The following is a 243793-nucleotide window of genomic DNA, read 5'->3' on the forward strand; positions in this document are numbered from 1 at the left end:
TCATGCCTGCATCCTGTACAGGGTTATGTGGCTACTGTGTGTCAAGCAGTATTCTAGAAACACGGTGGTAAACAATCAGAGAAGGGCCCTGATCACCACAAGTGACACAATACTACACACCTACACAACAACAAGAAGAAACCTACAGAATGCAGACAGTGATGAGGGGGCTATGCAAGGGTGACATAAGATGCCGTGGAAGAGAGTGATGGCGTGCGGGGATGGGGGCTATTCTAGAATGGAAGGTCCAGAGAAGGCCTTGCCAACACTGAACAAAGATCTGAATGGCAAGAAGAATCCACCAGGGGAAGAGGAGTAGGTCAGCATTCTGGGAAGTCCTAAAAGCCACAACACTGGGACAACCTGGCCTTGTCGGAGGATCCAGCACAGTGGCTGGGGGTGGGGCTGTGGTGGGGAGGACGATGGGTGTGATGAGCAGGCCAGAGCCTAGAGAGCCACGGTAATATTGCTCCAAATGCGATGGGGACCCGTAGGTGAGTGTGGGGCCATCGGGGTGTGCAGCTGCATTCTCCCTTCAGGATAGAGCCTTCTGGGAGGAAAGTGATCAGCTGACAGCTTCCAGCTGCAATGCCATCAGGATCCACTCAGCATTCGACCTGAGGTCACACTCTGCTCCATGAGTGACCATACAGGAGTACTGGCGCTGGGACTCCACCATGGCACTCCCTGCGGGGTTGGTACAGACTCTCTAGAGCAGCGCTGAGGTCTAAGGCTGTTGCTACCCCCATCTTTCTTCCTCTGTCTCTCCTTTCCCAAGTGTCAGACCTGTATCCTGGTCTAAAGACTCTCTGACTCCCACTGCTGTCTCCCCCTTGCTCCCTCACATGTTCCCCTTGCCCCCACCCAGTGAGCCTTCTAACTCCATCTTGCCTTTGCTTCCCAGAGACCCTGGCCTGACATAGTGGGGTTTGAGCAGAGGAACAACGTGTTCTGCATCGGGGGCTGTGCGATAGAGGATGGCCTCCGGCAGCGAAAACGGAGCTGGAGATCAGTCAGGAGCTGCTGGGGACAGTTAAGTCTTGGCCATGCTGTTTGAGCAGCCCATTGGACCTCTGCATGTGTTCCAAACTATCTTCTGGACCCAGGGGCAATGCTGCCGTTCCATGAAACCAACTTAGCCGTTGCCATCAGGACTGAAGAGATGGCCGCCATTTAGCGAGCAGGCAGCACGTGTGGGCATGGGGCCAAGCACCCGGTAACAGTCATTATTATATCCAGCCTTCCTAACAACTCCACTTAGGGAACAAGGAGCTGGACTCAGGTTCACTGCCATTTCACAGACAAGCTACGTACGATACAGCAGGCACACAAGTGGTCCTACAACAGGCATCCGTCTTTCTGGCTGTCTCCTATACTGTGGACTCTCCTACTCGGAGTTCTTTCCTCTCAGAAACCATGTCTGAGCCATCTCTGAAGTCTCCAGTATCAACCCCAGGGTCCTACATATACGGGCCCAGGCGGTACAGGAACTTCCGGAGTTTCTTGGGGCGTTCTGACCACACCGGCAAGGGTCCCCTTTTCTGTCACAGGCCTGGCACCCCGAGCCACAAAAAAAGAGCTGGGGGAGGAACTTGGCATCCCCTGGCCACCAGGACCTGGATGGCAGTGCCCTGCAGGGCCCCCTCCCCTCCAACTTGGGGAGGAAAGAGATCCGCCCCATCCTTTGCTTCCCAGGCACTGGGAAGCCAGGGCCTCCTCCTAAAAAATAACTTTTTCTTCTCTTCTAGGCACCACTCTGAGCACCCAGCCACAGCCCACTAGCCCCGGAAGCCCCTACGCTCGTAGGCAGCAGCCAGAGGGCTTCAGCACCATCCTGCACCCCCTCCCTCCCCAGAAGAAAGCTTGCTTGTTCCAGGCGCACAAAGGATGGGCGCTGGGCAGGGATGGGTCATGAATGCTAATGGCCTGGCGCTGGGAGACTTTGCTCAGCACCGCCCAGGCCTGGCCGCTCCAGCCCTGGGCCGTCCCTGGCTAGGACCCCGACGCGTGCGGGCCGCAGTGCTCCCCCTTCTCCAGCCCCCCCCCCCCATGCCTGTGCCGGTCACGTGGGGGCCCAGGCGAGCATCTGTTGCAGGCAGCACTCCGTCTAAACATCCGTGCAAACTTGGACCAACAGGTCCTGCCGAAATGTGCTAACCATCTGCTTTTCCTTCACCGTTTTTGAGCAAATTATGTTTATTATGTTAATTTATTTTACTGTCAACAACACCGAATAACACAGTTGCCGCTAAACAACATCATTATATATCTCACGCTGGCATATTACCAGAAGGTTGAGTTTTTGTTTTTGTTTGTGTAAATCCAACAGGAATAAATACAAATTGAATTGTCAATCTATTTAAAATCGAGCCCAGGATGGCAAAGCCATAGGTGCAGGCGGGTGGGGCTGCTCACCCTTTCAGGGAACGCTCTCTCTGGGAGAGACAACAGCGGCCTAGGTAAGGCTGGGCCAGGCTGGGCCCTTGTGGGGCTGGGGGAGGGAGAAGCTCTGGGCATCCGATTTTTCTTCTCAAAACGTGCCCCTCCCTCAGAAAATCCTCCCATTTTCCAGATGGCCAAGCCAAGGGGACCAGGAAGAGCCCTAGGCGCAGAGAGGGTGTGCCCTAGTGATTCACTGAGAACCACCCTAAAATCAAAACAGCCAGACAGGGGGTGGAGCTTATAGTAATTAAATTTGGGATTTTTTCCCCCCACAGAGGCCAGTAAACCCCCTACTTCCAGAGAGAGAGGAGAAACAAAGAGGAGAGCTGTGAGAGAGAGAGAAAGAGCACTAGAAAGCGAGAAGACGCATCTCAAAATGTGCCAAAGCCGTGCACTCGGCACACAAGGGACTGCTCTCCCGGAGCCCCTCAAGGCAGAGCTAATGCAGAGCTGGAGACGCTCAGGGTTGCACCACGCTGACTCAAATAGTTCATCAGTTAGGTAATGAGCTAAATGAGGTGAATGCAGTTCCTGGGAGGAGAAGAGTTTAGGGCCTCAGACAGAGACCAGAGCTGCCTGCCGTGGAAAGGAACAGGGCTCCTTCCAGTCAGCTCACAGGGCCAACCGAGATGGAGTCTGGACACCCCGGTCTGGAGCCCGCCTGCGACAGCCCGGAGGCCAGGCTTCCCTGCGCAATGGGAGGGAGCTCTGCCTGCTGACCTCTCAGAAGCTGAGAAAAATCCCCAGGTGGGATTTTCACGGCACAAACGACCCCCCTGATCAAGAGACGTGGGAGCCAGGTGGCTTCTGGGTGTCCTTGCAAATATTTGGTTTCAGAGCACGGGTCACATTACACAGTTTAATATTGGAGACGGAAAGGGCTGTAGCAAGAAGCTTTTGTCCCCCACTTGTCCTGCAGCCGCCAGCAGACAGCCCATAAAACGTGGGGCTCATGTTCACACAGATGGCTGTTGGTTTTACGGGCTGGGGGAGAGGAGCGGAAGAGGATGGTCACAGTGAGGCTGTCTGAGAGTCTCCATTAAATGGGGCTCAGCTGCCAGGGACACAGCGACCATCGAGGGACACCTGGGTCCTGGGGGCCCAATAGGGACTCATCCTTCTCTGACGGTTCCCCGCCCACCCCTGAAATGTGCACGGGACTCTTGTCAGACCCTGCCTCCCACAGCCACTACCTCACCACCTCCTAGTCTCACCATCTGGTTGACCTCTGCCCTTGAAGGATGGCCACAGGGCTGGCTGCTGCCCTTCCTGGAACTCGCCTGTGTGTGGAGGGTGGGGGGCTCCTGCTCTTTGCTTTTGCCTCTCTCTAGGAGCCCTCTTACCCTTAGGAAAAAGGTAATAAATTAGTCCACTCTAAAATATGCCTAAATCATATCTCTCCTAGAGCCTTTTCCATTCAATTGGGGATTCAGCCTTAAATCATAGGAATGGGTTTGTTACTGTGGAATGTCTCAGTAGCCGACATGAAAGGAGAACCCCTTGTGCTCTGTTTTCAGCTCATTCTAGGGATAGAGACCATTTCAACTCCTTCTAGGGGCTCCTCTGTAGCCCTGGATCCATTTTGGGCACCCTGGATCTTTTAAGGTTGTCTTCCATCAGACCTCAGGGATTGTTCAGCATCCTGGCGCAGGATAGGAGACGGTTGGAAAGGATGCTGCCCACAAGGTGGCGCTATTGCCCAGGGCCGTCTAGTTGCCCTCGGAACGGGGGTGGAGAGGGAGAAGTAGCTGGAGCCACACTGGGGAAGGAAGGGGGTCACGAGAGAGTGCTGTCTTTGTGGGGTGCTGCTAGTCAGGAGTCCACGCTCAGTGGTAACCGGAGGGCGTGGCTTAAAGAGCTAATCGCAAACTCTCCCACGTTATTCCCCATCTCTGTTTGCAAACCCCTGCGATTCTCTGGTTCCAGGGGTGATGGGTCGCGGCGGGGTCAAGAACAGACTGCCACGTCGAGGTCCTTCGGGGGGAGCGGGTGGGCGCAGGACACCTCTCTTTGCAGGCCGAAGGGGAGCGGTGCCCGCGGGCGGACCGGGCGGCCAGCGCCGTCCTGCAGGGAGGGTGTGCCCGGCGCTCCGGGGGCGTCCCCGCCCGCGGGCCCCTCCCGGCGGGCGGCGCGGGTCCCGCGCGGCGGCCGGAGGCGGGGCCAGCGGCGCAGCTGCGCGCCCCCGCGCCCGCCCGGCCCCGGCTCCCGCCTCTGCGCCGGGAAAAGCAAAGAGCGTCTCTTCCTCTTGCTGGCCTTTCTTCGTATAAAGTGATTACCACGTGTCAGAAATAAACTGCTGCTTTCTGAATAATCACAGACCACTCCGGAGAACAGGGACTCCGGATCAAAAAGGAAAACTATTTGAAATCAAAATGCTGCAAGCTACCTCTCTCTCTCTCTCTCTCTCTCTCTCTCTCTCTCCTCTCCATTCGGGGGCTGGGGGGGGGGGTGGATTTAAAAAAACAAACACCAAAAGTAAGTCGGTATCTTCTCACAACTGCAGCTGATTTCCTGTGTAAACGAAAACCATGTGATATTCCATAAATGCTTCCAGCTCTAAATGACAGGAAATGAAAACCATCATGGAAAAGGAACGCTTCAGAATGAATTCCCAGCGCAGATATCATTAGGGCGACATTTCAGGGGGACGGTGGCGGGGCGGCCTGCACATACCTGCAGGTCATTAGAGTGACTACTAATGGGGGCCGGGCGCCGGGGAGAGCGGCCCCGAGAAATGTTTCTTCTGCGGGAGAAGCGGGGCGGCGGCGATCACACCCACGGCGCAGCGCCTGACAACTCGGCTTTCAATTAGGGACCGAGCCGAGAAAAGTAGTCTTTTCTTTATGCACGCCTCGCCGGGGTCAGGTTATGACCTCTCAACCGTATTCAATCGGCGGTGGCATCCATATTCATGAAGGCTAATTAACTCTGAAAGGCCCGGCTGGCTGGGCCCTCCCCGCAGCGCAGGGGTGAGAAGGGGTGGGGTGGGGGCGCTGAGCACCCCCGCCACCCTCCCGGGCGGCCCGGCCTCTGCAGCTGCTCCCGCGCCCGCCCGAGTGCGCACATGTGCGCCGGGAGCGCGGCGTCAGGGCGGCGCGGGGACCAGAGGGGCGCGGGGAATTAGCCGCGTCATTTGTCGCCAGCCTAGCAACACGTGCTTACTTATCCTGCTAGCTCCCGCCCGGGGCCCAGTGTGGGAAAGAGATGCTCTTTCTACAGGGGGTTTCAGGTTTGGGGGTTCACCCTCTTGGCCTTGCCGCTTGGAGGCCTGGGGCCCAGCTCCGGCTGCCTGTGGGAGCATGGGTAAGTCACCCCACTTCTCTGGGCTCTCTGCATTTGTTCTGCTCCGATGTGAGGCTGTTGGACTGGAGAACCAGTCAGTCATATCCTTTTCACTTAGGAATAAATCCCAAGAGATCTGTCTAGCCACCACATTTTCCCTGGCTCTGAGTATTTTTAGGTTTCCCGGTTCATGACAAGCCAGGAGGTGCCTTGGTGTCCCTGAGATGCTATCTGTGGGGTGACGTTTTCTGCTTCTTCCTGTATCAGTTGGGACCTTCAATTAAAGAGATCACAAACTAACCAACTCGCTTAAGCAAACTGGAGAAATTTTGTTTCATGGGTGGAGGAGTTTGCTCATGGACCCACAACATGGGATCTGCCATGTTCAGAAAGTTCCTTTCTCCTTCTCTCACTTTTTCTTCTCTGTGTCTGCTGGTTCGTTTTTGTTAGCCAACTGGCATCTTCTAGGCCTGTTTCTCTGTCCAGCTAGCATAGAAGACAGTCCCACGCACCGTTCATCAATTAAATCAACTCCATTCAACGGATAGATGAGCCAAGGGCTCATTGATGTCATTAATGTCCTTAGAGAGAGCTTGTTTTTGGGCTCCCAAAAGCTCCATCCAGAGCTGGCTTCACCTTATAATAAAGAGGAAGGGTGGGATTCCCTAAACTGAGTTTGGGGGCACCAGGAAGAATACGCCTGACTTCTCCCAGCATCTACTAGGGTGTCAGGAGTGAAGACCCTGCCATGACCAGATAAGAGGAGAAGCCGACTCTCCTTAGAGAGATTTCTGTGGCCTGGGCCTGAGGAATGATGGGATTTCTGGGCTGCCTAGAGCCCTTTGTCCTACTCTAGAGAGAGAGAGAGAGAGAGGTCGAAGGGAGCCCACTGCCTCCAATTCTGAGGGAACCAGAGCCTATCTGTAGATATGACCATCAAATCAACAAATCAGACCCCTTGAGGACAGATCATGTAGGAAAATGAAGCAATCAGAACTCTTAGTCATAAAAAACGAAATCTACTTTGGCTCGTTCAGCAAAAAATGGATTTATTAAGCGTATTAGTCAGGATGCGCTAACCCTACAACAACCCCCAAATCGAAGTGGCTTAAGCAATAACAGGCTTGTTTTTCATTCACAGCACAGTCTAGTTGGGGAATTCAAGGGCCCAGACTTTTTTTTTTTCTTTTTTTTTTTTTTAATGTTTAGTTTTGAGAGAGAGAGAGAGAGAGAGAGAGAGAGTGCGAGTGGGGCAGGGCCAGTGCGAGAGGGGGACACAGCATCCAAAGCAGGCTCTGGGCTGTGAGCTGTCTGCACAGAGCCGGATGCAGGGTTCGAACCCATGAACCACGAGAGAGACCTAAGCTAAAGTCCCATGCTCAACTGACTGGGTCACCCAAGGCGCCCCCAAGGGCCCAGACTTCTTTCTTCTAGCGGCTCCATCATCTTCTAGGGATCTCGTCTTCCAGTGCAGCCTCTGCTCCCGCTGGGAGATACGAGCACGGAAGATTGTACCAGAGGTTTTAAGGACCAGACACTTCTGCCCACTTTTCTTTTAGTCAGAATTCAGCCCTATGGCCACATGCAAGAGCGAGGAAGACCGGGAAAGGTGGTCCAGCCCTGTGTGTACTCAAGGACCAAGAAAAACATGGGTGTCATGTTTTGGGTATCATCAGCCATTCTCTTAAGGCGACCTTAGGAAGCCTGCAGAGTCCTGGGCAGGTGGGAGTCAGAGCTGAGGCCGACCTTCCAGGAGCACTCCCGAAACCCAGCCACAGACCCTAGTAAGCGTCAGCAGCCTCCGCATTCACAAGCATAGATGCCAAAAACTGCTTGGTTGCAAAAGCCACCTCTGTCACAACTAAAGAAACTTCTAGCCTCAGGGCCGGGCCTTGCAATGTGTGGGAAACAGCTGCACCACTGAAAGCCGGACTTCTCTGCCATCACCCAAAACACTTGGAAGAAAGTGTGGCGGCACCAGGTGGAAATTCCCTTCTCCCTGTTCCCCCCGCCCCCCTTTTAGGTCATTTACTTTCAAATTCAAGTCTTGAATAGGAACATTTGAAGGGCCAAGACTTCATCCTTCCTCCAAGGGATGCTGGGAATTTGAGTTCTGGCTTTTATTCGGAAGGCAGGACTCACATTGTGAGTTTTTCCTGTAATAAGGAGACAGCCAGCCACGAACAAGACAAATTTCCACCGTCAGAGGGGTGAGGGGAGGGAGGCCTCCTGGCAGTTGCAGCTCTGGCTGGACTTCGATGAAGTGGTGTTAAGGATGAATTGAAAATCATGTTCAAACAGCTCCAAAAGCAGAAAGGCCAAGTGGCAGAAACATAGGTTCTTGGAGTCAGGAGTGATATGAGAGCTTATCTGTCTGGCCTTCAACTTAACTCAGAAATCCCCTCTACCCAAACTGCCCTATGAGCTGTCACTCAGCAGCCCTGAAATATTCACAGTGACGGGTGACTCAGTATTGCCTTACAAGGCAGTCTTTTGGGGCGCCTTTTTTTTTCTTAGAAGGTTCTTTTTTAAGTGAAGCAGAAACCTGGCTTTCTAGAACTTTAGCCGCTGGCTCTGGTTCTCCCCCTGGAAGCCACATGGGACAAATTTGTCCTTCATGCATGTAACGGTTTTTTTTAAGTTCCACCATTCTGGACTTTTTCTACTCTTCCCCAGGCTGAACATCCCTACTTCTTTCCACGCTGTTCCTCATATGCTGATCTGCTCCACAGAGCCCTGTGGGCAGAAGGTCAGGAAGATGCATCCCAATGGCAGTGCTGTAAATTCCACAACTCCTTAAAACTGTCTCAGAGAAGTGCATCAACATTCCAACGTAACCTATGGGAAAACTAAGGTGCTGAGAAATCAGGCAATAGAAGAAATCCAGGGTCCAGACCAAGACTTGAAACCACTGTCCCCAATTCTACAGACACCACTGCCACGGAGTCACATCCTCCCTGGGTCCATCCAAGGGCTATCTATCTGTGTGCTGGTGCCCTGGGTTTGCTTGGATTCCCAGACCTAAGGAGGTCTGGCCTCGGGGCACTCTGATGTCCCCATGTGGTGGCTATCACGTTGGCACCTTTCCATAGTTCCTACAATCAGTAAAAGCCACACCCATGGGGACACAGAAGCAAGTTCTCTATGACATGACTGAATGTGTGAGTATGGTGACTCAGAAAAAAAAAAAAAAAAAAAAAAAGACTCCTTTACCCGGACTTTTTCTGTTAGGAAGAAGAAGAAAAAAATTATATCATCTTACTGAAACCACTACCTGTCATCTCTGCCGTACGTGGCCTCATGTGTCCCCGAGAGAAAGGAAGGAGCCCGTTATTAGAGGAATCACTTGTGACTGTGCGGAACTGATCTGGAAATGACATATGATAGACATTCACTGTGGGCAAGTTCAAATATGGGTATTTCCCAGGATGTCTCCGCCATTCCGATCCTGGACGCAAATAATGTTTTATTCCAAAAGTTCTGGCTCCTTTGCTGTATCCGTCTATCTTATCCGATGTTTTCACCACTATAAAGGAAAAAGATGTTTATTGTAAAGTATATGGAAAATAAATGCAAATATAAAGAAAACAATTAAAGTGACTGAGAATAACCACAGCTAACAATTTAGTGCTTGGATTTTTATACATCTGTTTATGTGTAATAATGTTAATGTCATGTGATATATAGAGTTCTATAGACTTTTTTCTCATTTACGGATTCATTGAGAATATGGCTTTAAAAAGTTCTTTAATGTTTATTCATATGTGAAAGACAGAGAGACACAGAGCCTGAGCAGGGGAGGGGCAGAAAGAGTGGGAGACACAGAATCCAAAGCGGGCTCCAGGCTCCGAGCTGTCAGCACAGAGCCTGATGTGGGGCTCGAACCCACACACTGTGAGATCATGACCTGCTGAAGCTTAACCAACTGAGCCAGCCAGGCGCCCTAAGAATATGGCTTTAAGATTGAATCACATTCCTTCTTCCCTCATTCCTCAGCCAGGAAACATCGTGTGTACCAGGCCCTGTTGTAGGCTCTGGGGGCACAGTAGCAAAGGAGACAGTCACATCTGGCCCTCGGGGGATTCACAATCTGGTGGGAGAGGCAGAGGTAGGGAGCTGGTCATTACAGAGCTGATGAGCGCAGCGGGAAAGGGTAGAGCTTCACGTTAGCATGTGAGAGAGGGCACCTGAGAGGTATGGGGGGTGATGGGCAGGGGTGGGCAGGGCGGAGGTGGTGGTGGTGAGGCTTCTTGGAGGAAGTCATGCTGAAGCAGAGCCCTGAGGGGTGAAAGCTGGAAGTGGTCAGATTCCTCAGGGAGGAGGCGGAAGACAACCCTGGATGTGAGGGAGGAGCACAGGGTGGTTTCAACATGGCCCCATGACCAACCTCCTGGTGCAGAAACTTCAGGTTGTTTCCATTTTTCCTTGTTTGGCTGTTAATAATGCTGCAGTGAACACCCTTACCCATAAGTCTGTGAGAGCCTCTCTCCTTATGTCCTCGGGATAAAGGAAGTACTGGCTCATGGTACTGGTGGGATGGTTTTTGAGGATTTTGGCCAGATCACCTTCCACAAAGGCGTTCTCACCAATAGCAACGAAAGGGCTCCTTCCGTAGCACCCTTGGCCACAGCAGCAGTAACAGTAATAACAACAGCTGAACGTGTGTGCTTCCCCTGCTGTGGCAGGCAGGGTTCTAAGCCCCGCACATATTTTTACTTAATAAATTCTCACAACACCACTCTGAGGGAGGTGTCACTATCCCCATATCATGGAGGAGCTGGAGGCGACACAGAGGTTAACTAACTACCCGCATGCCACTCCGCCCCCTCCCCACCCCCTCCACCCCCCACCCCACTCCCCACCCCACCCCCACCCCACCCCCCACCCCACCACTGTCACCTAGCAGGCCAGCACCCAGGCAGTCCGACTCCGCCGTCAGAGTAGTGTTTTGTTGGATGGGGCCCGTTTCATATCTTTTTTTTTTTTTAATTTTTTTTATTGTTTATTTATTTTTGAAAGACAGAGAGATGGAGCGTGAGTGGGGGAGAGGCAGAGAGAGAGGGAGACACAGAATCCGAAGCATAAGCTCCAGGCTCCGGGCTGTCAGCACAGAGCCCGACACGGGGCTCGAACTCACAATCCGTGAGATCGTGACCTGAGCTGGAGTGGGATGCTCAACCGACTGAGCCACCCAGGCGCCCCTCGTGTCTTTTTTAAATCTGTACTTCTTTGAGCACTTGTAAGTCTGAATACTTTCATCTTTTTCTCTTTTCTGTCGTGTTTTTGGACCTGCGTATCGGGGTGTGTGTGTGTGTGTGTGTGTGTGTGTGCGCGCGTGCATGTGGGGAGTATATATATGTGTGTGTGTGTGTGTGTGTGTTAATGTGTGGAGGGGAGTGTGTGTGTATAGTTTGGGGTACGTATGTGTGTGTGGGTGTTTGTGTCTCTGTGTCTGTTGTCCATTTACATCCCCAAAGTCCTATGGATCTGGATTCATGAGCATCCTTGGAAACTTGAGCAAAGTATGTTTCTGAGGTCGTTTCTCCTTCCATAAAGTGGGGATAATAGAATATGGCTTTTCATTTTGGGAGAGTACCAGGGCAAATGAGAACGCCCTCACCCAGAGCGCCGCTCACAGTGAGGCTTGCTGCGTCCCGGCGAGTATTTGGTCGTGGGGTTGTGCTCCGTAGTTGTGCCTCCGGGCTCTTCTTGGACACACAGCTGGTGTCCGTTGGGCGTGAGATTCCCGGTCGCACAGTGAGACTTGAAGAACAGCCCCTGAGGCCTGGCCCGGGGGATGGCTTAGCTTTGCCCTGCCTCCCTCATGGGGTCAGGAGGAAAAAGGTGTGCTCACTCACAGCTCGAGGGCCTGATCTCAGGCCCCTCATTAGGCGACAAGGACCTTCGTTCTACTGGTCTCTTCCTCTCCCTGCCCCATGGAGCAGCTTTCACTGTGAGCCTCAAAGTGGCCCTTGTTCTTCTTTCATCTGTCATCTTCCTTTCCTACACACGGACTTTGTGGAGCATTTGCAGAGAAGAGGCTACCCGCATCCCGAAGACTTGGCATCTTGCTTGAGCACAAGCAAACACGGTAGAGGACAGGAAATGGTAAGTAAAACCCACCCAGGACCAAGGACCCACACTCTTAGGAGATATCATTGTCCTATGGAACAGCTCTCAGCACTGAGTCCCATCTGGGGGCCTGGTAAAGCTGGGGAGTACACCGGGGTGGGCTCAGGAAAGTCCCTTCCCAGATGGTGACTTCCAGAGGGCACTCTGGTGGGCCCCGGGCAGGGGGGTGGGGGGGCGCTGCCTCTGATAGCCCTGGGGATGCCTGTGACACTGTCCTGCCCGGAGGGGCTTGTCTCCAGGAGGAGCACCCCATCACGTCCACCTGAAACCCAGGCCTGAACAGGAAGTACAGTTATAAACCGAGTGAATCTTTTTATTTTACCAGAACCAGATGTATAAAAGTACCAGGAAAGGGGAAGCCAAAGGTTAGAAAAATAGACTTACTGCCATCAGGGACAGTGAAGTTTTATTGCCATGCTTGTCAATGGCGTGGTTTACGAGTTCAAACTCCGTGCTACACACACCATGCAGAGCAGTGGAAGACAGAGGCGCCTACTGCCCAGGAAGACAGGGGTCCCCGTGTGTGAGCCCTGCACCACGTGCTGCTGGAGAGCCCCCGGCGTGCACTTCGGGGTGCCTGGATCCCTCGACGAGGACCATCTCTGCAGTTTGGAAGTTTCTCTCTTCCCTCAGCCCTGTCTCATCTATGACCGAAGTCCTGCCGTCGTCTAAGTGCCCAGACAGTGACCTTCAACGTTGCGTTCTCTGCAGCTCTGCTTAGACTGTCACGTCTGCCGGATGGCATTCCTGAGACTTATCCCAGTGAGCCACGTTGAGGCCAGGATGCGTTCCCATGGATGTGTGAGCTGGTACGCAATTCCGATACAGTCAGAGCATCGCCTTCTCTGCTCCAATCACCTCCCCCCAGTGCCTTCCCTCCTTGCTCTGCAGGTAGAAGCAGGAGTATCCCTCCAGCCCTCTGGCCCCCTCCCCTGATCCCCACCAGCCCACTGGCCACCCTGCTCAGCAGGCAGACACATCCCCACTGCTCCAACCATGCCTCTGCCTCGGCTGTTTCTCCTCCTTGTTATGCTGTGTCCGGATGTCCACTTGTCCCCCTCCTCTGGGTCTCAACTCACACTTCACCTGGTTGGGAGGTCCTCTCTGAGCACCCTGCTTAAAACAGCAGCCCCTCCCACCTGCACTCCCTACCCTCTTCCTGCCTTATTCACTGACCCCCCCCCCCCCATATCGTGTGCTCCCTGAGAGACTTTTGTTTTGTTTTGTTCACTGCTGTAATCCTAGTGCCTAGAACAGTGCCTTTTTTTTTTTTTTTTTAAACAAACAAGTCACCTGTGGATTTTCTGTGCAGGGTGGGTTTCCCTCCCCGCTCCTACCCCTGGCTATCTAAGTGTGCTTGAGGAATGCGATGTCAACATTAACCTGAGCTAAATGGAATTTAAGAGGTAGATATTGGGGCACCTGGGTGGCTCAGTCAGTTGAGCGACCGACCTCGGCTCAGGTCACGATCTCGCAGCTCATGAGTCCGAGCCCCGCATTGGGCTCTGTGCTGACAGCTCAGAGCCTGGAGCCTGCTTCGCATTCTGTGTCTCCGGCTCTCGCTGCCCCTCCCCTGCTGACATTCCTTCTCTCTCTCTCTCTCTCTTTCAAAAATAAATATTAAAAAAAATTTTTTTTAAAGGTAGATGTTATAGAAATGAGATGCTAAAGATATTCTTAAATCAAACGCGTTATGTTGTCTGTGACAACCTATTTCCCCATTAGCACAGGAAGCCATCTGAGACACCTTCAAGCATCACTTCAAATCATCTTGCCCCCCCCCCCCCCACCTTGTGATCCAGCCCCTGCTGCAAAGACCGGTTCCATGGAGGCTGGTTGGCTTTGATGGGTGCAACGTGACCATACCTTGCCTCAGGCTCCTACAGTGTCACCTACCTCTCGAGTAGGCCCCTCTCTGGGCGTCTCCTATGCCTGCAGGAAAGGCGTACCAGCCACCAGTAGTGGCGGCCATGCGGCAAGTGGGTGGTGATAACATCTGATGTGCGGCAGCTCTTAACTTAGATTGTCGCCTGTGATTGGATGAAGCGCGGGGAGAAGGGAAGGACTGGGGTGCACGGGCGGCTGTGGCATCTGATCACTGTGGAGGCAGCGGTGATGGTGAGGGCCGCAGAGCTGGCCGGTGTCGTTACCTGATAGGCTCAGGACAGCCGGTTAGCGACTCAAGGTACACTGCGAGCGGCCCAGGGCCTCTGGGGCAGCATTTAAGAAGATTCTCAGCTGTAGTGGGTGGAATTAGTAGCTTGAAAAGGTGAGAATTTATTGAATTGGGGGTTTCACTCACAACTAAGGATACGCTTCCCAGCAAGGACACTTGGCACCAGTCCTCATGGTGTGAAGAAGGCTTCCTAAAGTTTCGATATAAATGGTAGACTTTTAGGGGCACCTGGGTGGCTCAGCCAGCTGAGCGTCCAACTTTTGGTTTCTGCTCAGGTCATGATCTCACGGTTCATGGGTTCGAGCCCCGACTTGGACTCTGTGCTGACAGGGCAGAGCTTGCCTGGGATTCTCTCTCCCCACCCCTCTCTCTCCCCGCCCCTCTCTCCTCCCCCTCTCTCTCCCTGCCCCTCTCCCACTCTCACACAAGCATGTTCTCCCCCCCTCTCAAAATAAGTAAATGAGCTTAGATGACAAATAAAATAAAATAAATGGTAAATTTCTGTAAGTGAGGTAAAGATTCTGGATTATGCCCTTGCATATTATTGACGAAGAGGTTGGAAGGCTCTGGGGTGTTGACCCAATAGCTGTGATAACGGAGGACACGGTACAAGGGGGAAAAGATCGCATGGCATGGCATCCAAAGACCCAAAAATACCCTTGCTTACAGGGTGGCCTCGTGTCCTTGGATCCTGAGGACAGGAATATAGCAAAACCCACGTGGGCCCAGGAGGTACAAGGTGAGCTCCCTGACTCGTTTATTAAATGGATGCTTCAGATCTGGAGGCGTTGCTTTTCCCAGTAGGACGTGTGACACTGTGTATGTACTGTTGTGTCATTTTAGCAAAAGCAAAGGAAAGTGCATGACTGGCCCGCGGAACCAGCAATTTGTCACAGAATACAGTCATGCTAGAAGGTGGAGGGAACTAAGTGAATCAACACGGTGTGATCAGAGCCCAAGGGCACCCCACTCAGAGACACAGGAGAGCAGACACCCATGTCCTTGCTGCCCCTCCCCCTGCCTTGGCATGTGAGCTCTTTATCTTAGACATCCCATAATTAGCTGTAGAGGGACTTACTTTAGAGTTAAGCAGAACTATTACATCCGGTTTTCTTGTTTAAACATTTGCAAACTGTACTTGGCTCCCTCCCCCAACGCTTTAGGTGCCCAGCCCGACTCTAGTCTGTGGACGTTTCTGGAAGCTTGGCCGGGTCCTGTAAGGGTTCTCACACTGTCACTTGGTTCCTCTGGGGCCAGACGTGCTGGGAAGAGGGGGTCGGACAAGCGCACCTACTGTGTGCAAGGCACTGTGGGGACCCCGTGGGAATAGCATCCACATGAGATGCAGGCTGGAGGGAGGCACCGTGGCCCCTGGATGCCCACCTTCCAGTGGCTTCCAGAGCTCCCGGTGGCTATGTCCTCAAGGGAGCAGTAAGCCAGTGAGCATCTCTGCGACCACACACATCCAGAACCTGCTCTCCTTGTCCCCTGCTGCCCGCAGCCCGACCTGCCAAGACAAACGCAAGGCGCCACCCACACCCTGAGATTGGGGTGGAGGTGAGTGCCGTTAATTTAATGTATCGCTGGAGACAGAGGCCGAATGTGCTGACTGAACATATTCTAATAACTCGGAGGGAAAAATCCATATTGCAAATCACCTTACTTAGTTTGGCTTTACAAGAACTATTTATTCCGCAGGAACCGCAGCGCGTTTATCATTTTCATTCTCTTCGAAGCGGCACGAAACGGCACACAGATGAATTAGGGAATTTTCCCCCTCCTGGCTATAAAAGGAGGGTGGGAAAGAATGTGTACACACTAGGTCTTGTGAAAATAATTGATTCAGGCGGTGGCTTTGGTCATTCCGTACCAATACTCTTCACGTTTGGTGACATTCAGCCGTGGTTCCCCTCCCCGGGACAGAGGAAAAGAGAGTCATCTGTCATCCAGTCTGCAAAAGGTCCCTCTCTATATCTTCAGGGTGCTCAGGCAGGGGGCTGGGGGAGACAGGTAGTCAGAACAGGAGGGGTTTCTGCCCGCAGGGACAATCGTCGAGAACGCAAGAGGGTATAAACTAAATGTTCCCTAGAAACGCAGATGACAGGGTAATTACCTGTCTCTTAGAAATACAGAAAGAGGGAATGCACAGCGTGCCTGCCTCTCTTGTGCTCAGCCCCTGCACCCACTGCCAGGTTTAACCCATGATCGGACAAGGTGCATTGTTATCCCAGTTTGCAGCCAAAGCCCAGAGAGGTTCAGCTGGCTCAGAATCACATGGCTGGAAAATGACAGATCCACAGGTAAACGCTATGACCCCAGATCTACTTCCCTGTCCCTGCCCGTGACACTCAGGGAGGGGCGGGGGCAGAAGGAGATTCAGATGAAGACACAACATAAAGGAAGGAGGGGGATAAGGTGGTTCCTGGCAAAGAAAGGACACCTGAGACTACATGGGACGGGGCTTTCTAGTGACAAGGGATCCTAAACCTATAAAAAAGGCCAGCTCCCTAGGGTGGTTACACATGGGACTGGAGTGTCAATTATATCTTATTGTGACTATATTTCTCAACCCCTTTGAAGGGGGGCAGAGGAGAGAGAGACATGAAGAGCCACTTTGGGCAAGTGTCACTGGGGGGTTGGAGTAAGGGTAATTACAGAAAAATCTGAAATCCATCAAAACACATTTTTTCTGGACCTATGCATATTCTGGAGCCAGGACAGAAGTGCCCTTGTTTAAAATTCATAATTCACACCTTAGTCATTTCAATTACATCATACCCCCCCAAAAAACGGTTTTCTTTGGAGTCTAAACATTGAAAGTTCTCATTAAAAGTTTGATTAAGCCTAAAAACAGTGTTTTTCTGAGTATTATGAACTGTGTCACTAATAATGGAACAACTACTTTTAACTCCATGGCGTTTTGACCCAATTCATCAGGCAGGCAAGTAAAATCATGTTTGCCTATTCTTTTAATATTGTTATTTTACAGCAGATGGCATTGGTTTTCATTTGGATGATTCTCCTTTTTCTGGAATGCAGAAAGAACTTGAAAAAAAAATCAATAGGGTTACTTGCAACAGGGCCCACTTGGGTTTTTTCCACATAGACATTTCAACTTGCCTGTCTCAAAGACAAAGGTGGAGAGACAAGGCTGCCCTCCTACAGCCCCCGACAAAGGATCGTCCGCTATCCCACAGCCACCAAGCTAAGTGGACGAGAGGCGGAAAATAAGCTAAGAGACAAGAGGAGTGAACTCTCTCCTGGGACTGAGCCGCCAGCAGGGGTTTACGAGGAGCCCGTGAATAACTGTGGTGTGCGTTTGGAGGTGCTAAGCATCATGGGAGAGGGGCCGAGCTGTGGGGGTCACATAAAATGGAGAGCCGCGTTTGGTTGAAGGGTAAAACAAAACCTCACAGGAGATGAGGTTTTGCATGTTCACAGCAGCATTATTCATAATGGCCCCAAAGTGCAAACAACCCCCTAGGTCCGTCCACTGATGGATGGATCAGCAAAATGTGGTGGAGCTGCACGACAGAATATTAGGCAGCCAGCAATAGGAATGAGGTACTGACACACGTTACACCAGGGATGAGCCTTGGAAACATTATGCTAAGTGAAAGAAACCAGTCACGAAAGACCACGCCCTGTGCGATCCATTTGTGTGAGAGGTCTAAAACAGGCAAATCCTTAGAGACAGAGAGTAGAGCGGTGGTTGCCTAGGACCAGGAGAGATGGGGAGGTTGGAGAGGGCCGATGGCTAGGGGCCCGATTCCTTCCAGGCTGTAATGCAAGTGTTCATGAACGGATCATGAACGGGGGGGCCTGGGTCGCTCAGTCGGTTGAGCGTTCGACTTCGACTAGGGTCATGATCTCATGGATCACATGATCTTGTGGTTCATGAGTTTGAGCCCCACGTCAGGCTCACTGCTATCGGCTCGGGGAGGCTGTTTAGGATCCTTTGTTCCGTGCCCCCCCTCCCCCGCCCCCACCGCCATGTTCTCTCTGTCTCAAAAATAAATAAACATTAAAAAAAAATCGATTGTGGTGATGGTTGCCCAACTCTGAACATGCTAGAAGAGACTGAATTATATATTTCAGCCAGAAGAATTGTACTGTGATTTCAGTGTCAGTGAAACCACTTTTTAAAAAGGCAAAAAAGGAGATGATGTTTGAGATGGGCTTTGGAGATTGGATTGCAAATCCACAGAGGTCTTATTAGCTCCTTCCACAGGAAATCCTTCTTTAGGTTTGAGCTGGGGAACAACAGTGCTAGAACCGCCGTAAGCTCCCCCCACCGAGAAGCGCAGGGCTTGTGAACTATGGCAGCAGGGATGTGGTACCGGAGGCAAGCTTCGGATGTCACAAAGGCTTCTTGATATTTTTTTTTTCAGCTTTATTGAGGTGTAATTGACAGATAAACGTATTTATCTAAAGCACACGACATGATGATTTGATATCCATACATATACATTGCGAGGGGATTCCCCCTACCCGGTTAATTAACACATCTATCACCTCACGTATTTTTTTGTTTTTGGTAAGAACACTTAACGTTCTACTTTCTTAGCAAATTTCAACTACACAGTCCAGCATTATCAACCGTAGTCACCACGTTCTACGTTAGATTCTCTGACTGTATTGATCTTGTCGCTGAAAACGTATACCCTTTAACAAGTCTTCCCCTATTCCCCGCCTTAGCAACCACCATTCTAGTCTTTGTTTCTATGAGTTTAATGGTTTTTGTTTTTGTTTTTGTTTTTTCCCGATTATACATCTAGGTGATACTATGTAGTGTTTGTCTTTCCCTGTCTGCTTTATTTCACTTAGCACAATGCCCTCCGTGTTCATCTGTGATGTCACAAATAGCAGGACTTCTTTCTTTCTCATGGCTCAATGTCATTAACTATCATATGTACATATTATTTTCTTTCATGTGCCTGTTGGCCATCTGTATGTCTTCTCTGGAAAAGTGTCTCTTCAGATCCTCTGCCCATTTTTCAGTTGGGGTTTTTGATTTTTGCTATTGAGTAACTTGAGCTCATTGTATATTTTTGGATATTTAACCTTTATTAAATATATGGTTTGTAAATATTTTCCCCCGTTCTGTAGATTACTGTTTCCAGTTATTGATGATTTCCTTAACTATGCGGAAGCATTTTAGCTTGATGTAGTCAGGCTTGTTTATTTTTGCTCTTGTTACCTTTGCTTTTGGTGTCAAATTCAAAATATCATTGCCAAGACCAATGTCAAGGAACTCAAACCCTATGTTTTCTTCTGGGAGTTTTATAGTTTCAAGTCTTATATTCAAATCATTAATCTGGGGTGCTTGGGTGTCTCAGTCAGTTGAACGTCCAACTCCTGATTGTGGCTCAGGTTGTGATCCCAGGGTGGTGGGATCGAGCCCTACATTGGGCTCTGTGCTGAACGTGGAGCCTGCTTAAGATTCTCTCTTTCCCTCTGCTCCTCTCCCCAACTTGCACTCTCTCTCTCTAAAATAAAAAACCGACAAATCATTAATCTATTTTGAATTGATTTTTGTATATGGTGTAAGACGTATACAGTTTCATACTTATGCTTGTGGATACCCAGTTTCCTAACACCAGACAATCCTTTCCCCATTGTATATTTTTGGCTCCATTGTTGAAAATTGACCACTCATATATACATGAGTTTATTTTGGGGCTTTCTATTCTGTTCTACTGATTTACATGTCTGTTTTTATGCTGATATCATACTGTTTTGATTGCTGTAGATTTATAATATAGTTTGAAATCAAGAAGCGTGATGCCTCTCACTCCATTCTTCCTTTCAAGATTTCTTTGGCTATTTGGGGTCTTTGGTGGTTTCAAAGGAATTTTAGGGTTGTTTCATATATTTCTATGAAAAATGATATGAAACTTTTGATAGGGATAGTACAGAGTCTGTAGATCATATTGTGTACTGTCAATATTTTAACAATATTAATTCTTCCAATCAATGAACACAGATTATCTTTTTACCTATTTGTGTCTTCTTCAATTTCTTTGATCAACATTTTTTGGTTTTCATTGTACAGATCTTTCAGCTCTTTGGTTAAATTTATTCCTAGGTATTTTATTCTTTTGATTCCAATTGTAAATGGAATTCTTTTATTCTTTTATTCTTTTGATTCCAATTGTAAATGGAATTCTTTTATTAATTTCTGTCTGATGGTATGTTATTAATATATAGAAATGCAACTTATTTTTCTATATTGCTATTTTTATACTGTAATTTTACTGATTTAATTCTAACAGGTTTTTTGGTAGAGTTTTTAGGGTTTTCTATATATAATATCATGTCCTCTGCAAACAATTTTATTTCTTCCTTTCCAATTTGGATTACTTTTATTTCTTTTTCTTGCCTAATTGCTCTGGCCAGGACTTTCATACTATGTTGAAGAAGCGTGGCAAGAATTCAGCATCCTTGTCTTGTTCCTGATCTTAGAGGAAAAGCTTTCAGCTTTTCACCCTTGAGTATGATGTTAGTGTGGGCCTGTTACGTTGAGGTATGTTCCTTCTATTCTTAATTTGTTAGGAACTTTTATCATGAAAGAATATTGAGTTCTGTCAAAAGCTTTTTCTGCACCTATTGATTTGATCATATGATTTTAATCCTTCTTTTTGTTAATGTGGTTTGTCAAATTCATTGATTTATGAATGTTGAATCATCTTTGCATCCCAAGAATAAATCCCATTTGACCATGATGCTTAATCCTTTTAAAGCACTGTTGAATTTGGTTTGCTAATATTTTGTTGAAGATTTTTGCGTCTATGTTCATCAACGGTATTGGCCTATAATTTTCTTTTCTTGTAGTGTCCTTGTCTGGTTTGGGTATCAGGGTAATGCTGGCCTTGTTAAGTGAGTTTGGACGTGTTTCCTCCTCTTCAGTTTTTTGGAAGCATTAGAAAAGGATTGGTAATAATTCTTCTTCACAAGTTTGGTAGAATTTACTAGCGAATATCTGGTCCGGGACATTGTTGGCAGGTTTTGATTACTGATTCAGTCTCCTTAGCAATAATTGGTCTATTCACATATTCAGTCTTCATGATTCAGTCTTGGTAGGTTGTTTCTAGGAATTTAACCATTTCTTCTAAGTTCTCTAATTTGTTGGCAAACAATTGTTCATAGTAGTTTCTTTTGTACTTAGCATTTCTGTTTATCGTTTGCAATGTATTCTCTTTCATTTCTGATTTGATTTGTCTTCTCTCTTTTTTTCTGAGTCTAGTTAAAGTCTTGTGAATGTTGTTTATCTTTTCAAAACATCAGCTCTTAATTTCATTGACCTCTTCTGTTGTCTTTCTAATCTCTATTTCATTTATTTCCACTCTGTTATTTCCTTCCTCCTACTAAATTGGGCTTGGTTTATTCTTGTTTTTCTGGTTCCTTGAGGTATAAAGTTAATTTCATTAAGATTTCTTTTTTTTTCTTAATGTGTTTACTTATTATAAACTTCCCTCTTTGACCTGCTTTTGCTACCTACCCTAAGTTTTGTTTGTTTGTTTAAGTTGATTTATTTATTTTTGACAGAGAGACAGAGCATGAGTGGGGGAGGGGCAGAGAGAGAGGGAGACATAGAATTCGAAGCAGGCTCCAGGCTCCGAGCTATGAGCTGTGAGCACAGAGCCCGACGCGGGGCTCAAACTCACGGACCACGAGATCATGACCTGAGCTGAAGTCAGATGCTCAACCGACTGAGCCAGCCAGGCGTCCCAGTTGTCTCTTTTAATTGATCTCTAGTATCAGTATCAGACCATCGTGGTCAGAAGGATATAGATGAGATTTAAATCTCCTTAAATTTATCAAAACATGTTTTGTGGCCTAACATCTTATCTATCTCAGAGAATGTTCCATGTGCTCTTGAAAAGAATGTGTATCCTGCTGCCATTGTATGGAAAAGTCTGATACATGTAGTATGTCTGATATGAAGTCCATCTGCCCTAACATGTAGTTTAAGTCCAATGTTTATTGATTTTTTGTCTGTATCATCTATCCATTGTTGAAAGCGGGGTGTTAGAAGTCTACTTTACTACTGCTGTTTCTCCCTTCAGCTCTGTTAATATTTGCTTTCTATATGCAGGTGCTCTGATGTTGGGTGCATAGATTGTACAGTAGTTACATACACCTAATGAATTGACCCCTTTATCATTATTTAATGATTTGCGTTGTCTCTTTTCACAGTTACTGGTTTAGAGTCTATTTTGTCTGATATAAATACAGCTACCCCTGCTTTCTTTTGTTTTTATTTGCGTGGGATAGCTTTTTCCATCTATCATTTTGAGCCTATAATGTCCTTAAAGCTGAAGTGAATCTTTTGTAGGCAGTATGTAATTAGGTCTTGTTTTTCTTTTATCTATGCAGGTGCTATCTGGCTTTTGTTTGGAGAATTTAGTTCATTTATGTTTCAAGTAATTATTGATAGGTATGGACTTGCTATTGCCATTTTGTTCATTAGTTTTTTGGTTGTTTGTAATTCCCTTGTTCCTTTCTTCCTCTCTTTCTCTTTTCCTTTGTAATATGTTGATTTTCTGTAGTGTATGCTTTGATTCTTTCTTTATCTTCTGTGTATCTACTGTAGGCTTTTGCTTTGTTCTTACCAGGAGGCTTACATGTAACATATCTATAACAAAGTATTTTAAGTTGATAGCAAGTTAACTTTTTATGCATATAAAGCTCTACATTTTTACATACCCCCATGCACACTTTGTGTTTTGAGATTACAATTTACATCTTTATATTAACAAATTTGGGGCGCCTGGGTGGCGCAGTCGGTTAAGCGTCCGACTTCAGCCAGGTCACGATCTCGCAGTCCGTGAGTTCGAGCCCCGCGTCAGGCTCTGGGCTGATGGCTCAGAGCCTGGAGCCTGTTTCCGATTCTGTGTGTCCCTCTCTCTCTGCCCCTCCCCCGTTCATGCTCTGTCTCTCTCTGTCCCAAAAATAAATAAACGTTGAAAAAAAAAAATTATATTAACAAATTATTGTAGTTAGAGTTACTTTTAATTCTTTTGTCTTTTAACCTTTATACTAGAGGTGTATATAATTATTTACCCATCCCCATTACAATATCAGAGTATTCTGAATTTAATTATATATTTACCTTTACCAGTTTTATACTTTCATGAATTTTTATGTTACCAGTTAGTGTCCTGTTATTTCAGATGGAAGAACACCCTTTAGCATTTCTTTTTAGGCCAAGCTAGTGGTGATGAACTCCTTCAGTTTTTGTTTGGGAAGTTCTTTATCTCGCCTTTAATTCTAAAGAACAACTTTGCTGTGTAAAGTAGTCTTGGTTGGCAGTTTTTTTTTCTTTTTCTTTTTCTTTCAGAACTTTGACTACATCACCCCATTCCCTTCTGGACTGCAAGATTTCTGCTGAAAAATCTACTGATATTCTTTATGGAGTTTCCCTTGTATGTAACAAGTTGCTTTTGCTGCTTTTAATACTTTTTGCTTTTAACTTTTGACAATTTAATCATAACGTGTCTTGGTATGGCTCTCTTCTTTTTAAAAAAATTTTTTTAATGCTTATTTATTTTTGAGAGAGAGAGAGAGAGTGGGGGAGGGGCAGAAAGAGAGGGAGACATAGAATCCGAAGCGGGCTCTAGGGTCTGAGCTGTCAGCACAGAGCCTGATGCAGGGCTTGAACTCACCGAGTGTGAGATCATGACCTGAGCCAAAGTTGGACGCTCAACTAACTGAGCCACCCAGGTACCCCAGTATGGCTCTCTGAATTCTTCTTATTCAGAACTCTCTAGACTTCCTGAATCTGGATGTCTGTTTCTTCCCCCAGAGTAGGGAAGTTTTCAGCCATTATTTCTTTAAATAAGCTGTCTGTCCCTTTCTATATCTTTTTTCTTTCCTCTGTAATACATATATTTATCTTTTTCATGATGCCGCATGATAACTTAAGGAATCTTTATTCTTTCCATTTTTTTTTTTCTCTTTTCCCTCTAGATGAGTTCCACTGCCTTATCTTGGAGGCTGATCACTTAACTTCATTTCATTAAGATCAGTTGCTGGACATTTATCATGTTCTTTTTTTGGAACACATTCCTCTGTTGTTTTTGTTTTTTTTTTTTTTTTCATTTTCCTTGACTCTCTGTGTTTGTTTCTGTGCAGTAGATAAAACAGCCACCTCTCCTGGTCTTGACAGACTGGTCTCACATGAGAGAACCTCATCAATCAGCTTGGCTTGAGTTCCTGGTTGCCTATCAAATTTTGTGATTGTTCAAGCTGCTGACATTGTTTCTAGTTACTTCTAGTAGTTGAGAGTGTGCCAAGACTTGTCAGTGTCCCCAAAGGGGAGGATCATAGTCATCACCTGGAGATAAGATGATTAGAAGCTGGACTCTCAATAGCAGCTTATAAAGTATACAGTCAAACCCCTTCCAAGGAAAGACTGGGAAATGGGCATATTTGTCTACTCCCTCTGCACTGAGCCCTGGGGTGATAGCTACAGTGAGTGTTCAGGTGCCCATTAACAACTATTTGTTTACTATATTCTTATGGGACTCAAGAATGAAAGCCCCATTGGCTTTAAGAGCTAGGTGACTTAGGGGCCCATCCCTCAGGTGGAAGCCTTAAAAGTTGGATCACTAGATGTATCGGTCAAACCCTTTGATCCTCAGGGAGAATCTGGAAGTTAGGAATACCCTCTCAATTGAATGGTACTGTGCCAGAGGTGGGTCTCAGCCCTTTCTACTCCTTTTAATGTGGGTATTTTCTCAATTGTCCAATAGGTAGCAGTCACTCAACTAGTTTGTGGATCTCTCTCAGAGGGAATTGCTCTGTGTGTAGCTATAAATTTGGTGCGTCCATGGGAGGAGGGAAATTCGGGAGTCTTCTGTGTCACCATCTTAGCTGGAGTACCACGAAGCTTCTTTTAAAGCAAGTTAACACGGGGCGCCTGGGTGGCGCAGTCGGTTAAGCGTCCGACTTCAGTCAGGTCACGATCTCGCGGCCCGTGAGTTCGAGCCCCGCGTCAGGCTCTGGGCTGATGGCTCAGAGCCTGGAGCCTGTTTCTGATTCTGTGTCTCCCTCTCTCTCTGCCCCTCCCCCATTCATGCTCTGTCTCTCTCTGTCCCAAAAATAAATAAACGTTAAAAAAAAAAAAAAATTAAAGCAAGTTAACAGTCTCTCTCTTCTGTCTTTCATTCACACAGCTACTGGCACCATTTTCCCTAAGCATAAGTCAAAGTCACAGGTTTTCCACTTGGCCCTATTGTCCATGTAAAGCTCTATAGCCTTCAGGGCCCTCTTAGCATTGGGAGTCAGTAAATACCTCTCTTTCTCAAACATACGAGCCATTTTCATGCCATGTGCTGTATTTATGCTGATCCTTCAGCCTAGAGTGTCTTCTCTGGTTAAGAAATCACACTCAAGACCTAAATGAAATTGGACCTCCCAGTTCTTCTGATTGGAATTGATCACATGCTCCTGTTTGATCCTACAGTGGTTATATGCTGCCTCCTTTGTAGCATTTGTTTCATTTTGGATTTTGTATTTATTTATATTCCTTTGCCTATAGTAGATGCTTCATAATGGCAGATATCATTCCTGTATGTTCTTTGGATATTGATTGCATGTTACTGTGCACAGGTCACGAAACTCATTATTATGAGAGATTCACATGTAATAAGGCACAGACCTTGACTTTAAGAAGTTTCGAGTCCAGGGGCGCCTGGGTGGCGCAGTCGGTTAAGCGTCCGACTTCAGCCAGGTCACGATCTCGCGGTCCGTGAGTTCGAGCCCCGCGTCGAGCTCTGGGCTGATGGCTCAGAGCCTGGAGCCTGTTTCCGATTCTGTGTCTCCCTCTCTCTCTGCCCCTCCCCCGTTCATGCTCTGTCTCTCTCTGTCCCAAAAATAAATAAACGTTAAAAAAAAAAAAAAAAAGTAATCTTTAAAAAAGAAGTTTCGAGTCCATATTCTCAATATGTTTGATAGAAGGAGATCTAATATCTTAAGTATAACAAGAGCTCTTGGAGATCAGTCAGAAAAGAATGAACATCCCTATAGGAAACGAAGGTCATCAGATGCCGCTGGTGACAGGATCCAGTCACCACTGTTCTGGAGGGCAGTTTTACAAAGCACATTTAAAATATGTATCAGCTTTGCTTCAGTAATTCCACACTAAAGAGCTTCACCTAAGGAAGCAATTAGGACATGCACAAAGATTAAATATTATCGTAACTTAACGTTATGTCAGAGACAGGGTGATTTATAACACTTAAAAATGGAAGTAGCACCTCCATAGAATAGAATATTTTGCAAAAATAAAAGTCATGTTTTCAACAAATATTTAGTGTACAGGAAAATATCTAGGATGAAATATGAAAAACGGAGAATGCACACAAAAACCCGCTTCAATACTAAAGTGTGTCACTAAGGAGAGGTATTTTAGGTTTGAAGCATTGTATTCCTTACAATTTTCAATAATGATTACATGTTTATCTTAATATCAGAAAAAAATTGGAAGAAGAATATTACATCAAAAAGGAGAGTTAAGGCCCACGTTGAAAGGGCCAGGGCTAGGATTCGGCCAGTCCACACCAGTACACTCTAGCAAGTCCCAACGTAGCTATAACGACTAGTGGCCATTTGCTAGGTTGGGGCCCTAACATATGGATCATTAAAAATATTTAATACCACCATGCAAATAACTATGGTCAAAGGCAAAAAGTGACACGTTTCTTAAAGCCGAGATAAAGTGTTATAAAAAAAAATGGCATTCTGGGACGCCTGGGTGGCGCAGTCGGTTAAGCGTCCGACTTCAGCCAGGTCACGATCTCGCGGTCCGTGAGTTCGAGCCCCGCGTCGGGCTCTGGGCTGATGGCTCAGAGCCTGGAGCCTGTTTCCGATTCTGTGTCTCCCTCTCTCCCTGCCCCTCCCCTGTTCATGCTCTGTCTCTCTCTGTCCCAAAAATAAATAAACGTTGAAAAAAAAAAAATGGCATTCAATGAAAAGAATTGCTCGAAAACTGTTAAGAAAGGAAATGAACTAGACCATCATACTTGAGAGGCGTTTAGAATCGCTGAGCTTAAATGTGAAAAGACTCTTAAAGATTAGCAACGTCACAGATGGAGAAAATAAGGTTCAGAAGTATTCACCCACTCACCCAAGGTCCAAAATGTAGGGTGGTGTTATGGGTTGACTTGTGTCTCCTCACCCCCCAAATTCATATATTGAATTCCTAACCACCCCTCCTCCCATTTCCACAGAACATGACCTTATTTGGAAACAGGGTCATCGTAGATACAATTGGTTAAGTGAAGATGAGGTTATTAAGTTGGGCCCTAATCCAACATGGCTGGTGTTCTTATCAAAAGAGAAATTTGAACACAAACGTGCACACAGAGAGAACACCATGTAAGCGTGAAGGCAGAGATTGGGGTGATGCTTCACTAAGCCAAGGATTCTAGCCAAGGATTGGCCAAAGATTGCAGCAAACTACCCAAATCTTGGGGAAAATCTCTCACAGTCCGTGGAAGTAACCAATCCTGCCAACATCGTCATATTGGACTGTAGCATCCAGAATTGCGAGACAACCCATTGAGGTTATGCTAGCCTCTTGATTTGTGCTAGTTGTTTGGAGCAGCCTTAGCGAACCTCTACAGGTGGGAGGCAGACCTAGAACTCAGGTGTGCTGACTCCCAGCCCAGTGCTGAGCCTTTGAACATTCCACAGTTGTTCTGGTAGAAGTTTCTGGACTCAGTGAACTCTTGGACTCTATCTACACGGACAGTTTTCCAATCTTCATGCTAAGGCCGGAACTTGTTTTGAATTCCAAGCCAAGTTGAGGTCGGAGGCTGGACTGAAATTCAAGCGTCAGGAGGAAGCTGATCCCTCTGGGGCCCACGTGTGGCTGGAAAATGGGTGCTGAAGATCCTCTGAGCCGAGTGTGAGGCCTGAACTTGGCAGAACTTGGGCTACGTGACGCAGGCTTGAAGGGATTCGTGCTGCCCTTGCGTGTATGAATTTTCTCATTAAGGCTAAAATGGCAAGTTTGCAATGAGCACCTTTATCCCAGGCACTTGGCTGCTTTTCTTACATTTCTCCCCCCAGGCACAGATGTCTGAGGCCGGAACACTGGGTCCAGGACTTTTGATTCAATCCAGATTATGTCTTGCGTATGCTTACCATGAGGGCAAAGAGAGAAACTATAGAGGCTGGCACCTGGCTTGGAAGGGCTTAGCCTCTGTGCTTAAACCAGACGTATTCCCAGGAGGATGGGTGACAGTTGTCTCACCACCCACTAAACACAGAGGATGAGAAGTTCGAAAAGCACAAGGTCTTGTCACCAACAACAGAAATCGGAGACCTCCTGCCGTCGCTAAGCCTCACAATACTGTTCCACGCTCAGCACCGCCTGGAACTCAGAAGTCCCTGGAGACTCAAAAGGTCCAGGCAGTGGATGACGTCTGTGTCTAAAAGGTCACGCTGAAGTGCCAACTCTTTAGGATGAAACAGGACAAAGGTGGATAAACCCCTAGGGCTCTGTTTCTTCAACTGGAAGTTAGGGAGGCAGGCGAGACGTATGTGAGGATCTGGGGCTCTCCGGCTTTTCGGCGTCTGGGCTGACACTGGCGGCCCTGTCCCCACCCAGGTCGGAGTCCAGCAGCTCCAATCCTGCCTCCGGCCCAGCCTGCATCACCCAGAGCACCAGCCTCCTCCCGGGGCCCAAGCAGGACCCGCACTAATTGTTTTGTGACCCCCAGGACCTTTGAAAATGGACTATTTCTACAAAGCAGCCTTAAACACAAACAACAGACTCTTCTGGAAACCACTGCCTCAAGCTGTATGAGGCAAAAAAAAAAAAAAAAAAAAAAAAAAAAAAAAACCCACAAATTTAAGTCCATAATACATTTTGAACATAGTTTGTGGTTTTAGAGTCACTTTAATCTTTTTCTTCCCAACTCCTCCAAAGATTTGAACATTAGCTGAGCCAATGCACGGTTGCACCTCTAAGCAATGAACTTGTAAAACTGGGCTCTGGACCCTTGTCCACAACAGCTTTGTAACATCTCCGAGAGCAAAGGGTGACACGATCTATTGAAACAGAGCCAAGTAACCACGACGGTGCTTTGTGGCAAAGAGCTGCTTCGTTAAAGTCAGGGTAAATCGGGCTGTTCAACGTCACGGTTTCCTTCCCATCTCCATATGCCAGGTGGACACACAACCAGGTCCAACAGTCCTGGGGGCTGCGCTGTGTCCTCTCAGAGGCCCTGCCTGCCTCACCCGGGCTAAGCCGAGGTGACGCTGTCACGGGCTAAGGCGGGCGCGCGGAGGGGAAATGTGGCCATGAAGGTACGTGCTACAGTGTCCTGTGGACAACAGCGTCCTCCGGACCCATCTGACCCCACACACCGGTCTCCTGGCCCGTGGTTCACTCATCCCCGAGGGGAAAAGGCATCTTTTTTTCTTGGCTGTTTTTTTTTTTTTTTTTTCCAAAGTCTCAATTTCAAAGGGAAGAGTTGTGTCTCCAGACCTGGCCTTTATTCCTCTCTTTTCTGAGGGAAGCCTGAGACCCACGGGCCGAGGAGAGCCTCGCAAAAGAAACCCTCGGACAAGGAACAGTGGAGTTAATCTACTCCCGAGCAGCACAAGCTCATCTGAGAGGGGTCGCATTTCAATAGCTGTGAAAACGTGGACGTTGTGCCCAGTCCATCCATGCACACCGCAGTGAGAGAGCCAGGCCTTTGGAGTCACGGAGGCCTGGGTTTGAACCCTGATCTGTTGGCCCACTGTCCTCACACCAGGCAGGATGAGGGTCCCTCGTGGGCAGCCGAGAGGGCATGTAGGGACGGTCGGGGCGCTGCCCTGTGGGAGCATTTGTCTGTGGCTTTGCAACCGCGCCAATGTCCCCTCATGGGAGACCTTCGGGAGCTTTATTTCTGCCCATCTGCCCCCCTGAAAAGCACAGGACGTGAGCTGGGGCTTTCCCAACTGTCTGAGCAGCGATGCCACACGGTCACACCGGGAAGCAGATCCCAGCAAAGCGACACCAATTCCACCGTCTCTGGCCCAGCTGGTCCGCCCGGAGCACAGTACTACAGGTGACGTCCAAGGACAGAGGTCAGTGAGTCTCTTGGTCCTCGTGACCGTAGCGCTGTCTAATTGGCTCGGAATCCTTTGGCGCACCAGCACGCACACAAAGGGGAGAGGGAAGAATGCCCAGAGTGTGTGTTTTGGGGGTGGGGGGTGGTGAAAGGGAGGAGAGATCTGGAAGGCAGGGCTACGGTGCCAGAACCCCGGAAAGGGGTTTCTATGAGAAGAGAGAGGGGAGTCGAATGCCGTGAGAAGGTGCAGTATGATGACGACCATGGTGAGGCCACAAAACCGATGACAAGGAGGTCCCGATGGTGGGAAGGACTGAGGCCGCGCTGCCGTGTCTGAGGGGGAAAGGAAGGGCCAGGATGATGACCTATGGACAGTATCCCAGCACTAGGAGTTGAGAGAGACCAGCCCCCTGCCAGTAACCCCGAGTCTCTGGTGAGAAAAGCTCCCTTCCCCAATCCCTTCCATTCCACCCGGCGATGTCTAGGGGGTGCCTCTGTCCCGTGCCAGTGGGTCCTCAGCACCCCTCCACGCTGGCTAATCTCCCCTTTGGAGTAGAGAGTGGACCCCAGGCCTAGGGACACTCACAGGCACCAGCTCAATTTTGATGACCCTGTTTTGTTTTTCTGGTACTCTTTAAGGTTATCTTCTCTAGCTCACAAACGGCACTATGTTTCCCATTTAGCATCATAAAAAGACATTTCCTTATAAACTAGTTAATTGAGGTAAAACTGAGTCCATTTAAGGAAACAAGACGGAGCGAAGAGCAGACTACAGGCGGCGTGGGGATGTGACACAAATTATTAAGATAGTACAGCACGGTGCAAGGACGTGGCACAAATCGTGTCCACGCAGGAGTGGAGCGGGTCAAGGCGGTGCAGGGGGGAGAGCCCCGGAGTCCAGGTCCAGGGGCTGGCGCGGCTCCTTCCAGAGGGGCCAGGCCAGAGGGCCCGATCGGTCTGGCCGCACAGCTTGCCGTGAGGACTGACCAGGAGGCTTGCTCCTGCGAAACTGCCTGACAGGATGACCAAGCAGAACATGCTGTGGGGCCATGCCCTTTAGAATCCAAACTTATCCCACCCACTTGGGGTGGTCAGTGGCTGCTCACTGTTGACTCGAGAATGCTACTAATCCGAAGTGAAGCAGCACAAAAGCCAAATTTGTGGCCACTGGTCCTGGTCCCCGGGTCCCAGGGATACCTGACAGGATGGCTTCAGCTCCTAAGGCTGTGCACGGACGTCCCGGTTCACTGAACTGCCTTTCAGGCCTCAAGCGGCTAGAGAACCAACAGGAGAGAGACGCAGTCATCGTCCCGTCGGGTGCAGACGAGCGGCAGGAACCAGATCCGCGTCCCTCCCTGGTGAGGAGCAAAGGGAGGGGAGACTGTGATTTAATCAAAGGACATCACCTCGGCAGTCACACTGTGCAGACACAAACAGAATGAGGGATAGGTCCGTCTTCCTTTTTCCTTCTTGACCCCATAAAGAAAATAAAACGCACATGTGGGGAATGTAAACTAGCGTGTGCCGTTACCGGGTGGGCTGCATTCAAATTAAGGATGAAAATCTAATGCTTTTGGGGTCTCGTATTGAAAAATTTATGATTGTCTGAAGACAAGATGTTTATCATTCATTTTCTCCCTCATTTCCCCCAGGAGAGTCCGATCGCGGGTGACTGCTCTGTGCTCCCTCGGCAGAGTCCCAGGGTCTCCACCAGAGAAGAAAAACGGTTAAAACAACAGGCGGCCTGTGGGATTTGCCTTTAATTAAATAGTCTAGGAGGCAGGAATTAACTTACAATTTGACCAAAACTAAAGCTCGAATTTAATTGAATCCACCTTATGTCCGCTTTCTTTCTTTCTTGTTAGCCTTCTCTTTGTTGCTGCTTTCTTCTCTTCCGACCCCTGACCTTTGGCTTCCAATTTGAGAGTGGTTTGTTTTAGAAACCACTTAGAAAAATGAATATATGGCAAATATATGGTTGCTTCTGGAACATTCCCCAAGTCTGGTCCCAAAGAGTCCTGGCCGGGCCTGGCCCTTCATGATACCTTCCTGGACTGCAGGCTCCATGAGGGCAGGCTCCAAGAGGGCAGGTTCCATGGGGACAGGCTCCATGAGGTCAGATTCTGTGAGGGCAGGTCACACAGGCTAGAGGGGCTGGGAGGGAACAGGAGCTTGGGCTTTGGAGTTCCACTGGATCTGAGTCCCGCTCATGTACTTATTTGTGGGCAAATCTTTCTGTCTCTCTCTCTCTCTGTCTCTCTCTCTCTGTCTCTCTCTCTCTCTGTCTCTGTCTCTCTCTCTCTCTCTCTCTGTCCGCCTCCCGCCCAGCATCTTCCCCTCACACAGAAGACACTCAATCACCCTGGAATCACACCTCCCACCCGGCCATGGAGCGTGGCGACAGCTGGTGGCTTTGCTCTCCCATGCTCACTGGCTCTGGAAAAGGGGAGGGCTGATACATTTCCTGTTCAGGTTTCAGAATGTCCAGACTTTCCAGGAACTGGGGCCTGTAAACGCAGATGAAGAATCAGCAACGAAGGCAGACAATTACAGCAAAACCCGTCTTCATTGCTGGTGACATAATAATGAACAATATAATAATGAACCTGACAATGACAGACTCTCCTAGTTATTAAGCTTTCTTAGAGCCGGGCACCGAGCCGGGCACCTTGCCTGCGGTAACCCCAGTCCTCCCACCTTCCTGCCATGTGTGAATATCCACATTTTCCAGATGAGGTGGTTGAGGCTTAGAGAGGTTGGTTAATGTCGCTCAGTCAGGCAGGTGGTGAGGAGGCGGATTAGATTGGGGACAGACAGGGCAAGGAGAGGAGCTCCAGGTGCCAGAAGCTGAAACCAGCCTTTGTGTAAATCCGTTGATTCTGCTCCTTGAGAGCTTGGCCCCGTTAGCCCCAAAGACAAGGGGACAGGGATGTTTTGCCTAGAGAAAAAGACGGAGGTCACTTCCCAGTGTCCTTGCATAGAGGGTGGGGATGAGAGTCTCTTCATGCTAAGTTCCTTCGGAAGAAGTCGATTTCAGTGGGTGCTTCAGGAATGGCTGACGTCACTGGGACAAAGGGGTGTTCTGTGCTTACAAGGGATGTGAGGGAGGTTGGCATTCTTGTCTTTGGAAGCGGAGACCACAAAGGAACAAGCGGCGTGCCAGGGGCTGGATGAGGTGTCCTATCAGCTGTCAGAATCACTCTGAGCTCTCTGGTCCCACCTGAAGTCTAACCAAGCCGGGAGCATACTTCTGGAAGGAAGAAAGACGTTCACAAGTCAAGCTTACTGCAGCCCTAGCTCGGGCCAGCACAACGAGTGACAGCAGAGCCCCTCGCCACTGCCAGGTGATGGCACCGGAGGGAGGGCGGGGGCAGACGTAAGGGGGGCAGCCTTGCAGAGGAGAGGGCTGTGTTGTGGACATGGGCTATGTTTCTATGGCATGTGGGCGTGTCCCGTTATGCAGTCACTAGGACAGCACAGAAGCACACACCTTCCCCAAGGTGAAGAACGCAGTCAGACAGCCCTGCGTTCAAAGCTCAGTGCCCTCACCTCACAGCCATGCGACCCCAGGCAAGTTAACTGACGTCTGCTCTCCTCATCTGTATAATGGGGGTAACCGGGCTCGCCTTCAGGCTTGCTGCAAACACGGACAGAGACCACGTCTCGACGATCATTGGCACAGCGCCCGCCCCCAGCCAGCGCACCATCAGTGGCAGCCTTTGAAGAGTAATATGCACATAGCACTTTCCGAGTTTTTGAAACCTCCTCTTTTTTGATCTTGATTACAACATTGGGAGGCGGAGATCATTACACCCATTTTACAGATGAGGAAATAGGTTTAATAACGTGCTTTGAAGCCAATCTCAAGACCACGGTTCATTCCACAACACCGAGACTCTGTTTCCCTCTGTTCCCTTTTTGGTTAAACCCAAGTGCCACCGATAAGCCCCCTTCCCTTCCAGCCTTCAGCAGCCGAATGACAGACAGCTTCCTTCTCACTCAGGATCGGTCCCTTTGCTTGTTGCCCCCGGCTCCCGGGAGACAGGCCGTCTGCTGCCCTCGGCTCATGCAGCCACCTTTCATGCACAGGAGTGGGCCTTTCGTCTTCACTCCTGTCCAGCTCTTACTAACTCAATTAAAATGCATTCCGCTGCTCCAAGGTGTAAGTGAGTTCCAGTGGCTGGTGATTGTCTACGGAAAGAGGCATTTAGAGTAAAAATAGTCTTTTAAGTGGCTTAAAGGCTTACTGCAGAGTGGAAGGCCAGCTTTCATCATTAGAGGTGTGTTTGCAGGGCAAAACCTGGTGCCTGCTCCACCCCCCGTAAATGCCACGCTGACATCAAAATCAAGGAAGTGGAAGTCTGACGATGAAGTTCACAAAGTGGGGAGCGGGCAGCTCGGGGCTCAGTTGTATGAAGAGGTTCGGCCTCCTTCAGTTACCATGTCAGGATCCCAAACTCCCAGATCAAAAAGAAGGTCAAACGTGCTCACCACACCAGAAGGCCCGCAGGTGCCCCGTGCAGCAGAAACCGTGGTTAGCTGACCGTCCGGAGCCAGGGATCACCTTGACCTCCTTCCCGCCTCCCATTCGTTCCATCTTGACTCTTCTTCTCCACCTACATATTTCAAGACCTTGCTGTGGTCCTGAATTAAAATTATGCTAAACAAGAGCTTTGCTCATGTCTTAGAATTTCTAGAATGACCGAATTCCCTGTGTCTGTTTTTCACGACGTTTCTATTTTGTTTTTGCCTCTTGTCTATAAGAGCAAATCTCTGGACTGAGATCAGGCAGTTCAGGGGGCCAAAAACCCAAAGAGGCTTCAGAGGCTCTGAGTGTAGTGCAGAAAGGCCTCCAGGCACCAGCATCACCCCCACTGGGAGTGGGGATCCCTGGGATCGGCCCGCACACAGGCTCAGCAAGGCTCACCGCTCAGGGTATACAACAACCACCGCCCTGGGGCTCCCTCAGCAAATGGTCCACAGCTCCAGTAGGGGGCGAGGGGCTCACCTTTATCTTCAGGTGAGGGGCAAGGGCTGGGATGCAGGTGACTCTCACTGGTGTCTTCTAGAATAAAGAGAAAGCGTTTATGGGTGAGGCGCTAGCCAGAATAACATTTCCTGCCTGTTCTTACCTCTTTTGGATGCTTTTCTAGTTTGTGCTCTGTTTCTTGCCCCAGCCCTCCCCTGGAAGGATAGGGGACCCCCTGTGTGTTTTTATTCTGCAGTTCTCGGAGGTCAGAGGTAAAGAATGGATCACCCCTGCATTTGCTTCTGCTGTGAGCTCTGGAGGCTTACAGCCTCCAGGATCCCTGGGAGCTTGACCGGGTGGGATTACGTCTCCACCCTGGGCACAGAAAATGAGATAAGTGCCATGGGAACTTGCCCAAGATCACTGAACTAATAAATGGAGAAGCCTCGATAGAAACATAGATTTTTCTGAAACTAAGTCTAAACAGAAGTTACCAATACATCAAAAAGTTGAAATTGGAGTAGCTGGTCTTTCAATCGTGCTTAAGTGGTGAGATTATTTGAAAGAACCTGATGGTGACTCTTGTGGGGCCCATATTTAATCTGACAGACACAGGTTTTCCTTGGCACATTCCCCTTGCAAGGGGCTAGCTCTTACCGACTCGGGAATGAAAGCCCTGACCAAACACCTAGAGATTCTAGGTGCTCTAGCCCATCAGCTCATTTAATGCATAGCCTCATCCTCCTCACCATCATCATCATCCCCCCACCCCTGCTAGATGATGGGGACAAATAGACACAGAGCCTTAATTTACCGGCCAGGGTCCCCCCCAGAGGGAAGGTGGAGTATTGGTTCAAACCCAGGAACTTTAGTCCAGAGTCTTTGAGTTTCACTGCTTCTGCTGTCTCTTTCTAGGCAGCCCTCACTTTCCCCAGTGTTTCCATGGCAGGAAGGGGCACAGATTCAATGCAGAGGACCCGCCCCCACTGGCTTACCCTATTGGGAGCTGCAGCTGGGTTGGGAGCCTAAATGCCAGACTCATTGTCAAGAAGCCTCATCCAGGAATTTAGGAAGATCGACTAGAGGAGGGATATTTGGGAGTAAATCCCTTAGGTCCGCCTCCTCCATTTTAACGTGCCCATAAATCCCCAAGAGATGGTGTGAAAAATGTAGATTCAGAGTTGCAGGTCTAGATGGAGCCGGATGCCCCATTTCTCACAAGTGCCCAGGTGACGCAGAAGTTTCTAGTCTGAGCACAATGCTTTGAGCAGCATGGCCTGTTTCCAGACGAGAATCCAGGGGTTTCCTGAAGAAGCCTCAGGGGCTGGCCTGGGGTTGTGCGAAGGGTTTTGAGTAAGATTTCCTTTGAAAAAGGGGTTTTCATGCTTTGAAAAAAAAGTTGAAAACCACAGCCCTAAATTTAATATCCCATACATTTGGAGATACTTACTAGAATATGTGGTTAGAAATTTCTGCCCCAAAGATCATTTTTTTATATACTCTGCTGACTCAGGGGAATCAGCAGCCATATTTGGACAGCTGGCCTCACAATGACCTCCCTGCTACCTAATGGAAAATGTTGAAGGTACTCTACTTAGAAATAATTATATTTACATAGCCTCTGTGGTCACTCTCTCTCTCTCTGTGTCTCTCTTTCATAGATGCTTGTAGGAGAAAAGAATACTCGCTTCTGGAATTCATCAGCTCCAGCTGTTTACTTCCATTTGAGGCCAGAAACTTATTTTTTTCCCCCTGTGGTTAAGTTTCTTATGGGAGAGGGGGAAGGATGGTCTCTAACATGCAATTATCAGAAATTGTTACCCTTCACTGAAAAATCACTCAATCTGTCCCAAATTTTGACTGAGAGCTCACCACCAGACCAGAGGAGAAGAGGTATAGGGGGTGGGGGGTGGGGGTAGTGAGGGAGGTATTGAGCTAGAAGGACCTTAATATAATCCAGTGCCTTCCACCATCTCCAACTGTATTCTTTAAGAAAAGGATTGTGTGATCAAATAAATCAGGGAAATGCTGGGCTAAACGAATTTGTCTACTGTAGGATTTCTTAGAGTCTTATGTAAACTAATAAGGCTGTAGTACTCCAAGAGGCAGTAGTAGTCTTCAGTGTTGCCCAAATCTCCTTGATCACAGAGCCTGCTTTTCACTGAACATCACAAGGAACACTTGGAACTCCATGGAACCCAATTTCTGGGACCAGCTGACAGAGCCCCAGCTTTAGGGAATCTAATGAAATCCCTAAAGCTGGAGGACATCTGCCCTTGTTGTCTGGTTCTCAGAATGAGCAGACAAGACCTTTCACATCTGGAATCACAGTTCCAGGGAGTTCTTGCCTCGGACTCTGGGAGTGTGACGGCAGAGGCTGAGGCCAGAGGGCCACCCCGATGGCCAAGTGCTGCTTGTACAAGGCTGGGGCTGGGTTCCATTCCCCTTTGTGTCTCTAAGGTGGCCCACAGAGAGCCATCTCTAAATGTGGGTTGGGCTGGACGTGAGGGGATCACAGAAAGATGGTATGGAGGGCATGAAGGCGGAGGTACGTGAGTCAGCAGATGTGGGCAGCGGCCAGGAGACCAGGGAAGGCAGGAGAGAGGCCTGTGAGCTATGGGAGCCGGGACCCTGGAGAAAGCAAGGAAGGTTTCAGGTGGACCTGGCCCAGGGCTGTGGAAATCAGCAAGTCACGAAGATTCCATTTAAGCCAAGATTGGGCAGGGCCTTGTTTTGCCTCTAGTCCCCTCCATTTGATGGTCCTAAAGATGTCCTCAAGTATGGTGGTATATTTGAGGCAGGCCGGGTGAGCCTAGGTGGTACACAAACATTGCTTTAATAGTTATGTTTTTGTTTTGACATTTATTAGGGAAAAAATGTGAGCCAGAACCTCAAGCCTATGCTCTGCCCAGCATTCCTACATCGAAGGAGGCTGAAGCACGTGGGCCCAGCAGCTCCAGCCTTTGCTCTCAGCTCCCGAATTTTATACATATGGGAACGGAAGTGACTAAAATGCAAACAGGCATTTTAGTCGTTACGGACGCCCAGAAAAATTCAGAATTCCTTCCAGGGAAGAAGGCCTCCTGACAGTGTGACGGAGCTGGTCCCTGGGGCCAGGGAGGTGTGACTATGAGGTCACAGGTTCAGTTTGCGCCCTGAGCCCCCCAAGTCCCCTCCGGTCAGCAACCAGGGGAGGGTTGAGCAGGACAGCAGCTCAGGGGTCTTCAAAACAGTGGCCATTAACCTGTGTTCCCTTAACAGAGGACTTCGTTTGTCGGTTCTCCTGAGTCTTTGGAACCCAGATTCCAGTCATGGGCTGCATCTCTCCCAGCTATGCCTGATGGCCTCGGGAGTGACAGGTGCCTGAGGATGTATGACAGAGTCTGGAGATGAAAAGAAAATGCCAGAATGTGTGCAGTTTCCGTCTGTCCAGCTGCCTTACAATCTTTGGATTCCAAGGCCTAGATTTAATTCGCAGGATGGGATTATCTTCATTCGTGCAGCTCCCAAGTACATCTTGTGAAGCTGGACTTAAAGGAAAATGTAAGAGAGTGAGCTCCTTCAGTGAACTCAAAATAGGTCTCCAGTTGACCCCTTAACGCTGCAGTTTAATGTGACACAGGGCTCTCTGGAAAGCAAATGGCCAGGCTTAAATAATGTAAAACTTTCTATTTTCTGACTATGGCTCCAACCTGGCTTAGGCAGGAGGGCTCTGCCCATTCATCACTCTCATGCAGGGAATAATAATAGCCATCGGGATTCAGAGAGGGCTTGTTATGTGTGGAGGCCTTATTCTAAGAACCTGACACTTACTAACTCACTTAACCCCATGAGCCAGGGACAGTTATTATTCCCATTTCAAAGATGAGGAAAGTAGGGGTACCTGGGTGGCTCAGTCAGTTGAGCATCCGACTTCAGCTCAGGTCATGATCACAATGTTTGTGAGTTCGAGCTCCGTGTTGGGGTCTGTGCTGACAGCTCAGAGCCTGGAGCCTGGTTCCGATTCTGTGTTTCCCACTCTGGCCCTCTTCCATTTGTGTTCACTCTCTCAAAAATAAATAAACATTAAAAAATTTTTTAATAAATAAATAAATAAATAAATATGAGGAAAGCAAAGCTAGTTCCTAGGGTCACATGGCCAGTATATCACAGAGTTGGGCTTTCAAGCCCTTAACCGGGACACTGCCTCCCTAGAGAAAAGGTTCGGTACCTACATCCTTTCTAATCACATGCTCAAACAAAACAAAACAAAACGAAACGAAACAAAACAAAACCCAGACACCAGATATGTTGATTTCTTGTCAATTTTCACTGTGGAGTGAGGAGACCAAAAGCTTCCTCTAGAATAACATGACAGTCTAAGAATCTAGAGGGATCTCTAGGTAACTGGATTAGAAATGTGACTGTGGACCAGAGGAAACTTGACCAGCTCTACAGTTCAAGCTGCCCAGTGGGGAGAGGCCAGGAGAGAAGGAAGGGGGAGATGGGGAGTTGAGAGATCCTTCTGGAAGCTCTGTCCCAGGGTTTGATGCAGGGGGGAGAGCCAGTTCAGCTCTTCCACAGGGAGCATCCTGGGAAACCCAGGAATGGGTACCGGGGGGTTGCTGAGAAGCCAGTTTGACCTGTTGCTTATCAGCCCTGCCTATCAGGGAGTCACAGGGACCAGTTTTGTTCAGAGTGGCGAATTCTGTACTTTTAGTGACCTGGCCTTCAGACCTGGAATCTAGGTCGGCTCTGGGGGCCACACTGCACATGCTGGTGTCTTCCTAGCTGGCAGCATGTGTGTCCATGTGGGTCAATGTGTAGTTTCCTGCCCACTCTGGCCCCATGTAGTGCCTGGTTTCTAGGCCATTAATGATGCTCCTAACCGGGAAAAAGCCCTATAGATGAGACAAAATAAGGTGAGAGCCTGTCTCCTAAGGCTATGGGAGCAGGCAGAAGGCCAAGCAGACCAACCAATGCAGCTACGAACAAGACTTCTCCAGACCTTGGAGGGTAAAGTGGGCCTTCAACCCCCTTTAGGAAGGCCCACTTTAGGAAGGCCTAGAGACCAGGAGCCACCCTGAGGAGCAGTCAGGTAATTGAAGTGGTTAGAGGTTTGCTAACCCCAAGCAGGCAGGTGACAGGCTGGGACACTAAGGTCAGGCAGGCAGGTGAGAAGCACTTGGCCTCACCCAGATGCAGAGCAGGCGGGACCCTCTGGTGTTGTGTGTGTCTCTGCCAGCCTGCAAACTTCTGGAGGGCAAGGCCTGGCCTTGGCCCACTCTCTCTGCCCAGTGGCTAGCTCAGAACTTGGTACACAGTAGATAATCCTTACATGCTTGTTAGGGGAGCTAAGCATTCACCGAATGGTGTCTGGGTACATTCCGTTCGTTTGCACATTCCTAGCATGGGCACAACCTCTGTAGGGGTGTGTGTGTGGAAGCTGTGGATGCCCCGAATTTTACCTCGTGGCTGGTTTCTTGGGATCCACCAGTTCCCTTTGAGGTAAGGCAGCTGTGTCTGCCACAGGATCTTTCAGAGTGGCCTCACTTCTCCGCCCACCCTGGGTAACCCACGGGGCACACCCTGGAAAGCGGGAAAACAGCGGAGCCCCGCCTGTCCCCAGAAGAAAGAATTACATTGCTGCAAGCAGTTTGGAAAGGAGAAAGGAGCTTGGAAGCTCAGACCAAGCAGAGGACACGAGGAAAAGGGGTGCATTCGCCGGATCTCCCTACACTCATCCCCCAGTGGGGGGATCCCCAGTGCATCTTCTCTCCCTTTTGGGGAAACACTCTCCCCTTTCACGACTCACTTGCAGCTTTCCCTCTTCCTGATAGTTTACAGCTTTGATGGGGTAGGCATCAAATCCGAGGCTGGAAGCCTGGGACATTTCCCACCAGTGGGCGGTCGCCTTTGCAGGGGACCAAAACTGTGACCTACCTGTATTGTGTAAACCAGAACAACCCCCAAGTCCCTCCCAGTCGTTCAGATTTCCTTTCCTTGAGTTCTCCAAGCAGTTTTACCAGCAAGAGACCTGCCCCCAGCTTGGAATCCCAGAGCTTTCCGAAGCGGTGACGAACGGCTCCATTTTGCATGACAGCTTGTGGACCCCTGGAAAACTCAGCTACATTGTGAGTAAGGAAGTCGGAAAGAATGTTGGGCTTCACTGGGATTTAATATGACAGATTTCTGGCTCCGAACTTGGACAAGATTAACTCTTCGTTCTGAAGGAAAGACAAAAACAAAAACAAAAACACCCCCAAAAAAAACAAAACTCCACCTCTCTGAAATAGCGGTTCAGTGGGAAAATGTGCAGCTTTGAAAGTGTCTCAGGCGGTCAGATTTGCGCATTCCCTTTTTTCCGGGGCTGCATATTTTCTGTGTCTGATAATATGTTTGTTACACCTCCTCGGTGCCAGGGACACATACAGTAAACTGTCAGCTCAAACCATGTAATCTCTTAACCAGAAGGCTCCAACATCTGTTGGCCAGTTGTTGCATGGCTGGATCATTAACATGGCTTCTAATTTTACTCTTTGAATTTAACATAAAAAGTTTTAATGAGCGTATGTAATTCATACTTTCCAACTTCAGAGAGTCCTGAAAGAAAAACCTATGCTTTTATAATCCAAGTCTCTGACGTAGACGGTTTTATTTTTAAATCCCACTTCCTCCCCTCGCCCTGCCCATACACACGCGTGTTATAAAAGAGACCAATTGGACATTATCTCCCTTTCCAAGACATGCATTCAATATTTGCCTAGGTTTTGGTGAAGAGCCCCTTTCGACTTTGGGCTCAGATGATATGGGAGATGTGTTCATCCTTCATTTCAGCATGAGGTTGTGTTGTTGAGCCCCCATTCATCCATCTATAAAAACAGACTGAAAATTGGCATAGGAAAGACGACCCTTGAGTCATGTTGAGAGAATTCAGTTTTAAAAGTTGCTCTCACTATCCTGCCTGTTTTTCCTGAAGTGAGCTGGGGTTGGTAATGGTTTGTTCCTGCCAACTTAGTTCACTTTTCCCATTTCCCCCTCTCTGGGTATGCCCTCGATCTCCAGCCTAGAAAGTGACTGCACTGGATTAAGTGCAATTTGGATTGACCTTTTTATTCAGAGTCTTGCTTCCATTAACATATCTTGGGATTCTTTTTAGGAACAAACTCCAAGAGACGAGCAGAAATGTTCAATCTAAAGCGTCCCTTGAACGCTCACTAGAGCTGCGTTTATCATTAACCAAGTCCTGGTCAATTTCAAAAGCAATCCCTGTATGAGTATTTGCCTCCTGTTGGGGGTCTTCTATACTGAAAGCCCGATGAAGCTTTAAAGCAAAAGTCCCAGAAGTAAGTTTGTTAGTGTGACTTATTAACTCCTGCTGGAAGTTGTGCAAATATTCTGCAGACGCACATCCTTTTCTGCCAAGTGCATTTTATTCGCTCCCACCGAGGAGAATGGGACAGCAATGCCCATCATGGATGGCCAGAGTTAACAAAGCAAACTCCTTTTGTTTGTTACAGGAGATTAAGGGCCTGGCTTCTCTTTGACTCTTTCAAGTTTACCCAAGTTCAGAAGTAGGATCACAACACAGCATTTTGTGTGGAGAACCATGTCTCAAATATACAACATTGTCTCAAATGCATGAAGCTGATGAACTTGACCCAAGTGAAGATAAGGTTCCTCCATTCCCCAGTAGGTGTGTATGTATATATATATATATATATATATATATATATATGCAAATAATATATATATAACCAAATATAATATATATATAACCAAAATAAGCAAATAAACATTAAACATAAATATATATATTATATATATAAACATTTAATGTTTATTTGCTTATTTTGAGAGAGAGAGAGAGATTGGCAGAGAGAGAGGGAGACAGAATCTCAAGCAGGTTCCCCACTCTCAGCGCAGAGCCCAATGCAGGGCTCGATCCCATGAACCATGAGATCTTGACCTGAGCTGAAATCAAAAGTCGGACACTTAACCAACTGATCCACCCAGGCGCCCCTCAGTAAATATGTATTAACCTCTGTTTTATGCTGAGCACTTTGTCGGCTCCAGGAACATAGTCGTGAAGCAGAACAAAAGTGCTTATAGTCTAGCATGGGGAGGAAAACGATAAGCCAATAAATGATTTGACTGTGGCAGTGACATTTTTCTTATTGAAGAGCTGAAGAAAATTTTCTAGATTCTTTGGGGACTAGTGATTTATAGTTTTTCAGGAATTCTTGGAAAATTTTCCCTGTGAAACATATTCTAATAGCTAGCAGCCAGCGTTGGGGCCGGTGAATGGCGTGGTGGCTCTAGCAGAGGGGTTGGATGGCAATGGGGAACAGTCTAGAGAGAATCTAGTCCAAGGACTTCACTGTGAAGAAGCAGAGGCTTGCAGTAATGGTGTGTGGGAGGTTCCACCACCAACGTTTGTTGTCTAACATTCTCTAAAGAAGACAGGGAAGGAAGATGGGGACAGTAACATAGTAAAGGAGGGAGGGGATGGGAGGGAGGAGAAGAAAGAGGGAAGAGCAGGGGGGAGCAGCTTGGGAGGGACCTCAGGCATGGAACCAAATCCTGCTGGTTAACTGGGAGGGGCAGAGCTGGCTTCCACCCTCTTCAATCAATGGGACACATCTGGCTTCTTTGCGGCGAGTTTCAGGGTTGATGTGGGTTATTTCAGTCGGCTCTTCAGTGATGTGGGTTATTTCTCTCTCTCTTCCTAAGCTCTTCCCTCTGTCCCTGGCCTGTTAAGGAGCAGGCTGTGGCAGGAAGAGCCCTGTGTCCGAAGGAGCATAAATAATGCAGGGGTTGTCATGGTGCATTTTTCAGTGGAGGTAATATGGAGGCCATGCGAAACCAGACAGCACACCAATTAGTCCAGGGTCCTAGCTGCTGAAATGTATTGAGCTGCTTCCTTGGAACGTTTTACAATTTTAGCTGAGCACATATTTGATGGCTCTGGTTAACCCACTGCTGACTGGCTTGGCTTCCAGAGAGGGGAAGGCCAAGAAGCAGAGAGGGGCAGGCCATGGGGAGGAGAAAGACAGCTATGTGGCCTCACATTGGGAAGGTCCTGGGACTCCGCCAAGCCAGAGAGAGGGGTCCTCCTCACTCTGAACATCTACCAGACTTTTTGAATTCTTCCACGAGGGCATTGACTGAGCTGTGAGGGATGCGTACAGGTAGGAAAGAGAATGCCAAAGAAAAGGATGACCTTGCCACATGGGTGACCCACAGTCACCTCCTTCATCCTCATCCCGTCAGCCTCCTCCTCTGCCCTCAGCCTCTGAAACGGCTCAGCTTTGTTAATGGTGTCCCCATCCATACAGCTCCTCCGATCCCTGCCAAACCCACCTTCAACCCTTCCAACTTGTGCTGTCCAATATGGTAGCCACAAGCCACGTGCGGCTATTTAAATTATTAAAAAATTAAATAAAATCTGAGGTTAAGTTCCTCAGTGACATTTACATCATCTCAAGCGCTCAAGAGCCCCGTGTGGCTGGTGGCTACCGGATGGGGCTGTGCAGACTGAGAGGACTTGCACCTTGTGGCAGATTCTACTGGACAGTGATGTTCCAGGGGCACTCTGTTGGCAGGAAGCCCACCTGTCTTGTCTAAGGTTCTCCCCCTGCATCCAGGCGTTGTTGCTGGAGGAAGTGAGTGCTTCCCTCAGGCCAGGCCTCTGTCATTTCTGGCCTGGACTAATGTCATAGCCTCCTAGACACTTCATCTTGAACCCCGAGGTTAGCCTGCCCCCGCCATGAGTATGCCCATAGCACACTTCGGGTCTGAGCGCTCTGCTTTCAAGCCCTGCAGGACTATTTCCTCCCGAGCTCATTCGTCCAGGCCCCAGTGTTGCCCCCCACCTTTGGCCACGCTGTCACCAGACTGTCACTCCTCTTTTCCTTTGCTCTCCCGAAGCCCATTATTTATTTGGTGCAGGAGAAACCACGTTTTGGTTTCCCTCCCTTCTGGCTGTGAGCCCTGCCTGGCGCGTGGCAACATTCAGGAGCTGCAGGTAGAGGGCCGATCATGAGGGAGCCACAGGATGCAGGCACAGATGGGGAACACCAAATCCCCCTTGACTGGGGTTCTCATTTCCATAGGCCTGTGGCCGAGGTCATCAGCCCTGGCTTCCGGATCACCAGCAGGCCAGGTGGGCGTGAGGGTCAGGGTGTGATCCACCCGGGTGACTTGAAAGTCCCCTCAGAGATTTCTGGCGCCACCAGAGTGGGGAGCCTCCTGCTGCGGGCAGGAAGCAAGGCCTGCTTGCTTTCCAAGCCCCCAACCGTCTGCTGAGTTCAGCTGCTGCACGGCTGCCTTGTGGCCAGAGGTCTATGAGGAATACACACGGTGCATTTAGGTCCTTATGCACGAGGGGGTGTGGGACAGAGGAAGGGAGAACTGCAAAATGGAAGCCGAGGACCTAGATGTGTAACTGAGGACAAATCACGTCCCCAGGTTGTGCACGTTATCTCTACATTCCCTTCTTACCCTAAAGAGTCAAGGGCTGGGAGCATCACTGTACCGCTGGAAGTTGTTAGAGACAGGGACGGTGATGGGACAGGATGCGCACTGGGGCCATACGGACCTGGATGGCCCTGGTGCCTCCCAGGCGTGGGACAGAAATGACATGCGTGTGCATGCACGTGTGAGTCAGTGTTATGTGTATGCATGTGTGAACACGTGCGTGCGTGAATGCACACGCACGCATGAGTGTGCACATGTTTGTGCGTGTGAGTGGGCACATGCATACGTGTGCACGTGTGGGTGCAGATGTGTGTACTGTGAGAGTATGAGTATACACGCATGTATGAGCGTGTGCGTGTTTGTGTGTATGCCTGTGAGTATGTGTGTCTGTGTGAGTGCGTGTACGTGTAAGGTGTGCATTTGTGGGCGTGCACTTTGCCAGCACACGTATGTGTGAGTGGCTGTGGATATGCACGTGGCACATGTGTGTGGATGTGGATGTGCATACAGACACACGTATGAGTGTGCATGCGCGTGTATGTGTGAGTGTGTGTACGCAAACGTCGGGAACTAGGGAGAAGGTAAGTGAGGCAGCAGACACTCACCCAGGGACCCGGGGGCCCCGGCCCGTCATCCTCTGCCGCTGGTGAATCATGATCCCACCGCAACGTGAGGTCAAACCTTAAGACCTGGATTGGATTCTGAGGGGAGGGCGGGCCGTGGGGACTTTGCGGGAGAACCGAGGGCCTGAATTCGGAGGGCTGTCTGCGCCCACAGCTGAAGAAGTGTCGCAAGAAGAAAGCCAGCAGGAAGCCATGCTCTGAGTAACACAGACCCGGGCTCCCTCCTCACTTACCAGCTGTGTGCTCTTAGGGAAGTTCCAGAACTTTTGTGCGTCCCTCACGTGTGGGCAGGGTGGCCGTGACACTCACCTGAGCAGACAGCGTGAGACGCGGGGGAGAGGAAGTGCGCGGCGTGGCTGGTTCAGGGCATGGCCCGCGGTACACGCGGGCCCCGGGGGGCTTGCAAAGCCTCTGCTTCCTCAGAGGCGGCACCTCCGTGCCAGATGAGGTGCCTGGCATAAGCTCTGCCCAGGGAGGCGGCACCCAAACCCACAGCAGCCCCGCGCCCGGGCAAGGCTCCCTGAACGAGCGACTTCGGTCCCTATCACAGTGCTGGGGAAGATTTCCAAAGTCCTAGGGGCCTTTGAAAAAACCTAATCAATACTCCAGAGAGGAACTGGATTTTGCTGATAAACTTTGGCCAGGCCGGAGCTGGGCCTTGGAAGCAGCGGTGTCACCTCAGACCCTTCCCCCAAGCCCAGCCTTTTCTCTCAGTGGAGTGTGTCATTCCAGCCACATGTCACTGGGAGAACCAGACACCAAAGCTGCACCACCCATAAGGGAAGATTCATGCATTCAGTGCCTCTGCTTACTGCCCACTAAACATGTGGAGAGGCCCTCTCGGGGCCTTCCAACAGGAGTCTTTGGGATTCTCTTCAGTTGGGTGAGATGAAATCCTCTTGCAGAAAATTTGTTCTAGATGTAAACTCAGGGGACCACGTTATGGGATCATCTGATTTTGTCTGTCCAGCATGCCTTCCTCGGGGGAGCCATTTCTCCAGGGCGCATGCACTCGTGTTGGCTTTGGGTGGGGCTCTTTCTATTCTCCCCGCCCCTTCCTGTCACCCCAGACCCAGAGTGGGCATATGACCCAAGCTTCGGCAGCAACGGTTACATGACCCAAACCCATGGCCAGGTCCCCCAGGTTTTCCCCACGACTTCTGCTGGCCAACTGGGAAAGCTGTTTCCCCTTCTCATATCTCTTGTGAGATACAAGGCTTGGTAGGTTTGCGTCTGCCAGTGTCCGTCTTGTCTCTGCGTGCAGAGTCTATTCGGAGAATAAACCCCACAAAACCAAGAGTAGAACAAGCCATGGAGCCTTGATAACATCATCTGGGCACCTGGAAGTGGTTGTCTGTCTCAACTTTTCAGCACCTGGCCCACCCTCCCCTTGGTTTTTGGTTTGAGGCAGTTTGAGCTGAGTTTCTGTCATTGGCAACCTATCCTGACTACTACACGATCACTAGGAAGCTCATTGCAAAATGGTTTTACTTCTAGACCTTGGCAAATAACGCCAGACCTTTAAAGGGTGCAGACGGACAATTTGGAAGAGCTGAGATAAACATCTGTACATGACATTGGCCAGTGCAGTGTTCTAGGGTAGGATCAGTGCCCGGAGGGCAAGGCTGGAAGGGAGGAATGGCTGGAAATTGAAATGGGGATGAAAGGGATGAAGGAAAGGGGGCCCTGAAGGAGAGGGGGTAAAGAGACACCAGCTCGGTCTGACTGTGCGTCACCAGCGGTTCTGGGGTTGAGCGCTTAGGTCTGGGATGATTACAGGAGAGGCCACAGGCTCTTCGACATGCCTGCCAGAGAGCCCTGCACTCTCCTCTCCCATTCTGCCCCTTCAATCTGAGACCTCCCATGAATCCAGTCACCTGACCAACAGACACTTTTTGGGCACCTCCTATGTGCCAAGTTAAAACTAGGCCACGGAGATGCAGAAGATACATCCTCAAGAAGCGCATGGTCTCGGAGAAAGAGAGACCTAGAAATAGCAACTCTAACAAACATAATAGCAAACATAACAAATGACCCAAGTGAGCAAGGTTTAATGTTTAAATAAATACACACAAGAAAACCCCACAGGATATTTACTTCAAAGTACCATCATCAAAAATGCAAATTACTGCAGAAAATTACTCAGGAAAGCCCAGGGAGTTTATTCTCCAGAATCAGCAGGAAGAGAAAAATTACAAAGCTCCATGATACAAGTGAGAAACCATTCCTATCCTCCCTGTCCTCTCAAGACTGGAAGAGAAAGCTTGCAGGTTGGTCTGCAAACCACCTCTCTTCTCTTCCCTCTTTCCCTCCTCCTCCTTCGCCCTTATCCCTCCTCTTCCTCCCGGCACGGTGCATGCCCCAGAAGTGGAGTCTTCCTGCAGGCAGGTGCAAGAATGCACAACCACCTGGGGCAGAGGTGAAGGCCAGTCTAGAGCAGTATGTCTGCAATGTTGGGTTACCTCAGGTCAGATGACAGGGGTTGGGGACACAGAGTGACAGAAACCTCACAGCTCTTTCCTCCCTGATCCCCAATCCGGGCCTCTGCCTGCTCAGAGACCAAGACTCTGGAAACACCTGCAGACCAACGGAGTCTCCTGCGGCTTCAGGAGAGAGGGTGGTCTTGAGGGGGCTTGAGTACAATAGGCTCTTGGGTTTGAATCCAGTAACTACCTGACAGCAAGTTATTTAACTTCTCAGTGACTCAGTCCCCTCATCTGTAAAGGGGGCATAATAAAAATACCTCAGAGGGACATAGTGAGATTTAAAGGAGCTAATATATGTAAAGAGCTTACCCCAGTGCTTGGCACACGTTAGCTGCTAAACATGTTGCTAGAATTATATCCAAGTTTCTGGACAACCGAGCAGAGTTAAGACCATCTTCTAATATGAAGGGTACGAGCTGTCCCTTATGAGCAAGAGTGACTACGCGGCTGGGTATGACGGTCACACTGGCCACTGCCAAAGTGAGCGATTCCCTTAGTGTTTATTAAAAAGCCATGAAATACCAGTACCAAATGACTAAACAAACCCAGATTGTTGCTGGGGATTTTGATGGGGAAAGGATTAACTCACTTTCAAGTGCCTTGGCTTCATCCCAACATTATTCACTTAGCTGAGAACTGCCTTTCAACGCCAGGCTGGTGAGAAAGACCAGGAAGTCTGAGCACTGGGGGAGGCATGACGAGAGGAGAGGGGATGACGCGGACACCTTACAAAGACATTGGCACCATTCTCTTATGGGTTTCTTACTTGGCCAGACACCTAATTGAGGCACAGAGACACTGGAGGGTTTCACTTTTGTGTTTAAGAAAGGGCTGCATGATCAGGCTTATAATCAGCCCCTGAAGTCTCCGCTGGGGACTGGTCTTTTTCACCTGCTCGCTTTTTCCAAGTAGTTAATAGTGATTATGGTGGTCCCCCTTTATCCATGGGGGACATGTCCCAAGACCCCCAGTGGATGCCTGAAACCACGGATAATACGGAACCCTGCATATGCTGTATTTTCTCTTATACACACATACCTGTGATTAATTTATAAATGAACACGGTAAGATTAACAACAATAAAATAGAACAATTATAAAAAGACACCGTAATAAGATCTACGTGAATGTGGTCTCGCTTCCAAAATATTATGGATGGTACTGTGCTTACCCTTCTTCTTGTGATTATGTGAGATAAAATGCCTGTGTGACTAGACGAAGTGATGTGAATGACATAAGCATCTTGACATGGTGTCAGGCTACTATTGACCTTTGATGATAAGCCAGAACTCTACCTGCTTCCAGAGCCCAGGTGACCGTGGGTAACTGAAGCTGCAGGAAGTGAACCTGCGGATAAGAGGGCACCACTGTATTATGATTTAAATACTTCTCTTGGGATGCCTGGGTGGCTCAGTCAGTTAAGCATCTGACTTTTGATTTTTCGCTCAGGTCACGATCTCCTGGTTTGGGGGATTGAGCCCGTTTGGAATTCTCTCTCTTCCTCTCTGTCCCTCCCCTGCTCACTCACTCTCTCTCTCTCAAAAACAAACAAACAAAAACCCCAATAAATAAAATAAATACTTCTCTAGTATCCCCAACAATTTCAGTGCAAGGTGTTAAGAGATGCTCCCATGCCAGATCCCTGAGTTTCTACCTAATGTGCTTCTTTTCGTATGCGACGCCCAAACCTACGGAACTAGATGGTTCTACATGTAAACTTCTGATGATCTGCCTGCTCTGGGTGGACTTGCTTATGACGTGTCTGCGGTGAGCCAGGCCAAGGGACTTGGTCATGGGACCTGCTTTAACAGGGACATGTCAGTAATGCTGGCATATGTCGCGTGCCTGCAGGGAGTACTGATGGGACATCCTTGATGTTGTCACAGCAAGAGGTGCACAACTTTACTGTGCATTCAGTTCATTCACCAAACTGTTAGGTACAGGAGTTCATGTTGGGTGTTTCTGAATTTTCTCTCAGCTTTTGAGAAGGGACGGTAAAGTGTGAAGCTTTGATTTTTAGAAACGATATAGGAACCACCGTAGAAAGCTAACTGGCTGAGAATTATTACTAGTGCTCGTTGAGTACTTACTGTGAGCTCAGATGGTATTAAGAGCAAGGCTCCTAGGGTTCCAGAGCAAGGGGAGGTGGGCTCTGTCTAGAGAAGCTGAGGAAGGCTTCCGAGAGGGGGTGACGTTTGAACCGTAGAATGAGCTGAGGCTCCTTTCCCTCCGTCATTCATCTCAGAGAGCCTCTTGGATGTTGCAAGGTAGGTGAGGCACAAAAGGGGCTTCTGACGTAATCCTTCCCTGCAGCCCAGAAAGAAATGAAGGCCATGAAGCCTGGGGACCCAGGCCCTGGAGGAAGGAGACGGAGGCTGGGCCGCCAGACAGGGGAGCTGGGGACGGGCATTCCTAGCTGCTAATTATGTGCCGTGGGTCACTGGGCACTGTGAATACAGGTGATTCTTAAAAGGCTTCTTTGCAGCCTTGACAAATGACCCTTGAGGGATGAGAATCTTCATAAATCCCACACACTGCACTAGGGCTCGTGTCATGGGACTGCCATCGTCCTGGTGGATAACAGCTCTGAGTTTGGGTGCTAAAATGTGCCCGGCACTTTGAAGGGGCTCCTGGCTGTGTTTTCCAGGTGTTGGTTGGGGAAGAATGCTCTGCTGATTGGTTGCCCGGGCCCCTCATTTCCGCTGAGGAGCTGTGAGCACCTGAGATGTCCAGTGAGACCACAGGGCAGTTGCCAGTAGATCGTCTCGTGGGCAGGACGGGGCTGCTTCCTTGGTAGAAAGGTGCCACCCGGGGTGGGGGCTGGGCAGGGGCTGGAGAAACAGCCCCAAGAAGGTCACCGTCCTGGGTTCTGGCTCAGTCTCTCCCAAACGTCAACCAAACATAAGAAATCAACAAGCCCAAATCCGCCAGCACATCCGGCCCCTACACAGGACTCACCTTTAGGATGCAATTGAGGGACCTCTGGAGCTTGCCTCTTGGGGCCCATTAAACACTCCCGGGAGGGACGGTTGTCTGGGACGTCAACTGACCTCTGGCCTGATGTTCAGTATTGACAGCCCCAAAGGCAGAGCGAGAGTCCGTATGGGCAAACCGCATTTGAGATCTGTGCTTACGATTTTGTAAGGGAGATCTCCCCCCTTCGAACGGTCTTCTTTGCTCATGTCTCTGGAATGAGCTGGTGGTGGATTTCTAGCAGCTCTCCCCTTCGGTACTGATACCAGTACCATTCCTATCCGAAATGTCTTTTATAATTGTGTAATTACACACCTCATTTATCCAATTGTTAAGCCAAGAGACAGATTAAATATTAACAAGTGCTTGGTTCTCGCAGCGTCATTAGTTGGAACACAAGCCTGTAATCTCAGGTAACACACGACGGTAATTATCCGTCACGTTCGCACTTAGCTGAAAACCCCGAGCAGTCAATCCAGATAAGGTTGCCGGGTAGAAAATGCATTGCCTTTAAATCCTGTTTTATCTCCGCAGTCTGGAGAGAGGCGCATTTCAGCCAGGCTCGTGGGGGGGTTGGGGTGGGGGGTTGAGCAGAAACTGGCCCCTTGCTGGGTAATGGCTGCGGGAGGGAGGCAGGGCGGGTGTCACAAACAGCTCAATTCCCACACAGCCAGACCTCTCCAGTCATAAATCCGACTGGGTTTTAGAAGTTATAACAGGATTTTTACCCGAAGCACCAAGATGGAGAATCTGATTTAGTGTAAACATCCCTCATTTTAGAAAACAGTGCTGAGCCCAGCAGAGTTTGCCTTTGTGGTTCCCTGTGGGCCCAGCAGCGGCGGGAGGTGGAGGTGGCGTTCCCGGCCCCCGAGGCTCTACCTCTGGTCCTGGACGCCCCTCCCCCCCCCACCCCCGCCCTTGGACTGGCCCCGCAGCCAAGCCCGTGAAGGGCCCTGCCTGGGCTGGCTTCCTTCCAACTGGCCTCTCCCATTAGGCCACCACGACCCTCTCCATAGACCCACCCCCCCAGCTTGTCCACTCACTTTTCCTCCTCTGACACATTCTCTGACCCCTTGATTGAACTCCCCCCTCACCCACAGTGCTCTGCATGCTTTAATTCCTGATGGTGCTCTTAAGCCCCAGAGCCCTTGCCCAGTGATGCCTGCAGGTGGCCAATTTGGAGCTGAAGGGCGCTGGCCTAGCAAGAGCCTCAGGTCTTGGGTGGGTCTGGCTCTCCAGGCTGAGGGACAGCTGGGGTGCGTCCCCGTTTGCAGATGTGACAGCCTGGGAACACGGTCACCAAGACCCAGCACTCTCTGTGTGCCCTGGGGCAACCTGGCCTCCCTCACTTCCCTTCCAGGGTCCCCAGCAGGAGCCCTCCTGGCTGACAGGTCATGGTCTATCTTCCTCCTGCACCAGGCTATTAGGTGGTATTTCAGTCTTTGTTCAGGCGCATGCGGGGACCGCATTACTGAGGCTGCCAGTCTGGAACCTTCCCAGACCACAACTCAGATATGGGGGAGGACGGCACGTTCTGTCCAGCCCCTCAGGCTGTCTTCACTTAGCTCAGGAGGCAACGACCTCCCTTCTGACCCCAGGGTGGTGCTGGTGCACAGCTGCAAGGTGATTACCTTGAGAAGGATCCTGAAACCACATGTAACATCTCTTTGTAAATACAAAGGATGTGCTGCCGTGTTCTGCGTGGCTACAAATGAGACAGCATTAATGAGAAAGAATGAGCTAATTATTGTTCATGTCACATTTTTTTTTAAGGTTATTTATTTTTGAGACAGAGTGAGCAGGGGAGGGGCAGAGGGAGGGAGGGACAGAGAGAGAGAGAGAGAATCCCAAGTAGGCTTTGACCCACCCAGGTGCCCTGCTTACGTCACATTTTTTATTTTTTTTTTTAAATTTTTTTTTTTTTTTTTTCGACATTTATTTATTTTTGGGACAGAGAGAGACAGAGCATGAACGGGGGAGGGGCAGAGAGAGAGGGAGACACAGAATCGGAAACAGGCTCCAGGCTCTGAGCCATCAGCCCAGAGCCCGACGCGGGGCTCGAACTCACGGACCGCGAGATCGTGACCTGGCTGAAGTCGGACGCTTAACCGACTGCGCCACCCAGGCGCCCCCTACGTCACATTTTTTAAAAACCCACCACGTTTTGCTGAACTTTGGGGAAATGTCTAGAAGAAGCCCATGTTAAAGATTTATGAATTCACGGACATATGTGAGGAGCAAAAGGCGAAAAGAGAGGAGCAGACTGAGCAGAGCGGATATTGGTAAGGAACCTCCAAGCAGGCCCGTAGTCCGGGATGTCGGGAAACTGGTGAGGGGCTGGTGGGCTCCTTCAGACTTCATCACAGTGGCTTTGCCCTTAGTGGTATCTCTGATGCTGTAAAGCTGATGTCTGACTACTTTGTAAATTAATTGTGATAAAAGAGGTTGGCCTCTACCTCACATGTCAAAGCCCTGTTCTTTAGGTCCCAGAGGAAGATGCAAGAAACAAGCTCCTTTGTAAAACAAACATTCTGTGTAGCAAATCTGGGGCTTGCATTTATTGCTTCGTGGGGCAGAGCTGTTTCAATCCTCCAAAGCAAACAGACTGGCAACAATCCTCCTGGGAAGAGAAGGCAGTTTTCTTCTGACAACTCATTTGCTCCACCTTAATTATCCTGGAGGTTTTGGTTGTTGTTGTTTGTTTATTTAATACCAAAGTCAGGGGGAAAGTCAGATGGAGTAAAATTACACAACGTTCTACTCTCTAGAGGAGAAACTCAGGACATTAAGGTCGTTTCTATAAACTGGGGAATCATTAAAACTAACTTTAAAACTAAGGAGACTTGATCAATGGCCCCTGTTTGCCAATTTCTGATCTGACAGCTTATCTAAGGATTGGCTCCTGCATTCAATCAGCCCAAACCCAGTTCTGAGGGAAGCCTTTCTCCCCTTCTGACGTTTAAAACTGAGGTTTCATTTTCTGCTCCACCACGTCTTAGCTCCCCACCCCCTTGTGAACATCAAAGTGTCAAACTGGCTTCCTTACCAGGCCTGGGCCGCCCTGGTGCTGGGGAAGCATGCACAACTGGCCCCATGGCCCCTGCCTTTGTGGATTTGATCATTTTTCTTCCCTGTTTTGCAACTGTTCCTGGGGAATGCTTTTTCACAGCTGGCAAAAGGCACTGAGCCCGGGAGAGCTGACATGCCTGCTTGAGCCATGCCTGAAAAATGTGGCTCATCTTACGGCTGCAGTGGGAAAAATGCAAGAGTTTAATTGGTTCTGACTTCAGAATGCAGATCATAGTTTCCCCTGGAGGTGTGCGTTGCAAGAAACAATATTACCAGAGCCAGGTTCTTTCTACAAGGCTGAAGTTGATCAAGTTCCAGGATCGTTGGTAATGGGAGAAATGAAAGAGAACATTCGAACATTTAATTACAATATTTTGTCATTGTTATATGACCAGCAACGTTACAAAATGCTCTTGGTGGCCAGATGCAGGATGTCTTTCTGTGTGGGAAAGCAGAAATGCTCAGCAAAAATGAAGTAATTGTAGGCACCTTTTCTTGTCTTTAATCTTTCCCAAAAGGGACCCATTCAAATAGATAATTTGACTTGATTGTTTTTAATTACATTGTAAACATTTCAAAAAAAAAAAAAATCTAGGATAAAGGTGAACACAAGTCAGTTGGTAATAAAATTCAGGCTCCAATTCTTCTTGGATGACAGACGAAATGAGTTTAATATATTCTTGCTCTGTGGAAAACACGGAGCATTTAAAACTGCAAACAACTGAATTCAATTAGCAGACCTTGTTCAAAATGGCCTGGAGAACTGGAGGGCAAGGAACTCCAATTATCCACCCATTGTAGAACTGGGAAAGCCTCACAGTTCACGGCTGATATGAATCGGTGAAGAAACAATGTAAAATTGGTCCCTGTGTTTTTCCATCCAGCCATATCTGGCAAGCCGAGCCACTAAGAGATTCAGCTGTTAATGTTTTCAAGCCCTCACCTTACATAAGCCCTTAATTCATCAGAAAGATAGAAAAGCGGAGAAAATACATTCAGTGTTGAAAGATGAACTACTAACTGCAATGCTTTCAAATGCAAGCGAATCCCAACGGTAAAGTTCAATTCCAAATTTCCCTCCACTAATAAATCAAATCAGCCATTGTTGGTGGGCCTGTGCCCCGCTCACCACCTTGGAAGCGTTTGTTAGTGGCTGGGAGAAACCCATCCTGGGCTGACTTTGTGAATTGGTGCTGGTTTCTACTTTGGAGAAGGGAACATCCGTTTATTTTCTAGAAGCCTTTGCCTCAGTGTTTGAGGGATACATTTTTAGTTGCTTAGCGGGGTCAGTACTTCCATTGCCCTGGAAATGCATACCTTTCATTGCTTCAGCTGGTCAGGAGCGGGAGCCCTGGCGGTCTACTGCCTACCGGTCCTTCCTCTGTTGAACTAGTTGCTAATCAAGCTCTGGAAGAAACCGCACAGGGCCCTGGAGATTGAGGAGCACAACTTAAGTAGGAAACCAAGATCCTTAGCGGGTTTTCTCAACTTTCATAGCGAGATGATTTGGACAAGGTGTCTAGAGGTTTATGAGAACTGACCTGTGCTCCGAGAGCGAGAGGGGCTGGGCAACCGGGTGAGAGGGAGAGCCCAGAGCTCCAGGCCGCACAAGGCACTGAGCGGCCCACAGAGCCTCCCTGGCCACCTCCAACCTGGCCTGCTCAAGGGTGAGCAGAAACAGAGGGTAAGCAAGGGATCAAAGGTCATTGCAAGAAATTGAGGCCTCCCTCCCACTTTGGGGCCTGATAAAACACCGTGTCGCTGTCGGAGGAGGAGGGCACAGCCCTCCTTGTGGGTGGAGTGGAAGCACAGAAGGGACCTCCGACGAAATGGCTCCCTCGTTAGTGACCACGTGTGAGGGGTCAAGTGAACAGGTGGGCAGACCGAGGGCGAGCCCGGCGGAGCAGAGCGGGGCCCCGCCACCAGAGCAGAAGGCAGGCAGGGAGGGCTGCTAGGGGGGAAGCAGTTCAGGTCCGGGGGCATCTCAGAGCCAGAGATGAGCTAGTTGCGTCCATAGTCCCTGGACAGCAGGTACGTGTCCAGGCCTGTAAAACCACGGTTACACTGTCAATACTGGCCTGAAAGGGGAGAAATACGGCAGCCCATACAGTGTGGGGAGGGGTGAAGCTTCTTCATGCTACAGAGCCAACAGACTTTTTAGTGTTTGTTGATCTTTTCTGTCTTATTTTAATGGTCTTCTGAAAGAATTGTCCACTTAAGACGTTTTCTCAAAAGATGTCGGCGATGAATCTGACAGAAAATACCAGGACGATTTAAGGGCTCGCGGCTGGCTGTACTGGCACCAGCGTCTGATCGCACCTAGTGGGAAATTGGCAGGTGTTAGCTAACAGTTGGGTGCCATTCCGATCAGTGCAAAAGGCTTAACTCCGACCTCACAACTACTCATGTCACCTGACTCACGGGGTCCCTGCAAATAGCACCTCCCAGCCACAACGCCTCAAAAGACAGCAGTTAGCCTGTTTTTCTGCCACATGGTCACATATGGTCACTTGAGGAGAATTAGCTCTTTCATCTACCCCCTCGATCTGCTCTGCCAGCAACTGAAATTCAGTGGCTTCTTCCCTGAAAGACTATTAATGCTGGCCTGTGCTGGGCGTCTTACTGAACCTATTTTAAGTTCCTTGCTGTACTAGAAGGCCTTTTGCTGTTTCTGAATGGACTGCCAGTGACCCTGCAGACCCAAACACTTCCTTTCCACAGAAAGCAAACTGTGGGTCAAAACAGCATGATTTCCTTTCTACCTACAGTCTCAACTTTCTAGCGCGTCGCTCAGTATTGGGGTCCAGAGCTTTCTCTTCTGGGACTGGCCACAACGAGGCCAATTAGTGTCCATTATGGCAATGGATTTTGTGATGTGGAAATTTTCCCAATTGTACCTGGACTGAAATCCCCAATTAATCCCACAGGACCCGGAAGAGCATGAGGCTTTTGTGAAACTGGTATAAGAATCCCCTCTTCAACAATAAGGCCCTTGGAGTTAACAACAGTTCTTGCTGTAATTGTTGTTTTCCATGTTAGATGGAACACATGCTTGAAGTAGCATTTCAGTGCACTGATGAAAACCAAAGCCAAATGAAAACATCCAATCGGTGGCTAATACCGGCCAATTTTCTTCTCTCCTACGGCCTTTTTATTATCAATGAGAGAGCCAAACGCTCTTCTGTCCATGTGCATATGGAAAAGTACAGTGTAGCTGCAGCACCTCCTAGGTAAACCCATCTGACTGTGCAGGCCAGTGACCCCCAGAGAGGGCATGCTGGGTGTGTGTTTCTTCAAGTGAGCCTGCGCACTCAGGAGCTGTGTGTTGATTTGGAATATCCCCAGAGGACCTGTGAGTAGTTCCATAAACACTTTTTTGGCAACCTGGGACCCATTTAAGCTGCTATAAAAAGGGGAACCAGACCTATTTTCTTCAAGCCAACACAGAAACTGAAAAAGAGGGACCTCTGAGGCATACACATGGGGGGATGAATTAACTAGGTGTTACCTCTGAATGGTTTGGACCAAGTGACAGCCAAGCGAAAAGCAGAATTTTCCTCATCACAGTGGCGCTGCATGTCTGACATGGGGGGGGGGGGCACTAGCGTTTGTTTGCATCAGTTAGAGCCTCGGCCTAATGTCAGAACATCTCCTTGAAGAGACGATGGAAGGATAAAGATCACTTTGAACCCCAAGAGGCCCTTTCTTTGGCCATGTTCTACCACTGTGACTCAGTTATACTGCAGGCCTAGCAAACGGCAGAAGGTTCTCTAGGAAGTGAGTCTGGGAGGAGGAGAGGGAGTAGTCATGTTTATATCTTCAGAAAACTAGCGAGTGTGGGCTTCTTAGCCTAGGACAGGAAAGGGGGAGCAGGCGGAGCATGGAGGAAGGCTGTTGGTTCAAAAACTATCAGACTTTGTATCTTCTTCAGTGGACTAGATTTCTGCCACATCGTTTTATGTGACTGAGGGTAAGAAATGAGAGACAGTTGCAAAACCAACCCAAACCCCGAGTCAGCAGCTCTAGTCAAGTGAAGCTTTATAAACCGGTTGCAACCCCAGTGCCTTTCTGGGGTGAATCCCAGCTAGGCAGCAATGTCTCTTCATTCCTAAATGATGTCCTTGTCCATTTCCAAAGTGGTATTCAAGAGCCACCAGGGCATTGCTGGAGAGGCACCAAAGGCCTTTGTATTTGCCACAGGGTGTCCGAAATCCCTAGTTAGTCATCCATTTAGCTTGAGGTCACCCTTCAAAGGCCTATCAGATGCATATTGGTGAAGAGAGAGGAGAGTCACCCATCATGCCTCTGGCAGCACGGACCTGAGCAACTGGGTGACAGCCCAGAAAGGCCAAGATGGCATAGGGGTGGGGACAGAAAATCTGAGGTCTACAGCAGTGTATTGCAGATTGTATTTTCTCTTTAGTGGGTCATGAAATCAACTTAGTGTGAAGCAAATTATTTATTTATTTATTTATTTATTTATTTATTTATTTATTCGTTCATTCATTTATTCATTTATTTCTGGTTGAGTGTAAATTTTTTTATTCATTTATTGTTTAATAATTTATTGTCAAGTTAGCTAACATACAGTGTAGTCTTGGCTTCAGTAGACTCCCATGATTCATCACTTACATACAACACTCAGTGCTCATCTCAACAAGTACCCTCCTTAATGCCCATCACCCATTTTCCCCACCCCCATCAACTCTCAGTTTGTTCTCTGCATGTGAGAGTCTCTTATGGTTTGTGTCCCTCTCTGTAACTTATTTTTCCTTCCTTTTCCCTATGGTCTTCTGTTAGGTTTCTCAAATTCCACATATGAGTGAAAATATATGATAACTGTCTTCCTCTGACTGACTTATTTCATTTAGCATAATACCCTCCAGTTCCATCCATGTTGTTGCAAATGGCAAGATTTCATTCTTTTTTATTGCCAAGTTATGTTCCATAGTAGATATGCCACATCTTCTTTAACCATTTGTCCGTTGATGGACATTTGGGCTGTTTACATAATTTAGCAATTGTTGATAGTGCTGTGATAAACATTGGGGTACATGTTCTCCTACAAATCAGCACTCCTGTATCTTTTGGATAAATGCTTAGTAGTGTTATTGCTGGGTCAATGGGTAATTCTGTTTTTAATTTTTTGAGGAACCTCCAGACTGTTTTCCAGAGTGGCTACATCAGTTTGCATTCCCACCAACAGTGCAAGAGGATTCCCGTTTCTCCACATCCTTGCCAACATCTGTTTCCTGAGTTGTTAATTTTAGCCACTCTGACCAGTGTGAGGTGGTGTCTCATTGTGGTTTTGATTTGTATTTCCCCAATGATGAGTGATATTGAGCATTTTTTCGTGTGTCTGCTTGCCACCTGGATGTCCTCTTTGGAAAAGTGTCTATTCATGTCTTCTGCCCATTTCTTCACTGGGTTATTTGCTTTTCGGGTGTTGATTTTGGTAAATTCTTTATAGATATTTGATACTAACCCTTTATACGATATGTCATTTGCAAATATCTTCTCCCAGTCTGTCAGTTGCCTTTTAGTTTTGCTGATTATTTCCTTTGCTGTGCAGAAACTTTTTATATTGATGAGGTCCCAATAGTTCATTTTTGCTTTTATTTCCCTTGCCTTCAGAGAACTGGAAAGGCAGCAGCAACAAAGCCCAAGACTAGCAGAAGAAAAGAAATAATAAAGATTAGAGCAGAAATAAAATAGAATCCGTTTTTTGGGATTTGGTAGAACAGATCAATGAATCTGGTTTTTTGAAAGAATCAACAAAATTGATAACCCCCTAGCCAGACTTCTCAAAAAGAAAAGAGAGAGGACCCAAATAAAGAAAAGCATGAATGAAAGAGGAAAGATCATAACCAACACCACAGAAATACAAACAATTATTACAGAATACTATGAAAAATTATATGCCAACAAACTGGACAATCTGGAAGAAATGGACAAATTCCTAAACACCCACACACTACCAAAGCTCAAAATAGAAGAAGTAGAAAATTTAAACAGACCCATAACCAGTGAAAAATTGAATCGGTTATCAAAAATCTCCCAACAAATAAGAGTCCTGGGCCAGATGGCTTCCCAGGATAATTCTACCAGACATTTAAAGCAGAGTTAATACCTATTCTTCTCAAGCTGTTCCAAAAAATAGAAATGAAAGGAAAGCTTCCAGACTCATTCTATGAAGCGAGCATTACCTTGATTCCCAAACCAAAGACCCCACTAAAAAGGAGAATTACAGACCAATATCCCTGATGAACATGGATGCAAAAATTCTCAATAAGATATTAGCAAATCGAATTCAATAGTATATTAGAAGAATTATTTGCCATGATCAAATGGTATTCATTCCTGGGCTGCAGGGCTGGTTCAGTATTTGCAAATCAATCAACGTGATACATCACATTAATAGAAGAAACGATAAGAACCATATGATCCTGTCAACAGATGCAGAAAAAGCATCTGACAAAATATAGTATTCTCTGTTAATAAAAACCCTCAAGAAAGTCGGGATAGAAGGAACATACCTTAACATCATAAAAGCCACATATGAAAGGCCCACAGCTAATATCATCCTCGGGAAAAATTGAGAGCCTTCCCCCTGAGATTAGGAACACGAAGGGGATGTCCACTCTGACTACCTTTGTTTAACACAGTGTTGGAAGTCCTAGCCTCAGCAATCAGACAACAAAATGAAATAAAATGCATCCAAATTGGCAAAGAAGAAGTCAAACTTTCACTTTTCGCAGATGACATGATACTCTACATGGAGAACCTGAAAGACTCCACCAAAAAACTGCTAGAACTGATACATGAATTCAGCAAAGTTGCAGGATATAAAATCAACGTATACAGAAATAGGTTGCATTCTATATACCAATAATGAAGCAACAGAAAGAGATATCAAGGAATTGGTCCCATTTACAATTATACCACGCACCATAAAATATCCAGGAATAAATCTAACTAAAGAGTAAAAGATCTATACTGTGAAATCTATAGAAAACTTATGAAATAAATTGAAGAAGACACAAAGACATGGAAAAACATTCCATGCTCATGGACTGGAAGAACAAATATTGTTGAAATGTCGATACTACCCAAAGCAATGTACACATTCAATGCAATCCCAATCAAAATAGCATCAGCATTCTTCTCAGAGCTAGAACAAATAATCCTAAAATTTGTATGGAACCACAAAAGACCCCGAATAGCCAAAGTAATGTTGAAAAAGAAAATCAAAGCTGGAAGCATCACAATCCCAGACTTTAGCCTCTACTACAATACAAAGCTGTAGTCATCAAGACAGTATGGTATTGGCACAAAAACAGACACATAGACCAATGGAATAGAATAGAGACCCCAAAATTGGACCCACAAATGTGTGACCAACTACTCTTTGACAAAGCAGGGAAAAGTATCCAATGAAAAAAAGACAGTCTCTTTAGCAAATGGTGCTGGGAGAACTGGACAGCAACATGCAGAAAAATGAAACTGGACCACTTCCTTACACAACACACAAAAATAAATTCAAGATGGATGAAAACCTAAGTGTGAGACAGGAAACCATCAAAATCCTGCAGGAGAAAACAGGCAACAACCTCTTTGATCTCGGCTGCTGCAACTTCTTTACTTGACCTGTCTCTGAAGGCAAGGGAAATAAAAGCAAAACTGAACTATTGGAACCTCATCAAGTAGCCAGCCTTTAAACAATGTTAGAACATATTGAAATGCAATGTGCATTATTACATACACTGTATTTTTATGAAGTCAAATTTTCATCTGGATTATAGGTATCTGCATCTGTATGTGGACCCACATGCACACTAGGTTAAAAAGCTGTCTTTCTCACCGTGGATCACTATCTGTTGGTAGTTCGGCAGCAGGGCAAAGTTGAGGACATCTGTGTGGGCCCCAAAGCTGAGGGGTAAGACAAACTTTTCTTCCTTCACAGTTTGGCTGAGGCATTCCGGAAAGAGAAGAGGAGAGCTACAGCTTAATCTGGTAAAGCCATTTTTTTCAATTGGAAAAAATAAAATGTAGCAAAATATTTCAGTAATGCAAAAGTGTGTCCCTCTTTCCCATCTCTTGGTACCCCTTTCCTGACATGACCTTCCAGAAATTCTCTATGCACACACAAGCATCTATAATAATACATCTATCTCGTCTCTTTCTTCCTCCATTTATTTATTTATTTATTTATTTATTTATTTATTTATTTTAAAAAAACTCTTTTTTAAGTTTATTTATTTTGAGAAATAGAGAGAGCGAGCAGGGGAGGGGCAGAGAGAGGGAGGGAGGGAGAGAATCCCAAGCAGGCTCCATGCTGTCAGCACAGAGCCCGACGCAGGGCTCGAACCCACAAACTGCAAGATCATGACCTGAGCCAAAATCAAGAGTCAGATGCTTAACTGATGGAGCTACCCGGTGCCCCACTTCCTCCTTTAACAAATAAAATAAAAATAAATGAATAAATAAATAGCAAACAAGAGTGTGCCGTACACTGTTCCATACCTTGCTTCCTTCACACGTTACATAGTTGAGCTCATAAAGTGCTACATCAGTCTTTTACTCTAGATGGTATTCCATCATATGGTGCGCTGCAGTTTTGCTAAACCAGATCTGTGGACAGTTGTGTACGTTTTCTACTGATTATCAACAGTGCTGCAGTGAACATCCTCATCCACCCGTCTGTGAACTTGTGCATTGATATCTATAGGACACATTCCCAGAAGCAGAGTGTCTGGATCAAGAGGTCTGTGCATTTTAGATTTTGATATGTCAGATTTCATTTGCTCCACTGTGATTGTCCCAAAATATCACTGTCATTTTGCTCTGTGGGCACTGGATCCAGGAGGCATGCTACCCTCATAGTGCCCCGTGGGGGCTTTTCATCATCAAAAACCTCCTCGTGCCACATCCTGACACAATAGGACTGCCCTCTTGCTTCCCCCATCCCTACCCTTTACTTCAAGAAAGAATAAACCCCATTCAAAAGACTTCATCTTCTTGGATATTTTAGCTTTCCTTGGGTGTAACCATTGTCCAAAAGGCTTGGCTCTATGAATATCTTATGAAAAACTGAACTGTGCTTTAATTTGGATTACACTAAGAAAAGGCAGTGTTTTAGTTTCCTACGAACATATTCCTAAATATTACTTCCAGATACAGACACAGCTTTGGGATAGTTACGAAGGTCCTATGTTTGAGCTACCTGGGCCTCTTCCATGGCCAAATTCTTGGGCTAAGATCTGCGTTGCAACTCAGGAAGTAGTCAGATCCCGCTCACTGCTGTTTCTGCAAAAGCCTATAGAAGATCTGGTGGTCTCTACCTGAGACTCCTAGTTGGAGATTAAAATCATATTTAATAATACAAGGTGAAATCTGTTACTTGAGTAGTGCTTAGTGGCTGTTTGACTTGTTAGAAATGATCTATCATGTTAACTGCTTGCGACTTTCTTTTTAGAACATACCTAAAGAGGAAATATAGCTGTCCTATTATAGGCGAATTCTTTGCTGCTAAGGTAACAAAGCAGGAGGAGCAGGAGAGCAATTCTGAAGGTGGGGGCAAGTTTCATACAAACAAATAAAATCCTGATTAGCTTCATATCAAAATTAGAACAAATAATCTTTGTTTCTCTTGAGTTGTCACATTTGGTTTCCTTCAATAGATAGCGATTTTTCCTAGGGTTAGGCAACACATTGAAACATTTTCACACTTCAGAGTATGGAAAATGTGATGTACCACTAAGCTAACGTCTGCACGCTGAACACAACTTTAAAATATGCTTGCAAAACTGTGGCTATAGTTTTATTATGGTGATAACCATGACCATGACCAAACAGGAGATACAATAAACATTTCACCTCAAAAGGAACATTCTCGAAGAGATGGATATAGTTAAAATATATATTGGATTGCACCACAAGCCTAGATAAGCTGCTGATTGTCTAATGTCAGGGAAGTCTGTATAAAGTTGAAGCTAAAAGCCTGTTCTGTTAAATCCCAGTTCATCTCTACCGGGGCATTGTTTCTCAGGAGCTCAGTGAAAGGAGGAGACTCCATAAAATATGTATCTAACAAAGCATGTCAGCAGCTTGAATGGAGCAAACCAGTCCAGATCCGAGAATTCTAATAAATAAATGAAGTTGAGCATTTATTGCCAACAATCATGTCACTGGGGCCACAGAAAACTGGAGCCGTGCAGCTGGGAGGCAGGAGTGTGGAGCCAGAGAAGGTAATGGAACGCGCCCAGGTTTGATTATTTATGGCGTGCTGATGAAGAGACAACTTTCCATATGAGCAACAGCTTAACGGAGGAATAGTCGAGCTAAACCAGGAAGAGGTCCAGAGAAAGAGAGAGTAACAAAAGGGGACATGAATAAAAATGACAGCTAATAAAACAATACAAATCTAAAATGCTGTAACTTTCAGAAATAATTTAGGGCCAAGAGAAAAGAAAAAAGTCCCGTTTTGCTGGCTTTGGGACAATTTTCCAAGAAGCAAAAGACATTAAGCAAAATGAGTGTGCTGAATTTAAGACCAAATTTGCCTCTATGCCTTCCTAGCTGTAAGTTTGGTTACTCCCGAAGCTGGCTTTATTCGTAAAAAGGGAAGTGCCAATTCCATTTGTATTTAGCTAACACATCCATTTTTTCAACAAATGTTTATTGTACATTATTCCATATCAGGTACTGGACTCTCTGGGGCTTCGTGCTGAACAAAGACACAATCCCTGCTCTCCAGAGGCTTATGGTCTAGTGTGGGAAGTGGACAAGTCCACTGTCAAGTTCAAGACCTGGGGGTGAGCACTGCGGTGCTGGCCAGATCCAGGCCAGGAAGGGGCAGCCTCAGGGAGGAACATGAGGGCCAAAGTAGAGCCCAGAATGGAAATAACTGAATGCCACTTTCTGTATAAAGAAACACTTGGCAGCCTCCATGTACTCCAGATCCTACTTTGATAACTGAAAAATTAAAATACACTTTTTATGCAAAGATGAAAATTTCTAGGGTTCTCAGTAGAGTTTTCATTTTTGAATTCTGGACTTGAGACCTACGTGAGCTGCTTTATTTTTAAAACTGTATTTTTTTTTTTTTTTTTACTTTTATTTGCATTTATTTTATGCAGAATTTACTCCCAGGCCATAGGTTTTTGTTTCTTCAGTTTCTTCCAGGAAGTCTTTTTCTTCTGAGCAAAACCTTTTTTTTTTTTTTTTTTTTTTTTTTTTTTGCAACCTCCTCTTCTGGTTTAGGAATACTCTGTTCTTTTTCAGTAAGGATCGTCTCAGTGTGGCAGGGAGAGCTCATGTATGGGTTAATCCCACCATGAACCCTGTAAATTCTCCACTACATCTTGGGGGGGCTTTGTTCACCTGGATGAGCTCAATGACCAGAGACTCTACATCTAAACCCTTAAGTTCAGCATTACTCTGCGGTTTTAAAGCATCTGCAGTAAAAACTCAGCACGTTTTGGGCCACTGACCCTATGTCCAGCCCCACTGTTTGGCCTGGGCACAACTACCAAATCCACCATTGTAGCGACGGAATGGCACACATTGCTTCTGCAAAGTGACATCTTTCGCAGGTACTTTCAGGTACTGTCGTGTGACCTTGGATACATGCGTATAAAGTGAACATGAAGATCTGAATCTCTTCATTTGCATGATTTTGTAGGGTTTTCTGGGTCCAGTGAATGGTGGACCATTTTCAGAGATCACCTCAGGCCGCTTACAGGAAGAGCCTACCTGAGCCGTTTTAAATGGTCTTTCTATGGTCTAATACACCTCTTCTCCAAGGCTGGCCAGAAACATAATAAATATCAGCCCCCAGTTACTGCGAGGCCCAAGGCAGGAGCATCACTGTGCACACACGAGGGAATGGAGTCCTGGACAGGTAACGCTCTGAGGGCCACACGGAGCAGCACGTTTCTACACCTCACTGCCTGTGGGTCAAGGATGTAGGTTGGGACCATACCAACAACATGTCTGTGTCCAAGGAAGGCTCATCAATGAAGACCCACTGGCTTATCAATCTGAGCTGTTCCCAGAGCCTCTTTAGCTGAATGACCCTCTCTTTCCTTCCTGCTCCCCAGTAGGAGTCCCTCTCCGTGCCACTCCAGCTGAAGAAGCGCTCTTAAGGGCCAGAAGCCCCTTATCTTGGGTGGCAGCAGGACCCTTCCCACTGTAATGCAGGGGAGTGCTTCTAGAAGCTGAGAACTAGAACATTCTATTCTGAATGAACCCACACACATAGGCATCCAGTGTGGCCCTCTGCACTGCACATCTCCTTGTCTCATAATAAGAGCTTTCTTAAAGATGAGTGCTGACCCCTCTGCCCCCCCGCCCCAAACCTATGGTATAGGGCCCTGATGAGAAGGGGATCCAGTCAGGGCACCTAATCATGAGCCAGTCACACCCTCCTACCTGGGCCCGTGCCCCATTCATAAGTCTCTACTTTTTACAGGCTGTCTATACCCTCGGTGTTTTGCTGTAGACAAAACACTGGCTGTAGGCAGGTGTCTCCACAACCTGGTGGACTTCAGAGTTTCCTTTACTTGCTGTGTGGGGGCACTCTCCCCCACAACTCTGCCTCTGTACATACTCCAGACCCCCTCCTCTGCCTTGGCCGACTGGCTAGTATTTCAAAAATACTGCTTAGTATCTGAGGACTGAGTAGTCTACGAATTATTTTATAGTATGAATTCAAGTTTCATGGTTTGAATTCAAGTAGTATTCTTGGTTGATCTCACTTTCAGTGCCTTCAGACCAATCTTCCCAAAAGGTGCTGCACTGAATGGTAAAGCGGTTTCATTACTAACCTGGTTCTAAAAATATCAAACAGTGAAGGTCTGATATGATCTCTTTCAAACTGGGTAAAGCATGATGATCGACACACCACGGCAGCAAAATCTTTCAGAGATTTCCACGCCTACCCTCATAGTCTCAAATTTATAAAACTATTTGCAAAAAGTCAAGAATTGACTTTCTGGAAAATTTGAGCCAAATCGTGCTAATGAACACTTTCTTTTAAAATAAGACCAAAAAAAAAAAAAAAAAAAAAAAAAAAGATGACTTAAAACCCACTAGCTTATCAATTCGAATTCAGTTCTTCCTGGTTCGGCAACTTCCTGTAGCACAGAACCATGTTGTGATGACGCCTGGGCCGTGCTTCAGGCAGACGGGGCTGGCCACATGCACAGTACTTTCGCCCAGAGGCTGGAACCTCAGCTGGACGACTGCTTAAACTCCCCCATTCTAAGAAAATGATTTTGCAGCCAGGATGTCCAGGAGCTCCAAGTGGCAACTTTTCTGGTTCCCAGGAATTTAAGAGGCAATCATTTACTCTTGGCTTTCAAAGAGAACCCTGGGCTTGAAAGGCACAGTTGCATCGAAAATTGATCAGCTAGCGATGACCCTGTGAAGCTCCTTGGGAGGGAGGGTGAGCAGTTCAGACACCTAGCCATCTGGGCTGAACTGTCGAGCACACTTTCCAGGTTGTAAATTTCCTGGCCCGAAAGACTATTTGAGAAGAACTTTTAACCAAAAAGTGGTTTTTTATTAGCTGAAGTACTAAAAAATGCTTGATTACTTTGATATGGAACACTACAGCTGTAAGACTTACCAACATCTAATCTTCAAGGCAACGTACATTTAAGAAAATAGCAAAAATATTGGAAAAATCCAGGAAACATGGAATTTTAAATTATGGTAGATGAGAACCTTATTAAGTGTACTGCTCTACAGCCTATTCAAATACACCAGAGAATTTGATAAATATCAACACCATACATGTGGCTGAGACTGGCCTGGCTCACATTTGTCCGTCTACTTAAACAGCAAACAGCTGAACAAAATGATATATGCGCACGCTCAAACACGCTGAACACTGTACTTGAAGAACAGCCTATATAATTTTTTACATTTCAATTGCCAAATTTTGGTCTTTTTCTTTATTCTCAAAGTCTAAGACATTAATGGTTAGTACATAGACTTTTAAAGTAAAACTGCATATGGTTAGAAAAATATACACCAAAGGCATATATATATATATATATATATATATATATATAGTAAGAAAATAAAACTATGTACAAAAATCACTTGTGCTCATTAATGCTGATCCTAATTTGTCTGACTTTTATAATTAAGCACCACCATAAAAATGCAGGGCTTTGAGAGAAAGAGAGAGCAAGCAAATAGCATTCTCTTTACCCCACCCCCAAGATTTCATTTCTCAGTCTCCCCAGGAGGTCCGGTCACCCCCTGGCTAGAGAATGCATTTAAAATCGTCCACAGCTTGGGAGGGTCCTCACAGTTGTGCTCTTGTTCCCAGTGCTGGAGGACTTCTTCCTTCCTGGCCAGCGTCTGTGCACAGAGGACACAGTTAAAGCCTGAACGGTCCCCAAAGAGGAGGGTGTGGGGGCTGGGACTCGCAGAGCCCCGGGGGACCGCCCCTGGCAGCGGCTCCCTGGGTCCCGCCTGGGCTCCCTCCATTTTCCTGAACCTGTCCACATCAGTGTGATGATGAAGGCACAGCTGCCTTTTCAGCTTAGGAAATGCATTTAAGTCCTCATCAGGGGGAGCACGCTTGAGTAGCCTCCTTCTCTCAGGATGTTGTTTCCTGAAAGGAGCGGTGTGTTTCACCAGTTCTTCCTGAGCTCCTGTGCTTCCCGGTAAGATCTCCTCTTGCAGCCGGCCCTGAATTTCCTCTCCGTGAACGTAAAGTAAATGAAACTTGATTTCAGCAAAAGACTGGGCAGTGATCTGACAACGGCCACATTTGATTTGTAATTTGACTTCCTCCGCCTGGGTTAGGAGGAGGTCTTCTTCTAGGCTTGACTTGTTTTCCCTGAAAGGGGGGAAAACGGTGTGTGTAAGATTTCATGCAAAACATAACTGGAACTTCTTGTTCAGGGATCCAGAACACGCCCAGTGAGGTGAAGGACGGGGAACAGGGGAAACAGCACATGGGAAGCACAGACCGCGGTGGACACCGACCGTCACTCCCGGTTGGGGTCACACCATTCTCAAGCTACCAGCCTCCAGTGAAAGAGTGTTTCCCTTTCTATCTCTCCCCCAGGGGAGCTAACTATTCTTTGGTTACCAGCAGGTGTTATCTACTCCAGAGTCAGGTAGTACCAAGTGAGGCACCATAGGGACCCGCTTTGTTCAGCCACACCACCCACTTGCTGCTGCCCTTCCTAACCTTGAGCACTGAATGCAGCTTGGACAGTTAACCTAAACATCAAAATGTACTACAGAAAACAATTCAGAAGAGAGGTTTCTTTACGGTGGCTGCTAGATGTGTTAATAAAAGGCATAGACAGGGGCGCCTGGGTGGCTCAGTCGGTTGAGTGTTGACTTTGGCTTAGGTCATGATCTAGCGGTTCACGAGATTGAGCCCCACATCAGGCCGTGTGGTGACAGCTCAGAGCCTGAAGCCTGCTTTGGATTCTGTGTCTCCCCCTCTCTCTGTCCCTCCCCCACTCACACTCTGTCTCTCTCTTTCAAAACTAAATAAACATTAAAAATAAAATAAAATAAAATAAAATAAAATAAAATAAAAGGCACAGACATATCTCAGTGGATAGGAACATCTGAAGAAGAAAAGCAGAGAAACTCTAGAAAAGCCAGGAAGACAAAAGGCAGGCACCCCTGATTTTAAAATGAAGGTGGGAGCAGAAGCCAAAACTGAATAGAAAGTATTGAGAACAATTAGGACGATTAAGAACAATGAGGGACAGAGAACCTAAACTTAGAATTGTTTAATCTTCAAGGTGCTGATGACAGTTCATTTCAGTGACTCTCCCTCCATCATCCAGTGGAAAGCAGGTGGACTGCTGGGGTTTCCCTGGCAGACCCATTGCTCTAAGCCCAGCCTGCCAGGCTTTCAAACTACAGAGCCTGCTTGTTCGTAACACTAGAAATCAGTACCCGCACAAGGCAATGATGACACGGGAAATGTTAATCTGGCCTGACAGGAAAACTAGCGCAAACGTAGAGGGCTGGGTCTGGGACCTGAAAGTATGGTCAATATGGGGGACGTGGAGTCCCTACCATGGGTCAGACTATATTCTGGGGCAGACAATGACATTTAGATATAAATTCTGTGGCCACAAGTTTGGGAACATTACTTGTAGAGGGTACCAGGAACTATATACAGTGATTTCCTATTTCCTATTTCAGATGCAAAAATCCTCTCTCACTGTGACCCCAGCATACCGCAAACTGGTGTCTGTGCCCCGGCTAACTGGGATTAGAGGAATTAAAAAATCATCACTGCTCAGAAAGCGACGAGAAATGAGATCACTCTTCACAGACATGGAGGAAGAGGTAACGACCTTCCGGAATGTTGATCTGAGGAATGTTTTTACAGACCCATCTTTCTGAAGAGGAAATACCGCCCTGTTCTCCAAATCCAAGCACCCCTTGCTGCCAGGCCTCCATCCCCTTAGCACTCACCTCTCCACGGGTCCCTCCGGCCCTCGCGCAGTCAGGCCTCTGTTCTTTGACACATCCCCCGGCTGCCTTTCGCCGGGGGAAGGCTCCGTGCTGATGACAACCCGGTGCACTTCTTTTAGGTGGCCGAAGTAGACCCTGACGTGGCCAAACACTTTTGCACAAAACTCACAGCACACGAGTTTCTTCAGACGGTTCTCCGCGTGATGGAGTTTCATGTGTGCGCTCAGGCTGCCGGGACGTACATAGGCCTTGCGGCAGACTCGGCAGCTGTAAGGCCGTCTGTTAGTGTGTGTGTTCATGTGGTCACGAAGGTGCTGTTTGAACTGGAAGTGGTGGTTACAGACGTGACACCTGTGCCACGGTTTCTTAATGCCCGAGAGTCCGTTTCTCAGCGCAGAGCCGGGCTTCGGGGAGGTGCCACTATCCTGCCTACAGCCGGGATACTTCGGGCTGAGGGGACTGTTTAACAACATGTCCTGCCCGAGGCTGCCTGGTGTCTGGGGCTGGAACACGCCTGCAGGAGAAGCCAGGGGAGCCAAAGCAGACACGACAATCACAGGCTTGGGCATAATGCTGCGGTATTTCTTCAGAGACCCTGGTTTTTGGTCACTGGATTCTTGCGGATCGGCTTTTACTCTTTCTTTACTATCTTTACACTTACTAATGACACATTTCCTCCTTTTTCCCTGAAATGCCAAAATTTCATCTGGTACCTTTCGTTTTCTTACTCTTCTCTTTGCTGCCCCACCACTGAGTTTTGCTTTGTGGCTGAGATCTGGTCTGGTGGCCGCACAAAAGGTACTTTCACAGGGGCTCTGTGGAGCAGGTGTCTTGCCGAGCATCTTGGTGGCTGCAGTAAAGCCCTCTGGGATGGAGGATGCCTTACCACAGGCTGCCCTGAGCCCGGGCACAGAGCCATCTGTGAGGCTCACGTCTGACTGGCCTCCACACACCTCCGCTGTTCTCCCTCTGGCATAGGGCAGGATGGGCAGTTTACCTCTGGGGACTGGAGAGATCAGCTGAACTGCACTGCTGAAAACAGCTGGTGATAAAATGGTCATGGCTTTTGTAAGATCAGCTTGTTCTCTCCGTTTCCCACTGGCAACGGGAGAAGGTTTACTGCAGGTTTCCTCACTTGCCAGGGTTGCTTTCCCTGGAGTCACTGCGAGGCCCGGCTTGGCTGAGGGCTCTTCTGGTGTGGATACCATCGGGGTGGCAGAAGGGTTCAGATCCCCATGGTCGTTGGTCCCTGGGGGTGGAGAGTCTCCGGGGCCACCATGGTTGGTCAGTGCCGCCATGCTGATGCTGGACGGGCCTGGGTCTAGTGACGGCACTTGCTCTGATTGACCAGGTCTGTGTGGGGGTTTGGGACGGTCAGGTGGGGAGGGGGACGTTTGGGTTTGGGCAGGAGGTATGCCAGCACCACTCTCAGAGGAACTCCGAGTGGGTTTCTTTCTCGATCCTTTGTTATTTCTTGGGGGTTGGTATCGAGGAATAGGCAGCTTCAGATTTTCAGGCAGCGCCAGTCTGGGTTTCTGGATTGGCTGAGCAGAGGCGACATGTGGCAGAGCAACGAGAGAAAACGTCCCCTCCTGTCCAGCAACCTGCATCAGAGCGTAATTTTGGGTGGGCACCCCCAGAGGCTTGGCGTTGATGGAGGGTCCTGGATTCACCTGATCAGAGAGTGATGATGAAGGGCACGGCAGCACTCGGGATGTCAGGACTTTGGGCATGATTTTTGGTGCAATGGTCCTAAACTGACTCTTATTCTGCAAACCTTTCCCACTCTGAATCGTTCCAGAAGAGATGTTGGACTCACCTGCAATGACAATGGCAGTATAAAAAGTCACTCTGGTGTAACTGTCCTATTGTGGAGAGTGCAAATAAGCATCATTTCCTCTGCCTGTGATGCGTTCCAAGGCTCACCCTTGGCCTTCTGGGCAAATGCCTGTGTTCCTCAACACCCAGCCTTAAAGTCAACTCCCATTCACCTTCCCAAGGACGGATTATTCTCCTCTATGGTTCCAAAGCCCCCAGGATAACATTTACCACTTTCCACAGTAATTTATCTGTGTGTCTTTCCTACTCAACACAGAGATTCTTGAAAGTTGGACTCTGTCTTTCCCATTCCACATTCCACGTCCATCCTCTCCACGTACCTACTTCCGATTCCTGGTCTCCTTTCCCGCCCTCCCGAGCTGCAGAGACTGTCCTCTGGTATGTTCTGCTGTGTATTTCATTTATTTTATAGACATATCTTGTTTTCCCTATTAAACTTAAGCTTTGTGAGCATAAAGCCTCTATTTAATTCAGATCTATATTTCCCAGTGTATCTTCAGTGGGAAACAAATGTTTCTTGTATCAAGCTCCTTTCTCACTCCCTTTCAGGACGCACCATTTGACCCACTGGCCGGTGCAGTTTGTTTTGCACAGTGGAGGAATTTCCACACTGAATGCTAGCTTTGTTGCTGTTTCCCGTGTGACTTGTGAATTTCTTCTCACACCTTTCAAACTGTTTATGTGTGCTTTTGCAATTAAATCACCAGCATTAAAAAAGCTGATGTGACACCTTAAAAAATGTTGAATAAAAACAAAATGATAGAAAATGATAAGATACAGAGACAACATAAAAAAGGCATGAATCACGTAAAAAGCACCTGCTAGGACACTAATAGGTACAATTTTAACTGGTACAATAACACTTCCAATTCCTTATTTACTAGGTTAACTGAAGACCAAGTACAACTATTCTCAGAGAATAATTAAGGCAATATTTCAATGCACTGCTTCTAAGAACTGAATCATCTTTTATTCCCTGAGACCTCAAGGCCCAAGGCCTGGCTGCAGTAAAGTTCCCCTTTTCTAAGTTCCTCATTTCAGCCAAACTTTACTCCCACTCACGCTTGCTAGATACCTACACTATTCGAGGGATTGGCTACGACAGGCCCACATCCCCTTTCTAAAGCCTTTGGGGGCAGATGTATTTTGCAATTTACACTTTCAAATTTTAGAAAAGTAACGAGATGCATAAGCCAAATGTTAAGTAACACCCAGCAGGGTCTGCAGAGCATCCAGTTTAAACCTACCACCACTTGTGTAGTAAAATATAGGAGTATTCGCAAAAAGTGGGACAAACGGAGGGTTTTTAAAATAGTATTGCTCTGTTCAGGTTTTGCCTCTGAATGAGTCTTGGTTTCCAACTTTTGATCACATTTTCTGTTTTCTGGGCTTTTGAGAGTCTGGAGCTGTGGATGAAGGACTGAAGAACTCTTCCAGGGATCCCAACGATACAAAGATGAACAGACACAAGTTCTACCTTAGGAAGCTGGCAATCTACTTCCATCTACTGAAACAGACACAAATTTTAAATCAGCCTAAATTTTAACGTCTACAGTTACTGAACTAACAATTTTAGCAGAAGGTTGTTTCTTTTGGCAAAAATGACACTCCTCGCATGAGTAAGCAGCGTAGGAATAAGGTCGAAATGTATCCCGATCAGCTTGTTCTGGAAAGTAATCCCTCTTCGGTGAAGAAAAAGTATGTTAAAAACATGTTTCACATGGTGGCTTGCATTGGGGTAAGAAGGAAAAAGACTAGTGCTATGGGAAAACTCAGGTCAGGAGAACCGTGGGATCTGTTCTTACCCTCTTTAGCTTTGTTACCTCAAAGCTCATGGGTGAATGAACTGGTCCATCATCTCACAACTGGCTGTTACAGATTGCTTCTTCTTCCCACATACTTTTATTTATCTTTTGGTTCTCTATCTATAGACTTTAAATGTAAATGCCTTCCATTTTTAGCCTTGTCTTCTCATCTTGGCGGAAGAAGTGCTGAAGTCAGTTGTAAATAAATGTTAAATTGGGATTGAGTTTACAGAAAGCTTAACATTATTGATAGCTTTTGGTTGCTTAAAGACAAGGCTTATTAAATAATTACATTAACAATAGTAATGGTCTTGGAATCTACACAACAAATCGAGGCTGAGGAAGGAAGAGAAGAGAAAATGTCTACTGCATACTCCCAGCGGACTGAGTACAAAAGAACAGGAAGAAAAGCTGCTTTGTCCTTAATCAGTTGTAAATCCTCTTGAAATAATATGTGACAATAATACATCACAGCACAAGGCCCATCACCTCACTCATCTGCTCAAAACTGTCCAAGGGCTCTTCATCTCCGAGCCGGAGTCAGAGTCCTTGCCATGGCCTGAAAAGCCTCATGCCCTCCGCTCCTGGGAACCTCTCTGACTGACTTCCTTTGTTAGCTAAGCTATGCTCCAGCCGCAGTGGCTTCTTCACTGTTCCTTCCACGTGCACACACCCGCTTTCTCAGTGTCTGTACTTGCCGTGTTCACTGCCAGGATGAGCTTCCGCCTTCCACATAAATGCCCAGTACTTGCTGCAGCGTTTCCTTCAAGTTTGGTCAAATGGTTTCTTCCTGGGGAGCTCTTCTCTGACTACCTTAGTTAAAACTACCCCCGTTCTGAACTTCCCTCCTTGCCAGTCATAATTTTCTGTAGCGCATTTACTCCATCTTACAGATTACATCATGGGCCACTGCCTTTCGTCGCTGACGTGGAGGGCAGAGATTTTGTCCATGTCTCCAGGGTCCAGAACAGTGTTAGGCATGTGGCAGAAATGTCACAGTTATCTGTTGAATTTGTAAGTGGTAATTATGTGATTAATGGCTGAAATAAAGAATTCATAGACTGAGCTTAGAAAATCATCTTAAAAAAAAAAAAAAAGAAGAAGAAAAGAGGGCCACAATTTAAAAGCGACCTTTAACATTTCCAAATTTCTAAAATTAAAAAATAAGAAAACGGGTTAGCACCATAATAAAACCCTTTATTCATTTAAAAAATTTTTTTTAAATGTTTCTTTATTTTTGAGAGAGAGAGACAGAGTGCAAGAGGGGAGGGGCAGAGAGAGAGAGAGAGAGAGAGAGAGAGACAGAGAGACAGAGAAACAGAGAAAAAGAATCTGAAGCAGGCTCCAGACTTCAAGCTGTCAGCCCAGAGCCTGATGTGGGGCTCAAACTCACGGACATGAGATCATGACATGAGCTGAAGTCGGATGTCCAGCCAGTTGAGCAACCGTGAGTGCCCCTAAAACCCTTTAATATAAAGAGAATAGGTGAGGCCCACTGACTGGCCATCTGAGGGAGTAAGGGAATGGTAAATTATGCTGCTCGGGTACAAGATAAAATAGAGAAACAAGCAAGTTCTGAAAAAGAAACTGCTTTAAAGAAAACAGACATCCATAGAGGGGCACAGCAGGGATTGGAGTGAAGAGAGAAGAGACAACTGGAAATGGAAAAACTGAACCACAGAAGCAGAGGACGGTGATGTCAACATGAAGAAGAGCAGAAATAACAAAGACCAGAAGGTACAGCTGAAGCAACAACCAGTGGTCAAGGTCACTTCGAAGTCTCTGAAGATTTAAGTTGGGAAGGGGCTTCCTATTTTTTATGACCAAATCTAAGAAAGCAACCTTCTGACAGTTAAGGTTTCCAGAAGTGAAACTAGATATATTTTACAGAGCCATCCAAAAGGGAGCGAGCTAATTATGATGCATTTAAAGTTAATGTGCTTTGATCGATCTTCAAAAGTTTCTACGTTACAGTGGAAATCACACAGGAAGAGCAGTGCCACTCAAAGGAAAAAGAGGCCAGCTCTGATGTGGGAGCGAAGGAAACCCCTCAGGGTAACTGGTTGTGCCAGCAAGGGAGAACACTGAGCAGTGAGCAGCCTGGGCGACCGGAAATGAGAGTCATAAGTGACAGGTAAGATGACTGCCAAACAGAGTCAACTCTCAAGTTTGCTGCAATTCAACCAAGTGGATTCTGGGGTAGAAAAGTTGATCAATTGCCTTCATGATCAACAATTATAAGATAATCATAAGAAATCTTTGGGGTGAAAGATAAGGCCTTATTAGATAAATGTAACCTACTCATGTTGGCCTGGATCTATCAGGAAGCACAGACAAGGGTGAGGGTGTCTGTGAAGGTGGTGTTGCACCACCAGAACCATTAATGATGGAACAACAGGGAATGGAGTGATGCATTAGAAGAAATGTATAAGGCAGGAGAACGAGGGCAAGGCCCGAAAACAGAGGAACCCCTAGGAATTACTTAAATATGTTCAGCAACAGGGTACTCATAAAGTAAATATCCAACCATACAATGTAATACTATGCAACAGTGAAAAAGAAAGGCGGGGTAGACTGATCTGGAACACTCTCCAAGATATGAGATGTATAGATTATTATTATTGTGTTAGATTAAAAAAACAGTGGGGTACACACACAAATATATTCCTTACAGGCACAGAATATCTCTAAAAGTAAACAAAAGAAACTAGCATCGGTAGTGGCCTTTGGGTTGGGGGCAAAGGAAACTAAGAGGTCAGGATAGGACACGTGCTTATTTCCCACCGAATACTCTCTGCCCCTGGCACACAGGAGGTTCACACCTATCTGCTGAATGAATGCAAGGAAAATGAAGTTTCCCTTTTGAATCTGTTATTAAAAGGGGTACCTTTGGGGACAGTCACGGTGGGTAAGTGTGTGTCTTTGCATAAATGACTGTGTCTACCTTACACACGGTGTCTTCTGTTTTTATTTTCTTGCCTATTTAAGGACAAGAATTGCTAACGATAAGGGAAGTAATCTAATAATCCGACAGGCCGTGCATAACTACCCCCCAAAGTTAAGCACTGAGAAGTATTAGAGCTCATTACTTCCCAAGGACAATGGGAGTCCTGAGAATTGTTCCTGCAAACACTAGGCTCTTCAGGAGAAAACGAGGCAATCTGCAATAAAGGTCAGTTATGCTACAATAACCACAGGTTTGAATTTTTTTTTTCTTTTTAAAGTAGTTTGAACAATAGGAGTCCTTAGAGAAGCTGAAAATGCTGTTAAGTTTTTAAAGCTCCAAAATACTAGGATGTGTGCTTGTAGGAAGTCTTTCTTGGCAATGCAGTTACTACAGTGGTTTGGTCCACACACATTTACAAGGCCTCCCCAGATGGTGTGATCTACAAACCCTCCCCGTCACCTACTGAATTATAGATCTCAAAGAAGTGTGCACTACATAATGAGAGGTAGAAATTTCCAGTGACATTCATAATTTCTGGAAATCCTGCAAAATTTCCCATAACACTGTTAAAGAGACTCACAGGACTCTCAGGCACTAAACATGGACTTTTATTAACTGAAAACATAAAAGGCGCACTCAGTAAAATTAATTCTGTGCAATTATACAACGTGAAACTTAATATTAGGATTTTAAATATGGGCTGTTTTTACTACGTTAAGTGTATAAAAAAAAACTATTTTGAAAAGTGACATTTACAGTTGGTGAAAAACTGATAGAACCGTGGATTAAAGGGAAACACGGAGGCATTGAGTCCTTATTAGGGCTAGAATCTGTGCTAGGTCTTTTAATTGAACCCTCACACAAGCTTTGCAAATAAATATTATTGTCCCCTTTTTACAGATGGAGAAAAATAAGACTTGAGGACTTAAGTAATGTGCTAAAGTCCACGCCATGCAGATCGCCATTCCGATCTGAAGCAATGACCTTCCTCTCTTTCATTCTCTCCTTAAAGGGGCTAAATTATATACCAAGTTTTCCTAATTAACTCCAAAATACAGTGGTATCTCTGAATTTTGCAGAGACAAAAGGGGAAATTTGAAATAGAAATGGCTTGTCATACATATCCCAAAATTTCGATTACAATTAAATGACACTTTCTGAAAGCCCACTTGTTAGGAGAGAATTCATGAACAATTAATAGTCATTTGAAGGTAAAAGCAGATTTTTTTTTTTTTAAGGCGAATTTGCCCTTAACATCCATAGGCCTCTGACAAGTCCAGTAGAGTTGCCAGATAATAGTTGTTTGGAGAAAGTGCAATCAATATGTGTCCTCCTCCGTCACCACCAGAGGACTGGTCTGACAGGCAGAGACCCAGAGGGCAGAATGAGGGCTAATGGTACTCAGTGTCAGCATGCAAGCTAGCCCGATCGCACTGCCTCACGACAAGGCTGGCAGAGATGCTACTAAGGAATACGTACGAGGGCAGGCAGTTTTCTACAAGCCTGCCCACAACTCACCCCCTCCTTTCCACTGGCAGAACCACGGCCTGCTCTGTGGCTTCTCAAAAGTTGTTCCCACTCGTCCCTTCATTACTCTGGGCCCAGTTCCATCACCCCATCTGTTCCACCCACCGGCCTGCTGCTCAGCATGGAGTAGTGATTGGGCACAGAGACGAGAGCCCCTGCTCTTGAAACGGGCTCCGTGGACCGAGGCTCAGAACGGAAGTCCTGCCAAAGTCTTAGCCACAGAAGTGCCAAAACTTTTAGACATTGTTTAGGTTTTAATTTTATTAAACTGAAAGACCCTATTTTTAATTTTATTTGTTGGCATCCCTGTTCTCCCTCTCACTTGGCTTTCTAATGAGAAATTCCAGTTGGGGTTCAAACTGTTTCCCAAGATGGTCTCTGGTTAAAACAAATATGGTAAAAGCCTGGAGAAGCAGGAGATAAAAGAAATGCCTCATAACCCAAGGGAGCTCAGTTTATTTTGTTGAAAAACCTATAAGCACGTTTAGCTACCGCCCACCTTCTCCCCAGGGCGCCGTCCAGGCACTGCAGCGAGAGTCCACAGGAATTTATGGAGCAGTGACTACAGAGCGCCCTGTAACATGCGCTGGCAACAGGCACCAGTGTATTTTGTGTCTACAGACTCAGGGTGCCATTTCTAGTCCACTTATCTGTAGCACTAAGACCTCCTTGAGTCAGTACATCTAGGACCCAGATCTCTAGCAATCTGATACCATACAAAGGAAATAAGCACTTCCTAATCGCAGATCTTGTATCCGGAGCCCATTTTTGTCCATTCTCTTTGCACACTTCCCTGCTGTGCAGAGCTATGCAGCTAAGATAGCTAAGGCCATCTCCTTCCCTCCTGTAACACCACTAGTGATATCCAGGCATCCTCCCTTCAAGACACACCTTTGAGAGCTGTCTTGACAGTGAATTCACTACCTAGCTCTGCAAGAAAGGGAATTCTTGTTTTTGGAGCACCAGAGTTTCTTTATTTCCTGGCACTTATCGAATTCTTTACATGCACTATCTCATTTAATCTCCACAAAAAAAAAACCGAGTTAGAAATTACTGGTATGTACGTTTTATAGATAAAGGTTTCGAAGCTGGTAAGTAGCAGTGCTGGAACTCAAGCCTTGGCCCAGCTGCCTCCAAGGTCTGTCTCTTTCCACCTTTACATGCTGCCTGAGCTATAATGCACGGTTATGGCCACTATCACGGTCTCTAGTGGAAACATGGTTTTGGGGGTCAGATGTGGTTTCAACTCCTGGCTCTGTCTCGTGGGCTGGGAAAGTCATTCCCAGTGAGCCTAACTGTTCTCATTTACAAAAATGGCATGAGAATATCTCGCTGCAAAGGTCATGGACAGGATTAAAAGAAAAAAGGACCCAGGAAAAGTGCCAGGATAGTGCCTACCAGTTAGGTACTCAGCAGACATTAGCTTTGCACTTTCTCTTGACAAAAAGCATGAGGTTCCTGAGTTATTTTTGGTGGGTAGAAAAAAAAAAAAGCACAAATCTTGAATGCTAATCATATGGAAATAGTACTGAATCCTTAAACTGATGTTTCTTTGTTGAGAGGTAAATGAAGGAAAGAGGGAAGAAATGGCTATAACTTGTGAATCATGGTCCTACTAGAACTGTAAAGCATTTTTTCCTCCCTTTCTCCAGCCACCTATTACCACAGCTCAATCTTCCCTACATCTGATCAATCCTATCACCCTCTCTTACTCCCTGCCCCTAAATTTTACACATCCCATTGACAAAGTGCTAATCAGATGAACAGTTACAGTGAATAGCAGTTAACATATGTGCATTTTAAAGAGCTGTTTTGTGGGGACACTCCTCCCTGCTTTTGTTTATACTGAGTATTGATGCTAATTGCTGTTGTTCTGCCTGGGAAGAAAATAGCTCCCCTAGTAGACCTTTCAGGGGTGGGGGTGAGTCCAGGTCTCCATGGCCCTGGAAGGGAAGGGGCCCAGGGGAGAACTGGGGACACTGGCCACAGGTCTGCAGGACTGTGAGAGCAATGGCCATGTGATTGTTTGATTCAGGAGGAAAAATAAGTGGACTCTCACAGAGGGTACGGGCAAGTCAACCACAATTTTGAAAGCACGTTCTTGTAGATTTCAGTATTTTGTTGAGGAAATCATTAAGAAAGAAATTTAAGATAGCTTGAATACAGAAAGAAAAGTTGGGCACTGAAAGAGGAGCCCACAAAACTGAATTAATTAGACATGTAAATGTATCAGGAAGCAAGAGGAAACAAGCATTCTTTATGGAAGAACTTAAAAGCTAATTAACTAAAATGTTAATGGCAATACAAGGAAAAATAATACAATATGGTTTGTTAAGTTCAAGTAACTTATTATTCTTTTTGAGCCATATAATTCGTGTCCCAAATGAAATGAAAATTTAAAATGCATTATCATTTAAAATACATTTTAATTATCCTCAATTTCAATGAATTTCTCCATTTTAATTATCAGTCCTTTTATCAGTCCTTATTTCTGGGAGGACTTTTTGATTTCCAGTACTTCTGATGAAAAGCAGTTGAAAACTATATGAAATCTTTTAATTTTTAATACATTTAGGAATACAAAGTTATTAATCTTTTTGGCCAAAAAATGATAACATGCCCTAGGTCTTATTCATTATTAGAAAACAGTCAATTTTGTATCTTTACCCAAATCTAAGAATGACTAAGTAGCATGAAAATTTAACTAAAAGCTAATGACCTATGGGGGGGCAACAAAGCAAGACAAATGGAAATTTCTGAAATGCCTTATTAACCCCATTCTCTCATTCTTCATCTTGTTGTTAATATTATTAGAATTATTAAGATTCAGTTGGGTCACATAGTTGAAATTCAGAAGACCTTGATAACTGAACTTCATCAAGGTAAAAACAGCAAATCATTTCATTTGATGTTCTACCACTCATAGCAAATACCTGTGCACACTGTCTTTCCAGGAGATTCCGACTTTCTGAGTCAGTTGTTTTTCAACACAATGGGTGAGCGAGGAAACATCTCCTGTGAAAGAGCTTTAGGAAGCTGCTAAGATATCTCATGGCAAGAACTCTTCCATGAACAAATTAAAAATGGGCCCCTTCTTTTTAATCTTATATTTTAATATCAGTTGGAACAGTTAAGTATCCAGGATGAGTAACAAGATGACAGTTGGTGAGGAAAACCTTTTCCTTAGTGGGATAAACAGAAAGATAAGGTTTCACCATGCAAATGTGCAGTCAGTTGGAACAATTAAATGAGGACACAGGCAGAAGGTTCTTGCCTTTGGTCAAAATACCAGGATTATGAAACCAAAGTGGTAAGGATCATGATGTTTCAACACCAGTATGGTTAAAAGCAAGGGACTGGAATCACAAAGATACTCTTATTTTTATACTGTGATTTCAAAAGTAGATTTATTTTATAGAATGGACATTTTTAAGGAGTATGCAAACTGCCTCTTTAAAAAATGAAATAATTGTTCCACTGCTTTATGGCACAGTTTTACAGATGTTTTATTTTCACTTCTGATTTATCTTCAACTCACAGTGACTTATAACACTTTCTGCTGCAAGTTCCTCTATACCTCAGCCTTTATGTCAAATAGCTCATGATTTGAAAGTGCAAATACACAGGACTACATATTCCTTTATCATGTGCATAATTATTCCCTAAAACTCCTGCTTGTAAATCTTGACTGTCACTTATTTCTTAGTCAAGATGCACCTTGAATAACATAGAGACACCACGTCTAATACTGACACACTGAAGAAAATTAAAAAAGAGGAAACGAAGCACCGGGTACCCACAGGTACTGAGGTAACTGGGTCAGCAGTGGTTACCTTTGTGGAGCTGACCAGACAGGTTGTATGTGAGCTAACTAGCAAATACAGATTCTGAGATACATCTAAGGTAGGTAATCAGATGCTGACGTGAGCTACTACAGAGAGTGAAATCATCAGAGTTGGAAAGCTGTGGGACCACTCTGGAATCCTTTCCTTTTGAATTCTGCCTGGCTTCTCCTCCATCAACACCTTTATTACTACACGGATGGCAATGACAAAGTGTGGCTGAAGGAATGCATACTCTCATCTATGCCTCAGAAACACGTAAGAGTTAACTCTCCATCTTCCCTGAAGAGATTCAGTGATTATGTGGTCCACCTGTGTTCCCTTTTCCTCAAGGCACTGCACATTTGTATGTGTGCGCACGCAGGTTGCCCTGGTTCTGGAGCTGGTGTAGTGGCTGACCATCCATGGACATTCCTAGTATATGGTGGGTTTTGCACACGACTGTCTACCTACGGCACCTACCCCACCTGGCCTGACATTGTACTCTCCACTCCCACTGCTAACTGCTTAATGCTGAGAAATCCAACCACTGTGAACACTGCGAAACATTACAAATTTAAAGTTTCCAGTGTTGACTTGCAGACCTAGTCCACAATCTTATTATCATTATTTTTTTAATCCCTAATAGACTCCCTTCAGTTCCTCACTGGGGCTAGCTCAGGTTTCTCCCACTGCTTTTCCGAGGCACTCTTCCTCTACCCAACCCCCACCTTATTCCCGTCTCTCTCACCAATGATTTTTGGCACTGATCTTGCAACGGACTGAATGTCTGTGTTCCCCCAAAATTCATATGTTGAAATCTTAATGCCCCAGTGTAATGGTATTAAAAGGTGGGGCCTTTGGGAGGTAAATAAGTCATAAGAGTGAAACCCTTATGAATAGGATTAATGTTTTTATAAAAGAGACCCCACAGAATTCTCTTGCCTTCTTTTGGCCATGTGAGGATACAATGATAAGATGGCAGTTTGCAACCCAGAAGGGAGCTATAAAGGGGAACAGAATACGTGACCCCAAAATATGCTACTTTGGTAAATGAATTATTTTGAGCTGAACATAATTGAGATCCAGAAGACTCCAGAAAAACTTTTACCTCTTCCTAACTACCTAAAAGAATTCTGCTAGGGGGCCTGGCTTAGAGAGAGAGCTATTACTAGACAGAACTTTTATCCGAATGCCTTATCTGTATGGCATGGCACATATCTAATTATCAAATATCTGCTCTATTTATTATCCTATGAATTACCGTCCTCCCCTTTGGAGCACCAGGCCCCATCCTGTTCCTTAGCTCAGGGTGGCCTATAAGCCTCAACTATGGGACTTGTTTTGGGGTCTTATTGTCTTTGTGGGGCCTCCATTCATACATAACTAAATTTGTTTTTCTCCTGTCCTATGTTAATTTGATTATTGGATCAGCCAAAGAATCAAAAAGGATAGAGGAAAAATTTTTCCTCCCCAACAGCTGTCACCAGAATCTGACCATGCTGGCACCTTGATCTTGTACTTTCAGCCTCCAGAACTGTGAGATATAAATTTCTGTGGTTCATAATAAGACACTTATTCTATGGTACTTTGCTATAGCAGCCTGGAGTGACTAAGACCTCATGGAGAAAAGAGAAGTCATCAGGTAGGAACTCACTTACTGTTCCTTCTTTCTCTGTCTAAACTCTCATATGTCAATTCTATAACACAAATAAATTTACTTCTTCTGGAATAAGGGGAAAGGAGGGAGAAGCACTATCACTCTAAATATACAACTCATCCACCTCAAGTCCTGAGACACTAAAATGTGAAAAAAATGTGCACTTCAGAATAAGGAAATGGGAGTATTCCCAACCCTGTTCTGTGTCCCATGCTTCTCTCCATACCCTTCATGCTGGCTCAGAGATCCTCTACCATCAGGGAGCTTCCATTCTTCCCTGACTCCTTTCTAGAAGTACCTGCTCAGTCCCATACAGTCACCGCTGTTTCTTTCTCTGTTTTAACTGTCCTTCATTATACTGTGATTCTATTATCTGTCTCCTGCTAGAATATAAACTCCAAGAAAGCAGGAGTTTATTTTGTTCACTGCCAGGACCTCAGTCCCTAGAGATCAGTATCTGGTACACGGTAGTCACACAATATGGTATTTACTAAATGAGTGAACTATAACTCTCAACCGTATTGTCTTGCTTTCTCTTTTGCTCTTGCTGAACACAAAAATATAAAATCCAAAATGCCAATAAAGATTATTTGGGCTCTATCTCGTCTTTAAGATACTGCCCTATCTTCTTTTTTTTCTTCATGAGAAAACTTAATAGTTAGTATATATAGTCCTTGTCTCTACTCATCAACTTCTATCCATCCTTCAATCCCCTACACCCCAAATTCCATTGTGAAGTACTAAAATGTCCTTCTGTCAGGAGTCAGATTGGGTGCTTAATCTATTATATCTCACTTAATCCACCACCAACTCTTTTTTTAATTTTTTTTTTAACGTTTATTCATTTTTGAGACAGAGAGAGGCAGAGCATGAATGGGGGAAGGTCAGAGAGAGAGGGAGACACAGAATCTGAAACAGGCTCCAGGCTCTGAGCTGTCAGCACAGAGCCCGACGCGGGGCTTGAACCCACGGACTGCGAGATCATGACCTGAGCCGAAGTCGGACGCCCAACCGACTGAGCCACCCAGGCGCCCCAACCACCAACTCTTAATATTAACATTTCCAATCCACAGACATGGAAACTGAATATTTCTTTTAAGGGCGCAAAGCTGGTAAGTGAAAGTTAGATTTGAACCCAGGTCTGTCTGACACCAAAACTGTGCCCCTTCCATTCCATCACACTGAACTTATTACTAAGGTGTTTTGCAATTTATCCACTTATCTGTCAGTCTCCCCCAGTGGCTGGTGAGTGCCACATAATCCATATCTATGTTGAGAAAATAAAGGTGTTTTTTGACTAACCTTTTCTTTTTTTTTTTTTATTTATTTTATTTTTGGGATAGAGAGAGAGAGAGCATGAACGGGGGAAGGGCAGAGAGAGAGGGAGACACAGAATCGGAAACAGGCTCCAGGCTCTGAGCCATCAGCCCAGAGCCCGACGCGGGGCTCGAACTCACGGACCGCAAGATCGTGACCTGGCTGAAGTCGGACGCTTAACCGACTGCGCCACCCAGGCGCCCCTAACCTTTTCTAATCAGAGAGTGCAACCCTCAAGAGAAAGAGTGAGCCTTCTTTCTTCTTCTTCTTTTAATGTTTATTCATTTTTGAGAGGCAGAGAGAGAGAGAGAGAGAGAGAGAGAATGAGCAGGAGAGGGGCAGTGAGAGGGAGGCACAGAATCTGAAGCAGGCTCCAGGCTCCGAGCTGTCAGCACACAGCCCGACATGGGGCTGGAATCCATGAACCGTGAGATCGTGACTTGAGCCAAAGTCAGACACTTAACCGACTGAGCCGCTCAGGCACCTCAGTGAGCTTTCTATTTTTAACAGGAATCCATAGCGTGGTTGTTTGAGAGGCAGTTAGTACAAAGTGATTCCCTTCACAATGTCCTGGATGTTAAAAGCTAGGCTTTTGCATGGGTGGCCTTCTTTTCAGAACTTCTGGTGAGCAAAGCAGGCTCACACCAAAGTAACTTTTTTAAAGCTGAACAATTACACAATAAATTTAATGACACTTTTTTGTGATGTGCAAAAATGAAGAAAAAGGTCATTACAAAGGTCTTTTACAATTTTAGAAATAATATACATTTTCTAACCCCATACCACCTGCTTCTAAAACTGAAGTAACTGACGAACATTGGGACGAATGAAAAAGTCTAAAAAATGTGGAATTTCTGAATTTCTTATGTGGCAAGTCCTACCTCTTTAATAAACTTGATTAAACATCAGTGTCATGGCCTATAGTTTGGTCTGGGGAATATTCCTTTTTTTTGGTGGAGTGGAGGGAGAGGGAACTCCTCAGGGAAAAGCAAACAAATTACATGTAAGAAGGAGAGCAGAGGTCTGGCTTTGGTTTTTTCTTTTGCTACCAGAAAATGTCTGAGCAAGATGATCTTTATGGCCCTTTAGTTGCTCCCTTTAACAAGAAAGGATTATATTGGACCATCAGTTCTCAAAGTGTGGCCTGCAAACCCTGGGAAGGGTCCCAACACTCTCTTCTCATACTAATAGTAAGATGTCATCTGTGTTTTCCAGTGTGCTGACCTCTGCACACATTGCAGTCAGTGATAGGGCAAAGGGGATAATTAGGTAAAACCACTCTGGCACCTTAGCCTGAATTCAGAGAGTGGGAGCAAACTGTCCACTTAGCCGTCTTCTTTGCCAAAACACTCAGTACAACACGGAAGCAGTCTGAAATTTTAGTTTTATAAAAACCATGATCCTTACGTGTTTTACAATTCTGTGTGATGAAATGGTTCACGCTCATAGAGCACTTATGCTGCACACGGAAGGAAGATGGTTGCCTCGAGGAAAAGCATCTGTGCCACTGAGTTGTGAAGCTGAACTAGTGGCTTTTGTCATGGAATACCATTTTTACTTGAAAGAATATCTGACAGACACATGTTCAAAGGGCATGGTCAAACTTAGGTATCTGACAGACATTTTCTCAAAAGTGAATGAACACAGCCTGTCACTATAAGAAAAAACATCTGACGGTAACCGTTGCCAGTGATAAAAATCATTCTTTCAAGTGGCAGTTAGAATTTTGGAAAACTTGAATCCATCACCAGGAGGTTGAAGCTTCCAAATGCTTTAAGATTTTTCAGAGGAGGATGGTGGTTCCATTAACAAATAGGACTTTTAGAATACTGGCTAAAAGGATGTATAGAAGATTTGCAAACTCAGTAAACGCCTCCCAACCTCCCAAATACCCAGTAGATGATGTTACATGGATGGGTAAATGACTCACTCAAGTGTAAGGCCAAAGAGTAACAGAATACAAAGAGTACCTTGCCATGGTTTCAAATTTCACACCTCAACTAAAGTTTAAGGGGTTACCTGACTGGTTTAAAGTCAGTTATAGTTATTGGACACATTTTGGTGTTGTAGCAAAGAAAAATATACACAATTATCTGAAAAGGCTATTAATATTCTCCTTCTGTTTCCAGCCACCGTAAAGCTAGATTTTTTACAAACACTTCAACATAAAGGACATTATCACAACATATTGAATGTAGAACTGGATATGAGACTCGGAATTTTTTTTTTTTCAATATATGAAATTTATTGTCAAATTGGTTTCCATACAACACCCAGTGCTGAGACTCGGACATTTTTAATGAAGTCAAACTTTAAACATATTTAAACAAAAGTCAAGGCCAGTCTTCTAACAGTTTCTAAGTACATGAAATATGTTTCTAAGTACATAAAATAATCATTAAGTTGTAATGATGATTTTAAAATGAATTCACAAATATATATATATATATATATATATATATATATATATATCTTCAGTTTATAATCTCAAATATGATAAATGCCAATGGATAATGTAACGGACATAAACAAACGTTCTTTAGAGTCCTCAAAGTTTTATGAGTCTAAAGGGGTCTGAAAGTAAAAAGTTTGAGAACTGCTGAACTAGATGAAATCTAATACCCCAGCTCTTTTGAGATTCTGTGATATTTTTGTTGTGTGTGTGAATGAGAACAGAAGATAAAATCTGGAAATGTCTTACTTCCGGCAGTTTTTACCTCCTTCATTGTTGTTTCCAATGAGAATGTAATATGGTAGATCTATAGGACAGAGTTTTGAAAAAAAGCATTTAAAAGTAATTTATCCTAATAAAAATATCAGTTATAATTTAAATATCAGTAGTTGGAAATGCTAGAATACAGATTAAATAATAAAATGCTTGACAAAAATCTTATAAAGGTGTAACACTTCAGAAATTTATTTTACCTAATTTGAATTTATATTCATGGAATATGTCAAAAATTATATTTAAACTAATGGCATTTGTATTTCCCCCCAGTTTTAAGAAATGTCATCATGAGATTTTCTTGGTAGTATAAAATCATTTTAAATTATTTTATCGAAAGGAAACTAATAAGTTTTTGTTTCTAGTGTAAGTTGGATGTTGGAATTTCTGTAAACACTTTTAGGATTTTGATGCCAAGTAATTTACGGATGAACAGTATGTTCATTCTATTAAAGCATTAAAAGAGTTATGCATTTCTCTTAATAGTATTAGACCTTTACAAACATGAAATGCCTAGCCTATATTTCTGGCTTGCATAGCATCCTAAATACCTGTGTCAAACTCTGCTTTTATCCCAGCCTAACTCATCACACCAGCCATCTGCATAAATAAAGATGTAAGCATCTGCTATATGGCAAATGGTCTCAGGGGCAGATGTTTCCATCCTTGTGTTCATGTCACTGGGGCTGGATACATTATTTGAACAGATGTACACAATCTGAAAGTGTTATGTCCCTCAGTGAAATGTCTCCAACTGCTTTCTATCAAAGAACATAAATGCTATTTGCACCTGCATTTATGTTAATAATATAAAGGCAGCAGGGGTTCTGACAAAGTGGAATGTGATGCTATGAAATATATTTGCATGGTTAATTGGGAGTTTCTGAGAGACTCTGCTGCCAAATGGCCACACTGACATTGATACATGCTCGAGCAGACTATCTGATTAGTAGCCTGCTTTTTAAGCAGGTGGAAATATGGCTATTTCAAACAATAAAAATATTCATAACCTCATTTACTAATAAGGATATTCCAAACTCTAGCATTTTATCTCAAAATAGGAAAGTAACTTCCATTATAACATCTACCTGGTAAGTTTTAGGCCACTCAGGTCATTTCCATCTTGTTCTATGAGGACATTTCTATAGGTGTGTGTATGTGTGTGTGTTTTCCATTTGTACTTCTGTCAACAGCATAACATACTATTAATCCATAGTGATATTTTGTAGAGGTTATTACATTGGAAAGTTCCAATTGCCAACATTAAGTAGTTAACCAAAACCAGCTTGAAAATGTCAATTTGTACTTGGTCTGCAACATAAAATGGTACCAAAAATCCAAGAACAGCATTTACACCACTGGCTAAGATCGAAATGTTTCCATACGAATGTCACATATTTGGAAATAAAACATTTTGGTAATATGTAGGGAATGTCTCCCCCACCCCAATAATGAGGTCACAAAGCATGTTAACCACTAAATGCAAAGCATCAAATTATAGTGGTTCTCCTTGCTGCTGTGCATTAAGTGTGAGGGCTGAAGAGCTAAACAATTTGCGATAATAGTTATACTCATAGCTTTACTGATCTAAGAACTTGGGGTCTCTTGCAAATAATATATTTATTACTTTATTAACTTGACACTGATAATATCAACTTTGCACAAAACTCTTATATTTGAGTTAAATGTTATTGAGTTAAGTGTAACTTATTCTGCAAATTATTCTGAGACATAGGTTGTGCTTTAAGAGTTTAAAAGGTGAAAGTGTTCATATACAGTCGATCATTTACAGATTCTGTATGTGCAAATTTGCCAGCTCGCTACAATTTATTTGCAGCCCTCAAATCCATACTGATGACGTCTCCATGGCCATTTGTGGACATGCACAGGCAGGAAAAAATTGAATCACTTCAAGTGCACATTCTCAGCAGTGGCTGATGCTCTGTCTTGTTTCAGCTCTCCCCTTACAAAGAATGATAAGTATCATTTTCGTGGTCTACAGTGTCACATTTTTCTTATTTTTTTTTTCCTTTTGGTAGGAGATTTCACTGTTTAAAATAGTCCTTAAGCATAGTACTGCTGTGCTGTCCAGTGTTCCTAAGTGTAAGAAGACGACGTGCCTCGCAGAAAAAAATACATGTGTTACATAAGCTTTGTTCAGGCAAGAGTTATAATATTGTGTCTGTGAGTTCAAGGTTAAGGACTCAACATAAAACTATGTTCTGTATCAATAGTTAATGAAAATGTGTTGTGACTGGAAGCTCACAGGAACCCCAATGCTGAGGAGCAAAAATTCAGTATCAGCCAATTCAGTGTTTGTGGTGACGTTATAGAACGTGCCAATTGTGAATGATGGGAATCAACTGTACCTTATCTCATTTGGCTATTCTAGAGCAAGAATTAATATCCCCATTTGAAAGATGAAGGGACTGAGGCTCACTGTATTAGCCAAGATCACAGAGCCTAAAAAGAAGGGGGGAAGGGTAAAAAAGACCTCAATGCTCCAGCTCTTAGTTGAGAATTCAGTCTTTCACCAGATTGGGAGGGGAGAAAGACGGGGGAGAAGGAAAGAAAAGACAAAAATGGGACAGGAGCTTAAGAAGCAGCTTTAATACCATGTTGGAATGAGTCAAACTTTAGTTAGATAATAAGATAATAAACCATTTTTAGGCTAAACCCTCATAAAAAGAAAACTGTTCTGATAGGCTGAAAGCTTTACTGAAATGGAGCCGTAACAGTAGAGTTTAGTTTGGGTTTCCTTTCTCCCCCTGTGCTCTTTGCTCATGGCCTCTCCAAAGGCAATAAATATTTGTCAAATGAACACACAGACTTGGAAACTCCACCCTGGTGTCTCATCAAGAAGCAAAGATTAAAATGTTTTCACAGCATCTAAGTCATAGATGAAATTGAGTTTAAAGCATTTTCCACAAAATTTAATGTATATATGAGAAGCCACTACATGCCAAAGTGCTTTCAAGGCTGCCAAAGACAAAAAATTCATCAAGAAGTTTATAAAGTACTAGGAGCTTAAAATAAGATCATTTTTCTAAACTTAAAAGAAATATGAATATTCACTAGTTTCCCCAAGTGTTCCTTGAGTTCTAACATGCTACATTCACTAATACCAGAATGTTTATGTCTGGCTGCACATATATATTTTTAAGTCTTTATATTTTCATAATTATTTTAAAAGTATTTTATTAAACTCAGAAAATCCAGGGTTGTTTTTTATTTTCAGATCCAAATCTCAATTCACATGATACACAGTAATGGCTATGACTGCAGTTAAATACTGTACAGATTTTGAAAATTAGTAGGGGTTGACAGTGTGTATTTAACTAACTGTAGTGGTTCCAAAGGGGGTCATTAAGACCCTCTTGCCTAAAGCATCTGCTGTGTTCTCACCGCCCTTTACTAATAGTCTCATTGAATAAAAATAGCACTCACAATTTGAAAATTATCTTTAAACAATGCAAATGTGTTAAGACAGAGCTGAGAAAAGTGTTAGAAGACCCGCATAAGAAGACCTTTCTACTTGCAGCAGACTTGGCTAGTAAATGGCAAAACTGAATTGTGAAGCTGGCAGATAACTAAGAATTTTGAATGACTCCAGTAAAACTGACCCTCCCTGGGCTTAAATGAAGACTCTTCCCTGTCCAATGAACAGCAGGACTTGTTTTAACTAACTATATGGAGACTTAAAATTCATCCTGCCTTCTCCAAGGTGCAAACTTCAATCCTTAATTGGCATCACCACAGTGAACTTCTTTATAGTACGTAGCAAACATAAACTGTCCCTGTGAGAGAACCATTTGGCAAAGCTGCACATCTGTGTGAGGTTCCTTATCTGGCAAGTAAGTAAATTCCTGTGAATTTTCAGTCACTGTAGTGGTTTTGTCTGTCAACAAATTTAAAGTAGAAGTTACCAACAACCGTAGATGGCCTTTTCCTGTTGTTTTTGTGCCTTTTTTTTTCAAAGACATGGTTTATTATTTGCTACAATTTGCTATTTTCTAACACAAAATACCTGCCCTTATATTTCTGTTATCTTATTGTTGAAAATATCAAACAAAAAACCAGAAAGTTATGGGAAAATAATAAATCTTATCCCCAAATCCTGAAAGTATGAAAAGATAGAAAATTGTAATGAAATAAGTCTAATGAACTTCTGGAGATTCTATAATACCTTCACACAGAAAGGAATAATGATGACACTAAATTATAAGGGAAAAGCTTTTAATACAGTACAAATTATCATTAGAGTAATACTACAATATTAAATCTCTTTATCCAAAATTAGAAAACATTTAAATAGAAGGCACTAGAATTTCTAATTAGTTTCCTCTAGTTTTTTCCCAACTTTAGACCTATATCCTTTGACCCCTAAATTCCACGTGGTTGTCTTCTACACATGTGTTAATGTCCTGAACAAATATCATCCCTTCTGTTGTGTTTCCTGACCAAAATGTCAGCCTCAAAACTTCTGGCCTACCCAAGTATCCCTTCATCCATGTTCTCAAGTATGTCATACTCACTTCCAGTACATCATCTGTCATGCGTTATTCTAGTTAATTATATACATGTCTGCTCTTCTAAGAGGATTTTGTGTTTTGTAAAAGCACAGGATGTCTGATTTATTTTGGATCTCTCCGATCTTTAGGATCTGACATAGCTCCTCGTTAAGTATTACACTGGTGATCATTAAAGCTGCTTCCACCACTGAAATAATAGGAGATAGTACGTGATACGTTGGATTTTCTTAAGCCCCACCAGAGGCTGCTGGTAATATTCTACCCCGAACTTCATACATTAGTATGTATATGTGCATGTGTGTTTACAAGTCTGAAATTTAAAAGTATCACACTTTATAGGTAGCCATCCATGGCGTGTTAAATAAAGTACTCAGCATTTAATTAATGACATGTGCCCAACACATTCCTCAGGTCACAGAATTGATTATACTTGATGACAGAAATAAAAACTAGTATGTTTGATCAGAGAAGAAAAAGAGGGATCATCTAAAAACAGAATTAGAAATATTCTTTATAGATTTACAGTGTGACACAGGGGACAAATAGTGAGTTTTGGATTTTGACAGATCTGGGTTCAAATCTTAGCTCAGTCACTTAACTGACTGGTGATCTTGGTAAAAGTAACCAATCTCCCTGAACCTTTAGATTAAAGATTATACCTAGTTTAGGGTAGGATTAGATAAAACAAAGGATGTAAAGTTGTGGGTAGAGTGACTATTACCCTGGAGGCACTTGATTAATTGAGCTCTTTTCATTATTCTTTTTTTCTGTTAAATTCTGGGTTGGAGGCTTAAGCATCTTTGGTCCCAGAAAAGACTGACCAAATACTTACTAGAGCTACTTAACTCCTAGCTAGGCTTGAAGGGTCTTATATTCTGGCCAAATCCATGGAGGTATAACTATGCTTAGGCAACAGCTCGAGAGGTAGAGAAAACAAAACAAACGAAACAAGCCTTGATGAGAAACAAAGTAGGCAGGAGGTGTGCGTGGTGACATGTTTTACTGCCCTGTATCAGCCAGAAACCAAGCAGCTTGTTGCTTAGATATTCACACACACTTACAACCTTTTAGAAATGGAAAAGAATGTCTAGTAATCCTGGATTTACTAACAGGGAAACTGAGGTTTAGGGATAAAATAACCAGTCTGAATTTCCACAGTTGGTTGGCAGCAGATCAGGGAAAGGAGGGCAGCTGTTTTGACATTTGGCCCAGCGTTCTTCCTCATAAGCAGTCACACATCTTGCTGAGATGAAGAAGGTGATACCAACTAGGACACTAAATTTCCAAACCCTTGATCAGCTACCTACCACTGCAGAAATCTTCCAAAGGATATAAACCAGAAAACATTCACAGGAAATGCACACATTTTATTTCTAGTTAGGATTGCTCTCGTCTCTCTCATCCCATGTCCTTTCGTACCCTCATGTTTGTGGACGGATCTTGTGTGAGTTTCAGACAATCTTACCATCTCTTTGGCCAAATGTCTGGATGAGAACTAAGCCAGAAGTCTGCCCCATGCTTATGTCCCTTGGGTCACCTTGGATCATGCGTGTCCTTTTACGGCCAGTAGGCACCAGAAGCAGGAGGCAGCCATGTTCATCTCACTGCATCAGCCTCCACACATACAGGGAGACCAGGTATTAAAAACAACGACGAAGAGCCCATTATGTAATTTGGAATATGCTGGGTGATTTATATATATTTCTCCTTTAATCTCTATATGACCTATAAGGTAGTACTTACTATGTTCACTTTAAAGATTTATAGATGAGAAAGCTGAGGTCAAGTGATGTACCTAAGACATGCAAATCAGTGGTAGACCTGAGTGTCAAAACCAGACTCAGTGCTCTTAACAGTTATGACACTGTCTTTCGTTTGGGTAAAGAGATCAAAGAGTATCTGCTTCTGTTAAGGGTTCTTTATAGCAAATTCCCCCCATTGGCTAAGTTATTTCTCTTCCATGAAGGAAGCCTAATTTTGTATCATTGAAGACATTATTTTTCTCACAAACATATCAAAACTTCTCTTCTGTGTAGAAGAGAGCATGTAGGGGCAGGTGAAAGACTTGAATTCTTCCTAAAAGGTTGGAATTTGCCCTTTACAGTGCAGGAAATTTAATTGCTCTTCATTCAGAAAAGACTCTATCTCCACCTGTAAACTGCTTTTCTGAAAACTCCAGGAGCTCTTCTTAAAAAAACACGATTTTCTTTTTTATAAATCATATGGTGCTGGGGAATGGTTTTTAGTATGTTTCTTTTGAAATGACTATGGGAAAAAACAAGTCAAATATCCCCTCCCTCTACATATCTGTTGTATGTGCATGTGTATAAGAATATATATATAGTCTTCTAAGACACATGTGATTCAGCTCCACCAAAGCCAATACTCCATAGTTTCATTTGACATCTACTGGTACCAGCTACGTGCCAGCTAATAGGCTGGGTTCTGAGTTTTGTGTGGGTTGAGATGACCCGCTCTCAAGTTCTCAGTCAAGGATACATGTCCTTTTATACACTTTCCTATATAATTAGGATTTTGTTCTTAGTTCCTGGAAATAAATTACCTCTGGTCAGAGGACAGTGGCATTGAATGTATCAATTAAAACTGTTTATAACATACACATGACCATTTTCCTCAGCATGGTTCATCTTACCTTGTTGATCTTTTGGTGGTATTGATAAAAAATTCTGCATTATGATGTTTTTGACTGGAATAACAATGTCCCTAAAAAATAACCAAACACAAATAATAATTAGAAAACAATTCAGATGCCTTGTTCATACACATGAAAAATATAAATTCTAAGCTCTTTAAAAATTCTTCCAATTTATAATTGTAAGAGTAATAAGAAATGGACTGAACTATGAAGAAACTAATGCTTTTATTTCCTTCTCATTTTTATACAGACAGGATTTTACTGAATGTACTAGTATGGGCTTAGAGAGGGAAGCAATGACACCACGAGAGAGGAATTATATCAGCATCTCTGCCCAATGAAGGCCAGGGAAATGTTAAAGTTGGCAAAATTAAGATTCCCTGAAAATGCCCTGCCAGATAATTATGTTTCGTATACTCTACTTAAGAAGAAATAACTAAAATGTTTAACAATATAGGTAAAGGTAGTATAGTTGCAAATATACTCATTTGATGACATATAATTCAGACACTAAGATACAATTATGAAGATTATGTAGCACAATGTAAAATGCACTGAGTGAACACCCTAAATGACATATACTGTAGGATTACAACTATATAAAAAACAAAGGTATTGCAAAATGCATGGCAGGCAATATGTTAAGATATGTTTTGGCAACATGTTTGTTGAGGCGTGTTTGTTTTTGCCTTTAACTGAGCTATTTTCCAACCTGTCTATAATAGAAGATATTTCCAAATAGTCTACAATATATACTCGAACTATTTGAATATAAAAATAAGGCAATTAAATACATTGAAAAAAACATGGGTAAATACCTTATAAGCCATCAAACACAAAAGTGTTTCTAGCATGACACCAAAGACAGAAGCCATGAAGGTAAAGACATGAATTTTTCTATTCAGAATTTTAAATGCTTTTAAATAGAAAATTAGCCAAAATTAAAAGGCATGACATTTGCTATAGCCAAGACTGAGTAACAGAGACCAGATTTGTCCTCCTGCCTGAAACAACCAAAAATATAGACAAAATATACGAAACAGTATTTCTTTTTTTTTTTTTTTATTTTTTTTTAACGTTTATTTATTTTTGAGACAGAGAGAGGCAGAGCATGAACTGGGGAGGGTCAGAGAGAGAGGGAGACACAGAATCGGAAGCAGGCTCCAGGCTCTGGGCCATCATCAGCCCAGAGCCCGACGCGGGGCTCGATCTCACGGACCGTGAGATCGTGACCTGAGCTGAAGTCGGACGCTTAACCGACTGAGCCACCCAGGCGCCCCATACGAAACAGTATTTCAAAACACTGGACATCAGATCACAAAAGACTGATGTCCTGGGAAACAGGAAACAAATGAGACGAGCAATGTTGTAGGAAGGGAGAACCCTGTGGAGAGCCCCAGAGTAATGGGGAAAAAAGCTCTATAAAGAAAAAGAGAAACAGCAATAAAGAGGGTCTCCATCAAGTATTTGCTCATGTACTGCTCAGCACATGCAAGTGAAGAAACTACCTTTCATTATGAGAAGATCCAAGCTGCTCAACACTCACAGTGGGGCAGGAATATTGCCTATTCCCACCAGCCAGACTGAAAACACCCCTAATTCACAGGACATCAAGTAGAGCACAAAGAAGGGTCTTGCCTTAGTAAAGGGAAATAGTTTAATTAAGCCCTACACCAAGCATTTCTCTGGTTTCTTTTGTTTGTTTGAGAGAGAGGGGGGAGAGAGAGAGCTCATGTGTGTGAGCACATGCAAGGGGGGTGGGGACAGAAGGAGAGGGAGAGAGAGGAACCTTAAGCAGGCTCCATGCCTAGTGCTGAGACCCACGTGGAGCCCACCATGGAGCTCAATCTCACGACTGTGAGAACATGACCTGAACTGAAATCAAGAGTTGGATGCTTAACCAACTGAGCCACCCAGGCACCCCTCTCTGGTTTCATATAACAAATCTTAAAGCAAGAGTGAAAAGGAACAAGCTATTTCCAAGTGTCTTAACTGTGCATTTAGAACAAAACTCAAGAATATTTACAGACCTACAAAAATATCCATCATGCAACAAGGTAAAATTCATAATATCTAACGTCTAATTAAAAATTAAGCATGCAAAGAGACAGGAAAACATGAGCCATAATGCAGAAAATAATCAAACTGACCCTGAACTGACACAGCTATTAGAATTAGTGGTCAAAGTTCAAACTGTAATTAAGTAATAACTATTTCGTATGTTCAAAAAGTTAAATATAGACTTGAAAGATATTAAAAAGACCCACATAAAATTTCCAGAGATGAAAACTATAATATACAAAATGAAAATACACCGGATGGAATTAATAGCACATTAGCCATGTCAAAAAAAAAAAAGTTAGCAAACTCGAAGGCACAGTAATAGAGATTTTCTAAAATGAAACTCAGAAGGCGAGAGTAAAAAAAGAAAAGAGAAAAAAAGGAGAAATGGTTAGCAAGCAATAGGACAACTTCAAGCAGCCTAAATATATCAGTAATTGGAGAGGTGAAAGATGGAAAGACAAAAAAAAAAAAAATCATTTTAGAAATAATGGCAGAAAATTTTCCAAACTTGAGTAAAGCTATAAACACACAGATCTAAAAAGCTCAAAAACCTGGAGCACAAAAACCCATCAAAACTATACCAAAGAATATTATGACCAAGTTGCTCAAAAGTCGTGGGAAAAAAAAAGTTTTTTAAAGGCATTCCCAACATATCTTACATATAGAGGACTTCTTGTTGGAAACAATGCAAGTGAGAAGACAGTGGAGCAGCATCTTTAAATACTGTAAGAAAAAAAAAACTGTAATCTAGAATTCTATGATCAGAGACAGTATCTTTAAAAAAATAAAGGAGAAGTGAAGGATTTTTTTGTAAATACAAAAGCTGAAAGAATTCATTACAAGTCCACTACACTATAAAAATGCTAAACAATGTCTTTTAGGCAGAAAGAATAAAACACTAGATTAGGGTATGGGTTTATATATAGGAAGGAAAAATACTAGAAATGGGAACTACATGGTAAGCATACAAGGCCTTTTTTCCTTAATATTTAAATCTCCTAAAAATATAACTATTTAAATAAAAGTAATTAAGAATGCAACGTATGTAAAATGATATATGGTAACAATAGGACCAAAATTGAGAGGGGAGTAATATAAGTATATAATTTTAAGTTTCTTATATTATCAGTGAAGTGGTATAATATCACTGGGAGGTAGATTATGGTAAGTTAAACATATATATTATACATCTGAAAGCAATACCTAAAGTCGCTAAACAAAGAATTTTAGAGATAAAGCCAACAATACAAAAATGGAATCATAAAAATATTCAGTTTTTCAAGGGAAAATGAAAAAAGAATAAAATGGATGGGAAAAACAGAAAAAAATGAGCAAGATGATAGATTAAAATCTAATCATATCAATAATAACATTAAATACAAATGATCTAAATATCATAATAAAAGATAATGCTTGGATAAATATGCAACGTTCAACTATATGTTGCCTGTAAGAAAGGCACTTTAAATACGGAGATACAAATAGATTATAATTAAAAGAATGTAAAAAGATATATCATGCTAGTACAAGACAAAAGAAAGGTAGAATGGCTATATTAGTAGCAGAAAAAGTAGATTACAGAGCAATGAATGTTAGCAGGTGTAAGGAAGATCATTTCACAATTATAAAAGGTCAACTCATCAAAAAGAGGCAATAATCTCAAATGTTTATATCCCAAATAACTGAGCTTCAAAATACATAAAGCAAAAACTGACAGAGCTTCAAGGAGAAAATACAATAATTTATAATCAATAATAAGAGACAGAAAATCACTAAAGATATTAGAGGTCAATTTGACCTAACTGACATTTATAAAATATTTCACCCAACATAACAGAATACACATTGTTTCCAAAGCACATGAAATATTTATCAAGACAGACTATATTCTGGGCCATAAAAACAAGTCTCAATATGCTTAAGAGGATTCAAGTCATATAATGTATGTATAATATGCTCTCTGACCACAATGGAATTAAAGTAGAAAGCAAAACAAATAAAGAAAACCCACAAATACTACCTGGAAAATTTCCAAATATTTGTTCATTAAATCACATACTTATAAATAACCTATGGGTTCAACGAAGAAATCAAAATGAAAATTATAGTCTTTTGAACTGAGTGAAATGCAAATACAACGTATCAAAAAGCAATACATAGGGAGAAATTGAGACTACTAAGCATCTCTTTGAGTAAATAAAGTAGATCTCAAGTCAATGACCTCAGTTTCTACCTTAAAAACCAGAAAAAACAAATTTAACCCAAAGTGGGAAAAAAAGAAGTAAGAGATTGGAGAGGAAAAAAGGAGAGGAAATAAGTGAAATGAACAACAGAAAAATAGATAAAAATAATTAAATAAAAAGCAGATTTTTTTGAGAATATCAATACATTTGATAAACCTTTAGCTTAATTCATCAGAAGAAAGAAGACACAAATGACCAATATCAGGAATGAGAGGTGACATCACTACAGACACTAATGCTATTAAAAATAGGGATCATTACAAACAACATTTTGGCAATAAATTTGATAATTTAAATAAAATGAACAAATTCCCTGAAAGACACAAACTATCAAAGCTCACTCAAGAAGTGAGCCTTAAAATCATAAGAGACTCTTAAATACAGAGAACAAACTGAGGGTTGATGGGGTTGGGGTAGGGAGGTGGGTTAAATCGGTGATGGACATTAAGGAGGGCGCTTGTTGGGATGAGCACTGGGTGTTATATGTAAGTGATGAGTCACTGGGTTCTACTCCTGTTGCCAAGACTATATTGTATGTTAACTAACTTGAGAATAAAAAATAAATAAATAAATAAAAATAAAAATAAATAAAAAAAAGAAGTGAGACTTATTATATTTTCAAAGAATTGAATTTTTAGTTAAAAATCTTCCCTCAAAGAAAATACCAGTCCCAAATAGTTGCTTTGATGAAACCTACTGAATAAAGAAGCAATAATACCAATTATATACAAATATTCTCAGAAAATTGAAAATGAGGGAATTCTAACAATGTAATTCTATGAGGCCAGTATTATACAGATACTAAAACCAGATAAAAAGCCAATAGAAGGAAAGAAACCTCCATACCAACATCCCCAATAACATAAAAGCAAAAAGTATAAGCAAAATTTTAGACCAAAGGCACTACAAAAAGAGAAAACTACAGGCCAATATCCCTGATGAACATAGATTCAATAATTCTCAACAAAATACTAGCAAACCAAATTCAACAATACATTAAAAAATTATTTACCACAATCATGTAAGATGTATTCCAGGGATGCAAGGGTCATTCAATATTTGCAAACCAATCAATATAATTCCTCACATTAACAAGAGATAGGATAAAAACCACATTAATATCTCAATAGATGCAGAAAAAGCATTTGACAAAATACCACATCCATTCATGATAAAAAACCCTCAACAAAGTCAATTTAGAGGGAATGTACTTCAACATAACAAAGGCCATATATGAAAAACCCACACCTACACATCATACTCAATGGTGAAAACCTGAGAGCTTTTCCACAAAGATCAGGATCAAGACAAGGATTTCCACTCTTAACATGTTTATTTAACACAGTACTGGAAGTCCTAGCTGTTAGATAAGAAAAAGAAATAGCAGACATCCAAATTGGTAAGGAATAAGTCAAACTTTCCTTATTTGCAGATGACATAATACGATGTACAGAAAATCCTAAAGACTCCACTATTACAACTAATAAGTGAATTCAGGAAAGTTGCAGGATACAAAATCAATATACAGAAATCTGTTGTATTTCTATACACTAATAATGAAGTAGAAGAAAGAGAACTTGAGAAAACAATCTATTTACAATTGCACCAAAGAGAACAAAACACCTAGGAATAAATTTAACCAAGGAGTTGGAAGACCTATAAAACTTACCTGAACACTATAAAACTTAACTGATGAAAGATATTAAAGACAACACAAACAAATGAGAAGATATTCCATGCTCATGAACTGGAAGAATTAATATTACTGAAATCTTCATAATACTCAAAGTAATCACAGATTCAATGCAATCCCTATCAAAATACCAACAGCATTTTTCACACAATTAGAACAAATAATACTAAAGTTTGTATGGAACCACAAAATATTCCAAAGAGCCAAAGCAATCTTGAGAAAGAACAAAGGTAGAGGCATCACAATTCCAGATTTCAAACTATACTACAAAGCTATGGTAATCAAAACAGTATGGCAGCATCACAAAAACAGACACACAGATCAGCAGAATAGAACAGAGGCCCAGAAAAAACCCCACAATTATATGGTCATTTACTCTATGACAAAGGAGGCAGGAAAATATAATGGGGAAAAGGCTGTTTTTTCAACTAATAATGTTGGAAAAACTGGACAGCTACATGCAAAAGACTGAAACTGGGTCGGGTTCTTACACCATACAAAAAAAAAAAAAAAAAAACAAAAAAAACAAACAAACAAAAAAAAACACCTCAAAATGGATTAAAGACCTAAATGTGAAACCATAAAACTCCTAGAAGAAAACATGGGTAATAATTCTTTGACATCAGCCTTAGCAACATTTTTTTCCTCAGGCAAGGGAAACAAAGGCAAAAATGAACAATTGGGACTACACCAAAATTGTGCTTTTGGCACAGCAAAAGAAACCAACAAAACAAGGCAACCTACTTAATGAGGAGTGATATTCACATGGAGACTCTATGGGGTATTTTTGCAATATGCATCCTAAGCCTTAAAGCTCGGCATTCCTTTTGATTCTGACCTTTCTTCCACTTCAGAAAGTCATCATGATAATGTGCAAAGCTATATTGCCATCCATCTTCATTATCATCATTTTTATTACCTTTTTAGAATTCTTTAGGGTGCCATACACACCAAATGTAAAACCTCTGAGTAAATTAGGATACATTTTTACAATAAAACTATTACAAACAATGCTTCTTAAAATACCAAAAACATGAAAAATACATTTTTGTATGAAAGGGGTTGGTTGCAGAGAGGTATGGTTCAATATTTCTCCCCCATATATGCATGAGAAAGCTACTAAATATTAAAAGGGGTTATTTCTGAGTGGGGATTAATTGCTATTTACTTTCCTTTTTATGTTTATGGATATCTAAGTTTCCCTAGTGAATAAATAGTATCTTTGCTATCAGAAAAAAAAAAGAAAAAAAGAAAAAAAAGTCTTTATATTATTGCTCTGGAATGCTATATATGGAATGCCATTAAAATAATTTTACCTGTACCTCCAATATTTTGGCAGTTGAAGTCGAAAATTTGCTCAAATGGAGTCTAATGCCTTCCTCTGCCACATAAACATAAAGTACTGCTGTCTTTAATTCTATACTTTAATTATAGCAAATGAATAAATTATGTAATAAATATGCCTAATGCTAAGTGAAGAAAACTTATGAATAATCATAATCTTGCATCTTCTGATTAGAAATAAAAGTGCATTATAAAAATGTGCTAGAGGAAAAGTTGCATTAAAAATACACAGCACCTAACAGTATTTTTCAAATACCATACAAGCAAAGTCAATATGCATCTTTACTCCAGGTACCCTGATACAGCACTAGCAGGCAGTGTGTCCTTCACAGTATATATACTCTCTGATAATTATAACCTAGCTTTTCTTTTTAATAATTTTTTTTTACTGCTTACTTATTTGTGTGTGTGTGTGTGTGAGAGAGAGAGAGAGACAGAGACAGAGCGTGAGCAGGAGAGGGGCAGAGAGACAGGAAGACACAGAATCCAAAGCAATAAGCTGACTTTTCTTATTTGAATGCCAAAAAATACATTAAGCAGAAAAATCTATCTGAAAGGGAAAAAAATGAATGCAAACAGTGAATGCCATAAATTATAGCATGACTTAATACAATATGCCCTATAAATCACTCACATGATTACTTTTAATTTTAGTTAATACGTCATATTTAAAGAGTTGATTAAAAATGAAAATTAGGTGAATCGGTTACTTGAGAAGTGACAGCTTGATGGTTCTGGAAATGGAAATCTCCCATTTATTCCTAGTTGAGGGAACCTAAGGCAGATAGCACCTGGTCTTTGTTATGCTACCTTGTCTTAAAAATAAATTTAGACAAAGAACCTTACAGAAAAAGCAAAAGTCATTTACTCCATGCTCAACAAGCTTATTAACATTAACGCATGGTGTGAATGTGTGTTTCAGTGCATTCTCCTTTGTATGTATATGGGCACCAAACAGAGCTGCAATGTGGATGTTCATCTAGATAATTATTTCTAGGGAACTATTTCCCAGAGAATAAACATGTCATACATCACCTGCCTGATACAGTGTCATTCAGATAAATGCCATAATATAATAAATTTGGCCAGGAGAACTTGAAATATGAAAATATTTTAAAAGGTAATAAAGTCTTGGGTACCTCACCATTGGTAATTATAATAGGCTCCTCTTTGTATGTTAAAATAATGTGATTGGGTAGCTGCTTGCCTCTCAGGCTTTCCTCTACTTCTGATTCCACCGTAACTTTTGATTTTCAAGTACTGGACAGTGACGATCGCACAGGTTTTAGGTTTGAGGCTAGAACCAGAGTTGGTGAATCCACAGATGACAACTTCACCTACCCTGTCTATACTGTAACTCTTCTGCACTGAGTGCTTACTGTATGCTGGTAAGTTAATTCACACATCTCTCTTATCCTCACATGAGCATCAGCAGTTGTCATCTTTCAAGGCAAGAAACTGAGGCTCAAAGAAATTAAGTAACACATGCAACATCATTAGGATGACCCAACTTAATTTCCCCAGGTGTGTCTGATTCCTAAATTCATAGACAAGCTCATGCTCTCCTCCATGCAGATTCTCCCTCCCTCTCCACCCTCCCTTCCTTTTTTTCTTCTAAATATGAAATTTATTGTCAAATTGGTTTCCATACAACACCCAGTGCTCATTCCAACAGGTGCCCTCCTCAATACCCATCACCCACCCTCCTCTCCTCCCACCCCCCATCAACCCTCAGTTTGTTCTGTTTTTAAGAGTCTCTTATGCTTTGGCTCCCTCCCTCTCTAACCTCTTGTTTTTCCTTCCCCTCCCCCATGGACTTCTGTTAAGTTTCTCAGGATCCACATAAGAGTGAAAACATATGGTATCTGTCTTTCTCTGTATGACTTATTTCACTTAGCATAACACTCTCCAGTTCCATCCATGTTGCTACAAAAGGCCAGATTTCATTCTTTCTCATTGCCAGGTAGTATTCCATTGTGTATATAAACCACAATTTCTGTATCCATTCATCAGTTGATGGACATTTAGGCTCTTTCCATAATTTGGCTATTGTTGAAAGTGCTGCTATAAACATTGGGGTACAAGTGCCCCTATGCATCAGTACTCCTGTATCCCTTGGGTAAATTCCTAGCAGTACTATTGCTGGGTCATAGGGTAGATCTATTTTTAATTTTTTGAGGAACCTCCAGACTGTTTTCCAGAGCGGCTGCACCAGTTTGCATTCGCACCAACAGTGCAAGAGCGTTCTTGTTTCTCCACATCCTTGCCAGCATCTATAGTCTCATGCCCACACACACACACACACACACACACACACACACGGGTTGACCAGGTCAATGGAAATACTACATAGAATGCTCTTGTCCTGGACACTAGAATTGAAGGAAAATCAGTGAAACAAAAAAGAACTTCCTCATGATTAATGACATTCAGCCATGGAACCTATTTCAGAACATGCTACATGACATATTTAAATGTCTGTCACTGAAAAAGTTGAGGAAGAAGCTGACTGATGGTTTTTTTTTTAATCAGACCTAAGAATACATAATGTATACATTAGGAATGTGGCAGGAAAGGACTGAGATAGGTTGTGTGACCTCAGACAATGTATAACTGAAAAAGCCAACTTTCTTATGTATTAAGGAACTGAAAATGGTCATGACACAGAGGAGGAGAAAAAGGAACTGCTTGAATGAACTTATAATTGTGAGGTATTCAATGCTGCTCTTGTCCTTTATATACTTAGGTATTGTTTGAAAAAATTTAATGCACTTGTGGATGAATTTTCCTAGCTTGTTTTAAGTAATTTCATGTGGCCATTATATTTCACTATTTTTTTTTTTACTTTTCAAATCAACTTAATTGAGGTATAATTTATATACAACAAACATATACATAAACATAAACGCCACTGTAGTATTACATTCTTGCTTCATATTAGGGGCCTGGCTGGCAGGACCGAGTGCCCATTTCAGGGCTAGCTAATCCTGGAGATGGCAAACAACTCCACTGTGAACACACCTTCCATATACAAAGTCCACATCCCCAACCACCTCCATTATCTTGCTGTCACATAACTTGCCCATAATTTCCCAGGTCTAAATCACCCCAGGGCCAGGTGCTAGATGACTAGGACCATCCTAAAGCCTGGAGCTACTGAAATCATTCAAACTAGCCAATCCTAACTGTTTACCTTGCCCTGCCTTGTCTTTCCCAGGAAAACCAAAATAAAGGCTCCAGGCCATGCTTTCCCATAGCTCCTTCTGCCTCCTGACCAATGCCAGAACTTCCCAATGTGGCCACCCTGGATGGCATGCCCCTCCTCTTAAGGGATTATAAGTAATACATTCTTCTTTCAAAGGTAGTTTTCTCTGTTTTACACATCATACCATACTTGAAACAGATCCCAGACATATTTTAAGAAAATATAAAATATTAATATCACTTCAGAAAGTTCCCTCATTACCCGAAGAAGTTCCCTTGTGCTTGCTACAGTCAACCCCACCCCTCATTACAGGGCCCGGGCAATCATTGATGCTTTCTGTCACTATAAATTAGCTTTGCCTGTTCTAGAATTTCATATTATTTCATATCAGTCAAACAATACGAATTCTCATGTTGTGTGCATCAAATGATTCCCCTCTCTTGCCGAATGATATCCATGCACCCACTGATGGGCATCTGGGTTGTTGCCAGTTTTGGGCTATCATGAATAAAACCACTATAAATATTCGTGTCCAAGTCTTTATGTAGACATCTCTTTGGTGAAAGCCTAGGAGTGGAATTGCTGGGTGGTATATTAAATGTACGCTTAACTTTATAAGCAATTAATTGCTTGTTTTCCAAAGAGGTTTTCATTGATTTAAAAAGCTACCTCTTCTAAACAATGATGAAATTCATGTTTTTTGAGATTTTTACATAAATAAGAGGACCCAAATACCTTAAGGTTCAATTTTGTTAAAATAATATAAGCTTATAGTACGTAAATTCTGACTAATAGTAGCATTCATCATTCACTCAGTTGTAATAAAGGCTCTTATCTCTGTCCTATTTTAGAAACAAATAATAAAATTCTCAAATTGGTACTAAAAGATTAGAAAAGCTGAAAGAGGATCTACAGAATATATTTGGATCCATTTAGGAAATTCTTAGTGCTTCATTAATATAATGTATTAATATTTGACAATCTCCTTCCTTCCCTAAATGGCTGCATACTGCTAATGAGTTCAGTAAGAAAGCCCCTCTTTAAATTCAGATATTTCTGAATGTCAGCCACTGACACAGTCAAGTGCTTTACAGAGTCATCCTGGGGAACTAATTTGTTTAAGACCCTCCAAGTCAACTTCTTTTCTACTTGGAATTGGGGAAACTTTGGAAGTACATAGTCCTACATCCCCTAAGTTTTTAGCTGTGTTTTTAACGTGTTCTCGCCAGATGCTCACTATTCTTCCCCAAACCAAACACCCCTAAAAGACTAGAATGACCCTTAATTTTCAGGACCATGTTCCAGCCCAATCTCAATGAATTAAATGCAATGTAATGAGTTAAAAGTGGAAAAGGATCAGCAAACTGAGGAGATGTACATTTTTAACTAAAACTTCTTACTGTGTGACCTTGGAGAAGTCATTTTATCTTATTTCTGTTCCAGTTTCCCCAAATTAGGAAGGGAGAGATAATAATACTTAACTTGTTGGCTGAATAAAACATTAAACTAGGTCTTATGTATTGAAAATACATTGTAAAAAAAAAAACTATTCAAAAAACAGCGTGTTATTAACAGTGTGTTAATAAAGTTCTCCAGGATTCTTCCAAAAACTAAGAAATGGTTATTGCTATCTTTGGCATTTCCAAGAAGAAAAAAGGGAATATATCAGATTATACTTCAAAACACAAACAACATTATTTCCAACCATAATATCTAATCATTTACCCTCATAAAGTGCTCGTATACTAGAGTTCCTTCACATGTGCTACACGTACGACTGAACAAGGCAGAATGTTTGGGAGGACATTTTTCCACCTCAATCAAAATCTGTCCAGGAAAATATGTTCTAGCCTGAGGCCTTCATTTCTTTTCCCTTCACAGGTTTTCTATATAATTTCTTCCAACTCCTGTGGCTCTAACTACAACTCTAAATTTATATTTCTAGTTCCCAGGTTCCAGGGCGAAATGTTCTCTGTTTACTACATATCTCCACTTGGCTACCTGCAGATGAAATGTAGCTCCTGTTTCCTCTAAGGTATTTTTCAAAGTTATCGCCTCTGTTCCATACCCACTACTGCCTTAGGTCAGGTCTTGCTGCTATTACAACAGCCTCTTAAACTGTCTTCCTACCTCCTGGCTTCCAGGCTTCCATCTTTCCAGCCTATTCTTTGTGATAGAGCTAGAACTATCTTTCTCTTTGTCCTTTATAATGAAAAAATTTCTATTTTATTCAGATTTGTTGAAGTAGAACTGACAGATAAAATTGTATATATTTAGAGTGTACAATACAATGATGTGACATATATATGCTTTGTGAAATGATTACCACAATCAGGTTAATGAACATATCCCATCATCTCACATAGCTACCTGTGTGTGTGTGTGTGTGTGTGTGTGTGTGTGCTGAAAACACTTAAGGTCTACTCTTTTAAGCAAATTTCCAGGAAACCATACAGTATTACTAACTATAGTCACCATGCTGTACATTAGATTTCCCAGAGACGAGCACTTTGAATTCTCAGAGCTGATTCTTCCAGTATTTCTTTTCCATATCTGTGGATAACATACTTACAACCCTACTTCTTGATTGTTGTTTTAGGCAGTATCTACTTACTGATGTTCCACTGTGGAAAATGAAGATTTATCCCTATTTTTATCTATCAACAAAACTTTGCTTAATAATTTTTATTTTTTATTTTTATCTTTTTAATGTTTATTTTTGAAAGAGAGAGGCAGAAAGAGAGAGAGAGAGAGAGAGAGAGAGAGAGAGAGCAGGGGAGGGGCAGAGAGAGAGGGAGACACAGAATCCAAAGCAGGCTCCAGGCTCCGAGCTGTCAGCACAGAGACTAACATGGGGCTTGAACTCACAGACCATGAGATCATGACCTGAGCTGAAGTCAGATGCTTAACTAAGCCACCCAGGTGCCCCACAATTTTTCTGAGTATAGAACTCTAGATTGAAATTTAAAGATGTTGTTCCACTGTCTTTTGGTTTCCAATGTTGGTGTTAACAAATCCAAAGTTATCTGTGATCCTTTGGATGCAGTCTGTTTTCATTTTTTCTCTATGGAAACAATGTTTAGAAATTTCACAATGAAGTATCTCAGCATATTTTCATCCATATGCCAAATGTTTGGTGGGCCTTTTCAACCTGGGAACCCCTATATTCAGACCCTGGGTTATTCAATTATTTTTTTGAGATTTCCTAATTTACTTTTCTCTGTTTCCTACTCCCCCTCCCCCTCGGTTCTCCCCCCCCCCCCCCCGCCCCCGGCCCAGAACTACCCTCTCTGGACAGTTATACCTTTTATCCCCCTTTTCCTATGTTTTCTCTCTCATTTTTGCTCTTTCTGGAAACAAAATTATCTTCCAGTGTTTCAACTGAGTTCCAACCATCATCTTTACCCAGTGGTCTGTGAATTTTTATTATTATTTTTTTAAGTAATCTCTAAACCCAATGTGGGGTCAAATTTACAACCCTGAGATCAAGCATCCCATGCTTCACCTACTGAGCCAACCAGGTGCCTCCCATAAATGGTCTTTTTAATGCAAATCTAATCGTGCTTTTCCTAGACCTCAAGTCCTTCAGTGGCTCCCTGTTGTCCACAAGATAAAGCCTGACCTCTTTCACACAGCACACGAAGCCTTCCACACACCGGACTGTGTGGTCATCCCACTACTGTTAAGAGCTGCATCTCTGAAGCTGGCCAAACAGGTTCCCTCATACGCCTCCATGATGCTTCTCTCCCCTATCTTGCTACATACTTCCTACTGAGCTTCTTCTGCAGTGTCCACCTGGCCAGTTCAAGACATTTTTGTTGATTTATCCATTATCTTCCAACACACGTTGGCTCTCTATTAGCAGCAATATCTGTTTAAATCTGTGTGTTTTCCCCTTAATTTTATGAATTTCCTGATGGTAGGGACAATGGCATATTTACCTTGGTATTTCCAGAACCTAGCAGCGACTGGTATATAACAAGGCTTAACAAGTGTTTATTGAATGAATAAATGTCAGCAGTCCTATAAAAACAACAGTGCTAGGAATTAATTAACAATACTTCTACGGTTCCATTGAGTGCTTTTCATACCACTTAAATCTTTTAGTTTGCAATAGTAAGTTTCTAAAATTCTAAGTAATATTTTTAATGAATAGTGAAATTTAAAATCTGAGGTAATGTCATTTTAATTTTGCCATTATTACACTTTTCCATAACCTAAAGTGACAGATAATTATCTAAGTTATTTTTTTCAGTAGTAAATTTCCTTTGATCATTGACAGACTGCCTGGTTCTGTTTTCAGAAGGACTGAAACACTACTAAAATGACTTAAAAATTATCTTCAATAACTATTAAAAAAAATGTCCTACTTTCAATTTCTCAAGTACAAGGCTTGGAGCTTTTCAGATAGATCAACACTGTTTTAAGTGTCATCACCTACAGATAACAAGTCCTAGGAAACAATGATTCCCAGCATTATCTATATGTGCAATATGTTGATGCTGTGGCTCTTCTGTTAAAAGGCCTCCGTGCATTTTAGTATATTTGAAAAGATCCAAGTTTTGGCAAGTTTTCACAAACAGGCATCCTTCTATTACTTATTTATTAAAATGTAAAGGATACTGATGTAAGAAAAATATTTGGGTGTTTCTACATCAACTAGAACATCCTTGGAATTTCCCGCCTGGATTCTCAATGCTAAAAGAATGAAGTTGTTCGGCCAGTGAGGTTACCATCATGATGAGGATGAAGTCACTGCATAAAAGTACACCATTTGGTAATAAATGACAGTCATCAGTAAAATAAATACATAAAATAAAGACGGTGTCATTTACACATTCATGATATAGATACGCATTGTGAAACTGTTCATTATTTCACTCTCTTGGATCATTTTGGCTGGCAGTGTTTCAATCAGTTTAGATTTAATTCATTACCTTGAAATAATCACATCTCCACCATTCTTGCTCTTCTCTTGTCTACATGCAGTGATACAATCATCTTTAAACAAAGCAGGTTGGCAGAAAATTGATATAATTTCAAGATCATTTTGGATTCCTCACATTCTTTTTCTCTCCTAAATCTCACTGGCTGCAAAGCACCATGGAGCTTTGGTTTCGTCACCACACTCTAGCTCTGTCTCCTATGGCTCTTCCTGTCTCACCTCCTTGCAGCCCTGCTAGTAAGGTCCATTTCTGTCTCAGCCCTGCTCCCATCTTTAGCTTTTTTTTCCTTCTCTATGGCGTGTCTGCATTAAGTTAGAATCCCATCAATTAGCTTTACAATGACTGTTTCAATAAAAAAAAGAAAACACATCACTGTTCGATTTCCTGCTAACTTCATCCATATTTTTTATGTTCTTGTGGGTGTGTGAGAGGCCACTTATATGATTCTCGTGATTTTTCTTTTAAAATAATTCAAACTTTCATCTTTTCCCTGGAGCACTCTCTTCGCAGATTTACCTCTTCAGCATCAGCTAAATTTTTGTTATTCCATGCCCCCAATGGCATTTGTCTAATACTTAGGTTATCATAAAATGATTATCTCCAACATGGAAAAAGCTGAGTAAAAATGAACAAGCCTCCCTCTCATTCTGTAACCCTAATTCCCCTCCTCAGATGCAACAACTCTTTGCATCTATGTGGGTCTCCTTTCAGAAATAGTCTGTGTATATACAAGCTAACATGTGTAGAAATACATTTTACCCCTCTTTCTTCCCTCTCCAAATCAGAGCAGATTATACGTGCTACTCTTTTTTCACTTAATATGTTTTCAAGAGCTCTCCATATCAGCACTTACAGATCCTCTTCATTCTTTTTAAAGGCTGTAGAGTATTTCACTGCATAGACCCACTGCTTATTAAGCAGCCACCCACTGGCTGATAATGACATTGTTCTCAGCCCTTTGCTCTCACAAACAAAGCTGCAGTGTGCCTTCTTACACCTATATCTTTGCTAACATGGACAAGTCCATCTGTAGGATGAAAGCACAGTAAATAATTTCTTAGGTCGATTTAAAATCTTTATGGATATTATCAAATCATACTCAAAGAAGTTACAGTATACTGATTTACCCAACAATGTATGAAAGTGCCTTTAAACCATGATTTGCAAAAATCACCACGGGAATTTTTCAGTCAACTATCCAAAAGCTTCAAAGACTCTAGCATGCCTAGATATTTTTCTCAACTCCAGTTGAATATAAAAACACTGCTCTTTGTTGAAATATACAAACACCGACAATAAAATGCAAACCAAGTTTCATATCGTAAGGATTTAGAAAGGTGATTGTGCAAAATCTGACAGACTAGAAAAGGAAAAAAGAGTTAGTTGTAAGAAAAAGCAATGCTGCCCAGCATCACCCAAAGGAAGTGGGTACTAATGTCATGGACCATCGCCCACTAGTTAGCGTCCGTACGTTCCTGCCATGAAATGACAAAGTGATTTCCTAATTGCAAAAGACAAACCAGGTAAAATATCAGGGAGAAAATACTCTACATATCTGAAAAACTAGGCTTTTAAACATGTTTTTCTTTTCAAGACATTATGGAATATACAGGTATAGTTTTAAAGAATAATTTTATAGTGTAAAAATGGTGCTCCTTTGTCTAATATGAAATGATGTCTTGACTAAGGTGCTACCAGCTGAGAATCAGGTGAACCCAATTAACCCAATTTTTACTTGTCCGTACTAAGCGGTTTATTTTAGATGTATACTACTCCCTAAATCCTTTAGGGTACAACATAGAAAACCATAAACAGGCTACAAAGGTCATGACATTAATTTTCCTGTCATTCTCATGCTTTAAATAGGCATCAGAAAACTAAAAAAAATCTCGTCCTCTGGGAAGGAAGGCAAATCTGAAACTAATTACGGTAGTTATTATTGTAATACTATTAAATTAAACACTGTGACCCATGCTAAATTTATCTTGGTAGCTTTTGTTAATGAATAAAACTTCCCAAATGAGATTACGGCATCCTCTCATAGAGCACAATGATGTACCAGAGGGCTAGCCGAACAAAGTAACCACTCGAAAACCTGAATTTTCACTCACCTACAGCTTAACTAAAACGTTTAATAAGCATACATGGAATCTTTTTGCATAAAATGCTCTATCTCTTACAGAGCTTTATTTATGAAGTAAAAACTTCACATGGGCAGAACACTGAGCCAAGGGTCCTATCTGTCATGGGCAGTTTATCTCCACGTGGTTTCTGTGGTCCAATACGTCTCCTATTTTGTGAACTGGGGACTTGCTGGCAACTATGACTATTTATTTACACCCAAAAGAAAATGAAGTGTGTGAGGGGGGATATCTCAGTAGCTTCTTCTTCTGCTGAAATTTCTACAACTCAAACTGCTTTAGACGTTTGGAGGACAACATGGTCCAGAAGCAACATCAAAGCTTAATAGTTTCCTGGTAGTTCAGGTTCCTGCCTCATTACCAACACCGGGCCTGGGCTCTCGGTGGGAGAGGAAGCCGCTTGACCTGGCAAGCGGGAAGTATTCGCTGTGTGTGTCCTCAAGTGCCCTGAAGCTGGAATGACTCCCCACGCAGCCTCTGTTAGGCTCTTTTAATCCCTACCAGTGCTGGAGGAGAGAGGAGGGCCGAGGACAGTGAATGATGCCTTTGGGTGGGCGGGAAGGAAAAGTAGGCAAGAAGAAGGGCTATCAACATCTGCCTGAGACTAAAGAGCTGGGGGAAGGTAGAGATCACAAAAGAAAGAAAAAGGAAGTGGGAGGAACAAGGAACAATGGCAACATTATTTTAAAAGGAGAAATGGTATGTGAAGGAAAAAAAAATCTCTTAAATTCCAGTTTCTTTAAATACCTCAGAAGATATAGAAAACATTTTAAGAGTGTTCTTCATACACTCTACTGCAGTTAGTAATGACACTTAGAGGACTTTCTGTGCATCGGTGATAGTCTCAATAGTCTCAATGACTTCTGACTAGTTGTTAAATGATTTTGTTGCCCATCAGCTGCAAGAGTTTATTAAAACTTAAGGGCACTAAAATTAAATACTTTAAGAACACTTTTTATTTCTCTAAATTTGAAAGGTAACCTTAGCATAAAATTTTCTAATTGTCTTTGTCCAGAGGTGTTAACTGACTCTGGGGAAGTACCACATCAGAAAGATGTGAGAAAAATCAGAATGCTAACAGGGAATCAGAAGACTAACAGAGAATCATTTTTTCTTGCAAGGGTTTCTACAATGGCTTATTGTGGATATGCAGGGATTCCGAGTCTGAGGTAATGATGAGGAATGCCGCCCGCATTTTTGTTTTCATGCATTTGACCATGTTCCCCTAACCTGTATCTTTACAGTATATGGATCCACATCCCAAATTTCCCTTTGTACTCCAGACATGTATATTTTCACAGGAGCTGATGAAACAATTTTCATGTTAGTTCATGATTGCACTCCCTGACAGCCAAGCGTTCACTTTGAGGAGGCAGCCATGTCTATTTTGTAATTATTTGAATGTTTCATTATATTCTGCACTAATTAAAATTAGTGGGGCTCAAAAGATTAAAAGTAAATGTGATTAATATGACACCAAAAGCACAGCAACAAAAATAAAAACGGACAATATGTCCTGCATCAAAATTAAGAACTGTGCATCAAAGTAAACAATCAGCAGAATGAAAAGGCAGCCTACAACACAGTAGAAAATATTCATAAAGTATATATCTGGTATGGGAGTAACATACAGAATATATAAAGAACTCCTATAACTCAACAACAACAACCACAACAACAAATAACCTGATCAAAAAATGGGCGAAGGACTTGAAAAGACAGTTCTCGAAAGATGATATGTAAATGATCAACAGGTATATGAAAAGGTACTCATTATCACTTATTGTTAGGGAAATGCAAATCTAACCCAATGAGATGTCACCCCTCACTCATTAGAATGGATATGATTAAAAAAAAAAAGAAAATAACAAGCGTTGATGAGGATGTGGAGAAATTGGGAGCCTTTGTGCATGGTTGGTGGGAATGAAAAATGGTACAATTGCTTTAGGAAACAGTATGGTGGTTTCTCAAAAAATTAAAAACAGAATTATCATGTGATCCAACAATTCCATTTCTGGATATATATCCAAAAGGTATGAAAGCAAGATCTTGAAGAGATGTATGTGCACCCATGTGCATTAGCAGCACTATTCACAACAGCCAGGAAGCAACATGAGTATCCATTAATTGACGAACAGATAAGCAAAACATTGTATACACTTACAATGGAATATTATCCAACCTTAAAAAAAAAAAGGAAGTTTTGACACTTGCTACAATACGATGAACCCGGAAGACATGATGGTAACTGAAATAAGCCACTCTCAAAAGACAAATATTGTCTGATCCTACTTGTATGATGTATCTAGGGCAGTCAAATTTATGTAAACAGAAAGTAGAATGGTGGTTGCCAAGGGCTGGAGGGACGGGGGAGATGGGGATTTGTTGTCTAATGGGTATAGAGTTTCAGTTTTGCAAGATGAAAAGTTACAGATTGGTTGCACAACAATGTGAATATACTTAACACACTGAACTGTACAGTCAGAAGTGGTTAAGATGATAAATTTTATGTGTTTTATTTTTTACCATCATTTAAAAAAGTAAATGTGGTTATACTAGTATTAAGAAGAGTAAGTCTTATAAACAACATAAATGTAGGCAAAAATGGCAATCATTCAGGGTGTTTTATGTGGGCAAATCTTTAACCTTTATTGGAAGCATAGTGGATTTCAGGCAGGCATATATGTGTTCAGTTGTGAGAAAAAGTAATAGAATTAAAGAATATTTACAGAATATACATTATTTATACTAGACATATATCTACGACCAAAGAAATGATGCATTAGGAATTATATAATGTTTTACTAGTTCTCTGGTGACAGAATATCTTCCTTTATAGTATCACACACTTCTTTATGTTTTGTTTTGTTTTTTTTTTTTTTTTTTTTTTTGAGGAACATAATTTGTACAAAAGTAAATACTGCCTATAAACGGAAAGTACTAGACTAGGGCTCCTCAGGCCATAGGCTATGAACATAGCCACTCTGAAGGTTGGATCTGGTTCATTTCTATTTCCCCAAACACTTATCAGCCCATGTTCCCTGGTAAGTGTATCAGAGAGCAGGGGGTTTCTAGGTCAGATTTGTTCATGAGGCTACCTTTGCATTAGCAGCTGACAAAAGACCTAGTGTTACAGGGAAAGCACTTCAATAAGTAACTTCTCAGCTCCAGGTTGGTTCTGGCAGGGGTACGTCTGTCCCTCCTTCAATCCACTGCCACCCCCTTTCCACTCCCCAGACTCTGGTACTATCACACTTGAGTTGAAATAATCAAATTATTAACCCATGAGGTTCTAGATTAAAATAGCCACAGATGTCTCAGAGTTTAGCTAGAAACCCCTCAATTAGCTTTGAGATTAAAGCAGCAAGCCCATTTATGCTTGGGCTCCTCAAGACTTGGGTCTGTATTCACAATACGGAAGTGAGACAAGCAGACAGGGGTGAGGGTGGGTGGGAGGCAGTATTCTCCACCCGCATGCAGGGCCTTCTCCTGGGAATATTCAGTTACAGTTTAAGGATCTAAATAAAATGCTGGCAATGATTATACACCTACAGATTATATTCTCTAACAATCACACTGCATGAAATCCAAAAATGAAACACAACTAGTGAGAAATCTTTTCTCCTTTCAGTATACAATCTCAAACACTGGTATTACAGAATCAGTTGGTTGCTGCTGTAAATTCACTAAGCATTCAGTTTCCCTATAAATGACTGGGCAGGGAGTTAATTTTAGTCTGACTAAGCAAAGGCATATAAAAATAAAAGGACGATTGTAGAGGGTAAGAAACTGCTAAGGGTAGCCACTCTGGAAAGAAGAGAAGTGGGAGGCAGGCACGTTTGGGAGGGAGACTGACTTCCCATTGTGTACTCTTTTGTAAATCTTTTGAATATTTTATCTTGTGGATATACTACTTGAAACAACAGTATCAACAATAAGATCAACAAAGGACGAATCGATCTAGAGAGACAGGTAGTTCTCAATAAACACTGACAGGGAAAAATGTTGATAAAATAACCTTAAGTGAAGCAAACTGTCGAACAGTGGGTACACTCTCATCCTATCTGAGACGGGCTAGTAGAACGTCCCTTTTTTCTTTGTACATTGTGTGTGTGTGTGTGTGTGTGTGTGTGTGTGTACACATTCATTTATACAGTGCATACATAATCACATTACCATCTTTTTAATAATAAAATCAATAAATAACAGTTCTAAAAGAGAGGAAGAAACCTTAGATTCTACTCTAAAAACACAAATCTGTTCAAGAGAGACAAATGGATATTTTGATTTTCAAGTAGTAAATTAACAAAATAAGTGACAGTCTTTTTATCACTTTCTGTATTTTTCTCATCCCAAATTCACAACAACCATTACTATCAATAAATAATTTCCTGTCAGAATCAAATGCACAAGGTTCACCAATCAACCATTTAATATCTATAATAAAAGCAATTAGTAGATTGTGCCTACATCAATAAAAGGGACTCTAGATGTAATTTCTTAAAATTCTCCCATGGTTTAGGTTCAATTAGTCTATTTCCCATTGCACAATTTAATTCTCCAACGCTGATCATGCTTATATATTGATTTAATGTCTATCTTTCCTCAAAGATTCAAAACTGTTCAAGGGCAGGGTCCAGGTCTCTCTTGTTTCCGTTAGCTCCAGGGGAGAAGTCTTCCAGAAGTATTTGACAAAGAGACTTTGAAAGATATAAACCTAACTTAAAGGAGTTGCAAGATTTACAGATATTCAAGGGCAACACAGATCCTAAATAAAGATTATGTAACCAACCAAACGAAAAGGATCCACATCATAGTTAAAAATAGCGTAAGGATACAAGAAGTTATTTGCCTAAATCATTGGTCTGACAAAATCAAAGCATATGTTCTCTAAGCACAATTGCCAAAAGACTCCAGAAGTTTTGGCTATCTTGTAAATACTGGGCTCTGAGTCACAAAGCCAAAGCCTTGAAAAAAATAACCACAAGTAACTTCTGAAATGGGATTATAATACTATATAGTCTTACGATATGTTATCACTAAAAACTTTACTTCTCAGAATTCAGATTCTCTCGGAATTCATTTTATTTCAAGAATCTTTTAGAAAGAATTACGATCCTCACACACACACACACACGCAGCCAGACTTCCATTTCGACAATTCTTGAGAGAAATCCAAATCTTAATACTCTTTACTGAATACGTATGGTTTTTGGCATGTCTATACTTATGTAATCTACTACAGTTGAATTAAGTCTACTCATGAACTATCTACTTTCAACACAATTTTAACACAAATGGAAAGTTACACTTTTTCTAAATCAAAACAAAACAAAACAAAACTTCTCTGGCCACAAGGATAACTAATTAAAGTCATATGCTTTCTTATGCAAGCTTACATCTTTTGTTAAAGCAAGACAGTATAAAAGGCACGAGTTCATTCATTTAATCAATATAACTAATAACCCCACAAGCCAGCCATTAGAAAACTTTTTTTGTAAAAAGCCATATAGTTAATATTTTCAGTTTTGTGGGCCCTATGGTCTCTGTCACAACTATTCCTTTCTGCTGCTGTGGCATGAAAGCAGTCACAGACAATATAGATGAATAAATGTGGCCATGTACCAATAACATTTTTTTAATTTATGGATACTGAAACTTGAATTTTATATAATTTTCATGTGTCACAAAGCACTGTCTTCTTTTGATTTTTTTTCAATAATTTAGAAATGCAAAAACTATCCTCAGCTTGCAAGCCATACAAAAAGAAGCCCAATGTGGCCTGGAAGCCATAGTTTACTAACCCCTGACCTCAACCAACTCTTTAATAAACCTGGTTTATACCACTTGTTAGCCATGTAACCTTGTCCTTAGTCCACCAAGAAAGCCCAAACAACAAATGAAATCAACAAAAACAACAACCATAACTGAATTATAACATCTTAATTTTCAGATTGGACTTAGCTATTTTATTGGTGTAACAACAGTGGCAGCAAATAACATTTATTTTGAACTTACTACGTAGATATTTTATGATCACCATTTTATATATGAGGAACTAGGCACAGAGTGGTTAAGCAATTTATCTAAGCTCACACAGCTAGTAAATGGTGAAGCTGAAGTTTCAAGACAGGCACTGTCTGGTTCTGTTGTTAACCACAAATGCCCCAACCTCAAAAATTTGCCCATTCTTTTCTTAGAGCTCCCATTTCAATGACAATTTTCAGAAATTCAAATACACGATGGAATAAGCACATATGGAAAACAATGTAATACAGTTAATGCCGATAAGTAAAGAGCTAGCTAATCCTAAGGTTGAGCTTATACTGATGGCAAGAAAAATGGAAACGATTCAAATGGATTCAAGCTTCAGTGTTCTCATGGAACAATTAGCACCAATAGTTTCTGACTCCCTCCTGTGTGTCTGCTGGCTGATGAGAACAGACATTAGTGAAAATGCCCCAGAAGAGGGTTGCAAAAGACAGGTTGTTATGATTTTCTCTAAATGACTCTTGATTGTCCTAATTTAAATTTGCCTCAAGCTTTGCTGTAAACAATGGCGTTTACAGATTTATAATGTTTCTCTCGTTACTTGTACATTAGCGATAAAACACTAATAAAAAGGGAGTGCCTTTCTTACAACAGTTACCATACAACTTAACTTAAATCACAAGCCATTTGTATGATCTCTTTTCTTTGCCAGGCCTTTACCCGTCTTTTGGTTCTGTGTGCTGACATTCCAAATCTCAGTTTTTCATTTGAAAAACAATTTGAGGGCACAGACTAAAATTTATTTCAGTGTAGTCTTAAATTACCAAAGTGGCTTTTAGAAATTATAATAAAACACTACCGCTCTACATAACTGCAGAATAAAAACATCTTTGAAGAACTTGACATTTTAAGACTTTTGTTGGCCAAGGAAATAAGAATTGCTAAGACTGAATTCATTCCAATTATTCCTCACTGGAAGGTAGTTACTTGCCAAAAAATTATTTCAGAGTCTATTTCCATTACTTACATCAAAATGAAGAAACCTAAGTGACAGATGATCTCTACAGCACTGGGAATCATCAGCAAGGTCAAGTACATTTAAGACACTGAGGATGTAGACTAGGACAAAAGAGACTCCCAGAGAAAAATTCATCTGGCAAATATAAAAAAAATAGTTGTCTAGTTTTCTCATTTTTTAAACTTTCCCAATGTATTTGCTATTAGTGAAACACATAGTTCTATATTACGTGACTGCCTTGGTAAGAAAGAGCTTTTTCTTAACGGAAAAAAAAAAAAAATCCATTCATGGTACTTGAAGTTGTTGGTAACAAAGTACATCCTGAAGGAATCTCTCTGGGTTAGCAAAGGCCCTCCAATCCATTCAGTGAAAAGTCCAACATATAGGAATCCTGCCTTACACCTCTCTCCCTCACTTGCCAGATCGAGGCTTTCACCAAATTGTGTCACTTTTATCTCCTAAAAAGCCTTTAGATACATCCATTTCTCCTCATCTCCCCTGCCAACTATGAGGTGCCAGTTGCTGTATCATTCCCTCAGAGACCACTGAATTGAACACTCTTGTAGCTGTTTCCAACCCTGCTCCTTCTCTAACCAACATGGCCACAGTCGTGTTTTCAAAACATAAATAAGAACATGCGATCCCAGAATGGAAACCATGAGAAGCTATAGCACGTCTGTGAGGTTTTGCACAGTCCAGTCTCAGCCTGCTTCTCAGTTTCATCTTGCACCCTCCCCCCTCACTTTCTGTGTCCCAGCCACACTAGCTTTCTTTCGGTGTCCTGGACACAGTGTGGCTCTGGCAGCAGAGTCTTGACACATGCTGGTTCCCTTCCCTGTGGTGCTTCTTTTCTTCTTGATAGCTTGGATTCAGTCTTCCGATCTGAAGGCAATATCAACTCTTTAGAACTGTCTGACCTAGTCTGGCTCAGATACTCCTATTAATAATCTCCGTGAACCCTGTACCTTTTCCCTCAGAGCACTTACAACAACTGTAATTTTACTCAGATAATGTCAAGCACCCTCAATGGAAAAGAGGTTCTAGAAGGTTGGGGTCATATCCCTTTGTGTTCGTTTGGTACCCTAAACATCTGGCACAGTAACAGAATGCCTAGGAGGAGCTCAGTTAACATTTATTTTGTGTACTAGTATTTTGTTTGCTAGTATTTGTGATATAGTAAATTTGTGAAATTTACTGTATTTGTGATGTAAACATTTTGTTTACTGTGATATAATTCACATGCCATAAAATTCATGCTTTTAAAGTGTACAATTTGGTTGTTTTATAGTATATTCACGAAGTTATACAACTATCACTACCATCCAATTCCAGAATATCCCATCACCCTAAAAAGAAACCTCATACCCATTAGCAGTCACCCTGCTTGTCCCTGGAAATCCTTCATCTGCTTCTTGTCTCTACAGATTCACCTATTCTGAAATTTTCAAGTGGATTCATACAATATGTGGCCTTTTTGTGTCTGACTTCTTTCACTTGGCATAATGTTACAGAACGCACCAGTCATTCCTTTTTGTTCCCAAATAGTGTTCCAGTATATACATGTGCCACGTTTTGTTTACTAGTTATCGGTTGATGGATGTTTGGGTTGTCTCCACTTTTTGGCCATTATGAATAATGCTTCTATGAACATTTGTGTACAAGTTTTTGTGTAGACATATTCATTTCTCTTGGGTATATACTTGGAGTGGAATGGGTATTTTCTATAAAGATATAGCCTGGGTTACAGGGCAACTTTGCTTAATCTTTTGAGGAATAGCCAGACTTTTCCAAAGTAGCTGTCCATTTACAAACCCATCAGTAATATATGAGGTTTCTAATTTCTACATATTCTTACTAAACCTTTGCCCATTTTTTTTTTTTATTATAAGCCATCCTAATGGGTATGAAGTGACTAGAGTCACTATTCTCTGATGATTATGATGTTGAACACCTTTTCAGGTGCTCACGGGCAATTTGTATATCTTTCTTGGAGAAATATTTAACTCCTATCCTCATTTTAACACTGGGATTTCTTTTTGTTATTGAGCTGTAAGAGTACTTTATATACTCTCAGTGCAAAGTCCCTTAGCAGAATATATGACTTTCTCCCATTCTGTGAGATGTCTTTTCACTATCTTGAAGGTATCCTTTGAAGCATGAAAGTTTTAATTTTGAACTTACCTACTTTTCTTTTATTGATCTTGCTATTCATGTCAAACTAAGAAACTATCGCCTAATCCACGGTCCTAAAGATGCTTTCCTTCCAGAGTTCTATATAGTTTCAGTTTTAGCTCTTACATAGATCTTTGCTCCATTTTAAGTTTTGAATATAGTCCTCTTTCATTCTCTTTCCTGTGGATACCCAGTTATTCCAGGACACTGGTGGATAAGACTATTTTCCCCCATTGAATTGTCTTGGCACTCTTGTTGAAAATCAATTTACCATAGATGTAAGGGTTTATTTTGGACTCTCAATTCTATTCCATTGATCTATATATCTATCCTTTTGTTGATACTACCCTATCTTGCTTATTCTATCTTTATAGTAAGTTTTGAAATTGAGAAGTGTGAGTCTTCCTTTGTTTTCTTTTTTAAGATTGGTTTGGCTATTATGAGTCCCCTGCATTTCCATATGAATTTTAGGATCAGCATGGCAACTTCTACAGAAAAAAAAAAAAAAAAATGGCAGCTCGGATTTCATAGAGATTGCATTCAATCTGTTGATTAATTTCGGGGTATTGCCATCTTAATAATGTTAAGTCTCCCAATTCAAGGGGATTAAGAGGTACAAACTTCCATGGGGATGAAAAGTACAGCATAGGGAATATAGTCAATAACACTGTAGTAACTTTTATGGTGACGGATGGTAACTATACTTAATCATGGTGAGCATATGTTATACAACTGAATCTAACGTAATACTGTATATCAACTATACTTCAATCTAAAAACCATAAGATGTCTTTCAATTTGTTTCTGTCTTTACTTTCTAACGACGTTTTTTAATTTTTTTAACATTTATTTATTTTTGAGAGAGACAGAGTGCGAGCAGGGGAGGGGCAGAGAGAGGAGAGGGAGACACAGAATCCAAAGCAGGCTCCAGGCTCTGAGCTGTCAGCACAGAGCCCGACATGGGGCTCGAACTTATGAGATGTGAGATCATGATCTGAGCTGAAGTCGGACACTTAACCGACTGAGCCAACCAGGCACCCCCTAACAACAATGTTTTTAAACTTTGGTGTGTAAGTCTTGTATTTCTTTGGTTAAACTTACTGTTAAGTATTTATTCTTTTTGATGCTATTATAACAGTTTTCTTAATTTCACTTTTGGACTGTTCATTGCTAGTGTATATAAATACAATTGATTTTTATACTGATTGTGTATCTTTTAGCCTTGCTAAACTCATTCATTAATTCTAACAGTTTTTTCAGTTGATTCCTTAAGGTTTTCTATAAACAAGATTATGTCATCTTCAAATACAGAAAGTTTTACTACTTCTTTTCCACTTAGGATGCTTTTTTACCCCTTTTCTTTGCCTAAATGCCCTGGTTAGAAGCTCTAATGCAATGTTGAATACAAGTGGCAAGAGAACACATCTTTATGTTCTTCCTGATCTTAGGAGGAAAGCTTTCAGTCTTTCACTGGTAGGTGTGATGTTAACTGTGGAGTTTTTGTAGTTCCCTCATATTTCTACGTTGTTGAGTATTTTCATCATAAAAGGAACATGGATTTTGTCAAATGCTTTTTCTGTGTCTATTAAATGATGATCAGGTGGCTTTTTAATTTTATTAATATGATATATTACATTGATTGATTGTCATATGTTAAACCAATCTTGCATTTCTGATATATATCCCATTTGACCTTTTTTTTATTTTTAAAAAATGTTTATTTATTTATTTTGAGAGAGAGGGTGAGAGCAGGGTAGGGAGAGAGAGAGAGGGAGAGTGAGAATCACAAGTACGCTTTTTGCTGTCGGTGTAGAGCCCCACATGGGGACCAATCTTACAAACTGTGGCTTCATGATCTGAGTCGAAATCAAGAGTTGGAGGCTTAACCAACTGAGCCACAGGCATTTGTTTATAATCCTCTTTATATGTTACTAGGTTTGGTTTGCTAGTATTTTGTTGACAATTTTTGCATCTGTTTTCATAAGGAATATTGGTCTGTAGTTTTTTTTGTGTTATCTTTGTTTTGGCATCAGGATATACTGGCCTAAAAGAATGAATTGGGAAGTATTTTGTCCTCTTCTAATTTTTAGAAGACTTTGTAAAGCACTGGTACTAATTTTTCTTTATCTTTGATAGAATTCACAAGGAAAACCATGTGGACTGAGCCTTTTTTTTCTCTGTGGGAACTTATTAAATATAATTCAATCACTTGTTATAAGTTCAGGTTTTCTACTTCTTGAGTTAGTTTTGGTAGTTTTTGTCTTTTTGGGAATTTGTCCATTTCATCTAAACCACCAGATAACATTTGGCATACAATCATTTCTAGTGTTCCTTTATAATTTTTTTTTTTTTAAATTTCTGTAAGATCGGTAGTAATGGACTCCCTTTCATTGCTGCTCTTAGTAACTTGAATGTTCTCTATTTTTTTTTTTTTTTTTTTTTTTTTTGGTCAGTCTAAAGGTTTGTCTGCTTTATTGATCTTTTAAAGAACCAACCTTTGCTTTCATTGATTTTCTCTACTTTTTATTCTCTAGTTTTTAAACTTATGCTTTAACCTTTATTTATTTTCTCTGTTTGCTTTGGTTTGGTTTGCTCTTCTTTTTCTAGGTTCTTATGGTGAAAGATTCAATTACTGATTTGTGATCTTTTTTAAAAACGTAGACATTTATAGCTATACATTTCTAAACACTGCTTTCTTTAGCTGAATCCTATAAATTTTGATATGTTGTATGTCAGGTTAATTTATACCATGGTATTTTCTAATTTCCCTTGTGATTTCTTCTTTAACCCACTGGCTATTTAGGAATGTGTTGTTTAATTTCCACATGTTTGTGGGTTTCCCAAATATCCTTCTGTTCTTTATTTCTTTTTAATTTTTTTTAATGTTTACTCATTTTTTTGAGAGACAGAGAGAGACAGAGTGTGAGTGGGGGAGGGGCAGAGAGAGAGGGAGACACAGAATCCGAAGCAGTCTTATTTCTGATTGTATTCTATTGTGTTCATACTTTGTATGATTTCCATCCTTTTCACATTCATTCACTGGGCCTTGTTTTATAGCCTAACAAAGTATGTTCTCTGACTACAATAGAATTAGAAATAAGTAACAGAAGGATATTTGGGGAATCCTGGAGAATGATTCATATGCATTGAGAAGAATGTATATTCTGCTCTTGCTAAGTGGAATATTCTATACATATCTCCTAGGTCTGGTTAATTTACAGTGTTGGAATGGAACCCAAGCCGTTCTGATGCATTCAAGAAGGTGCTCTTCTTTTTACAGGTACATTGTTCCATTTAATATTACCCTAATAGTAAGAAGTATGCACAATAAAGTTCTCAATTTGGATCTGCTCTTAAACACATCTGTTCTAAAACTCTAAGAAACAGCAAAATAGGAAAAAAAAAATGTAGCTGTTCTAGGTTTCCTAATTAATTGCAAACACCCTGCAAATAAAATAATTAATATGGAGTGCATAGTGAAACGTGAAAATGTTATTTCGAACAACTAATACTAAAATTTAGTCTGCCCAAGCACTTTCTAAAAGAAAGATCCTATCACTTGATACAGCCAAAATAAATTTTATGACCAAGAAGCTTCATTTATGAAATTTACACTCTGGGAAGTCGTATCTATTAAAAAGCATTTTATTTACTTAATTATTTAAAAAAATTTTTTTAATGTTTATTTATTTCTGAAAGAGACAGAGAGTGAGCAGGGGAGGGGCAGAGAGAGAGGGAGACACAGAATCCAAAGCAGGCTCGAGCCTCTGAGCTGTCAGCACAGAGCCTGACATGGAGCTTGAACCCACGAACCATGAGATCATGACCTGAGCTGAAGTCGGGACGCTTAACCAACTAAGCCACCCAGGTGCCCCTATTAAAGACTATTTTAAAGTAGGCCTTAGAAAGCAAATCTGAAACTGTGACAACCACATCAATGCACAAAAATTATCTGATATTTTTATTATGTGACATCTCAAAATGTCAAGAAAATAAAACCTGTTGACTTTCTTCAAATTCTTAGAAAATGTAATTGAATTATCAAATTTAGGAGAAAAACAAAAAGCAGTATTTGTATATCATGAAGTCCACATGCAGTCATAGTAACCATCATGGACCACAGCCTTGAATCTAAAAATATGTTACATGTCTTCCTCTAATTTTGATAGCCACAGCACAATATAGCCACACAACTATGGTACATATAACAATAGGGATGCAAAGAGATTTCTGAAACTGTCTTCATGCCCAAATAAAGGTAATGGCAGAATAAATGGCATATTTACTCTTAGTCACAGTGTGCCTGGCTTGATCTTCTTTCCCATTAGTTTTTGAGGCTCCCTAGGTTCAACTAAGCACTTTTGGAGAAGCAAGGTCCTGGAGCTCTCTGTAGTCTACCCATGCGGACACACTGGATACAGAAAGACTTAAGGCTTTCCTAGAGCACAGTTACAATGTACAAGGGTGGAAAAGAAGATTCAACTGAGGCTATAGGCACAGGAAAGAGGAAAGATCATATTTAAAGTGGTCACAGATAACAGGCAGTAAGGAATCTCTAGAGAGCAAGATGAAGAACATTAGTGTTAATGAAGGCAAGAGCTGATGGTTGCTTAAGAAGAGACTAGAGGACTATGCTTCAGCAAATGCCCAGATTCCTCTAGTTCTCCAGTACGTGTATCTCCAGTATGTGTAGAAGAATCTGGTAATATCAAAACATCCTTTTCTCCCCTTCCAGCCTCCTATAAACACAGGTGGGAAAAGAGACAAAGATACAGTAGAAGACAGCGGTAGGCACTTCCAAATCTGATCAGACTGATAAAAGAATCTATTCAGTATGAAATATTCTCAGCATGGGTTTGGTAATATGTTGGAGGGAGAATCATATCTTACAAAGGGAGCAGAGAGGCACTTTATCTTTTAGTAGTAATATAGCACTCCCCTTTGAAAATCATTGGTTTAAACAGAATCTTCAGTTGTATTTCTGTAAAATATACTTAGATTTTTGGAAACACATTATTCTTTCACCCAGAGTATTCTTAATAAAATATAATTTTTAAAGTATCTTTTAAAGACTTTTTGTGTAAACCCTGTTTTTCTTAAGCCAATTCTAAATTAACAGAGTTAAAACTTAAGCTATTGTATTCAAAGTATCTCTCCTATCAAAAATCAAGACTAAAATTTCATATATTCTAGAATTGAAAACATACAAGGGAATCACTGCAAAAAGTATCAAAATCTTAGAGTAGTAACATGGCCCCAGCAAATAGAAATTTTCATAATTTAAAATATCTGAACTGAGAAATAAATAGAATATGTCAATTATGATTCATACTTCTCAGCTACATTAAATCAATATAAAGTTTAACTGGGTAAGAGAAAGTAATTCTCTTGGCAGGTCAAAAAGGTGGGTGTCATTATTATTTCAGATAAGAACATTTCTCTATTTAGTAAAGGTTTGCAAAAAAAGTATAAAATTTTATTAAAAATCCCTGATCAAACACAATGTGTCTCACAGTATCATTAAAGGTGCAATATCTAGCACTTTTCCACTTTTTATTTAGTGAACACACTGAACAGCTTGCTTAGATACATGTTCTGTCCTTAAAAAGCTATTTGAAAAGTCTTGCTGGTGAAAAAAGGTCTTCTACGATAAATAAAATGTAAGATAATATGTGAACCACCAGAAGATTCTTTCAATGAAAGCATTTAAGACATCACAAACGTTATGTTTTCAGCTCTGAGGTATAACTGGCAAAATTACAAGACATTTAAAGTATACAATGTAATTGTGAAAGGATCTCCCCATCAAGTCAGTTAACACATTATCACTTCATATATGTAACCCCACCCCCTTTTTTCTGATGCAAACATTTAAGTTTTCTACTCTTTCAGCAAATGTCAACACTATACCCCTATAACCTCTGGCAGCCATTTTTCTACTTTCTACTTTGTTTACGAGTAGACAAAGATTCCATATTTGTCTTCCTCTCTTTGACTTATTTCACTTAGCGTAATGTTCTCCAGACCCATCCATCCATCCATTTGTTGCCATAAATGACAGGAATTCCTACATGCATATATGTATACGTGTGTGTATTTTCTCCTATCTTGGCAGTTTCTATTAAAATAAGTTATTCACAGGACACAGAATTATCTCTCTTTCTTTTTTTCTTTCTACTGGAAATATATCTGCAGTATACAGGTAGCAATTCGTCTGGTCTTGGTATGAGAAGACAGAGATGAATCCTATCTAAATGACTAAAAGGACACTAAAAACTTAGCTATAACTTTAATAGGTTAATTGCAACATTAAAAAAAAAACTTTTGAACTGCTATTTTAATCACCTCTTATCATTTTATGTGTGTGCATGTGTGTGAAAACTAAAAATCAAAGATGATTTTGATGAAATACCACTTAACAATAAAAAGGAAGAAAACTGCTGATACATGCAATAACTTGGATGAATATCAAGGGAATGATGCTAAATAAAAAGTCAATCCCAAAAGATTATTTACTCTAAAATTCCATTTATATAGCATTGAAATGAAAAAAACTGTAGAAGTAGAGAACAAATTAGTGGTTGCCAGGGTTTAGAGATGGGGAAATAGGGTAGGTGACTGTGGTTATAAAAGGGCAACATGAAGAATCCTTGTAATGGAACTGTTCTATACCTTGACTATATCTTGACTGTGGTAGATACAAGAAGTTACACCATGTGATAACAAGTTCATAGAAACTAAATGTATACCTATGCAAATGAGTTCAAGTAAAACTAGGGAAATCGGAGTAAGATTTTAATTGTATCATGTATTTGAAAAGTATCATCTGCATGGTATTCTAGATGTTACCATTTTGGGAAAATGTGCAAAGATTACATGGGGGTACATATTATTTCTTATAACTAAATGTGAATTTACAATTATCCCAAAATTAGAAGTTTAATAAAAATAGCTTTAAGATGCGCATTCTCAAAGACGGTTGTTAGATTGTCTATCCATGACTACAGAATTCCAATTTTTTAAAAGTAATCTTCCTCCACTTTATCTACATTCCACTTCAGTTGGTGTCAGCCCATGAAGAAAGGCAGATTTAGGTTGACAAAGGGAGAAATGTCTTGAGGTTTTAAAGAATGCAATAAAAACATATTAATATTGTAAAAAGTAGAACTTGAAATCTACTTGAAAGTTTGAGATCATAATGACATAAACAAGTATTTATGACCTAAGAAGAACTGCTTCCTTTTTGTACTTTGAAGTATTAAAAAAAATTACACAGAATTAAATTACAAAGCTAACACACTTGTTTATGCAGCTGGTCTTTTTCAAAATTGAAGAACTTTAAACCTACAATTCTAATAGGCTTACTGGTGACACCCCAATCCTTTGAAAAATAAATGAAATATCATAAATCATCTGACAGTTCTTAAACTGAGATTTTTATCATCACTCAGATGCTTTAAAAATAAAAAGCAATATGAAAGGATAGGATCTTGTTTTGTGCCTTATAAAGTTTAAGAAAGAAAATAAATCATACTATTAAACGTTCCTTAGAATCCTAACTTCAATACTTAGGACTGAATTGGCATAATATTCTTGGTCATTCCTATGAGAATTCATGCAAGTAGAGTAGCTTTCTTACAAAATATTTCAGAACTCTGGCACTTCCTGTGATAAATGAAGCAATAAGGCTTTGGAATTGCAATTGGGTATATTTAAGTACTTCATATAGGCAACCAGACTGTCATCTTGCTGGATATGTAGCACTATGAATTTATTATTTGGCATCCAAAGGAATGTTTGAATACTTATAAAGAATAAAGGGTTGGGGGTAAGGCCTTTTAATTTTAAGCTACAAACTCAGGACCACGTTAGAGCTACAGAGTTCAACCTTTAGTTTCTGGAAGTTGATTTAATAAAAAATATTCACAGATTTTGCAGGAAATGTTGAAATGAAAAATCTATAAATCCCTCAAAAATGTTTAAGATTCAACAAAAGAACAGTAAGATCTACGTGTTAGCCACAGCATCCTGACAACTTTTATCATAGCTAAGTTTCAAGAAAATAAATTATGGGAGAGATTCTCCATGACCTGAATATAAGGTATATTTATGACTGGTCAATGATGAATTCAACTGACATTACAATTCATAAAAGCATGTCTTCAGAAATCCACTGGAGTAGGATTAGGGGAGTGAGGTTAAAGCTGGTCCTGTATAAGATTATAATCACTTTAGATTTCAGTGGTTTTTAAATTCATTTTTAAGATATAGCTATCAAAATGGTAGCCTCCAAGTGAGGACTTAACTAATGTCACATCCCTAACCAGGCTGTGTACAGGCATTTGATAAATATCTGAATAAATGGCTCACTTCTTAGTTTTTGCATGTTATATTGTTGCTAATGAAAAATTCTTAGATTATTTAACTTTAAAATGTATATTTTGTTTCTCATGAAATTATTAAATATTCAATATATAGCAAATAATATGTTAACGTGTAAGTTATAAAGAAAAATAATAAAATAAGCACTCTTCCCACTAGCCACTTTAGGGAATAAAACATTACTAGTAACTTTGAAGTCGCCTTTATGGCCTTTTTCATTCCTATTCTAATCCTCCTTGCCATGTCTTCATCCTATATATATACTGAATTTGTTGTCTTTCCTTTCCTCTATAAGAAATGTATCCCTAATCAACATATTATGTAATTTTTAAAGATTTTGGGTGAAATTATATTGGTTGGAATCATATTGTGAGTATTCTTATATGCTCATGTGATTTATCCATGATGATATGTTTGAATATAGGACAATTTATGCCTTCTGCTAATGGATACTTGAGTTCTTTGCAGTTTTCTAGGAATATTGTAATATATGTTCTCTGTATACATTTACAAGAGTTTCTATGCCTCATAATGGAATTGTCTGGTTGGTATATGCTCGAGTTATTAGATAATGACAAGCTGCTTTATATGGTTGATACAATTAACACTACCACTGGCAAGGGTGAGAAATGTCAGGATGTTCTACTTCCTTTCCAACACTTTTGCCTATCTGGTGGATATAAAATAGTATCTCCTTGTGATAGTTTTATTTTAGTGTTTGGTTATTTATTTTAAGAGAGAAAGAGAGAGCAAAAGATAGAGAGAGAGCACGCATGAGGGAGGGGCAGAGAGAAGAGAAAGAGAGCATCTCAAGCAGGCTCCGCGCTGTCAGTGCAGAGCCCAATGTGGGACTCCATCTCAGGAACTGGGAGATCATGACTTGAGCCGAAATCAAGTTGGTTGCTTAACAGACTGAGCCACCCAGGTGCCTCTCTCCCTGTGATGTTTTTAAAGCTCTTTTTTCTTTCTTTTGAAGTAAAATTTACATAAAATAAAATGTACCAATCTTAAGTGTACCATTCCATAAGTTTCTACAAATGCATATGCCTTGTAATCCAAACCATTACCATTACCTCAAAGAAAGTTCCTTCATAATCCTTCCCAGTCAATTCCCCACCCCCCACTCCCCAGACACAACCAATCTATTCTTTTCCTTCATAAAAGTTGTTTGCTCTAGCACTTCATAAAAGTGGAGTAGTATTGTACTGTATATATTCTTTTGTATGAGACTTCAGTTAGTATAATGAGATTTATCCATGTTGTTGTAGGTATCAGTACTTTGTTTCATTTTATTGGTAAGTAGTATTACATGACCCCCAAAGTCATAAAGTAGTGTCTGATTTTTTTTGCTAAAAACCTTATGGTTGTACCTTTTATACTTAGTAATATATTCCATCTCAAATTAATTTCTGTGCATGGTGAAAGGTAGGAATTAAGATTTTTTTTCCCATACGGATGATACAGTTGTTCCAGCACTATTTCTTGAAGAACTTCCTTTCCATTGGGTTGCTTTAAATCTTTGAAATCAAATGACAAAATAACTGTGTGTCTATTCTGGCCTCTCTCTTCAGCTACATTTATCTGTTTGTTGATCCTCATAGCAGTACCACACTGTTTTGGTTATTGTAGTGCATAGTTATGTTATGAAGTCAAGGCCTCCAGCTATGATTTTATGATTGTTTTGGATATTCTCAATCTTTGACATCTCCATATAGCTTTTAGAATCACCTTGCCAATTTTATTTAAAAAGCCTGTGTGAACACGGTAGGTATTATGTTCAATCTGTAGATCAGTTTGGGGAGAACTGTCCTCTAAATGAGAGTCCAATCCATGAACATGTCATCTCCCTTCACTTATTCAAGTCTTCCTTAATTTTCAGTAATGTTTTATTGTTTCCAATGTACGTATTTTGCAGGTCTTTTGTCTAATGTATTCTTAATTATTGCATATTTTTAAAAATGGAAAATAGGATTATTATTAATAATCTCAATTCAAAAATACTCGTTATTTATTAGGACTCCACCATTATTTGGAAATATTAAATACATCAAAATTCTGACCAATTCTGTTTAATAGTACATAGTACATTCTTTTTATTAAGATAAGAATTTCTAAAAATGTGACAAGAATTCTACAACTTGGCAGTAAAATAAAGAAGTAGATAGAGTCCAAAGGCATACATGCTGGAAATGGGATAAGGAAGTTTCTTTAATCCACTCTCATTTTGAATATATTCTGTGATAGGTCAAGAAGGGGGTTAGATATATAGTCATTTCTGTCTAGGGTTGTCTAGAGTCTAGATCTTTTAAGCACAGACTCTTTGTTACCTAACTATTCCAAAGCCAACTCTTTTTTGACTTCTGACCCATATAATCATGACAAAGGATTTCAGGAAGAGTAAAGCAAGAAGTATTTAGCTTTGAGTTTTGAGAAGATGTAACAGTTTTTTGTCCTCTGCCGAAGACAGACCTGTATCCAGAGGCTCTTAGGTTTCCCTGTTGGCCTTCTTTCTATTGCAACTTGTTTGTTTCATTTCTTCCACTTCACAATTATTCCTTTTCCCCATTCTCTGCTTCTTTCTGGTATCCGTAATTTCATTTTCCATATCTTCACTATCTGATTCTTCAGGCATTTGTATTTATCAGGATTTGAGGTGAATGGATCAAATTCTTCCTCCTCATCACACCAACCCTAAAGGTATCCCTCTTGGCTTTCCTTTTATTTTTAAGTTTTTATTTTAAACCCAGTCAGTTAACATAATGTTATATCAGTTTCGGATATACCACATAATGATTCAACAATTCCATACAACAGCCGGTACTCATCATGACAACTGCACTCTTTAATCCCCATGACCTACTTAACCCACCTCCCCACCCACCTCCCCTCTGGTAACCATCAGTTTGTTTTCTATAATTAAGAGTCTATTTCGGGGTGCCTGGGTGGCTCAGTTGATTGAGCATCTGACTCTTGGTTTTGGCTTGGGTCATGATCCTGCAATCCTAGGATTGAGCCCCGCATCAGGCTCACGCTCAGCGTGGAACCTGCTAATGATTCTCAATCTCTCTCTCTCTTTCCTCTGCCCCTCTTCCACACTCACACACACTCTCTCAAAAATCCTCTGCCCCTCTCCCACACTCACGCTCTCTTTCTAAAATTAAAAAAAAAAAAAGAGTCGTTTCTTGGTTTATCTTTTTTCCTTTGTTGTTTTGTTTCTAATATTTCACATATGAGTGAATCATGTGGTATTTATCTTTCTCTGACTTATTTCACTTAGCATTATACTCTCTACCTCCATACCTGTTGTTGCAAATGGCAAGATTTTGTTCGTTTTTATGGATGAGTAATATTCCATTGTATATATACACCACATCTTCTTTGTCCATTCATCTATCAATGGACAGGCGGGCTATTTCCATAATTTGGCTCTTGTAAATAATGCTGCTATAAACAGACAGGTGCATGTACCTTTAGAATTAATGTTTTTGTATTCTTGAGTAAATACATACTAGTGCAATTACTGGATCATAGGGTAGTTCTATTTTTAACTTTTTGAGGAACTTCCATACTATTTGCCAGAGTGGCTACCCCTAGTTTGCATTCCCACCAACAGTGCACAAAGGTTCCTTTTTCTACACGTCCTTGCCAACACCTGTTGTTTCTTGTGTTTTTGATTTTAGCCATTCTGACAGGTATGAGGAGATATGTTATTGTAGTTTTGATCTTCATTTCCCTGATGATGAGTGATGATGAGTATCTTTTCATGTATTTTTTGGGCATCTAGATGTCTGCTTTGGAGAAATGTCAGTTCACATCTTCTGCCTATTTTTTAATTGCATTCTTTGGTTTCAGGGTGTTGAGCTATATCAGTTCTTTATTATATTTTGGATACTAAGCCTTTATTGGATATGTCATATGCAAGTATCTTCTCCCATTCTGTAGGTTGCCTTTTACTTTTGCTGACTGTTTTCTTCACTATGTGGAAGCTTTTTATTTTGGTGTGTTCAATTGTTTATTTTTGCTTTCATTTCCCTTGTCTCAGGAGACATACCTGGAAAAAAGCTGTTTCAGCCAAGGTCGAAGAAGTTAATGCCTGTGTTCTCTTCCAGGATTTTTATGGTTTCAGGTCTCACATTTATATCTTCAATCCATTTTGTATTTATTTTTGTGTATGGTATAAGAAAGTGGTCCAGTTTTCCCAACACCACTTGTTAAAGAGACTGTCCTTTTTCCCACTGGATATTTTTTCTTGCTTTGTTGAAGATTAATTACCAGATAGCTGTGGATTTATTTCTGGGTTTTCTACTCTGTTATATTGATCTATGTGTTTATTTTTGTGCCAGTATCATACTGTTTTGATCATTACAGCTTATTAATACCACTTCAAGTCTGGAATTATGATGCCTTCAGCTTTGCTTTGCTTTTTCAAGACTGCTTTAGGTATTCAGGATCTTTTGTGGTTCCATACAAATGTTAGTATTGTTTGTTCTAATTCTTAAAAATGTTGATGGTATTTTGATAGGGGTTGCATTAAATGTGTAGATTGCTTTGGGTAGTATAGCCATTTTAACAACATTTGTTCTTCCAATTCATGAGCATGGAATGTTTTTCTGTTTTTTTTGTGTCATCTTCAATTTCCTTCATCAGTGTTTTGTAGTTTTCAAAATACAGGTCCTTCACCTGTTTGGTGAACATTCATATATTCCTAGGTATCTTATTATTTGCAGTGCAACTGTAAATAGGATTGTTTTTGTAATTTCTCTTTCTGCTGCTTCATTGTTGGTGTATAGAAATGCAACATATTTCTGCAGCTGATTCTGTATCCTGCAGTTTTACTGAATTTGTGTATCAGTTCTACACAAATTGGTACAGTCTTTTAAATTTTCTCTCTCTATATACTATACTATCATGTCAACTGCAAATAGTGAAAGTTTTACTTCTTCCATATCAATTTGGATGCTTTTTATTCTTTTTGCTCTGCTTGCTGGGACTAGGACTTCCAGTACTATGTTGAATAAAAGTGGTAAGAGTGGTCATCCTTATCTTGTTCCTGATTTTAGGGGAAAAGCTCTCAGTTTTTCCCTATTGAGGATGATGTTAGCTATGGTTTTTTATATATGGCCTTTACAATGCTGAAATATGTTCCCTCTAAACCTACTTTGTTGAGGTCTTTTACAATGAATGGATGTTGTACTTTGTCAAATGCTTTTTCTGCATCTACTGAAATGATCATAGGGTTTTTATCCTTATTCTTATTGATGTGGTATATCACCTTGATTGATTTGCGAATATCGAACCATCCTTACAACCCAGAAATAAATCCCATTTGATTGTGATAGTTTTTTAAGTGTATTTTTAGATTCAGTTTGCTAGCATTTTACTGAGGGTTTTTACATCGTGTTCATCAGGGATATTGGCCTGTAGCTCTTTTTTAGTGGTGTCTTTATTCACTTTTGGTATTAGGATAATGCTGGTCTCATAGATGAATGTGGAAGTTTCCCTTCCTTTCCTATTTTTTTGTAATAGCTTTGAGAAGAATTAGGTATTAACTCTTTAAATGTTTAGTAGAATTCACCTGTGAAGCCACCTGGACTTTTGTTTGTTGGGAGTTTTTTATTTACTGATTCAATTTCTTTGGTGATTATTGGTCTGTTCAAATTTTCTATTTCTTCCTGGTTCAGTTTTAGTAATTTATATGTTTCTAGAAATTTATCCATTTCTTCTAGGTTGTCCAATTTTTTGGCGTGTAGTTTTTCGTAATATTCTCTTATAATTATTTGTATTTCTGTGGTCTTGGTCATTTCTCCTCTGTCATTTGTGTTATTTGAATCCTTTCTCTTTTGTTCTTGGTAAGACTGGCCAGAGGTATATCGATTTTATTGATTTTTTTAAAGAACCAGCTCATTTCATTGATCCATTCTACTAGTTTTTTTTTTTTTTTAGTTTTTAATATCAGTTATTTCTGCTCTAATCTTTATTATAATTTCCTTCCTTCTGATGATTTTAGGTTTTGTTTGTTCTCTTTCTAGCCCCTATAGGTGTAAGGTTAGGTTGTTTGAGATTTTTCTTGCTTCTTGAGGTAGGACTGTATTGGTATAAACTTTTCTCTTGAAGTGCTTTTGCTGCATCCTAAAGGTTTTGGACCATTATGTGGTCATTTTCATTTGTTTCCATGTACTTTTTTATGTCTTCTTTTATCTCCTGGCTGACCCATTCATTGATTATTAGTGTGTTATTTAAACTCCATTTATTTGTGGTCTTTCCAGACTTTTTTCTTGTGGTTGACTTCTAGTTTCATAACATTGTGGTCAGAAAAGGTGCATAGTATGTATGACTTAAGTCTTCCTGAATTTGTTTAGGTTTGTTTTGTGGGCTAATATGTGAGCTATTCTGGAGAATGTTCCATGTGCACTTGAAAGAATGTCTGCTGTCTTAGGGTTGAATGTTCTGAATTATCTGTTAAATCCATCTGTTCCAGTGTGCCATTCAGAGACATTGTCTCCTAGTTGATCTTCTGTTTTGATGATCTGTCCATTGATGTAAGTGGGGTGTTAAAGTCCCCTACTATTATTGCATTATTAATTCATTTATTTATGTCTGTGATTAAGTCTTTTATGTATTTGTGTGCTTCTATGTTGGGTGCATAAATATTTATAATTGTTCTATCTTTTTGTTGGATTGTCCTTTATTATTATATATATAAGTGTCTTTTTCTCTTGTTACAGTCTTACTTTTAAAATTTATTTGGTCTCATATAAGTATTGCTACTCCAGCTTTAACATCCATTTGAATGACAGATGTTTCTCGAACCCCTCACTTGAAATCTGCACGTGTCTTTAGGTGTAAAATGAGTCTCTTATAAACAACATATAGATGAGATTTTTTTTTTTAATTCATTCTGTCACCCCTATGTCTTCTGACTGGAGTGTTTAGTCCATTTCTATTCAAAGTAATTATTGATAGGTATGTATTTATTGCCATTTTATTACTTGTTTTATGATTGTTTCTGAAGATCTTCTCTGATATTTTCATGTCTCTCATGTTTTGCAGATTTTCTTTAGTGATATATTTGGATTTCTTTTTTTTATTCTTTGCATGTTTATTAGTGGCTTTTGATATACGATTACAATCAGGTTTGTACATAATAACCTCTTCCGCACATAGCAATCTATATTAAGTTGATGACTGTTTAAGTTTGAACCTGTCCTTTTCTCCTCCCTTCCCCGTGTTTTAGGTATATGCTATTATATATTATATCCTTTTCTTCTGTGTGAGTTCCTTGGTTCATTTTTTTACAGAAATATTCACTTTTACTACTTTTGCATTTCCCATCCTTATGCTATCACTTTTGGCCTTTCCTTTCCACTCAAAGAGTCCCCTTTAATATTTCTTGCAGGGCTGGTTTAAGGGTCACAAACTCCTTTAGTTTTTGTTTGTCTGGGAAACTTTTCACCTTTCCTTCTATTCTGAATGATAGCCTTGCTGGATGGAGTATTCTTGGCTACAGATTTCCCCCGTTCAGCACTTTGAATACATCATGTCATTCCCTTCTGGCTTGCCAAGTTTCTGTTGAAAACTCTCCTGCTAGCCTTATGCTTTTTCCCTTGCCAGTTACTGACTTCTTTTGTCTTGCTGATTTTTAATATTTTTATGTACATTGTATTTTGCCAATTTAATGACACTATGTCTTGATGTGGGTCTGCTTTTGTTGATTTTGATAGGCATTCTCAGTGCCTCCTGGATCTGGATATCTGTTTCTTTCCCAAAATTAGGGAAATTTTCAGCTATTATTTCTTCAATTAAATTTTCTGCCTCCTTTTGTCTATCCTCTTCTTCTGGGACTCCTGTAATACAAATGTTGTTATGTCTGATGGAGTCACTAAGTTCCCTAAGTCCATTCTCATTTTGCATAATTCTTTTTTCTCTCTTTTGTTCATCTGGATTACTTTCCATTACCCTGTCTTCGAGGTCACTAATACGTTCCTCTGCTTCTTCCATCCTGATGTTCATTCCATTAAGCGTGTTTCTCATTTTGTTTATTGAGCTCTTTATTTTTTGCTATGTTATTCCTTATCTCTGGGTTTCACTCATATCTTCCACTCTTTTCTCAAGTCCAGTGGCTATCCTTATGATCACTGCTTTAAATTCTGTCAGACATGTTACTCATATCTCTTTTGCTTAGATCTCTGGCCGTGGCCTTGTCCTGTTCTTTCATTTGGGATAATTTTCTCTGTCTCATTCTGTCTGCCTCTCCTTCTGTTTCTGTGTGTTAAGAAAGTCAGCTATGCCTTCTACTCTTGAAAGTAGTGACTTTATGAAGAAGAGGTTCTGGATTGCCCTGCAGTGCAATGTTCCCTGTTCACCAGAACCTGGCATTTTAGAAGAGTATCCTATGTATGTTGTTTACACCCTGCTGTTGTGTCTGAGTCACTTTTCCTTTCAGTGCACTCGTTTGCACTGACTCTCTACCAGTTGTGACTGTTCTTGCTCTCTGTGGTGTTAGTAGGACCCAGGCAGGCCAGCTCTGAGGGGTTCTACCTGTCAGGGAACTTGGGAGTGGAGCAGTGATGTTAGCAAAATTTACACTGGGCCACTAGTCCAATGCTGAATCTCCTGAAGTGCTGTAGCAGCTGGGGTCTGTGCACCAGAGCAGCTGGGCGGGGCGGGGGTGAGGCGATGAGGCCGGGCATGGTGCAGTGGCTGGATACAAATGCACACTGGCAGCTGTGCATCAGCAGCTGGGCAGGGTACTCACAGGGCTTAAACAACATTTGCCCTGAGCCCAGGGTCCAGGCAGCAGGCATGGAGTGGGTGAGTCCTCAGGAGAATTCATGGGTGTGGCCCGCTGCTAGCAGGTTAGGTACCTGTTGTCTGTGCAGCACTGCCTCTCACAGATGGCTGTGTTTATGCAGGGAGGAAAATGGTGTCTGCCAGCTCCCTCATTTTCAAAGATGTCCCCCAACATGCTCTAAAATCAGTATAAACAGATCTGTCTCCTCTTTGCCCCTGGCTTTGTGTTAACTGTTTTTATGCTGCCTCTCTATGCAGGCTGCTATCTCTTTAAGGGTGGAGACCCAACTACCACTCACCCTCTTAGCTCATCCACTACTGAGTCCACTGACTACTGAAACTCCAGGTTCCAAGTCCCACTGGTTTTACAAACTCCTGCAATTCAGCCTCTCTGGCTTTTAAAGCCAAATACTATGGGGATTAGTGTTCCTTATGTCTCTGTTATGAGGGCCCATTTCTCTGCCCTATCTGTGCACACAGTTCCATCAGTCTTCAGATCACCCTCCAGTTTATTGTCTTGGATGTGGATGGTATCTAGTTGTAAACGTGGGACAGGATGAGTTCAGGGTCCTTCTTCTCCACCATCTTCTTGGCTTCTCTTTTTTAAAGTCTTTTCTCCATATGCTTTGCCTTAGCTTTCTTCATATACTTTTCTTAGTCAAATTTATCCTCAACCCAAAACCTTTCTTTTGCTTTATTAAGGTTGGTATTGGTATGATCCTCTTCCTTGGTATCTTTCACAATACATTTCTACATTGGTGGCCACTGGTGAACCAACTTCCCTTCATCAGTAAACACTGTTTTCTTATTCACTTAAAATGTATCATTACTTGGTTTCTGTGATTTGATTTTCTGTGCCTCATCAGTATTAGGAGCAGACTCAGTTTGAGGCCTTCTGTTTTTACCACTTTTTCTTCCAATTTCCCCTTCATCTGTTTCACTCTTTCTCCTCCTCTTCCCTTTCTTCATTATTAATATCACTGGCCAGCTTGCACTCTTCTTTTGCTTCTGGTCTCTTTCTACCTTACTGAAGAATGGACATTTTCTCATTGAAATAAGCTCTGAATTCTACCTAATCAATTGCGAGACACAGAGCCCTAACTCACTAGCAATTCTTTGGTCAGTTCTTTCTATGTTTTCTGAAGAAATCTTCTTCATGGTTTCACAGCAAGACCAAAAGACATAACACATTTGGGTAAAGGTAACTTACTCAAATCAAATGATTCTTCATCATTCATCATATATGAATGAGGTAGAAAACAAAATACCTTTGAGCTCTTTCTTAATTGCTGATCTTAGGCTAAAAATGACTCTAGTTATTTATTAATTTCTTCCTCTAGATATCCTTAAGTTTTTCTGGATTGATTTTTATTTCCTTCATAGGCACTTTATTCTCAAGAAGTTGCTCCACCATCCTTTTTACTTCTGAGAGAAGTAAAATTAATAAACCTTCATCATCTACTTGGCAGGTCTATCTGCTCTGTGAATGTGAGTTGCCATCCTCTGGGTAATCAAACTGAAGAACCCAATTCACAGCTCAAATGTCCAAAACCCTGGCTGTAGTATCAGCAGCAAAGAGCACCGTCAGCTCTCTTGCAGATAAACTTATTGCAGACTTCCATTTTAGTCATCTGTTGCTGTCAACCACAGAAGTCATGAAGAGAAATACCAGAGTATATAGGCAGTAGAAAACTTGGTTTAGACACTAAACCTCTTTACAACTGAAAAAATATATGTGTTTCACTTCTTCAGATGGCTTTTCAAAAAGGAATGCAGGATACTTATTTTTTACCACAGCTCACAAACTATGTAGTTCTGTTCCAAACTGACAGTGGTGGTTTATTTTTTATTTCCTCACCAACATAAACATATTTGGACTTTTCCTAACTTAAGCATACAAGGTCTTTTACAGATTTGATTTATTTTGCCTAGAAAAAAGCAAAATAAATCTTTCTGGGAAAGATTTTTGATAACACCACTCATAGTATACTATCAGCAAAGTTGATGTCTAAGATTCTACCTTATCATGAACTAACTTTTGGAGACTGGTATCATGAAAACTTATGGCTTCATTCTTATGTTTAAGAAGTCAAACCAGTAGCAAAACAAGTATATTTATGCAGTTGAGTTTCTCAAACATCTTGTCTCAGATCCTTTCTATCAATGATGAGACTACTGGAAAGTCATGATTCTTTCCTATTTCTTGAGAAATAGATCAGTTCTTTCTTACCTATTCTTTTCTTGAAAATCTTTTAAGTATACTCCATTGTATGAAATCTTACACTGAATGAAATCTGAAGCCAACATAATTTCCTGCCTTATAAATAACTTGACCTATTGCCTGGCTCCCCACCAAAATCTTTCTTGACTTCTGAAGTCCAGCAACTTTACTAAAAAAGGCCCAGTCACACACTATGCCCTTTCAATCTTCAGATTCCAGTTGTCTTTTATTTCAGAAAAGCTTAATCTCTAAGCATTAGTTTTGCTTCATTAGCTTGGGTATTGTGTGTACAATTATATATATAATGGATCCTCTCTGCCTGTCTTCTGTATCAGTAGTCGACAAACTGAGGTACACTGGGGCTACATGAAGACTTCCCAAGAGATATGTGCACACAGACAGTGTTAAGGCAATCAAATTCCAGATCTTCAGCTTCCATCTTTTCTACTACTGATCTTTCTGGAAATGTACCTGCAGCTAAGGTCAGTCTCTTTCTCATTTCCTCTTCCCCTCCTTCACAGTCATTTTTCCCACTTTACAAAAGAAATGCATACTACTCACTAATCCTATCTAGTGCATTTCCCTGGAATATAAAAACTCTCCAGGATGTCAAACATAGAAATCCTCCCTTTAATCGAGGCAGTACAAGGATTTGTTCTTCCCTCATCGTGTACAAGTAACATATATTTTATTAAGAAATGGAGTATGTGGGCCTGTGCTAGTATATTATAAGTTCAGATATATAGCAGAATGAAGGAGTAGTGAGGGCATTTTCACTTAAGGACCGTACATCTTCTGTATCCTTATTATTGTAAAAGAATCATCGCAACTTTGGAAGACTTCAGCAAACACAAAGCAAAGAAATATTGAAGGCAGCAGTATCTTACTGTCTCCAGGCAACGCATAGTAAGGCTCTGTGCCTTATCTATTTATCTATATTAGAATTAGAATTCAGCTGTGTGATTGTCGTCATGGAGACATACATTAACATATTTATTTGAGCTGAAAAGTCAAGTTGGACTTTTACCCACAGAGGAAGTCTGATTTGAAAGATAAACTTGAAACTGAAGACTAGCTTTGTCAATTAGATTAAATGACAATCATTTTACTTAGATTGAGTGATCTACATTTATAGCTGGAAGGTTTTGATAAAAAATACATTTCAGACATATGTTAAGACAAAAAATTTCTCTAAAATCTTACTGTATATTGGAGAATATGTATTAAAATTAACAGTGTTTCTAAACAACGCTTTCTAACTATTTTGGGTTGGACAAGGTGTCTCTAAGTAAACTAGTAATAGGTTTTAATCATCATTTGGCAAGTCTTAGTTAAGCTTTCTTGATAAACTTCCCTGAACTGACAAAGTGATAATAAATCCCTCTGCAAGTCAAGTGGTTTCCATTCTTTGCTTTCAACCAGTGATTGAGCAATTGAGTTATCAGTAGATACATCATTACAATAATTTATAGATCACTTTATGATTTCTGGTACATAACTCAGCAGGATGAGAAAAGTTAATAAATGATGCAGTTCTGACCTATTACAAACACGAATATTTTAAATCTCAAGGTGTTATGTCATTCTTTGACTGTGTATTTGACTTGGTTCAGTTCTCTCATTTCTAATCTCTATGACCTCACTATTTTACTGTACCATCTTTTTTCTTGCACTCCTTCCAATTATGTTTTCATTTCTTTGGTAGTTTTTTTTTTTTTCTTCAACTTCTTTCCTGAGTTCTGCTTCAAATTTTACCTTTAAGTTTACTTATAATTAATTTAAAAGTTGTAGTTTAACCATTTCCCATCTTGTATATGATGTGAGATAGGAATCCAGTATTATTCTCCTTCATCTGAGCAATCTCTTGCCTCAGCATCATCTACTGAAAAATCTATCCATCTCTCCCCACTGATCTACAATACCAGTTCTCTCAGAAATCTGAGTTCTAGGGGCACCTTGGTTGAGCGTCCCACTTTGGCTCAGGTCATGATCTCGCAGTTCGTGGGTTCGAGCCCCGCATCAGGCTCTGTGCTGACTGCTTGCTCAGAGCCTGGAGCCTGCTTTGGATTCTGTGTCTGCTTCTCTCTCTGCCCCTCCCCTGCTCACACTTTGTCTCACTCTGTTTCTCAAAAATAAATAAATGTAAAAAAAAATTAATTACAAAAAAAAAGAAATCTGAGTTCTATATATAGATGGATCTGTTTCTGAATTTTCTATTCTTTCCAATGACCAACTTTTATATCCTTATACAACACGTTGGTTTAATTATTAGTTTTATATTATCATTAAATAAGGAGGAAAAACACTTTGTTCTTCAGGAGTACCTTTGTAATTTTTGGATAATCTTCTTTAAAAAATTTTTTACACCAATATTCTATTGATTGACCTTTTAAAATATAATTTTCTATAGAATTCTAATGTCTTTTTTACAACTGTGAACATAATCACATAACATTTTCTTTTCTTTCTTTTCATTTATTTATTAAGTTTTTAATTCCAGTATATTTAACATAGTATTCTATTAGTTTCAGGTGTACAATATAGTGAGTCAACAAGTCCATACATCACTTGGTGCTCATCATGACAAGGGTACTCCTTAATCCCATCACTATTTGCCCCATGCCCCATCTCTCTCCCCTCTGGTAACCATCAGTTTGTTTTCTATAATTAAGAGTCTATGTCTTGGTTTGTCTCTTCTCTTTTTTCCCTTTCTTCATATGTTTTGTTTCTTAAATTTTGTACATGAGTGAAATCATGTGGTATTTGTATTTCTCTGACTTACTTCGCTTAGCAGTATACTCTCTAGCTCTATCCATGTTGTTGCAAATGGAAAGATTTCATTCCTTTTTATGGCTGAATAATATTCCATTATATATATATACATACACACACACACACACACACACACACACATACACACACACACACACACACACTTCTTTATCCATTCATCTATCAGTGAACATGTGGGCTGTTTCCATAATTTGGTTCTTGAAAAATAATGCTGCTATAAACATACAAGTACATGTACCCCTTCGAATTAGTGTTTTTGTATTCTTTGGGTAAATAACTACTAGTGCGGTTACTGGATCTTAGGGTAATTCTATTTTTAACTTTTTGAGGAACTTCCTTACTGTTTTCTTTTTTTTTTTTTTTTAATTTTTTTTTTTAACGTTTATTTATTTTTGAGACAGAGAGAGACAGAGCATGAACGGGGGAGGGTCAGAGAGAGGGAGACACAGAATCTGAAACAGGCTCCAGGCTCCGAGCTGTCAGCACAGAGCCCGACGCGGGGCTCGAACTCACGGACTGCGAGATCATGACCTGAGCCAAAGTCGGCCACTTAACTGACTGAGCCACCCAGGCGCCCCTTCCTTACTGTTTTCCACAGTGGCTGCACTAGTTTGCATTCCTACCAACAAGTGCACAAGGGTTCCTTTTTCTCCACTTCCTTACATTGGTTATTTATTGTGTTTTTGATTTTAGCCATTCTAACAGGTGTGAGGTGATACCTTGTTGTACTTTTGATTTGCATTTTCCTGATAATTAGTGATGCTGAGCATCTTTTAAGTCCAGAATTATAATGTTAGGTATCACCAAAATAACAACAACAATAAAAATAATAATAGCGTGAGTAGCAGTAATGTTAAAACCCCCCAAATCTGTTAGGAATCTGATTCTAATTTTTTTTTTTCAACGTTTATTTATTTTTGGGACAGAGAGAGACAGAGCATGAACGGGGGAGGGGCAGAGAGAGAGGGAGACACAGAATTGGAAACAGGCTCCAGGCTCTGAGCCATCAGCTCAGAGCCTGACGCGGGGCTCGAACTCACGGACCGCGAGATCGTGACCTGGCTGAAGTCGGACGCTTAACCGACTGCGCCACCCAGGCGCCCCTGATTCTAAGCGCATTAAGAGAATTAACATCTTTGCAAACTTTAGTCTCCCAATACATTAATAGGGCGTTTCTATTTAATTGGATCATAGTTAATGTTCAACAGAAGTTTATAGTTTTCTCAATAAAGGTCATAGACATTATTTGTTAAGATTTATCCAAATGTTATTTATATTGTGTTGTATATCACATTCTATATTGTAAACTGTGTAATTTTAAAATTACATTTACTATAGTAACTACCATGGAGAAATCCAGCAGATACCACCTTCACCAACTGGTCGAGGTTAACACTACTAGTAATGTCATGTTGTATGATAAAATCATGAGGTCCAGTCTCCAAAAGACCTCACCATTACTCTCCAAAAGTGACAGGGCCCTAAAAAGAAAAGACCAAGGAATAGCTGCAAATTGGATTAGGATTAAATAGATACAGCTACCTGGATTTGATCCTGAAGTAGACAAAGGGTATAAGTAGAAAAACTGGGAAAATCCAAATAAAGGCATAGGTTAGTTAACATTATTGTACCAGTGTCAACTTCTTAGTTTTGAAAAAGTAGAGCATGGCTATGTAGGATGTTAATTATTCCACAATAAATTGTTCTTAAAATTATATTCTCTGTCTTGTTGTTGTTGTTGTTGCTGGTCTACAGAAATTTAATTGGCTTACCTATACTAATTTTGCATCCAAAAACCTTGCTAAACTCTCTAGTTAATTCTAGGAATTTAGCTATAGAGTTCTGGAAATTTTCTACATATCATTTGTCAATAATGACAGCGTTTTTTTCTTCATCTCCATTCTTACACCTTTTCTTTTATGACCCCACCCCCCACCTTATTCTGCTGGCTAGGATCTCTGGTAGAATCTCTATTCTATTCTATATTGAATACAAGTAATATCAGGGTTCTTATCTTTTACTGACTTAAATTATTTCCTCTAACATTGGCTGTAGCAACATTTTTTCTAGGTACGTCTCCTGAGGCAAGGGAAATAAAAGCCAAAATAAACTATGGAGGCTATATCAAAATTAAAAGCTTCCGTACAGCAAAGGAAAGAACCAAGAAAATTAAAAGACAATCAACTAGATGCGAGAAGATACATGTAAATGACATATCCGTTAAAGGGTTAGTATCCAAAATATATAAAGACCTTAAACAACTCAATATCCAAAAAAAAAAATAATCCAATTTAAAAATTGGCAGAAGACACGAAGAGACATCTCTCCAAAGAAGATATCCAGATGGCTAAGAGACACATGAAAAGATGATCAGCATCACTCATCATTTGGGAAACGCAAATCAGAAGTATAAGGATATTGCTTCACGCCTGTCAGAGTAGCTAAAACCAAAAACACAAGAAGTTACAAGTATTGGTGAGGATGTGGAAAAAAAAGGAACTCTTGTGCACTGTTGGTGGGAATGCAAACTGGTGCAGTCACTGTAGAAAACAGAATGGAAGTTCTTCAAGAAATAAAAAATACAATTACCCTAAGATCCAGTAATCACACTACTGGGTATTTACCAAAAAAATACAAAAACACTAATTCAAAAGGATATATGTACCCCTATGTTTATCACAGCATTATTTACAAGACTCAAGTTATGGAAGCAACCCAAGAGTCCACTGATTGATGAGTGGATAAAGAAGAAGTGATACACACACACACACACACACGTATACATATACATGCATACATACACAATGGAATATTATTCAGCCATAAAAACTAATGAACTCTTGCCGTTTTCTTTTTTTACCAAAAAAAATTTTTTTAATGTTTGTTTTTTAAGAAAGAGAGACAGAGTGTGAGTGGAGGAAGGGGCGGAGAGAGAGAGGAGACACAGAATCCGAAGCAGGTTCCAGGCTCTGAGCTGTCAGCACAGAGCCTGACATGGGGCTCGAACCCATAAGCTGTGAGATCATGACCTGAGCCAAAGTCAGACGCTTAACTGCCTGAGCCACCCAGGCGCCCCTTGCCATTTCAACAACATGGATGGAGCTAGAGAGTATAATGCTAATGCTAAGTGAAGTAAGTCAGTCAGAGAAAAACAAATACCATGTAATTTCATTCATATATGTAATTTAAGAAATAAAACAAGCAAAGAAAGGGGAAAAAAAGAGAGACAAACCAAGAAACAGACTTTTAGCTATAGAAAATAAACTGACGTTTTCTAGAGGGGAGGTGGGTGGGTGGGGGAATGGGTGAAATAGAAGATGGGGATTAAAGAGTACACTTATTGGGGCATCTGGGTGGCTGGGTCAATTGAGTGTCCAACTTCAGGTCAGGTCATGATCTCACCATTCATGAGTTCGAGCCCCACATCGGGCTCTCTGCTGTCATCACAGAGCCTGCTTCAGATCCTCTTCCCTCCTCTAGCACTGCCCTCCCCCCGGCGCTTTCCCTCCCCCACTCACTCTCTCTCAAAAATAAATAAATGTTTTAAAAAAAATTTTTTTTAACGTTTATTTATTTTTGACACAGAGAGAGATAGAGCATGAACGGGGGAGGGTCAGAGAGAGAGGGAGACACAGAATCTGAAACAGGCTCCAGGCTCTGAGCGGTCAGCACAGAGCCCGTCGCGGGGCTCGAACCCACGAACTGCGAGATCGTGACCTGAGCTGAAGTCGGACGCTTAGCCGACTGAGCCACCCAGGCACCCCAAAAATAAATAAATGTTAAAAAAAATTAAAGAGTACACTTATCTTGATGGGCACTGAGTCATGTGCAAAATTGATTTGAATTACTGTATTGTTTCAGTGTTACACCTGAAACTAATGTAACACTGTATGATAGCCATACTGGAAGTAAAATAAAGAATTTTTTAAAAAGACTCCATTGTCTCTGTTGATGACCACAGATAATCTTAATTGCATCAGAAAAATCTAAAAACAAATCATTTGCTTTTACTTTGAGCATTACCACAGAGATAGCAATACCATTGTTTTTATTTTCAAATGCTAAAATGTTCACTCAAAAGGCATAAAAGACTACAACACAAAGAAAGCAAGGGAAGTAACATGAAGACAAAAAAGAAAAGCAAAATGGTATTATGTTACTAAAACAAAATAGAAGCTGTGACATTAACCATGTTAAACTGTAGACAACATCGTCCCGACTTTACTCTCCCCTGTCACAGTGCGCAGCTGTCACTGAGAAGTGGCTGCCCAGCCAGAGTCAACATTTCTAAGCCCTCCCCCAGGTACCCCAGGTAACTTATGGATAGTGGTCTTAGGAACAGTCTTCCCCAGAAGGATGTCAGTGCAAGTGGCTGAAGGTCGGTTCTCAGGTTCAACCTGAACCTTGCAGCATGTGAGGTGTGTGCTCCTGCTCTTTCCCCAACCGCTGGAGGCCTCAGAGGCCCACGTTACAGAAAGTCACCTTCAGATTAGGAATGCCTTCAATACACCGGTTATTAGCAATAAGTACACTTTGACTAGGTTTAACCTATTATACTTTTTGGAGTCCATTTATTACAGTAGTTTTCACTAACGTGAAAACTGGTATCTTTGAGTGGGGAGCAGACCAAACAAAAAAACTAAAATATATGGCCACTGCTTAGCAGCCACACAGCAACAAATAAAGAAACTGAGTAAAGGATGGGAAGATCGTTATGTCGTGTAGTCACAAAACACTTAATAAAAATATTGCCTGCCGAAAGGAACCCATGGTGATAGAAGTAAAAAAAAGTGGTTGCCTTCAGGGGAGCAAAGCAGACAATTAACTGGAAAGAGACATACATCTGGGTAATGGAAGTATTTTAGATCTTATTTGGGGTAGTGGTTTACAACAGATGTACACGATTGTCAAAACTCACTGAACTGAATGCTTAAGAGCTGTGTGTTTACTGAATTTAAAGTATACCTCAATTATTTTAAATGCCTAAGATAGCTTCAAACGCACAGTGGTATCTACCAAGTGTATAGCTGGGGGGAAAAGGAGATGGAAAACAGAATACTAGAATAACAATATTACTTTCTGCTCTTACTGAGAATTTACAAGAAAGAAAGGTGCACAGGCAATAACTAAAGAGATTTGAGAGTGGAAATGAGAGGGAACAGAGAAGCCAGAAATTTGGGGGCTCCAAGGGCTAGAAACACTGACTATTTCTGGATTTCATACAGTAAGAAAGAAGGCTGAAAAGCTTTGAGCAAGAATGGTCCATTAGGTTTTCTCAGGTGAACAGAGGGAAGTCAGCCTTGCCGCAGATCTGGTGAAGTACAGCACCCAGACAGTTGAGAGAGGGAGGAATAGGGTTAAGGAAGCAAAGGAATAAAATAGGATTTTCTGGTGCACTTTTTGGTTAGAGTGACCATATTAATTTATTGTCCAAACTGGGATAGTTTTCAGAGTGAAAGGGCATTATTACTCACCATGCACAAGAGATATAAACTAAAACTCTCTGCCAGTCTTCGACATGTAGTCACTCTATTACTAGCACATGGAATTAACTGGAAGAAGATAGATCAGAGCCAACTAAGTTTCAGAGGAAATAACATGGACAAAAACCCCACAAGCCTTGCCTATAAGCCTTTGACCCTTAAAACAATGCGCATGCAGCCAAAATTGCAGGGACAGAAAGTAGGAAATAAAGGTTACATAGCCTCCAAGGAGGACATATTCCCCAATGTCGACATGAGTTGACCTTGGAAAAAAACAAACAAGAAAGAACCTTCTGGAGGGCAGAATTAGGTCCTAGAGAATAATGAACAATGGAATTCCCTCTAGAGACCAGGACCAGAGTGTAATCAAGGGATATCTTCTAACCTACGCAAAAATTTCTTCAAAATGTTTCTTGCCATTTCCTGCTTTTGTTATTGTCAATATTCCTAATTCTAAATGTTCCCTCAGCGTTAGGAGATTAAACATAAACTTCTAATTTGCTAATTGGGCCCAGTACAATAAGTTATGGGCACTGAAACATAACATGATGGTGGTAAGAATAAATCCAAAAAGTCTTTTACAAAGATCACTGACCTGACTGCCAGGAGGCCATGATTCTCTTCCAACCTTCACTATGAGCTATGTGACCCTGGGTAAATCATGATTTCTCAGGACTTAAGTTCCCTCAATTAGAAAGTGAATAAGAGGATGCCTTCCAGTTCTAATAATTCTAATTTAAAGTTCTTGACCTTGCTGACCCAAAAGAACTACAAAAATCCTCTATAAAATGTCATTACCTAGAGAATACATAATAAACTAGCTGGTCTAGTTTTATAGCAAAAGCTACTCAGCACAATTCTAAAAAGTTATATTGGCAAGAACGATCCTGGCACTCTTTCATGTCTTGAGTTTTCTATATTATTTTGGTTTCATTATAGTACATTAAGGAATAAAATAGAACTTTTTTTTTTAAACTGAGAAAAGACACTTGCCTTCCATTTCATTAGGCTTTAGAAACTAATCCAAAAAGAAAGGAGAAAGTGCACTGTACCTAAACATTTTAATTCTTTTATAGTATTTCCAGATTAAAAGTGAGAATATTTTAAAAACCAATTGCAATTTGGAGTAACTTTCAATCTAATGATACCATAATAAAATACTTTATCAGTCATACAGTCAACAAGAATATTCACTGAATCCTAAAAACATTATTTTTTCAGATAATTAAAATTTGAAAAATATATCTGCTAAATTTCAACTTGTGAGGTCCTTTTTAATTTTCTGGAAGAAAATACCATTTGGGACTCTGCCTTCTTCACTGAGAAAAAAAAAGATAAAAACTAATATTCTATATTAGTTCACGTATATTATTAGTATTAGTTCACGTATATTATTATTATTATATATATTATTATTCTATATTATTCACGTATAAAAATAAAAGCCAAACATTTTAAGAGAGTAAGGCCCAAATTCTGTTAACTTCAAATCACTGTATGTTGGGACAAAGAAAAAAAATGGCAAACATTTTTCAAGTCTTGCTATCACATACCCGAGTATCATCAGTGAGTTTCTAAATTAATCACATTTATTGTCATTGATTATAAACTATGAAACTATAGATGTTGGACTAATCAACTCCATTGTATCTTGGGAAAAGTTCATTCTAATAATCTGTTGAGTGGATTAGTGAAGCAAAAGAAGAAAAATGAGATTAAGTACCGTGAAAATACCTCAAATCTGACAGAAATTTGCAGGTGTACCTCAGAATATACAAAAATTTAAGTAAGTTTAAATGATGGAAGATTTATAAGTGAAATATTTTTTTAAAAACGACTTAAGGAGACGATTTAGATATATTTGACAAGTCTCAGGTAAAGGAAGAAATGCTTTCTTTATGATAAAATTACCCCTTAAGAAAATTCTTCACACATTTAGATGTTTCCGTACCAGCACAGATGTTGAGAAGTCTCTTGTTTGCTTTTATTCAAAACACTTTACATATGACAATTTTTTCCTTCTCTTGAAACTTGAAGACTTATCTTTCCTTCTGTTCTAGGAAACTGTCTTATGTTATTTCTTGGATGATTCTCTCCCATTTTCTCTTGTATTAGTGGGCTGCTACTGGACCTGCTGGTTTATGTCACTAATGACTTCTTCCTCAAATTATCTTTCAACAGCTCAGTGAATTTTTTTTAGCCTTTAGATTTCTAATTTTGGGAATTATTTCCCGTTCTTTTAATTTTCCTTTCCTTTAATTCTCCTTTTTAAAAAGACTTATTTTCTATGCAAAACCTTCTCACATTTTTAAAGACCTGTTTCTTTTCTTTTTCTTTCTTTTTTCTTTGAGAGAGAGCATGTGTGTGTGTGCAAAACCAAGAGCGGCAGGGATGGAGTGGGCAGAGGGAGAGAGAGAGGATTTCAAGCAGGCTCCATACAGCTCGGAGCTGATCAGGGCTCAAGCAGGGCTTGATCTCATGACCATGACATGACCTGAGCTGAGCTGCTCAGGTGCCCCTATAGTTTGTTTCTTTAGTTTCTTACTGCTGTCTCTATAGTTTCTGTCTCATCAGAGCTCTTCCTTTGTGTCCTTTGGGTTTATTTTATCTCTATCATATTGGAGTCATCCCTAAATATCTGGTGATCCTTGGCTGTCTATTCCTACTTAAGTGTAAATTATTAGTAGAGCAAGTTGGCAGCTCTGTCTGTGTCGGGGGGGAGCGGGGGAAGGGAGCTTGTTGAAGGTGAGTGTCACTGAAAAGCAACCAGGGCAGCAAGCTGGCTTTCTCTGTGGGGGAACCCCTACGGGGACTTTCTCTGGGATCATTCTGTTTCTCTGGAAAATCCTCTAACACTGTGTTTGGTACTTAGAAGTCTGGCTCCTGGTGCTCATTGTTCCTGTGTCCCCATCTTCTGGGTTGGGGGAAGGTACTCATCTGGCTGGGGTTAGACAAGGACCTGGGTGTCCAGCTGGTCCTTTTACAGACTTCTGGCTGGTCATCTGTTTCCAGTGCCATGCCTCACCTCCTCCTTCAGCCTAACCTTTAGTTACAGAACCTTCTGAGGTTCTATAAGGTAAAACTGCTTCCTGACACTATCCTCTTCTGTAGGTGCTTAGGTTTCGCCTTCCTCTACTCCACTAAGTCATGGTATCATACACTTTCTGTATTCATATTTATGAGAAGTACTGATGTCACCCACTTTTTATCAAAAAAAAAAAAAGGTGGAATTTTTGTTTCTTATTTCCTTTGTTTTGAATGGACATTTTAACAGGAGAAGGTGGAAAGTTCTTTACACGTCATTGTAAAATCAGAAGTTACAGTTTCTGAGTTACTTCACATACCATATGTAATGGCTGAATTTACCACAGTTTTGGTCTTCTCAGTACACATTCCCAAATCTCTTCTTCTAATTCATTTGGAGAAAGACTCCCTCACTCCCTGAGACCCCGTGGGGTTTTCAGTCACTGGATGCACGTCTGTGGCAGCACTGGTGCACATGCCTCAGGCTGGCCCACCAGAATACTCCGTTCCCTGGGCCACAGTGATTATTCACCACATGTGGAGCCAAACTGAGTTGATCCATATCTTCTCTATGGCTGATCGCTAGATGTGCGGCTCAACAAGTTCTCTTCCTGTTGAGATTGCTAAACCAGGAAGATGACAGTCTCAAGCTGCTGGTGGTCATTTTACTGGTTATATGCCTGTCTGAATAATGACGAATAAAGAAACCAGCAGAGCTGAAAAAGGGTTCAGATGAGATCATTTGAGTTCCTGGCTGCAACCATGCTTGAAGCCAGATGCACCTCTGGAAACCATAGCTATGTAAACAATTAAGTTCCTTTTATTTTCATAAGCTGGCGTGGGCTGGCTTTCTTTCACTTGCAACCAAAGGAGTCCTGATGAATTCATCATTTAATCAAAATGTTCCAAATTAGTAACACTTGAACTATAAAACACCACTTCTTCGCCAAAAATTAAACAGCCTAACTTCTTTTATTAAAATAAAATCACAATCATAAGTAACATATATGTATGTCCCTTCTATCTGAATATTCTCATGTTTCCAGAGTAAAAGGATCTTTGAGAAGGAGGCATATATACTCTGTAGTATTACAAACCCCAGAGTCACTAGCCTACAGAATGATTTTCTTCCAGGTACTTAAAAAAGTCTTGTCATTTCTTTAAACCTTCTCCATCAGTTTTTAAAAAAACTCAAGTTGCATGGTTATCTTACATAAAGGCTATGTGGAAAAACAAAATAATATATCTCAAAATATTTGTTCCATTAGGAGGAAAAGTTTGGTTGATATTCAAATAATTATTCAGCCTCAATCTCTGACCCAGGGACTGGAAACAAGGATAATTTCAACCCAAGTATTTTTGGGAAGGAAGATGGTAATAACATGCCTCCAAGGAGACAGGTGGGGATGCTTAGGAGTCATGTGTTCCTTGGATGTTCTCCCTGGTGTAACTTCCCCATTACTGTCTGCAGTCCATGTGCTCACCAATCCAATGGTCATTGTCTAGTTTGAAGACGTTGCCGGCGTCTTTAGTGATTTCGAGTACATTTAGAGGCCATGCAGGTAATCTAAAAAAAATGAGTAAGCTAAGCATTCTAAATGTGTTAGAATTACTTTATTTGCATTAAAGAGTAAATCTTAGGGGCGCCTGGGTGGCGCAGTCAGTTAAGCGTCCGACTTCAGCCAGGTCACGATCTCGCGGTCCGGGAGTTCGAGCCCCGCGTCAGGCTCTGGGCTGATGGCTCAGAGCCTGGAGCCTGTTTCCGATTCTGTGTCTCCCTCTCTCTCTGCCCCTCCCCCGTTCATGCTCTGTCTCTCTCTGTCCCAAAAATAAATAAAATGTTGAAAAAAAAATAAATAAAGAGTAAATCTTATTAAAATTCAGTCTCTCTCACTCTCTTTTTTTATTGGTTCAAGTCCTGGGAGTTTTTCTTTTTCATGCATCATTCCTATCTACTGCTCCTTGTTCATCCATGACTTGTTTCATAGAATTATAAATAATAGATTTTTGGCACTGATACTCTATGTAAAGAAACTGTGTATGAGTAGGAGCTAATAATAATTGATAGTAATAGTTCAGTTTATTGAGCACTTAGTATGTGCCATTCACTGTTCTAAATCATTTACATGTATTAAGTGATCTTGCACTCATTTCAACTCCTTGAGGTAGGTACCATTATCCTCACTTTATAGACGAGGGCATGGAGACACTGAGAGGGGTAAGCAGCATGTGCAAGATCACATAGAAAATAAGTTGTAAATATGAATACAAGCACTCTGCCTCAAGGATCTCTGTTCTTAAACTATTACTCTGCACTCCCCAAAGAAATATGCCATCCTATTACAGTTTGAATTGTGTCCCACAAAATGTTAACTTAAAGTCCTAACCCCTGGTACCTGTGAATGTAACCTTATTTGGAAGGGTTTCTGTAAATATAATTAGGTAAAGATGACATTATACTGGATTAGGGTGGGTCCTAATGCAATATGATAGCTGTCCTTATAAGAACAGGAAAACTGGGACACAGAGGAAGACATCCATGAGACGATGGGGCAGAGTTTGGGGTTATGCTGCCAGAAGCTAAGGAAAGCATGGGGTTACCAGAAGCTACAACAAGCAGGAAGGAGTGTCCCCAGAGGTCTCTGAGGGAGCATGGTCCTGCCAACACCTTGATTTAAGACTTCTGGCCTCAGGGACCGTGAGAGAATACATTTCTGTTGTTTAAAGGTACGCAGTTTATGGTACCTTGTCATGACAGCCCTGGGAAACCAACATACTGTCTTTCCCTTGTATTGAAATATACCATCTTACCAATCTGTCATTTCCTAGTTTCATATAGATGACAGTAGGAGTAACATTAACTGTCCTCTGAATTCTATGTAAAGAAAATCAACAGCCAGGGGTGGGGCTGTGAGAATGAAAAACCCAGCCTCCCATCCAGTTGGGGCAGCTAAGCTACCCTCAGCTCTAGCTGATCACTGTCACATGAACAGTTCAGTTTTCACAAGAACCCAGAAAGTGGATTTGTACATTAGTTAAAAACAAATTAAATTAGTTACTAGTTAAAATAACACTAGTTAATAACTAATTCATGTTTAAAACAAACACTGTGCAAACAGGACACCTCTATGGACCAAATCTGACCACAATCTCTACTGTTTCCTTTACTTTGTCCACTTCCCTTTGACCACTTTCACTTGACCAGGCCCTAACTGGAGTCATCCAGCTACCAGATCTAGGAAGCAGGCACAGTATGGGTACATGAGAAGCCATGTGGAAGTCAGCGCTGTAGGACTAGGAAACCCTCTTTGAGATACAGAGTGTAGCAGATGCAGAAGAATCCTACACACTTTTGAATCCAAGACTGAACACGTGCACTCCTCTGGATCCGTACCTGGAGTCTAACACTATTCCTCTATTCTGTCAGCTGGCCTTCCTAAGGCTTGCTTTTTTTTTTTTTTTTGTCAGTCTGATATATAAGGGACTTAGAGCTTTACTGGGTAAAGGTTTTGGGTAAGTCTAGGACATGATCTTGGTATATCTCAGATTCACTGCCATTTCATTCATAGCACTGTGTTTATAACGTAAGCATATAACTTATAATTCCTAAATTTCTTATCTCTTATGTGTATATTTGAACAAAGCCTAAGTGCATTGCAATAGCTCAGAGCTGCCTTTCAGTATTCACCATCCTATAACCTGTGAAAGTTGTCCTGAAACCTGGAAACATTTCTGAAAACAAGTTTTGTGAAATCAGTTCTACAAAATGTGACTTTATTACTCAGGCTTGTTAGAAAAACTTCTAAAATATAAAGAATTGTTCTGATTATGTTAATATCAACTCTAGCCCAATAGGTCTACTACTATTTAGTAGCCTTAGAATCTTCTGAGTCCTCCTTGGCTATAAACATTGCTTCAGTATCTACAGGAGTTCAGACCTATTTGATACGGTATAGAAACTAATGATTGCTGTTGGTAAGTGAAAGGAAGTACTTGATATGTTGCCAGGACTCTCTCTGCTACATTGAGATATTAAATTCAGTGATGCAGTTTGGCACACTACAGTGTTTGAGACCTGGAAAATTGACAAACATTATTTTAGAAAATTTGTAGAGCAAAGTTAAGAAGCGAAATACTGCAAAATCGGCCCAAGTTCATCTCATTTAATGTTTTGGGCTTTTAAAGTTTATTTTTGCTTGAATTAAAAATATCTCAATCTTCCACTTCAAACTGATAAAATCATACTGAAATTCACTAGCTGATATTTCTCACAAAACCCCAAATAGTCAGGAAAGCCAATTTTATCCACATTTGACAGATGAGGAAACTGAAGCTGAGGGTGTTAAATAACTTGTTCAAGGTTGTTAGTGACAGAGGTAAAAGCCTGCACTCAAACCTCCTGATTCTGAGTTCAGTAACCTTTCCCACAAATATGTCATGCAGACTTCTAAGACCAGGCTGTTTAACCATTAGGATAGCCAGACCTCTGATCAAAATTGCCCTTGATTTCTTTTTTTTTTTTAATATTTATTTATATATTTATTTTTTTGAGAAAGAGAGAGAGAGAGAGAGAGAGAGAGAGAGAGAGACAGAGCGTGAGCAGGGGAGGGGCAGTGAGAAAGGGAGACACAGAACCTGAAGCAGGCTCTAGGCTCTGAGCCGTTAGCACAGAGCCCACCTCTGGGCTTGAACCCAAGAACCATGAGATCATGACCTGAGCCGAAGTCAGACGCTTAACTGACTGAGCCACCCAGGTGCCCCAAAACTGCCTTTGATTTCTGATGTCAGATAAATCTTTCAAATGTCTGTAAATCTGAAGTTTCTCATTTGTAAAATGGGAGTTAAAATTATAAAACACATGTGAAGACCATAGCACAGGGTGGGCACTGAACAAATGCCAGTTCCCTTCTCTCTCTTTCTTCTACAAGATCCCTTAAATCTAAGTAGATCGTCCATTCTCTGGTTCAAAATCTGTATGATTGGTGAAACCCTAAATAACTATAGAAAAGTAACTCAGGGGATACGCAGATACTGAAAACACAACGATAAACTCATTGTCACAGACAAAGAAGACCATAGCAGAAGTTGTTGTCATGTATGATTATATAATGGCCAAGAGAGTGGTTTAAAAAAAAAAAATCCATGATCTTGAGTCTTGTTTTAAAGGGGCAGGTCACATCAAAACATCACGCCTTGAACTCATTCTCTGCCATGTAATAAATATGGCTCATTGTCTCCAAACACAAAATATTCAAAACATATCAAACAGGTATGACATACTTCCAACTTAATGGAACTGTTTGAGACTCCAAAAGTAGGTTATCCCAATAGCTATCATGTCCTACATCAGCCAGGAAAGAGATTCCTCAGGACCACATGGCTAGTCAATGCCACAAAAGAACTTAAATGCTAACTCCTTTGTACCTCCTCTCTCTGGCTCATTTGGGTGAGAATGAAGTAGGGGCACGCATGACCGACACTAGGTAGGGATGGGCCTGAAAGAGAGGCAAGAAGTTAAGGGGGCTGCAGATGTGGGCAGGAGGGAAGCATAAGCTCAGAGCTGCTAATGTCAAGAGGCATTCACAGGCCTACTACCACAAAAGCTAAGCAATTAGCAAATCCGATGCTAAAAATATTAAAATGCATAACATGATTTAGAATATTTCTTCCAATTTCAACTTAATGCTAGGGAATTACGTGCCAATAGCTGTCTTACATTTGTGACTCCAGCTCTTGGCACACTCCTGCAGAACTGGGGTTGTGTTATTGCATATGTGGGTGGTTATTAAATGCTTTATAATGATTATGTTAAAGGTTATATTCCTCATACACATAACTTCACTTACTATTATGAGTTAGACGTGTACATGAGTAGACAATGGTCTCCTTCCATTAAATGCAAACTGGCTGAAATTACTGTTTAAGTTGCCAGGTTGTAAGAGAAAAGAGAGCAAATTAATGAGGGTGAAGTTGTATAATCAGTTTATAAAACAAATCATGCTGAGGTCAAGGCTGACATCGCCAACTCCCACACATCTAAGTACCCTTAAAAATGTGACCTTCTCTTTTTTCCCGCCACCACTGCTCTAATTCAAGCTGTTTCTTATTTCTCTTCCATTCACATGCGGTTGATGAATCATTTATCTTGGCAAAACATGAATTCCATCATGTCACCCGTCTCAGAAACCTCTGAGGACTTCCCACTGCTTGAGACACAAAGGCCCAACTCCAAGGCAAGGCATTCATGGCTCTCCTAAATTTGGCCCATCCTTCTCATTCAGTGGTTCTCAACCACTCGGGGAGCTTTAAAAGATAAACAGGCGTACATCTTGTGCCCCAGAAATTTTATTTATTAGTTCTGGGGAAAGATCTAGGGACTTGTATTTTTAAAAATATCCGTGGATGACTTTTATTCACTGCCAGGGTTGAAGCACTGGTATAATTTTCCCACCTATTATTTCACCCAACATGAACTAAAGCTTCTGTTCCAGCCAGTAATGCTGATTTGTTTGTTTGTACCTCTATTTCTCCATCATGCTGTTAATCCAACTTGGAATATCATTTCCTCTCTTAGCTCTTTACTTAAATTTAAATCTTTACCATTCCTCTAAGACTAACTGAAATCCCACCACCATCTTTATAACCACTGTGAATCATAATGATATTGCCATTCTGATAACCCCACGGGCATGTGTTACCTTCATGAAGTACTTTATGGCAATTAATAACATTGTTTGCACTGTGTTTTTTCCATACTTCACTCCCTGTATTTCTGGCTCCTGGAGGGAAAGTCAACTTTTCCTAATATCTTTGGTTCTCATTCCCTAGCCCTTTGCACCTACGACAGCATTAAACATAAAGCAGACATTCACTCGTGTGCTCAAAGCTTACAATGACTAAACATATTAAAGTCTCCAAAATTTATGAAGTGTATTCTTATAGCCTGACAACATAAATTATCAACCTTCGGCATTGTTGATGCATACACTGATGGGTTTTTCATGGGAAGCATCACTACACTCATACAGAAATGATAATTACTTGTCCACAAAATCTGATAGGATGTCAAACACAGGGTTGGTTGATGCCTATAAATGTGTTTTCTCTATAGACAGAAGTACTTTCCATGTTTATATATTCATTTCTCTTAAGTTCATAGAACAACAGAAAGGGAGAAGTAGTAAAATGTCAATACGGTACTTAAAATGACCCACCCATACGATCAAACAGCTGAAGAGTCGTTTACAATGAACTACTGTGGGGAGGCCAGAAGAGCAAATGCTCCCTTGCCCTCAATTTAGGAGACATGAGAGTATCCGTAACCTACAGGTAAATGTCTTTTATGCAAATACTGAAAGCCAAAAACTTCCTGGCATGAGAGCATCCACCGATATGTTGAGCCACTGCCAGAGCTCCAGCTCAGGCTCTCCTGTGTCTTGAGCAACCCAGAAAGGTACTATCCTGCTTCTAGGGCATGGGAGATGTGATTCCACACTCCAAGCTAAAACTTCTCTGCAAAACAGTATTATGCATGGTAGCTGCCTGTGGTTAAAGTACCACTGGTACATATGAGTTAAATAGTCTTGGGAGGCCTGGCTGAGAATCTAACCACTATTTATAACATTGTTTTTGTGGAAAAAAAATGTTTTCCGCATTCCAAACAACAGAATTAGATATGAACTTTTGGAATACAGTTTTTTTCTTAGATTAGGAACTGACTGTATCTTGTTATTTACACTATGGTCAGTATTTTCCTAGGATAAGATGGCAGAGGGGGGAGGGGTGGGTGGTCTGCCAAGAGTGCAGAGCAGGAATAAATAGTTGCCATGAATACAGACCATATGTGACTATAAGGGTGAAAGACAGACGATAAAAGAAAAATCCAGGCACATTACTAATTTATTAAGGAAATATTTACCAAGAACTATTAAGATTATGCTGAATGACATGAGAAACAAAAATTAAACAAGAAGTTTGGTTTTATTTATAGTCCTCACAACCTATGATGGGAGATAAGATGGACATAAACACAAGTAATAAAGCTGCCTGGTAAAATGTGCTAGGACAGTGATAAAAACAAAATATTGGATGAAGTCAGCAGAGAGAGAGAGACGGAGACAGAGTGTGTGAAAGCTAGTGCTTCTAACTAGAGCAATCAGGGAAAGTTCATGGAGGAGCATGCACCTGGGTTGAGCCTGGAGGATTTGCACAAGATTTCAACAAGCAGAGGACACGGTAAGATTGAAGGAGAGAACATCCTAGAAAAAACATGAAGTAACAAACACAGTACACATCAAGCCACAGAGGCATGAAGAATGGTGAGAATTCAGTGAACAGAAGAGTCCAGTTGGCTAAGGTGAAGGATATTTTTAGGAGCTGGGTAGAGGGCTTTGAATGCCACGCAATGGAACATGGATTCCATCCAACAGTGAGTGGGGAGCCATTAAAGTGTTTTAAAAGTATTGGAGTTCTATATGCAGATCTATCTGGCAGTGGAATACAGGATGGAGGAAGAGTGAATGAAGACAGAAGACCATCAGGAGATAATTATATTAGTTGACATTGGTCAAGATGACTTTTAAAGCTAAGTTTTTGAATAAATAAACATTTAAGGTTTAAGCACTAGTTCATTACTAAATACCTCCCTTCGATGATCACGAATATATAAATCATTTAGAAAAGCCATACAAAACCTTAAAAAAACTGAAAAACATAGTTTTAGTGGGAAAAAAAAACTTTTAAAAACATTACGCTTGACATTTAGTCAAAACCTAATGACTAGACTTAATGAAAAATAAAGGAACATTTTGAGGTGTTAATCTCACTTTTAAAATGATACCACGAGTTTAAACATTACAATTTAGTAAGCATATGAAATTTACAAAGAAATAATCTTTCCACTATTTTCCAAGACCAGGAATTCAATATACAAGGCAACTCTAAGATATTCTGAGAAATTTGAGAGTTCAAAGTGTCACAGATACTGGACTTAATTCTTTAGATGTTAAATCAATCTTAAGCTGTGTTAAAATGGATAAGATCAGACTTACTTGAGGTGATTTGACTTAGTAAATGTCTTCTAAACTTCAAATTTTCAGTGTTGGATGAGACACGGCATTCATCTTTATCTGAAAAAAAAAAAAACGTAATGGAAGTAATGAAATTGAAAGAATTGATAGGTAGCTTATAGAAGCCAATTATATGATTACACCTTAAAGACTATAATAGAGTTATATGAAGTCCTATAAAACTGACATTACTTATACTATGTATAATTTAAGAACCTAAGATAAAAATCTCAAGCTATGCCCAAAGACTTCTAAAATAGGAGATATAATACATTTCCTTCATATATTTTTATGTCAATCTCCTCAAAATTCTGAAAAATATATTATTAGATATTCAAGACTGATTGACACCAAATTCTTTAATATAGCCAATAATCAAGCCCTATTCAGTACTAATATCATGGAGAACAGGGAAAGATGAAATTGCATAAGAGAGAGTTTCTGTCATCAAAAAACCCACAAACCACAAGAGGAGACAAACACAAACAACTCCATATCAAGAAAGGTATAATAAGTGCCCCAAGAGGGACAGAAGTGAACCAATACCAAGAATTAGAAAGGTGGCAGTGTAAGAGTTAGAAGAGAAAGAACTGATACACAAAGGTGGCACACTAATCACTGAATTGACAGTGGAGAGCAAAGGAACATATCAACTATCCTTTAAATTCTAGAATTAGATCCATCAATAGATGAATACACAAGATGTACTATAATTAAAAGTACACTTATCTTGATGAGCACTAAGTAATGGATAAAAATGTTGAAACATTATTATAGTGCAAACCAGAAACTAATAGAACACCGTATGTTAATTGTACTAGAATTAAAATTTGGAAAAAAAATCTAGAATTGGAAGAATTCAATACTTTTTTTGAGATGGCTGTGCAAAAACTGGCAGTGTCCACAAAAGGCAGGTTTAAAGTTCTTGGGAGGATAGGAAAGAAGAGTTCTGGGGAAGACAAAAGTTACAAAAACTTGTTCAAAATAAAGCACAGGACCCAGATGACATAAGGAACTAGAAGCAGGTCGGCAGTAGAACTACGGTCCCACGAGAACAAGGTAGGTTTGACTCCTTGGGAAAAAAAGAGCATAAGAGTAAGGCTTCACTCAGGATGACAGGTAACAAAACACCATTCTGACTCTCTTTTTCTCTGCTTTATCTGTTTGGTGAGACAGGGCAAAAGACTGACCACATATGACACCAGTCTCACTTTCTCTTAGAACTTGCCTGCCCAAACCCACATACATTCTCCTGTCATCTACATGGTAAACTCAACAGGGCAAGTTAAGTCAATCCAGTTGGAATAGGGATAAGATTCCATGCAGATATAAACACACTCTTTTACCCAGTTTCCACCCACATAAAGTTGACATTTTTATTCTAAACTGAGTTATGTCATGTCTACTTCTCAAAGGGTTTAGAAGTTGGAAGAAGGAATATATGGTATAAAACTCCAACAAAAGGTATGTAAACCTTTGACTGGAAATCAACCTTAATTCTATGGAAAGTGAGTTTAGTGTAGAACCTGTCAGCCAAAGTGAAGTTTTAAATTTTCTAAAAACATTCAACAAAGACCTAATACTGAGACTTAATGAGGTTAAAGAACATTATTAGAGATGCAGATTTCTAATTATGGGGTCAATGCCTTTAAAAGATACAGCACTATTCACAATTTTTACTTTTTTGTGTCATTTTGGTGAGTTGTATTTTTCAAGGAATTTGTCCATTTCATGTAAGTTGTCACAGGTATTGACATAATGTTCAGAATATTTTACCCTTTAGATACTTCTTGGATCTCTAATAATGTTTCCTTTTTATATCTATATTGTTAATTTGAGCTTTCTCCTTTTTACTTAGTAGGTGCTTATACATTTTATTAATATTTTCAAAGAAACAACTTTGACTTTATTAATCTTTGTCAGTCTTCTCTATAGAATGCCTTCTTTCTTTGTAATTTCCTTCCTTCCAGTTTATTGAATGAAATTGAACTTCTTTTTCTAGGTTTTTGAAATGAAAAAATGGATGGTTGGCTTTCAACCTTTTAAACATAAACACTTAAAGCTACAGATTCTAAGCACCACTTTAACATACTCTCACAGCTTAGATACTAATTGTGGTTGTATTTCTTCGACCGGTACTGGATTATTTAAATGTATGCTGTTTATGTTCCAAACAAACTGAGGATTAAAAAAAAATCTTTATTTCTAGTTTAATTCCACTGTAGAACATATATGATTTCAATCTTTTACATTTGCTGAGATTTGCTTTTTAGCTCAGCATATGTTCTATTTTGGTAAAAGTTTCTTGTACACTTGTAGTGTATCGTAGTCTGCAAGAGTTGAGAATAACATTCTATAACAGCAATAGGTCAAGTTGGTTAACAGTATTGTTAAACATCCTATAACCTTTATGATTTTTAAAAATCTGCTTATTATATCTAGTGGTTCAAAGAAGGTTATTAAATTCTCCAAATAGGATGGCGAAATCATGATTTCTCCTTGTTGTCCTGTGAATTTTAGCTTTACATATTTTGGAATTAAATTGTCAGGAACATACAAATTTAGAACTATTCTGTCTTCCTATTGAATTGACCCTTTTATCATCATAAAATTCTCCCTTGATCTTCCATAAAACTTCTTGCTTTAAAGTCTACTTTATCTGATATTAATATATCAGATTTCTTTTAGTGTTTGCACAGTGTACCTTTTCTTCCCATATTCTTCTATATATCTTGTGCAAACTAGATATAGTTGGGTCTTTTTTTTTAAACGTAGTTCAAAACTTTTTGGCTTTTAGTTGGAGGACTAAACCTATGTATATGTAATCTGATACTGATATTTAAAATACGTTATTGGTTTTATATTCATTCCATCTAATCTTTTTTCTTCTTTTAATTAATAAATTTTTATTACTGCATTTTATCTCTTGTTAGCATTTTTTAAAATTCCAATATAGTTAACATACAGTGTTATATTAGATTCAGGTGTACAATATAGTTTTGCACAGAATCTGCACCAGTTTGCATTCCCACCAACAGTGCAGGAGGGTTCCTTTTTCTCCACAACTTCGCCAACACATGCCATTTCCTATATTGTTGATTTTAGCCATTCTGACAGGGTTGAGATGATACCTCGCTGTAGTTTTGATTTGCATTTCTCTGATAACGAGTGATATTGAGCATATTTTCATGTGTCTCTTGGCCACCTGGATGTCTTCTTTGGAGAAGTGTCTGTTCATGTCTTCTGCCCATTTTTTAACTGGATTATTTGTTTTCTGGGTGTTGAGTTGTATCAGTTCTTTACAGACTTTGGATTAACCCTTTATTGGTTATGTCATTTGCAAGTATCTTCTCCACTTCTGTAGGCTTTTAATTTTAATGATTCTTTCCTTTGCTGTGCAGAAGCTTTTTATTTTGCTATGGTCCTAATAGTTTATTTTTGCTTTTCTTTCCCTTGTTTTAGGAGGCATATCTAGAAAAATGTTCTACGGCCAAAGGAGATATAACTGCCTATGCCCTCTTCTAGAATTTTTATGGTTTTAATTCTCACATTTAGGTCTTTAACCTATTTCAAATTTATTTTTCTGTATGGTGTAAGAAAATGATCCACTTTAATCCTTTTACATGTAGCTGACCAGTTTTCTGAAAATTTGGTGAAGAGACTGTCTTTTTCCCATTGGATATTCTTTCCTGCTTTATTGAAGATTAATTGACCAGATAATGGGTTTATTTCTTGGTTCTCTATTCTGTTCCATTTATCTATGTGTTTATTTTTGTGCCATTACCATACGGTTTTGATAACTACAGCTGTATAATATAACTTGAAGGCTGGAATTGTGATACCTTCAGCTTTGCTTTTTCTATTTCGAGATTACTTTGGCTATTCAGGGTCCTTTGTGATTCCATATAAATTTTAGAATTGTTTCTGTTAGCTTTTTGTTCAAACATCTTTGTAGTTTCTCATGAAATTATCATAGAGATTACAAATACTTCCTTGAATTACAAAACTTGACTTTTACCACTTCCTATACAAGACAATAATTGGTTTAACTCCATTTATACCTATCTGCAATTTGTTCTACTGTTTTCATTTAATTTATTTCTACATATGTTTTAAGCCTGAAAGACATTGTTATTATGGCTTTAAATAGGCAAAAATCTTTTATATTTACTCGCATATTTATGCTTTTAATTTTTTTCCCTAAAGTTCTATGGTTCCAATTGGGATCATTTTTCTTCAGACTGAATACCTTCCTTTAGTATTACTGTACTATGGTTCTATCTGTGATAAAGTCTCCCACCTTTTGTCTAAAACTGTCTTGTCTTCATTTAAAAAACACTTTGCTGGGCATAAAGTTTCAGGTTAGCAGTATTTTTCCTTTCTGCACTTAAACTTTAAAGATGTTATTCCATTGTTCTCTGATTTTAATAATTTCTGTAGAACAATCTGCCATCAATTTTATCATTGTTCCTTTCAAGTTACTATGGTTTCTTTCCTTGGGTTATTTTAAGATTTTCTCTTTATATCTGCTCTTCCTGAGTTTCATTATGTTATACTTACATATGGTTTTCTTTATATAATATTGCTTGGAGTTCACTAAGTTTTTTTTGTATTTCTTGAATCTGTGGATGGCTATCTTTCATCAGCTTGGAAAATCTTTGATCACTATCTTTTCAAATATTGGTTTTGCTTCTTCTTTCCTCCCAGTACTCCAATGATATGTAGATTAGGTGAAATGATTCAATCCATATGTCTCTTAACCTGTTTTGTTCTTTCCATTCTTTCCCCCCACCCATGCTTCACCTTGTACATTTTCCCATTGAACTGTCCTTCAGTTTACTAATTCCAGTTGTTTATTTTTTAACTGTGCTTACTTTACTATTAAACTCAAATCTTAATCTCAGATTACATTTTTTAGCTCTAGATCCCACCATTCTGTTGCCATTCTTTGTCTTTTCCTCTATTTAGTTGTTTCTTTTATTTTCTTTATATATTCATACGACGATAAAATCGTTGTTTGATAACTCCTATTATCAGTGCCATTGGTGGATCTGCTTCTATTTTCTCTTCTTTCTTGGGCTGTTTGATAGATTTTTACTTTTCACATGTCATATAACTTTTTAGTGTATTCTTAATACCGTGAATGTAAGAAACATAAAACTGTGGTAGGTATTATTTTTTCCCAGTGAGGGCCCATCTTTTCCTATATTAGACAGGTAGGGTGAGGAGATGATCTCTTCAATTTGATCAGTTTCTCTGGTATAAGATGTCTCAAATATGAAATCAATTGTGTGGTTTATAGCAACTGCATCCCACCACCATCCCATGTAGACTCTCTCCTAAGCACTATGAGATTACAGAAAATTTCTCTGTATATTTCCACCTCAACTTCCTAGCCTCCCTTCCTGCCCCAAGGTTCAGTTAACAACCCATGGGGGAAGCTAGCTGTATGTCTGAGGACTCTGGTTTCCAGTTCATCATGCCAGACTATATGACCATCAAAACATCAATGGTTTCTCTTTCCCCTAGTAAAGACTTACCTCCATAGCAAGCTTGATCTTTAGCCAGTGTCCATTTTGGGCAAATACACTTAGGAAAAATGACTGTCAGTATTCTTAGCTCATACGGGCTCTTCCATTTCTGAAATCTCAGTTCATTTTGTCGTCTTTGCTTTCACAACTCTCTGAGATCTTCAATAAATATGGCTGTGGTTAAGAGTAACACAAATATTTTAAAACTCCCCCCACTGAAACATAGGCATATATGCCCTTCCCTCACCTTGAATATGGGTCACTTCTGTAACTTCTTTGACCAATAAAATATGGTGACTATGACAGGACACCAGTTTCTGGACCTAGACGTTAAGACACTGATGAATTTAACCTCATATATCTAGGAATATTCTGCATACACTGAATACACTGAACTGCCACAAAAGAAAGCCAACTATCCTTATCTGTTAAAAAATAGCAAAAACAGCTTTTGGTTTCATTAATTTTCTCTATTATTTGTCTGTAAACTTCTCTTTTATCAATTTCTACTTATTTTCTACTTTCTATTTACTTTGGATTTTATTTTTCCATTTTCTTAAAGTGAAAGCTCAGAAAATTTTAGGCCTTTCATTTCTAATGTTAGTATTTTAAAGCTATAGATTTTCCTCTAAGCACTGCTTTAAGCTACATGAATATGGTATGATGTGCTATCATCTTCATTCAGTTCAAATATATTTTCTTATTTTCCTTGTGATTTCTCTTCGAACCATGGTTTATTTAAAGGTATGTTGTTTCATTTCCAAATATTTTGGGGAAGAATTCTAGATATTCCACACTTACTCATTTCTAATTCAATACAGTAATAGTGAACTATATTCAATACTGTATTCAATACAGTAATAGTGAATAGTAAACTCTGTATGATTTTAATTCTTTAAAATCTTGTTTTATGACCTGACAAATGATCTACCTTGATAAAAATTCCACACATACTTGAAAAGAATGTGCATTCTATTATTGAGTGCAGTATTCTATAAATGTCAATGAAGTCCAATTCATTAAGTGTTGTTGCAGATTTGTATATTTTAATTGATATTCTGCCTATATCAATTGCTGAGAAGTGTTCAAAACTATCTATAACTGTAGTCACGTCTACTTACCCTTTCTTTTCTGTTAGTTTTTGCTTCAAGTATTTTGAAGCTCCATTATTGGGCTGAAAGACATTTAGAATTATGATATCCTTTTGATGAGTTTGCTCTATCAGCAGAAAATATCTCTCAGTATCACTAGTAATATTCCTTGATTTGAAGCCTATTTTGTTGGATATTAATACAGGAAGTTGTTTTCTTAATATTAGTGTTGTCATGGTATATCTTTTTCAATTCTTTTAATCTGTGAGTTCATATTTGAAGAGGGTTTCTTGTAGAAAGTATGCAGTTAGCAGGTCTTGCTTTTTTATCTAGCCTGATGATCTCTGCCTGTACAGTATTCAGATCATTTACACTTAATGTAATTATGTTATATGGTTGAATTTGAATTAATCATCTTATTTTCTGTTTGTCCCAAACTGTTCTGTGTTTCCTTTTCCCATTTTTATTGCCTTGTTTGGAATTACTATTTCATTTCATTTATCATTACTACTTCATTTTATCTCCACTCTTGGCTTACTGGATATACCTGTTTCTTTTAGAATTATAATGGTTGCTCTGGTGTTTAAAATATAGACCTTTAACATATCACAATTTTTAAAAAATGTTTATTTATTTTTGAGAGAGAGAGAGAGAGTGAGTGAGTGCACAAGTGGGGAAGGTGTAGAGAGAGAGGAGGAGACACAGAATCCTAAGCAGGCTCTGAGCTATTAGCACAGAGCTCGATGTAGAGCTCGAACTCATGAACTGTGAAATCATAACCTGAGCTGAAGTTGGACACTCAACCGACTGAGCCACCCAGGTGCCCCTAACATATCACAATTTAACTTATAATAATGCCGTACCACTTCATGTATAAGAATTTTACAGCAGGATATATCTGTTTCTTCCTTCCTGTCTTTTGTGCTATTGTCATCATAGTCTAACTATGGTAAGACTGTCATACTGGAAAATCCAAGCGCAGGCACTCTGGTTCAAAGATCTAGCTAAAACTAACTTTTGAGTGATCCTTGTCAAAATACCATAAAGCTGTCTTGGACCCTCCAAACCAGCCCACATTACAGCTGAATGCCCACCAACTAACCTCAGCTGATGCTACACAGTGAAGAATAACCATCAGCTGAGCCTTCCCTGTTCATTACCCACAAACATGAGGTAGAACAAAATGGTTATTGTTTTAAGATTATAAATTTTTAGATAATTTGGTATGGAAACAGAGAACCATAACAGATTCTGGTACAGGGAAGTGGGGTCCCATAATAAAAATCTTAAAACATGTGACATTGGTTTTGGGACCAGGTGGGAAGCAAAAGCTGGAAGAGCCTCAAGAAGACTATTAATAAAAGCTTGAAGTACATTAGTGAACACGTTAACAGAAGGAAATTACAACCCCTCTTACACAGTGGTATGCAACACTTACTTGCATAACATAGAAAAGAGAAAATATACCCAATAAAGTGGTAGATTTGGGTAAGGAGATTTCTAGGCAGAAGATTCAAAGTATTAGTCTCTTTTAGCTGTGTGTACTAATGTATACATAGACAAAGATGAGCTAACAAAAGAATTGTTTCATTTTCAAGCAGAATTTAGAGGAAAGATAAAGGAGCCAGGTCTTGCCCTTTCAAAAGAATAATCATCCCCATTCTCTCCAGACTGAAAAGAAATAGCTTCAGAGTAAATATGAAGTCTAGGGTTTGCTACCAGTAAAGCATGGTTTCAGGATAACAATTACAGTATGACTCTAAAAATACTGTAGTAGAAGTGGAAAATAATTTAAAGTTGTATCTAATTCAGTTTTAAAACTCTTAAGAATGTGCTTCTTAGACTATCTTTTCTAGATAAAAGGCCTCTAGGAATCTTGGAAGTATGCCTTTTGGGCTCTTTCAAATAGAAAAGCTTCTAAGAATTTTATGGGTATTTTTTTGTAACACATGGACTCTCAGTCTCAAGTAGAAAAAAAGCCTATCTTAAAAACAAATGTGGGTGTGGCTTCCAAAGGTGTGCATTATAATTTGACACATCAATGCCTCATAATGATTTTAAAGGAATTATGTGAAATTGGATTGAAAGCAGGAGAGAGAGTACAAAATGAAAATACACTTTTAGACTCTCAGGCTTCTACAAACAGGAAGCAAGGCTGGAAAGACCACCAATTATAAACATGAACCATTTCTTATAGAAAAATAAAAATGACAGAATTTATAGGTAAGGCCAGAAATCATGGATAATCATTTTCAAGGATTAAGAATGGCTCTACTAAAGAAACTGTCAACATCAGAACTTCAAAATTACCATGGACCAGTGAAGGTTACATGCCTCCCGTTTCCCCATTTTTGAATGGAATGCTTACCACAGTTACTCTATGTCTGCCTCTCCGTTATTTGTTGAGTAAATAACTTGTCTCTTGCAAAGAACTACATCTAAGGAGCTACATCTGGGACCTGATTTAAATGACAATATCCTGGACCTTAAGCTTGAGGCTACAGCCACAGTAGGGTAACAATTTTGCATTTTTGGAAAGGATTGAATATATTTTCAAAGTAGAAGGAATGTAAATAATTTGTGGGTAGAGGGTAGATGGTGATAAATTTAAAATGGTCACAAATTCTGATACTTCTTCCATTGAGAGGTGATGACTATAAACCCTCTCACTGAAACTGAGAGGACACTGGGATTGCTTTGATCAACAGAATATAGAAGAGATGTGGTGCCAGTGTCCAGTTTTAGGCCTTAAGATACTGGTCTTTCTAGATCCTATCTCTTGGAAAATTCTTTGTACAAGCCCCCAGCCAAAATATTAGAAGTCTGGCTACTTTAAGACTACCATGCTAGAAAGGTCAAGCAAGTCCAAAATTCCACCTCTGCCCAGGCACCATATATATCTGTAAAAATATCTTGGATCCTACAAAGCAATTCATCCACCAGCTAAATACTATCCAGTGATGTCATTCAATGCAACAAAGAACAGAAAAATCACCCAGCTGAGATCTGCCTTAATTGCCAATCCACAGAATCATAGCTATATAAAACAATTATTGTTTTAAACCACTAAGTGTTGGGGCAATTTATTATGTAACAACAGATCATTGCAACAATGATTTTTGCAATTTATTTAAGTTGTTACAGAGGTCACAATGTCCTGCCACCACCTTCTACAACCCAACTGGAAGCAAAAGCCTAAATCAAGATATTATTCAGAAGTAATTTGCAAAGTTAATTATAAGGTAAAATTATTTCTTAAAGATAAAAAGGCTAACATTCTCAGGGATATTATAAAACAAACACTTTTCAGGGCACCTGGGTGGCCAAGTTGGTTAAGCTTGATTTCCACTCAGGTCATGATCCCACGGGTTTGTGAGATCAAGCCCTGTATCTCTGCACTGACAGTACAGAACCTGCTTAGGGCTCTCTCTCTCTGCCCTACCCCCACTCACATGCCTACACACACTCTCTCTCTCTAAATAAACACTAAAATAAAAAATAATGAAAAAAAGTGTTTTCCAAACATAAGAAACTTCAACTAAGTTACTGCAATTAACATTTTCTTCTTACTAAATAAACTATTGTACTTACATAATAAAGCCAAAAGACTCAGGCTCAAGTTGTCCTTTAGTTAATTTAACAAATGATTGTTCAGATACTTTCACATGACTGGAACAAGACCAGAATTACAAATATAAAATTGAACTTTTGTAGTAGTATAAAGAAATTATTTTAAAATATAAAGTAAAAAATACTGGTGTATTAAAATAAAATATGAGGTATAGAACAGGTGATAGCTGTTACTAAAGTGATAATATATACATATATATGAACATATACACATATACATACATGTGTGTACACGCAATTGTGTGTATGTGTGTGTGTGTGTGTATTCAAATATTTATTTAAATGGAGGAGTGCCCTGTGCCAGCATGTTTACCACAGCACTGTAAAAGCTAAAACTGGAAATAATTTAAATATACATTAATAAGAATATTATTTAAGAAGGGTATAGAGAAGGGGCACCTGGGTGGCTCAGTCGGTTAAGCGTCCGACTTCGGCTCAGGTCACGATCTCATGGTTCGTGGGTTCGAGCCCCACATCAGGTTCTGTGCTGACAGCTCAGAGCCTGGAGCTTGCTTTGGATTCTGTGTCTTCCTCTCTCTCTGCCCCTTAACCCTTCATGCTCTGTCTCTCTCTTTCTGAAAGATGAATAAACCTTAAAAAAAAATTTATTAAAAAAAGAAGGGTATAGAGAAAAGAAAGACTTCAATTTTTTATTCTACATATTCTATACTTGATATTTGAATTGAATTGCTAGAATGTTTTTATAACACACATGTATCACTTTTGAAAATTTATAATGAAAACCACACTATTCCAAGTTTAATACCTATGGCCATGTTATACTGTCTTCAGAGCCTGAATGATCCCTTGGTCTAAGCACTGGAGAACAGCCAAAATTACTTCTAAGGGAAAATCATAACCCATCAGCACATATTTCTTCAGACTACCTCTATTCATACATGCTGGACAGTCTAATCTGATACTTTTCCTCCTCAGGCTCCCCAACATTCCTAAGAGGATGCCAATCATACTCCCAATCCAGCTATTAAAGTAAATGGCCCCATATCTAACCTATACCTGAGAATAATTACACTTCAGGTACTTGCCTGAGAGTAAAATGCTAAACTTAACTGTTACTCCGTTTTTTACAAAAAGCTTCTGCAGGGCTGCTACATATCTATTTAGTTCACCCATTCATTATTCTAAAACTGCATGTCTGGATTAAGACATACCACCAAAGAGCAGCATTCTTGGCTTTGTCCTTTTATCGCTCTCCATCCTATTCACCCAGCATTATTGTACTTAGTAAAGCGCCTTTGATGTTAAGCCACTAGACTACACTGAAGGGAGGTTTAAGAAACAATTACAGAAAAGAGAGTATTCAGTTATTCACTACAAGGATGTTGTTGAGGTCAGAGGTGAATATGCTACTCTATGAATGAAAGTATATAGTTTTCTTTGAATTACAATTAGTAGTTTCTCCTAAAATGCTGACAAATTTTGATCTTGTGAACACTAGTAAACACAACTCATCTTAGAATGGTCTCTTTAGAAAATTTAGAGCAAAATTTGTGATCCACCTCAAGGAAATATAGGGGATCTTATGAGATACATTGGTCCCATTTTATCACCTTTCTTATTTTTACAATACTGAGGTACAATTGCCATATCACGAAATTCACCTGTTGAAAGTGTACAGTTCAATGATGTTTTAGTCAAATTACAGATGTGTGCGATCATCACTACAATCTAATTTCAAAGCGTTCCCTTCACTTCTCAATAACCCCTTAAGTCTACATGAAGTCAGTCCCTGCCGCAACCCCCCAAACTCCTCTGATCGGCTCTATTACAGACATTTCATACGAGTGGAATTTGGCATCTTTCACTTAGCATAGTATTTTTGAGGTTCATCCATATTATAGCACATATCACCATTTTAATTTTTTTTAATTGCCGAAGAGTATTCTAATGTATGGACATACCGTGTTTTGTTTATCCATTTACTAGTTGATGGACATTTGGATTGTTTCTCATTTCTATTATGAACAAAGCTATTATAAACAATTGCAAATGAATAGAGAATAGCACCTTTGTAAAAAACAATTGATGGACCAAAAATATAAGTATCTCTCAATTCCACTTTATTAATCTGCATGTTTATCATTATGCCAACGACATACTGTCTTGGTCATTGTCACTTGATATTGAATTTTCCACATGGGCAGTAACAAAGCCCTCCAACTTTGTTATTTTATTTATTTATTTAAAACTTTATTTTATATTATGTGTCCTAATGAATAAGTACTATCTTAAATTCTTTCTGACAGAGGACAGATATAAATACAAAACTAGAATAAACTTTTAAAATGTTTTCAAAGGAATATAGTCCTCTTAAGATTTGAAAGTGACAATCACTAATGCATTCTCCCAGAAATAACTGTGAAATTAAGTCTTCCCCAACACACACCCGTATCAACAAACATTTATCAAATGCTTACTAAATACTAGGCATGGTGCATAGTTAGGCGCTGAAACAATTAAGCACAGTCCCTCACTTAACACATAGGTAGAGAATAATGGCACAGTGAGTTATAGCAACAATTGAAATATGTACAAGATACAGTGGTGGCAAGGACAAGGTATATTAATTTTATCTATCAAATTTACCTTACTTCATATATCTTGTTTCTGAAAAAAAATGGCTTACAATTTCTGGTATGTTTTTAAACAAAGTGAGTTTGAAAATACCAAAGAGGCTAGTCCTTACAAAAGCTTGCAATAAGCAATCCTTTTATAGAGTTCTTCTCAACTAGTAAGATCTTTTAATTCAGTCTTTGTTTTTAAGATTACAAAAGAAATTTACATTAATGGAAAAATTCAAACAAAACATAAATACTTACAGTAAAAAGTGAAAGCCCCATTTTACCTTGAATCCACCCTACTCCTCTCCCCAGAGACTTCTATTGTGCTTGGGCAAATTCTGTTTGTTCAGAGCTACCTAAGATGCAGACAGTAAGAACTCTTGAAATCCTCACACAAATCTCAAATCTTGTTTTCAAAAAGAGTGTCAGCCTCTTTCCCACTACACATGACATCAGTATAGCTTGCAAGACTTGAAAATTATTCTTTTTCCTTCTATCTCCCATCCTATGCTTTAGAAAAGGTAGAGATTAAGAGAAAAAATGGACATAAGCAACAGACCTAAACAGTGTGTGTGTAAACTTTATAGTAATGATCCTGAAACTTGTCCTATAGGAGATTTTTAATAAGTATCCTTAAAAAAGAAAAGAAAAGAAATGAAGGAAGCTAAAAGGAAAGGAGGAGGGAGGAAAGAAAGACAAGCAAGCGGTCAGGCAAGCAGTGGGCATTTCCAAAGTCAAGTACATCTGGGAAACAGTGGGTTAAATAAAATATCAATATGCACTGAGATGCTCCCACCTTTCATAACATTAGCTAACCACCAAACTCTTTAATCACGGATCACCTAGTGATATCTTGAAAGACACTAGATTGAGGCAAAAATATAGTGTAGGAAATAAGCACTGGTTATAGTTTCCCTTCATCATTCCCTTCTTTATCACACTGGCAGCAACAAACGAGATATGCAGAAATATGCACAGAACCACATAAATATGCTAATGGCCAAAAGACTAAAAAGTAAAGTCAGCAGGCTGTCTTAAGATTCTATCTTTACTATGTTAGAGAAACTGGTTTCATTTCTTTGTTGTGTTGTTTTTCCTTTGACTGTTTATGCAATAAAAGAATAAAACTAGAGATAGAAGTTTGGCTGTAAAATTAAATGCACTAAAGTGTTTGCTTTTAATAGTAAGTAGTAACAAGTAAATCTAATCAAAGGGTCTCAATGTAAATTCTATGTATACTTTAATTTGCTTTACAAAACCAAAAAATTGGATTCATTTGTGATATTACTACAGTAACTGCATTATCATAGAAGAATCTTCAAGAGGTTAATGAAAAATTGTGGTGAAGTTAGATTTTTATGAATTACTATAACCACCTATGTCTGTGCAACAAAAAACAGTGAATTTGGATCTATCTCCTTATATGTTAGACTTCAAATCATGATATAATTCAGCAATGAACTCTGTTAAACTTGCCATTGAGACTGGATGGAGCCTTTATTACCAAAGTATAATCATGAATGATAACTTTCCAATATGTATGCTGTCTAACCACTGAAATTATAATTTGGGGGAACTTCCTACCAACAGGGATCCTTATGGTAACTAACAGAGTTGTATGTCCTCAGTGGAAGCTATTCTGAAATTTCAGTTCACTAAAAAAATGAGTTAATAAACTGTCAATGGAGAAAAGTCTCCATCATAATACTTAAGCTCTTTGGTTGTTGTTTCTTCACTGCGGTTGGGACAAGAAGTGTGGTAGCTATCATGGATATTTATAAATGTAAAGTAGCCTCACTTCTTTTTTTTTTTTTTTAATGTTTATTTATTTTTGAGAGAGACAGAGAGAGAGATAGCATGAGCGGGGAAGGGGCAGAGAGAAAGGGAGACACAGAATCTGAAGCAGGCTCCAGGCTCTGAGCTGTGAGCACTAAGCCTGACACAGGGCTCGAACCCACCAACCATGAGATCATGACCTGTGCCAAAGTCGGTCACTTACCCGACTGAGCCACCCAGGCGTCCCTAGCCTCATTTCTTTTATATCTAAAATCCAATCATTTATCTAATACCCAACTCAAGCTTCTTCAGTGAAACTTCTCACCACTCTCTAATTCAAGTCAAAATGATTTCTCCTTCCACTAAGCTGCATGCTTCTTGTTCAAGACTCTCACTTAGCACATAACTACATTTAATGTACCTTAAATTGCTGTTTAACTTGACTACTGTATGTGTTCTATTCATTGAAAAGTCTGAAAGACTTTAGGTAGGAGGACCAAGGCTGTGCACATCTTTAGAGAACCCACAATACAGCCACGATGGTGTTTCTTATTAACATTCTATTAGTATCTGTTGATGATTAATATTACTGTTCAGTGCTTTGTGATGGTCTTAGGAATAGATATTCTTTAGGAGAAAATATAAGCGGTTTTCCATTATGAGAATAGTGAATGGGCTTACTGGTTTTAGGAAATGTTCATAAATTACCTATAATTTAAGTAACTTATGACTAAATCTCATTTTTTTCTATGACATAGGAATGTCATGGCTAGACGAGAAGATGTACACTTTTTATGGTCTTGGGCACAAAATGCTTTGAGGGAATTAACTGCTTAATAACAAAGGACTCCGAACAGGCTCTATCATTAGAGACTAATAGAAAGGGTAAATGAAACATTATTAGACATGTATGTGATCATGCACATACAAAACATTTAAGAATATACAAAAGTAATTTGGCAATCTATTTCTCTCATTCAACAAACCATTACTGCAAGCCTACTGCATGGTGAGCTCTGTTTCAGACACTGGGGAACTAAAGGTGAATGAAACAGATCAAACACTTGTGTTGGCTCTTTGAGGCAGATCCAAACAGAATCAATCTAAAATTTCATCTACCTACCTCCATGTCAAACCATATCACACATAGTTAAGGTGCTTAAAAAATACTTTATCTCACTGTTTTAAGCAACGCAAATAGTTTACTTTGACCTAAACAACAGCAAGCTTTAATTATCCCAGAAACTCCTTCAAAGAGACACTGCTTCATTTCTATCTGTCCCCAAGCCCCAAGATTCCCAGGCTGTTGAATGAAGACAGAGAGATATGCTATAAGCAATACAAGCAAACTTACCCAAAGCTGTGTCTAAAGAAATGTTCCTTACCTACAATGAGGGCAGTGCTGGCCCAGGTACACCCTGCCCCTATCAATTTCTTAGCAGCTGCTGACATATTCTTATGCTTCACAGGAGCATGGCATTTTCTTCTAAAAGGAAAAGGCAAAAATAGAAAAACTTTTGCCAACCATAAAAATGTATATTTTAAAAACTGTGGAATAAAAATGAGCTGCTATATACTTTTAAAACCAGAGAAAAAGTAGAAAATAACAAGTACCAGCACCCCTCCCTACAACCTTCTGAATTGAATTGAGACAGAAATGGTACAGTTTCAGCTAAGCATCTTTATATCGGAGACAATTTAAAATGATCTAGCAATCGGGCAAGCTAAAAGTAACATGGTAACAGTCAAATTTACTCTTTTAGAACCAGAACCCATTTTTCAAGTATGTTTTTAGAAGGAAAAATGCAATCTTTAATAGATCATGGGCTTTCATTTAACTAGAAATATACTACATCAGGAATCAGATTTTAAAATCTACACAGTTAATCTGACAACAAACTTGGCTGCTGAATTTGATTTTTCAAACTAATATGGTATGCTCTGTTCTTGCGTTAAATCACAGGGATTTCTTCTGGGATTGCAAAGGAATGAGCATTTAGCCCATCTCACGAAGGAAGGAGAGATTTCTAAGCTTTAAAAACAGGAGGTTCGCCTACATGATCACCTGGGACAAACTTGGCCAGAGCAAGCAGGCTAGAAGGTTATAGGAGCCTGGGAATGTTTAACATCAAGAAAGAAACTACAGCTCAGTAAGATCAGAGGGAATTACACAGGAAATGTGAACAGTAACCCTTTCATATCTCTGTACCCCCTCCCACTGCCTGTGATAAATGGAGTCCTGGAGCCGCCAGCTATGTGAATACACAAACCAACAGCAGAGGGGGACTGGGAAAAAGGAAAGAAGCCATTTTATATAAACACGCGTGCGTGCACACACACACACACACACACCAGCAAAAATTCATGACATGATAAAAGTATGCTGTTCCAGAAAACTGCCGTTAGCCTTTCTAAATGCCACGTGTGCACTGTATCACTGCCTTATCCAACAGAGTCCTAACTAAAAATTCCAAAGAAACGTGAAGAATCAGGCGGGAGTGGGGGGACAGAATAGTTGGCAGACGCATCGTAAGTAGGGAAACGTGGCTCCTCTGAAGCTGACCAAACAAATAAGTCTCCACCCTGGCTTATGTTTAAACATCTTGTTCCTAGTTGGTCTGTAGGGAAAACATTCTTTCCACAATAAATAATGCGCAACTGAATCAGAAATTCCTACTCCATCCTTTATCTACTCTATGTAAAAGTTCTTCAGTATTATAAACCAGAAGCTCAGAGAATTCAATTAATTGTGAACTCTATTTAAAAAAACAGTTTAGAGTCAAGGCAAATTAAAGTATTTCTTGCTTCTAATTTGAAAAAGCAAATGTGACTGTGCAGATCCTAAACTCCTCTAGAGACCTCTGGGTTGGGATCTCAAGAAAATAAGCAGCTCTTACCACAACTGCCTTTCAGAAAAGAGGAAATGCTCAGTTTCTATAAACAGGTGAGTTTAAAAGATTAATTAAAAACAAACAAACAAACAAACAAACAAACAAACAAACCCACCCATGGCCCTCAGACTGTAAGGTACTGGGGTGGGGCAGCAAACTAAATAAAGAAAAAAGTGATATTTCCAATGGGCTAAGCTTAAAATATGGAATGGAATTTCATAGGTCACTTTGGAGTAAGATTTAACTTTTTTCATTGGTATAACTTCAGGACAGAGATGGTTTGCCACAAACAGTAGGTTAAGAAATAAATGGAAGTAAACACGGAGATGACAAAGCAAACCACCAACAAAAGTCAAAAGGGTTATAGCTTTTTAGAACTATCCAGAAGAGGAACAATAAAACCAGAGGATTTTTTCTCCCCAGCAAAATGCCTCCTCCAAAGTATACATCTTCTTCAAGAAACAGCCTATACCAGTAGTGGTTTTGGACAATAAACGGCAACATCAGTCAGATGGCAAATGAGATTTAAACTGCAGACTTCCAAGTTCCCTTAAACATCTGATGTCTAATTTCTGGCTCACAGAGAGGCAGTCCCAAACCTGTGCAACAAGCTAAAGCTGCTTGTCCTTTCCATGGATTTGGAGTTGCTATAACATTTATGTTGGTTGAAACATTTGGGGAATGAGAGGGAGCAAAAAATAATAAACAAATTCTGAATAAGAAACCAGACTTCTGAGCGGGCTTTTTTTTTTTTCAACATTTATTTATTTTTGGGACAGAGAGAGACAGAGCATGAACGGGGGAGGGGCAGAGAGAGAGGGAGACACAGAATCGGAAACAGGCTCCAGGCTCTGAGCCATCAGCCCAGAGCCCGACGTGGGGCTCGAACTCACGGACCACGAGATCGTGACCTGGCTGAGGTCGGACGCTCAACCGACTGCGCCACCCAGGCGCCCCTGAGCGGGCTTTTAAGTAAAGATCACTTCCCCATTAACTGAGGACCCTGAAGTGCACTAAATGGAACCTCAGTGCAACTATCTCCCCGTCTGGAAAGGAGAGCTTACTTGTAGCGCTTAACCATTGTTTACTCATGTCTAGTTCTGATAAACATAAAAACCTCATATCCTCATTGAATGTTATTTGGGAATCTCAAAATAATTTAAGTATTATAACCAAAAAGACACCACAACAAGATAATTCGATGTTTTTTTTTTTCAAACAATGTCCCTGCTACGACAGAATTTAGTAGAAATACTTTTTAGGTAGACAGATGTTAACTTACATGTGTTTACTTTTATCTTGAAGACAAAGAGATCAAAAATGTCTGTGAACACTAATGTATAATGACAATGACATGATAATTATTGGGACCTTCGGCGTGTCTCCTTTCCTGAGAGATACTGTCCATGATCTTTTCAGTTCTTATGCTGGGCCTGAAGAAATGCTGATTGATACATACTAGGCCTTCAACATTTGTTAAATGACTCAGCAAGAAGGTCTCTTTTTCTGCGTGAAAAATCACAGAGCCCTAATAGAGTACTCTCTTTCAAGTAATAAAGGATAGAAGCAACAAGCAGGTTAAGTCTTCAATACAGAGGCAATAACACGAGAGGCAAAACATAGACAAGCCTTGACAAGAGTTATGATCATAAAAACAGTAAGAATATCACCTAATATTTGCACATTTGTACAGCACTTCCCAATGTATAAAATGTTTTATGTAATTTCAACCCCACAACTTTATAAAGTGGATACTATTAACATGATTGAAACAGCATAAAGTGGCTTTTTTGAGGTCATCCAGGTAGTTAAGCAGCAGAGCGGCAATTTAAACTCTTCCAAAAAGCTATCCCACTCATTAAAAACTCTTTATTTTGTCATGAAATTTTGAAAAGATCTTCCTCCAAATTCCAAAATCAGGGTATACATAATAAGCACCACCCTTTTCCCCTCTCAAGCCACTCAATATCACTCCCTTTACCAGTTCCCATAAAAATTCTCAGAGCTCCCACTGCCGCAGCCTCGATTTCCTCATACCAGAATGATGAAGGGCAAAAGTGAAAAGCATCTTTCAAAAACAAACTTCCTTCCACCTGGGTCTTGTATCCTGTAACTGTTCCCCAAAATAAGGACACTGTCACAGGCATAGGTTTTAAAATCCTTAACTACTGAGGAAACGTCTGGGGTTGTCTGTTCTTCATTTAGAATGAGTCAAATATGACACACACTACCTCTTCATTCCTAAAAGGTGAGGAGTCACCCTCACATTCCCAGCCTTGTGGCCTAGCAGAGACAGCTGTTCCAAGGACCTGGCTGACTGAATAAGAATAACACAACTCACAGAACTACAAGTTATACTCTTAGCAACTTTTAAAAATCATTCTAAATGTGTATTTTTGAAGTCTTATTAAAGAATGATAAACTACTGGGGCACCAGTTGGTTGAGCGTCCAACTTTGGCTCAGGTCACCATCTCACAGTTGTGAGTTCGAGCCCCACATTGGGCTCTCTGCTGTCAGTGCAGAGCCCGCTTCGAATCCTCTATTCCCCTCTCTCTGTATCTCCTCCGTTCATTCTCTCAAAAATAAGTGAATATTAAAAAAAGAAAAGAATGATAAACTACTGGCATTAGTAATTTAATGTAAATGTGAGGTATAACGAAGGTGAAAATTTATTCATATAAAACCAACTATTTCGACTTACCTCTGAAGCTTATTGAAGATTATTAAACTAAATTATATGAAAAATGCTAAATATCTTATCCAGCGCATAGTAACAAGTCAATAAATGTCAGCTGCTATTAGTAACATTATTGAAGAATTAAAAACAAAACATACAATGGAAGGCCATATTTCAAATGAACATGCAAACAATACATTCTGTGGATTATTTTCTAAATATTTATGCAAAACATAAACATCTGTTCAATGCATATAAATATATGCATATAAATATTAAAAAAAACAGTTTGGAAGAATAAATGGCAAAATGATGACCTCTGGGAGGATTGGAGGGTGGTGGTCAAAGAGAACTTTTTAAACAAGGGTATGTATTCCATCGGTAAATAAAATTCAGTTTTTGAAAAGCAAAATAGAAAATACATTTACACAAAATATCTTCGTAAGTTTCTTCAATCCCATGGTTGATTTCAGTAGTACATGAAAAGTTTACTTTTATTTTTAGTTAATGTATTCAAATGATGTCTAAAATCCCATTTTCTTTAGTAAGACCATTCAAACTTTGTTACATACTGCTTTCAATAATCTTCCTAGTGACATTCCTAATTGCTATATTAAAAATACCTGCTTGTGCAAGAAAAATATATTTTATTAAGTTTTAGAACAACTCAATGTATTTAATAAAGGGGCAAGGAGTCTTTCAAAGTCCAGGAAGCCATAAATCAGAACTTCTACATAAAAAGACTACCTTTTCCCCTTAAATTTGCTATATGTTTACATTTAATAAACCACAGACAAAGAGTCAAGTCCTTGATTCTATTTAAAGCCAAAGGGCTGCCTATTTAAAATCACCATAACAATCTCAAATGTCCTGAGTGTTGCTCTAATTAAAAATCTCTCCTCCAAGGCTCTTCCTAACTTCTAATTCTTGTCTGTGCTATACTGATGCTGGCTTCAAAATTCTACCTTTCCCTCTAGTTTATGACCATAACTTAGACTTTTTCATCCCATTCTTTTTTCCTTCAGATCATCTAGATTTGAGCCTATAAACTGTGGGCAAACCAGGTCACAAGAGCTCTTATTAACTCCCTCAGTGCAGCAAATAGCAGGCCTCCTGTGGTTCAGGCATGGAGGTAAGCCACATGTGCCACAGACCCAACCAGCCTGGGCTCCTTCAATTTACAAATCCAGTTTATAAATTAAAGGCCTCCAGGGTTGTAAAAAGAGACCCACATCTCAACGGATGAGCGACAGAGAAAGTAACCTCTTCCTTGTCTAGGAGACACTGGGCTGAATAGGAAATCCCCACCTCAAAGAGCTGTGGGATTCCATGATTGTGGGAGGCTGTGCAATCTCTTTAGATATATTCAAAACTCAAGAAAGCCCTTTCCTGTAAACTAATGGGATAGAGTATTTGATCAAAAGGTATCTTCCTCTAATTTCAAATAAAATATTCTACTTATAATTTGTAGCTGGTACAGGGTAATTCCAATAATAATTATAATAATATACAGCTTTATTTGTAGAAAATGAAAAGCACATGTATCAACAATGTTTATTCTTCTCCTGGATGCTCAGCTATGACTCATTAATATTAAGCTGCTATACCTACAAAAACATATGATGGTTCCTCCAGTAGTTGATGCTCTTAATTTTAAACATCTTAACTTTGCACAGAACTTCGAACTTTGGTAAAAAGTCCTAGATCTACTATATACTAATTGTCATTGGTCAAGTTACTCGAATGCTCTATGCCTCAGTTTCTAGACTAATGTAAATACTTACCTTAAAGGACGACTGTTAAGGATCACTTAACTTGTTATACATAAAATACTAGCATGGTGCCTGACACAGAGTAAAACACTGTACAATTTTTGGCTGTTATTATTATCCTTACCATCAGAAATGTATAGCTCTTGGAAAAAAACAAATTTAAGCACAGATCACTGCAACCATTGAGGAAATAGGTTCTTTGAGACTGTTTAGTTCTATTAGAACACATTCAAAGTTCCCTACATCATTCTCTCCTGTGCATTCTGATGACTTATTCCCTCCAAATGCATCAGCATACCCTGTGCTCTAGTTATCCATTTATTCATCTCCCTCTGGACTATAAATGTCTTGAGAACAGGGATTCTATCTTACCTTGTAGTCTCAACATCTAGCAGAGAGCCTTTCAGAGAGCAAATGCTCTATAAAAACTTAAATGAAACATACCCTTAGCAATTTAACCTCACAAGCCCGTGGCCATGACATCAACTTCCTCGTGCAGAGCTGTGTTTTGCAACTCTTTATTCAAATCACCAAACAGAAGGTGAATAACCTTTTACACGATAAAGACATACAGTACCCCTCTATGTACAAGCTGAAGAGGAATCCAGTGTCCCACAGAAGAGTCTAGAATTCAGGTTGTTACTATCAGTAATAAAGGTCTTCCTCTACCAAGAAAAAAAAAAGTATTAGCCATTTATCTGTCTACCTACTCAAGTTTAGTTCTTAAGGACAGAGGCTACTGAATGTTGATCTCTGCATCCCTAGGTGGGTCTACCATACAATGGTACTTTATAAAAGCCTATCACCTGCATTTTTTATCCAAGCTTCTAGTTTATTTTGAATTTTACTTGAATTTATTCATGACATGTCTTTATTTACTAGAACAAAAAACAAAATTTCTGAAATGAAACAATTCTCTTTTTTTCCCTAGATGCTCTTGGTAGAGAGGGAAATAAAACCACTCACAGTGATGACCACAGAGAAGAGAAGCAACCAATGTCTGCTGCATGATCTTTTCCATGCTGCTCTGGATGAAGCCTTTGTCAGTGGCTCATCCTCCAGAATTGAGCCAGAACAAAGCCTTTCTTCAAAAAGAGTCACCCTTTGACTGCAGTATAGATTGTATTCAGTCAGCACTGTTTCCTCACTCTTTCACAGCTGTGACATGTTCATTATTTCAAAATTCTATCTGCCCACCCTGCTTGTGACCATGCCCAGTTCAGCTTATGACAAAAAGCCAGCTCGGGCAGCATCCTATTGCTGATCTCATGAAACATAAATTCAGCAGTAGCAGCCTTTTTACCACTCAGGAGCCCAGCAATGACAGACCTTCAGTGTGACCTTTAGCCTGATGTCTGAGTATTATCACACAGTGGGCCTACCTCCCAGCATTCTCAATCCGAAGCACACATCGCAATGTAAAAGGTAATAACTTTCTGGGAGTCTAGATAAATATCTTTCTCAGGGAAAAATAGTGATTTAACATTCCTCTGAGTCATTCTATTACCAAACTACTTCCAGGTGTTATAATTGGGACTCCCCACCACAACATGTGTCACTTACCTAATATTAGGTCAGAGCATAAATACACAAGTCACATAGGATCCCTTCTTCTAACTCTCCTACTCAAAGTAGTAAGATAAGTGATTTATTCCTCTTGACTTTGCAAGATGAAATTAAGATGACTTCTTTGCTTAATGAAATTAAAAATAAAAATGCTGTCAAACAGAAACTTCTTTGCTATCCTTGGTGCCCTGGTCAGTCATGGAGTTTTAAAGTTAGAAAGGATCCCAGCAAGTCATCTTCCTCATTTAACAGACCTAGCCTGAGGCCCGGGAAAGTTGAGTGGTTTGCCAGGGTCACACAAAAAAACAGAGAACCAAAGCTGGAAAAAGGCTTTCCTGCCTCCTCAGCCCATGTGCTTTCCACATACCACACTAAGATGAGACTCTTGCCAAGAACTTCACCATGACCCACAATCCTGGAGAGGCCGTTCTCAGCTTCACCTCACTCCCTACATCTTGGTAGTCCAGCCACATAATTATCTGCTAAAAAACAAAATATGAGAAAGACAAGAATTCCATCTCTAAAAATAGCTTCAACATCACTGTTTTCTTAAAGATAATACCCCTACCAACCGCTACAGGCTTCTTCCTTCCACACTGTTTCTAAGACAAGTCTAAGTGTTATCTAAGTGTTATCTAAGATTCTACTCCCCTAAATAGTCCTCAAGTATATTGGGAAAAAAATGGGAAAGCCCCACATACAAGCACCCTTATTAATAGAAAGGGAATGGAGCTGACACCCACTTGAGGTCACCACATGACTAGGAGCATTCAAGGTAGGGTAATAGCCTATCAGAGACTCAAAGCAGCAAGAGGACAGCTTCTGTCACTGAATAAATATTAATGAGAATCTAAGTGCCGTGCCCTTTGTAACTTGATATAGGAATGACAGGGACATCTTAGAAAACAAGCTGACTAGTAAATAACTGTGAATATTCCCACAAATTCAAAAAATCAAAACCAAATTAAACAAAGATAAATGTTAAACCACAGAGCAAAAAGTCCAAAACACAATGGAAACAAAAAATAATTTAAAACAGAAAGCTTTAAACAAGATCAATGAAGTAAAGCCAATTAGATTAATTTTAGCAATAAATATAAATAAGTTAAAATATCCTTAAAAGACAAAGGTTCTCACCAGGTTAAAAAATGAAATCTATGCTCTACTTTTAGTAAATATCTAAAACACATGAAAATAAAGAAAAAATATAAATAAGTATAAAGACATATAGGAAAATATAAACTAAGGTAGCAATATTCATGTCAGCTAAAACACAAAGCACATGGCAAAAATTAGGAAGAGACTCATATTATTCTGACACAAGGTATAACTCTTAATTGAAATACTGACAGCAAATAATACATTAACACACATTCAAAAATAAAAACTGATATAAGGAAAAATTAACAAAATAAATTACTGATCTACATCTTTAAACCTTTGACTGACTAAACCAAAAAATAATTATAGAAGAGTTGACAACATAATAAATAATTCTAGTAGAAACCGTACTTCAAATTTTGTATTTTGACTTTTCCCAGGTTAATAGTATGTCATAACACTGAACAACTATAACACTGAACTCTCATGATGCTGGGCAGGGCAGCAGCTCCTAGTCAGCTATGTGATCATGAGGGGAAACAACCAATACACTTAAAACCATGCTGTACACATACAATTTAAGAATTTAGAAAAGTATATCAGTGAATTCTAAGGATGCTAGGGTCCCATCCCAATACATCAAATCATACGCTAGAAAGTGTACTGAGAATTCATTTACTTTCCTTTCTGGTTTAAGGATATTCAATTCATGTATTACTGCTTATATTGTGTATATTGATTTACCTAAATGGATTTGTCAGGCTCAGTTTCAGTCTTACACAGAAGTTTTCTACTGTTAGAAGTTAATCTTTCACTAGTTAAATAACTTTCAAAATTTGTGGAATGTTTTTTAAAACAACATTACTGAAGTATAGTTTATATACAAATACAAAATTTTATATACAAAATATATCTTAGTGTACATTTCAATGTATTTTATAAACATATATATCCATATAATCACCACCACTTAGGATCCAGAACACACTCATCATGCCAAAAAGTTCTCTTATACTCAATCCAGGTCAATTACACTGAACTCAGCTACAGGCAATAACTTGTCTGCTTATTGTCACCAAAGATTAAATATGCCTTTTCTAACATTTCTAATGTAGTAATCCAAGGCAGTAAATTGAATCATGGAATTTGTATTCTTTTGTGTCTGGCTTATATTACTCAGCAAAATGTTTCTGAGATTCATTCATGTTATGTCTATCAGTACTTTATCCCTTTTTATTGCCAAGTAGTATTCCGTTGCATGGATACAGCACAATGTGTTTATCTCATCACTAGTTGAAGGGCATTTGGTCCTAGCTTGAGGCTATCATTAATAAAGCTGCTATGAAAATTCATGTACAAGTGTGTGTGTAAACTCATTTTTATTTCTTTGGGGTAAATATTTACAAGTAAAATTGTTGCATTTTATGGTAATAATATGCTTACCTTTATAACACTGCCAAACTATTTTCTAAAATGGTCTTATCATTAAAAAAAAATGGTTTTATCATTTAACTTTCCCTATGGCAAAATATATGAAAGTGGAATTGGTCGACATCCCAGCTAACACTTGCTCTTTTTAAATTTTAACTATTCTGATGAATATACAGTGGTATCTCATTGTATTGATTTGCTGTTTTCTGAGGTCTAATGATGTTGAACCTCTTTTCCTGTGCTGTACTGGCCATTCATTATTTTCTTGTGCATATATTTTTTAACTGGGTTGTCTTATTATTAATGAGTTGTAAAAGTCCTTTATATATTCTGAGCACAAGTCATTTGTCAGGTATACGTATTGTGAATATGTTCTGTTTAAAGATTACCTTTTCATTTTCTTAATGATGTCTTTAGAAGAATAGAAGTTTTAAATTTTTATAGAGTCCCATTTGTCAATCATTCTTCTATGGGTCATGCTTTTTGTGTCCTAAGATCTCTTTGCATATCCCAAGTTCACAAATATTTTCTCCTGTGATTTTTTTTTTCTTCTAGTTTTAGTCTTTTGAATTTAGATCCATGATTCTTTTCAAGATATTTTTGTACATGAAGAGGTAAGGGTTAAGGTTAATTTTTTCACATTTGGATATCCAGGTGTTCTAATATCTTATATTGAAAGACTATTCTGTCTCCATTTAAATACCTTAGCATCAATATCAAAAATCAATTGACATATGTGTGTGGGTCTATTTCTGGATTCTCTATTCTATTCCATGAATATATGTCTACTTTAGGCCAACACTGCCTTGATCACTGTAGTTTTAAAGAGAAAGCTTTAAAATGTAGAGGAAGTCTTGAAATTAGGTAGTGAAAACTTTCCAATACAGTTCTTCTTTGTCAATTCTTTTTTTTTTTTTTTTTTTTTTTTACTTTTCTAGGTCCTTTAAATTTCCATATAAATTCAAAATTCAGTTTCTAATTTTTCACTGCTAGTATATACACATAAAACTGATTTTGTAAATCTACCTTGTGTCCTGCAATCTTGTTAAATTCAATTACAAATTCTAGTGGCATTCAGGAGGTTTCTCAGCATTTTCTCTACACATGATCATGTTTTGTCAAATAAAGAGGTTTCATTTCTACTTTGCCAATCTGTATGCCATTTCTTTCTTTTTATCGTTTATTACACTGACTGGGGCTTCCATTATAGTGTTTGACAGGCATAAGGAGGGGAGTGGGGATCCTTGGCTTGCTTCCTATCTTAGGGGGAAAGCATTGGAACTTGTGACTTTAATAAGATTTTAGTTAGAAGTTATATGTAGATGTCTTTTGTCAAGTTGAGAAAGCTCCCTTCTGCTTCTAGTTTCCCAAGAGGTTCGTTCTCTGAATGGCTGTTGAATTTAGTCCAATGCTTTCTCTGCAAGGATTGAGAGGATCACATAGCTTTTTTTCCGATTTTTCCTGTTAAAGTGATGACTTAGAGTGGGAGAGAGCCAAAGCATAGGAGACTCTTAAAAACTGAGAACAAACTGAGGGTTGATGGGGGGTGGGAGGGAGGGTAGGGTAGGTGATGGGTATTGAAGAGGGCATCTTTTGGGATGAGCACTGGGTGTTGTATGGAAACCAATTTGACAATAAATTTCATATATTAAAAAAATAAAGTGATGACTTATACTAGTGGATTTTCCAATATTAAACCAAACTTGAACCCCAACAATAAACCTGTTTTTATACACTGCTGGATTTGATTTGCTAATTTTTAAAAATTTTTCATCTACATTCATGAAAGATATCTGTTCATAGTTTTCTTGTAATGTCTTTATCTTGATTTGGTATTAATGTAATGTTGGTGTCCTAAAATGAGTTAGGAAGTATTCTTTCTTCCTCTATTTTCTGAATTATTCCTCTTTTAAATGTTTGATAGAATTCATCAGTTAAAACATGTATGGGTGTAGAGTTATTTTGGTTTGGGGTTTTGGTGTGCTTTGTTTGCATGGAAAGGATTTTAACTAAAATATCACTTCTTTAAAAGATACAGTACTATTCTAATTTTATATTTCTTCCTGAGTCAATTTCAGTAATGTTTGTCTTCCAAGTAATTTATCTGTTTCATCAAAGTTGTCAAACTTATTTCTAGAGGTTTGGAATATTTCTTCTATATGTTTTTTTTTTTTTTTTTTTGAAAGACAGAGCACATGAGCGAGGATGGGGGGCAGAGGAAGAGAGAGAATCTTAAGTGGGCTCCATGCTTAGTGGAGCCCGACGTGGGGCTCGATACCAGAAACGTTGGATCATGACCTGAGTCAAAATCAAGAGTTGGACACTCAACTGCCTGAGCCACCCAGGCACCCCTATATGTTTGTAATTTCTATAGAATATGTAATGATGCCTCCCCCTTTCAATCCTGATATTATACTTACTAGCGTGTTTTCTTCCTTCTTTATTTTTCTTGATTAGACTAGCTAGAGGTTTATTCATCTTTTCAAGGAGCTTACTTTTGGTTTCCTTGATTATCTGTTGATTAACTTCTATTCCATCGATTTCTGTTCTTTTTGATCATTTTCTTCCTTCTACTTACTTTAGTTTTAATTTGTTCTTCTTTTCCTAGCTTCTTAAAGTGGACATTTAGATCATTTATTTTATACCTTTCTTCTTTCTAATACATGCATTTAAAGCTAAACATTTGTGGGGCGCCTGGGTGGTGCAGTCGGTTAAGCCTACGACTTCAGCCAGGTCACGATCTCCCGGTCCGTGAGTTCGAGCTCCGCGTCAGGCTCTGGGCTGATGGCTCAGAGCCTGGAGCCTGTTTCCGATTCTGTGTCTCCCTCTCTCTCTGCCCCTCCCCCGTTCGTGCTCTGTCTCTCTCTGTCCCAAAAATAAATAAACGTTGAAAAAAAAAAATTTTTTTTAAAAAAAAGCTAAACATTTGTCTAAACACTGCTTCAGCTATACCCCACATATTCTCACGTGTTTTCATTCTGATTCACTTCAAAACAACTTTTAATTTCCCTTTTTTTTTTTAACCAATGCGTTAGAAGCATACGATATAATTACAAATAATGAGGATTTTTCAGATATCTCTCTGATATTGATTTCTAACTTAATTGTTGGGACCAAAGGATATACTCTGTATAATTTCCGTCATTTTAAACTTAATGAGACTTGTTTCATGTATTAGTATATGGTGGGTTATGTTGATGAATGTTCTATGTGCACTTAAAAAGAATGTATATTCTGCTATTCTTGAATGGAATGTTTTATAAATGTCAATGAAATTACGATAATTTACAGTGTTGTTATACACATCTATAGCCTTCCTGATATTCTTTGTACTTATCCCATCAATTTTACATGAATGCTGAAATGTCCAACTATAATAGAAGATTTCTCAATGTATTCTTTCAGCTTATCAGTTTCTGCTTCATGTATTTTGACAACGTAATATTAGTTGCATTTAAATTTAAAGTTATTATTTCTTCTTGATGAATCAGTTCATTTATCATTATGAAGTGTCCCTTTTTAATCTTATTAACATCACTTGTTCTGAAGTCCACTTTGATATTAACATAGCCACTCCAGTGTTCTTATATTAGAACCTACATTGTATATATTTTTCCACCCTTTTTCTAACCTATTTTAAGACTTTCTTTTTTTTTTTTTTTTTTTTTTTTTCAACGTTTATTTATTTTTGGGACAGAGAGAGACAGAGCATGAACGGGGGAGGGGCAGAGAGAGAGGGAGACACAGAATCGGAAACAGGCCCCAGGCTCTGAGCCATCAGCCCAGAGCCCGACGCGGGGCTCGAACTCACGGACCGCGAGATCGTGACCTGGCTGAAGTCGGACGCTTAACCGACTGCGCCACCCAGGTGCCCCAAGACTTTCTTGAGAACAACACAGAGTTTACTCTTTTTTATTCAATCTGACAACTTTTGCCTTTTATTTAGACTACATCATTTAATGTGATTATTGATACAGTTATATGTAGTTCTATCATGTTGTTGTAGGCTTTCTATCTGTCCCTTCTGTTCTTTGTTCCTTTTCCCCTTTTTCCCTATCTTCTTTTGGATTATTTTTTAGGAGTTCATTTCATATCCACCATTGGTTTCTTATTAATTAAAACTGTTTTTCTGATCCTTTTAAGTGGATGCTCTCTTTAACTTCTAATCTACCTTCAAAAAATATTACACGTTCATATATAAAACTCTTGCCACAACATGCTTCCTTTCTCCCATCCAATTCTTTGAGCTATTGTCATACATTTTATTTTTACAGGTTAAAATCCCATTAGATAGACACTGTTTTATTTTTTGCTTCAAACAGTTACCTTTTTAAAAAACTAAAATGCAAAGAAAAAAAATTATGTTTATCCACATATGAACCATTTCAGGTTCAGGGATTCTGTATTCCTTTGTATACTCCAAATTTCCATCTGGTATCATTTTCCTTTTGCTTAAAGAAATTTAATATTTCTTATAAGTCTGCTGGTCATAAGTTGTCTCAAGTTTTGAGACCAAAAAAAGCTATTTCTCCCTTATTTTGTTTCCTTCTTAATTTCCTAAAAATTTTTGTTAGCTATATAATACTATGTTGACAATTTTTTAGCACTGAAAAACATGCTATTAAACTGCATTCTAGTTTGAACAGTTTCTGAAAAGTCTGCTGCCTAAAATTCTTGACTTTATTCCTTTGTATGCAATATATTTTCTCCCCCCTGACCATTTTTAAGATTTTTCTCTTTATCATTGATATTCAGCAATTTTCTTATGATGTGCCTTGGTGTGTGTGTGTGTGTGTGTGTGTTATCTTGTCTGGGGTCTTTTTAATTTTTTGGATCTGTGGGTTTATAGTTTACTTCAAACTGGGGAAATTTTCAACCATTATTTATTTAATTTTTTTCCTCTCTCGCCCTCCCCCCAAATCTGAGAATCCAATTATACTTAGGTTAGACTCATGGTACTTCTATAGGGCCCCAAGTTGCTGTTCATCTTTTTCAATCTTTGTTCTCTCTATCCTATGGTTGAATTCTCAGTATGTTTTCAAGTTCACTGACCTCGTCTCCCAAAAACTCTAATCTGCACTTAATCACACCTAGTTACTGTATTTTTAAATCTCTGGATGTTCTGATTTTTTTCTTTTTTATATTTTGTATTTCACCCCTCATTATGCTTATGACCATGGACCATATTTATAAAAGCTGCTTTAATGTACTTGTCTGCTAATTGCACCATCTCTGTTATTTCAGGGTCTATTTCTATTGTCTCCTGGTTATGAAAATTTTCTCTTGCTTTTTTATTAATTGACTAGATGCAATTTACTGTTAATTTTATGTTGCTGAGTGCTAGATTTTGTTGTATTAATTTATAGAGTGTTAAACTTCTGCCAGACAGTTAAGTTACCTGATTCTTTTGAGGGTTGGTTGTAAGCTCTTTTAGGACTTGTGTAGAGAAACCTTTATTCTAGGGTTCATTCTTATGAAGAGCTGGTAAGTTTTCATTTCTTACAGGCTGCCCTTGCCAGCTTCTAGGGGTTTCAAATTGCATGCACAGTTTGGTGCTCAGCCAGATCCTCAAGAATACCCCTATGCAGGTTTCAGGAATGCTTTCTGTGCCCAACACACTCCTCTCCAGGAGAATGAGATTTTAAGTGAATCAGACTTCCCTATCCTGCCTCCTTACTACTTCCTTCCCTGCTCCACAGTGAAAGATATTTCACTTCTAGATTCAGGTTACTGAACTGTAAAGGTTGAAAGGAAAACTGGTCTCCCTTTAAAAAACTCCCTTTAAAAACTGACTTCCCTTTAAAAACTTGCTTAGCATACCTTACTAAAAAAGGAGAAGGTGATGTAAAAGGTGCTTTATTTGTACACACACACACACACGTGTGTGTATATATGTATGTATGTATGTACATATATACATACATACACACACACACACACACACACACACACATACCAGGAATTTAATACAAAAAAAAAAAAAAACATAGATTTTGCTTCTTAAGAAGCTTATGCTGAATAGGTAATAATATTGATAAATATTAAAAAGTAGGATTATCTACATCCAAACCATAATTATGCACAAAAAAAAGTATTTATTTCATTACCTTTGTTCTTAAAAATATTAGCACTTTACTGCTTGTGTTGGTAGATGCCCGAACTGAAGCCCTCACTAAACCATTAAATAGCCTATATATCTACTGGGGAAAAAAATGAGCAGATGTTTTTGGGGAGGTTGAAGACATGTATGTGGGTAGCAGGAAGCAAATGTTTCCTCTAAGTCTAGACTGTCATAAGCCAAGTTGATATCTTTTTTTAATTCAAGTGAAAATAATAATGCAAATATCATTTTCGAGTTTTCTTTGAATTATGTTATAAGCATAACTAAGAGTCACTGAATGGTCTTTTAAAATAAAGATTCTTACCCAGGGATGGGACTAGGGAGAGATGAGTGAGGCATCTAAGGTGTCCATTCACTTCTCCATGGTCCCAGATCTGTTCTTAGCAAGTACATAACATGAGAGTACTGAAATTCCTTGCTACTCAGAGTGGGATCCATGCATCAGCATCAACATTACCTGGGAACTTGTTAGAAGTGTATAATCTTGGGCCCCACCACAGATTTAATCAAAACCTCATTTTAATAAGATATCCAGGTGATTCATATATATATTAAAGTTTGAAAAGCAGGACCCTAGTTTATCCATTTCTCCTATTATTGAACTTCCATATTATTTTCAATTATTTTGCTTTAACTATTTTTCTATAACATTATATAGAACTCTCCTGCACATATCTTTGTGTTCTTGAGTAATTATCTTACCAGAAGGAACACATTAAAGTGGGAATTCTAGGGGTGGCACCTGGGTGGCTCAGCTGCTTAAGTGGCTGACTCTTGATTTCAGCTCAGGTCATGATCTTGAGGTTCATGGGTTCAAACCCCACATCGGGCTCTGTGCTCACAGCACAGAGCCTGCTTTTGGATCCTGTCTTCCTCTCTCTCTCTCCAACCCTCTCTGACTCGTGTTCATGCACTCTCTCAAAAATAAATAAAAGTTAAAAAAAGTTTTTTTTAAGTGGGAATTCTAGGTTATTATGTGTTCTTTCAAATTTGAAACTTCTAACCTGCTGTGGTCTGAGAAACCAGTTAACCAGGCTTGTTGGAGTTAGGAGTCAGAGAATTCACAGATCAATGTAAAAAGTGGTTATGCACTTGAACTTGAATCCCAGCTCTGACAAAACCAGCCGTGTTAACTATGGGTGATGATGTAACCTGTCCAAGACAGTTTCCTCATCTGTTAAATGGGACTATAACAGTATATACCTCACAGGATTGCCATGACGATTAAGTTAGTTAAAACAGATAAAGCACTTAAAACATTGTGTTATTTATATGTTTGCAATTAAGAGGAAAACTAGCAAATAAAGAGGCTCTAAGTGCACCTGATATACCATTTTAGGGTCTGAATTTTCAAATATCAACCAAATGTAGCATATAAAAAGCCTCTTTCCTCTCATCCCTGATTCTTGGATCTGTTCTAGGTAGATGAGATTGACAGAGAAAAGTGTATTACATTTAAGAAATGCTTCTTCCCTTTCTTTATTACATCATTATTGGTTTTAAAAGGAATGTGGATATATTCGTCTTCTGCTAAGGCCAGGTGCAATACTTAATCTTGATTGCCTAGATGCAGGAGGTCAAGAACCATGATGCATAGGCAATGGTCACACTACCTATACAATCAAGTAGGTACTACTGTTTATCTCTCCTCCTAGGAGAATTCCTGGCTCAGGGCAAGACAGGAATCTCAATACACAGGACATAATCCAAATTGTAGGTTTTGAGTCAGAGCAGAAGTTTTGTCTGGGTAAGGTCAATACAGTAACGAGGAAGAAGTCACATCTAAAGGACAGAGATAGGTAAAATGGGAAAGGAGGCAGCAAAGTCAGAAACCCAGAGAAGACAGAGAAACAAAATGCGATTCAAGGTGAAAGCACGTGAAGGAGTTCAGGCTTTCCTGGTCACAACAGGGTATTCATCATAGCGCTGATTTCATACTGGTCTGCCGAGCACATGCTGGGTGGGACAGGCCCTGGTGCTGCCAGAAGCAGTGTCACGCTGGAGGCAACTTTTAGATGTGCCATCCTATTATTTAGGTCCTAGCTACCAGAAGCAAACATGAAGTACTTTAGTATCCAGAGACTCTGAAAATTACTCTTATGTCATTAATTCCAAGTTCCAAGGTTCAAGGGTTATAAAGAAACTGGAATTTACATGAATAGCATTATTCAGGTCTAACTAAAAGCGCTTACAACAAAGCTCTCTATTACTTAAATCATATTTTTGCCTAAGAGAAGGTAAGAGAATGGCTATATCCCTCTCAGTGAAACATTCACACGCGATCACTAATTCTCAAAGAGTTTCTGAGGTAAGGGAAAGAACGAGGTGACTTTTCCATTTCTAGCAAACTCTGATCAAAGGCTATTAAAAAAAAAAAGCTATTTCCAAGTATCATGCTCTTTACTTCTGCGACTCAGTGAACTTTTGTTTAATAACTAAAATCTATCAGGGAATTTGTTGTGTTTATTGTTTACTTTAGACCAAAAACTAAGAAAAAATAAATTTTAAATTATTACTCAAAGTAATTTCCTTAGATGGAGACCTGGCCAATCCGAGTGGAATCAACCTTGATAGTAGTTCCTCTTTTTCTTAAATATTGGAAACTTCATTTAGAAGTTCTTACCCTTTATTGGTAAAAGCTTCCAATATAAATGCAGGCAGATGTATCTGAGGAATACTCTGAGAGTAAGTGTTCTGAAAAAAAAAAGATTCTAAAAACATATATACTCTCAGAGTTGGGAAGATCTACAAATCAATTCTCATCTCCTCCACTCCAGCACATTTTCCCTCCACAACTTGTAGAGTCTCAATCTGATCAGCCTCAACTTGTACACTGCCAGTGCTGGAGAACTCACTGTCCAGTGGAGCAGCTCAGTGTTACTTTTAAGCAAGTGTACTTGTTGCCAACTTACGCAATATAGCATTCATTACACTAAGCAGAAATCTCTCTGTAACTTCTCCCATTGCTTCTAGCCAGGTCTTTCCATAGCTCTAAATCTCTAGTTCCTCTTCCACTCGAAAGGAATTCCAAATACAGAAACTTGGAATAATAAAGCTGCAAAACTTCTAGTGTAACCTCACTTACTATGTACGCTGTAATTTTGTTTTCTCTAGATCTCCCTCCACTGGTATCAGGCTAGAGGCTGAACCGGTTGAAACGAGGGTGTAGGGCAGGGAGTAACAAGGATTTAGTGGAGTCCAATGAACTTGGAGAACTTAAGGAACTGCAAAAAGGCAATTTACTAGAGCAAAGTGAGCTAGGCAGAGAATGGTAGGAGATACAGTCAGCTGGCAGAACACACAGGGCCTGGTAGAACATGGTGAGACTTGGGGTTTTATCCTGAGTGTGATGGGTAGTCACCCAAGGGTTCTGAACAGGGAAACAGACAGGGACTGTGGAACATTTTTAAAAACCACTTATTGGGTGCCTGGGTGGCTCAGTCGGTTAAGCATCCGACTTTGGGTCAGGTCAGGACCTCACAGTCTGTGGCTTCGAGCCCAGTGTCAGGCTCTGTGCTGACAGCTCAGAGCCTAGAGCCTGCTTCGGATTCTGTGTCTCCCTCTCTTTCTGTTCCTCCCCTGCTTGCGTTCTGTCTCTGTCTCTGTCTCTCTCAAAAATAAATAAACATTAAAAAGAAAACCCCACCTTTGCTCTTATATGGAGAACTGACCAGAGTGGTACAAGGAGGAGATAAGGAAGACCAGTTAGAAGACTGTTGCTATCATCCAGGTAACTTGGGATGATGACAGGTTGTATTATATTAGGGTAGTAGTAGGGGGGTGGTGGCAATACAGGGGTATTTGGGATATATGTAGAAGACAGGACGTATAAACCTTACTGATGGGCTGGACATGGGTTAAGAAGGAAAGAGAAAACTCAAGATGGCTTCTGGTTTTTGGCCTGAGCAACTGTGTGGACCATTTACTGAAATAAAGAAGGAGGACACAGGAACAGGTTTGGGGAGGAGAATTCAAGAGTTCTACTTCACACATGTTAGGTTGGAAATGTTTATTAGACTTTCAAATAGATGTTGAAGAGGCAGGCACAGAAATGAGCCTAGAGCTCACAGGAGAGATCAAGGTAAAAAAATAAAGCTGGGAGAACAGAAAGCATTTAAAACAAGGGGTGACATGAGACTGCACAGAGAATAAATGTAGAAGGCAGCCGAGGACTAAGCCCTAAAGAATGCCAACTTTTGGAGACCATAAAGAAGAGAAGATAACAGAAGAGACTTTGTAATTTTGTGTGTATTTTATGCTTTCCAGTGTAAGAGAGACTGGAGACTTAGAACTACAGAAAGACATAGCTAAAACTGATGGGGGGAAGTTATAGAGAGATAGATTTCTGCACAGTGTAATGAGCACTACGATGAATAAGTTGTTAAGTAACTCTTATTCTTCATAAAGCAGCTGGAATTACAGTTAACCCTTGAATAACACGGGTTTGAACTGTGGGGGTCCACTTACATGTGGATTTTTTTTCCATACAGTATCATACTGTAAATGTATTTTCCTTAAAATTCTCTCAATAACATTTTCTTTTCTCCAGCTTACTTTATTGTAAGAACACAATATATCACACATATAACATACAAAATATGTGTATGTGTTAATCGACTATTTAGTTACTGGCATGTCTGCCTGTCAACAAGAGGCTATTAGTAGTTAAGTTTTGAGGGAGTCAAAAGCTGTATGTGGATTTTTGACTTTGGGGTGGGGCAGGACCCCCAAAGCCCACATTGTTCGAGGGTTGACTGTATTTTATATCCACCAAGTCCACACCTAGTCATCATTATCTTCAAAAACCACCTTTCAAAGTCACATGCCTACTCTTTTTCTGAGTCCCGACCTATCGACTGAACCTGGATAGCTGCATTTCAACATGTCAGCTGCTCCATTACCCCATCTCTGGCCTCTGGCATTTGTCCTAGCTTCTGGATCCAAATTTTCACCCCCAACTAACAACTTCTAGTTGCCCAGCACTGACCAGGAGGCAGGTTGAGATCATGTTTCCCAGAGCTGCCAGAAGTTCTTGGCTTATGATCAATGAAGCACACAATGAGTGAGTGTTCAGCAGTTAATCAAGTGACAGAGAACAACTGACATGTTAGGGAACTGTAGAATGAGCCAGATCAAGACTGGAACAGGGACCGAGAGATTGTACTCCAGGCTAGTCACCCCAGGGGAATCTGCTCTAGGTCACCCAGTGTGATCAGACATCCTTTAACCCAGAAGAGTTGAGTACTCTAAAGTTTACCATGTATCCACGGACTAAGAGTTTCCTGGAAGCTGATAACATTATGAACCAAACAGGAGGTACTTTACACCACACTTCAGCGCCCGTTCGTTCTGCACCAAACTCTCAGGTGCAGCCTAGAGATATTGTTACTTTCCCCACCACATCTAGAAAAGGAATTTCAAACTATTTTTGTGTTTGGGAAGATTAAATGAGATCATAAATAAAGTGTCTGGTACATAGAAAGTGCTCAATACATAATAGCTACTCACATTTATACTTTAGATGACCACAAAATAAGTCAGGCAGCTGAATGGTAAAGTAGGTCTCTAAAAACTACTTTTAATGCTCTTCTTTAGCACAAAAAAATAATAAAAGGGTTTTTTTGTTTGTTTTTTATGTATGAACTATCATATGACCAATGGAATTTGAATTTGTCCCAAAAAAGCTCTCTTCCATTTTTCTGAACTTCCTAGCCAAGATTTAGCAAAAGGATGTTACACAAAAAGCAAGTAAAGATGTCATTCTAATAATACAAGATTGATAACACCAATTCTAAATAAATACCATCAAGCAAAACAGAAATCTTCAAGCCTAATAATTATTCTGCAATGATCACTCAGGCCTGGGTTTGTTGTTTTAAATGTCTACATCCTTCAAGTATAATATATTTCTATTTCCCTTTATTAAATTTAAGTTTAACTAAAATCATTAAAGTTGGCAACAGAAGCAGGAAACCATTTATAAGACCAGCATGGCTATTTCATCTTTATTAATGAAAAGTTATGTAATAGTTTCAGCAAACTACAGAGTTCCATTCTTGTAGTCTTTTAATATTTATAGAAATCTAAAAGAGCTATACTGCTAGAGTTCATTTTTGAAACTGAGAATTTCTATTATCTGACAGCAATCAATTATTTTAGCTCAATTACAGAAATGGCTATTTAAGAGTTCTGTTCATCTTTATTCATATTCCTTAACAATAGGTCAACTGTGTCTAGTACTTGACCTAGAAGCTTACATAGATGTAACTGAAGGGTCTCAACTCCAAACTGAGTCCCATCACTGGTCTTTTTGCCTCCAATAGTACATTAAAGAAAAGAGAAGAAAAAGAAAAAACAGTGCACTGGGAACCATTTGCAGGTCTTACCTCTGTTAATACAAAGTGCTATACTAAACTACCAAAGACCACAGAAGCACCTTAAAAGAATCAAAGAGCAAGTGTGTAATCAGGTATAAGGAAGTCACAAACACCATGCCAATATCCAAAAACTGAAATCCCACACCTCCTATAAACTGAAAAGTGAAACCGATGGTCACATATTTCCTTATATCTCTATTCACAGAATCTGGATTTTTAAAAGATAACTAATCATTTTGATTCCTCAAACTATTGCAGAGAAAAGTTACTTCTAAACTATAATTTTCAAATAAATAGACCTTGATTTTTTTCTGCTTTAAATGAATTTTTATTTTGGAATAATTTTAGATTTACAGGAAAGTTACAAAGATACAACAGAGTTCCTGTATCTCCCTCACTCAATTTCCCCTAAAGCTGACATCTTACATAGCCACGGTTTTGTCAAGACTAAGGAATTAATGTTGATATATTGCTATTAATTAAGCTATAGGTTTTATTTGGATTTCACCTGTTTTTTCACTAATACCTTTTTTTTTCAGTTCTAAGATCTAATCTAATAATATTATATTTTTATATATTACATATCTTATTTTATTATATAATGTATACTTTATATATCTATATTATACTTCTATATATTTATATTTATATATTATATTATTTATATAGTAAATATTTTATAGTTACATATATATTTATATTATATATTTATATATTTTATTTATATTTATGTGTATATGTACCATATATATTTTATTATATATTATATATTTATTTATTATATATTATATATCTATTATATATTTTATAATATATATATTTTTTATATTTTCAGCGCTTTAAGTATTTTCTAGTGCTTTAAGGTGCCAAGCTTATGTGTCTTATTAAATGTCTTCACTATAAATACTACAGAAAATAAACGTACAGGCTCCCTGGAAAATATGACTTATTGGATATTAGAGAAATGTTATACTATGATTCATGTAAACATAATATTTCTACTAACATTTTACTGAGGAGAAAAAGAGATAAATCACTTTGTCAGGAACCTATGAGATCAAATTATTTAATGTTTCATAAATATCTTTTCAAAAAATGCTTGTCTCTTACCTATCTCCTAAGGCTCCAGTAAAGAGTCATAAGATATACAGTAAATCCTTTTAATTAATCCTGTAATAGAATATAAAGTATTATTATAAGCATATTCAAATAATCCATTTTTATCAAACATATGTAGAAACTGCCTTCCTTTCATTCTCAAATTTAATTTTTAATTACTGTATATTTTTATTAAGATATCACAATAACTAACTTAAGGGAGAATACAATTCACTAAATTTATTACACCTCTTTAGTTTAAAAATGAAAGCATGCAAAATTTAATAAAAGTTTTAAGACAAACAGAAAATGTACCAGAAAAAAAAAGAAATGCCAAATGAATAAAACTGACTAGGAAGAATGCTTCGCATTCTTTTCCATGTACATAATGCCGTGCAAATTACTAAACAGTCACAAACAAGTGAATCATATTGAGGACACAGACTTTTGATGGGAAATGGTAATCCAGAGTTTGGAGTTAGGAGGTTTCTGAAAAAATACATGTCTGGTAAAGTGTCCGTGTGTGTCAGTTTGCCTGAGATGGTCCCAATTTATGCCTGTTGTTCACAGTGTCCCACTCAATGTATTATTTATCTTAGATTTTCTTAGTGCTTTTTTTTTTTTTTAATGGTAGCAGTATAATAAGCCTGGGTTTTCACTTTTAGGTTCTGCCATTATCTTGTGGAGCAGTATGAGATGCATGCGCAGAGAACCCAGCTGCCAATTAACATGTGGTTAAATCTGAAAGACTTTAAGCATAAAGGCATTTCTGGATGGGCTATAACTCATACCTCATTCTCAAAAACAATACCTAAGCCAGTTTCAGGGGAAAAAAAAAAAAAAAGTGCACTCAGGCAGGAACAGCTCAAGACAATTAACTCCTTCAGCCTTGAATGGAGGTGGAAGAAATATTCAATACTGCTGCCCCTGCTTATGACTAGTTCGAAGACCATATTAAGAAAAGCAGATGGAGATGTTTTACATATTACTCTATAAAGAATGACTTTTCATTTAGATCAAATGAATGCTCTTTAAACTTCTCCCTCTCAATTCTAATTACAATTTATCTTCTTTACACAAAGTTAAGTGACAGCTGTTATTTTGATGGCTCTATTAGCAGAAGAAATTCACAATTAAATGATGTCAACTTTCTATCAGTGTCAGGAGATATATCAAATAGAAAACTCAGTTAATTCCCCCTTTTTTTTCTTACTGATTTAGAGAGTAATTCAATAAAACAATATGCATACAAATGTACTGTTAGGCTAATAACATACAAAAATTTTATATATTTGCAATAACAGCATAAAGGAAGCAAGTGAGAAGAAAGTTGTATTAGAGTAAGGATATAACACCAGATGGGAACTCAAATCCACAGAAATATAAGAGAATGAAAAATAGGCTGATATAGCTAACTCTATAAATACATATTTGTTCTCCTTTCTTCTTTCAGCTTCTTTAAAAGAGACATAGGATTATATAAAGTAAAATTATAACAATATATTGTTGGGTTTCTATAGTATATACATAGAAGATGTATAATAGTAGGAAAAAGTGGGGAGAGAGAAAAATGGAGCTATACAGGAGAAATGTTTATTTTACTGAGTATAAGTAAAAATGAGAAATAGATTCTTCTAAGTTAAAATGTATATTGTAAAACCTAGAGCAAACACTAAGAGAATAACTCAAGATGTATAATTTAAAAATGATTAAAGGACTCAAAATACCACACTGGAAGATATTCACTTATTTCAAAAGAATTCACTTAATTTAAAAGAATTCAAGAGAACAAAGGCATGAGACCTACAGAAAACAAAAAGCAAAATAGCAGATGTAAATCCAACCATATCAATAATATTAATTGTGAATAGATTAAACAACCTAGTAATAAGCAGAAATTATCAGATTGTATTTTTAAATATCCAATGACAGTTGACCCTTGAACAACATGGTTTGAACTGAACAAGTCCACTTAACATGTGGATTTTTTTTTCAATAAATACACTATAGTACTGTAAAAATCTTCCTTATGATTTTCTTAACAACCAACATTTTCTTTTCTCTAGCTTACTTTATTGGAATATATACCAAATAATATACAACATATACAAAATATGTCTGTTATGTTACTGGTAAAGCTTTTTGGTCAACAGTACGTTAAGTTCTTTGGAGTCAAAAGTTTTATGTGTTGGATGCCTGGGTGGCTCAGTTGGTTACAGGTCCGAATCTTGATTTTAGCTCAGGTCATGGCCTCACCGTCCACAGGATCGAGTCCCACATAGGGCTCTGTGCTGCCAGCATGGAGTCTGCTTGGGTTTCTCTCTCTCTCTCTCTCTCTCTCTCAAAATAAATAATAAAAAATTATTTTAAAAAGTTTTATGTGAATTATCAACTGTGCAGAGAGTCAGCACCACAACCCCCGTGTCATTCAAGGGTAAAACTGTATATACAATATGCTGTCTGGAGACACATTTTATGTTCAATGATACAAATAGGTTGAAAGTAAATGGAAGAAAAAAGACACACTATGCAAAGAAGAACCATGAGAATCAGATAAAACAAACTTTAAAACAACAACAAAAGAACTGAAGGAATAAACAATTCAAAAATGAAATTGGAAGATGTCATATCCCCTTTCAATATTAGATGGAACAACCAAGAAGAAAATACACAAGGAAATAAAAGATTTGAAAAAAAACTATAGGTCAACTAGACCTAAAAGACATCTATATGAAACTCCACCCAAGAAATACAATACACATTTTTCTCAAGTGCACATGAAACATTCTCTAAGGTAGACTGTATTCAAGGCCATGTACCAGCCTCAATAATTTAAAGTGATTAAAATCATGCAGACTGTTCCATGACCACAATAGGATGCAATTAGAAATCAGTAACAGAAGGAAATTCTAGACAAATATGTGGAAATAAAACAATACACTGCTAAATAACCAATAAGTCAAAAAAATCATAAAGGAATTAGAAAACTCCCTGACATGAATGAAAACAAAAACACAACATGCCAAAACCTATGGGATACAGCTAAAGAAAGCAGTGCTTAAAGTAAAATTTATCATTGTAAATACTTATGTTAAAAAAGAAGATCTCAAATGAATAACCTAAATTTCCATCTTAAGAACTGAGAAAAAGAAGAGTACACAGAAAAGCAAGCAGAAGTAAGGGAATAATAAAGATTGAAGTGCAAAAAAAAAAAAAATGCAATAAAGAATAGAAAAACAAAAAAGAAAATCAATGCAAACAAAAGTTGTTTCTTTGAAAAGATCAACAAAATTGACAAATCTTTAGCTAGAGTGACTGAGAAAAAATAAAGGTACACACAAATTACCAGAATCAGGAATGAACAAAAGAACATTACTATTGCCTTCCAGAAATAAAAGTTATTATAATTATAGGAATATTATGAACAACTGTACATCAACCAATTGAGTACTTGGATGAAAAGAACAAATTATTATTATTTTTTTAATGTTTATTTTTGACAGACAGGAGAGACAGAGCATGAGCAGGGGAGGGGCAGAGAGAGAGACAGAGACACAGAATCTGAAGCAGGTTCCAGGCTCTGAGGTGTCAGCACCTCTCTCAGCATAGAGCCCGACGCGGGGCTTGAACTCATGAGCCGTGAGATCATGACCTGAGCAGAAGTTGGATGCCTAACCGACTGAGCCACCCAGGTGCCCCAAAAAGAACAAATTCTTAAAAAAACAACTACAACTGACAGAGAAAACATACAAACTCTGAATAGGCCTGTAACAAATACAGATTGAGTTAGTAATTAAAATACTTCCAACAAATATAAGTACAGACCCAGAGGGCTTCACTGGTAATTCTACCAAACCTTTAAATGAGAATACCAATCTTTAAAGAAGTCTTCCAAAACAAACCAGCCAAACATATACATGAGGAGAGAACACTTCCACAAGACCAGTATTACTTGATACCAAAACTAGACAAAGACATAAGAAAACTATAGACCAACATTCTTTATGAATATAGATGCAAAATCCTCAACAAAATACTAGCAAAGCAAATCCAGCAATATGTAAAAATGATTAAAACCACAACCAAGTAAGATTTACCCTAGGAATGCCAGGTTGGTTCAATACCCACCGACCAAGAAACCCAATCAATAATATATTAACTAAATTAACTAATACTACATTAATGAAATTTTTAAAAAATACATGATAATATCAATAAATACAAAAAGAGTATTTGCCAAAATCCAACACTCTCTTATCACAAAAAGCATTCAACAACCAGGAATAGAAAGGAACTTCCTCAACCAGACAAAAGACATCTACAAAAACTCACAGCCAACATCATACTTAATAATGAAAGACTGAATGTGTCCCTCCTACAATTAGAAACAAGAGAATTGTGTCCTATTTCTTACAATTTCTACCTAACAGTTCACTGCAAGTTCTAACCAATACAATTAAGCAAGAAAAAAACAAAAACAAACAAACAAAAAAAGATCCAGATTGGAAAGAAGTATAACTATCTCTATTCATAGATGACAGAGTTTTGTGTGAAGAAAATCCTAAGGAATCTACTTTAAAAAAAGTTTTTAGAATAACCATGCTCAGCAAGGTTGCAGGATACAAGAATATACCAAGAAATTCTTTTTTTTCTATACAACCACAATAACCAATCCAAAATTGAAATGATAAACTTAAGAAAGCAATTCCATTGAGAAGGAAGATTAAAATAGGGAAGATTTTAATTGAGCAGATTAAAACACTTTAGAATGTATTTAACAAAAATAGTATAAGACTTGCACAGTGGAAACTACAAAATACTGTTAAAGGAAATTAAAGACAACTTAAATGGAAAAACATGCCATGTTGATGAACTGTTAAGACTCAATATTGTTAGGATGTCAATACTCCCATATTGGTCTACATATTTGGCACAATTCCCATTACAATCCAAGATGTCTTTTCTCCAAAAATTGACAAACTTTTACTAAAACTCATATGGATATGCAAGGGACCTAGAAGTGCCAAACAATCTTAAAAAAGAAAAAGAAAGTTGGAAGACTCACATAACCCGATTTCAAAACTTACTATATAGTTACAGTAATCAACACAGCAAGGTACTGGCATAGACATTTCTCCCAAGAAGATTTACAAACATCTAATAAACATATGAGAAGATGCTCAACATCATTAACCACTGGGGAAATGCAAGTGAAAATCACAATACATTTTAAATCAATTTGATATTCAATGAGACACGACTTCATGTCTATGATCAAAAATAGAAATAACAAGTACTGATGAAGATGTGGAGAAATTAGAATCCTCTCCATTGCTGGTGGAAATGAAAAATGGTACAGTCAATTAGAAAAACATTTTGGTAGTTCCTCAAAAGTCTAAAAGATAGAGTACCATTTGACCCTGCAATTGCCACTACTAAGTAAGTACTCAAGGGAAATGAAAACGTACACCCACTCAAAAACTTGAACATAAATATCATAGCAGCATTAATCATAATAGCCAACAAGTGGAAACAACCCAAATGTCTATCAACTGATGAATGGATAAACAAAATGTGGCATATCCATTCAATGGAATAGTATCCAACAATAAAAATTAAATTATTAATAATTTAATATTAATTAAAATATTAATATATGTTACATCATGAATGAACCTCAACACACTATACTAAGTGAAAGACCACATACAGTAAGATTCAACTTACATGAAAAACCAGAATAAGCAAATGTATAGACTGAAAGTAGATTATGGTTGTCAGGCTGGGTTGATTGGAAGAATAGGGATAGGCAGTGACTGCCAACAGGTATAGTCTTCTTTTAGGGGGTGATGGAAATGTCTTAAACCTAGATTGTAGCAATGGTTGTACAGTACTGTGACTACACTAAAACCACCTAATTGTATACTTTAAACGGGTTAATTTAATGACATGGAAATTGTATTGCAATTAAAATGTTCTTATTTTATACATTTTTTTCTTTTTTTAATTTTTTTTTTCAACGTTTATTTATTTTTGGGACAGAGAGAGACAGAGCATGAACGGGTGAGGGGCAGAGAGAGAGGGAGACACAGAATCGGAAACAGGTTCCAGGCTCTGAGCCATCAGCCAAGAGCCTGACACGGGGCTCGAACTCACGGACCGCGAGATCGTGACCTGGCTGAAGTCGGACGCTTAACCGACTGCGCCACCCAGGCGCCCCTACATTTTTTTTTTCAACGTTTATTTATTTTTTTGGGGACAGAGAGAGACAGAGCATGAACGGGGGAGGGGCAGAGAGAGAGGGAGACACAGAATCGGAAACAGGCTCCAGGCTCTGAGCCATCAGCCCAGAGCCCGACGCGGGGCTCGAACTCACGGACCCCGAGATCGTGACCTGGCTGAAGTCGGACGCTTAACCGACTGCGCCACCCAGGCGCCCCTAAAATGTTCTTATTTTAGTTGAAACCAAACTATAGTGCCTAAGGAAGCTAATTAACTCCACAAATAATTTTTTAAAAACTTAAGTGATTATTATGAATATTCAGATAATGATCATTTAAGAGAGAAGAGAGGATTGTGATTGACACAGGACACATGGAAGAGTTTTAAGGATGATGGACAAAGTTCTATTTCCTGACCTGGGTGTTATCAGCATTGCAATAATTCAGTAAACCATGTATTTTATAATATGTTTCTTATAGCATATGTTTTATTTTATAATAAAAACACATTTTTAAGGGTCATATAATTTATTGTCAAATTGGCTTCCATACAACACCCACTGCTCATCCCAACAAGTGCCCTCCTCAATGCCCATCACCCATTTCCCCCTCTTCCCCACCCAGTTTGTTCTCTGTATTTAAGAGTCTTTTATGGTTTGCCTCCCTCCCTTTCTGTTTGTAACTATTTTTTCCCCCTTCCCTCCCCCATGGCCTTAAGTTTCTCAAGATCCACATATGAGTGAAAACATATGATATCTGTCTTTCTCTGACTTGTTTCACTTAGCATAATACTTTCCAGTTCCATCCACATTGCTGCAGGATTTCATTTTTTTCTCATTGTGGATTTTTAAAAAATAGGAATTTGAGATTATATCCTAATCATCTGACTAAACTATTTGCTAAGACAATAATGAAAATATCCTCTATCTGTATACATTTATTGAGCATTTGAAATGTGGCTAGCATGACTGAGGAACTGAATTAAAAAAAAAGTTTTTATTGAAGTATAATTGACATACATCTTATATTAGTTTCAGGCATACAACAGTGATTGTCAAATGTATGCATTATACAGTGTTCCCCATGCCTAAGTGTAGTTATCATCTGTCACTATACATTATTACAATGTTATTGACTACATTCTCTATGCTGTGCTTTTCATCTTTATGACATTTATTTTATAAATGTAGTTTTATACTTTTTAATCCCTTTAGCCTATTTTATCCATTCCCCTCTGGCAACCACCAGTTTTGTTCCCTGTATTTACAAGTCTGTTTCTGGGTTTTTGCTTGTCTGTTTTGTTTTTTAGATTCCACATGTAAGTGAAATGATAGGGTATTGGTCTTTGACTTATTTCACTTAACATAGTACTACCTCTAAGTCCATCCATATTGTTACAAGTGGCAAGATCTATCATTCATTTTTATGGATCAGTAATATTCCATTGCGTATACACTACCTCTTTTTTTTTTTTTTTAATTTTTTTTTCAACGTTTATTTATTTTTGGGACAGAGAGAGACAGAGCATGAACGGGGGAGGTGCAGAGAGAGAGGGAGACACAGAATCGGAAACAGGCTCCAGGCTCTGAGCCGTCAGCCCAGAGCCCGACGCGGGGCTCGAACTCACCGACCGCGAGATCGTGACCTGGCTGAAGTCAGACGCTTAACTGACTGCGCCACCCAGGCGCCCCTACACTACCTCTTCTTTAACCATTCATATACTGGTTTTCCATATCTTGGCTATTATAAATAATGTTGCAATAAACATAGGGGTGCACATATCTTTTCAAATTAGTGTTTTCGTTGTCTTTGGGTAAATACCTAGTAGTGGAATTACTGGATAGTATTTCTATTTTTAGTTTTTTTAGGAACCTCCACAATGTTTTCCACAGTGGTTGTACCAATCTACATTCCCACCAAAAGTGCACAAGAGCTCCCCTTTCTCCACATCCTCGCCAACTCTTATTATTTCTTGTCTTTTTGATACTAGCCATTCTGACGGGTGTGAGGCGATACTTCATTGTGGTTCTGATTTGCATTTTCCTAATGATTACTGATGCTGAACATCTTTTCATGTGTCTGTTGACCATCTGTATGTCTTCTCTGGGAAAATGTCTATTCAGGTCCTCTGCCCATTTTTAATCAGATTATTTGGGGGATTTCTGCATTGAGTTATCTAAGGTCTTTATATATTTTGGATATTAACCTCTTAGAAATATCATTTGCAAATATCTTCTCCCATTCAGTAGGCTGCCTTTTCATTTTCTTGACAGTTTTCTTTGCTGTACAAAAGCTTTTTTGGTGTAATCTCATTTAGTCTTTTTTTTTTTTTTTTTTTTTTTTTTTTTGCTTTTGTTTCCCTTGCCTCAGGCAACACACCCATAAATATGTTGTGAAGGCCATGAAGTCTAAGAGATTACTGCCTATGCTTCCTATGCTTTCCTTTAGGACTTTTATGGTTTCAGTTCTCACATTTAAATCATTAATCATTTTGAGTTTATCTTTGTGTATTGTTTAAGAGTGGTCCTGTTTCATTCTTTTACATGTAGCTATCCAGTTTTACCAATACCATTTGTTGAAGAGATTGTTTTTTCCCCATTGCATATTCTTGCCTCTTCTGTCATAGATTAATTGACCATATAAGCTTGGTTTCTTTCTAGGCTTTCTATCCTGTTCCATTGTGTGTGTGTGTGTGTGTGTGTGTCGTACTGTTTTGGTTACTACAGCTTTGTAGTATATCTTGAAATCTAGGATCTTGGTATCTCTAGCTTTGTGCTTTCTCAAGATTTTTTTTGGCTATTTGAGGTCTTTTGCAGTTCTATACAAATTTTGGGATTTTTTTTTTTTGTAATTATATAGTTTATTGATGTGTTGTTCACTGTCTTACCTCATCCATTATGGTATAATTTCCCTGAAGGCAAGAAATCTGTTTTAATCACTATTATATACCCCCACCACCACACTAATGTATTCCTTAGCACTTGCAAAATCTCAAAGAATCATTAAAAATATCAGCAGTACATAACTAAGAAAAAAATTGTAATTATATGAGCTGGAAATTTTATAATTGTTCTAGTTCTGTGAAAAATATAGTTGGTATTTTGAAAGGAAGTGCATTGAGTCTGTAGATTGTTTTGGGTACTATGGACATTTTAACAATATCAATTCTACCCATGAGTATGGTATATCTTTCCATTTGTTTGAGTCATCTTCAATTTCTTTTTTCAACGTCTTATAGTTTTCAGAATATAGGTCTTTCACCTCTTATGTTAAATTTATTCCTACGTATTTTTTTGGCACAGCTGTAAAAGGGATTTTCTTAATATCTTTTTCTGCTAGTTTGGTATTAGTGTATAGAAATGCAACAGATTTCTATATATTAATTTGTATCATGCAACTTTACTGAATTCATTTATCAGTTCTAATAGTTTTTTGGGGTTTTCTATATATGAGTATCATGTCACTCTTAAGTAGTGAAGTTTTATTTCTTCCTTACCAATCTGGATGCCTTTTATTTTTTTTTTCTTGTCTGACTGCTGCAGCTATGACTTCCAGTATATGTTGAATAAAAGTGGTAACAGAAGACATCCTTGTCTTATTCCTGATCTTACAGGAAAAGCTTTTAGTTTTTGCAACTGAGATAATGTTAGCTGTGGGTGTGGGTTTGTCATATATGATCTTTATCATGGTGAAGTATGTTCCCTCTAAACCCACTTTGTGAAGACTTTTATCATGAATGGATGTTGAATGTTGTCAAATGCTTTTTCTATATCTATTGAGATGGTCATGTGGTTTTTACCCTTCCTCTTGTTAATGTGATGAACCATGTTGACTGACTTGCAGATACTGAACTCTCCTTGTACCCCTAGAATAAATTCCATGTGATCGCTGTGAATGATTCTTTTAATATATTGTTGAACTTAGTTTGCTAATATTTTGTTGAGGATTTTTGCAACTATGTTCATCAGGTATTACTGGCCTATAGTTTTCTTTTTTTGTAGCATCTTTGTCTGGTTTTGGTATCAGGGTAATGCTGTCCTCATAAAATTAATTTGGAAGTTTTCCTTCTTCTATTTCTTGAAATAGCTTAGGAAGAATCAGTATTAACTCTTTTTAAATGTTTGGTAGAACTCAACTGTGAATCTACCTGGTCCTGGACTCTTGTTTGTTGGTAGATTTTTTACTACCAATTCAATTTATTACTAGTAATCAGTCTGTTCAATTTTTCTATCTTTTTCCTGATTCAGTTTTGGAAGATCATATGCTTCTAGGAAGTCACCTGTTTCTTCTGTTATCCAACTTGTTGGCATAAAATTCTTCATAGTAGCCTATTATAATCCTTTATATTCCATGATGTCATGACCTTCATACAGTGTCAGTTGTTATTTTTCCTCCTGCATTTCTTATTTGAGTCCTCTCTTTTTTTCTTGACAAGTCTGGCTAAAGGTTTATCAATTTTATTTATCTTTTCAAAGAATCACTCTTGGTTTCATGGGTCTTTTCTATTTTTTTAGCCTCTATTTCATTTATTTCTGTTCTGATCCTTATTATCGCCCTCTTCTAACTTTGGGTTTGTTTGTTCTTTTTTCAAAGCCCTTAGGTGTAAGGTTAGATTGCTATTTGAGATTTTTCCTATTTCTTGATCTATAACTGTATCACTACAAACTTTCCTCTCAGAACTGCTTTTAGTGCATCCCAAAGATTTTGAACTGCTATGCTTCCATCTTCATTTGTCTATATGTATTTTTTCATTTTGTCTTTGATTCTTCGTTGACCCACTGTTGTGTAGTAGCATGCTGTTTAGCCTCCATGTGTTTGTGTGATTTTCCAGTTTCCTTCTTGTAATCAATTTCTAGTTTTACACTGCTGTGATTGAAAAAAATATGCTTGATATGCTTTCAGTCTTCTTAAACTTGAGACTTATTCTGTGGCCTAACAAATGATCTATCCCGGAGAATGTTCCATGTATACTTGAATGTGTATCCTGGTGTTTTGGGATGGGATGTTCTGGATATATATGTTAAGTTCATCTGGTCTAATATGCCACTCAAAGTCACTGTTTCTATCCTATGTCTATACTGTCCAATTATTGAGCACCTGAAATGTGGCTAGCATGATTAAGGAATTGAATTGTTAATTTAATTCTAACTAGTTTAAATTCAAATATAAATAATCATATGTGGCTGATGGCTACCACATGGACAATGCAAGCTTAGAGCATACAACTACTATGAAATTTTTGGCAGATATATATTTTCAAAAATAGTGGATAAATAAGCTAACCTTTAAAACATTGAAAATAAAATCTATATATAACAGAGATGGCAGCTTTATAATAACCATCACTTTTTAAAATCTGCATAGAATTCTCAACAAGCAATGAAATAGGGAGTATACATATATATATATATATATATACACACACACACACACACTCCCTATTTATATATATATATATATATATATATACACACACATACACACATATATAATATACATATCATATATATACACATGCATATATGTGTAGATATATATATCAGAAAATTTTGCAATCAGTTGTGCTTATCCTACTTGGCAGAGTTCTTAATATGCCCAAAAACTTAACAGCAGTCCTATTTCCAGATTTCACCCTAACTCTCCAGGAAATAAAAAAGGTAACCTAATTTGAACATCACTCATGTGGTTTCTACAACCTATCACCAACCCCTATAAATTCTCTAAGAACCATAAATTCCACCCAGCATCCTGAACAAATCCAACTATATATAAAGTCTAAGGTGTTTCTGTCACCCTCCTGTTTGTTTCCGAGTCCTAAGTTTTTCAGATTTGATTTTATGACCAGTTTCTATCAGTAAAAATGATCCTTAATATTCATTTGACAAACATTTCTTATTATGTTAGGTGCTATATTAGGAAACAGATGAAAAGTACAATCTTTGTCCTCATAGAAATTATAGCCTAGAGGGAGCAAGTACCCAATAAACCTGCAGAACTGAATAGTGTTTCAGTACTAAATGAGTACCATTTATATATTTCTATGGTTGTACAGAAAGGAACGCCTAATCTCCAGGAATAGAAAAGGAAAGGGACCAGGGAAGTGAGGCAATAGCAGAGGCATCCTTGGGCTAAGTCTTGGAAGATAAGCAAGACCTACCAAAGCAGCGAAGGGGGAAGGAGAAATGTTTCAGGCAAAGAGAAAACATGCAAAGGCTCAAAAGCCCAAGAGAAGAATTAAGTCAAGCTCAATACTGAAGTACAGTAAAGAAGAGGGGAGAAAAAGCAAACACTAGACAGGTGGGTAGACATAATCCTGAAGCTCTTTGCTTGCATGGCGTGGAGTCTGGATTTTATCTGGAAGGTTTAACAGCCCAAAGAATTCTGAGCTTAGGAATAATATGATCAGACTTGCATTAAAAAAAAAAAAAAACAAAAAAAAAACCACTCTGCAACAGTATGAAGTATAAATAAGAGAAAATATGCAATTGGATATATGACAAGCACTTTAGAGATCATTCCAGTAGCATAAGTGAAAAGAAATGAGTGTTCAAACTAATGCAGAAACAATAGGGATGGAGACAAAAATGATGTACTTGAAGGACATTTAGAGTAGGACACATGAATTGACTATATATGGGGGTAAGGAAGAATAAAAAACCAGGATGAGTTCCAGATTTCTTACTTGACAAAAAAAGACACTGGTATTCATCAATAAAACAGAGAATACAGGAAGAACAAGAAGGGCAGGTTTGAGAGGTAATTCTGAGTTTTGAAACTCGGGAAAAAGGTAGTAGTTAGTAAAATCAATAATATCAAAAGTAAGCTCAAATGTACAAGCCCCAGCTCAGACTTACTGAATTAGAAACTCTAGAGATGGAGCCCAGTCAACTATGTTTTTAATCACCCTCTACATGATTCTGGTGTGTGCTAACCCTACAGAGCCAATGGTCTTGCCAAACACTACCGGTAATACAGGTGAAGAATCAGGCAATCAGGTGGGCACTGATGATGACAGAAGGGAAAGGAAAGGTTAAGCAGAATCCAGATTACGGTAAATTTAAGGACTACACTGTAGGAAGAGAAATGGAGACAGCACATGTAGATTCTTTCAATATAGCTTTAAAAGAATGAGAAGAGACACAGGTGATTTAAAAAAGGATGAACAGTGGGGTGCCTGGGTGGCTCAATCAGTTAAGCCACCAACTTCGACTTCGGCCCAGGTCATGATCTCACGGTCTGTGGGTCTGAGCCCACATCAGGCTCTGTGCTGACATCTTGGAACCTGGAGCCTGCTTCTGATTCCGTGTATCCCTCTCTCTCTGCCCCTCCCCTGCTTGTGCGCGCGCTCTCTCTCTCTCTCTCAAAAATAAAAAAATGTTAAAAAAAAAAAAAAAAAAAAAAAAGGATTAACAGAATAAAGTCCTCTAAAAGGTAGAAAAAGATTCAGAGCCCAGGCAGAGGAACTGGCCTTGGAAGGTATGGCAGGCACCAGTGGCTGTCTTCCAGGTCCACTCTCCTTCCTGGACAACAGAATCTTAATTTAGTTCTTCTCTGGGAAGTCAGGAGGGCCACGAGTCCTGACTAGTCTAAGCCAATCACAGGACTTCTATATCTCTTGCCACGTACCAGTTTAGAAATGGGCTATATGATGTAAATTCAACTAGTGAAGTCTGCTGAGAGGTTTCTGGAAAAGTGTTTTTTCACTCTTAAAAAAGACATAAAAAAGATGCTATGGCATGAATTTTTGTGCCTCCCTCCACCCTGACAAAATTCACAGATTAAAGCCCTAATCCCCACTGTGATGGTATTTGGGAGGTAATCAGGGTTACATCAGGTTATGAGGGTGGAGCCCTCATATGAGGATGTTCTTAGTTTATAAGAACACTAATGGTATTAGTGTTCTTATAAAATGAGAAAGAGACTAGAGAGCACTCTCCCTCTGCCATGTGAGGAAACAGCATACAGGTGGTGGTCTTCAAGCCAGAAAGAGGCCCTCACCAAGAATGTTCGGGCAACTTGATCTTGGACTTCCCAGACTCCAGAACAAAGCAAAATAAATGTTTGTGGTTTGAGCCACCCAGCCTTTGGTATTTTCTACAAGAGCCTAAACTAAGACAAGAGACACCTTCCTTTCTTACAATCTTGGGTTCTTTTATACGAGGACATAAAGCTTGGAACTAAAGCTGCCTGTCATCTTCAGACCAGAAGGGGACAAGCCTGAGGACAAAGGCTAACTCATCTAAGATGTTAGAAAGGAAAGACAGAAAGATCCTGAGAGCCTCATAACAGCAGTTAGCTGCTACATGAACCAACTATAACACCATCTTTCTTCCAAATTTCTAGTTATATGAGATCATAAAATTAACTTAATATTTTCAGTTTCAATCGGGTCTTCTGTCACTTGCCAGCTGAAAGCATTCTGATACTGAAAGACATTTTCACTCAGATGGATGTGAATAAAATTAACTTTGCCTATTGGAGACATGGGAATTTGAGGGACTTCCAGACTAAAGTTTCATTTATTAAACAAAATGAAGCTCATGTAGATCTATTTTATAAAGGGACAGGCCTTAACAGCTCTATTCTGCTTTAAAATATCTAGTATTTCTCACAATAACAATAGTTAGCCACGAAGAAGATGATGGTGATAACCTCATGATTATTAACGTATTTTTAAAAGCTAGGTATTTAAGCCTTGTTTTGTTTACCTTCTGCATTCCCTTTGACTTCAGCAGTGAAATCATACCAATGTCTTTTACTTTCTGTTTGTAACAATTTTCCGACTTTCTTGGTATATAACATCATACCACAATATAGTTTACAGAGGAAACCTTTAACTTGAAAGAACAAACACTCTGAAAAGCAAACAGTGTATTAAAAGGTTTCTATTTTTATTTCCATACCTTTTCTAAATCTGTTCAAGAAAAGAAAACATTTCAACTACATCTGTGGAAAATCAACACTGTGGCCATGTAGATAAACACTAGAGAAAGTGCAATTTGAACACAAATAACAAAAAGCCCTAGAACTGTATGTGTATCCAAGCAGTCCCCAAATGGTGAAAAATAAAATTGAAAGTTAAATTGTAAGACAGTTTTTGAAGCCCAAAACATTTTTCCTATAGAAACAATATTACTATGAGTCATTCCCGTCCTGGGCCAGTCCATAAAACCCTTATAAAACCATACGCATAAGACTATTGTTTGAACTACACCCAGGCAGAATAATACTTTTTCCATTAGAAAATACATCATTTTCTCCCTCCACCCTCTACCTAGTCCCAGGAGAAAGGGCCTAGCCATGGACTCTGTTCACCTCTCCAACCTCATCTTTCACTACTCTCCACACCACATGCTCTGTGGGTCAGCCCCACTGCCCTTCTTCAACCTGCAGGGCCTTTTCCCTTCCCAGCCTTTGCTGTCATGCCCTCCCCCACATCTTCTAGGTCATCTGGCTCAGGCTTCTCTTCTCAGCTTAAATGATACTTCCTCAAGAGATAGTTCTTCATCCCCACACTGAATCACAGGTGTCCTTGCTGTACTCCCCCACCTCAGTATCTCTCACACTGTACTGTAATCACTTTGCTTATCTCCCCCGTAATCCGTCACTTGGGTGACACATCTTATCTGCTACTATTTTAGCCCTAGAGCGTAGATAAGTAGCTGGCATTTTGAAGCTGTTTAATACATATTTGTTTGTATAAATGAATTTACCTAACAGAAGGTACTTCAATTCATTTTTAACCTGACCAGGGAATATTTAACCTGATCTATGGTCATTACCAAGAGATAAAGGAGTTTTCCAAAGACTTCTCCACTCCTGAAATTTGTACGTACACACTGTTCATAGAAAGGAGGCTGTCTATCCAATTTCTTCCCCATTGCTAGTTTATAAAGTAACTTAAATGGAGCATTAAAATTCTGGCAAACGGGAGTAAGTATATACTCTAATATTACCCTTACCTCTTTCTTGTAGGTAATGTCATTCATTCTTACAGCTTTTACTACAATCGATGAAATCCTGATTCCCAAATTTGTATCTCTAGGGCTGATTTCTCTCTTGAGTTAAAAATACAAATTTCCAGGTGCCTACAATTTTATACCTAATGTCCCAAAAGGACTCCACTCCAACCTTTCTTTTCTCCTGTGTTCCCCATTTCAGATAATGACATTACCAGCTGGAAACTAGAGCCTGACACTCAAGTTCTCTCACCCTTGTTATTTAAAGGTTGGTCCATGGACCAACAGTGCTTGTTGTTCATGACCTGGAATCTTTTTAGAAACATAAGACTGCCCCACCCCAGACATGCTGAATTAGGATCTACCTTTTAACAAAATCCCCAGGCAATTCAAGCGCACATTAAAATCTGAGAAACACTGATCTGTAATTCCTTTTTCTCCCTACCCCCACACTTCAAGTCCACCAAGTCTATACAGGAAAACGTCTCATATATATTCCCTTCCATCCATTTCTGTCACTGCCCTGATTTAAGCCATCACCTCTTGTCTGGAACAGTGCAGTGGCCTCTTAGTTGATCTCATTCCTCTAATCCACTGGTTCTCATCCAGAATTTCCTAAGAGACACTCTGTTATACAGCTATTAATTTGAGAAAGGCCATATGGTTGGCTGGCCAGAACTGTGCATAATATATAACTTGTCTTATCTATGTTACAATTGAAATCTAGGGATGATTACAAAAACATCATATGGGAAAGCATGCAAAAATCAAAGCGAAGAAGACTGAGAACCACTCTTCACGTGTCTCCTCGAAACAATCATTCTGCATATGGACCTCAGTTTTCTTTCCAAAATACAAACACAATCATGTCATCTCCCTCTCTAAAGCTTTTCAGTGGCTTGTGAACACATCATATACTTCCACACCTCCACCTCTCTGTTTATACTTTCCTTTTTCCGCCTTTTGGCAAAAATCTAGTTCATCTTCTGAAGTCCTGCTCAAGAGTCATCTTACTGGGAAAAAAGTCATCTTATCTTGCCGATTTTCTTGGTAAATAACTGCTTCTCCCTCCTCCTGCACCCCACCATATGTTCATCACGTGATCATGGCTGCCCATCTTTCCTGCCAGACAAGGACTCCCCTGAAGGCATTCTGTATCTCAGTCACCGACAGATGGTAGATACTCGAAAAATTTAAAGAAGTCAATTACCATTTATATCTGACATCATCAAAAGCTGTATAACGTATCATTGATAATGTGAATGCATTTATAAACTCCAAAATACTAAGCACCATATACCTAGGAGATGGAATCATTTGGAAAAAAAAAAACACGAAAAAGGAAAATACTTCTCAACCTATATACATTCAATCATAATAAAAGTTCAAGTATGCTTGGAGACTTAATTCATTCACACAAATGCAGCTACCCCTGTGAGTCCACAGTCTGGGGAGGTCTACCCTGTTTCCTGATAGTTAAACCAGATAACTCAACAAGACAAAGAGTGTAGCCTTTGATGAGGAGAGGGTGAGAGAAGTCTGCCAGCTGACTTTAAAAATTATACATTTTAGCATGAAGATTACAAAGTTATCTTTATGTAATAAAGAAAATTATTTATTACCTATAATTTAAAATCTTTAAAATTTCATGTTTTACATATTACTTTTCAAATGTGGTTAAATTACAGTAAACATACCTTAGTATTGTTATAAAATTCTGCCATAGAATACACTCATAATTATACTTTCAGTGACCACATCATCTTGACATACTTGTAGTTCATTAAAACATCCATCACAATTCAGTAATTTAGTTCAACATTTACTGAACAACCACTGTGTGCCAGGCCCAGAGACAACTGACCACCCCCTAATCACAAGAACCCCCACTCAAGAGGCAAGGGTTGACACATATACCCAGGAATACAGTGCAGTGCTGAAGGCAGCAAATCAAGGCTGGCTCACCAGCAGTGTTAAGTGGGGTGGGATGCCTCTCCCATCTGACTGCTGCTCTCAAAAGATGAGGAGTCAATAGGAGGTCAGGAGGAAGAAGGGGAAATGCAATATAGACAAGGCATGAGAATCTGAAATCACACAAATCAGGGAACGCCAGTGGCCGAGAGTATCTATAAGAAACAAGTAAGCGTGAATGGCCCCACTTCATTAAAAGCTCACCAGAACTGGGCATTATTTTAATTTCTAGTACTTTCAAGAGAATAGAAGGGGTGACTCAAGGCAGATTTAAAATGCATTTCTTTGATTACCTGTGATGATGAACATATTCCTCCATTTTTACAACTAGCAGTATTACTCATCTGTTAAAATTTTCTGTCCACTTATGTACTAAGTCTTGATATTTTTTTCCTCATTAAGTTTAAGAGAACTCTTCAGGTATTACAGATATTAACCCTTCTAACTCATAGTCTCTTCTCAACAATGATCTGCACTAAGTGAGATCCTATCATTTCCTAGCCCCACACCCTCTGATAGTTCCCAAGTCCACTTAGAATAAAAGTCAAAGTATCTCCAATGGCCTGTAAGGCCATAAATGAAATGAGGAAAGCTGGGGGAAGAGTATATCAGGGGGAAATAACAAGAGTCCATTTTGATCATGTTAAGTAGGAGATGCCTAGGAGACGTTCAAAAGGAGCTGCCAATATTGTGTTATCCTTAGATCCTCAAGACAGCTTTAGTCTAGCCAAATGGTTCTCAACTGGGGGTGATTCTACCCCCCAGGAGACACTGCAACGTGTGACACATTTTTAGTTGTCACTTCTGGGATAGAGGCAGTTCTACTGGCATCTAGTGGGTAGAGGCCAGAGATGTTGCTAAACATGCTGCAGTGCATAAGACAGCCCCCCTAACAAAAATTTACCCCACCTTAAATGTCACTAGTGCTGAGGCTGATAAAACCTGGGTCTGAGAAATAAATATGGGAGACATATTCAAATAAATCATTTTTAAAACCAAAAGTGCAAAGTGAGGAAAAAAAAAAAAAAAAAGAACCTTGAGGAACTTCTTTTTCAGTGGTCAGGTAAAAGTGGAAGAACCAACACAGAAGACTAAAAAGGGTTAGCCAGAACGGGAAAAGGAAACCCAGGAAAGGGTGGTGTGACAAAGGCCAAAAGAAGAGTGTTCCTAAAAGGACCCATGCTCAACAGCAGTCCACTCCATGGAAAACAGCTAAGATGGCAAGTGGCACTGGGAGGGGTAGGCTGTTTGAAAGAATGGAGGAGGTATGCTGTGGGAGTAAGATAACAGAGCCACGTGGGAAGACTGCTCCGCAGTTTTGAGACTGCTGAGTATATCCCTGACGTGAAATCAACAAGCAGGTAGTTGGGCTCATCCAGTCCTAAGGCTTTGCCAGATACGAGAGATCAAAGAGATGCAAAGGAATTGAGGGAATCTTCCGGAGTGCAGCTTGAATTGGGGCAGCTAGGCTAGATAAGGAAAAACTTGATGACAGAAGGGAACTAATGAATAGAGAAAAATGGGGGAGGGTGTTAATGAACTGAAAAGCCTTGATGAGTCATACACATTTCCATATCAATAAATATACTCCTCTACCATGCTTTTAACTGTTCCATAATAATATAGCCTATACCTTGATACTATTAAAGTAAAATCACATTTACTTTAATAAGAAAGAGCTATTTACTATTTGGACACCGCTCACCATCCAATTTACTTTGTCAGGTCAAACAGCATTTGTGGAAAAGACCATGCTGTCATAAAAAATATGCTAAGTAACAGTCACAGTTTATAAAATACCGGCTTTTTCATTTGCTAATGTTGCAACTTTGAATGACTTAACCTTTCTGATCTAATACCTCTTAACAAACTGTGGTAGGCACAGTAGGCATACAATGCTCCTTCAAGGATATCTACCATCCTAATCCTTGGAATGTGTGGATATATTATGTTACATGGAAACAGGAATTAAGGCTGCTAAGCAACTGACCTTAAAATAAGGAGAGTATCCTGGAATGTCTAAGTGGACCCACAGTAACCACAAGGGTGTTAAAGGGAAAAGAGAGAAGCCAAAGAATCAGAACCAGAAAGACTGCATGTGAGACTTGACCCACCACCGCTGGCATTGTACATGGAAGGAGACCACAAGTCACAGTATGTGGGCAGCCTCTAGAAGCTGGAAAAGACAAGAAAACTGATGCCCCCTAAAATCTCCAGAAAGGAATGCCACCCTGCTGACAGTAATACCCATGCTGGGCTTCCATAGGGTAATAAATTTGCATTGTTTTAAGCCATTAAGTTTTTGTTAATTTGTTACAGAACAACAGGAAACTAATACACAGGTAAAATGAATCAACTTCATAAACTGTGTAACCAAGAAAATATAAAGTACCTAACAGAATGCCTAGGATATAGAAGTATTCAAATAGCTGCTAAAGATATTAATAGTGCTACTACTATTACAGCACCAAAAACAATGGTAGTCCAGCGAAAGAGCACTGACTCGGTTCTAGAACTTACTCTCTGACCTAAGACATCTTAGTTAACTTTAGACTCATTTCTCTCACTTGCAAAGCAAAATGAGGGGGCCTAGAATACATGACTTCTAAAGTTTCTTCCAGCTCTAAAATTTTATGGTTCAAAACCTAATTCCTTAATGACATTCTACTTATTGCTAATTAACAGATTCAGAAAATCCTATTAAATAAAAATAGTAAGCCAAGCAGTTTTCATTTAATGTTTCAACATTTTCAATATTTTATATTGCTGAGTTACAGCCTTATAAAGTTGAGTCATGGCATAAAAATCACAGACCTGCAAGCAAGGAAAAATATCTAAGTCATCCTGCTACTATTTAAAGGCCTTACAGTCAAACTACAATAATATCTTCTCAAGTAGCTCAAAGTATATTCCCACACATTACCTCACTTATTCGTTTTTTAATAGCTAAAGAGATATAATTCACATACCATGCAATTAACCCTTTCACAGTAGACGATTCATTGGTTTGGTATATTCAGAGTTGTAAAACTATCACCACAAACAATTTTTTAGACCATTTTCCTCATTCTAAAAAGAAACTCTCTAGGCATTACCAGTCACTCTCCAACTCCCTTCCCCAACCCTCCCCGGCCACTAATTGACTTTCTGTCCCCATGCCTCTTCTCGGCATTTCATATAAATGGAATCATACAATATAGAGCATTTTTGTGTCTGGCTTCTTTCACGTGGCATGTTTTGAGATTCATCCATGTCGTAGCATGGTCAGTACTTCATTCCTTTTTCATGCTGAATGATATTCCACTGGATCGTGTGAATGATACACCACATTCTGCTTATCCGTTCAGCAGCTGATGGACATTTATTTGGGTTGTCTCTACTTTTTAACTATCAGGAATAATGCAGTTATGAACACTAGTATATAAATGTTTATGCGGATGTGTGTTTTCATTTCTCCTGGGTAGAGACCTAGGAATGGAATTGCTGGGTAACATATGGTAACTCTATGTTTTTACCTTTTACATTTTTTTTAATGTTTATTTATTTTTGAGAGAGAGACAGAGAGAGAGAGAGAGAGAGAGAGAGACAGAGCGTGAGCGGGGGAGGGGCAGAGAGGGATGGAGACACAGAATCCGAAGCAGGATCCAGGCTCCAAGCTTCCAGCACAGAGCCTGATGCAGAGCTCGAACTCACAGACTGCAAGATCATGACCTGAGCTGAAGTCTGATGCTTAACCCGCTGAGCCACCCAGGCCCCGATGTTTTTACCTTATAAAGAACTGCCAAGCCATTTACCAAAGTGGCTGCCTCTTTTTCTCCCACCAGCATTGTATGCATGTTCACTCCAATCTTACCAACACTTGTTATTATCTGTCTTTGATTATAAGCAAATAGTTGGTACAAAGTGCTTTCTTTTGTAGTTTTGATGTGTATAAGCCTATGACTAATGATGCTGAGCATCTTTTCATGTGCTTATTTACAATTTATAAGTCCTCTCTGGAGAGATGTCTATTCAGGTCCTCCGACCATTTTTTCACTGTGGTGTCCTTTTTACCACTGAGTTGTAAGAGTTCTTTATAAATTCTGGATATAAGTCCATTGTCAGATATCTCATCTGCCTGTATGCATTTTGTCCCACTCTATGTACCTCATCTAATCTTAGTGCAGCTACTCGCACTCAATAAACAAATTCTGTGCTACCACCCCTATTTTACTGAGAGAATTAGTATTTTATATGATTAAATAGACTTGACAACTGGCAGACTCAAAAAACATAAATAAATAAAAACAACTTACAGCTATGTCCTATTTTCATTAATTTAAAGGAGCCATAGCAACATTGTGACAGCACATCAAGGAAGGAGCCTTCATCCAACTGTGATGCTGTCCCGTATCAATAACCAGACAATATTATTTCCACAGGTATCTCAAAGATGATTCATTCATTCGTTCAAAAAATAGTTACTGTTACATGGCAGGTGCTATGCTCAGGATGCATCAGCGAACATGACCAAGTCCTTCATTAACCTTACAAATTGGCAGTGTTAGACAAAATCCCTAGTGCTAAATCAATGTCCTAATGGCAAACAGTCCAAACAAAGAAATTTATCTTATTGCTTAAAAATCCCCCTCAACTCAAGAAACATTACAGATTTTAATTCAAGGGATACCCTATTTTTTTTTAATCCAAAGTGTCAAACTTATTTTGTGGCCCAGGATGACCTTTTTATAATGCAGCAGTGCTTACTTTAATGACATCTGTCAAAATGAAACCTGAGTAAAGGAAGAAAATACTCATATTTTTACCTTTAACAAGAAAAGTCTAAAGATTCAGAGTCTATACCATAGCCAGTTCCTAACTCATGCTGAAAAAAAATGTTATATAGCTCCATTAAACATAAAAACAGTAATATAGAATTACAAATCCAACCAGCTAAAAAGGTAGTTCTAACCTTGCCTATCAAAGTATCCTCAATGCAAAGCAGAGGGACCAAATAGCCCTCAAGAGGCTGAAGGCATGGCACTAAATGGCCCACACGAACTTCACATTTCTTGGCTTTGTGTTTTGCCCCTTAAAGAGTTCACACAAATGTTACACTCTAAACTATAATATATCTATTTTATTTTTTCCATTTTTATTTTAGAGAAAGAGAGAGAGAGAGTGGGGCAAAGGGGCAGAAGGAGAGACAGACAGACAGACAGAATCCCAAGCAGGCTCCAACTCAGCACAGAACCCAATGTAGGGCTCAATCCCACAACCCTGAGATGGTGACCTGAGCTGAAATCAAGAGTCAGATGCTCAGCCGACTGAGCCACCCAGGTGCCCCAATATGTCTATTTTCTTATTTTACAAAGTTACCATTCTTTTTTTTTCTTTTAATTCTTTATTTTTATTTATTTATTTTTTATATGAAATTTATTGTCAAATTGGTTTCCATACAACACCCAGTGCTCATCCCAAAAGGTGCCCTCCTCAATACCATCACCGACCCTCCCCACCCTCCCACCCCCCTTCAACCCTCAGTTTGTTCTCAGTACCATTCTTTTTCTTTAATGTTTATTTATTTTTAAAAAAGAGAGCGAGAGAGAGAGTGTGGGCAAGCAGGGGTGGGGAGGGCACAGAGAGGGAGACACAAAATCTGCAGCAGGCTCCAAGCTCAGTGCAGAGGCCGACATGGGGCTCGAACCCAAGAACACTGAGATCCTGACCTAAGCCAAAGTCGGATACTTAACTGACTAAGCCACTCAGGTGCCCCAAAAAGTGTACATTCTTAATTAGAGTCAATAAAAGAATCTGTTGAGAAAGATAGTTTATGATTAGAACTACATTAATTTTTGCTGTGCAAATTTAGTAAATTAAATAACCGCAAGTAAAACTAATACTCGGGACGATGTACCATGCCTACCTCATAGTTTTGAGAGTCCTCAACACGCCACGCCACTTTAAATGGAGGGCATGCATACTGTCCTTTGGTTAGCTAGGTGCCTAAAGATTCAGAAGGCACAGGCTGAGCCTGGAGAATATGACTGGAGATGATCCCAGAGATGGCCTGCTGCAAGACAGGCAAAAGCACAGATCAAGGCAGGCCTCTTTCCACTGTGAACTGAGAGGCTGGGGTTTCCTGGAGGTGGCTCAGTGTTGCTTCAGGGAGTCAGAGAACAGCTGCTAAGTGGACAGAACACAACACCAACTTCCGTTTCCACTGCTTTCACCTGTCTTACACAGCAGGCTTCCAGGTAAGTTCTCTGAAGACTAAAATCAGACTCCAAAAAAAAGGTCTGAGAACCTTAATGTAGAGGAAGTCTTGGCTAGGCAGACAACATAACACTGTGCATCACATCTGAAAGACAAGTGAGGACCCAACGGAAGAATGAATAATGAAGCTGGTGAGGGGCAGAGTCAAAAACAGGAAAGGGTGCGGCATAAGCCAAGGGTCGGGGTCAGACCTGTATCCACTGAAAATAATGCCTATTGTGGAGTGGGTGTGTCTGCTTATAAGAGCGGCAAGGGGATCCTTCACCCAGAAGCATTCAACTGCTGACATCTTAAACTCCAATATGCTACTTATAGGCTACAGTCGCTTGCCCGTCTAGCTCTCTAGATTCTTTACCCGCCGTTGCCAATCAATCCTCCCCAAAGCAGCCAATATGAGCCTTCAGGAAAGTAAAATAGATCACGTCACTTCTCTGATTCCAACTTTCTAATGGGTTTCCCATGACACTTGAACAAAATCCCAAATCCTACAGCAGCCCTAAAGTATCATGGCCCTCAGTAATTATAACTCCTCCTCACTCACGCTCCCCAGTTACCTGGCCACTCCTCAGGCAAGCTCTGGGCCAGGGCTCTGTCTGCCATACTACTTGCATACCCTGGGATGCTCTTCACATTGCTGTATCCTAACTACATTCCAGTCTCTGCCCAGAGATCATCTCTTCCAAGAGCCTTTTCTTGTTCACATCATCTAAAATAGCATCTAAATCACTCTCTACCCCCTTACCCTTCCTCATTTTTCTTTTTAACATTTTCATATATTCATGTGTATTACCTATCTCCCCTGTAGAAGTAAGCTCTAGTAGGGCAGGCGCTTCGTTTTGATCACTGCTTTGATCTTAGTAGCCATGCCACAGAGAACAGTGTCTGGAAGATAAATACTCAATACTTATTGAATCAATGAATAAATAAATCTCACTTGATCTTAATATGTTGAAGATTCCAGTTTTTCCTCATGCCCTCTCTATTTTTTTCCTGATCCATTAGCCATGCTCCAGGCTTCACTTCCTATCCACTATAAACCTAGGATCTGATCATCCAGCTTTGCCCACTCCCTTGCCTAAACTTAACTTTCTTGCTGGCTTGTCCTTCTCCTAAACCAATCTAAGAACCTACTTCTTCCCTCCCACAACCACACTGGAGATTGCTGCTATAAAAGCCCCACCCAAGTGGACCAGAGATGCTGCAAATGCATAGTCTCCCGTCTCAGCAGGTCCTTGCTTGCTGCTGCCCATCAAACAGTAATAAAAGTATAGGATGGTAACACCAAATGTTATGTAATAATAACTGTGCAAGTGTAAGAACTCTACAGCAACAAAGAAAATTGGTATCATGTGAAAATGTCAGGATTTTTACATGAATATGTAAATATGCCCCTGAAATATAAAGGAAATCACAATGTTCAAAGGAGTTTCTTTATTTCTAAACTCTTTGTTAGACAGTTTGAAAGATAAACTTTCACAGAAAGAATATATAAATGAAAAGCCTCACCTGAAAAAAAATCACTAAAAATGATTCTAATTTTCCTGTTTCCTGTTTCCATCACTGCCATCTGTATTAACCAAGATATAGGCTACACTACTACAATAAAACCAAGAACGTAGTGGCTCAAACCAGAGTTTACTTCTGTCTTGTGCAGTAGGCCTGAGACAGACAAGTGGTCCCAGCAAGGTGGGCAGGTTCCTCCCTGAGGGTTCCTCCTGAGGGTCCTTCTCTTCTGTCCTGTCACTCCTCTGGGGCACTGCCCTTGTCTGTATGATGGAAGCTGGCTCACCTACACCTCACCCATGGGGACAGGGGAAAAAAGACTACGACATACAGCAGATGTTTAATATAAATGTGGTTTAGAAGTTGCACACATCACTTCCACTCCCATCCACTGGCCCAAACTTTGATATGTGGTCTCATCTGGCTACAAGAAGCCTAAGGAATACAGTTTCTGTATAGGAACTATGTGCCAGAAAAATATCAGAGGTCGGAGTGCATCCTTCTTCCCACTCTGAAACATTCCTCTCCTTTTCTAAAGGGATAACCTGAAGTCCCAACCAGTTACTGGGTTCAGCTCAAAGCCTAAGACCTCTGGGTGATACACAACCTCTTCAACAGATATCAATGTGTCTCTGTCCCAATCCAGTGACCCACAAACTAATAGAGAAATAACTTTGCTCTCTACCACCACCATCACACCCAATATACAATGGAATACAAGTAAGATTAATGCAATTAAGTCATTTTGAAAAGAATGGCAAATAGGTATTCTTACCAATGACAAAATACTACTGGACAGGAATGGCAACGAATCCCCCGACTCTACCAGGGAACCAAGTTCCTTGGTTTAACTCAGGTTCTGTGTGCCTGGTGAGGAGAGAGACTCATTTGTTCATTTGTCTGTTGAAGCCTGGCTTTGTCTCTGGAAGATATCTTTTTCCATTATCCCTTCTGGCAATCTATGAAGTGAACACAGGAGAGTATGTGCTCCAAAGAGGCAGGAAAGAGCTAATAGCCTATTTCCCGGGGGGTACATATTTGGGGGTCAAAGACGGCTTTAGTTGTCAAACAATGCGAAACCATCACAAGTTTTGGCAAGCTAAACTTGTGGCAACATAATCGTCTCAGAATCCCCCACGTCTTCTTGTCTTCAGTCAGTGCCACGTGAAAGTAAGGACAACTAAAGATTTAATCTGGTGGTAGATGCTAAGTTTGTCAATTCTGCCCTTTTTGATTAGCTGACCTCTGAGGCAGATCCATCCCTCTGCCCCTCAATTTAAGGTTAGCTAATTTGAGGTCATCTGATTCACAGGACAGGATGATTACACCACCACACCCCATTCACATCAGTGCAAGCCATGTGACTTAAAATGTTCTTCCTGCCTGACTGATTTCAGGCTCAGCCACCCGATTAGCTTTGGCCAATAAAATATGAACAAAAGTAACACCTGTTACTTCCAAGCAGCGGTTTTGCAAGTCTCCTCTCCCTCGGAAATAGAACAGCAATGTCCCCAAAAACCTATTCCTTTGGCTTGGAGTGACAGAGGATGGTGGAACGGAGCCACAGACATGTTATGAGTAAGAAATAAACTTTTGTTGCTCTAGGGAACTGAAACTCTGTATTTGTAACTGGAGCTTTACCTAGCTTAATTGACTGGTTCAGGTGGGAAGATAAATCCTTCATTTGATCCTTGCCTAGCCTGGCTTCCACCTTTCTCTGGCCAAGAAAATCTAATGAAGTCTCCTAAGAACAAATCTAACCTCTCGCTGTTTGGGAAGAAGAAACCATCTTTCCAACCCTGCAACACCCCTTATTACTGTCCTTTCAGTTAATTCAAAGCATAGGCCATGGGCATACAGAACTTCCTTTAGCGAAATCATACCCCCTCCCAGCTCTAATTGCAAGCTAGCTAATTGTTCTCTTACTTGACACCCTCTTGCAGTTCCTTGCTAAAGCAGCTGGTCAACCTATGTTAGCAGCCTCACATTAGGAGTCTTTCCAATCACTTCCCTGGGGGTACAAAATGGTAGACACACTGATTGCCTTCCAAGTTATCAGAGGTGACAGTTTCACCAAGCTTTTGCCATAGCGTAACAAGGGTCACCAGTTTTCCAGCCTATGACATGGTGCCTAACCGTCTGCTGACCAACCACTCAGCCAGTGCCATGTACTTTAGCTATTTATTATGGCAACACCTCGCTTCAGGTACCAATTTTGGCATTAAATTGGGTATGAAGAAAGCTGTTGTGATAAAATGACAACAAATACAGTGACTGAAACAAGAAAGTTTATTCTCTTCCTGGAAACAGTAAAGAGATAGGCAAGTGCTTAGGGGAGGATGAGTAGTAGTTGGTTCTGTTCCACAAGGTCATCTGGGGACCTAGGCTGATGAGGGATGGCTCTGCCATCCTCATCACAGGCTGCCTATCTCTGGGTTCAAGGTGGTTGTTACCATTCTAGTTGATGCAGTTTTCCAGTCAACAGGAAGGTGGAGGCGGCGTAGGGAGATGAACAGGACAAGCACCTCACCTTGAAGAAGTTGCACATACCACTTTTGCTCACATTTAACTGGCCCCAACCTAAACACACAGATATCTCCTATAGTCAGAAGAAGTAGGAAGATACAGTCTCTAAGACGGGTTCCAATACTAACAGAAAAAAGGATATCCTAGATACTGAGGAAGAATCAATAGTCTCTGCCATACCTCATACAATCTATTCTTAATTGTCATCAGAGAATTTTTGTTAAAGCATATTTCAGATTTCAGAGAGTGGCACCCTCTGTTCAAAACCTCCACTGGCTTCCTATTTCACTGAGCATAAAAACCAAAGTCCTCACAATGGCCCACCATCCTTATGCAATCTGCTCCTTCCACTACCTCTCTCACTTCATCTCCTGATACTCTTCCCTTAAAATAAACACCAAATGTATTAAAGATCTAAATATGAAAGGTAAAACTAGGAAACTGTTGAAATGAAAAGTAGGGTAATACATTTGTGACCTTGGAGTGATGAAAGATTTCTTAAGATCTCAAAAATATAAACAATATGGGAAAATTCAGATGGAACTGACAGAATTGACTCCATCAAAATTAAGGACTTGTTATTCAACAAAAAAAAAAAACACTACAAAACTAACAGGCAAAAGTATGGGAGAATATGTTTGCAACTTCTAACAAAAAAAAAAAAAAAAAAAAAAAACAAGGGATTAATATCCAGTGTATGCCAAGAACTCTTGAAGATAACAACAAAGACAAGAAATGCAATTAAGAATTTTGTAAGAGACAGAAGCAGACAATTTAGAGAAGTAAAGTTGTCAGATAAAATACAGAATGCCCCATCATATTTGAATTAAAGATAAGCAATAAAAAAATTGGTATATGTATATCCCAACTAATGCAAGGGTATATACTTACACTAAAAATGTATTTGTTGTTAATCTAATACTCAAATCTAACAGGGTTTCCTGTATTTTTATTTGCTAAATCGGAAAACTGTAGGTGAAATTTATATGGCTAACAAGTAAATGAAGAGAAGCTCAGCCTCAGCAGTAATCAAAGAAATGCAAATTAAAACTACGAAATACCATTTTATATCCATTTATATTAGCAGTTTTTTCCATTTTACTATCACCTACCTAGGACTCTATTTTTGGTCATATCACTAGGCAATATAAGCCCACCTATTCCCAGAGGTGGGCTTATATGCACAGAGAAAAACCACATTTCAAATCCATTATTTCATACATATAAACAAAAGTGTAACCATGCGTAGGCATCAAAGACACCTTTTTCCCTAGGAAATTTAATTACCTATTTAGTATAGATTTAGAAAATTTAAATGCTGAGGCTAAAAATGTTTGAGTATCATTTACCAATTAAACAATAGCTATTCATAAACAACATGATGTTAAGTTTAATAATGGGTTGAGATTAAGCTCTTAAGGTTAACTATCATAGCAAGTCAGAAACTTGCGCTATAGGTAAAAACAAGAATCAGGCTTCACATTTTCAAAGAGCTTTCACACAAAAATGCTTTATCTAAATCATAAATGTAGCTTTATCACTGGATAATACTCATCTGGAAGGCAGTGAGGTATGATAACAGCTGTAGGTTAAGAAAGGAAATAAGGGCTGCATATAAACGTGGCAGTACCCATTCTTTTTTTAAAATATTATGACGTTTTTCCATGTAAATACAGTACACAGGCTATTTTAAATAAAACTTCAACACAAAATAGAAAGTATATCAAAAACGTCCTTTTGCTTTTTCTAACTTCTAGGATAAAGAATGCCCTCTGAGTTTATTTTAGAACCTCAAAGGAAAACATTTTTAAAGCTAAAATACTACTGTGAGACATCAGTTTAGAAAAATATCACAGTTCCAGACAATTGTCATAAACAGCTCTTTATTTCATTCCAAAAATTAAAATATTCTAAATAAAAATTAAACCGAAATACTTTGTAAAAATGATACTATGATATAATTGTGGTAAAATGATTCACAGACACTAAAATCATTCAGCCTACCTTATATAAGACACATGATATAACCATTAAATCTCCTAAATGTTGATAAGAAGAATTTGCCAGTTAACTTTCAAAAAGTAATCACCTCTACATGTATCTCTAACAACAGCAAAACAACAAACTTGTAGATCTATAATTCAGCGTCCATCAAGACTACTGTGGCAGGCATATGATACGACACATTCCCACAAGAGAGAAAAACAGACATAAAAGTAACAGCTATCACCACAGTATTTAAAATAGTCAAGTATTTCCATAAATAACATATTACCTTTTTAACTATATATCAAAATAATCCTTGAAGCAGCCTGGGTCCCAAATAACATATAATCCTGAGACTGGTAGATAGGAAACAAATTACATTCACTGCACTCATTTCTTTTTTTACAAGTTTCAGAAGGAAAGCAAAATCAAAGTGTATATTAGCGCGACTGCTAACAAATGTTTGACACAAATGTGGAAAATAAAAAGTACCTATTCTCCAGCTTCGAGAAAGGAAAAGATTATTCTTTGGCTCTTGTCCCAAGCTGGGAACAAGTAATCACAGAATCGGTTGTAAATATGCCCCAATGTATCAACCCTTCAACTCTACTCAATGTTTCCACGTAAGTACTCAGCTGAGGAAGTCAGCCGAGCGGCAACTGCCTTGCTTCAGGACACTTGCTCCTCAGCACCAGCCAGACCCTAAACCCCAAGTTTCAAGTTGGCCAATCCTTAAACTGTCTCACTGAGAATATGCCAATCCTACAACTCCATGCTTCCTCAAAACCCTATCTACGTACATCTCTGCCTGTTTGGAGGATTATATTCTGCACATAGAGCTCTCCCTTGCTTAGCAAGTATGGAATCCAGCCCGGCTTCAGTTACACATCAGTGGTGGTCTCTCCCCTCAGTAATACAATATTATGTCCACTTGGATATGGCATTTTTCTTCATGGAGATAAGAAAAATATTTTGGCAGGATAATTCAGTTTTATGGAAAATTGAAAATCTTCACCTTTTCAATATAATTATAGTCCTTGTTGCCCAATACACAATTGCACGGACGAAGGTCTTTTTCCTTTCCTTCTTAATCCAAGACCCACAATTTCACACTATCAATTGTCCACATTCAGCCAGTGGATGTATTATACGAAACATTAAAATTTCCAATTACAGACACATAAATACAGAGAACAAACTGGTGGTTGCCAGAAGGATGGGAGATTGGGGGAAAGGAATGGGAGGTACAGGCTTCTGGTTATAGAATGAGTAAGTCCCATGGATAAAAGATACAGCATGAGGAATAAGTCAAGGTATTGTAGTAGCTTTGTATAGTGACAACTGTGGTAAGCACAGCACGATGTATAGGGTTGAGGAAGCACTATGCTGTTACACCTGAAGCTAATTAAACACTGTGTGCCAACTGCCCTTCATTAAAACAGTCTGATTTTAAAAATGGGCAGAGTAACTGAACAAACATTTTTCCACAGAAGACATACAGATGGCCAACAGGAACATGAAAAGGTGCTCAGTCTCACTAATTGTTAGAGAAATGCAAAGCAAAACCACAATGAGATATCACCTCACACCTGTTAGAATGGCTATCATCAAAAAGACAAGAGATAATAAATATTGGCAAAGCTGTGAAGAAAAGGGAACTCTTGTGCATTGTTGCTGGGACTGTAAATTTGTGCAGCCACTATAGAAAACAGTATGGAGATTCCTCAAGAAAACACAAAAATAAAACTACCGTATGCCCCACCAATTCCACTTCTGGATATTAAAAAAAAATTTTTCTGATTACTGAAACTTCCATCAAGAATTGAATATCATCAAATAATCTTCAAACATGAAAACTCATCAAATATAGTCTTTTTGAAAAAGTTAAGAGAAACAGCGTCAAATGTGACATAGACGATGGCACTGGCTAAAGAGAATAATAGGTTTCTAATTTAAAAATTAGAACCAATGGAGGTACTATCCCAAATATACATCCCTCATCAGAAAGGCAAAATGAATCATGCCAAGTAGGTTGCCTCACCCAAATATACTCAAATACAGCTGAGAGCCATCTCTTCGGTCTGCTTTTGGACTTAGACTGCTTGAACAATAAATTCTAAATAGCAAGTAGCACTACCTTATGGTTTATCAAAATTCAGCGAAGTTTCCACTCAAGTCCAATCACAGGATTACAAACACTGAATTACCTATTCATTCAAGTGACAACATGAACATCTGACAGGTGTTGCAGGACACCAGAATGCACCCCCCCCCCACATACGCCATTTTGATATTCTGATTATTTTGAATCAAAGATATTTAAGAAACAGCAGGTGCAAGGACGTTATGACTCTCCTTTTTCCCTCCTGAAAGCAAAAGATAAAACTCCCATGTGAAAAGTATTCTTATCAGCAGAGATGGTGGTGGGAGGGATGGGGGAGAACTGGAGGTGGAGAAACCTATACAAAGAAATCCTATTAAACTAATCCTTATCTTCCTAGTTACTTCTTCACCATTTACTACCCCTGGCCCAAACTCCTCTGGTCTTGTCAATTCTTCACAAATTTATTGTTTCTTTGTCTAAAATGTATAAAAGCTTCCTGTTCCGGCTACTACTTTAGGTCTTCATCTAAGGTTCCCATGTACAAGTAAGTTTAATAAAGTTTGTATGTTTTTCGACTATCAATCTGGCATATCAGTTTAATACTTAGGCCCAGAATGAGAACCAAAGAGGATGGAGAAATTTTCCTCCCTTATAGTGTTAAGAAACCTACTTAGGTTAAGCATGGATTTGGTGAATTTATCCAGAAACTGTCAAATATACTTATTAGAGAATACCTGGAGAAGCAGCATAGGTCACTGGAAATAGTCAAAACTACATTATGAGTTGGGTGACCTTAAGTAAGTTACCAGTTTTCAAAGGACAGCCAGGAAAATCAAACGAGACAACAACTGGTAACTTTAAAAATGTCCTAAGCATCAAAACCTCTGAGAGTCCTAAATTTGCTTTCATCCCTAACTTGCTGTAATGTATACAGCAAATCATTTGATCTGTTTCCTCATCTGGCAAATAGTAAGGGTAATGCATGCTCTGCACATTTCATGGGGTGTTCATGAAAATCGCGAATCAAAATGAATGTGAAAGGATTTTTGAAGTGAATAAACAACCATGTAACTGAGATAGTTAATTCAAAATATGAAGGAGACTCATACTAGCAAATCTGATACAACCCAGGATTGTATAATGCCAAAATTAATTTTATCAAGAAAAAAAATCATGGCTGAAAACAAACCAAAAACATTAGACATACTGGCAATCAAAAAAAAAAAAAATTCAAAGCCATCAGCTACAAAAATTCTTTTCCTTGCAATAAATGAACCAAATTAGCTCAGTTCTCCAACAAACTAAAAGCAGTTGAACACAATCTTTTGTTCAAGTAAGGTGCTTGCCACTTGCAACTACCACCTCAATCTCTAAAACACCAAAAAAGAAAGAAAGAAAGAAAGAAAGAAAGAAAGAAAGAAAGAAAGAAAGAAAGAAAAAAGTTATATCTTGCAGGATTTCTCAGCAGCAGTATTGACATTTTGAAATGGATAATTCTTTACTGTTGGGGTTGTCCTGTGCCTTGTAGGATATTTAAGAGCATCCCTGGCCTCCATTACTATATGACAGGTGCCATGCTCTCACACACAGTTGTGACAACCAAAAATGTCTCTAGACATTGCCAAATGTCCCAAGAGTGAGGTTGGGGGAAGGAACAAAATCATCCCCAGTTGAGATCCACTGAGCTAAATTCATAGTTGCATATATTCCAGTATTTATCTCACTATAGATTGGTGGCCTAGAATGCAGCTTAAAACTAACACTTTTGCAATACAGAACCAAATAAAAAAATGCTATCTATAGGATAGTAACATCTTAAGAATTCTAGGTATGGCAGGTTATTATGGTTAAATCATCCCTTCCACTAACATTCTGTTTTTGCTTAATCCCCTCTAAAATTTTCTCCTTGCATGTTCTTTTGCAAAAGCAATTTGGTTAACCCGTCACTAAAGCTTAGTCTCCACCAAGACTTACTAATAATAATTACTGTTTATGTGAAAAAAATCAAGCCTCAATTAATCTGTAAGTAACCACGTGTCAAATGAATCAAAATTAAGTGACACTTGGGGCGCCTGGGTGACTGAGTCGGTTGAGGCTCTGACTCTTGATTTCGGCTCAGGTCACGATCCCAAAATTGTGGAATCAAGCCCTGCAGCAGCATGGAGCACACTTGGGATTCTCTCTCTGTCTCTCTGTCTCTCTGTCTCTCTCTCTCTCTATCTCTCTCTCTCTGTCCCTCTCCCCTGCTCTCTAAAATAAAAAATTTTAAACAATAAAACTAACATTAAAAAAATTAAGTGACAATTGTTTATATTATTTAAATATATTCAATCATTTACAATGCTAAGTAAAAGGACACAACTAATATTCAGCTTTTACTGCAAATACAGAAAATATAAATATATACACACATGTACATACATATATAAGTTGAAGGTAATATGCAGGAATAAAAGAAACTACAAGAAGTAGAATTTTAGAAATTATATTTAATGGCCACTACATATCATCACTGGGCTAGACATAATTTTCTACAAGAAACAATTTCCATATATTTAAATGTGTACTCTTAACATAAAGTAGTAGTTTCTAAATTTGCTCATGTAAATATAGTTTGTTTTTTTTTAAGAATCTGGATTGTATAAGTTATCTAGGATGGTCAGATTTAAAAAGAGGGGCTTCTGTCTGCAAACAGGAAGACTTACCACAATCTAGCACAATTAAATAACCATCAACCTGCCCTCGCTAAGTCTAAACTTAAAAAGTGACTAAGGCTGAACAATCAGCAGGCCCTTCAAGATACTTTGTACCATTTATGCATATCTGATATTCCTGGGGAAGCCAGCTGCGATTGTGGTATAAAGGAATACTAATCATTTCAACTCCATTAAATTTAGGGAAGCAACAATAGCAGATTTAAAATTTGCAAAACAAGATGGCATATCTGTATTTGTGGAGGGTTCCTGTTTAGATGTTTAGAGTGAAGGGGTGCCTGGGTAGCCCAGGCAGTTGAGCGTCTGACTTCGGCTCAGGTCATGATCTCATGGTCCACGAGTTTGAGCCCTGCGTCGGGCTCTGTGCTGACAGCTCGGAGCCTGGAAACTGCTTTGGATTCTGTGTCTTCCTCTCTCTCTCTCTCTCTGCCCCTAACACACTCACATTCTGTCTCTGTCTCTCTCAAAAATAAATAAATATTAAAAAAAAAAAAAAATTAGATGTTTAGAGTGATGGTGAACCGGGTTATCCAGATCAACTCTCCCGTGGAAAGCTAAAAAAGCTAAACAAGATATAATTTTATATACTGTAAGAAAAAACTCTGAAATTAATCCAAAATCTACCATGGTGCAATTTTATATAATCTTGTAATGGTTCCAATTTCAAAAACTCCTGATAGGAAGTAATAAAATTGTGACAAATGTATTGAAGTTATAGTATACCCTTACAGAGATCTACAGAAGACACTTATTTTTGTGCATATTGTTCTAGTTTCTAGGTTCTACCACATTCCAGATATGAGATGTAATCTATAATTCCACCTATGACATACACCACCAGATCCCCTTTCTATGACAAAAAAATATATATATGTATGTATGTATATGTATATATATACACATATCTCAGTGTTAAAGAGATCATCAGCAGAGAAACTGAAACTTACTCCAATATGTGGAACTTTGGCGTGATACACTGAAACCAGTGGAAACCTGCCTAAATACCTCACACAGCCCCTGCATCACCCTCTATTATGCAAGCTGCAACATCTCAAGCCAACTCCCTTATTTCACTAGTGAGTCCTGTCAACACTGAGGTAATAGAACTGGAAAAACTCATCACTCCAGAATGATACTAAAATATCAGAATTTATTTCGTTTCGTAAAAATTACACCGTTGCCAAATAAAACTAATGCAAATATAGTAAAATATGCAAGATTATGAGTAATTCTTTTGTGGAAGAGGAGCCTCAAATTCACCATGCAATTGCTAAGGCATTCTTTTGCTCCTTTGACCCTCTTCATGCCCCATCCCTCAAGTATATGGGGTGGGGGATGGCGGGGTGGGGGGGGGGGGCTGCAGAAGGCCAGAATGAAATAATCAACATGTATTTACGCATTTAGTCTACTCTGGTTTTATTCCCACAGGTTTTTCCTCACACTCTGCTCCTCCAAGGAGAGTGCTATGATTTATTCATCTCTGAACTCCCAAAACTTAATCAAATGTCTTACATATAAAGTCATCCCTAACAGCTACTACATGGCAGGCACTGGATTAGGAACCAGAGACAGAGAAGTAAAAAACATACAGACCTCACCCTCACAGAACCTCATGGAAAGGGGATCCTGGATATTGGCCGTGTGAACCGAGCAAAGTAACGAAAGTCTAGTCAGCATGGCCCAACTGCCTGTGTTCTTTACTCCATCGCCAACCAAGGCTTAGATGAGGCACAAAAGCAGGCTTTCTTTTCAGAAATGTAAATGCTGAGTATCCAGCTCTGACCATTCCTCTAAGTTCCAAACACGTAAATCAAATGTGCAGTTAATGTCTGTAACTACCTACTCAACCAGTCAACTTATAGGTGGTTACAGACATTAACTGTGTGGATCCAAAGCCAGAGACTGCTTGGTTTTGAATCCTGGCTCCGTCACTTGCAGGCTGGGTGATTTTAGGCCAGCCACTTTTAACTAACCTGTGCCTCTGTCCTCTCATTTGTAAAATGGGGATCATAATGATCTCTAGCACATATAACTGTTACGAGGATGAAATTAATTAACACACGTGAAGTGCTTAAAACCCTGCCCAGTACAGTTTACGGCTACATAATGCTTCCTATTACTACTAGCTCTGGTACTACTATGTCTACGAGGCATCTGAAAGTTGTCCAAGACAGAATTCATGACCTTCGCGGCCAAGCCCTTTCTCCCTGCTCCGTCAACGGCACCACTGTTCTCCCAGCCTAAAACCGAGGAGGTCATGACTTCGCCCTTTTCCTCACACGCCAGATGTAAGGCCACACCAGCAGCTCTACCCTCAAAAGCATATCATGAATTCGAGCACGTTCTATCGTCTCTACAACCACTTTCCCAGGCCAAGACACCAGCATCTCTCCTCCAGCACAGAACGATACCCTCCTACCTCCCCATGGTCAAGTGGCCCCACTCCCTGACCTTACGGCTAGTCCTCCAGCCAAGAAAACTAACATCAGACGCTACTTCCTTGATACAAACCTCCCAGTGGTTTCCCATCACACCTAGAGTAACACCACCATAGCCTACAAGGGCCCCCAAAATCCAGCCTGGTCCTCCAACACCGCCTGCCACCACTTTCCCCCTTTCCTTGCTGTGATCTGTACACTCATCTTGCCACGCCTTGGCCACCTCAGGCTAGCGTCCACCTCCCAGCATCGTTCCTCCGCTGCCCCTGTTGTGAGGCACAACAGGACTGCCACGTGGAGCATGGACTCCGCGTCAAACTGCCCAAATTCCACACGTTTAAGCTGTACAACCTCGAGCACGCCTTTCTGGGTGTCAGTTTCTTCATCCACAAAAATGGGAGATAATAGTACCTACCTCGTAAGTTCGCTGCACAAATTTAGTGTTTACAAGACTACCTCAAATACAGTGAGTCCATGTGTTTACTGCTCTTATGACCCCTGCCTGCAATGTTCTTACCTCACGCTCTTCCTCTCGGTTTCACTGATTCGACGGTCACCTCTTTCGGGAGGCTTTCCCTGACAGACCCTATCTACACCTGCTCTGTTCCCCCACTGCCATTCTCTTATCTTCCTTCACCTCACTCTACTTAATCACTGTCTGAAATAATACTGTGTTCTTATTCTTTGTAGCCCATTCCCCCACTGGAATATGAGCTCCTCCAGCTCGCAGGATAGTTGCTTGCTGCTATATTTCTAGTTCTGACTCAGAACCTGACTTCTGAACGAACACACCTCTTATCCAGGCTAGGGGACCTACGGAGGTTTCTTAATAACAATAACCACACTTAGAAACCCTTTCATCCTTACACTTACCCTCTCATTGGTTCCTTGAGAAAGCAACAGTAAATACACCATCATCTCCCATTTGAGACAGGAAAAGAAAATCCCAAGTTTGGGTGAGCTGCCCTTGGACACAAAGTTATTAAGTGGTAGAACAAAGACTAAAACCCCTGCTCTCTAATTCCAAGGCTTCTCAAAGGAGGTTAAACTGAATTTACAGAAATGTGATCTCTCCATCTCTGGAATAAATACACCCTGTGATGTGTACAATAGTATTCCCTTCAAAGGTCCTAACAAATACTTATCCCTGAATTTGAGAAGTATTACAGTACTAACGCATCAATAACGTGCTAACCCTTGGCAAGCCAAAACTTTCAAATTCAAATATGACCGTCAGATATTCCAAGTGGACACAACAACTCTAAAACTGAGTATACCCGTGTCGAGTATAATGCACTAGTTCAAGCAAGCTGAAAGCTTTCTCTGAAAAACCCAGACAAGGGGATCTCATTTGTCCATTGTCAAGAACATTGTGATAAGGATACCAGTCATTTCTTGATCCCTGTTCCACTAAGTTCAGTGACAACAGTTCAGATCGCCCATCAGACTCAAGTGTTGTCCATGATCAGTGGGCGCCAGGGGGTTAAGGAGGCAAAACTGTGAAAGATCCCTACCTACCAGACCTTTGTTAAATGGCCATTGGCCACCACGTTCTCAGAATAAGGACTGCCTTTCTAAGCTTTCACCTACCAAGTTTACATGCTTGTGTTACCTCACGTGCTCTCACAACGTCCCCGGTTCTGTACGAATGCCAATTAGGCCAGGGGCTGCTTTACCTCCATTTTACACAAAAAGGAAACTGAGGCAGCAGGTGGTTATCTTTATAACCGGTCCTCAGCGATTTGGTCACTTGCAGAATCCCCAAAGAAGCCCAGATGTGGAGTCTCTGAAGAAACCCTCCATACCATACTTCACATGTCAAACTCCAGGGCTGAGGGGAATCTAAGTCCCTTCATCAAAGAAGGAAAAAAAAAGGGGTCGCTCCCATGTGGACCCTCCTCCTTCCCTGTCCTCGGTCGCAGGCTCCTTGAGCCCTCTCGGCCCCAGGGGAGAAGTGAGGGCCTGTCCTGCGGGGCGCGGCCTCGCCTCCCCGCACTCTCGGTCCCGCCCGTCGCAGAAGGTGCACTCCCGCTCTGGGCGGGCACCTGTCCCTTCGCCACGTTCGGCGGCTCCCCAATCGCCCAATGATCAAACGCCCACAGCCACCACCGACACCGGGAATGCGAGCAACAGAGCGAGCCCCGCAGGCCCAGGGAGCTGCAGGAATCCTTAGAAACTTACAGTTTTCCTACAGCGTGCGCGTCACGGCGAGGTGACGTCACGGGACCCGGCGTTCGGGAAGGTCAGGTCTCTGGGCGCCCGGCCGCACCGCCCCCACGGCTCCGCCCTGCGCGCGACGGCGGGAGAGACGCCCCTTTCCTCGGCGGCTCCGCCCCCGCGGTGTGGCGCCGGGAGCAGGCGCAGGCGCAAGTGGCCTGTGTAGCCGCCTCCTGGGGCGGGGACTGCTTGAGAAAGCTTCTCAGAAAACCTGTGGCCGAGGGCAGTTGACACTAATGGAAAGGGGCGTAGACCACCCCACCCCCACCCTAGGAACACATCGAACTAGCTGTAGCCCTGGGGGTTGGAGTCGGACGCCAGAGTTGTGAGGTAGACTTTCCGCAGACATTGCCTCCTTCCCTCACGTGTTCATTAAAAGTTCTCCACGTGTGGAAACAGCCGTTAGCTCCTCACCAGGTGCCTGCGACTCCTCGAGAGGGAGGAGTCAGCTCTCCCGCCGTGCCCAGCTCCCACCCGGCTCCGCCCCCGGGCCCGCCCCCGGCTCCGCCCCAACCGGACCTGCCTTGGGTAGGCCCCGCCCGCGATGGCTAGACCCGCCCCTCCAAGTCCGCCCTTCCGGCTCCGGCCCCGGCTCCCGGTGCCAGAGCGCGCCCGCCTACCACGTCTTGTCCCGGCGCAGTCTTAGAGGTTTTAGTGTGTCTTTCTTACTGGATAACCCGTTTGGCCTCTGTGTAACTACTTATGGATTACCGTTCACCGTTATTAAATGTAACAAACGGTGGTTCCCTGTAAACAAATGTGTACACTTATTGGCGGGTGTAAACTTTCCACAGCCTCCCACTCATGTGACCATACCTTCCAGTGCCCCGGGTCAATGCTTTTATTTCTGCTCTTAGAAAGGACCAGTTATGCTTAAAAGATGACTCAGTAGAAGGAAAACTAAATGCCCGAGGAACTAACAACAGTGTATTAACAGATTATCTCTGGCTTGTAGGATTCTTACATTGCTCTCATAAGCGGGAAAAACAATAAACATTATGGTTAAAAGTGGTTCAGACACATTTGTCCTGGGAGAAAAATAAAGGATGGGAAAAACAGGCCTTGGAAGTAAACGCCAAGGTGGAAATATTGTAGATAGCAAGGATCTCTTAAATACTTACTTGGAATCAAGACAAATGGCTAGATCAGGCATGGGATTTTGCCAGGCAGCTCCAGTGTAAATAAAACTTGAAACAATGGTTTGTTTACACTCTCATTGAAAATACTGTAGTATTTTCACAGAAAGGAGAGGTTACAGGAGAATATTATTAGCCTTTAACTCTTGATATCTGAGCTGGTTAAAAAAAAAATGTGTATTCGGGAGAAATCGAAATTTTTGAAAAGTTTCTGTTGTGGATAATATTTGTACCTTTTACTATATTTTTATGCAGGGTTTTAAGTATTATCAAATAACGTAAGAAGTTTGTAAAGTCTGTACATGATCATTACTGATCATTACAACACTAAATCCCCCCCCCCCCCGCCCCAGGGAGCAGAGTTATAGAAAAATAAGCAGTTTTGAAAAATGCTACATATTTTCAAAATAATGATACTGATATTTTTCTTTGCAAAACAACAATTTTAAGAAATTGTAAATTTCATTGTTAACATACTTATAAAATGTTTTATGTATATCATGCCAAAAGCTGGAATTCTCTTTTGAGATTCCAGATGTACCTATGGGAGTGTTTCACA

General features: G+C 40.2%; 1 protein-coding gene, 1 long non-coding RNA gene and 1 pseudogene across 9 annotated transcripts; all 3 read right to left on the minus strand.

Annotated features, from left to right (window-relative positions):
• Positions 1 to 60294: 60294 nt before the first annotated feature.
• LOC123589923 lies at positions 60295 to 62907 on the minus strand. The gene is made up of 2 exons (XR_006708517.1): positions 62544 to 62907; positions 60295 to 60350 (listed from the first exon to the last, which is right to left on the minus strand). It is a non-coding gene; the product is annotated as an uncharacterized LOC123589923 (long non-coding RNA).
• A 1371-nt stretch (positions 62908 to 64278) lies between these two features.
• Positions 64279 to 66413, minus strand: LOC123589925 (annotated as a pseudogene).
• A 2347-nt stretch (positions 66414 to 68760) lies between these two features.
• ZNF438 (zinc finger protein 438) lies at positions 68761 to 242191 on the minus strand. Of its 8 annotated transcripts, XM_045462551.1 has the most exons (8): positions 242063 to 242184; positions 202217 to 202276; positions 178555 to 178655; positions 168100 to 168264; positions 162542 to 162619; positions 95979 to 96049; positions 71153 to 72971; positions 68761 to 69539 (listed from the first exon to the last, which is right to left on the minus strand). In XM_045462551.1, the coding sequence occupies exons 6-8, from the start codon at positions 96016 to 96018 to the stop codon at positions 68918 to 68920; spliced, it is 2481 nt and encodes an 826-aa protein (XP_045318507.1). In that variant the 5' UTR covers positions 96019 to 96049; positions 162542 to 162619; positions 168100 to 168264; positions 178555 to 178655; positions 202217 to 202276; positions 242063 to 242184; the 3' UTR covers positions 68761 to 68917. The 8 variants fall into 8 exon arrangements, with proteins under 8 accessions (XP_045318507.1, XP_045318508.1, XP_045318510.1 ...); XM_045462552.1 differs by lacking the exon at positions 202217 to 202276; XM_045462554.1 differs by lacking the exon at positions 178555 to 178655.
• Between the last annotated feature and the right edge of the window lie 1602 nt (positions 242192 to 243793).

This window comes from Leopardus geoffroyi, chromosome B4, assembly GCF_018350155.1.
Source record: "Leopardus geoffroyi isolate Oge1 chromosome B4, O.geoffroyi_Oge1_pat1.0, whole genome shotgun sequence".
In the NCBI taxonomy this organism is placed as follows: Eukaryota; Metazoa; Chordata; class Mammalia; order Carnivora; family Felidae; genus Leopardus; species Leopardus geoffroyi.

What these genes read in the sequence shown, in the direction of transcription:
- ZNF438 (XM_045462553.1), bottom strand. Translation starts at nt 96,018, where the DNA reads ATGCAGAATTTTTTATCAATACCACCAAAAGATCAACAAG. An exon ending in ACCACCAAAAGATCAACAAG is followed by an intron (nt 72,972 to 95,978) that starts GTAAGATGAACC and finishes TTGTCATTGCAG; the next exon opens with GTGAGTCCAACATCTCTTCT. An exon ending in CCGGAGGGACCCGTGGAGAG is followed by an intron (nt 69,540 to 71,152) that starts GTGAGTGCTAAG and finishes CCCCCCTTTCAG; the next exon opens with GGAAAACAAGTCAAGCCTAG.